Consider the following 284,019-nt stretch of genomic DNA (forward strand, 5'->3'; position numbering starts at 1 on the left):
AATATGTTGTCAGCTAGATCAAAACAGCAAATGACACTTTAGAGACAGGAACAAGGAAACTGATATGTTCACACATGCAAACAAGGTTGCGGATGCTCTCACTGTAATGTGCAATATGCCAAAGGAAACAATCTTTATGAACAGTATTTTATACTTTCCTCTAAGACTGCAGATACAGATAAGCAGTGAGGAGTTAAGAGACATTATTGATCAGAAACCCTCTAGAAAGATGACATGGTTCTGATTCCATGTAATTATCTTAACTCTAGTGATAATGACACTTAATTGATTTTGTCAAGAATAAAAGTATAAAAGAATGACTAGCATACCATTTCTTAGATTGACCAGCACAAGACAAGAGGTGATGTTTTTATAATATACAGAAAGTCAAAATGACTTACAAAATAATTGAGAAACAAACAATTATTAAATTGGAATTATTCAGTGACTGGGTATCTTACCTTGAACATGTGACGTGGCTACTCCAGTTCAGAAAATTGAGAAGGAAAAGAAACAAACCTAATTATGTTAGTCTATAGTAATGTTGTTGCATAAATTAGTGGACATAATGCAGCCAATAAACAACATTGAAAAAAAACAAATGTAATGGGAAAGACCATTCTGGACCACTTGTCTATTGAGTTAACATCAGTGAAATCAGGGATTTTGACTTTGATCTGGGATGTCCTTCTTTGTAATTGTCCTTTTTGAAGATGCCTGTGCCTGTCCAAACCGCTCCTACTGCAGAAGTCTCTGCTGTAAGTGGCTCTTCTGCACTGCAGGTTGCCACTATTGTATGTGTACAGGGTGGCTTGGAGGTCGTGGAGGCTTGTAAGCACCTCTGAGCTTCTGACATCATTTCGTACTTCAAGTGGGCTAAGAAGCATGTTTCCATAGGGGTCAACCTGTGGCAAGGAAGGAATGTGAATTAGACAAGTTCTTCTGCTAGCCTAAGGTGTCTCTCAGATGGACAGGTACCTCCTGGCTCTAGTGCCAAGGTGCTCCTGGGGCTGCAGTGATAGTTGCATCCTGTATAGCATTGATGGAAGTGAAAATATACTTTCCTGAGTGATGTGAGATTATCTGTTAGGCATCTAAATAACTTCCATTCTGACCCAGCTTATTTGTCTAGCATCTTTTGATTCATTTAATTACCTCATCCCCTGTAAAGTAAGAGTTTTCTAATTTTATCTTTAACTTAGATTGTGATCTTTATGAAATACTGAGTTTTAATGTCTGATGACCTGTCATCCTAAGCTTTCATGTATTCACGGTGAAAAAAAATGTTGCTGACTCTCAATTCTATACAGATTTAGTACTGTAGGTTAGTTTCAAGAACAGTTTCGTAGCAATGGGTTCATCATATGAAGAACATATAGATACATACCCATGTTATCAGTTATTGTAATATGCTTGTGACGAGAATTAATGCTGGTGAATTACTGTATTGCAGAGATGGAAATCCACTATGTGTATGTCTGATGCAAATTTTATATATAAATATATTTTATTTTAATATCACTGCCTTTTTCATATATGGATATAATTAACCACAAATTGCTGTGTTACTACAAAGTGTTTACCTTTTCACTCATCTTTAGTTTTCTATGTGTTTGCAGTAAAATCTCTTTTAGGAAAAGTTTCCTGGTGTTTCCAAGATGACTCCTGGCCTCTCCATAGTGACTTCCTAGGTGTTTCCAATTCCCAGATGTTTAAACATCTACTGTAGCTCAAATGAAGGAAATGCACATCTGGACATCTTACATGAAGTTTCAAAGACTTTGCCATGAGTCTTGAGTATTAAAATTTTTTTGTAAACTGTGGCCTTGGGCCTACCCCAGATATATTGCAGCCTATACTATGTACAGGGAAAAAATGAGAATTCAGTAGGAACATCCCAATTCCTGTCTCTGTTTTCATGGGAAAACCTCAACATATTCTGGGTTAGAGAGGCCAACTGGTCCCAAACCAGCGTGGTATCTGCAATCTGTACTTGAAATATGGGCTACCCATTTTATACCTTTAAGATCATCAGATTTTAGCAGAAGGATGATCTAAGCAAGGATTTCCTGTTCTCCTAAGGACTGCCATAACTATTGGACTATTAATTGCTCCTAAGTTCTCACACTTTCTGTGGAAAAAGCAATAAGCTCGGAGTCATCTCCGTGTAAAAAGAAATCTTTTAATTCTTGGAAGTTTTGATTGGTCACCCTTTTCTTCCCAGTATTACAAAATAGCCCTTTGAGCTGTCATTGATTGCATAACCTAGTGTTTAAGCTAATTGACTTCAGCGTTACAATAGTGATAATGGTAGTGCAAGCATCATTAAGGCATTATTATGGCTTCTCTTTTGTGAAGACAATGCTTAACTGCCTATAATCTAAAGTGATTCTTTGGGATGTTTCTTGAACTAATATACCCTGACAGTTTATTATAAGCCAAGCAGCATATGAATTCCCACATTAAGTGTTATGGATGAAGTTCTTATATTTTAAAGTGAGTTTTATTTAAATCATTTTAGGCTGAATGATTTGTATGCATCATGAAGGAACTCAGTCTTTGAATTCTCTTCTTGGCAATTCAGAGTAAGTGTCCAGGGAGGGGACATCCAGAGCTTCCCTGAGCAACCTGTGCCAGCGCCTCACCACTCTCATGGTGAAGAACGTACCATCTTCCGCAGCAGCCGCTGCTTTCCTCTTCTTCTTCTTCCCCTTCCTGCCGCTTGGGCAGGCAGCATCCACGCCTTCTGAGGCTGCTCTGGCTGCCGCCTCTGCCCTGGGGGCTGCCTCCTCCTCCTGCCCCGGGGAGCTCTGTGGTGCCAGCTCTCTCCATGGCGGAGAGAGTCATGGAATCACTAGGTTGGAAAAGACCTCTTGGATTGTGGAGCCCAACCGCTCCTATCCACCACTAAACCGTGTCCCTCAGCACCTCGTCCACCGCCCCTTAAACACCTCCAGGGAAGGGGACTCAACCACCTCCCTGGGCAGCCTGTTCCAGTGCCCAGTGACCCTTTCTGTGAAATATGTTTTCCCGATATCAAACCTGAACCTCCCCTGGCGGAGCTTGAGGCCATTCCTTCTCATCCTGTCCCTTGGGAGAAGAGGCCAGCTCCCTCCTCTCCACAACCTCCTTTCAGGTAGTTGTAGAGAGCAATGAGGTCTCCCCTCAGGCTCCTCTTCTCCGGGCTAAACAACCCCAGCTCTCTAAGCCGTTCCTCACAAGGCATCCCAAAGGGCACTGGAATTGTTCGAATTCTCTGTTCCCAAGCGGTTGTGCCCGTGCGGGAAATCACAGTGACCGGCCCACGGCAGGTTATTACCCTCCGCAATGTTTTCCCCTTCTCTCTCACTCTGGAGCGAGTCCAGAGAAGAGCAACGAAGCTGGTGAAGGGGCTGGAGAACAGGCCTTATGAGGCCTGACTCTCTCCGCCATGGGGAGAGCTGGCACCACAGAGCTCCCGGGGGCAGGAGGAGGAAGAGGAGGCAGCCCCCGGGGGCAGAGGTGGCGGCCGGAGCAGCCTCAGAAGGCGTGGATGCTGCCTGCCCGGGCGGCGGGAAGGGGAAAAAGAAGAAGAAAAAGAGGAAAGCAGCGGCTGCTGCGGAAGATGGTATGTTCTTCACCATGAGGGTGGTGAGGCACTGGCACAGGTTGCTCAGGGAAGCTCTGGATGTCCCCTCCCTGGAGATGTTCAAGGCCAGGCTGGATGGGGCTTTGAGCAGATGGTCTGGTGGGAGGTGTCCCTGCCCATCACAGGGCTTGGAACTGGATGGGCTTTAAGTTCCTTTCCTACCCAAACCATTCTATAATTCTATCTTGATAAATACAGCTGCTCTGCCAGGGCTCATTTATTCTTAGGGAGCCCAAAAAGCTCCCACTCTTGTTTTCCTTCCCGTGGGAGAGAACTTGCTGGCTGGATGGTGTGAGAAGTGCCAACTCAGACGAAGCTCTGGAGGTCTCAACGTCACCTCTTTCCTTATTCCAGCTGTAACGGTTGAACTCTGACAGGTACTGAACCTATAGCGAGGTTTAATAACCAGTTTAATTGTTGCAAAGGATTCTGCCTTGTAACAGTAAGTTTGGATGTTTTGCTTGTTAATTATTTGGGGGTTGCACTGGGTGACCTGTCAAGGTCCTTTCCAACCCAAAGTATTCTATGATTTCATGAGTATATATACATAGTTCTTCAAAGTAGTTGTAACAGACACATGATTTCTGTGCTTGGATGTGCAGCCAGTACATCTTTTCAGCAACACATCCAGCCTCTGGCAGCACCTCTATGTTGGGAAACTAAAGTATGCTGGGAAACTGCCAAAAAATTGTATCCTGCAAATACTGCTAGATTTTTATATGTATGTGCACAGGTATATTTCTGTATTTATTTGAAACTTCTGTTTCATGTGTTTGAACTTTGTGGCACTTGTTATGGTTATAGGAATATAGAGGTATTTTCATGCAGTTCTCTGAGGATTCCAGTGCTTAGAATGGAACAGACGTTACATTTCACATGACCTGAGCGCAAGCTCTGTTGGAAACTTGATGTCTGCTTTACAGATAGGAGAGAATTTTGTAACTTGTTCCTCATTCCTATGGGAAATTTTATATAGTGTACAATAAATGTCACTCTTTACTGTGCAGAGTGGATTGTGTGGAAGGAGCTTCTAAATATTTTGCTCTCTATGTAAGAAAGTCCCATAGAAACTTTTCCTTCACATTCTCCTGTTCCTCTCTCACCCCATGAAAAAAGCGGGACACGTGTAAGTCATTTACAGACTAAAGAAATTCACTCTGTGGCACAACTTTTAATGGTGATCGTATCTTTCATGTCTCTGAATGACTTCTCTTCTGTAAAATAGCACTAGATACAGAAACTAAAAAAGCAAAAACTGAAGAAGGTGAATCTGTGGATGTAGAAGATGAAGATAAGCAGGATTCTGGAGAGCAAGAAGTGGAGGAGAAGGAGGAAGAGGAGGATGAGGATGAAATGCCTGGTTTACCACTAGATGTAACAGGTATCTTGTGCTTCTCTTTTCCATATGGGTGCAAAAATCCACAGTCTTAACACTTTCTTCCAGAGCAACTTGCAGTTTTCAAATTAGCTCCGTGAGTGTTTGAAGGTAGATGTGGTGACACTGGCAACCATACAGCTGTTCCTCAGGTGCTGTTCTTTGAAATTTTCACTGTACGCACACTCCTATTAGTCTTAAAATTACTAGTGAGAATCTGTTTTAAAAAATGTATACACATATATGTTTAGCTGTAGAGGGAAAAGTCAGTGGAGAGCAAGATGGGGGTGTAGAATAGTAAATTTGGCAGGAGAAACAGTGCATTTATGTTCACATTTAACAGCTCTGTGTAGCATTCTTGACAACATGTTAATACACAGTGATTTGTCGGTATCTTTGGCTTTTCAGGTACTAAGGAATAATAAAAAGTCCTTTGCTTTGATTTGTTTCATCTGGGTCAGTTTTAACTGGATTGTCTTAGAGGACAGATGAAATTGAAGAAATAAGTTTGAATATTGTTTATTTCCTCCCCCACTTCAGGTGCTTTTGAAGACAACTCTTTTACTTCCCTGGCTAGTATTGTCAGTGAGAAAACGCTGAAAGGCGTAAATGACATGGGTTGTACACACATGACCGAAATTCAGCATAAAAGTATTAAACCACTTCTGGAAGGCAGGTAAGAAATGAGGTTTTTTAATCACTACATTGACCCAAAACATGTAATTTTTGCTGGTGAGTTAATATGAAATGTGATTTTTTTTAAAAAAGGGAAGTTCTAACATGTTTTATATATTTTGTGTTAATACAAGTTAACAAAGTATGTTTGTGTTGCCTGTGAACAAATACTTTAGCTCATGGCAGCTGCTTTGCATTTGTCTTTGGAAGCAGGGAGGTCTGTTTTCGCTGTTCTTGTTGTCTGCATGTCTCAAAGACACAGCCTTATGCTGTCACTAGAGACATGGTGGCCAGTTGCTGTGGGCTGGGTCTGCCACCCAGCTCTTAACAACAGCTCTGGTGGATTCCTTTAAGTCTTGTTATATTTTTACATGGTCAGCATTGCTGGAACTAGGACTGTTCTTTTTCTGCATGATCAGCTGAATACTTATTTTTCTAACTTTGCTGTACACGGGGATATTTTAGGAGCTGCAAAAACAGGCAGTGGCAAAACACTTGCGTTTCTTTTTCCTGCAGTAGAGCTCATCTACAAGCTCAAATTCATGCCTAGGAATGCTAAGGTTCTTGATTTCACGTTTGAATTTTACTGTTGCACAGCCATTTAGGGACATGGCTAGGAGGGGTATTAGATGAGTTGTAACTTATTCTTGTCCAATGGTCATAACTTTTTAGGAACAGGTGTTATTATTCTTTCTCCTACTCGAGCGCATGCTGTGCAAACCTATGGAGTTCTTGAAGAATTTATGAATCATCATGATCACACCTATGGTCTGATAACGGGGGGCAGCAACAGATCAGCAGAAGCACAGAAAAGGGTCTCCTGCACATTGGGACAGGAGGCAAATGCACATAAAGACAGTTAATGGGCTCATAAATTCACTGAGGCTGAGGACATGATGACTCTTTTAATGATGCTTATCTGCAGTGATTGTTGCTAGGACACAGGGCACACAACTCTAGAACTAATAAAATATCACGGAGTTTCTGAAATGCACTTCCTGACCCACATGTGAAATTGAAACAATCCATCGAGCTCAAGTCTTACCTGTTAGAGTTTTATGTGTTGGTCTCATTCCTCCAGCTGAATATGGGGCTCAGACACAGGTTTCTCCAAATGTTATCACCTCAGGCCACAATAGTACAGAGTTTGCAGGACAGCCTAGGTAAAAACTCATTAACATGTGGATGTCATAAGAAAAGCAGAGTATAGAAGGACATTTTTTGGCTTGTTAAGGTATGTATTTTCCTTGGAGTCAGACTGGGCTAAACACACCCAAGGGAAGTGTTTATTTCTGAAAAACTGAGGAAAAAAGAGAGTAGGCTTCTAGAAATTTGCAAGTGATCAGTGATGTCCTGCTAAATTAAACTTTTCCCTGTTAAAAAAATATCCATAGTATTACTTCATGGAGTTTATATGGCTTGTTTTTTTTAAGAAGGGTAGCTGTGGTCTGCTTGAATTTAGCCTGAGGGAAAAATCCTGACCTCTCTGAAAGCTGTTACTAACTAGCAGTATCCTCCTTTCGTTCCTGGAATCTCAGTGGTGTGGGCTTCATTCAAGATTCAATGAAGCAAGACTGCCTGTCTTTGTTTTCTTTTATTTTCGTGAAGTTTCTATGTGTAAAGAGGAACTGGATAATAAACATTTCTTCTATGCTACCTACTATAGCAAAGGAATATACAGTTGAATTGGTGAATATTTAACTACCTTGTACCCCTTACATTTCATCTTTGCTGCAAAGAAATGCTTGTTCTGAATATTCATTTGCATTTTCTATAGTTTCTTATTCTGTTTTCAGCTGAAGATGGAGCAAACCATATGTTGCTGTAATTGTCTTAAAATACCATTTTTTGTCTAGACAATTTTAAATGCTTTTGCGTATGTGTTCAAACTACATTTGTTTCTATCATCGTATATATCAACATAGTCACAGCAGAAATGCTGTTTGAAAAGTTAGCATGAACATTTTACCTGAACTCGATTTATTTCCAGTCTGCTCTTCTTATCTTTAGTAGATCTGGCCCTGCCTTCTACCTTTTTTTGACGTTGAGGTCCTTTCCCAAAGAATATGTAGTTTACAAAGGCATATTCCAGCAGGGCCAGGAACACAAACAAGAAGCATCCCATCAGTTAAATATCTAATGCCTTAACATAGGGAATTTTTGGCGAGGTCTCCTTGGGGTGAGTGCTGATGGTGGTCATGGTCAGCACAGTTGTGATTCCTACGAAAGGAAATAAAAAACATTGACTAACAAGACAGGAAAGGAGACGGAGCATGGAAGGTGTAATGGCAGCATTGCCTAGCTATCATAACTAAGCTGGGAAATGTGGGGTTAGCTGACCTGGATAGCAAAGCATTGATCACCGTTCTTTCTATGTGAGGAAATACTTGGCAGTTTATCAACAGCAGTAGCCCTGCTTCATCCCGTAGTGTGGCTTCTATTGCTCTGTGGAACAACAATAAGTGTCTAGCTTTTGTCTGAAAACAGAGGATTGACAGGAGAAAGGGAAGCTTTATAATAAAGTGATCAACTTTGATGAAGAGATATATATCTATATTTATGCTTCTATCAAAACAGCTTTTCCTGTTAAATGGGTGCTTGCAAGTGAAGGACTTCCATCTCATTGTGTTACCAATCACTGCATGATTTTTTTTTTTATGTATGTGTGTGTGCGCTTTGTTTTAGCTGGATGAAATTATTTTTAGTCTGCCTTAATCGCAGGTCATTAATGCATCTAGGTGATAGCTCTAGGCTGCTGCAATCAGCTGTATGAGTTTTCTGCTACTGTATTCAAAAACAACAATTATACATGTAGTTACATGATTTTGAAAAGAAGTTACTGAGAACAACTCTGGCTGCAGAGGCATCATCATTGATCCAAAAAGATACCCACAACAAAATTGTGATCAGCGTGGAAAGCATAAAGTTTTGCAAAATGAAGCATCCAATATTTCTTTTTAGCTGGAAGCTAGGTGATAATCAAGGATACGCTCCTGAAACAAAGAAGTCATACAGAGACTGAAGCCTAATAAAAGTTAGATACTGACATTTCTGGGTTGGGGAAGAAGGGGAAACCTTATTAGCTAGCCAGGTCTTACCTGTTGTAAATTCCACTTTCTTAGATACCATCTTGTAATCAGCTATAAAAAATTGTGGGAGCTTGATGTTACTGACTCCTGTTACTGCTGACTCTCCTCCATTCCAGTCAAATTCAATATCATCAGTAGTGTATCCATCCGAAACAAAGGCACAATTTGATTATTGATTTTTCTTTTGTTTTATTACTTGGCTTAGCTATGTGGAAGGAGTGGCCGTTAATCAGGAATTCAGCCTTCTGTTGTATGACATTTCTGTTACTCAGAAGCCATGTAGCCTCCTCTGTACCCAGGGGAAGCCTCTAGGTGTGGAAAGGGAGAAGACAGAAAACAAGGACAGATTGTAAGATTAAAAATCAATTTTTAGCTAGCTCTAATGCTGCTTGTTTTCACTCAGGTTTGAGTTTCTCGGTTTACCAAGAGACAGATATAACATCAGCAAAACTTTTAAATTTTCTAGGTGAAGCTCTAACAGTAAAACCAGGTTCAGGTCTCAGCTTTGCTTTTGATTTCTTATGCAGGCTGTTACAAAATAGAGTTTGGAGCCAGTGGAGACAAAGATGATTCTAGAAGAATTCAGGTACCTGTACTGTTACGTGGCAATGTCTGTCAAAGCTCTAGGTATCCCTCTGATATTCATGCAGCATTTTATATTTTTATGAGACCATTCCATCTTTGATCTCCTGTTGTCACAGAACAATTTCCTATTGACTTCAAAACTAGAACATTTCTTCTCTTTCCTTTTAGGAGTGATGTTGATTATTTAATTAAAAATTAATTTGGGATTCTACCTCTGGGAATGTTAATATTAGTGTTATCATTTTCAAAAACATTTTGACTGAATTCAGAAGTGACTGAGTTTAAAAAAAATCACGCAATGACATTTTTAACTAATATTTAAACTGGTTCCAATTTATTGCATATTATTACTTTCTCCAGACATCTACCATAGGAGAGAACAACATCTCATCTATTTCTAGACTTCTCCTTCAGGTGTCAGATTTATCAGGTTCAAATGATAGAATACAGATCAAATAGAAACATGTGTTTGAACTCAAAGCTTTACAAAACCCGACAGTATTTTTGCCATAGTATCAGAAGGCTCTACAGAGATAGGAACTTATCCTTTCATATGCACCAATAATGCAATTTCTAGCTAGGAAGCTTAGTCTTGAGATGTCTTTTCCTATGATGGTGCCTGGTAATTGCTTCATCTCCGGAAGGCTGATCACATGCAGAACAGGTCTATTGTTTCTCTGGTGACAATCAGAGGAGCTCTCACAGCTTGCTGGGGTTCTCAAGGGGCCGCTTGGGAAGTCTGCAGTTATTGAACAGGTATCTTCAGATGCAAACATACTGTGATGGGCTGGACAAGGTTAAGCGTTCATGTATCTTATTTGTGAACTGCTCGTTGCCATGGTCTGCTAACTGTCTGAAATCCTCCTGAAACTGTGCTAACCTATTCAGTGTGGATTGCTGCAGTCTGCTTAAAACTTCTGTGCTTCCCATTCCTTACGCTAACTTTTTGAAAATGAACCACCCCAGGGTTGGCACTGAAGGCTCTCTGCCAGGCTATTTTTTGTGCCTTCCAGGTAGAAGTCAAAAGCTTTTCATTGCAAAAGGCCGAGGCTGATACTGGATAGTGGGACTTTAAAGGAATAGCACACAAACCACAGGGCCTACGTGAGCCATGCATAGAGTATAATGCAGAATAATTGAAGGAGGGAATGAAGACTGCTACATCTGTTTAAGAGGCTAAGACTGAGATTGTCAAGGAAGAGTTAACTTCCTTTTCTTGAAGATTGGGATTATAAAAAAATATCTCTGGGGCCCCTTTCATACCCCTTCCTCCAGTTTTTCTTCAATTGTGCTGCTTCCTTTGCTGGTGCAAACTGGGATCCAGGGCAGAGAGAGGAACCGTCTCCAGTGCTCAACAAGTCCTGACTTTATTTGCTGTTTCCTTAAGCAGCCTCTGCCAGCCTGTCTACAGTTTCTCTGCCTTCTTTGCAGAAGAGGGAATAGTTTAGTCACTTTACTGAAGATAAAATTCCCTTCCCGAAACATGAATTGTAGATTCTGTTGCTAAAATGGCATCCTATAAACACCTGGGGTATCACAGGGTGGATTTTGAAAAGAAAGCAGATAGTTCTTCCTACAAAATATTGCACCATGTTATTGGCACAGTGATGCTGGACCTTTACAAGCCAGATTACAGCAGTTTTGTAACATAGGCAATTGTGCCTGTCACTAGTCTTGGAAAGGTTTCTATGACTTTGTCTGTTAAATGAAAACTACAAAGTTATAAAGTTAAACAACCAAAAGCAAGAATCTTGCACGGAGGATTTCAGCTGATGAAAAGCCATCGCTGCTGGTAGGCCATGACTTCAAACTTTAAAACTTAAAAAAGACTTTCAAGTACTAAAAAAATGGATCTTGTGTCACCTATTGCTGTTTCTAATATGCTGATTTGTTCCTTGAATTTACTCTGGTTAAAGCTGTAGGAAATTATTGAAAGGGATAGTGATGCTTTTTAATCAGGAGCATTCACAGTTATTAGGTCTTTTTTTTAGAAGAGTAATTAAGCGGCAACATCTTCCTGTGGTTTTTATAGAGTTTTTTATGATTGTCATTGCAATAACTTTGCTAGACACTAAGAAGGTGTAAATACTCTCCAGACAGCCCATTGCCTGCCATGATACGATTTTTGTAGTTTGCTGCCCTTCATTACGTGCTTCACACATTGTTCCAGGTGCGGGAGGGGCATTGCTCTCATGGCTGATGATAACTCACAGGTGCAGGGCTTGTTCCACAGGCTCGTGTTCCGCAGGCATCGACATCACTTTTTGTTTTCCGAACCAACAAACTCGAGCAGGACGCAGATGGCAGCAGTTTAAAGGCTGGAACCAACCTCAGCTCCGAACAGTCAGCAGAGTGCAGATCACTGCTCCTTTTTGATGTGGTTGGTGCCTTTAAGTGAGGAGCCAAAGTGATGTGAGTTGAGAGATGTTCAGTGTCGGGCAGCGCTGGCATCTGGCCAGCAGGCACTGAGAAACCCTCATTTCTGGTATCATGAGCCTTTAAAATTTACAATGGAACAAAAGCTGTTTCAGTCACTGAAAAAGGGCGGGTCTAGTCTGTGTAGTGGCCAGCTCTAACATGCTGATTTGTTCACTGAATTTATCTGAACTGCTCTGGTACTGCCTCAGCAGCTTTTTTTTCTGCATGACGTTTTTCCCTCTGTATGGATATTCATGTCTGTCACAGCTCTAAGGGGATGCCTCTGCTTTCGTGGCAGAGAACACTCTACTTACAACTGGATAGTGATGTCTACACACCAATTTCATAGAAGTCAAATACCGGGATCCTGAAACATTTCACTGACGTTCCTGCTGCCAGACGTTTACAGGCTGCCCAGAGAGGTGGTTGATTCACCTTCCCTGGAGGTGTTTAAGGGACGGGTGGAGGAGGCGCTGAGGGACATGGTTTAGTGTTTGATAGGAATGGTTGGACTCGATGATCCTGGGGGTCTTTTCCAACCTGGTGATTCTGTGATGCTGTGACTCTGCTGGCTGCCGGCCGCTGCGTTACCCCCGAGCGGCCGCGGGGGGGCGCGCACGCTCCGCGGCGGCCGCAGCCCCGGCCCAGCGCCCCGAGGACGCCGCGCGGGTTGGGCGGCCGCGGGTTCGGGGCGGTGCGAGGGGCTGTGTGCAACGGCTGGGCCTGCACAGGGGTGTGTCGGGATTTAAATGCTTCTGGAGCAAACATGGGATGCTTTCTTGGCTAGCATCCCTTGCAGTCTAGCCTCCCTTAAGCAAAGAGATCACAGAATCATGGAATGGTTTGAGTGGGAAGGAAATGTAAATATCATCCAGTTCCAGCCCCCCTGCCACGGGCAGGGACACCTCCCACCAGACCAGGCTGCTCAAGGCCCCATCCAACCTGGCCTTGAACAGCCCCAGGGATGGGGCAGCCACAGCTTCCCTGGGCAACCTGTGCCAGGGCCTCACCACCCTCATCGTGAAGAAATTCCTCTTTATCCCAAGTCTAAATCTGCCCCTCTCTAGTTTATACCCACTGCCCCTAGTCCTGTCACTACAAGCCTTTGTAAAAAGCCTCTCCCCATCTTTCTTGTAGCCCCAGGTGCCAGAAGGTTGCTATAAGGTCTCCTTGGAGCCTTCTCATCTCCAGGCTGAACAACCCCAACTCTATCAGCCTGTCTAGTATGGGAGGTGCTCCAGCCCTCAGATCATCCTTGTAGCCCTCCTCTGGACCTGTTCCGACAGTTCCATATCCTTCTAACGTTGAGGATTACAGAACTGGACACAATACTCCAGGTGAGGTCTCACAAGAGAGGAATAGAGGGGCAGAATCACTCCCCTCGACCTGCTGGCCATGCTTCTTTTGATGCAGCCCAGGATTCGTTTGGCCTTCTGGGCTGTGAGTGTACATTGATGGCTCATATTGAGCTTCTTGTCAATCATCAGCTCCCCAGGATTTCTGTGTGTGTGTTTGTTGACCTAAACAATAGGAGATTGCTAAGATTTATTTTTATTAGTAATAACCGTAGAATGGTTTGGTTTGGAAGGGAGCTTAAAGATTGATTCTCCCCCTCCCCAGTGGACAGGGTCACCTCTCAGTGGATCAGGTTGCTCAGAGACTCATCCAGCCTGAACCTGAACACCTCCAATAATGGAACATCTACAACTTCTTTGTTCGAATGTATTTCAGTGCCTCACCACCCTCACAGTAAAAAATTTATTCCTGATATCTAACCTAAATCTCCTCTCCTTCAGCTTAAAACCACTACCCCTCGTCCCATCACTACACTTCCTGATAAAGAGCTTCTCCCTAGATTTCCTTTATTATTAATAAATCTCCCATAAAATGATTTATTATATTTAAACCTTAGTTTGCTTGATAGGTTCTTCTCCAGCTTCAGAATCATTAAAATACGTTTAGTTTGCCCAATGTCTAGAAATGCCGATGAAGTCCTTGATGTGCCATTTTTTTTCTTCTAGCTCAGCAGCTGAGAGCTAGGTGAAAACACTTAGGCAGAAGTACCACAGATCTAAACAGTAACTAGATTTAAGCACAGCAAGAAATAGGTTATGTATCAGTCTTGCTGTTCATAGAAAAAATGTTTTAGAAATGTTGCTGACATTGTGATATAGCAAAGGTTAACAGTGTGTTTGCTATTAATGTCAGTAGGCTGTTTTATTTTCCACCACAGCCCTTGGCATTTCAAATACCTATGGGATAAATAAAGGTCTATATTGCATCAACTTAACAAATAAGTTCATGGTTCAACTATTATTAGCGCCTCCACAGAAATGTCCAAAGAGCCTCCCATTTTTCCAGGATAGGCAGCTCCAAAATAACGAACAGGGCCTCTGCCTTGGGGATCTGAGTCCAAATAGGCCACTTCAAAAGAATATTTCCACCCTGTGTGCCCCAAATCAAATGATTTGTGTATCAAAATGAGGCTGGAACCCAAACCCCTTTGATCATTACTGGGTCATCCCTTTCCTAACAACTTAGTCTTCATTGCTGAATGTATTCCTAGAGTATTATTTCTTTGTTTCACTTAGTTATTGTTACTATGACTGTATTCAAACCAGAAGATAAAGCATTTCTTCTGCACACCAATGAGATGGCCCATACAGTGGTGAATTTATTGTACTACTGCAGTTTAAACTCGTTGTATGGACAGGGCACTGCAGATCTGAATATGTGTTTTGGAAAGCGATGTCACCAGTTAACTATTAAAGTGATTGCATTACTTGGAAAGGCTGCCTGCCACTTGTGTTTGGGAGGGTGTTTGTATCTATAAGTGACTTTTTTTACTGAGAAATATTTTCTATAGGCAGATGGCAGATTGCAACTGGGAATCTGAGTCAGAATTTAGCCTAAGCAATACTGACCCAAATGAAAACTTGGTTAGGCTGTGAGAGTACTACAAACTGTCAGTTATTTAAGAAGGTTTCTCAAATAAAAATGAATTTAACATATGCACAATCTGTTCCATCCCAGTTGGAGACATCACTTCCTATCCATTAGGAGCAGAAACCAAATGTTATTACAGTATAAATTCACGCTTGCAATGTCGTAATCTAGTTCAGAGAGTGAATTTATAACCTTGCCTTACTGTTCAAACACCTTTAATATTGGTTCATTATTATTTGTTATCATTTTTTGCCCCTCTAACTTTTAAATCTCATTTGCCAGTGAGACTTGAAACAAGGTTGAAAGTCCTTTGGGAAAGGATTTGTTTGTTTTTGCTTAATATCTCTTTAATGGCTATCACAGCAAGACTTCTCAATATCACTGTAGTCTCAATAGATGGAAGCATTGAAGGTTTCTGGATAAGTAATCAGACTTGTACTGAAAATACCTTACCGGCTTATTTGTCTCCTTCTACTGAATTATGCCAGTGATGCCAAAGGCCCTACTGAGCCTAGAATAAATATGATGCAGTGCACAATCATAAGTACACATTAATATGTTTTATCTAGTATGGCTTTCATGTGCAAGCGTACCTCTTCTAAGGCATACTGGTATTTTTATTTTTTTTCCTAGTAAGATTTCCATTCTCATTAGCTATGAAAAAAAACCACCAAGGAATTATTAGGAAAAGAAAGCAAATGTAAAGTTCTTTGTTTGAATTTTCATATGGTTTCTAGTTCATGTTGTGTTGTTTCTTGACTTTTATAGGCAGCTTTCTTTCTTTCCAAAAAATAGCTTTACTAAGTCGGCTACAAAGAAAGGCCACAGAGATGATTAAGGGCAGACTGACTTCCACTGAAGGAAGGACAGACCGAGTCATGGTTCTTCAGTGTGGAGATAAGGTGACTGAGGGAGTGTAATGACAAAAGCTATAAGATCCTAAGTTAACCTGATGAGCTTAAATGGCACGTGATTTTTCACAGTCCCTCATAGTTCCAGACCAAGAAAGCAACAAATTGTAAGTCCAGTGGTTAGTTTTAAAGATATAAAGGGAAATACAATGTACAGATAAACTGCAGAACTCATTGCATAAGATGACACTAGTGTCAGAATTTATGCTTGTTCAGAAGCTATCGTATATTCAACGAATAAAAATCTATCCAGGTTATCAAACACAATGATACTATTTCTGACTCAAGGTAGCAAAGTGCAGAACACTTAGTGGAGGAGTTCGCTGGGAAAATACCAGCATGTCTATCCTATGCTCTATTCTAGCTTTGTAGATATGTGCTGTCGGCCACTGCCAGAGAACACGCGATCTGAGATAGATATTTGGTCTGAAACAGTACAGCACTTAAGGGTCTGACATGTTCCTGGTTTGCATGTTTCACGTCCTTCATATATAGAACTTGTATTTTTACTTTGTCACTGGAGTGATAATTTTTAGCTTGATGCTGAGAGCCCCTGACTCTACACATCTTTGTGTAACTCATGTAAATTAAATTATGATTAGAAAACCATGTATTTAGTGTAGTAATAAGCAACATGCCCATAGCAACTCAGTGCACAAATGTCACTGAAGCTATCAGGTCTCTTATATCCAAATGTTTAACGAGCAATGCCAGTGATTTAACTTCGGACTTCAGACATTTTGATGAGCTGTTGTCTCAAAATTAGCTGCTGTGATACTGCTTTTATAATTTTTTTTGACGAAGTAAGTGTCCAGTATGTGCTCCTCACTGATGTCTTGTGCAGATTAGGGACTTGCCTAATAGCCCATGTAACATGTACAGATGCCCAAATGCCTTTAACAGGTCAACCCTCGTAAGTACAGCCATCATACATCAGTTTCTACAGATCTTTAGCTAGTTTCTCATCTTATAATCTAGTTTGAATTGCTCCAAAGCACAAAGTTTTAAAAGGGTACTTTAGTTACTTCAACAGTTGCTTCTGCTGAGGATCTGTTTGTTCAACTGCTTCTTCATTTCTCACTTGTTTGTCTGAATTCTTGTTGCCTGTGGGTTGAAACCAGCAAAGTTCTGAAGTCGCATTCTTGTGTCCTTGTCTAAAGGCTAGAGAGAGTGCAACAGTGATCAGGGCAGAGGCTATGCATGAGGAGTTTAACCCCAATCATTTCCTTGCTGTGCATCCAGGTTCGCTTGCTACTTGTACCAGACTGTCCTTCAGAGTTTAGAGTTGGGAAGAGAAGGGTTGTTTCTTTCCAGCAGCAAGTGTCAGAAATCAGTTTTCTCCTGCTTTTGTTCTGAGATGCCTTTTTCCTGAATCTGTTTTGAGCTTTCTCCTCCTCCCTTTCTTCTTCTCCTTTTGAATGGACACTTCTACTGAATACCAGCTGTATCTCAAACTGCAAAGAGTCGAACCAAAGCTCCTGGCCTCTTCTGTTGAGGCTTATTTGTCTTTCCCCTTCTCTTTATCTTCTGTCCTTCGTTCCTCCTTGATTTGATGAGGAGGGAAAAAACTCCATTTTCAGGAGCAGCAGAATGCAAACCACAAATTGTTCCAATCCTAGCAGCACAGGCTGGGACTTCTTGACTTGAGATGAGAAACCTTGGTGCATTGAGAGAGGCTTGACCTCTCATGGAAGCCCAATGTTGCAGTCCTTCACCTTTTTTTGCTAACTCAAAGGACTTCCACACCTTCACATGAACGAGATTAAAATGACTTGCTTTAGTGCTGTCAGGAGCATGTTTCATGTAGAGTTTGTAACTCTGAGGCAAATCATTCTTCTCGCTCTTCAACTTCCTCCTCTTTCACATTTGTAGCATATGTACAATAAATGGTTATTCCAGTCTGAGCCGTAATTATTGAAGTTTGTTCTGACTTGAGTTGCTTTACAAACTTAAAAAGAGACCAACACTATTTATAAGTATATTATGTAATCATTTGCTACAGAGGTCCAACTGCTTAGCGTCCAATTAATTTAGTTCAGTCAATGTTGCACGGTACATAGTTTGTCTGCTAATATTGTAAACACATCTTGCCCTTGAGCACTTATTTCATTTAACTAATTAAGATCTGCTTCTAAATGCTCTCATTTTGTTGCCAGGCAGACTCCCCCAATTTTAGATATAGCTGTTGTGCTCTGTGAAAGAGACAAAAGAAGTAAATATGGAAGCAAGTATGAGGCCACTTTACTTGGGCTTTTTAGGTGAACAATGAGAATGAAGTTTTGATGGTGGTCTCGCACACTGTTCTGGCTATGTAAGTAGCTGAATTTTTAATGCATGAGCATTTATAGAAAGATTTAAATTTTTAGTCAGCTATGTGAAAACTTTTTTCAGACAAGATTAAGAATAATTGAGTGAAAAAAGTACTTTTCTAAACAAAAATAAAAATATCAACTCTTTTAACTTTTGAAAGTGAAATATTGACTCTTTTTAGAAAATATACTTTACAACAAACATGTATTGTTCGTGTATTGTGCTTTTTTTCTGCATGCATATTTTGCCAAAATAGTTACTCATTACTGAATCTGTATACTTCATTGGAGAAAAAGCCCTGCCTGAAAAATATAATGTTGTTCTTTATGACATTGTTAAAAGGCCATGAAAGGAAATGTAGATTTGACCATTGTTTAAAACTTCATCACTGAACTGACTAAATTCTGTAACCAGTGGTATATATTAATTCCATACTGCCAAGAAGTAAGAGCAAGGAAGTCCTACAAAGAACCAAAATTTAGAGAGAAGTACATGCAGATCTGTACTTGGTAATAGATTTATAGCTGTAATAGGGATAAAAAAGGAGCTTTAGTGTGAATTGTAGTCTTTGTTCTGTAGAAATAACTACCATTGCTTATGAAGCTGGGATTGCATTGACTTCTCCTGAGAAAAAGGCACTGAGATAATCCACTATAATTTTAAACACTGTGACGCATATTGCAATTTACAGCTGGGATAAGCAGTGCAACCTACCAGCATTTTTTGGGCTGCCTGTGTTGTGAGGACTGAATTTGTGCTAGCTAAGATTAGGAACAAAATAAAAAAACTGCAGTAGAACATAGCAAAAATCTGTTACTTCTAAGAAAATATACATGACTTTTCTTCCATAGACTTTAATAGTGTACAAAATCAATCAATCTCCATTTTGTAGGAAGACCTGAAGGGCACAAAGAGAAAGTATAGAAGGGGTATAGCATATTTTACCAACATATTGTATTATTAATTTCACCTTGGACAATCAATAAGCTGAAGACAGGGTTATGTAGAGAATTGCCAGGCCTTACTACTCGGGTATGACTGTACAGCCTGGGCTGAAAATCAGAATTAGCAAGTTGCATGTTCCCTTGAGAAATGAACAGACTGAGGTCAGGAGCAGAGCACAATCCTGCAGCAAGGAGATGGATGGCTTCTTGCACACCAAGGTGTCTGTGATACAGCTATGGCTGACATTTTGCCTTAAGTACTAAAGAATACGAGGGGATTTCCATAGCTAAAACATAGGTTAAAGTCAAGAAACAGATTTTTAGGTGGTTACATACAAAGTCTACTTAGGTTCTGCAGTTTCGTGTGGAGGCAGACACACTGTGCATGCTCATTAGTGGACTAATGTGAGGTGTTAATTCTCCATAGAAAGAGCAGGTCCAAGGTTTTAGAATCAAAGGATGATGAATAATTTTCTGTGCACCTATACTTGTTGATACAAATTCCTGCCCATATTAAGTGTGTGTGAAATATTGGAATTATGAGTTCTGTTGCTTTGACCCTAAATGTGAATTCAAATAAGGCCGTCATGCTCTGTGTGGTTTGGATTAGAAATGGTAATATGTTAAATAACTGTGTTTTCTCAGAAAGAACTCTCCATAGATAATTTAGTGTTCATAGGCACTTACAGAATATAAATGAATGAGAATGGAGGTAGATTGCTGAGGAGACTAGCCATATATTCTGACTTAAAAGTAAGTCATTGAGTGTATTAGCAAAAATTGTAACTCACCAGCAGGAACAGATATACTAGACAGCAATCTAGCAGTCTTCATGTGCTGCTTCATTAACTGAGGTCTGTGCTTAATGTTACTGTGCAGCGTTTTCACTGTTTTCTCTCTTTTCCCTGGCCATTGACACTGTGGCTATGCAGCCCTGATCCTGGCATCTAGTGTCTCATTTGAAATTAGTCATTGTTTAAGTCAGTTTCCATCTACATGATGATGCACAGTTGTCCCTTGTGCAAACCAGGCTTGCACCCCATTGGTAACAAGTATTTGAAAGACCGAGGGAGGCAAACGTGCACCTCTCTGCACAGATGGTTCCTGCATAGCCAGGGCGATCTGGGCTGGCAGTCTGGGAAACTTGGTGCTGCAATTTCCATGGAAGCCAGAAAAGATAAATTCAATGAAAAATAATATCAGTATTAATGAATTCTTCAAACACAACCAAAATGCTCAATGTCTTCTTCCTGAAGTTTCCTGCACACTGTGGTTTGCTCATAACTGCTGATATTTCTTTCTACAGTCTACTCTTTCAGTCAGTGTTTGTTGCCTTAAGTTTATGAGGTAGATGAATAAGTAAGCAAAGCTGTTAGAAATGGTAGAAGAAAGCTAGTAGACAAAGTATTAAGAATTTTATCTGGAGACTTGGATGGGTATACTTCTTGCTGGCTGGATGGCCAGGCCTGAAGAGTGGTGGTTAATGAAGTTAAATCTAGGTGGCAGCCGATCAGTAATGTTCCCTAGGGCTCAATGCTGGAGTTGGTTCTGTTAGATATCTTTATCAATGATCTGGATGAGAGGATCAAGTTCATCCTCAATAAGTTTGCAACAGTATTGATCTGCTTGAGGGAAGGAAGGTTCTACATCAGGATCTGGACAGGCTGGATAAATGGTCCAAGGCCAACTGTGTGGTGTTCAACAAGGCCAAGTGCTGGGTCCTGCCTTTGGGCCACAACAATCCCATGCAACACTACAGGCTTGAGGAAAAATGGCTGGAAAGCTACCCAGTGGAAAAGGACTTGGAAGTGTCAGTTGATAGCTGGCTGAATGCAAATGTGCCTAGGTGATCAAGAAGACCAACAGCATCCTGGATTTTATCATGAATAGTGGGGCCAGCAGGACTAGGGAAGTGATTGTGCCCGTGTATTCAGCACTGGTGAGGCCGCACCTCAAATACCGTGTTCAGTTTTGGGCCCTTCAGTACAAGAAAGACAGTGAAGTGCTGGAGCATGTCCAAAGAAAGACAGTGAAGCTGGTGCAGGGTCTGTAGCACAAGTCTTAGGAGCATGGGCTAAGGAAACTGGATTTGTTTAGTCTGGAGAAAAGGGGGCTGAGGGGAGACCTCATAGCTCTCTACGACTATGCTAAAGGTGGTTGTAGTGAAGTGGATGTTGGTCTCTTCTCCCAGATAACAAGTAATAGGATAAGAGGAAATGGCGTCAAGTTGTGCCAAGGGAGGATTAGACTTGATATTAGGAAAAATGACTTCACCGAAAGGGTTGTCAAGCATTCGAAGTCATTGCCCAATGAAGTGGTGAAGTTAGTATTCATGAAGGTATTTGAAATATGTGTATACGTGACACTTCAGGACATGGTTTAACGTTGAACTTGGCAGTATTATGTTTATGGTTGGACTTGATGATCTTAAATGTCTTTTCCAACCTAAATGATTCTGTGATTCAATTCTGTTCTCAGTTTTCAGAGTAAATTCCTGAGAGTCGAAGGTCTCATATGTGAGTATATGTTGGGTAGCAACACACAATGAGCAACCCAAGCACTGTGGCTGGGAGGAGCTGGGAAGCCATAGCCAGGGTCCTCAAGGTTATAAAAGGTTACAACGACTCTGTTGTGTTATGCAAATTAGGAAGGTAACTGTTGAAGGCGGGCTAAAGTTAAACAAGTTTATAAAAGCAGAACGAACCCTAAATAAAACGGCTTCACTTGGATCACATTGATCGGTGTGTGTTGTCCCGTATTTTCTTCCGTCGAATGGCGCCCGAACAGGGACCCTCAGGTGGCCTGCCGAAGTTGCCTTGAACGACTGAAGACGCAGAGCAGGGGGTACGGAAAAGCCGGCCGTAGGTGAGTGCTGTCCCCGGCACTCGGGAAAAAATTTGGCAGAGCTGCGCAGCTTAAGGAATTGAGGAAACTCGCCACTGGCCAGGCGAGCGGTCGGGGAGGAGATGGGGCAGGCGCTTTCTTCCGAGGACAAGGCTCGGATAGAATCTGCGCAGAAGCTCCTCCAACATATGCTCTCAATGAGAGGAATTACTTACGAAAAAGCTGCGATGCAGTCTATGTTAACATGGGCTTATAAAAGCGGCGTTGTAACAACGACCACTGCCCTATTCGAAGAAGAAACTTGGGAGAGAATGGGACAAAGACTGTTTGATGAATGCTCGAAAGGAAATAAGAGCCTTTGGCAGTATCTTACTCTTTGGCGGTTAGTTAAAGAGACATTGTGTGATATGAAAGTCGAGCGAGAAGTTGTGGCATCGGCTTATGCTGCTATGCATAGGAATCAAGAGAACAGTGGTGGTTCATTTGCATCTGCCTTATCGTTCCGTGAAAGTAATTTACCCACGAAGGCACCACCACCACCACTTTCCAAAGATTGGCCTTCTCCTCCATTTCCCCCAGTGGAAGAACATGAGGAGGTTCACGCTACCGAAGGTGAAGGACATAAAGGTCCTCCTTGGCCTCCTCCTCCAGAAAGTCCTTCAATTAATTCTTTTGAGGATTCGTTTAGTGAGGACTCTGAACGTCCTGTGTTGCCCTCTCCGGAGTGCTCCAATTTCAGACAAGAATTTGATAAACTGCTGGCAAACCTGGAAGAAATTCGACTTCGCCAGGAAAAGGAGAGCCGTCCACCTGAACCACCTCTGCCCGACTACCCAGGAATGCAGCCACGGCCTGAACCGACTGCACCGGCTCTACCATCGATGGGGTTTGATACCGCGACTGGGGGGACAAGGTGGCGGGGACCGGGAGCGCGTTGGCAGGGGGTAATTAGGGACGCGGTTCTAGAAGGGGTAACTGTGGAACCGTATCCTGTATTGTTAAATACACAGACAGGAGCGAGTGAATGGGAACCATTCGATTGGAAATTACTAAAAGAAGTCAAGGCTGCTTGTACACAATATGGTTTGCAATCACCATTTACACGGGGTTTATTAGATTTTATATTTACGGGTCATACCCTTTGTCCTGCAGATATTCGGCAATTAGTTATGTTAACGTTATCCCCATCTCAGCGCCTTGCCTTTTATCAAGCTTGGGAACATTTGTGTGATCAGGAAGCGGCCACTTATTGTTGGGGTGAGAGGGTGCGGCCTCATCGTGCCCCTGAGCTCCGACCCCTGTTTGAAACAGAGGTTGCTTATGAGGGAGAGGACAGGACTAGAGTTTCTCAGCAAGAACTTGAGGGACCTTACAGTCCGTTGGATGCAGCCCCAGAGTCCGAGCAGGTGGCTCGAGCGGGTCCTGTTGGTGAAACAGAAGGCATCACATCGCCGCTTTTGGACGGCGGTGGGGGGTGTTGTCAGACGGGTTTTTCTAGTTCGCGGCATGAGGCTCATTGTTTTGGGGCGGAGGGGTTGATGAAATCGGATCCTATTCCCGATTCTGATGCCGAACTCCAGCCCCTGATCATTATTAATGACGGGGTGGCAGAACCTGATCTTGCTCTTGATGCAGATCCTGATTTCAAACTCCAGCCCCCAATTGTTATTGATAAGGGGGCGAAGTCTGAAACCTCTCCTGTAGGGAAAGCAAATGCATGTGCCCTAAGGGAGCTGGCTGGATTGCAGGAGCTTGAGGGAGCGCTGTGCTTTGTGATTCAAGCAGGATTCTGCTGGGGTAGAGGAAATACATTTTGGGAGCAGAATGATAATATTGAAATCCCTATTCCTGGAATAGGAGAGGGGTTTCCCCGATATTTAATGCCTGGCTTGCCCCTATCTGACCTACATTGGTTGGCAAAAAAGCGGCAGCCCCCAGACAAAAGCTGCCCCCCCATTCGAGAAAAGAAAATGCCTGTAACCCCTTTGACAAAGGGACTAATAGCTGCTACCATAGCGCCTGTTGGAAAGAGGACCAGCCCCCCCAGGCTGAGAAAACCAGTGGAGCTATCGTTAGCCTAGCCAAAAAGCAGCCACTGGGCTTACTTTGCACTGCTCACAAAAAAACAAACAAGGGGATTTATTGGGTACTTTCTCCCTCAGCAAAGCATTATTAGGACAAGACGTGTTGTCTCAAATGGGGACACGATTGGTATCAAATTTTGGGGAGCGACCACTGATGGGCAGCTGGACAAAATCATAGAAAAAATTTTAAAAGCTAATGTAACTCGTTATGTGGCAGATAAGCCTTTGGAGCTAGTATTGTTAACTCTGGTCAAGATCAAAAACATCCTTTGGCCTTTTGGGACAGACAGAACAAAAGTTTCAAATCATAGAATGGATATTTTTACCGTATCAACCGAAAAATAGTATAACCACTAGACTTGAGCTGTTTGGTCAATTGATTATGAAGGGCAGGAAAAGATGTTTGGAATTGTCTGGGACTGAACCTTCACGAATTTACCTGCCAATTAATAAGGGATATTTGGATTGGTTTATGGAACATTCAGAACCTATTGGGATTGCATTAGCAGATTTTATGGGAGAAATCAACAACACATACCCGATTAGCAAATTGATTCCTTTGATACAAAACCAAACCTTTGAACAGATACCGATGCGATCTGAAACGCCAGTGAAAGGCATTACATTTTTTACAGATGCAGGAAAGAAATCTGGTAGGGCTGCTATCACCTGGCAAAAGCGAGGGCAATGGAACCAGAAGTTAATATTTACACATCCAGGTGATTCACTACAAACTATGGAGCTACGAGCAGTGGTTTGGGTATTTCAACAATATACATCACAGCCTATTAATATAGTTTCTGATTCATTATATGTTGTAGGTACTGTTTGTAGAATAGAAAGGGCTATGATAAAAGAAGTTAAGAATGCAGTTTTGTATGCCTTATTGTTACAATTGCTGTACCTGTTGGAGCAACGAGAGCATAAGTATTTTATTAATCATATACGAAGCCATCAGCCTAATTTTGGCCTGGCAATGGGGAATAATCATTCCGATCGCCTTGTTGCTGCAGTTTGGAATGATCCTCGAACAAATCTCTTTTTACAAGCTAAAGCCTCACACGAATTTTTTCACCAAAGTGCTAAAGTACTTAAACGCCAATTTAATATTCCTCTCTCTGATGCACAAGGTATAACCAATTCTTGTCCAGATTGTCAAAAACAAGGTATGGGATTAGGATTTGGAATAAACCCCAGAGGGCTTCAAGCCTTACAATTATGGCAAATGGATGTGACCCATATTCCAGAGTTTGGGCGATTGAAATATGTGCATGTCTCAGTAGATACTTTTTCTATGGCCATATGGGCCACGGCACAGACTGGGGAATCTGCAAAACATGTAATTAAACACATGTATGCTGCCATAATGGCACTAGGGATACCTCAAATGATAAAAACAGATAATGGGCCAGCTTATGTCTCTCAAAAATTTAAACATTTTTGTGTTCAATGGGGAATCCGTCATAACACGGGTATCCCACATTCTCCAACGGGTCAGGCAATCATTGAGCGTTCTCATGCAACCTTGAATTCCCTTTTGCAAAAACAAAAAGGGGGAGGAGATGTACTGCCCCCTAGTGAAAGAATTGCAAAAGCGACTTATGTGTTAAATTTTTTGCGCCTCACTGGAACTAGGAATAGCCCTCCAATTGTAATTCATCATCGATCACTAGAATCAGGATTGAATAACCAGGACCAGCAAGGTATTAAGGTACAATACAAAGACTGGGACTCAGGTGAATGGAAAGGACCTGTTGAACTAAAAATGACAGGAAGAGGTTATGCTTGTGTCCTAACAGATACTGGACCTCGCTGGGTGCCACAAAAGTGGATCAAGCCCTGGAAAGAAAGGAAGACGACGGAGCAAGAGGACCTCACATCGGAAGAAGAAACTGGGGTGGTCTTTTGACAGAAAAGGGAATTTGGAATAACAGTTCTGAAAAGGCTCTTCCACCTGGATATTTTCTAATCTGTGGTGACAGAGCATGGGGGCGGAATACCCAGCAAACCAATTGGTGGACCTTGTTATTTGGGAAAGTTAACGTTGTTTACACCAAGGTTACAATATGTTTTTGGAGTTTTGAGGAAAAATTTTTCGGTTTTGGAGATCTGAGGAAAAAGTTTTTGCCGGTTTATTAGCCCCAGGAGTTGCAGCTCTTGAAGCTGTGTCACAAGTCAAGGAAGTGGCTTGTTGGAGCCTTAAAGCAAGGGTTGTTTATCTTCATTGCCAGTATTGTAGTGCTTGGTTGCTCAAAAAGAAAACGGGGGAATTGTTGGGTAGCAACACACAATGAGCAACCCAAGCACTGTGGCTGGGAGGAGCTGGGAAGCCATAGCCAGGGTCCTCAAGGTTATAAAAGGTTACAACGACTCTGTTGTGTTATGCAAATTAGGAAGGTAACTGTTGAAGGCGGGCTAAAGTTAAACAAGTTTATAAAAGCAGAACGAACCCTAAATAAAACGGCTTCACTTGGATCACATTGATCGGTGTGTGTTGTCCCGTATTTTCTTCCGTCAAGTATACTGCCCACTTAATAAATCTACTTCATGTAAATAGTGTGCTAGATCAGGTACTTTGAGACTTGAGGCACTGTGTTTTGTTTAATTGTGTTATTGCTGTGTCAAGTAGCCATAGGTACCGATCAAGACAGAGAGTGGATAGGCACTGAACATAGAATTTCCCAAGATTTATAATATCTGTAAACACAGATGCATTTGGGGCAAGGCTTCATTTTCACAAATTGTAGTGAGTCTATGTGTACCAAAATCTTCCGGTTTGTTCTGGGTTTTGTTTGTTTTATACAACAATTCACACCTTGGCAAAACACAAGTAAATACATAAACTCTACTTATGGCTGTAACATCCTAGGGTAACTGTATTATCTTGAAGCGCAATATGCCAGCTCTTCCAAAAATATTATATGACCGGGTGCAGAGATAATGTTTCCTGCCATTTTAACTGCAGCAATGCAGACATATTTCCAGAGAAATCAGCCCCTCCTTTAAATGAACACTTGTTTTTTAAAAGCAAGCCCAGATTTTCCTTTTGCTCTTCCTCTAGCCTGGGAGATGTCAGAGACTCAGGACTGAGACCTGATGTAGCTGTGCTGGGAAGCAGCTAGCCCCAGCTTTCCTGTCCTCTGCAGTCACCAGGGGACAGCATTGGCCCTGTATCGGAATGTCTGAGATGGCATTAAAATGCGAATACTCTGTAAGAATTACGGCATTCCACTGCGTGGAACAGAAAAGTGCTTAAGATATACCAGATAGGTGACTTGGCTAATTTCATGTGCAAAATAAAAATGAAATCGTTGATTATCAGGTATTTGCTATTAAATCTATGCATCCACATAGACACAAGCTATCCATCTTTTTGAAAATAAAAGGGGAAAGTTACAAAGACTATACTACAGCATCTGAATAACTTCTAAAATTGTGTGCAGTGTAAAAATACATTGTGAAAGTAAAATAACTGGCTTGTGGTTCTCTAGGGAAAGAAATCTCTCTGAAGTGTGTGTCCCGATCTAATATTGGGGAGGGTGCTTAAACAATCCCAAGAGGCCAAGATTAAGACTCAAACGAGGTCAGATGCCGTACAATCCTGTGAGCTTTATTTTCTGAAACAACTGATAACAGCGATAGGACAGAGAGGAAAAGAAAGGACAAGTTAGAATCCCTGAGCAAGAAAACAGTAGAGATGCAGCTAAGTACCACCACCATGAATCCAGCGATGTTCTGTTAGATCGGTCTCGTTGCAGGTGATGATGAAGACACGGCCACCAAGCAACGATGATGCTCCAAGCTCCAGGAAGACCGGGGAGGGGCACACGCAGCAACACACACAAGGTCGAGTGCACCGAACAATGAAGCAACCAAGCCCCCTGAGCCCCCCGAGCAACGAAGAAGCAGGAGGCCCCCTATTTATCACCCCAGTCCCTATGATTTCCCCGAACAGTCCGCCCATTTCTAGGAAGACATTGTCCTCCATGCACACATGCCCAGGTGTTCATGGTGGTCCTCTCTACCCGGCTCCAGCGTAGGTGCACCTTGGTAGGCACCACTTCGGGCGGATGTCGTGGTTTTTCCGTTGGGGACAGTTCATCTCTGTGGTTGGCAGCTCTTAGGAGATCAGCTCTTTGTTGCAATAACGGTCTCCTACGAGATTGTTGTGGTTGACAGCTATGTTGGCCCAAAACAGTTCAATAATGGTCTGTTACAGTGTGGAAACAGAGGAGTTGCTGTGGCTTAACACTAGTGTGCTGCGAAGAGTGAATTATTTTACCTTAGGGACTGACTTAAAAGATAAGCAATAAGGAATGACTTAAACTGAGCTAAAAATACATTTTAAATTTTGATGTGAAAAAAAAGAAATATGCTGTCCTATTTGGCTAATTTCTCAGTTTCAATATCAACAAGCAATTTGTGAATCTGCGTCTCAGAGTATCTGAAAACCAGCTTGCTCATCTCCACAGCTCTGTGCTAGTCTTTCTGTTCTTGCAGTGTTTAAATCTGTGTCTGTGGATGGTTATGCCACAACTCCAAAGCCACTCCATCTACAAGAAGGGTCACAGGGAGGACCCAGGAAACTACAGGCCTGTCAGTCTGACCTCAGTGCCAGGGAAAGTCATGGAGCAGGTGATCTTGAGTGCTATCATGAAGCACATGCAAGAGAACCGGGTGATCAGGCCCAGTCAACATGGGTTCACAAAAGGCAGGTCTTGCCAAACTAACCTGATCGCCTTCTATGACAAAGTCACTCGGCTGCTGGATGAGGGGAAGGCTGTGGATGTGGTCTTCCTGGACTTCAGTAAAGCCTTTGACACAGTTTCTCACAGCATTCTGCTTGAGAAACTGTCAGCCTCTGGCCTGGACAGGCGCACACTCTCCTGGGTGGAAAACTGGTTGGATGGCCGGGCCCAGAGAGTGGTGGTAAATGGTGTGAAATCCAGCTGGAGGCCAGTGACAAGTGGGGTTCCCCAGGGCTCAGGGCTGGGTCAAGCCCTGTTCAATGTCTTTATCAATGACCTGGATGAAGGCATCGAGTGCACCCTTAGCAAGTTTGCGGACGACACTAAGCTTGGTGGAAGTGTCGATCTGCTGGAGGGTAGGGAGGCTCTGCAAAGGGATCTGAACAGGCTGGACCGCTGGGCTGAGTCCAACGGCATGAGGTTTAACAAGGCCAAATGCCGGGTCCTGCACTTGGGGCACAACAACCCTGTGCAGTGCTACAGACTAGGAGAAGTCTGTCTAGGAAGCTGCCTGGAGGAGAGGGACCTGGGCGTGTTGGTTGACAACCGACTGAATATGAGCCAGCAGTGTGCCCAGGTGGCCAAGAAGGCCAATGGCATCTTGGCTTGTATCAGAAACGGTGTGACCAGCAGATCCAGGGAGGTTATTCTCCCTCTGTACTCGGCACTGGTGAGACCGCTCCTCAAGTACTGTGTTCATTTCTGGGCCCCTCACCACAAGAAGGATGTTGAGGCTCTGGAGCGAGTCCAGAGAAGAGCAGTAAAGCTGGTGAGGGGGCTGGAGAGCAGGTCTTATGAGGAGTGGCTGAGAGAGCTTGGGTTGTTTAGCCTGGAGAAGAGGAGTCTGAGGGGAGACCTCATTGCTCTCTACAACTACCTGAAAGGAGGTTGTAGAGAGGAGAGTGCTGGCCTCTTCTCTCAAGTGACAGGGGACAGGACAAGAGGGAATGGCCTCAAGCTCCACCAGGGGAGATTTAGGCTGGACATTAGGAAAAAATTTTCACAGAAAGGGTCATTGGGCACTGGAACAGGCTGCCCAGGGAGGTGGTTGATTCACCTTCCCTGGAGGTGTTTAAGGCACGGGTGGACGAGGTGCTAAGGGGCATGGTTTAGTGTTTGATAGGAATGGTTGGACTTGATCCGGTGGGTCTCTTCCAACCTGGTTATTCTATGATTCTATGATTCCTGTTTTTCTGCTAGCGTGTTCTCCGTGTCTCAGGATGGCATTTCAGCTGTGTTAATGTGAATCTACAGATTGCTGTGTGCGCACAGTGTATCCATGGGTGATCCTTCCGAGAGTGGATTTCCAGTGATACAAGCTCAGTGTGTGTGTTTGGCATAGGGTACACGGTGACCTGCGAAGTGTTGTCTGAATGTCTTTAGACATTACTGAAGCATGTTTCAAGCTGCAAAATGTGTTGCCTAGAAAGTAGTCACTTTGCTGTCCCAGTGGGCAGTATATGGGGTCACATCAGCCGCCTTTAAGTGCTTATCTCCATTCCTGCTCTTGCTGGGATGTTTCCTGTGGTACTGTCTTGCTTTTATAATTATGCTGTAAAAAAGTGTGCTTTTCTGCTTTTCTGGTGTTAACTGTTCTTTTACTAGGGTTTGTGGTAGCTTGTTGGTTGAATATGGCATTTGATCCATGGCAGAGCACTTGTGAAATAAGGCATTTTATGCATGTCATAGAACAGGTAGCAATGGGAGTATTTAACAAGGCATGGATAGAGACACACCTGGACTTCAGTGAATTGTGAATACTGTGAATGGGATGAAATACTAAGAACCTTCATATCACCTCATATAGCTGGCAGATTGAGTAAAGATGGACAGGCAGGAATTCTTCTGCTTTTTGCATCCATACAGTTAATCACAGAATGGTCCCACTGTTTGAGTGATCTGAGTTTTGGAACAGATACCTCACAGTCTCTCTTCAAAGTCTAAAAGAAATTTAAGGTTAAGTATGTGTTTACAGCAGTTAAAGGAATTGGTCAGAAGTAGAGGAGAGCTCTTTTTCCCAGTGCTACTCTGTAATAAACAGAGACAAGTCAGAGGGTAGAAAATGAGATATTTTTTTTTCCTCAGGATTTGAAGGGCCCTTGGGAAACGACACATGCTGGAACATGTTTTATGGCTGTTATGTCTCATGGGGGAGCAGGAGGAGTCTGACAAGTAGGTGAGTGAGATAAGCTTCTCATTTATGGATGTGACAGAATCTAAGCAACTGTGCAGGGTGGGAACTGCTCTCATTAGAAACATCAAAAAGATCAAATCTCTTTAAAAAAAGCATAGAGTTGAGCTTCCTTCCAGCCTTTTCTTTAACCTGGAAGGGATCTTCCAACTGTTTTTTAAAATACTCTGAGCAACAAGCTCCTTTGGGAGGGGAAAATGATGCCTTCTGTGGAAGCAATTTGATATGCTTGGTGAGAAGAAACAGGATGAGACCAGATGCCCTTTTAGTCCTTTCAGATACTTTAGGGAAAAGACTTGAGTGGATCCAGCTCAAAGCTCTTGCTGCCTCAGATACCAGCACACTCATATTCATTAGCGATTTTTTTATTGCCAGGCCTGAATAAATTACTATATATCTGGTGCCTGCAGACAGGCAAAGGAAAATCTGCCTGGGAAAGCTTGCATTTAAGACAGGTTTTTCATCTTGAATGAAAATAGCCCTTTTTGTTTGAGGTGTAGGTTCTTAAATCCTTGGTAGTTCAAATGCAATCATACCCTGGATCAATGCAATCTTGTTTCAAGCAAGGAGGTGTGATAAATCTGTTCAAATCTCATTCTGTCAGATCACTCTGCCAACAGAGGTGATAATGGATGTTTAGCTATGAACACAGTTGTTATTTTTTCTGGCCCAAGCCACATAGAGGTTCAAGCAGAATATTTCATTGATTCACTGCAATATCACTTCAAGTTGGTTGCACTCTCATCAAAGAATTACATATATTTAGTGTAAGGTCTGTTTCTATATGAAGCAGTGACAGCCATAAAAACAATGGAATCAAGGCAGAATTGCCATTTTCTAGACTGTGGCTGACTAAATAAATTTTGCTCTTTTTCCCAACTCACTCTCTTCAGGTTTCTGTGGGCTTGCTCAGTTCTCCCACATAAATGGAGTGGTTTCTGAGTCCTGCTTGCAAGGTTAACACATGGTTGAGTGTTGCAGTGTTGATCCCTGAATCACGCTGCAGCATCACAGTTGTCATAGAAACAGATTTTTGAGACAAAAGGGACAGTTCTGATAATCTGCTCAGACCCATTTTAAAACACATAGTAGCTTGCCAATAAGTAAATGACACTGCCAAATTGGAGTGTAGCCTGACCCTCCCTCCTCTGTGACAGTGAAACACATTTCACTTAAATCTGAGGGATGCTGGAAGAGAAATCCCAATTGGCAATATAATTTATTGTCAGAGCAGTACTGGTGGCACCCAGCAAAATCTAGGTGCAAGCTCAGTCCACAAGGTCACACTGTGATTGTGATGCTGGCAGCTCCAAAGGGACAAAGAGTGTGAGAGTAATAAGAATACCCTGTCTTATCTTCTAGGTGATGTGGTGAGGTTAGCACTTGTATCTGTGATGAGGAATGCTGGAGTGGGGCAGCTCTGTGCAGCCTCTGTCAGACAAGCACAGAATGATTTAGCTGCAGCAGTTTGATGCTACTGTCTCTGCCTGCTTGCCTCCTCCTTCTGTCTTCTCCTTTATCAGCTGACATGTGTGTCTGCATCTCATCCACGGTCATCTAGAGCCCGCCATAGCTTCTTCTAGGGACAGTGAGCTTGTGCCATGGCACTGAGTTGTGAACTGCCATAGCAGTTTAGACCTTGCTAGAGGCTACCTGGTACACCAGAACTAACAGCTGGAGGATTTAACATCTTAAATTGCCAAGCTGACCTCCATCAGAGCTCATGTGAGGTGTGCCAAGCAGTCTGGGTAAAACCTGCAGCCAAATATTAAGTCTTCTCTGTCGCAGTATATGCTAATCTGTGAGAAATGGATTATTACAGATCCCAGCTCTGCTGATGAAGCAGTTCCAGTTATAAAATCCCTTTATTTCATACACAGATGTTTCCAGTGGCCATTAGTGTATTAGGCACCAAAATAGGTGTAAATCTTCTGATATGGTCTCCCCATCCTTTGCTGCAGAATTTGAAGTAAGGTGAACTGCTTGAGCAAAGCTGTGAAAATGTGTACGAAGGAACATATGCAGCCAAAATGCTCTTCTCCTCCTAAATGTATACATTTCTCTGGTTGTCAGCTATGTAGACGTGGCTTCTGCACTCTTGTAAGATAGCTTCAGGAAAGCTGGAAATGTAGTTTTTTAATGAAAAAAAATCTGCTGGTTCAATATGAGCAGGTATAATTCCTGCACTGGCTGTTCTGCTGGAGGGGTCTGATAATAGGGGAGGATTTGAATCTTTGCACTCTTTTCCCATTCCTGGGTAGCAGTACCTTAAATTACTCACTGCTAAACATTGTTAAGGAACAATTCTTAACAATTTAGAATTTCAGGGATTGTCTCTGGCTAATTTTCACAGCATCCCTGTGAGGTATAATAACTCACTGTCTTTCTGCACACAGGTAGTGTTATATTCCTCTATTCTTTGAGTAGCTTAAAAACGGTTCATCTGTGAGACTGCAGTAGACGTAGGTCTCCCTTAAGAGCCAGGGCAACTCAAGAGAGAGCCAGGTTGTGTGTGTTACGGTATTAGTGAGCTCTGGCTCTGCTACAGAGCTATGCAGCTGTTGTGGGTGCTGTGGGGAGCACTGAGATTTGGAGGGCTGAATATGTATTCAGCTTGCTTGATTTAGAGGAAAGGAAACACCTCAGGACAGGGAGAGGACTCACTCAGATGCCACCCTCCTGCCAGCCTTTAAGGTCAAAGGTGATCCTGCAATTCTCAAGTTGAGCAGGAGCAAGGAAGGAGAGGGGTAAGTTTGCAGCAGCTTTCTGACCTTAGATCAGGGTCTAGCTACTGTTTGACCCTGAGTGAATAAGTGAGACTGAACTGAGAAAGCAGACAGGACTTCAAATGCAGGGAGACAGGATGGTGCAGCGTGTAGAGCTTATGAATGTTAAACAACATGCTTTTAAAAGGATGCTGTTCAGGGAACCGCTTGGCAGCTCTGGTGTCCTTGTACATGGAATGAGAACAGGTAACAATCCTGATTTGCTCACAAAATTCAGGTTTTTTTTTTAAGGGGCATTTAACAAGGGTATGAGGAACACATGATCTGTCTTGGCCTTGGTCTCATGTCTCAGCACTGGTTTATCTATTGGGCTTTTACTTGCTCTTTCTGCTGCACAGTCATACTGCCTGAGATTGCACCTGCAAGTGTAAACCTCCACGTGAGCCATGCACTTATATCTGCAGGAGAGTGGAGATCAGTTGAATAATTACTCCTGTTTAAATGCATGACAGATGTTTTCCATGCCCATATGGACCTTAGACTTGGTTTATTGTTCAGCCTTTGTCTTTTTGCTTAAATTCCTAATTGTCATGTGCATTTTCTACAGGCACCAAAACGTTCTTATCAACCTTTGTCTTCATTTCTGAGTTAATTTAAAGTGTTTCTGCTGATCAGATCTAACTTAATGGGTAAGGCTGAAGAAAGAGTCATCCACTTGGAACAAACATTTAAACAAATTAAAAAAAAGCAGATAGGGAAAATCCTCGGTGCAAACTGTAGTGGTTTAATTGACCAAAATGGATCCATGTCAGTTTTCACCAGCTGAAGATCAGACATGTTGCTTCTGTATTAGGTAAGGTACTACTGAGACCTATGAGAATTTGGGCTCTTAGTATTGCATAGATGTACACATCCATACAGGATGTGTCCTTTTGCTTTCTATGTGTCTGGTTTAGTTTATTGTTTTCTTTCTTCATGCATTAAGCTAAGGATATACATTAAGGATATATATATATATTAAGGATAAAAATGTTAAAAAATGAACAAAGAATTAAAAGGTCAATGTTACTGATATTGCATTCCTGTTGAAACCAACGAGGCTGTATGTAGCAGCAGAAGAATGTCAGTGGCAATGGTAACCTGGAGCACATCTCCTCAAAGCAACAACTCTCATTCAGTGTCGGTTTCCATGAACCGTACTGCACTGAAAGCCGGTGCCATGTAGGTCAAACCATACAACTGTACACAGTATACTGAACAAAACCACTTTCAGTGCTTTGAAAATGGTCTGACATTGCGTGTAGTGCATAGTACCTGTCTAGTGGTGAGATGCTTCTTGCTGTTAAACAGGCAGTTCCAGAATTTCTTAGTAATTACAGCACTGCCTTCCCTGTTCCTTTTATTTAAGGAACAGTTCTGCCCTGGGGTCTATTTAAGTCATGTCTCTCCCAAAACTGAGGTGGATAAGCCTTTCTTTCAAAGGTATATTTTTTTTTAACCAAGAAAATATTAACAATTTGTTTTCATCCAGGCTCTGTGAAGATTGTGTACTGGTACAGCAGAAAGCTGAATAGCTGAAGCATGATGCAGGAGCTGTAAGGTGAGATTGAGGGTGGGAATCTCATAAACGGGTTCTGCCATGAAAGAAAATGTCACACAGCTGCATGTGGCACTAGCAGAGAGACAGTAGTCACAGTCATCACCTCTTTATTCACCCTGTCCAATCTAAGCCCCAGTTAGTTTTCAAGAGCACTACTGGGTATTTACTAAGTGCTGACTACTCCGGACAACTGACTTATTTGTACACAAAGGCCTAATGGAGAGGTAGGTGTCTTGGTTTTCAGAACTGTGTTCTTCTGTTGTGCACATGAAAAATAACTTTCAAGAGTTTTAGACATGCAGAGGAGAAAAGCTGTTGTGTATTAGAAGGTATATTTTAGGTGGAGAATTGTGAAAGATGCCAATGCTCCTGACACATCTACTACCTGTGGGCTTTTGATAGGAGGTAAGTATATTTGTACTTTTGGAAAGTCATTCTATTGAGAACTGATCTAAATACTCATGAGAAGCAATGCATTCTGCCAATTTTGGCCTGTGACGCTGGCGAGGAAGGTTAAGAGACTGCATGAGGATAGGGGTCAAATTATGGCTTCTTTTAATGATCTCTTTAAGAAAGTAACCCAGCAGTACTTTCAAACTCACAAAAGTAACTTAGCATCTGTATTTATTTTTTCATGATAGATGGATTCTTATATGCTTATAAAACTTCTGAAACTGTAAATGAGCAAACATGGCTTGTAAAGTCATTGATCTCCCTCTCTAACAATTCCTTCCTGAGGAAGGCAGATAACCTCTTTTCTTATCTGGATTTGGTCTAGTTGTTCCAGTTCCATGCTAATTAATGCCACAGGAATACATCTGGAGATTTTACTTTTGATGTGCTGGAAGTCAAGCATGCTTACATGCTTTATTGGGGTGATAATTCTTGCTGTCACAGAACCGACAGAACTAAAAGAAAAAAAAAGCCACATGCTTCATTACTGTGACATCAAATTATCCTAAGTCTACAAAATTAATCGCTCTACCTAGGTATGAGAATCATCTAACAAGTGCTGTTATGAGAACCAGTCCAAGAAACTACTCTATAATACTGTGTAATGTACCATGGAAATGGTGTATTTATGCTTTCCTCAGGCTGATTTTTGTAACATTAAATTGAATTGAATATGTCTTAATGGATTTTGTATTTGTTGTAGAAAGGTTGACTTCAGCAAAGGTAGGACCTCACTTAGTTTATCCATGTACCCAATATATGTTACTGAGAGGCATTAAGAAGACATGCAGTAATAATTTGTCAACCTCCTACCTTAGAATGTTTAAGATCATACATAATGACATACTAACATTAGTCACAGTTAAATGGATTTTAGTGAAGGCTTCATTGGGTAATGTTTTGTTCCCAATTAATAAATCAGCCTTCATGGTAATTTAGCTCACCTGTATCCACCGGATGCATTTAAATGTGTACGTTCTACAGAAGTAGAAGTTGACATAGTGTTTCCTAGACCACAGAGTTACAATAGCCAGATATTTCCTAGTAGCCAGTGTATCTATACTGCTGACTTTTGCAGTTTTGCATATCCTACATTAGCTTTATAAGTAATAGCAATTTGTTGTTCTTAATAACAATACAAACCAATTGTGTAATAGCAAGCAATGCAGTGGTATATCTGAATTTTAAATATTCCACCTAATTATTTTTTTCCTAACATTGTATTTCTGATATGTCTTTGCTCAAATGTATTGTCTGCTCACTATTTGTGCACAGTGTTTTGCACGCTGGTTTGATGGGTCTGATCGCTACTATAATCCAAGAATGAAAATAAATCTATGTGTATTACTAAAACACTGCCCTGCTAATTGCAGGTGGAGCCTTGAAATAAATACTTGAATTATGCAGAAGAAAGATAATAAATATTAGTTTCTAGCAGCAGTAAATAATCTGAAACTGCTTGGCCTTTCTATTGGTAACTTCTCATCCTTCATTCTTCTTAAATCATTCCTTGTCTTTGTGCTACAAGGGAAGGTAAACCGGTAACACTTTGTTATCTGCTTCCCTCAGCTCTGTTTTGGATCACCTGTAGTTCCTCTTAGGTAGTGTAGCGTGTATATATCAGTCTCTATACTTTGGGGAAAGTCTCCCTGAGCAGTCAAGGCTGGTGGTGGGAAATAGCTTTCCCCTTCTTGACTCTTTTAACTCCTTAAAGCAAAGCTGAATGCTACTGTGGCTCTGGTGAAACAGCAAGCAGTTGCTTCCAGGGAAGAGGGAAGGGAGAGGGTTTTGGCTGAAGCTTGCAGAGATGAGAGTGGCACAACGTCTTGGCTTGTATCAGGAATGGTGTGGCCAGTAAGAGCAGGAAAGTGATTCTCCCCCGGTACACCTCAAATACTATGTTCAGTTTTTAGCCCCTCACTATAAGAAAGACATTGAGTCCTGAAGTGCATCCAGAGAAGAGCGACGAAGCTAGTGAAGGGGCTGGACAACAAGCCTTAAGAGGAGCGGCTGAGGGAGCTGAGGTTGTTTAGCCTGGAGAAGAGGAGGCTGAGGGGTGACCTTACTGCTTTCTACAACAACCTAAAAGGAGGTTGCAGAGAGATGGGTGTTGGTCTCTTCTCCCAAATGGTAGGTGACAGGACAAGAAGGAATGGCCTCAAGCTGCATCAGGGGAGGTTTAGATGGGACACCAGGAAAAATTTCTTCACAGAAAGGGTTATCAAGCACTGGAACAGGCTGCCCAGGGAGGTGGTTGAGTCACCATCCCTGGAGGTGTTTAAAAGGTGGGTAAATGAGATGCCTGGGACATGATTTAGTAGTAGACAGGTATGGTTGGAGTTGATCTCAAAGGTCTTTTCTAACCTAATGATTCTATGAACATGAGATGGAAAGGATGACCGACCAGATTCTATTGTCAAGCAGGTAGTAGAGGGCGGCTGTCAAGCAGCTTGAAGCTTGTGGCTCCCAGCAGCTGGAGAAAGTATTCTGGTTCACCTGTAGACCTGCAGCTTTTGAAGTGGTATCTTGCCCTGGGCAGGAGGAATGGTAAGCAGTATATGGCCAAGGATTTGTCAGAGCCAGCTAAGCCTGAATTTCATGCCTGGGTGAATGGGAAAAGGCAGGTGGTACTTATTGGAGGCTCCTGCCTGAAGTGAAGGGAGGCACCTACCTGTCAATACAATGGTAATGCCTCCTAAAGCTGGGGGTGCTTAAACTTTATTGTGAATCCTACACTTCTTTGAAAGTAGCTACTTGTAATTGCAGTAGGAGTGCTTCAGGATCCAGCAGCATTCGTTACCTGTAGTATATAAATCTGCCTTTCAAGCATTTCTTTCTCCCTCAATAGATCTCAGCTGTGGAATTTTTAATGGCACTATGCTCTGGCTAGTCACAAAACTTGTTTAAGAAGATAAATTAATCACAGTAATTGATGTCTCAATTAAAATATATATTTTATTATAAACAGAGTAAGTCCCCAATCTGTTACTGGCTGCATTCTATTCTTGGAGACAGTAACTGATGGTTTGCACATACACCAAAAGCTTAAAAAGTAAGCCATTCAAATGCAGAATAGAATGGTGTAGTAGCAGGAAGGGGAAGGCAATAGTCTGAAGATAGAGCAAAGCTGCAATAAATCTGTGTTAAAGAGGATTAGTCTTGAAAAACCCTGGGCACAAACGGATTGTGGCAATGGTGGAATATCATGACAGTCTGTAGAAGTTTAAGTGAAGGACTAATCCTACACTTAAAGCAGAGCTATTTATATTTCAGAGTAGAGTATCTCTTCCAGGCTTTCCATTTTTAAAATGTTTTAAGGTATGTATTTCTCCAGTGTTTGGGCTAATTTATTTTGTTTGTTCAGTGGTTTTTGACTTCCTATCCTTATATTCTTTAGATTCTTTTGAATGCAAATCACAGAATCATAGAATGGTTTGGGTTGGAAAGGACCTTAAAGATCACCCAGTTCCAACCCCTCTGCCATGGGTAGGGACACCTCCCACTAGACCAGGCTGCTCAAGAACCCATTCAACTTGGCCTTAAACACCTCCAGGAAGGGAGCATCCACAACTTCCCTGGGCAACCTGTTCCAGTGCCTCAACACTCTCGTTTTGAAGAATTTCTCCTTTATGTCTATCTAAATCTTCCCACTTCTGATTTAAAGCCATTCACTCTCATGCTATCACTGTATGCCCTTGTAAAAAATCCCTCCCCAGCTTTCTTGTAGCACCTTCAGGCACTGGAAGGCTGCTCTAAGGTCTCCCAGGAGCCTTCTCTTCTCCAGGCTGAACAACCCCATTTCTCTCAGCCTGTCCTCACATGAGAGGTGCTCCAGCCCTCTGATTGTCTTTGTAGCCCTCCTCTGGACCCGTTCCAACAGCTCCATATCCTTCTTTTGTTGAGGATTCCAGAACTGGACATAGTACTCCAGGTGGGGATCTCATGAGAGCGGAGCAGGTAAAAATAGAATTATGTAAAGAAGACAAGCAGTTAGGCAGAGATACATCATTATGCTACTTAATTTCATTCATGTCAGTACTCAGACATTCCGGGTGGAGTGAAGTCAGAATTTATAATAAGCAAGATAAATAGCACTTGCAAAAAAGCAAAATTAACTGATTTTTTCTCTTAATTGTGGCTTGTGGTACAAGTTATTCAATCCACTGCTTAGCTTTTATTGTGATGTTTGATTCTCTGTATACCATATTCTTCCTATGTAACCTGGTTATTTATTACCAAAACTAAAATTACAGGAAAGAAAACATTGATGTCTAGTATTTGTAGAACTGACTTCCTTAAGAAGTACTGTCAGAGGTTTTCCTGCGGAGCAGTAGTTCTTGTAAGAACAAATGACAAAGCTTAATATTTTGGTTAAAGTCATTAGTGAGCAGTTAAAGTAAGTTCAGAAGGAGTGTGAGTTATGGTTCAGTTATGGTTCAGTACTTAGAAGATTTCATCAAAGTGCTGACAAAAAGCTGTTCCTCAGTTCTTGAAGAAGAAATAGAAGCAGTATTTAAGACAACAATAACTACTAAATGCAGAGACACAAATTTTGTTTTGAAATGTTTTCTCTGTTTGGAGGACAGGTGTCAAATTTTAATATGTTCTTTTTCTCTCAGTCAACAGAGTATAAATTATAATTTTATATAAATATTTGAACTGGGATGGTGTATTTTTTTTTCATTAAAAGCAAAATAGATTCTTCAAATCAAATGAAAAATAACCATGCTTCTCTTAACCACTGTGGAGCTGAGGCTCTAGCACACACTGGAAATAGACTTCCATATCCCACATAAAACACTGCTGTTATTAAATTAGTGTAAATTTCACTTCAGTGGTAACAGGAAACTTAATCCCATTGCAAAGTTTTAACATCAGAATCCAGCTCCACATCTCTGGTGTAATTGGCCTATTTTTTCTGGAACCAGGAAGACTCTTGATGTTTAAGATTTAATGGGATGTCTTGTAGGCAGAGTTATTGAAGGAACAGAGGAAAGCATGAAAACTACATCTAGTCTGCGTCCAGTTGGAACTTTGTGTTCTGAGCCAGACACACTAAAAGATTTAGATATGAGTATGCTAGCCCGTGGAAACCAATTGTTTTGATTATTATAATTTGGATATTTTTCTTTTTCTTTCTGTACAATCAGTAGGAAGTTTATCTTTGACTCTAGGCAGGAAAGCTGTCAACTGCTAGGTCACTGCTGTAGGCTACATACTTTGAGATAGCAGTCAAGTGTATAAGGAAAGATTTTGTATGGATTTAGGTTAACAAGCGCAACACACATTTCCTTTTAATCTTACTCAGAGAAACAGTAGAGTTGCATAAACATGTAAAAATAAAAAACATTTTGAGGAGGATGTGTACAGAAAAATGTACAGCTCAAAGAATTAAAGCTGTAAGCAGCTGAGACAAGGGCCTATAACCCTTATGATGTTGGGTAAAGTGACTTGTTCTACTTAAGTCACACAAAGATGAGGCCTGGAAAAAGGTGTCAGACTATGGGCTTTTTAGAATCATAGAATGCCAGGTTGGAAGGGATCTCTAGGATCATCTGGTCCAACCTTTTTAGGTGATATACAGTTTAAATGAGATGGCCCAGCACCCTGTCAAGCTGAGCCTTCCAATGTAAAGTTACCTGCCATTTCCCTGGGGAGATTATTCCAATGTTGAGCTGTTCTCACGGTGAAAGATTTTCTTGTGGAATCCAATTGTAATCTCCTCAGGAATAACTCCTGAATGATATCCATCATTCCGTGTCTTTTCCATGTGGCTCCTCATAAAAAGGGAGTCTCTGTCCTCCTGGGAGATACCTTTTATGCACTGGTACATGTTAATAAGGTCTACCTCAAGCTTTCTTCTCTCAAAGCTGAACAAACCCAGTTCTCTCAGCCTTAATTTGTATGGTAGGCTTCCTAGTTCTTTGATCATTTTCGTGGCCCTTCTCTGGATCCTCTCCCTCCTGGCTGCATCTTTTTTGTAAAGCAGGGACTGAAACTGGATGCAGTACTCCAGGTGGGGCCTGACAAGAGCTGAGTAAAGTAGAATAAAGCCTTCATTTCTCCTGGTGATGCCCTTCTTGATGCACCCTAGCATCTTGTTGGCCTTTGTTGCTGCAGCACACTGTTCACTCACGTTGAGCCTGCTGACCCCCAGGTCCTTTTCCACAGAACTGTTCTCTAGCCAGGTGGAACCCAGTCTAATTTGCATCCAGGGAGGTGCAAGACCTTACATTTATCTCCACTGAACATCATAAAGGTCCTGTTAGCCTGCTCTTCCAGCCTATCCATATCTTCCTGGAGGGTAGCTCTTCCCTCTGGAGTGTCAACCTCCCCACTCCGTTTGGTGCCATCTGCACACTTCATCGGGGTGTTCTTGATCCTAACATCCAGGTCACTCATGAAGATATTAAACAGCCTTGGGCCCATTATCAGTCCCTGGAAGACCCTGCTTGTAACTGGTTGCTATTTTGAGAAAGAATTATTAACCACCACCCTCTGTGTATGGCCTGTCAGCCATTGCTCACCCACCACATAGACCACTTATCTAGGCTGTAGCACATCAGTTTTTCTAGGAGGAGGCTGTGAGGAACAATGTCAAAAACCTTGGAGAAGTCCTGGTAGACAACATTCATTGTTTGCCCTGTGTCAACCAATTCTATTGTGTTTTATTGACATGTCTCTCCTTCATCTTTTTTTTTTTTGTTGAGGAGAAAAAATGGTTTAAAATTCACAAAGAAGTGAAAATGTTTTTTAAATGTAGAAGTACTGCAGTGTGCCTTTCTGAAAAAAGTATGTATTTTTATATGTGTGTATATGCATGTGTATATGTACGTAGGTAAATAGAGCTGCTATTTATATTTTGGATTAAGCCACATGATGTGGATTTAACACACTGCAGCTAAAGAAACGTTAGGTCAAACCTTTCTCCCAAGATATTATTATAATTTTGTTGTAATTATTTTAGGCAGAACTGCCCACCCAGCCAGTGGTGCTACTGTGAATGTAAACCAAGAAATTAGAAATCATAGTAGGCTTTTCCTAAGCCATCTGCCCTTACTCAGTGCTGAGGACAAGATAATGGGCTAGACGGATCTTTGGTCTGAGGTCTGACCTTTTTTCATATTTTCTAATGTTCTTACCTTTGACCAAGTTAATAACTTAAGTGGGGGCCTATTCCTCCCCAGTTTATAATCCATCTCAGGCTATATTTTTTTTCTCGGTTCAACTCAACCAGCATGCTTACATGTACAATGAATGAGTTTGGAGTAGTGCTTCTGAGAGAAACAAGGTCTGTCTTCCTTCACGAGATTTTATACTTTAGAAGATGGATGTAAATAGGTCATTATTCTACAGGAATTACAATTGTGCAAACCAACATTGATTAAAAAAGAGGAACATGTATCCATGCTATTTCACTCCTACATGCCCAGGAATTATTTTCTCTTTGCAAATGTTCGATTTAATTTCTTGCACTTGGGCAGTGGTGATGGCATCACTTGGTCTTTAGAGCTCTAGTTGTATGAGTGGTCCTGCTCAGTTACATCTGTGACCTGAAATTTTGTCAGTAGAGATTTTGGCATCCACAGATTAGGGCAAGCAGAAGTGGGTGCAGTGCATTGTAACATCCTTAGTGTGTATGGTAATATATGTTTTTATAAGCTTGAATCACAAGATCACATAGATGGAGAGATAAGATGGATATTGTCCCAAAATATCTGAAAAAATCACAACTCCTTCATTCTTTTTTTAGATATTCAAGGTGGCAAGATGTGCAAAATTAAAAAGGAGAGCTCTTGGTCTTGTGTATTGTAGATTCAGTTATGCCTTTGTAAGTAAGCCTATGAGATGGTGTCAGACTGAGTCACTGGCATTTTGTGCTGAGTTGGAGCAGGGGTAAATAACTAATGCATACTACAAAGCACAGGAGCTACAGGGCTGTATCTTTATCTCTGGGAATTCCAGCCATTCAGGGTAAGCAAACTATTAAAGATTAGAGTATGACAATTGGGTTTTTACTACCACCTATGCAAGTATAAGCACTCTTTTTTGCTAGACTGAACTGACTGTGAATTTGAAACCCATGTGCTGTTTATTCTCCTTTTCCCTCTCTTACAGGTTGTATTTACTTTCTCTGCTCTTTTCTTTCCTTCCTGCAACCTCTTTTTTTTTTTTTTTTTATAAAAAACCAAACCCTTATTTAAAAAAAATAAAAAGGTTAAAGGGCTGTTTTCTGGAAAAGGTCACTGCTGGTCTTTCTTTAAGGACTCCAGATTCAGAAATGACATAAAGCAATTTGAAGCTTATATGTTTACCGATGAGGGGCTGCAGTTGTGGTGCTTTGTGGTCATAGTGCTGTGATCTGTAGGATAATACTGTGCACTGCCTAGAACTGCCTGTGGCAAGAAGATGGCGTGGACTCTTCATCACCAATGCCACCTTGAGCACTGGACTGCTGCATCCTGGCCCTTCAGAAGTGTCTGTGGGACAGTGGGGTTATGTAAACCAGTGAGATATTCAGGGCTAAATATCCACTTTTCCACAAGGAAATGTTATTTTTAATCCACAAGAGTCTCCTGATCCTGTTCACAGTATGTATCTGTGAGCAGTTGTGCTGCAGAGGCCAAAGGGGTGGTTTGCTGTAGGGAGAGGAGCTCACCAACCTGCAGTCTCAAGTACTGTTCGTGCTTGAAAACAGGTCTACTATTTAGATCTGTAAATGCAGAGTGAGAGCTGCTGTCAGTAACAAGTATGTGGGTGGGCCAGACTGTGGCGTGTCGGATGTCAAAGTGAGAACCTGATGCGAAGGATTCATTACACTCCCTTGCTGCTTGCATCATGTTCTCTTCTGATTTATTCAGTGATCCTTATTGAAATCTAGCACTGTGGTGTCATGCTCAGCATGTTTTACAATTTGATTTGGGCTAGCAGCTGGCTGATTTGAAGGTACATTTTGGAGTCAGTAAAAGAAAGCCAAGTATATCATAAACATTAGTTCAGTGGATATTCACCCTCAAACTCCTCCTCACAACAGACCAGACCTTTGAATGTGGAGACCTGCAAAGTGCCTAACACTCAAAAACATAACCTAGCAAAATAATATCCATGCGAGGAGGTGTCCAATCCTTTCAAGGTGTCTGATTCTGGGGAAGAAGTCAGGATTTCTTATACTATACTTCGCATGCATTCTGGCCAACTCTTTCTATATCTTGTTCACATAGAATAGTGACTTCTACAGTCAGTACAAAGTAGAAATGTCTCAAAAATTTAGATAATCTTCAGCTTGGGTGTGTAGGCTTTAAAATATTTTGGGGAAGGGGATATCATATTTTAGTTGTCTTGGAGATTTACCTTGCCACTCAAAGTAATTATCAGGAAATTACTCACGGCTATTTTGCTTAAAGAAACAAACTCTTGCTGAATAATCTTATTTTTAGCTGCCAGAAATCTGCTTTAGACAACAGTTACATAGTACTTTCACAAAGGAGGGATAGGGTGGGGAGATAACAAAAAATGGGGACAAATAACCTTGCTAGTTTCTGCCTCCCCAAGGAGGAGAGCCTGAGGCTCCAGTGGTGGGGATGGTAACGGTGGGAGGAAGTGGTAGTGTGGAAAGGAGAGCTCCGATATGGAAGAGTGAGGGGAAAGAGTCAGTGGGAGAAAAGGTCTATAAGAAAATATTTTGCTTTGTCTTAATTAGAAACTTCTACAATCAAAGCCTTAAGCCAGATATGTGTTTTTACTAGGTATTTTAAGATCTTATTCTGTTCAACACAGGGTATCAGAAACAATTCAGAGTAGAATGATGATGAATAACTTGCTTATAAAGATCTGGAGGGGGAACCCCCCCGTCCAAATGTTACAAGATAACTTTTGAAATATTAGCAACAAGCTCTATTTCTTTGATGCTTGTAAGCCAAATTTAAGTGCAATGAGATTTTTTTACTGCATAACTAAAAAATAAATTTTATATTATAAATCCCAACAGGTCTATAACTATACCAGAGCGAACAAGATACTTCAATAAAAATGCCTGAGAGCTGGAACTGAAATTTACTGCAAGAAGTAATTTAGTTTGACAATGCAAATGTGTTGCAAGCTAAAAAGAAAAAAATGAGCCAGATAAGAAATACTTAGTATAAAGGAAGGTCCAAGTAAAGTCAGATAACTGGTTTTCGATCTGGTTTTAATAAAAAAAAAGGTGTTAAATCTGCAGCTTTTTCAGTATCTCTATACAAACCTTCTAAAAGTGACTACATGCAAGAAGAGTGATGTTACTGCTGAAATTCCTGGACACAGACGATATCCACAGGCTGAAATATTCTATTCAGGAGTGAATAGATGGCAGCAGTGATGTTCTCATCACTTGATATCTTCATCTTTAGGGTTGTTTTGTTTTGTTGTGGTTTATTCCAAAATAAAAGCAAACAAGACACAAAGGTATGTATTGTTTGTGTGTGAAAGAAAGACATTCACCTGTTCAGATGTCTGCCCTTCTTTGGCAGAAGAGGAATCTAAGCAGCATCTTCCACACCCAGCCTGGTTTGTAATTGGAACATTTCAGGATATACTGAGTCAAAATGACTGGTAAAAACCAGATTGTTTCTCATATCAGACACACTTTGTGTTGACCCATTGCTATCTAACTTCCTTGTAACCAAAGATCTTGCTGGATTTTGGAAGTAAGGGTGAGACTGGAAGAGTGTGCTGTCATTTCCCTGTAGGTACTGTGTGACTGACTCCTGAAGAAATGTGACTTCTCATGTAACCTCTGCATATCAGCAGTTCATTCAAACAGAAACCTGTGGTAGGGGAGGAAATGTGCAGAAGCAAGGATCAAAACAATTTGCTGCTTTCAAATTTCTTGCCTTCTTCTGATTCCTGGCCTGTTGGATATTCCAAGTTTTGGGAGTCTGCTCCTTTTCCACTGGTTGCAGCTTTACCTATGCACTTGAAAAATGGGTCAAAACAGCGTCTTCAGTACTAAACAAACTTGGCTGAGAAACTTTGAGATCTGGTGCATTTAAAAGGAGAGAAATTATGTGTTGTAAGCTTTCATCGGTGGCATGGAAACTCTTTGGTAGTTGGGAAGCTTCGGCCTTTCTTGATTTTGTGAAACACCTGTGACAAATAACAACTTTGATTTTGGTGTGTCCTCTGGCTCTCTGTTATGTAGTTACTGTTGCTGAAAATCATAGAAAAGAAAACTAAGTGCTGAAATTCTGTGGTGGTTTTTTTTTTTTTTGTGGAAATAGGTGACTGATCAGGTTAAGAGTCTGTTTAAGATATGAAATGCTAGGCTTTTTGCTGATGGTAGGTGAACCCTGCTTCTTCTTTAGATATAAGAAGAGGACATTAGAAACTAATCAACTGCAGAGAAATTTGACTTGAGGTTTTTAGGACCTCATGGTTCTGTATTGTTTCAAGCTACAGTAACTGCTCCAAGGAGAGTGCAGGAGAGGGTAAGCAGGATTTTCTAGTGATCTCCTGTGGGAAAAGAAGGAAAGGTAAGAGGCAGGAGGAATTGTGATGCAGGGGAAAAGAGGCTTCCACTTGAATCTGTGGTTAGTTTTATGGCCACACCTCTTTATAATGAGCTCACCTATAAAATATTTCACCTAGGAAAGATTACAAAGCCAGCAGTAAATGCCTTTTTACAACATGGCGTAATACTGCTTTATGCTTGTAACTGACTGTGAGAGCTAGTACTCATTAAAATATGCATTTACCTCTTACAGAGACAATCTTAAATTATCAAGCCTTTACAGACCACTCAAGCAATTCCTAACATAAAGTGTGATTAATTTCTGAAGGTTTTTCTCAAGTCTTTGGTATTCACTGTTCTCCCGTGCACTCCCATCCTGACCAGAGAGTGAGCACACCTAATTTGTTCCAGACGGTGACTAATTTAATTGGAGAACTGAAAGTAAAATGAAACTCTCACACTAGCACGTTAATGCTCTCTCTGCTTTTGCCAAAATATTGACCCTGCTGGCAGTGTAAAGCATGAACAAAGAAATAAGATCGACTTTTGCATACCCCTGACTTAGAAGGAACGCTGATGTTATTTTTGTGTGGAAAACCAATTGATGATCATGTCATGTTCTGCTTAAGAAACTGTCAGCCTCTGGCCTGGACAGGCGCACACTCTCCTGGGTGGAAAACTGGTTGGATGGCCGGGCCCAGAGAGTGGTGGTAAATGGTGTGAAATCCAGCTGGAGGCCAGTGACAAGTGGGGTTCCCCAGGGCTCAGGGCTGGGTCCAGCCCTGTTCAATGTCTTTATCAATGACCTGGATGAAGGCATCGAGTGCACCCTTAGCAAGTTTGCAGACGACAAGCTGGGTGGAAGTGTCGATCTGCTGGAGGGTAGGGAGGCTCTGCAAAGGGATCTGAACAGGCTGGACCGCTGGGCAGAGTCCAATGGCATGAGGTTTAACAAGGCCAAATGCCGGGTCCTGCACTTGGGGCACAACAACCCTATGCAGTGCTACAGACTAGGAGAAGTCTGTCTAGAAAGCTGCCTGGAGGAGAGGGACCTGGGCGTGTTGGTTGACAGCTGACTGAATATGAGCCAGCAGTGTGCCCAGGTGGCCAAGAAGGCCAATGGCATCTTGGCTTGTATCAGAAACGGTGTGACCAGCAGGTCCAGGGAGGTTATTCTCCCTCTGTACTCGGCACTGGTGAGACCACTCCTCGAGTACTGTGTTCAGTTCTGGGCCTCTCACCACAAGAAGGATGTTGAGGCTCTGGAGCGAGTCCAGAGAAGAGCAGTAAAGCTGGTGAGGGGGCTGGAGAGCAGGTCTTATGAGGAGCGGCTGAGAGAGCTTGGGTTGTTTAGCCTGGAGAAGAGGAGTCTGAGGGGAGACCTCATTGCTCTCTACAACTACCTGAAAGGAGGTTGTAGAGAGGAGGGTGCTGGCCTCTTCTCTCAAGTGACAGGGGACAGGACAAGAGGGAATGGCCTCAAGCTCCACCAGGGGAGGTTTAGGCTGAACATTAGGAAAATATTTTTCACAGAAAGGGTCATTGGGCACTGGAACAGGCTGCCCAGGGAGGTGGTTGATTCACCTTCCCTGGAGGTGTTTAAGGCACAGGTGGACAAGGTGCTAAGGGGCATGGTTTAGTGTTTGATAGGAATGGTTTGACTTGATGATCCGGTGGGTCTCTTCCAACCTGGTTATTCTATGGTTCTATGATTCTATGTCAATGGATCTCAATTGGAAAACAAGATAACTCTGAGAAGAAATGAATGTTTTCATTGCATGTGGCCCAAGACTGATTTTATCACAGTGGCATGTATTAATTCAAAGGGACTTCTAGTAAAAACAGCTTATGAATTCTCATAACTTTTTGAATGATGATAAATCAATTACAGCATTGAAATAAACCTGGCAAAGTAGGGTTTTTCTGCTACTCCAGTACAGCTCTTTAGAGGTCTTAATCCATAATATTATTTAATGGCACTTTTGAGTCAATTGAAAGAAACATAGGAATAAAAGTTTTACCCTGACATTCATTTTAATTAGAAGACAAGATTTGGGACACAGAGGGAAGGGAAGGATCTTTGAGTTCTTGTTCATACAACTGCAAGTACTATCTCATTATATTTCTTTCATAACCTAATCAACATGTGTCTTAAAATACTTGGGAGTGTAGGGCAAGCTATTAAATAGGAAATTTTTGGGGAACCATGTTTTTCTGATAGTTACAGCCTAAATTGATTTATGGGTGGTGTGTAACTCTTTGCCTTTGGGACAATATTGTCAAGTGGCTTACACAGCACTTTTCCCATGATGTTTTCCTTCTTTCTGGATAATGAACACATCTCCTGTCAGTACTTCTTTTGCTGGGTGTAACAAAATTCTCTGTCTTTTCTATGCAGACATATGTTCTTTCCCAGCTGCAGCAGCACTGCATAAATCTAATTTATCCCCTTTTCTCTGGAAATTACTATCCATTATTATCTGCCAGCATAGCTATCGATTTGAATGTGCCTTGAATAATCTCTGTGAATCTGTTTTTGTTGACTGGTAGTTAAATTGGGTAAGGCGGTAACTAGCTCACAGTGACTGAAACGGATTAAGAAGTGTTCACCAGAGCAACCTTAGTAACAATTGTGAGAGAGCTGTAACCTCTAGCAGAGAAATTGTGATGGGTAACTGGGAGAGGCTTTCTTAAAACAGCACAGAATGGATTAGGAGAGAATATATGTGTACATATGTGGACTGCTCTTTGCAAAAGTTTTATCAGAGGCTGTCCTTTTCACCCAGTTCTTCAGCTGGGGTTGCATAAGATGAAGCAGGTTAAAAAGCCCTGGAGAATGAGTAGCTTAGTTATACTTAGAGCATTTAATTTCTCTTCACTGCCAACACTGATGAGTCATATGCAGATTTTATCTGAGTGGGTCATATCTTTAAAAAGAAAACTGAGTTAGTGCAAAGGAGATATTTTTATCCTAAAAGATAAGTTAACTAAACCCAATATTGATAAATGAGCTAGTAGGGGGTGGATATTTTGTATTTGAATATATGGGGGGGGGGGAATATTTTCACTGTTTTATTTATTTTTATTCCAGAACATACACATTACTTTTAAAAGTTTCATAGAAAGATTGTCTAGTAGTTCAAGTTAGCTACTCAAAATCCACTACTTATTTTAATTTCACCTTGGTACAGAACATCTTTCAAATGGATGGGATACAGGACAGTGAAAATGTCGACCTGTTAAGTAGGACAATAAAAGGTCCAGCTAAGTACTTAAAGTTCAGGTTAACCACTCCATGCCTTGTTATGCATTATAGATTGATATTCAGCATTTTATAGGGCCGGCAGGTTGTAATTAAAACTGTGCCAATTTCTATCTGAAATCCAAGAATAGGTATGAATGGAATCTCAGAGTACCTTTTCACATATTCATTTTGACTGTAGGGCTATGTTTAGGGTACTTACATAGGAAAGCTGGCTAGAGAACACTTGATTTTTCACGAAAATCATGAAGGTTAGCTATGTTCTGAATGGTTGTGTGGTGGTTATGTTTGGCAAGATCACCTGCACTTGTGAAATGTGAGGAAGGCGGATGTTATATGAATATAGGGACATATGAGGTATTGACTTTTCCAAAAGAGATAATCAAAACCTCAATGAAAGAAAATTAGCACGTTTTATGAACCAAACCAGTGAGCTTTATGAAAGCAAGACTTGTCTTCCTTAGCTTCTTAAACATCAGGACAAGTAATATTCGTGTACTTTTGAGAGTTTCCTAGCTCAGACCCTGTTGTTGACCTATACCAGGCCTCCTTGTCACCTTTTTCCTCCTGCCTTTAATATTCTCCAAACTTGGACTCTGCAAGCTTTTATTCTATCCTAGCAACGCATCTGCATTTGATTTCTACAAATAGCTGACACATAATTCCTCACAGTCAGTATCTGTTACTGTGCCTGTTTCTCCTATCTTTAGCATTAGGAGAACAGTATGACAGACTCTGTTTAATGCTAATGTGCCTCTATGCATGCCATGTTCATAAGGACAGAATAAGCAAAAATCTACTTAAGTGACAGAAATGCTTTTTACCATAATGTTAAAATACTGAATTAAGATTGAAGCTCCTACAAACAGATTAATTATTTTTCCACTCAAGTGGCCTGATTCATTACGGGGAACTTTCGGATAAAGTCAGGTTGTTAGGGTGTTTAATTTTCACTTTGTGCTGTTTTGCCACAACCTTGTTGCATTACATGTCTTCTTGGAGCTCCAAGAGGCGATTGGTTAATTTTACTTTGTTTTTTCTCCTAGAACAAGAGAGAAATACAGTAAGACACTGCTACTTGACTACTGTCCCATATTTTCTTCTGGATTTCATAGTTCTGAAGTTCTTCCCTAAAATGTTTTAGTGATGGAAGCCAGAATAATTTACGTAAGCATTCTCTCATCAAGATAGCTAATGAAAATGTAGGAAAGTAGAAAAGTTGTCCTGCTACACTGTATTGTTTTGAAACTCTCATCCTTCCACTTTCTGTATGAAGTTTTTGCCATTATTCTCATGTCTGGTAGCTAAATAACTTATTATTTCTAATGCCCAGTGTTCAGGTAAGCATAAGAAAAGATGCTCTAGTGATTTACAGCCTTCATGACTACTCAGTGTATTGTCATGAACTCTAGATTTTCAAAGAGCAAGATGGCTCACTTCAGAGTAAGCAAACGAACAGCCCCTTTCTTACCTCCAAGAGATCAAGATGCAAAAGGAGTATGTAACCCATAGGGAATGATTTACATTCTGGGTTTAGTCCTTTTTTGCTTGTTTCAAAATCATCTGAGAGACCATGATTTCCTTTGGTGAACACGCTTAATGTTCCTTGCCATTTTTTTTGCCTTCTTTTATGGACTACAAACTGTTCACTATAAGGAGCTATAACAGTGTGTTCAAATTCCATTCTGGTTATGCAGCGGTTCCACAGAATGATTTCTTTGCCTTGAATGGACAGACACCTTATCTTTGTATTGAAGGAAGGAGTTGGGAACCTTTACAGGTGAGGGATCTAAAAATGAGTTTGGAAATGTCATATTTTAAACATTACGTATTGCAGCTTCTACTAGTTCAATACATTCTTCCTGCATGCAATTTAAAGCTCCTTGGGAAGGAGGAATATTTACAAATGAATGCTACTTCTTGTTACATTTACTCAAAATAAGTGCACATCTTGCATAGTGGGAAAAACTATAATAAGTTTTTCCTTTCACCTTTTAACTCATTTTACTATGGCCAGGGCTATCTCTTTGAGCACATTAATAGCTCTTCAATTTGGCAAATAATACCTCACATATACTGATAAAATTTCCTACAGGTGACTGGGTATGGGAGAAGATTGTATTATTCCCCTTGTGAGTGAAAATTCATGGACAAAACTGTGCAGTATTCAGGCAGCTTTACTTACAATCTTGTGGGCATGTAGGCCTTTGAATTTTTTCAAGAAAATGCGTTGATATTTTCACTGGCATCTTAAAAATAAGCCTGATATTTTGCCATTAAAAATATAGAAAAAAAGGAATTAGAAATGAAATAAAAGATTGCTAGTGAAGAAAATCTCATATGTATATATATACACATGTGTGTATATATATACATGTGTGTATATATATAAAACCACTGTCAGCTCGATGTTCGTAAAAGACAGGAAAACCCATTTCTAATGAAGCAGGCACTCCACCATTGACATCTTGAGCTTATAGGGAGACCTGCAAAACATCCTCAGAAATTAATCTGGACACTAAGCTTTATGGCCGTACTGCTCATAACCAGGAAAGTGAAATTATACAAGTACAAAATGCTTGTGGAAAAAGCTGCTGCTTATATCCCCATATAGTTTAATTGCATTTGATGGAATGGAGGAGGCAGTGACTGCAGTATGGTTGAAATATTTGATATGAGCTTTGTCAGGAAAGAAAATATTGATGGACCTGTGTGTTCAGAGAAATTGTTCTCATTTGTACTTAACGTGATTTTTTTTACTTCAGTTTGACCTAGAAAGGTGCTTGTGTGCCTGAAAATTTTCCTGAAGACTTTTTTTTTGCAGTTGAGTCAGGTGGTGCAATAAATGTACTATTCTTCTATAAAAGATAAAAATGAATTTTGGCATTTTTCTTTTCCTGGCACCTAAAAATGTTTTAGTGATGTTTGTCTGAGTTTTTTATTCCTGTCTGGGCAGCTGCTGTGTAGTTTTTTTCTTTTTTTGTTGTTGTCATAATTCAAACTGAATAAACATAATTGTGCTTATGGCATCTTTAATGATAGCCACACAGATCATCCACCAATTTGGATGTTTTATATCCAAAGATATACATATATTGTCTGTTTGAATCTTCATGCATTTCCCAGAATTAAGAATATTTTAAAATATTTTAAGTATTTAATTAATACTGAACAAATGCATTTGCTATGCAGAGAAAAAGTACTTATTTCTCTCCTGTACAGCAATTTGCTTATGAGAAATCAAACACCCAGTGACTCTAAGGTTGATAATGTACCCTACCTCGAGTAAGTAAATATTACTGAAACATCTGTAACAGACCTTCAAAACAACTCTCCTCTCCGCTTGTTTTCTAAAGGCAGAGTCCCACCAGGGGGCTCCCAGGTAACACTGAAAAATGTTTCGTTGTCTTAATGCACACTTGTTGCCTGCACTTGGATGATAGCTGTGTATTTTAAAAAAACTTCCTAAAATTTGAGTTAAATTACTATTTGGAGACTTTTTTTTTTTTAAGCATTTCACTTAAGGAAGGTTTTGGTTGTTAAACTCTTTTGGCTCATCTTAAAGTGTTACAGTGGAAACTGCTTTTCCTTGGATCTAATGGTAGATGATACAAAGCTGAAAGTCTTGCCTTAGATCTTTTAAAAATATTGCTGATACAGGTCTTGTGCCAATTTAGGTTTAACATTAGCTAATATCCCAGAGGCAGCTAGGAATATATAGCATCTTGGCTTGTTTCAGAGGCAACGTGGCCAGCAGGACCACGGAAGTGATGGTGCTCCTGTATTCAGCACTGGTGAGACTGCACCTTGGATACTGTGTTCAGGTTTGGGCCCCTCACTACAAGATAGATATTGAGGTCCTGCAGCGTGTCAAGGGTAGGGCAATGATGCAGGTGAAGAGGCTGGGGAACAAGCCTTTTGAGAGGTAACTGAGGTTATTTAGCCTGGGGAACTGAAGTCTGAAGGGAGACCTCATCACTCTCTACAGCTACCTGTAAAGAGATTATAGTGAGGTGGGTGTTCATCTCTTTCCCAAGGTGATAGGATGAGAGTGAATGGCCTCTAGCTGCGCCGCGGGAGGTTCAGTTTGGACATTAGGAAAAACTTCTTCATTGGAAGGGTTATTAAGCACTGAAACAGGCTGCCCGGGGAGGTGGTTGAGTCACCATCCCTGCAGGTATTTAAAAGATGTGTAGATTAAGTTCGTAGGGATTTGATTTGGTAGTAGACAGGTATGGTTGGACTTGATGAGCTCAAAGGTCTTTTCCAACATAGTGATTCTATGATTCTGTGATTCTATGTATATCCTCTGTCAAAAGCTGAATTATAAGCCTCATGTGGAGAAATAATTTAAAAAAATCAGAAATTGATATACCATCCTAGACTCCTACCAAATAAAAAGCATGCTAATTTTACAGCTGTTTCATTTATTTCTTTCAGTGAAATACTCAACAGTTGGAGACCTTGTAACAAGATAAGTAGGACATTAGCCAACTGTATTTCAGATGATGCCAGCTGAGGTCAATGAAATAATGCTTAGGAAATAATTTGACAAATTTTCATTCTCTCCCCTCCCTCCATTTACAAAATGTCTGGCTAGAGATTCGTCTAAGGTATTTATTAAAAAAAATTTCTTCAGCTATTGAAATATCTCTTGTAGAATAGCTTAAGAGCTAATAAAATAGAAATTGAGATTTTTTTCTTTTTATTGGACTCCAGCAGTGTGTTCCACAGATGTTTTCTGCCAGAAGAACATAATGGGAAGTGGATTAAGACATTATTTGAACTAATTCCCTACCCATAAAGTAAAATCTGTGCAATGTTTTTCTTTGTGTGATTTGATCAGAACATATTAAAACTAATAAATTCAGTACTGGGGACATACAGGTGATTTAACTGGATAACTGTTAGACGTTTTAATAACTCTTAAACATTATCTCCCGTTTTATAAAAAAACAGGTAGCCTTAAGAGTTATGGTCTTTCTTTTGTAAGAAGCTTTATCAACAAACCTGAGAACAGGTTTAAAACATCCCACATCAGTTAATAAAGCAAAAAATACTAAGGTTTCCACACTGGATTTACTTTCCAGGCTCTTCATTTACACAAATACATTAGGAACAGGGCTAGAAGTAGATTTACGCTTCTAATATTACCACTTGATTGCTCTGTCTTACACAGTTTACAAATCCATCTATCTAAAGATGATGAAAAATGCTGCATTTGCAATCTCTTGTGACCACGCTCTCAGAGGAAACTAGAGTGACTCTGCTAAAAAAGACATCAACTGCATACATCAGAGCATCAGATAGTTAAATTTCCCAGGCCCGAGAAGCACCAAGGGGTCTAAACTTCCCCAAATTTCTTCTGCCTGTGCCATGATACATGGGATGTCAGCTTAGCCTTTGTACGTAACTTACCTTCTTGGGTGATAAACTCTTCTGTCTGACCTATAGATATAATGGTAATGTAAGTGGGTGTATATATATACCTTTTTGGAAGAGGATTGGTTTCATGTTGGACCAAGCCTGTTGTTACACACATGGCTTTGAAAAATTGTTCCTTGGCATTTTTTCTTGAACGTGAGGAACAGGGCAGTTTTCACATGTGGAAAATACACAGTTTTGCAAAAAGTAAACAAATAATTTGTACTTGTTTTCATTTGGTTTTATCTGTTCTTTCCAAAGAGAAGCTAAATATATATCCTTACTGACCAGATTCTAGGAAGGACGCGTGTCTGGTTTTTGTGTTATTGTGGATCTGTTTTGCTTAGCTTATTTTTTTTCTTTCTTTCTTTCTTTCTTTCTTCTTTTTTTATTTTTTTTTCTGCCAGTGAGATTTTTTGTTGTTGTTTTGGGCAGTTTTGTTCGCTTGGTTTTCTTAAATAGAATTTCAGGAACTGGAGCCAATGCCTCTGTCAATAGGATGTATTGTTGTAGGTACTGAGGTTGCTTTGTAATTCTGCTTGTGAGCAGGTATCTCAACTAAGGTGAAAGCAGCAGCACTGAGTACGTGGGCTGGGGAGCTGAAGCTGATATTGCTGCCTGATGATTTACCCAGAAATCAAGAAATAGTTCACAGCCAATTCTTGTGCGGGTCGCTCCCGTGTAAATCTACCTACTGTAGGTTTAACTCCTGAGTGAGTTTCAAGTTGCTTTGTCCATGCTTTTGACTCTTGTTTCAGGCTCTGAGTAGCTTGAGTACTTCTGATACTTCTAGATTCTTTTCTGAAAGATAACTATACTAACTATTTTTGTAATCCAATCAAATATGTCATCCAAAACTTCATAAATTCTATTTGAAGCACCTATTTCTTCATGGCTGCTCAGGTTGAGTTTTCAGTTTTACAAAAAGAAGTCATACTTGCAGTTTAAAGTGGGATTGTATTACTGATGCTACAGCAACACTTGATAATCTCACTTTATTAATGGCTTCATGAATTAAAATAGCTAATTGTCAGACATTTTGCCGCTTAAAATGAGGTCATTTTGGCCTGGCAGTTACGAGACCATGTATATTGATACTATAGGAAAAGTGCCAAACAAAGGAATGTAGTATTGTATTTTATAGAGTAATTAATTTTACATTTTACATTTTATTATACTCAGGGGCTTGGCTATTTTCAAGATTGTAAATTCTCTTCCAGCTACTTCTAAACTAGGCCAGTGATACTTGAGAAGAAAGGCTGACCCTTTCTTTTCTTTTAAAAGGAGCTATTTGTAGGAGAGTGAGGGTTAAAGAGAAAATAGATTGCCTGAAAACATTTTTGTGCAAGATTATTTATGTCTTATCACTGAACTCAAAAGCAATTTCTTACTGTCTTTAATTTACTTAAAAATATTGTGTTTGATTGCCTTAGTGAATTAATCAAGGCATGGTTACTCTTGATGCTGATACAAGGCAACTTTTTGTGTGGTGTGCCACAGATCAGGTATGGCTTGATGACTGTAAACTTTGCCTGTTTCTAAGAAGCAGCAGCCCCCACAACTTGGCATCTTCTATTAATTTTCCTTTTGCACTTTGTGTGCTGTTGGTGAATGGGCTGTCCCAGTATTTATTTCAGATTTCACCAATGTTAAGGCAGCATTTGTTAGAACAGGTCTTGGGGAGAATATCTGAATTAAGATTTCTCCCTCTTGTGGATCTAACTGCATTCATCAATTTGGTGCAGGTCTGACAAAATATTTGGACATTATTTTCCTGCCTGATACTTTCATTGCATAGAAAAGGTACAGATTCACCCCTCACACCTCTGGCTTTGGTTGAACAGATACTTCAGTGATACCACTGATCAACGTCAGTTTCAATGAAATGAGAGCAAGGTTGATTTTGAGCAGCTATAAGAACTTATGTTTTCTCCCTCAATAATAATTGTTCTCAGCATGCTCAAAATTAACAGTGTGCAAATTTGAAATCTACAGCAAAGTATAACTTTAATTACTGTCCCTTTTATTTTTTTTTAATTAGAGGGAAATGGATTTGCTTTTTATTAAATGTCTTTAATAAACTTCTTTTTAATGAACTTCAAGACCTGAAAAACACACATACAGCGGTGTGTACCAAATACGTGCTGACATGAAATGTACTACTTAAGGTATGCCAGCACAGATATCTGTTGTTATGTATCTGTATCAGGCATTATATAAAAAACATATGCCAAGTAATCCGTGCTGCTAAGAGTACATACTAACTCTATAAATGTATTTAAGAGAAGATTTTGCATTTTTCTTTCAAAAAGACAAGTGATGTAACTATATATGTCCATTTGGTGTTGCTTGCAAAGTATAAACAGCAAGAAATTAGTTCAAAATCTAGTATTTCAGGGATAAAGCAAATATTACAGTTACGCAAATTTAAGCACTAACTTCTAGAGTATGAACATGAAATGTGCTTCTGCAACAGAATGTGTGCTGCTGGGCATGCTGATACAGTAGGAGTTACATAGCTCACTGGTGAAAAGCTTATGGCGATTCTCTTTCTGGTGCCTCAATTATAAGGTATCTGTGCACCTAACAGGTTATCACACATAATGAGCTTTTATGGTTTGTGAGGGGAGAAAGCTGAGATGGTAAACACGCAAAAGCTATTTTCTCATCTGATACCTAAACCCCAAAAGCAAGTAAAGAAAGAATAATTGTACAAATAGCCTATGCTAATTTTGGATGAAGTGATTCTTAGAGTATATATAAATTAATTTGTAATTCCTCTTGATCAATGGTACTTCAGTGCTAATCTCTGCCATTAGATTTATTTTTATTAAATTTCTGTTTCCCAATGCGTTTGAGGCAACTACAAATAATAGCATTTATACAAACTAGAGATGAACTTTAGTGTGAATGGAGTTCTTTTAGAAATAAATAAATAAATAGTAAAAAAAGCTGAAGACTGTTATATTGGAAATGAAATTTTGATGCAGATTGTGTTTATGGTGCAAAGTGTTGGAAGACATTTGTACTTCTGATACAAGAGAAAGGGAGAACTTGCTCACATTTAGCAGGCAGAACATAATCTGCAAAATAGAGGATAATAATATGAAAACAATTTCATAGAATCATAGAATCATCAGGTTGGAAAAGACCCACCGGACCATCAAGTCCAACTATTCCTATCAAACACTAAACCATGCCCCTCAGCACCTCGTCCACCTGTCCCTTAAACACCTCCAGGGAAGGTGAATCAACCACCTCCCTGGGCAGCCTGTTCCAGTGCCCAATGACCCTTTCTGTAAAGAATTTTTTCCTAACGTCCAGCCTAAACCTCCCCTGGTGGAGCTTGAGGCCATTCCCTCTTGTCCTGTCCCCTGTCACTTGGGAGAAGAGGCCAGCACCCTCCTCTCCACAACCTCCTTTCAGGTAGTTGTAGAGAGCAATGAGGTCTCCCCTCAGCCTCCTCTTCTCCAGGCTAAACAACCCCAGCTCTCTCATCTCTCTCTTTGCACATAGATGCCCATAAGCAGTTGCAGGTTTTCTGGTTTATCTGCAGTAGTAAAGGTCTACGTAAACGATGTTCTGTAAGTTTTGAGGACTACTCACTTTTGACAATAAGAGTCCAGCTAAGCTGGCAGGGAGTGTAAATGGGGTTTTCAACATTTAGGCTGAGGAAAAGACTAGTTGGATATGAAACTGTGTTTCTGAAACGTAATGAGCCTGGCTGGGTATTAGAGCTTTGTGCTGCTACTGCTGCACTGCCTGCTGCTAACAAGTTATATGGCTGCAGGGGGACACCCAGCCTGAGGAAAAGACAGCAATTAACAAAAAATAATAAATAAACCATAAAGTACTTTTAATTTGAACTGGAATAAAGCGATGCTGGTTTGTCATGAGCTTAGGAGTGGCTTGATTACAGTTCCTTTATTCTAGCTATTTTTTGTTTGGTGTCTGAATATAATTGCATATCTCTTTGTATCTGAAAAGCAAAGCAAACAAATACCATTTCTGCAGAATCCTCTTATGTTTCAAATTTCTTTACCTTTAACTAGAACAAATAACTGTTCTTCAGTTAGATTTGCCAACTTATTCACAAAAAATGGGTGGTGCTAAGAGTCTCGTTCTCTGGCTCTTCTTCAACATACTTGCATAGAGCTATGAGACAAACTATACCTGTACTGCCTCCTTGTGCTTTCAACAGTATGTAGATAAGTACATCCCTCAGATTCTGTGTGAAAAATAAGCTATATCTTGGCACATCAGTGTCTGCTACTGTGATTTGCATAGTAAATTGTAGAATGTAGCTGTATTGAGATGATAAAATATTTTAATTTTTCTTAGAATGTATTACACAAAACAGTTTGCAATCTCTATCAAATTAACTGCAGTATGTGGGAAGTGACCCAGGACAGACTGTGACAAATTAACTGGTTTTACATATGGTAAATACAATCCTGAAAATGTGTTTTAGCTTATAGCAATATCACATACTGATGATGTTACAGCTCTCAGGCAAGTACGGATGTTCTCTATTTTGACTTCATAGACGTACAGGGTAGAGGAGTCCTTGCTAAAGCATGAGAGAGCATAAGTGAATTTCAGTGCTTTTTTCCCCCTGGTAACCACCAAAGGTAAGGTGTAGCTCTTCCTCTTACAGCTGCTGAAGCCTGGTTAATAAATGCAGCTGTATTTTGGCCATGCTTCCAGTCTTCCATGAACAGACTCCTGGTGCCAACTTCTTCCTCCTCACAGGTTTAGGTACTGGTTATTGCTCACTCACCCTCTTGCACCCAGCCGCACCATGACCAAGGACTGGACTGTGCCCAAGCACTGGGCTGTGGAAAATGAAGGCAAGATGACTGTAGGTTTGATAGAGGAGCACAGACAATTCAAAGTCTGCAAGCAGCAGCAGGGACAAAGAGGAAAATCCATCTGCCTGAGGATCAATCTGTTGTGTTCTCTTCCTCTCCTTTTTTTTTGACTTCTTGAGTTAAATAAATGCTCCCAGCAGTGTTCCTGATGTGATTGGAGGCCATGCTGGCTGCTCATCAAGCATGTTTGCTTGTTTAAGGACAGTCTGTTGGAAGAAGTTATGTAGCAGTGTGACCTGTGGCAGACTGAACGGACATCCACAATGCACATATGAACTGCCCCTCCTATGCCTTTTCCTGGCGGCTGTAAGTTGAGGAATATATTCATTTGCCTGTAGATCCTGAAAACTAACTCTCAGAGATTGAAAAGGAGACCAGGAATGTTTTGGGAGGTGGAAGAAATGACAAATAGTTGATTGAATTATTTTTTGTGAAGTTTCTGTATATTTAGGCTTCAAAAGTATAAACAAAGTCACAGTTGGTTCATGTGAGCCTTAATACCAGGCAATCACATATGAAAACACCAGACAGGAGAAAGTAAGGTTTCCTGTGTCACAGGTTCATCTGTGACCTAATGTCTTGTGCTTTCTTGGGTTATTTACTCCAGTATAACACTTATTTTAAAGATCACTGTTTCTAAATCTTTTGATATTGATACATGGAAGAAATAGCTTTCTGTATAATTTTCAAAACTATTTTATTGTCTGATAAAACAATACATTATAAGTTGTTCCACTTTTTTTTCTGCAGAGTGAAATATAAAGTAGCTTATAATTTCAGTTAGATGACAAAGATTTTTTAACATTTAGAATGAATGCAGTTATTTTTTGGCTGGAGCTGTTTAGTAACATAGGTGAGGACAATCTGTTGAGTATCAGTATAAGGTATATAAGCTGCTTGTTGCCATGATGGGGTGTCCTCAAAAGGATCCAATAACTGACGGAAAAAATCCATGAAAATGTTTGGAGGAAACTCTAAATTCCATAGACCCAAATCATGGCAATACAATACCAATCCACCAAGCAGTGAAATTTCACTGCACTAAAAAGATATAAGCTTTTGGCTAGCAAATTTCTTTAGCAATGCTCTCATATATGTCACCAAAATAGAGACAGACAGGAAGGGAAGTTTATAGTCAAGTTTACTTTTAAGATCATAATTAAAGCAGAGCATTCTATACTTAAAAATAGCTTTTATTGTATTCCACTTTTAGGATATGCTAGATGAGTTCCCATGGATATTGCATGAATGAGTATTTTGTAAATCCATCATTACATGGATTAATTCACATTTGTGAATTGGCTTGAGGTAGATGGATGTGTCTGACTGTTTACATCACAAAAGACCTTCTTTGCGCAAGAAGTGGTGAAATAAGCACTTAAGTTGAAGGCAAAGATCATCCTTCTGCCCTGCCCCCTGCAGTAGCAGTGCCTAAGTAAAGTAGCATCCTCCACTCCAGCAGCAGAAAATGCATGGTCTCACTAAACCCAAAGTTTGTTGGTGCTTCAAGCCAGACTCCCACATATTTGCTGTGATGTGCTCAGTCCCCCTGCCTGGAAATAAATACCTGCTATGAGTTCCTTAAGTTTGTGTCTGAAGGGAAGGAAATCTGTGTAGAAGTAACACTGAAGGTATGTTGTGCCTCTTATTTTGAGGCAATGTCATGACAAAAGAAGAGATGTCTCAGAGGCAATACAATTTCATTGCTTTGCTGGTGAAATGCTACAAAGAAATAAGAAGTGGCATAAAAAGACTAGGAAAGGATGATCAGTTTCCATTCTTGACATCATGGCATAATAATCTGAATATGGAATTCAGTACAATAAGAATTCAGTACAATAAAGTAATAAGTTTTCCTTTTATAGCTTAAAGACAGATTACATCTCTGGCAACTTGCCCAGGAAAGGACAAGCAAAAGAAACAACAGTATGTGTTGGTTTGAGAATCTAAAGTCTTGGGGGAGATTTCTAGAGAGTTGTGCCTGAAAAGGCAATGAAAGAATGAGAGATACTGCTAGTGCTGCAAGGGTTATACCTAATTGATTCTGATGACTTATTAAAAATGGGGGAAAAAAAAAAGAAGAATCCAGTATTTTACTGGCTGAACTGGCACCAGGCTAGAGCTGCCTCAGACATGAGCCTAACAGTGCTGCAAGTTTGTACATCAACAAAAAGGGATTTATTTTTTTTCTCTTAGGAAGAAGGTGGCTACAACACAGAAAAAAGGAATACCTGCTGATGGGAATGCTTGATAGAAACTGAATAATCACACACGTCAGGTATATAATACTTAACTGTGACACTCAGCTTTCCTGGCATATTTGAAATGGAATTCAGTTAAAATACTTATGTGGAGTTAAATAGATGTTTTGTGCATTTACTTTCTTGGGCAATAGGATGAGAGTAACTTGGTTTGTAATGTTGCACATTCTTCACTACTGTGAATAATTAACAGAAGCAGCATTTGCAGTAAAAGATATAACATCAATGCACAATTTGAGAGCTCTGAAGGTTTAGGACTATTCTGTGTCTCTACAAGTTTATATGCACACATCGTTCTTTATACTGTGGGGATATGACATCTGAAAGTTGCTGGAAAAAATTACTAAAGAGACTGTTTATTTCATCATAGAAATAATACTGTAATTGAGACACACTGAGGTGATAATCCCTTGCTATATGATCTAAAACCAATCCAGTGTATTCAATACCTATTCCCTTTGTTTATTCATCTTTAAAACCAAATGATTAACCTTGTTTTATTTTTCCTCAACTCTGTTGAGACTGAACATTGCATTAATGTCAAACTGCAGAGTATATGGTTGCAAGCAAAGCGGATTATTTAGAGCTACTTTGATTGTTCCAATTCCTGCTTAAAGAAGCCAGTAAAATTTCATATCTGAGCCTGCAAAGGAACATTTAACTCTGGACTGAAAATAGAAAATATATTTGAGAAATAGGATGCATGGGGGAAAGCACACATGAGAGATGGTTTAAGGCCCTGCCTAATTTGTTGGGAACTCAGACCCTGGTCTGCAGCATAATTGATGTTGTTTTTCTTGTTCAAGTCATGCCAGGGCAATATTCTGTCTTCAGTAATCAAAGTGAAACTCACAGGTCACCGCTCCTGTGTGAGAAATTTGGTGATATTGTCTTCATGCTCTCTGCTGCATAGAAGCTAAATATAAGGTAATGTTTCTTCTGTACTTGTGATTGGAGCTGTGCTCAAATTTCTAGCAGGAAATACTGAATTTTACCTAACAGTAATTTCTGCTGTGTTTTCTCATGATTTATTTCTTGTGAGGCATATGTGTCATCTGATATACGAAGAAACTGCTGTTTGTATCATCTAAAGGTAATCTATAGGCTGACAGTAGCACTTTTGTTACCATGAGGAAAGTAACTACTAATAGATGCAAACAGTGCATTGATTGCCATCTGTTGTATGAAACATGTTTCAATATCTCAACTTCATTCTTTCTTCCGCTCATTTATTATCTTTGTCTTCAATCAGATCTTGTGGAATGGAGATGCTACGTATGACGCTGGAAGCTGGCAGATCAAAGTCTGCTGACCTCATGTGTCTAAGCAGCTACCTTGTCCTTGGAGAAAACACGGCACATCAGCTTAAGCTGGGAAAAAGTCCTGACAGCTGAGCATCTCCTTCTGCACGTGATTGGTGATGGCAAGGCTGTAGGTGGATATGGGCACATTTGGCAATACTTGGCCCTGCTGCATCCTGGGCCTTTGCTACCTCCTTTGGAATGAGAAGGTTGGGAAGTCCGGAAACCTGGGAGAGCCCCAGGTTGCCCCTGTGCCAGTGTGCGTTAAAGGCATGAAACAAGGTTGAGGGAGGAGAATGGAATCACCCAGTGCTAGACTGCAAGTGTGTGGAAAATACATTGCCCTTTACATTAGTGTGTCTTTTTTTCTGGTGCTGAGGGGCATGGTTTAGTACTTGATAGGAATACTTGGACTCGATGATCCGGTGGGTCTCTTCCAACCTGGTGATTCTATGATTCTATGATACTTATTTGGTTTTGTTTGTTTTTCTGACTGAGAGCACTGAGGTATTGACCAATTTATTGACTTACAGAGATGCTGCTAGGGCAGAGCTGCAGAGCTTCTGCTTAACTATTCAAATATGGACTGCTATTTAAACATAGAAACTAACAACCTTGTTACGTGATGGTGACGATCTCTGCTGTTGCACTGGAGGTTTACCTTTGAGAAGAAGAGCACAAACATTGTGCTCAAGCAGGGTCGTAGCTTCTTGGCCAGGCTGATGCTTTGTGAATGAAGCACATGAGAGGACCTGCAGCAGGTTCAACAGATGTCACAGATTCTTTTGCTGTTTCTGCAGAAGGCAGTCGTTACCAGATTTATGGCATGTGTGCGGAAGTAACGTGCATGGCTTACATTTCTAGGTAGTTCATATTGTATACAACTGCTTGTAAGGGACTGCTTGGCCCTAACACACATTCTTGCCAATGTGTAAATTCTGGAGTGTAAGTAAGAACTGTTTTGAAAGGTTCTGAGACCACAAAGTCTTTTAATGATAACTGCCCTGCTAAGCTGACTTCCAGGAGTCTGTTTGATTGAAATGAACTTCAAGAGGTCTGAAGGCAATTGGAGAGGTGTACTTTTCAAATGCTGTACCTATGTGGTAGTTTGTGGCAACTGATGCACTGCCTGTGAATCTGACAAATTCAAAAGAAAACTTATGACGAAACAAAATAATAATATTTAATTTCTAGATGATTTTTTGTCTCCTGTGAAGCTTGAGTTTATGAGTTGGAAGGCTTTCTGTGAGTAAGTGGGCAGTGTTGTGTTTTAAAAGGTTACGTTTTTATAGGCTAAGAGGTAATGTCAAACTTTTATTTTCAGTTAGGTCTAAGTTATCTTTCCCCAAATACTATTTTCATTTTGAATTGTGAGCAGCTCATTTTTTTTGTTTGTTTTCAATCATACCATAGGTACAGTTTTGAGGTATTTCAGCTAGGTTTTATGCTTTATGATATTTTTTTCATTAACTGAAGTATGCTTTCAGGTTTAGGTTCTTCAGGCATAATTTTCACTGTGGAATGATGACAGTGATCAAAGGTTGTTTCAAGCAGGCAATCCTGTTTTCCAAGCAAAGACACCTTAACTTTAAAAAATCTGTAAAGCCTCTGTGGCAATCTCAACATAAAAAATAACTTGGTTTATTTTTGATTTTTATGTTTGTGTACCTTATGATTAGAGTGTACCTGTTCAGATTTTAAAATAAATTTTATCTGCATGCATGAATACAGGTTGTACTGTAGGAAGAAGCAGTTGTGGTGTGAAGAGACAGTAATAAACCAAGGCAAGTTAAAGAAAAATTGTACTCAGACATATAGATATCTCTTAAATAATTAATGTAAACTTACTAATGTCCTCTTTATATTCCCTACCAAATGCTGGTTGCATTTCTTCTGATGACTCCATTTTTATGTTTTATATTGTTCTAAAGCATTCTGGAGAAGTTTCAGAAACAATGAAGTGTTTGTTTAAGCTGTCAGTGATTATTGGGTGAGAACTTTAATAAGAACTCATTAGTAATTTTAACACCCTCAGAAGAGCTGAAACAGATGGAGGCATTAGGCGTTGTTAGTTATGGCTATGGTTTTTAAGGTAGTTTTGATGCCTTATGGAAAATTCTTGGCTGTATTGTGGTGGTCTAGATGCAGTATGTGCTGACTCATAAAGTTGAAACAACTTGAGAAACAACAAAAAAGGAGAGCAGTGTTGGCACTACATGTATTTACCAAGCATGACTTGCATTCTTCCAGGACAACCAAAATCCAATTAAAAAACCCAACATACCATAGGCCATAAAGCACTGTCCCATCTGGATGGAGTCGAATCATTCGGTTTTTCAGTGTCACTCCATGGACAAATGACTTCTTGTCATTTTGGAAATATGTGTCTGGCACCCACAGTTGGTCAGCCACTCTGTTACCAGAGTTAGGTTCAAAGGTATTCCAGGATAAGAAAGCCTTTTATCCCTCCAGGACTGCTGGAAGTATGTGGTCAGGGTGTAGTCCTATAAGAAGGGCTTTTTGTATTTTGCACAGTGATTAACTTAAAGTTTATTTTTAGATAACTTGGTAACTGGATATCAATAGTAATAGGAAGTTTAAGGATCATTAAGATGTTATCATTGACCATGGTCATAAGTCTTAGCCTGTTTGTGTTAATGTTGAACTTCACACAACTCACTAATGGCAGTGATCATTCTGTGGCCATAGGCTTTCAAAACTTCTTGGGCTAGAGGGAATTTGTCATACATTTGGGTCTCCAGCATCATACTTGCACATTTTCTGGTAGGTCTTCTTTAATGTGAAAAGAGCAGAATTTATCTGACCTCAGCCAAATAGCAGTGCATACCATTGAGAACATTCTTTTGATATCCCCTGTCTTTATTCTGAAAGATTTCCCCCCACAATCCAGAAAGGCCAGCAGTCCCTAGACCTCTTGAGAAAGAGCAAATATGACCTCAGAACATCTAATGGAAAACTTCCTATTCTGCATCTGCTGGAGCCGCCAGATGTAATCACTTCAGGTAACTGGGCACATCTTACTTCAGCCTGTATATGTATATGTATTTTTCTGTCCCTGGCAATCAAATATTACTGTATGGAAAATGAACATAATTTCTGACTGTCACATTGTGGCTTAGATGAAATACTATTTATATAGTCTTTCAGCTTTCACTTAGTCTGAAAAGAAATTGTTCTAAAAGACTTCTGGTATGATTTACACTCTCGAATGCACCTTCCTGGGAATTTGGTGATTTTAAAGGTAGTCAATTTTTTAAAGTGGAAACGCCAATTTACTTCGTATCTGGTGGAGTTCTTAAAAGGTGACTGGAACAGCAGTACATGGACTATTAGTTTTCTCTTTGTCCTCTTCTCCCCCCATCCCCTTTTCAAGTAGTGGGTGTTTTTGCACACATTTTTACAGCAAAAGTGCGGCAAGATTATAGGTACAATTGAAAAAAATGGTCAGGAGGAAGATATTCATTTATGTGAGGGAAAGCTTTACCTCTGCCATGCTCACAAATCCTAGCCTTGGCTGCATTTTTTGAAGAAACAGAGGACATAAAAGCAGTCTGTTGTGATTTCCCCATTTCATCTTCACTGTCTTCTTAAGACTGTACTATATCCATGAAATCATAGAAACATAGAATAACCAGGTTGGAAGAGACCCACCAGATCATCGAGTCCAACCATTCCTATCAAAATCGAAGCAGAGTTGCTACCTTTCAAAGAGAGTTTCTGCCTGAAATTTTGCATCTGGCAGAGCTATAAACTATAGACTTACCAACAGTAAAAGAAGTTAATGACAATGCTATTCTTGCTTGCTCTGGGCCTGTAACAGTTGTTTTGTATGGGGGAAATGCCATGACTTGATAATCAGTGGTCATAGATAATAGGATAATTACATTCATTTTGAGCACAGATTTGCCAAGTTTTCACTGAATCACAGAGTTATAGAACTGTTTGGTTGAAAAATACTTTAGAGCTCATCGAGTCCAATTGTACCTATTAATTACTAAACCGTATCCCTCAACACCTTGTCTTTTCTTTGTTTCAATACCTCCAGGGATGGTGGCTCAACCACTTCCCTGGGTATCCTGTTCCAGTGCCTGATAACCCTTTCAGTAAGGAATTTTTTCCTAATATCTTATCTGAACCTGCCCTGGAGCAACTTGAGGCCATTTCCTCTCATCCTATCACTTGTTACTTGGGAGAAGAATAAATATGGCCTTTTCCAGGCCTGCAAGACGATAGTTACCCATGACAGAGCCTAGAGGTGTATGGAACAAGTGTAAGATTTTTCTCCTGGCTTCGGTAACTAGGAGCTAGTCAGGAGAGCTTCTTTTGCTTTTCCAACCATGCTGGTTAAACCTGGATCTGTGCTCTGCTGAATTGGTGTTTTATTATATGATTTAAATAGTTGTATAGAGAAGCATGAGCCCCAAGGAAGCATGTTTTTGAATGTACAATTCTAATAAAGTTGGGTTAGAACCAGGTACTTAAAGAGAAGTTGAATTTCTGACCTTTGTTATTCTTATGTAAAATAAAGACCCAGAGAAGAGGTGGGAATTGGATGAGAAAAAATAGGAAAAATACTATTCTGGTGCAATTTTCTTATGTTGATTCTGTTTTCTAGTCTATTTTCAGCAAATTTCAGCAGAAAAGCTTTCCTACATGGCTGATATCATGGCTGAATTGTTAATGCTCAGTGCTTCACTTGGTATCCTCTACATTTTCTGCCTGGTTCAGCAGAGCCTATGCAGTCTGTGGAACAGATGGAATAGAAATTCCAATTATACATAATTATCTTTTTTCCTTCCTGCTTTCCTTTATATTTTAACTAAGTCTTAAAGCTGCTTTTGTAGAACTGTCATGCAGTTCTGGAAAAAAGCTAACAATTGAGAGTGGTGCTGATGTGATGGTTCTTCAAACTCAACTGTGAGAGTAAAATAGCCAAGATAAGCTACAAGAGATCTTAAAGGAAGAAGAAAATTAGTTGCTATATTTAACATTGTTGTCTAGCATTGCTGTCTGCTTTAGAAATCAAGTTTCATCCAGCTACGCCATATACAGAAATACTGCTGTTGGTAACATTATGGTAACATTATGGTAGACAGAGTGGTCCTCTACCCTGAAAGTGTGTTATGCTATATAGAAATATGAGGCAAACCAACAATTGTTAATTGGGAGAAAAAAATCTGAGCTTCATCCTAAAGGAATTTCAGTGTTTCTTAACTCAGAGACAATTATCTATTTTTTTTCATTCCCCAAAATGCAAGGATGTTTCTCAATCAATATTTTAGTGAGGAAAATGAAGAGTTGTAGGTCATGATTGTGGAAGTTCCTATAAATTCTTTTTTAAAAAGCATAGATAAAGGTTATTTTGATGAAAAGTAAATGATATCTGAGCTATATTTACCCAAATGATATAGTTACATATGTTCTGATTTTTTATTGGAATACAGCCTTATCTTTCTTACATTTCATCAGTGAAGAATATAATGCTGGCAATCCAGACAACTAGCCATATCTTGAAGGTTTTATATTTACAATGGCGTGAGTGAAGTAAGAATTTAATGACTACTTGCCTACTACCCTGTAAAATTTGCTGTGTATTTTGTGGTTTCAAGCTGTAGAGTTTATGAATAATTACTGAATCACTCATATCTGCAGTAGTGATTGGCTGCAGAATTTTTTTTTTTTTTATCTTATGACAGCTTCCCAAGATCTTAGGCATCAATCTGGCTATGAAAATGTATCAGACTATGTTTAACTTTTGTGTTTAAGAATTTCTAATCATGAATTAAAAAAGCAGGGCCTAATGTAAAATTAAAAAAGAGAATCTGTTTCTGCAGATAACCATTCCTTTAAATGGTTTGTTTTAAAAAAAAAATTCACCCTTTTTTTAGAAATACTTTGAATATTTTTTGCCTAACTGTACTTCCTATAATAAAAGAAAAAGCTGTAGTTCTGCTAAAAAGTCATGATATTTTGGTAGACCTAATTGAGCTGTCTGTGCTTTCAAGTGCCTCCCTGCTTTTCCAGGGCACAATCAAACTTCCGAGCAGTAAAATATCTGAGCACTAATCCTAAAGTTTTAATTTTTCTTTCTTAATGTGATCAGTACTGATTTGTTAGAATATGATGTTTGGGGTTTTTTTCCTTTTCCTAGTAATTGTCTGTATTTCTTATTTCTTTGTATCAAACGGGAAATGTGTAACTGAGCATGTATAGATGTGTACTACAACATATGAGTTTATCTGTGTATCAAAGTGTTTTAATAAGCTGCATTAGTTTGTTATATGCTTATGTGCTAGCCCTTGGTAAGAGAGATTCTGTGAAAATGTGAGTATCCTATTTTGCTCAAAAAGGCAAATTATTTCTTAATCTGAATTTAAGCAGTCTCAAATAAATATTGGCACCAAGCTTTGCAGTTCACTTGGGTAATACAAATTTCTTGTAGCAAAGAAAATGAATGGATCAGTGATGCATATTGTACTCATAATTGGATGAATAATTTATAGTTCCAGTATGTAATAGACTGGAGAGTTCCTATACAATATCAAATTTCATTTTTATTTCTATTTTTTGTTCCCTAATATTTGTTTTTGTGCAATATGCACAGATGTTGTAAGGGCAATAGTGGAATTTTTCTTTGATGATAAACCGCTGTAGCTCTGAAACCGGTAGAGTTGTGTTAAAATAGCTGGATAATTTGGACTTCCTGGTAATTTTCACTGCGTGGTTTACTAGTTCATTGCAGCAGAGTGTAACGTTATACATCATTATATTGTAACCTAACCTTCTGGGAGACACAGAATTGGTACTTTACCATGCTTCTGGTAAAAATCAGGCAGCATCACAGAAAATAAGATGCAATGCAATTAAAATATAGTATAAGTTAATCAAGACAAACATATCTAAAATTGCAAATTAGAGCTAAATATGGGGTGGTGACCAGAATACTAATATTAACTGCAAGAAGGCCATAAATGTAGAACAATACATGTAACACCTGCCTGAGACTACAAGCTGTTATTAATTGGAAAATATTATTTTACTTGCATATCTGATACTAGCAGGAATGGGAAGGACAGAGTTTTGAGACAATTAGAAGTGCTGAATTTGCAAACTGGAAAAAAGCATATTCATTCCTATGTTGTAAGCATAGGAAGCATGTTGTAAGCTGTTCTATCTTGGAACTCCTAGGGAAGAAATACGCCCTCATCTACAAAAGAGCTGCTTTGGGATATGGGAATGAAAATGGTGCTGTGTTTTTTTTGGGGGTGTGGGGCTGGGGTTTTTTTGGATTTTTTTTTTGTTTGTTTGTTTAAATCCTATATATTCTTTGTGCTCAATTTCAGAAACTGCACAGAAATTAGAGGAAAACATTTTAACCCAAATTATGGAGGAATATAATACTAATTCTATTCATGCTCTTCTCTAAAAATGTCAGGGCAGCTGCTTCTTGTCTGCAGTCCAACCAGGCAAGGGAGCCAGGGGGTTCGGGATGTGCAGGTTAGTGGATCAATCGTATTGAAGTCATGGAGCAGGTGATCTTGAGTGCTATCATGAAGCACATGCAAGAGAACCAGGTGATCAGGCCCAGTCAACATGGGTTCACAAAAGGCAGGTCTTGCCAGACTAACCTGATCGCCTTCTATGACAAAGTGACTCGGCTGCTGGATGAGGGGAAGGCTGTGGATGTGGTCTTCCTGGACTTCAGCAAAGCCTTTGACACAGTTTCTCACAGCATTCTGCTTGAGAAACTGTCAGCCTCTGGGCTGGACAGGCGCACACTCTCTTGGGTGGAAAACTGGTTGGATGGCCGGGCCCAGAGAGTGGTGGGAAATGGTGTGAAATCCAGCTGGAGGCCAGTGACAAGTGGGGTTCCCCAGGGCTCAGTGCTGGGTCCAGCCCTGTTCAATGTCTTTATCAATGACCTGGATGAAGGCATCGAGTGCACCCTTAGCAAGTTTGCGGACGACACTAAGCTTGGTGGAAGTGTCGATCTGCTGGAGGGTAGGGAGGCTCTGCAAAGGGATCTGAACAGGCTGGACCGCTGGGCTGAGACCAATGGGATGAGGTTTAACAAGGCCAAATGCCGGGTCCTGCACTTGGGACACAACAACCCTATGCAGTGCTACAGACTAGGAGAAGTCTGTCTAGAAAGCTGCCTGGAGGAGAGGGACCTGGGGGTGTTGGTTGACAACCGACTGAATATGAGCCAGCAGTGTGCCCAGGTGGCCGAGAAGGCCAATGGCATCTTGGCTTGTATCAGAAACGGTGTGACCAGCAGGTCCAGGGAGGTGATTCTCCCTCTGTACTCGGCACTGGTGAGACCGCTCCTCGAATCCTGTGTTCAGTTCTGGGCCCCTCACCACAAGAAGGATGCTGAGGCTCTGGAGTGAGTCCAGAGAAGAGCAACAAAGCTGGTGAAGGGGCTGGAGAACAGGCCTTATGAGGAGCGGCTGAGAGAGCTGGGGTTGTTTAGCCTGGAGAAGAGGAGGCTGAGGGGAGACCTCATTGCTCTCTACAACTACCTGAAAGGAGGTTGTGGAGAGGAGGGTGCTGGCCTCTTCTCTCAAGTGACAGGGGACAGGACAAGAGGGAATGGCCTCAAGCTCCACCAGGGGAGGTTTAGGCTGGACGTTAGGAAAAAATTCTTTACAGAAAGGGTCATTGGGCACTGGCAGAGGCTGCCCAGGGAGGTGGTTGATTCACCTTCCCTGGAGGCGTTTAAGGAACGGGTGGATGAGGTGCTGAGGGGCATGGTTTAGTGTTTGATAGGAACGGTTGGACTTGATGATCCGGTGGGTCTCTTCCAACCTGGTTATTCTGTGATTCTGTGATTCTGTATTTGCCTTCCTTTCTAAGGACATAATTCAATGTTCTTTTTGGGGTTTGTTTTTGATGAAAACTGGCGCAGCATATGTTATCCCGTTCCCCTCTTCTGTCCAAGGCAGAGGGAGGAGGGGAAAGGAGCACGTACTCAAATTACTCAGTGCATTCACCTGACTCAAGGGAAGCTGTGGTTCTTGTGAACTAGACTTCTGCCAGGGGAAACAAGATAGGAAGCTCCATTGACTCCAGGGCAATAGAATAAAAGCTTTCTGTTTTCATGAGAGAAGCCCTTTAGTTTTTTAACAGGATCAGAGTTTTCCCACAGCAAGCTTCAGATTTTGACAGAAATCATGTTTTCTGTCAGAAAATTGCAAATCATTTGTACACATGAGATTTCTGTAGGAGAAAAAGTTCTGCAGGTTATTGCTGTTTTGTTTGATCCAATTGGTAGCTCTAATATCTGGTGAGGTGCCTTGCATTTTCGCTTTTCAAATGTGCTAATAATTCTCCAGAGTAAAGTTTCATAATCCTTGTTGGCATTTATAACTTCACAATTAAATTAAATATGTGGCATCACAGTTGTGTCTTACAGAAAGAAGCAGAGATCCGGCAGGAGTCTGCATAGCTGTAATAATGATGCTCTTTATTGCTCAAAGCACAGCCGGGAACAAGATTAAAGTCATTATAAGAGTTACATGTTGGAAATGAAGACACTTATTACTGTATGGGGATCCAATATTACTCTTTTCAGTTAAGGCAGAAGTCCCTTTAACTGCAATGGGATTGGAATTATACCCAGTGTCTTCAATTATTACTGAAAAAGCAAACCAAAAGGCAAAATGTTTCTCAGTTACAACAGCAGACTATGTGTTTTGTTGCATTTTGCTCAGTGTTCGGTAATAATACTTGGCAGAAGTATTTATTACTGCTTCTGGCATTTAATAGTTTGTTATGATAGGTGTGCTCCATTGGCTTGGTATTATTTAACAAAGAGGAGGGTAAAATCCCAATTTTATCTTGTGTATTCTACTTCGCCTCTTGGGGAAAGAAGAATAAAGGCTGCCATACTTTGGATCAATATCCATTGCCTTGCACTCTGTTTTTTTTCTCATACTCGGGCTTTTCTAACCTGGGAGGCCTGAACATGTAGTTTGTTTTTTCTATAGGATGAAAAGAAATGATGTTACTAAATACTAATATGAATTGCTTTGATTAGGAGTGGAATTGGCTAAACTTAGCAGGTAAGTAAGGTGCAGGCAAGGTAGGCTTACAACTATGTTGTTATCCTCACTGCATGCTGTAAGTTTACTTAAGAAAGCTTGAAAACCACTATAGCATTCCCAGCTGTGTGTCAGGCTTCCAGTGACGTAACACACTGGCTGGGTAGCAATGAGATACACCAGTATGACAGTGCTCACACTGCAAATACAAATTAAGTCTGTATTAAATGGCTGTACTAATTGCTAACATAAGAATCATAACATGTCCAAGGTATTCATATTCCCTGAAAGATCTATGAACTGCTTCTGCTTCCTGTAGGAAACAAGTAATAATATCTACCGCCACGCTATTCTATTTTGCTTGTGAAGCTCTTAATCTTTTCTATACAGAGAGTAATACTGCCATAAAGGTGCTTGAGGGGAGGGATAGACAACAGGAAAAACACAGCACAGAAGATAGATGTGCTTAAATAACAGGGCGTTGTAAGAAGCGCTTACAAATACAAGTGTACTGGCGCATAGAGTAACTGTAATCAACGTGTGCATGTATTTTTACAGGTAGCAAATAACAGAACATACCAACTTATGTTAATCCATGTCTAGATACATCTTTTAAGAGCAACTGCAAACAACAGTGGAGACAAACATGTTTTCTCTTTGACATTTCTCTCTTTGACGCAGCTGCATAGAAGTTTTTGCCAAAAACTCCCTACAAATAAAACTTGCCCAAGTGATCTGTACCTGTCTGTCTGTATCTGTGGGCTCCAGTTAGTGTTCAAGTCCAAGTATTAACAGCTACAGTGCAAAGGTGTTCTAGGTATTACATGCTGCTTTGTGCTGAAGTTGAGGATGTTCTAGGATTATTCTACTGTGAGTTGTGCAAAACTTGTCTGTTCATATGCAGATATGAAAGGGAATGGTGGGATGACATTTGAGGACTGTGGCATTGTGCCCAAGCAGTGGTTTATTCATCCTCTCTGCAAAGTGAGTGAAGCAAGCACTTCAAGGAAGAGAAGTTTCAAGCTTTAACTTATGTTCCTAAAGGTTTCAGCCAGCTTGGACAGAAAGCAGCAATACACAGGAGTGGGATTGAGCACTTGGCAGGAAACTGTACTTCCCAGGTTCTTGTATGGACTGTGGAAGTGGCTCCTTACTAATTGCAGGACTGAGTTTTAATGAGTTGGGCTCTGAGGGATTACAACATGGAATGTGATGTGAGGAGTAAAGCAAACAAAGAAAAAGATATAGTGGGAGACTGCAGCACTTTAAAGTTCCAGTAAAGGCAAAACATTGTAGAAAAGTGGAGAATAAATTAAACCACACTTCCCTTGATGCCTATAAGCAAGATAATTGGAAAGCAGCCTTTTTTTCCCTAACAATAGTTGTTTCTGGGGCACCTGATTAGTTTTCTTCTTTGTAATTTCCAGTTAGCTCAGCAGGGGTAAACTATAGTTCACCATTGAAGCCGTTATTATAAGACCATTATAAAGTACGTCGAATGTCTACAGAGGACAGCACAATGCTAAGAGCTCAGAATTCCTCGTGGTGTCAGTGCACAGCGCTGCAGGTGAAGCTGAACTGATTGCTAGCTTAGAGGCAGATGGGAGAGGTTTGCTGAATTTTGTTTTGAATGCCACTGTGTAAGTGATAACAGTACTAGAAATCTTGTAAACACTGGGCAGAAAGTGGAAGAGAGCAGAAGCACAAGAATGCCACTGTGTCAAAACCAAACTGGAGTCACAGGACGAACTAGCTGACCATGAAGATCAAAAGTAATAGCCCACAAACCATTAATTCTGTGTTATGTATGGGCTTACCAGTTAGAAATCGGTAGAGAAGACAGCAAACCAGGTCAGGCTCCTTGGATTCTGATGATGCTGAACCATGTAGGAAGGAAGTTCCATATATCTTAGTATGAGGTTGGGCTGCTTTGTAACAGCAGCTACTGACAGATTTTTTTTTTTTTTTAAATATATTTTTAGTGCCTTAACGTACGTATATATGTACTATATTTTTTACAAATTTACATATATGCAGATTAGTTGGGAATTACTGCTGCTTCTGTGGGTCTGGTGATTGAAATCTAGATGACTTTTCCTGCCTGATTCTCAGTTGTCATTCTACTGTATCGATTTTCTTTAGTTTCAAGGAAGGTAATGACTTCCCTCTGTGCTGGACATACCCCTGCCAGTGTACCTCAGTATGCCATTCACTTTACATATGAGACTGCATTTGGTGCCTTGCATTCAGTCACTGCCAAAACAGTCAGTTTCCAACCTGCTCCAGGGGCTGACATCTGTAGTTCTTGCTGAGCTGTGAGTTTCCTGTTAGCTCAATCCTCTAATATATTAAGGTCACTTGAAATGAAGCTCTGCCATGGACTGTGTCAGCCACTGCCCCTGATGTAGAGTTGTCCCTGTACTCGCTAATGACGCACTCAGTGCCATTTAGGAAGATGTTGAACAGTGTTCCCTCCAGTGTTGAGCGTTTTCCTTGTTGCTGGCTGCCAGCTTGACCTCAAGCCATTAATCACTACCTTTTGAGCTCTGGCAGTCCAGCTAGCTAATTTACAACCCATCTAACAACCTGTTTGTCTAGCACATCATTCCCTAGCTTCCAAATATGAATGCTGTGGGAGATAATGTCAAAAGCCTGACTAAAATCAAGTTATACTACTTCCATTACTCTCAGTCATGTAGAAAGTGTCTATATTGTAAAGAGCAGTCAGCTTGATCAAGTATGATTTATCTGTGGTAGATCTGTGCTGATTAGTTTAATTACCACTTTCTACCTGATATGCTTTAAAATGCATTCCAGGAAGGAATTCTAGGGACTAAGGTGAGGCTTATACCTTCCTGGGCTCTCTTTCTTGCTTTTTTTGGAGATGGGTAAAACACTTGTTTGCTTTTCTGTCATCAGAGACCTCTCTGATCACAACTTTTTCACAGAGGTAGGCAGTAGTCTTGAAATTCTACCAGTCAGTTCCAAAATACTTTTTGAACTACATTGTCCCTCATCTTCTTTTTGCAATTAATGTGCCTACACAAGCCTTTCCCTTGTTACCCTATCTCTTTCCGCTTTCAGGTTCAGCTGCATTTTGAAGCAATATTTTATGCTTCACAGAATCAAAGAATTATTTAGTTTAGAAGGGACTTCTTGAGATCAAGGAGAAACTTGTCTGAGATGAAAATCAGAGGTAGCCTTAGCTGCTACTCTGACACCCAGGGCTGTGGTCCTGATTTTCCGTCCTCTCAGTATCTTAGCTCTACCGCCTCAAAGCCACTGGAGCTCAGTCTTCCTCTGAATTTCACATCTTGAACAAGTTCTTCTGTCTTGTAACAATGAGGCCCAGCAGAACTTTTTTTTTGTTTTCTGTTAACTGTGACAGGAAGTTTTCATTGACGTGTTTAAGATTTCTCCAAGATTACTCCAGCCCTGCTGTATCTTCCTTCTGCTAGATATTAGGTTTGTTAACCTCTCCCATAAGGACCAGGACCTGCGAACATGAGGCTTCTTCCTGTTGTTGGAAGAAGGTCTCATCTACGTCTTTTTCTTGGTTGGGAGCTCTGTAGCAGGTGGCCACTACAAGTGCACGCAGGGTGGTCTGCCTACTAATCTTCATCTTTAAAATCTTGGCTGACTCCTGACCCATCCCAAGGAAGAGCTCCATGTATTCCATCTGCTTTCTCACATAGAGGGCAACTACCCCCTGCCCACCTTCCCAAGTTGTTCAACAACTAATAATTCTTTGTTGCTGGTATTCTAGCCAGCTTTGTTGCCTTGCTTCCAAGCCTTGTATACTCCCTTCTGTGTTTTAGCATATTGAGAAAATCCTGACTTAGCCAGGCAGGCCTTCTGCTAAAATTGTTGTTCTTCCTCATGATGGAGTGGATTGTTCCTGGTTCCTAATATGTTTTCTTTAAAAATCATTGTCCACCCTTCCTGCTTGATGACTGCTTGCTGGGGAATTTTACTTAGCAATTAGCTGAAGAAGCCAAATTCTTCTGTCCTAAAGCCTGGAGTCCTAACTCTGCTGTTCACCTTCTCACCTATCCTTTAGATCCTGAGCTCTGTCATCTCGTGACCACAGCAAAACACGTGTTCCGTAAATAATTGCTTTGCACCTGGAATGTTTTTACAAAAGGTACCTTGAGAAAAAGCAGCACCATGTGATTTCTCATGAGCTGTGTAATTTAAATGTTAAGCTGCTTACATGATGATCTAACATCATAACAGAGTTCACAACACTGATGAAAATTTTCTATATAAAACTTGTTTTTGGCTTTAGCAGGGAATCGGTTTGCCTTTAGATACTTGTATCATTGACACTAAATCCTCAGAGCAGAATCCAGGGTGTTTTTAGAGTGTTGATAATAAAGACCTTGTTTTACTTTTATCTGACTAATAGCATAACCAAATGGATTACTAATTCAGTAGGACGATTTAATATGACTAATCTGATTAAAACTCTACAACTCCAGTGCCACTGCCATTTTTTTATGGGAAAACATTCTATAGTATGTGTAGGCATTTTAGGAGAGAGAAAAAAAAAGTAAGAGCAAAAAAAAGAACTCAGTCAGTCTGCAGGCATTTGAATAATACCAGTAGTGACTTGGATATGGAAGTGCAGGCTCTATTTCCTGCAAAATAAGCAACCAGGGAGAACATAGGAATTGTAATTATATAGAGAACTGAAGAGCTGAGTGCAGAATGTTGGGATTGGCACCAATATACTGAAAATCTAGGAAAGTATGTTCTTGTAGATGACATAAATAAAGCAAAACTACAAATATTTTTTCTTTACTGCTTGTTTCAATAAAACCTCTGTCTGAGACTGAAGTTTCAGAAAGGTTTCATGTTTTGTGCAACAAAATGTTTTGTGCATTCATAGGAATGGTTGGACTCAATGATCCGGTGGGTGGGTCTCTTCCAACCTGGTTATTCTATGATTCACAGAATCACAGAATCACAGAATCACAGAATAACCAGGTTGGAAGAGACCCACCGGATCACTGAGTCCAACCGTTCCTACCAAACACTAAACCATATCCCTCAGCACCTCGTCCACCCGTGCCTTAAACACCTCCAGGGAAGGTGACTCAACCACCTCCCTGGGCAGCCTGTTCCAGTGCCCAATGACCCTTTCTGTAAAGAATTTTTTCCTAACGTCTAGCCTAAACCTCCCCTGTCGGAGCTTGAGGCCATTCCCTCTTGTCCTGTCCCCTGTCACTTGGGAGAAGAGGCCAGCACCCTCCTCTCTACAACGTCCTTTCAGGTAGTTGTAGAGAGCAATGAGGTCACCCCTCAGCCTCCTCTTCTCCAGGCTAAACAACCCCAGCTCTCTCAGCCGCTCCTCATAAGGCCTGTTCTCCAGCCCCCTCACCAGCTTTGTTGCTCTTCTCTGTACTCTCTCCAGAGCCTCAACATCCTTCTTGTGGTGAGGGGCCCAGAACTGAACACAGTATTCGAGGAGCGGTCTCACCAGTGCCGAGTACAGAGGGAGGATAACCTCCCTGGACCTGCTGGTCACGCCGTTTCTGATACAAGCCAAGATGCCATTGGCCTTCTTGGCCACCTGGGCACACTGCTGGCTCATATTCAGTCGGCTGTCAACCAACACCCCCAGGTCCCTCTCCTCCAGGCAGCTTTCTAGACAGACTTCTCCCAGTCTGTAGCACTGCATAGGGTTGTTGTGCCCCAAGTGAAGGACCCGGCATTTGGCCTTGTTAAACCTCATGCCATTGGACTCTGCCCAGCGGTCCAGCCTGTTCAGATCCCTTTGCAGAGCCTCCCGCCCCTCCAGCAGATCGACACTTCCACCCAGCTTAGTGTCGTCCGCAAACTTGCTAAGGGTGCATTCGATGCCTTCATCCAGGTCATTGATGAAGACATTGAACAGGGCTGGACCCAGCACTGAGCCCTGGGGAACCCCACTTGTCACTGGCCTCCAGCTGGATTTCACACCATTTACCACCACTCTCTGGGCCCGGCCATCCAACCAGTTTTCCACCCAGGAGAGTGTGCGCCTGTCCAGCCCAGAGGCTGACAGTTTCTCAAGCAGAATGCTGTGGGAAACTGTGTCAAAGGCTTTGCTGAAGTCCAGGAAGACCACATCCACAGCCTTTCCCTCATCCAGCAGCCGAGTCACTTTGTCATAGAAGGCGATCAGGTTAGTCTGGCAAGACCTGCCTTTTGTGAACCCATGTTGACTGGGCCTGATCACCCGGTTCTCTTGCATGTGCTTCATGATAGCACTCAAGATCACCTGTTCCATGACTTTCCCTGGCACTGAGGTCAGACTGACAGGCCTGTAGTTTCCTGGGTCCTCCCTGCGGCCCTTTTTGTAGATGGGCACAACATCAGCCAGCCTCCAGTCCAGTGGGACTTCCCCAGTCTTCCAGGACTGTTGGAAGATGATGGAAAGGGGTTTGGCCAGCACATCCGCCAGCTCCTTCAGTACCCTAGGGTGAATCCCGTCCGGCCCCATAGACTTGTGACTGTCCAGTCGGGCTAGCAAGGCTCTGACCACCTCCTCTTGGATCATGGGAGCCTCATTATGCTCCTCTAGCTCCTGGGTTTGTACACAGGCGGAACGACCCTCCTTACGACTAAAGACTGAGGCAAAGAAGGCATTAAGTACCTCAGCCTTTTCCTCATCCCCTGTTACTGTTGTCCCTTCTGTGTCCAATAGGGACTGTATGGTCTCCCTAGTCCGCCTTTTATTATTTATATATTTGTAGAAAGATTTTTTGTTATCTTTCACTGACTTGGCCAATCCAATTTCTAGCTGAGCCTTAGCCCTTCTGATTTTTTCCCTACACAATCTCACTTCCCTCCTGTAGTCCACCCAAGAGGCCTGTCCCTTCTTCCAGAGGCCATAAACATTTCTTTTCTTCTTGATATCCCTCAAGATCTCTCTATTCAACCAAGCTGGCTTTCTCCCCTGCCGGCTTTTTTTCCGGACCACAGGGATGGCTTTCTCCTGAGCTGCTAGGACCACCCCTTTGAAGAGCTCCCAGCCCTCCTGGGCTCCCTTGCCCTTGAGTACTGTCTCCCATGAGACTTCACCAACCAGCCTGCTGAAGAGATCAAAGTCTGCCCTCTGGAAATTTAATGTTACGGTCTTGCTAACCACCCTCTTCACTTCACCTAGAACAGAAAATTTTATAATCTCATGATCGCTTAGTCCTAGGCGTCCACCTACCGCCACATCCCCTACAAGGCCTTCTCTGTTCACCAACAGGAGGTCCAGGAGGGCACCTTCCCTGGTTGGTTCATTCACCAACTGTGCAAGGAAGTTATCTCCCACGCACTCCAGGAACCTCCTAGACTGCTTCCTTTCTGCTGTGTTGTACACCCAGCAGATATCAGGCAGATTGAAGTCTCCCACCAGAACAAGAGGCATCAATCTAGAGATTAACCCCAGCTGTTTATAGAAGAGCTCATCAGCTGCTTCTCCTTGGTTGGGTGGTCTGTAACAGACTCCCATCACAAAATCTACCTTCTGGTGGGCTCCTCTGATTTTGACCCACAGGCACTCAACCTCCTCATCTCCACAATCCATCTCAGTGATGTCCAAGTCCTCCCTTACAAAGAGGGCTACCCCACCTCCTCTCCTACCCTTCCTGTCCCGCCTGAAAAGCTTATACCCCACCATAGTCGTACTCCAGTTATATGAGTCGTCCCACCACGTTTCCGTGATGGCAACAACATCATAGGCCCCTTGCCCTACGACAGCTTCCAGCTCTTCCTTCTTATTTCCCATGCTGCGTGCATTGGTGTAAATGCACTTCAGCTGAGCTGCCGAGCCTTCAGCCCTCCTAGAGGGAACAGGGTTCGTTCCCAACTGCCTGGTAACTGGATCAGTTGACACCAGAGTGCCTGCATCTCATTCTAAAAGCTTTGAAGCAATACTGCACATGTCTTCAGCTCAGGTTCCTGATTACATGGTATAGATGTAGCCAAGCATGGCTTTAGTGGAATGAACATTTTCAATGTTATTTGTCTGTTATTTGCCTTACCCAGTTGCATATAGAGCTTGATTAAATAGTTACAGAATTAGTGGGTTTGCATCAGTAGACACAGAATCATTAGAGATAATCCTTCTGGCTAGTCACAAGACTTTGCAGATGGATCTGTTATATATGAGTGGATGTTTAGTTTTTGGTATAGCAGGAATGGCTTTTCTATCTGTTATAGTAATAAATTTACTGAACTACCAAATAATTTATCTTCCTGCTTGCTTTCAGCTGATTACAACACTTCTAGGTATCTTGGGATAACATAAACCTGTGTTTCCTGGAGGCAGACTCTTCACACAGAATAATCTTAAAGTTAATGAATGGAGTGGAGAATGGTGTTTAGGAAACAACTAGGGACAGCTCTGCCTCTCTTTTCTAACTGTCACCCTAGGATTTCATCCCTTTCACCAGATTTGCTTTCTGACACACCCTACAGCAAACTTGCCAGATGCAATAGTCCATTTGCTTCAGAGCAGGACTGAAAATCAGATAGCGACTCTGGCACTTGAACAGCTTTCCCTAACAATGTTTGATAGCATGAGAAACTGATAGCTCAGCCTCCTTTGCCACCCGCTTGGAACCCTAGAGCACAAAACCAAAACAAGGTCTCATTCCAGCACTTCCTAGTATTCTTGGAGAGATATCTTCACCCATAATTAAGATGAGTGAAATGGATTACTTTCCTGATACACTTTCAGTTTGCTATTTTTAATGATAGAAGTGAATCTGACACCTAATTTGCACTCATTAACACAGGCGTAGGAAAATGTGTCAGAAACGAATCTTGAGTGGAATATAAATTAGTATGGTTCAGGGTAAAATAACTTCCTTGTTGTGGGTCAGAATGAGAATAACACTGTGGGGTGATTATTCCACTTCTGTGTGCTGGAGTATTCTTGTATCTTTTTATGCCTCAAGTCTTAGGCAGCATGACAGCTCTGTTACTCTAAGGCAGCCAGATGAATGTTAATTCTTGTGCCTCTCCTAGATTACAGGTGTGATAAAACAGGCAAACAAATGTCTTTGTATTGAGCAGTGAAATATCTGCAGGTGAGAAAGTGCTCTGTAGCTTCTGCAAGAAACATGGATATAGTTAATTCAGCATATGTAATTTTACTGAGAATGTACAGGGGCAGGATGAGAGAACAGCTTGGTTTTGACTGCAGTAAAATGAAATTCAGTGGGCTTAGTAAGGCATGGTATGTTGCCTGCTGTAACAGTAGCTGCTGCACTTCTGTGATGTGGATGATGCTTTTTTAATTTATGTCTCATCTGAGGGGGGGGGGCAGCTAAGGAAGTTTAGTCCCTGCCCAGCACTTGTTTATTATCTTATACTCTTACCTATATCATCATCCTGATGTTTGGGAAAAGCTTTTCTGCAATGGGGAATCTGTTAGGTGGGAGATAAGTATTCTGTGTAGGAACAGTGCTTTTATTTCTCCCTTCTATTGTATTTACAGGAATAATTTCAGCTCTTTAATCCTGATTGTAGTAAATTTTTAACGGTATTCCTTCTTCAAATTCTGTATGCAAAGATTGCTTGTCTTAAATATATTTCTTTTCTATAATACCAATGTAGGTTCAGCAGTAGGTGTTGGTTCAGTAATGGATGAATGGTTTAAATCTATTTCCAGACCTTTTATTTCTCTATTTCATGGTAAGTTAAAGTCTAATAGTTGAAAGGAAATCACTATGGTTACTGCACCTAGTTCTAGCAATGAGTCCAGGATTTAAGTCTTACCTCTTGTAGCAATATATATATATTTGAGACACCCCCAGACATTTAGGATCATGCTTGCAAGTGTTGAAAAAGAAATTGACAGTTTTAGATAATTCCATTGCAACGCTTTGCTTGCAAGCCAGTGGTCTGCTGTTATAAATGGATTGCTTACATAAGAAGTGAAAGAATACACGAGTTTAAAACCCTACCTCAAGCAGTGTTGGGTTTTTAAAGTCAGAAATCTAAGATTTAATCACCACCTGGTTAGCAGTCTGTATCAACGCTGTCAGCCAAAAAAATGATTGCAACTTGGTTCTTTCCCAGCTGCAAATATTACTAAAACATCACTGTGGGACATTTTTAGGTATTATGAGAGCTATGAACATTATGCAGCAATTGTCTGTTCTGGCTATGGCTCAGGCATAGGAGTTAATCTGGATGGGGAATGTCCAATCTGGACCATTTTGTTCTTCAAGTCAATAAACCATCGTACAGGGTTGTCTTCATGGATGGGAAAAGACAGCGTAGAATTCCCCAAGAACTGAATCTCAAACATGAGTACAGTCACTGCCACAGATCAAGTTGAATCCATATGCATGCGACAATGTTGGAGTTTTATTGCATTCCTACAGTGGTGCTACTTGGTAATCTTGAAGGGCTCATTATCCTATAACATCTGTTCTCTAGATTTCTTTTTCCTGATAAAATGGAGAACTAATAAAGATTTTAAGTAAATCTTTAAGCAAATCCCATAAATGTTTTTATAAATTACAGCTGTCAGTTGCACATCACATTTTTCCATTTAATATATTTTTACTTTATGATATTATTTTTTTTAGCTTTTGAGAAGCTGATATCTTATATTATGTTTTGCCATAAGTAATCTTTTCCATTTAGTGACTTATCGTAACTGGTTTATTTTTGTCCTAAATCTATTAAATATAACATTGCATGTAGAATTTTCTCCAGGTATTTGAACTTTATAACTAATTCAGCTGTATCTCAAGCAGCTAGTACATATTTATCATGGGTTTTTTTTTCTTTATTTTGGTGTATGAATTAGGAGGCAGCCTCTGCTGTGGTCACTTGATTTTTAGATTGAGGTTGTCTAAAAGGATAAATTATTTCAGATTAAGCTTCATTTGTATCTGAGGCCTGAGATGAGTAATTGTTATCTGGTTTTGCCCAGAAGTTTTTTTTTGTTTTGTTCTGCTCAGGGAACCTTAAGAATGATGTTAATTGTTTTTTTTAATTATTTGTTTGTTTATTTGTTTTAAGACCACAAATGACAAAAGTAGAAACAGCTGGTGATGGAATAAAATGCAACATATGTTTAGCAATTGTAGATCATATAACTTCTTTTTTATTCTCTCATAACTGGTTTCCCAGATAAAAGAAATGTGGTAGATCTCAACTACCTGATGATCAGTAAAACATCTTTGTGTGATTTAAATTGGAGAAGATGAGAACCAGTACAAGAGCAGTAGAATGGTTAAGGTGCTGGATAAAAAAGGATGTGCCAGTAATGTGAGCTGATCATAGAAGAAACATACCAAGGGAGATTACAAGTGGTAATGTTCAAGGATGAGATCTAGGACTAATGCCCATTATCTCCAGCACAAAAAATCAAAATGTGTCAATGAAATCTGCATCTGATATTAAAGTAAGGATCCACTGTCAATATCATGGAGTATGAGAATATCAAAATGATCATCTTGAATGCTGGAGTAGTAGAGGCGGATTATATTCAGCAGCGAGAAGTCATAGACTAGGACACTAATGAGAAGGATTTATTGTATAAGTTGAGACCTTGTTGAGGACTGGGATAGAAAAAAGAAGAGCTGAACATTAATCTGTCTGATGTGGCAACCTTACGCAGATGGGATAGAAGAAATAGGATCCTACTGTGTACTACATGATATATGCCAGATAAGTCAGGGGCAAGCTAGTCTTTCTGTCAATGAGCAACTGAGGCTGGTAATGCTGAGCATTGCGCTGATCATTCACAGGAGAGTCAGTTAATCACTGAAGAGATTAATTAAGGCGGGGGCAGCTGTACAGAAGGACCGTAGCATTGGTCAGGTGAATGGAGAGTGAGGTCCTGAACTCCAGCTCCAGCCTTGTGTGACAGCAGCAGGCTTGGTGAACCAGAATTTGAGAAATCTGTGTGCTACCATACAGGAATCCTGATTTAATCTTACTTGAGTTGCTTGTTCTGCCAGATTGTGGTGGGCATTAAAACCTGCTGGACTGTCTTGCAGACAGTCAGAGAGTACTTCTGAGACACATCATGGGCCTGAGCCTGTCAGTCTGTTATGACTACATGAGACCCAGCTGGAAAACCCTCTGAAATGCATGGGAAGTGCACAGCACTAGCAATGGCTTTTAAAGGGTGAGACAGATGTGCTTTTACTGGCATGGCTATGTTCTCCTACTTCTAGCATGATAACTTAGCTTTACACACGGAAGAGAGCTGACCATCAAAAAACCACTTCTGACAAATACTCTGCTTTCCTGTTAGTATTGAAACTATAGCTCATAATACTGGATCTGATTCTTCTAAAGCTCTATGTGTTCCCTCACTTGCGTGCTGTGGGTAGCGAAGCAATTCCTCTCTCCTACAGCTTCATCATCATCCTAATAACTCCAAGGATGCCTGCAGGCTCTAGTGAGGCTAGGCTGCTGCACACTACTGCAGGAAGGAGAAGACAATTTAGAAGAAGGCAATTTCAGTTTATGTTGCATGGCAAAGATCTGGATATGGGGGGATATCCTTTGGTAAAATGTAAACAGAAATGTGGTCTGTAGCTGTTTGGTTGGAACTGTTGTTTAGATCTTCATTAGGGTTTTCTGGGTTCTAAGGAACAGGAAAAATGAAAATGCAGTTTAAGGAGTTTAAGCAGCAATGTACTAGGGAAGCCTGGGAAAGGAAAGAGGTAAACTTTCACACTTCTGCATCAAGGAGCAGTAGCATCAGAAGGAAGAATGGAGTGTTTGGGGTTTGTTGTTTCTTTCTTAGTTTTGGTGGCTTTTTAGGTCAGCAAGCAAAAAGAAAAATAAAATAAAAATAATTTTGGATCACTGAAAACTGAAAACTTCAATTTTCTTCCCCAAAGGAAAATTCCTCTAAAATGTTTTTGAGTGAATGACACCTCACATTTGGGTTTCTTTTTTAAAAAACAGCTTTATAATAAGTAATTAAATATAGATTATTACACTATAAAAATATAAACTTAAAATCAATATGTCAGACTGTTAACACAGTATTTTTCATTTGTGAACAGTTTCCAAAAAATATTTCTGTTCTGTGAGACCTTCCCAAAGTTCCATCTAAATGACTCAAAGAGTGTGGGTGCTTGCGTGCTTGATATAGAATCATGCAGGTTGGAGGTAACCTCCAGAAAACCTCCCCCAGCCTTCAGCTTATAGCATGTCCAGTGAGAACAGTCTTCTTTGGGCCTCATTCATTTTAGTTTTTAATATCTCTGAGAGTGGAAACTCCACAACCTTCCTGGGTAACATTTTCCAATGTTTTATTACCCTCATGGGGAAAATCTTTATCCATACATTCAGTCAGAACTCATGTTCTAGCTTCTGCGTATTGTCTCTTATCCTGTCTCTATGATATGTGTAAGTTAAACAGTCAATAATCAGCTGAATGTAAGCCAGCAGTCTGCTCAGGTGATCAAGAAGACCAACAGCATCTTGGCTTTTATCACAAATAGAGCGGCCAGCAGGACTGGGGAAGTGATCGTGCCTGTGTATTCAGCACTGGTGAGGCCGCACCTCAAATACTGTGTTCATTTTTGGGCCCCTCATTGCAAGAAAGACATTGAGGCACTGGAGCATGTACAAAGAAGGGCAGTGAAGCTGATGAAAAATTTGGAGTACAAATCTTATTAGCAGGGGCTGAGGCGACTGGGTTTGTTTAGTCTGGTGTAAAGGAGGCTGAGGGGAGACCTTACTGCTTTCGACAGCTACCCAAAAGGAGGTTGTAGCAAGGTGGCATTGGTATCTTCTCCCAAATGACAAGTGAGAGGAAAAGGCTTCAAGTTGTGTCAGGGGAGGTTTAAAATGGGTATTCAGCTTTTTCTTTAGGTGGTGTTTCCAAATAATATTTCTGTCTGAACAGTGTATTTTGATGCTTAGGTATCTACCATAGAAATAAGAGTGTAACCCAAGCAATACGTCTGTAGGAATTCTTTGGTGTATATCCTGGTGTAAGAATTGTCTCCAGCTAAGCTTTTTATAATCCTTTGTAAGCTTAAGATAGAGGAAGATCTGACACTTGATTTTAGAATACTAACTCATTTCCCTTTCTTTTCTCTCTCTAAGCTATATCATATTCCTTTAATAAAGAAGACACACTTCCCTAAAAGAAGACTCACTGATATTATGATAAAGAAGCATAATAAGAACCATAAGGACTAAGATAGTGTTTGCCTTACTTTCTCATTAGTTTGGGAATATTTTTCAATATCAATTTGTAGTTTGATATGGCTCTTTCATTGACTTTGACTAATAAGACTCCTCCTATTCAAGCCAGGGTACTCCTGGCTTTCTTCATCTCCTAACTGTATGCTGTAAAGCCACTGAAGAAATCAGAGTAAAACTGGAACATGTACAAATTCTGAACACAGTGCATCCTGCATCTTGAATTTATCTACAAAGACTGCTTCAGTTACGTCAACAGGCAGCCTGGCTTTTGCACAGGGTTACAGAGCTTCTACAATTCCATGGCAAACAAAGGCTGTGGAAGAGTATGCCGGTTAAAGCAATACAACATTTGTGTGGGGACAAAGAGAGAAAGATTGAATTCAATTGGGAGTAAAATCATCAGTGGAGATGCTGCGAAAGAGGATGGTGGTACTGCAGAAAGAAGGGAAGATCTTATTTCAGCCCTGGGAAAATCTGGAAGAAGAAATTAAAGGAGAAACTTCAGAAGATTTATTGTAAATTTAGGAAGGTGTCGGTCTCTTACAAGAATTGTTTCTGAGCCTCTTGACTCTTATACATTGTTAGACTAAAGTGCTGAATGTCTTAGTTGGATCTTCAGAAGCGCTACTATACACTTCAGGGATGTTCACATGAACATATCATTTGATCCACTCAACGCTGACACTAGTTTTCTTGGGTATTTTCTGTAACTTTCTCTTTTTGATTCCACTCTCCTGTCAGGAGGAATATTCAGCCTTGCTTTAAAATGAAACTTTTATTTGCTGCCACACAAACATAAGCCAGTGAATAAGCTGTTTCTTCATTCCCTTAACTCAGTTTAGAGGTAATAGGACCTAGCTCCAGGCCCTTTTCTTGAAACGAGGTGCTATTTCTTACAAGCCAATATCTACATATCCTTATGAATTTCTCATGCCCAGCAGAACTGGGCTAGACAGCTCTATCTTCTCCACTCCCTGAAGGTGTGTAAACACGTGAAATACGGTGAGAAGATGTGTGCAGCAAACCCAGGAAATTATTGTCATAAGAAAATTAAAATGGGATTCACAGAGCTCATTAAGCAGCTTACCATATTTCCAAAAACAACAACAACAACAACAAAAAAAGGCAAAGGGCAAGTGGTGATTGCCATGGAAATCCATGCTCTTTTCTGACAAATACATTAATTTATAATGGCTGATAGTGTCACCTGTAGGCAACCTCCCTGATCTAATAAAGACAACTCTTCTATTTTACAGATGCTGAAATTGAAGTATGTCTTTTGATCCCAGACTGGATCAATGCTTTAATTAAGGGAACCAATAATGCTCCCTAAAGCTGCCACCTCCCACTGCATGTGGCCACATGTAGCTTTTTGTCTTACAATAAGGAGATAATTTCCAAAATGCTTGCTGAGACAAATAAGTAGATGTTTTTGGATATTATTGGAGAATCCAACACTGTATCCTGTGATTATGCGTGCGAGCCACTTCATCGTTATACACATTGAACTTTCAAAATGCCACTTTTCAGCTGAAGCAGAATTAATTAGCCCACCCTAAAGTTCAAATAACCTCCTTGATATGAGCGGTTTGGGTTTGTTAGTTACCAAGTGTCACTGTTTAGCCTTGGCGCTACCTGTTTGGTAGCTAACATGCAAGCAGTTGTGGTCCCAATTCCCTTCCCACACCCCTCAGGGAACAGAAAAAGGAAGTTAGAGGAAAAAGACTTGTGGGTTGAAAATTAAAACTAAACAAACTTTAATGAAACAACAGTGACATTTATTATTATTATTAAAGGCAATAACAATGATAATGAAAATACTATTCATAAGACAATAGTAAGCCATATAGAAATATATGGTATTTCCCCCCTGCCAACAACCCACCTTATCTGTTCCACTATGGCATATTATTTCATCCTATAGCATGCTTCAAATACTAAAAATGTCCCTCTTTAAAAGTGTATCACACATGACGAAAAAGAGAATGTCAGCATATTCTCAGTGCACTAAATATGTACTCGCCGCAGATATTTCTGCAATGAGGAACAGTAGGATTACTACTAGGAAAAAGATTCTTTACCCTTTCTGGTCCTAAGGATTTTATTTGGTCTGAATCCCTTGTTTCTTTCACTCAATTTTTTTTCCAAACTCCTTTCTCATAGAGTAGTCTTATTATTCCATTTTCAGCCTTTTACTATGTGAATAGAAACACTTTCCTTTGTCATAGAAATTACTGTCTGCTAGCTACAGAAATGACCAATATGAAATTCCAAGTTGTGACAGGTTCACTTATATTTTGTTTTGTAAAAAAAATAAATGTTATTTTGTTTTACATTAATTAAAATATTTATAATATTTTACATTTAAATATATTAGTATTAATTAAAATAAATTAATAAAAGTTGGTTTAGAAGACGATGGAAGATGTAACACTACAGAGAAATGGTGGGTCAAGGTTACTTTCATTTAAAATTAATCCATGGGGAACATTATTTCTTTCCATAGAGCAGAAGGGCAAGTTTTTTTCTACTCAGCTAATCCTTCCATGATGAAAGCTTTGGTGATCCTGAAAACTTCCAGACTGGCTTGCCGGAAGATTTATCTTTCCTGTCAGAGACATATGGCTGGATCTTTAAAGCATGAAGGTTACTTTACCTTGTTGTTTTATACATTAATATGGGTATGTGTAATGGAGTCCACAGCCAGTGCCCTGGCCCACAGTGGACTTATGGGTGAAAGTGAAGGAACAAGTACTAATGTCCAGAGCTGTAATGGGCAGGGACCTGAAACTTTGCCTTCTTGCGCCATATTGTCACTGGTTCAATCTACATGGACCAGGTGTGCTCTGCTGTACTCCCACTAGTCCTGATCTACCAGTCATCCCAGCCACGGGACCTATTGAAACAGCCAGTGTCTTTTGTTTACCCACATCCACCAGTTTCCTTTGGGGGAAGCCCAGATGAGCTAGAGAAATGCTGGGTCACCACAAACTTCTTGCAGCATGAGCAGGTGGCAAAGGACATCTGTGGCAGGAAAGCAGGCCAAGCAACAGGGTGCCTGCACCCCTCAGGCAGGTCTGTGCAGTTCTGCTGATAATAGTGGATCTGCTGGCACATCTGCGATTTGTTGGAGAGTGTGCTACAGGAAGAGTTACTCTGTGAAAAGTCATTGGGATGGAGACATGACCCCAGCCTGTTTTGCTGGTCTTCTTGCACACCATGAAGTATGTCTCCTCTTAGTCACAGTGAGAGCAGAGGCTTCAGTCTTGAAGTTTTTGTGAGTAGTCTCCAGCATTTTTACAGGTTTTGATCAGCAGAGGATGGGTAAACATATCTATATTTGATGAATGCCATAAATAATGGAAGCAGATTATTTGAACTGAACAGCTTTGTGGTCTCCTAGAGGAAATGAGTCATTGCTTTCATGGTTTTACATCCCCATACGGCATTTGGGAAGTCCCAATCACATGTTTGTTTTGTAATATTTCAGAGTTTTTGGTAAGAGTTCTACTTTTCTTTGACAATGCACAAATTACTTTGAGGGTAAAATTTTATTTTTCCTTATGACTGGAATTTTTCTTAAATAACAATGTTGTTTAAGAAAACCCAAATGAGTAAATGTTGCATTTTTTTTTTAGTTCCATAGTGCTGTGGCTGTTTTTGCATCTGCCAATTTTATTCTTCCTCTTCTGTCATTTCTAGCTGAATACAATTAATAAATACATACCCGAGATATCTATTCCTGCACCATGTTTCTTCCAGCTGGTCTTTCTGAATTTATATTAAGTTATTTCTTGGCATATTCCTTCAGGGACTTCTTGGTTGGCTACCTGGGATCCACAGAAAAGCTACAGGAATTGCTCCTTCACTTTGATCCTATAAAATCCTGGAGTGGTGCTCGGCAAGAAATGCTTTCTGAGATTTGGAGACAGGAATACTTAATTTTCCTAGAAGTTCAGAATGTTAAAATCATCTTGTGTTGATACTGATCATTACAGAAGTAGCTGTCATTTAATTATTTTTATATTAGAGTCTAAGAGTATAGTAAGGTTTACCATGCTGAACTGTTCTTTCATTTGTGTTCAGTATATACTGGCTTAATTGTCCTTATTTTGCATTAAATTAACATGAGTCTCTGATGTTTTTAGGACAATTTGCCTTTTCGACTACATGGCATGAGCATTCAGTTCTTTCATGTTTTTCTGACTTACATATATTTTCAACGACTCACGAAAGGAAAGACCATTTTGCTCACTCACTTGTCCATAATAAGTAGACCATAATAAGTAGACCATAAGCAGTCCAATTAAAATCCTGTATCTACATAGATGGGGAAGAACAGTTGAGATAGAAACAAGTTATGTAGCCATCTGGGATGAAGCATTGCCAGTAAGAAAGAGATACACTTCAGATAAATAAGTAGAAGCCTTGGCTGCTACTGAGCCGTGGTGAGAACAATGTTTACTACTCTAAATCTGTATGAGATTCAGCAAATTAGCCCTACATGTTGATTCTGGTCCAAGGAGGGAGAAAGAACTTCTTGTCTTTCTAATACTTCTTGCAACTCCAGGAGAAATGCCTGTTAACCTACAGGTAGGACTTTCCCTCATCACTAAGGGGAACTGGAAAAATATTATGTGTCTTCTACGCTTCCCTGAGCCTGTAGTAGTGACAGTCACTCTCTGGTCCTTTATGGAAAAGTATGAAGTAAGTATTCAGAACCCTGTGTTAGTACTCCAGTGCACTTCATCTCATTAGAAATTATTCATGAACATGAGTCTACTGGAAGGAAAATTAAACTCGCCAATTACTTCCTTAGTGAGCTTTCAATGACTGTTAACTGATTTAAGAAATGTTTCTCTTAACTAAGTCTAAAGGACTACATGGCAGTGTGAGACTTCTACAAAAACCTTATGTAAACAGGTTATCTGCTCATCTTAGTAGTGGCAGATGTAATAACTGTTTTGCAACTGAACTCTGCACTAAGAAATGTCTACAGAGATCTGAGTGAAATCCTTGTGATAAACATATTTGGAATGGGCTTATAAATATTGTGCCAAGCAAAGGGGAAAATAATTTTCAGAAGAGTAGGAAAATAAAAAGATACACAAAAATTAAATTGGCACACATGTGAATGAACATCGTTAATTTGGTTGTTTGGCAGAATATGATGTTGCTTTGATTAGCGTATGACTAGGACAGGCATATTTAGTTTAGATTATCAGTCTGGTTGTTCTAAGCTTGTTATTTCTTTCTCCAAAGGACAGTTTTCTGAACAAAACTCTCTGGACTATCACATAAGGGAGCTGACATGTGATACATACAGTCTCTTTTGGGATCAACTCCCTAAGGATTCTGCGATCTGGAAAGGGAAAGTAGAAAAATAATCCCTGAAAAATGTCCTGATAGAGATTTGTTTCAAAAGACTTTTCTCTGACATATTGTGGAGCTTCATAGACTTTTTACCTAGTGTCATCTGTTTTTGCCTTAACTCACCAGACTATTGACATGTATCCTCCAATTACATCCAGGACTTAGAGTCAGGCACAAACCTGACATTTATGGCAAGTGCTGAAACAGTCCCAAAGAGTAGGTCTATGGGCTCTAGTATTTTTAAAAAAGACTTAACGAAGAAGAATTTGGAAACAAGGAGAGAGATAGTGAGAAAGGGGAAGTGCCTTTTTATTTCTACCTTTTACTATGGCTTCAGACGACTTGAAAGCCTCCAGCTATAGTCACACTGTCCCTCCCAAACATGTGCAGGTGATGGTGAGAGGCAGCTGGTGACACCACGCTGTGCACACATGGCAGGGACTTGTATCAGGTGTCATTTAGGTCAAATTATTTGTGATGGAATCCCCAACATTTGTGAGCTGGGCTGGGGCGGTAGTGATGAGTACTCCTGAAGTCTTACTGTTTGTCAGGGGATAAGTAATTTCCCTGACAGTAATCTGTCATACCTACTGTCAATGTGACTTGTTGAAAATATTTATTCTTTGTTTTGAGTGTAATGACTCCATTCTTATAGTATTTCTTAATCTCCTTCTTTATTGGTTAATTCAGGTATTTTTGTGGAGCGTGATAAGCACTTCTTCCTCCCAACTTTGATATTTTCCTGCTATTGAGTCTTTCTTATTCTCTGCCTGACTTGACAGGATGCTTTGGTGAATACTTGTTTCCAAACAATGGACTGCCTGTTGTAAAATTCAATGAGCCCTTTATAGAATGAGCTGTCAAATAGTTCATCTGGAGAGAGTCTGAGATGTTGCAGCTGAACAACACTATGTAATAAATGTAAACCTTGACAAGTAAGGGCTACTTAAGTTGGTGGCCTTTGAACTCAGGGACAATGGTCCTGGGACTCATGAGTTGAAGCTGCAGACTGTGTAAAATAAATGATATCTGTGGTCACTGCCTTCATTAAAATCCATCCTGGTTTTCATGCCTCCTACATCATGTTGCCAACTAATAAAAATTCAATTCCTTGTGAAATGAAAATCATTCTAGCTGTAAAATGCCATCAGAATTTTAAAAATATGGTTTGTTGGCAGCTGCATTCACCATGCCATACTTTACTGTTCTGCTTTATATGTGCTATTTAGCCATACCAGAATGTTTTTTTTACTATTTCACTTATTTATAACATAATGATTCCTTTCATGCTTTCAGTGGCTTTTTTTCAAGATGTACTCAGGCTAGCCTTAGTATAGATTCATTGCTGCTAAAATATGGTATTAGAATAATTGGATTAACTGTACAGGTGACAGGTAAGGCTGATTAATCTATCAACCTCCGCCATAAGCAGTTTCTGAAATTGATTTTTTTTTACTTACTGAATGACCTTCATAAGCCATTTCTGCCTAGTGTCTTCAGATGCTGAAAATCAAGGCCTTTGAGCTATATGCTAAACTCTGGAGGGAGGGGGGAAAAAAACGTGAGGAAGGGAAATTTAACAGACTATTGAAACCCCGTCCCATTACGCAATTAACAAGACATTTTGAATGTCTTCTTGCAAATTAATAAGCTGTTAGAAGTGAATAGTGGGAACTTATAGTATCTGTGTAAGAATGATTGTGGTGAGCTCATAATAAGTATTTCTTGGTCCTAACTTCTCTATGCCTCAGTACACTCACCTGTAAAATAATAAATCTCGGCCATTTCACAGGGTTGTTCTGAGGCTTAATTAAATGCACTCTTTAAAGAAGTATGGTTGTTATACTGTGATATATAAAATGTCTCACTGTAATTGGAGTAAAAAATGAAATGGCCAAATAGCTACGTGTGAGGAGATGAGACATGTCTCCTGAAGATGCTTTTACTTTTCTTTGCAGCAGTAATTTGTGAAGCATAAAGGAATGGAAATGCAAAAATATACTGGTAGAATGTTTCTTGTGCTGTTAATTTTTCAAGTCTTATTTAAACTGGGAATGTGTAGACTTTGGAAATCAGAGACAAAACAAAAGACTGCACAGTGTCCTTAGGCTAAAAATGAGGGACTGGAACTCAAATATTGAAGGCATCTTACTAATCTACCACCTGCTATGATATAACAGCTGAATCCTTTGGAAAACTATAGTTCTTGGTACTAGAAGTAGTGTCTTTGTAGTATCTTTTCTGAGACTTGTTTTGCTTCAGAACCAAGGCAAAGTCTGTTTGTCATTGCCTGGGGTCCTGCAAGCATGTGGCTTCTCTGAAGGCCCACAGGGTTTTAGTATATTTCTCCTTCGATTTTTGGTAGACTTGCAATCCCAAGAGAATTTTGGATTGTGTAGGAAGGAAACTGCATTTTCATCTTTTAAAATAGTTTGGATACAGCAGCTAGTCTTAATCTAATTAGTATGTATTACTTATAATGTTCCCTGCAGCTACCCTGTAGTAGAGAATTAACATTTGGTTAAAAAATTTGCAATTCCTTCATGCAAATCACAGAGGGAAATGCATGTGTATATATATACACATATATATAGACACAAACACACACACAAAGAGTGGATTTTGATAACCTCACAGCGACACCCTTTGGTTTACTTTGTTGAATGCCCCTATAGATGGAGGAGGTGTTTGAAAAGGTCTGAAAAAGCCTAGGTGCTCATAGTTCCATGGATCAAACAGGAACAAGGTTCCAGTAATGCATATAATGCATAAGTATCATATTAGCTTGTATCAAAAGGTAAATATAGACAAGGATGTTGGAAGCCTGTGGTCGGGTAGACACCCCAAGTGACAACTACAACAGCATACTGGAGACAGTCCAGCAAAAGGCCACAAAGATGATGAAGGGATTGGAGCATCTATCCTGAGAGGAAAGGCTGTGATAGCTGGAACTGTTTAGCCTGGAGAGGAGAAGGCCCAGGGGAAATCTCATCACTGTATATGAATAGTGGAAGGAAGAGTGCAGAAGAGTGCAAAAAGAACAGTCAGGCTCTTTCAGTGGTGCCTGGTTGACGGAGACCAGCTCACAGGGACGTCTTAGAGAGACTAGACGGACTACTGCTCTGGTGGCAAGTAGCAATTCTTTATTCCTCAACCAGAGTTTTTATACTCTCCTGGGAGAGCTTGTCAGTTTCTACCAAGCTTGAGTGCACTGTTTACATTACGGTTATTCTTACCGTGAGAACACAAGTTCTGCAAGTTCTACAAGTGAGGGACTACGTGTCTGTTCAAGAATTCACACATTATTCTGTTTGTGGTGGTCTTATCTTAGACCTGCAGGTGTTCTTGAAATATATTTAACTCGGGCCCTGGAATGATGAGAAACTAAGCATGTTGCCAAGAGCCCTGATAGTCCACATCCTCCCTGTCAGGAGGAGCAGCTTTGTTGTTGGCATGATATTCCGTTCCTGACCCTTTCAGGCCAGACAGAATATTGCTCTCCAGGCTCTTGGCTTTCATTATTCTGTCTTTGACCCTTTCAGGCCCCCAGAATGTCTAATAGTTCTCCTCACCTGGTGATTGCACAAGAGTCAATGAAATGAAATGAAACAAAATGAAATGCAGGAGGTTCCTCCTAAATACCAGGAAGTACTTTTTTTTTTTACTGTGAGAATGACAAAGCGCTAGCGCAGATTTCCAAGAGTGGTCATGGAATCTCCATCCTGGGAGAAATTAAAAAAAAGCGCGTGGGCATGGTCCTGTGCACTGTGCTCTTCATGGTCCTGCTTGAGCAGAGCGGTTGACCAGATTACCAGATTATCTCCAGAAGTGCCTTCCAACCTCGATTCTGTGATTTTTATCAATGTATAGTCTATTAGAAGTTTGCAGAAGTTTAAGTGGTTTAGAACCTGGATATTTGCACAGGCACAATGTCTACTGAGAAGAATTTGGCCTTTCTGACTTACATAATCACTCTTCACCGATACATGTTTATGCATTAAATGGAACTGTTTACTGAGATCACCCAAAGGTGAATTAGGTTTGAATGGGTTTATCTAAGCTGTAATGCTTCACACATTCTGCTAGCACACTGCATGCTGCATTAGCTGCTTTCTGCCTTATTACCCTATAAAGCTCTAAATGTTTTGGGACTTCATTATTGCAGATTGGCTTTCCACATCTGATACCTCTGCTGCTGCACTTAATGTGTGAACTAACAGTCAGTTTTAAAAGAGAGAGATAAAGCAGAAACATCTCATGAACAGTAATAATCCATATACCTTTTTTCTTCACTTCCCAGCTTGCTGTGATGTGAGAAATGCAGGCAAATGAACAAGAATGTGACATGCTCTGGGGACTTTGAACTGACATATGGTATTAAGAGGTGTCTATAATACGCAAGGGAAATTTCCAGGCTGCACTGTTTAGAAAGAACTGAAAAGCCTTGAAACCCTATTTTGAAAGTGGTTTTGTTCCTTTAGCTTCTCAGTGAAATTTCTGGGTATATTACTTCTCTCCTACCCCTAGCTTTTACCATTTATGAAGAATCTAGCTTGGATGTTTAGTGGAAGAGACATTCACTGGAGGTGTACACTGGGAAAGTGGTGAGCTTAGCTAGCCAAAACAGTTCCTAGAGTTCCAAGAAACTGACAACTTGCTTTGACCTCTATATATAATTTCTGTGGTTCAGGCAATCTGCAACGTCATTTTGTTTCTGATGCCCGTTGATGCCTATTCTGATGTCTAGCTCTGTGGTTGTGCATCATAACATGGGCTGTTAAAATTCAAGCATCCATGTATGTGTCTAGGAAGCCTTTAGATGATCCATTCTGAAGTCATTTTAATACAGAGATGAATAGCTCCAAATACTAGTATGATTCAAACTAAACTCATTACTCATACTGAAAAGGTGCTTAATAAGATTTTTCTATTTACTTTAAGATTGTAGACATATTTATTTCAAGCCACTTTAAAAATAATGAGTGGATTTTTTTTCATGTGAAATATATTAATAGACAAGGAAGGTGATTTATGTTCTGAAGTGCTGGTTTTGTGGTGCTTTTTAGCAAGGTTACTGGGTAAAGATCTGTGGTAATAAAAAACTGTACTGAGTAGTCCGACATTGAAATAAGTACAAGGAATGATAAATCTAGTGCTAATCAGTAAAGTATATCAAAATTATGTTCCTTGATCACCTGTTGTGTTATTATGAGGAAAGTCCACAGAAGCCAGTAGTGGTCATTTAGCCAACATTTAGCCAACCATAGTAAATCTTGATTTTTTTTCTTAGGATTTAAAATGCCTGCAAAATTGTTCTCAAAAGAGAAATGAGGACTTGCAGAGTACAGTGTGCACTTGTGTTAAATGAAATCTCTGCTTACACGCAGTTCATTTCAAGACTAGTGCCTCAAAGAGCTCACAGCTGAACCTAACCCAAGACTGCCAGCTGATGACATACCATATAATAGAATAATGAAAAAGAGTGCCGTGGCAGCAGTGAGACTCAGAGGAGTCTCAACTGTGATGGATATAAGAAAAGTCTCTCGTTTCTTTGAATGCTTCCTTTTGTCTCCAATATCACCCCTGAAGAAGCTTCAGATAAAAATCTGTTAAAAGTATTTTTTCAGTTACAACAGCAGCCTTTGTAGTTAGAAGGAACAGATTCTCACACTCCCAGAGGACAGGCGATTTCTAAACCATGTATCAAAATCCATTTAAGAATACTGCATTTCCCCTTGGAGAAAAAGCTGTGGTTAGTTTATAAACGCTTGGTATATAGCTGACTAAAGTATTGGGCTCTGGAATAGGGGAATGTGCCTATGAATGTTTGTGGTGGCACAGCAATGCAGTGAAGGAACAGCCCGGTATATCCTGAAAGATTCTAGTGGTTATAAAGATCTGACATTGTGTTGAGTTTACCATGGCTGGATGCCAGGTGCACACCAAAGTTGCTCTATCACTCCTCTCCTAAGCTGGACAATGGGGAGAAAATGTAACAAAATGCTCATGGGTCGGGATAAGGACCCACAGAGAGATCATTCACCAATTACTATAATGGGCAAAACAGATTGGACTTGTGGAAAATGAATTCAAGTTATTGCCAATCAAATCAGAGTAAGTTAATGAGAAATAAACATATTTTTTTTAAAAAAAATCCTTCCCCTACCTCTTCCTTCTTCTTGGGACTAACATCCTCCCCTGTACTAGCACAAGCAGGTTGGAAATGGGGTTTGCAGTCAGTTCACCACACGTTGTTTCTGCTGCTCCTTCCTCTTTAGAGGAGGACTCCTCAGGTTCTTCCCCTGCTCCAGCATGGGGTTTCTCCCATGGGAGACAGTCCTCCACAAACTCCTGCAGCATATGTCCTTCCCACAGGCTACAGTTCTTCACAAACTGCTCCATGTGAGTCCCTTCCACATGGCTCAGTCTGCTGCAGTGTGAACAGGCTGTTACAGCGTGAGCTTCTCTCTCCAAGAGTCCACAGGTCCGTCCAGGAGCCTGCCTCTGCACAGGCTTCCCATGTGGTCACAGCCTCCTTCGGGCATCTACCCGCTGTGGTGTAGGGTCCTTCACAGGCTGCAGATGGATATCTGCCCTGCCATGGACCTCTGTGGGATGCAGGGGGACAGCCTGCCTCACCATGGGCTGTAGAGAAATCTCTGGTCTGGCAGCTGGAGTATCTCCTGCCTCTCCTTCTTTGCTTACCTTGGTGTCTGCAGAGTTGTTTCTGTCACATATTCTTACTCTCGTCTCTGGCTGCAGTTGCTATTGCTCAGAGTTCCACACTCCCTTCTTCAATGTTATGACAGAGGCGCTACCACTGTCACTTATTGACTCAGCCTTGGCCAGCCGTGGGTCTAACTTGGAGCCAGCTGGCATTGGTTCCTTTGGACACAGGGGAAGCTTCTAGTAGCTTCTGACAGAAGCTGTAACCCCTGTAAACCCCTGCTACCAAAACCTTGCCATGCAACCCCAATACAGACATCTAAGGAAGCTACAAGCTCAAGTGTACTCTAAAGAATGAGAAAGATTCCATGGCAAAGAAAACATTTCTGAAAGCACGTGGATGTGTTGGGAAAGATGCTGAAATTCACTGAAAAGAGAATTTGCAGGAGGAAGAAGATAATCAGTCCCTGAATACATTACATGTCCGAAAGAAGTTGAATTTAACAAAAATTTCAAGGAAATACTATGGGTTTGTGGTGATCAGATGTGCCACTGCCTTTTACTTCACTTACTATGTACTTCTGTTATGAAAAAATAGTAGTAAACCAGGTTCCAAAAGAGTAAACACCATCGGCAATAGGATATGATAGCTGGGGAGGATACTCCTGGCAGAGTTATGAGGATCTGCCTTGAGAGGTGCACACACAGTGTATGCTGGGTGTAGGAATGCTTTTGTGGAGGGCTTACAGTGCAGCCTGACTGGAAAGCATGGCACCTAATGATTGTAAAGCTTTTATCTTGGTGAAAAGTAAGTCTTAGGTCTACTTGGAAAGAGTGTCCGTAACACAAGTGAGGGAGGTTTCAGATGCACTTGAATTGTGGTACTTGTTGTCAAGGTGTTAGGCAAACTTGAAAACCTTTCTTTGCCTTTAGAAAATCTTTAATGTGGAATGATTACTTCTAGATAGTACAAAGAATGCTTCTGGCAATACCCAGAAAAAGAAGAAAACCAGCAGAAAATTATGATGATTACTTTACTATAAAAAAGCTATATTTTTGAGAATACTTGGCTCCTGGCTGAACAGAATTTATTAAGCTTATAACTCTTCTGGCTGGAACTGATTGATACTGCCACAAGCAGGATGCTGACATCAGTGTCGGGTAGTCTGGAATCACTCTGAGTATTCATCTGAGTTATAGTTTTGTTTGCTACTATAATAGACCTGATTGAAGATATGTGGCCTTTAAGAGCACTCTGCATAGTAAGGTGGGTCTATTTATTTTCCTCTGGCTCTTATGGCCAGATTTCCATGACTTTTGCCTGCTCTGCTGGGAAATAAAGCACCGCAGTGAACAGATGGGGCAGATAAGCCATTTCCTCAGAGACCTTGTTTCTCTGCCTCAGACATGAAGCTCCCGAGAGCTGCTGTACCAGCTTGCTCCTCAGAGGGCAAATTTTTAGCCTTGAAATTCTAACTTGGGAAGACAATTATCTATAATGCATTGCTTACTCTACTCTTACAAACAAAAGGAAGGACACAATGCCACAGTGAAACAAAACAGGCAATAGGTAAGCTGTGATAACATGCTTGGAAAAAATAAAGCCTGAGAAAAGCCATTGTCTCTGTCAAAGTTTCTTGGCTGTCACAGTCAATCATGCGAATCCCAGTGATGCTATGTCTGCAGCAGATGTATTTTATTATTTATGATGGGCTGTGGGGAATTTGCCTTTCAGTTGGATTTGGTTTGGTGCTACCAACTTTTTCCCCTAGGCTTTTTCAAGCCTTCTGAAAGGCCTGTTGTAAAGCGGGTCTTTTTTTTCAGATTGTCCATAAGTTTCATAGTCACTCTCCTGTATCTGCTGCTGTAATGCTTATTTTGACCAGCAGCTGTCACTAGACAACGTGTACATTCAATGTGATACTGTATGTCATGTCTTCTCTTAATGTAGTCAGGAAGATGAGTAAGCCTTTCTGCTGAAAAAAAATCCTTATTGGTATTCCAGAAAGAGTGGGCATTCAGAAACAGGCTCCAATTTCCCAGAAATAGGAAGAGCTGCATTTGGTGTGAGAGTGTTGGATTAGGCAGACTGACAATGTTGGCAAAAGAAACAGTCCGTAAAACACAGAGATGATCTCAGATATGATTTTATTTAAAAATCTGTATACACAGAAATTTTAAGCAAGGACATTAGGCTGCAGCATAGCATCATAAGATCAGATCATCTCTTCTCAGCAGCTGTGAGGACAAGACACTGTTACCTAGCAACTTCTCAGAGCTGTCTTTTAGAAATCCATCCTGTCATGGATGTCATGTACGTGCTACAGTTGGTCTTTACAAATTTTGCACTGGGTAGTACTGCAAAATGTATATTCTGAGCAGTAGTATCCTTGGAAGGTATTAAATCACGATAGCCCAGGTTGTTCTTACCCTACCTGCTTGCAAAGCAAGGCAAGGATTGTGGATTAGTCTTTTGCGTAAGTCACCAACCTGCTTGGATTCAGAGACAGAGCAGTGTCTGTTGGAGCTGTTACTCTCCTCCTTTCTGAATAAATGAAGAAGGAGTGGACAATGACCTGTGTTGATTCCTGTGCCTATAAGCTGCGTTCTATCTTTTGTTGTAACAGGTGATTATGAGCTGTAACTTTGTCTTCTTGAGGTGAAGAACCCTTGACTCTGGCTCAGTATTAAAATCTGATATAAGTGAGTAGAGACACTCTCAATTTTGGACAAAAGCTGCTGTCCTATACATCTATACAGTTCTCCAACACAGAGGATTTGATTCTGGATAGAGATTTTGGATGGTACTGGATTACAGATGTTTGGCAAGACTGATTTAAGGCCTTACCTTTTCTTTCTAACCTTTGCCAAATGATCACATTTATTTAGGGATAATGCAAGTTCATGACTGTTTCTAATGGCATTTGGAGCTGGAATTTGGAAATTCCAGTCTTCGTTTATGTTTTACTCCTTGTAGTATTTTGATGTGTGTGCCGTAGATTTTAAAAAGGGAGTTGGACACATTATCCTAAATATTACATGGAAAAAATACTGTGTTGATTCCTGCATTACCATTTTTAATTGCTTTCCATTCATTCTGTTATGATCAGATGGGGTGCAGCATCTCTTGCATTAATAAACAGTTGCTGTTAATTTGATGTGCTGTGAGCTGGACTCTTTTTCTTGAATTCTGTTACAGTACAAATATTTCAACAAACTAAGCTTTCTCTATGGCTCCAAGAAGCTGACAGGCATCACATCCCAAAAGTAGATGCTATTAAAAAAACAATTTCGTGTTTCAAAGTGATCAACTACAGCAGTAAAACACTCTGGCCTGTGACTTCCTCAGTGGGAGACCTCATTGCTCTCTACAACTACCTGAAAGGAGGTTGTGGAGAGGAGGGAGCTGACCTCTTCTCCCAAGTGACAGGGGACAGGATGAGAGGGAATGGCCTCAAGCTCCGCCAGGGGAGGTTTAGGCTGAACGTTAGGAAAAAATTTTTTTTCACGGAAAGGGTCACTGGGCACTGGAACAGGCTGCCCAGGGAGGTGGTTGATTCACTTTCCCTGGAGGCGTTTAAGGGATGGGTGGATGAGGTTTAGTGTTTGATAGGAATGGTTGGACTCAATGATCCTGGGGGTCTTTTCCAACCTGGTGATTCTATGATTCTATGATTCCTCATGGTTAAACTAAGTGACTTGATATTAACTGATACTTGTAAACTAAGCGTCAGAGACACAGAGAAAACTGAGGTCCCATTCTGGCTCTTTTTGATGGGTTCTCAATGATCTCCCTATGGCAGAAAATTTCACTAGGAGTTAACGTCTTCTGTAAAAAGGTTGTATGGAGAGGAGAAGATAACAAGTCTGCCACAACAGTGGTGAATTCTACCTTAAAAGTGTTTTCGTATGAGGAATTGTGATCGTTAATTTTTTTTTGTAAAAAAAAAATCTGCCTGTAATAGAAGCAACAATAACTGTAAAGACAGGAGAGATACTATTAATGCTTTTTTTTGCAGGCTGCCTATTGTCTGGGAAGCTTCAAACAAACCAGTACTTCTTGTATTGTGTAGGAATCAACATTCTTGATTCCACATAATGGTAAGCAACTATTATGTTAGTTTTCCTTCTCAAAACAGATGACCTGATAGATGATAGTGAGATAGATGTCTTTCTTCATTCTTGCAGTCTTCAGCCTATGTTTCAAGCAACTTAAGTTGTGGAAGCCAGTATAAGGATTTTCAAACTTAATTTGGCAAACACATGTTGTGTTTTTTTTCCTCCCAGTGTAATCCAGTGGGATCATTCACAGTATGTAGGCTTTGAGTACAGGTGTTTCTGTTTTATTTGAGCAGAAAACTTGAGTTGGTAGGTAAGTACCCTGACAACGCAATGTTGTAAACATCTCACTTCAAGGGAAGTGATTTCTTCCCTGTATTCCTTTAGCTGTCTTGTCTTTGTGTTAAGATCTTGATAAACTCAAGAAAAAGTCTGAAAAAGTGGAATGTGATTCAGTTAAGGATGCATTCAAATTCCTATCTGCATCCAACAGGAATATTGAATATGCAACTGCAGGACAGGGAATAGATACAGCCCTGAATAAGGATTTGTGGCTCACAAGATGAATGTGGACTAATGTCAAGCTGCTGTTGAAAGAAAAAAGTCATGTGCTGTACTGGGATGTGGAAAGAGAAAGAGAACCTACACATCTGGTATTTAGCAGATGGGATGAGATATCAGTCTTCAAACACAGGAAAGGCTGCTGCTGAGTTCGGTAATTAAGACATGGCAGGCTTAAAATGCAGCAAGGTAGATGTCAGTAAAGGGAAAACTTTCCAATGCAAGGGTACATTTTGCATCAGTTGCTTCAGGATGCTACACGAAATACTCACTGGAAGTTTTTAAGTACTTATTAACCAGATGTGTGGTACAGGTACCATACCACCACAAACCCTGCCTTGGAACATCCAAAGAAATGGACTGTGTGACCTTCTTAGACTTCTCTGGTATCATGTCAATGTGTGTAACAGCATTATCTCATTATCAGGATAGTACTTGATAAGAGGCAGGAAGAAAGGTAACACATTTTTGGAGTACATTTATTTTATTTTACTATTACCCAAATATCTATTAATGCCAATTCTTAACATTCCAGTATTAACAGCTTCCAATAACATTTAAGGAAATTGTCCTAAAGACACACAGAGTAATCTCCATGATACTAATCAGCCTCTGGTTCCAGAGCTGCAGGGCCATCCTCAGCTGAAGCCTTGTTTTTAAGGTTCCCCTTCCCCCCTCAACCATTTCATTCTCTCTTACTACTTCCTCTAACTGTGGAAAACTTCCTACAGATGATGCCTTCAGCCCTCTTGAACACAACACACAACACACAACACACAGTCTGCCCAGGGCAGGTGGTAAGTTGTCATCAGGACCACTTGTTTTAAATTATGCACTCAGGATGATGGTAACTGAAGAGAAAAAAGTTGCTCTTTAATTAGAGCTGGATTCCTACACAATTTTCTTTTGGATCAGTTATTTGCTTTATCCAAACATCGAGGCCCATGATTTAAAGTCTTTGAGCCAGAGGTTCCACTTACTGTTTAATTAATGTCTTGTACATGTCATGTACGTGTTTTTTTTCTCTATATGAAGGTGGGTGTGGTCTCTCTTCAGTACTTTCTCCCCTGTATTTCACTTGCTCAGTGTCAAACAATTAAAATGACTTCAGGTCAAGTGCTTGGCAAGAAACACGAGTAGAGCCCTCATTCTGGAAACAGCCTTAAATAGCAAAGCTTGATTAATTGATTAATGTTTGATTTCCAGTTAAACATTTAATAAATCTTATCTTTTATGCTATGTTATGCACAATATGTGGCATATAAAAGCAGCCAGCTCGTTCAGATTCACACTGTGCAGTTCAGCATATTGGCCAGCCAGCCAGTGTGCAAATGACGCAAGCTGCCAAGTTATCTGTGAGGATGGGCCAGTGCAGGAGGGGAAAAATGGGGCATGGTAAGAGAGAAAAAGGTGGAGGAGTAGTAGCGATGATAGTAGAGAAAGGAAGTGTTTTAGGAGCCTGAGCAGGCAGTTGCAGCCATTGCTTATCAGGTGAAGCCTTTAAATATTGAACCCATTTGTTTTAAGTTCATTGCTGCTGGTTTACCATATGATTTTGCTTAGTGCATCACGTATCAGCTGTTGCTTCACATGAAGACAGAGGCTGGAGCCAAGATAAAACAATTATAGTCACCAATTAGTTGCTGGGCAAGGTGAGCTGAGCTACAGGTTAGATGACAGCATCTGATCATCTTGGGGAAGCTGCTCTCCTTGGAATAATATTAGTCCTAGTAAAATCCATGATTAAGTACTTGGTAACAGGGAGGACATACTTACCTGTTCTGAAGCTTTATCAACTAAAATGAAGTGCTTCCACCTGCACCACTAGTAATTACTTAAGTATAGAGACCAGTAAAGGACAGCATTTTTTCCTATAAACTGTAACTTTATTAATATAGCCCTTTTTATATATTTGTATTTGCTTGATATAAGCACTTCTGTTTTCATGGGTAGTTTTATATCTTCTGCCTTTTATAACTGGTGTATTCTGATGGTTCTCTCTCAACTTGCCACCATTCCTTCAAATTTCAGCCCCACAAGCCTTGACTGAAGAATATTTCTCCAGCAGAAAGTAATTTTAATCTGAAATGGCTACAAACTGGAGAGGGGCAGATTTAGACTAGACATAAGGAGCAATTTCTTCATTATGAGAGTGGTGAGGCACTGGAACAGGTTGCCCAGAGAAGTTGTGGATGACCCATCCCTGGAGGTGTTCAAGGCTAGGTTGTATGGGGCCTTGGGCAGCCTGATCTGGTGGGATGCATCCTTGCCTATCAGATGGGGGGTTAGAACTGGATGATCTTTAAGGTCCCACACTGTTCTATGATTCTATCATTCTATCATTTTATCATTCTATCATTTTATCATTCTACCATTCCATCATTCTATGAAATGTACAGAGAAAAATATTATCTTTTTGACTCCCCAGTGAAAGTCTGTCAGCATCAGGTGACCCTAAGACTAGTATTTCTATGACTTCATTACACAAATAAAGTCTACAAATTAAGCATGATAAACACTTGAAATGAGTAGATTTGTTCCATCTTCCCTTGACGGCTCCCGTGCTTGAGAAATCTAGTGCATGGGCAGGGAGAAGCCATGCTGTGCTTCTGTTCATCCCCTGGATGCAGTGATGAGGCCACAGGGACCTGAAGCTATGGAATGCATTTCCCCCTCCCACCACAAGGATGAGTCTGGCTGGGCACATTGAGGCTGGGGTTGTAAGAAGAGATGTGAGCAATGGGTATAAATAGGAGACACAGATAATAAAGGTGCTCATAATGAACAGCACTATTCAAAATGGGATAAGGTCTGGGGAGTCTGGGTGCAGTGTTTACAAATTGTTCTGTCCTCTTCTTTTCCCCTGTAAGCACCTTTCAGATAGCACTTCACTGAAATCCTAAGTAGGCTCCATGGTGTCATCACGGACTGATGTCTATTGAAAATTATCTGCTTGGTAATGATTATTCTGTGCTCATTGTAGTAATACTAATAAGAATTATTTAATTGCCTTTAATATGGATGGTGCAAGCACTTAACACAGTTAGGGTTAGCACACATGAGAAAAAAACTTCGAAATCCATTCACAGATTTCTGCTCTCTATACCACCCGTGTTCTCACAGCAAGCCTTCTACAACTCATGTTGTCCATTTTAATTATACTCAGATGAACACATTTTAAACTCCACAAGAAAGATGGCTTTTGTGATGCTATATTGATGTGCACAACGAGGTGTGAAATTAGCTGTGATAAGTAACACTCTTTCTTTCCAAGAGACTTTAATTGCTTTATACTCTCACATCACTGGGACTACTCTGCCTGTAGGTAGGTGTGTAAATGCACATCAATTTGTTACTGTCTCTCCATGTCCAGATGATACATATGGAACTGGAGAGGATCTCCAATAGTCTTTGCTACAGCCACTCCCATTGCTTTAAACTGGGAATGAAGAAAAAAGTCCCGTGACATTTGAGACTGATTCAATTACCCTAGGTTGTTGAAACATTTTGTTGTTGATTCTTCATTTCATTTTCCTTCCCTTGCTTATTATCTCAGGTGTATTCCTCCATTCCCCCTTACTAAATCACCTTTTATTTCATGTGAACTGTCATTTCACCTATGGTAGAAGAACCTTTCTTCATGACTTTGACAAACACCTTACACATTTTAAAATGTGGATGAACTGATCAATAACCCAGTGGGCAGTCATGTCTTTCTCTGATGACAGTATCAGTGAGCTTAGTTTTACTGATTTGGACCAGATTTTAACATCTCAAGGTGTGTGCTTTGGCCTGGAAATTTATGCCTTGGTAAAACACAAACAAGGCTCACAGTAGGCAAGCAGTTTAGTTTTTATGCCTTGGGCCTTCATAATTTCCCTTCAATAATCTGAAAGGGGTTTGTCAGGTAGCAGTAAAATGAAAAGGAGCTTATATAAAAAAAAAAACAAAGCTAGTTTGAAATAAATAATAGCTGCAGCTATTCTCTTTTTAAAACCAAACCTAACCCCGCTGGGTGATGCTTCTTTCCTGGGACTGTAGAGGGCATGATCAGTTCAGGCTTTTAGCTTCCTTGCAACCTTCTCTTTGAGTGACTGAAGTGATTCTTCTAGGATGACTTTGAGAGTATTTGTACAGGCTTCTTATTCCTTCAGGGCTAACCCTTATACCAGCCAAAAACAGAGAGTGAGAAGACCTCTGGAGTTAGAAGTGTAGGTTTTAGGGAAATTTATGCATAGGAAATTTAAGTGTATTTGATACGTAACTGCTCCTTAGTTCTTTATAGATTCAGCACAGTGAAGTCACATCTTGTTAATTATGGAGGACATGTTCAATAATAGCAGATTCTCCTTGTGGCAAAGCATGCTGTGTCAAGATCCATAGCCTTCTGCTGTGAAAAGTACATGGAAGATGCATCATGAGCTGTTTTGCATCTGCCCACATATTGAGTTGGCTGCAGGTTTTTTATCAGTGCAAAAGCAATTAGATACTATTGCCTTGTGGACGAAGATAAAGTAACTTGCTAACTTACTCATTTTGTCAAATACAGTTTCACAGCCACAAAAGTGTGGCTTTGTCAGGAACCATCTACCTACATGGGCTGGGACCAGAGACTTAATGGGTTTCCTTTCCTTCTGCCTGTGTCTGTTTATGTATTCGGTTAAATCTAAAGTTGCTGCTTCCCCTGCTGATACTGAGCTTGTGTGCCCAGTCCTTGCCCTGTTGTATGGTGGAAGGTGAAGAGAAGGTGGCCAGCTGCCTCTTCCTCTCACCATGCTGCTCACCAAGGCAGTTTTTTTACCCGTGCAGCCTTTTCCTCCAGCATCAGCACTGGCAAACGGAGGATAGAGTAAGGTGTGCACTGCAAGAGGCACGTGCATTCAGAGGTCTGTGGGGCGAAGGCACTTGAATGAGCAGTTCTGGGGAGAAAGCCTGAATCTGGAGCAGAGCTGGGATCATTGCAGGGAGACCTACAGGATTTCCCTCATCCCTACAAGTTTTCTGTGTCCAGTATTTGTTTAGTTTAGGTAAGTGTTTATGTTGTTTGTGCATTTACCACATTGCTGACTGTAGCCTTTAGAACTCTGCTTTAGCCTGAGCTTCCCTGTCTGGGAACTGCAAGCCAATAGGGAATAACTGCTATGCTTCCACAAAATGTACCAGGAGTTGGGAATCATTCAGTGACACAGTCCCTAAGGAATCCTGACCTGGTGGGAGCTACTGATTTCCTGCTTTCACCTCTTTTTTTTTAAGGCCATGCAGCCACAAAGTAGCAGGATGCTGCATGCACTTGAGTCTGTAATTCCCAGTACAGCCCGCTCATGCAGATTTGGTGAGTGTGTATTTCAGTTAGAATTGCAGACGCTGTGTGTTCTGATTATGAATTTTCTACAGGACTGGAGAAAGGTAACAAATTATTTATCACCAGACATTCCTGCTTACAATCCTTCAGCTTCTGCTGCATTGCTGTTAAAATTTTAGCATGTTTTGTTTGAGAAGGGACTTCATATTAAGAAATTTGTCATCTGAAAGCAAAGCCTGTCTGTGCGCATTTTGTACAGAGGGATTTCAGCTGTCCAAACACTCTTCTGAGCAGGCTTCTTTTCTCTTTCCAGGGAGGTTTTACAACTTCACTGTAGAGATTCCTGAGAAATAACACATCACTTCTCTTGAAAAAAAACCCACTTTATTGTTTAGCTTCTTTTTTATTCTTAACTCTGCTGAAAATGTGGCCATGTAAGGGCTGCATACTGAAAATTAGTAATACAGGTTCTTGTACAGACCTACATAGATTTCTAGATAGGGGAAGAAGTCTCAGCCCAGCCCTAGTTCCCTGCTGAGGCAAAGAAAGAACTTTTTAATTATGAGTTTTCATGCACTCCTATTTTGTAACTTTGCTGGATTTCTGCTTAACTTGTGGGGAAAGACAATTCCTACTAGAACTGCACAAGCAAAAATTTTCATCTGAAATTACTGTGTGTTTAATATCGGTCATTTACTGAGGTAGGGCTGTACCTCAGGTATGCTTCCTCTCGTGTTTTCTTACTCAAAATCATGCAGCAGCTTCTACAGGAGCAACTTGGCCGCACACACCAGGACAACTTTGTTCAGACCGTTCCTCAAGGAAGTGTGGAATTGCTCACTGTAGTACAGGGAAATGGTATTTTGCATGACTGCTCAAGCCTGTAGGTAGCCAAGTGAAAGGGAAACAGTACTGCACCTCCATTTTCTGTGAAACAACTTGGATGCCTACACCATGAGCACTCAGTTAGGAAGACAAAGTCTGTCTTGCTGCATTAGGTTGATCTCTTCTTAGTGAGCTGACCTCATGCTTTAATTTGGTGCATATGTGTCTTTTGTTGCAGGTCTTGGTACAGACAACCTAAACTGCTTCTGACCCATGTCTGTTCTGAAACAGGAACAGTGCAGTTATATTTGTGAATGCCAAGCCCAAATTAACCATCTCTGCTGAGTCTGGCCTAACTATTTTTGACTGGAATAAGGGTAACATTGTTCCCATTTTTAAAAAGGGTAAAAAAGATGACCCTGGGGACTACTGACCTGTCAGCCTCACCTCTATGCCCAGGAAGATCATAGAACAGACCCTCCTACAATCTACGCTAAAGCACATAGAATATGTGGAGGTAATTTGTGGCAGCCAGCATGGCTTCACCAAGGGAAAGTCCTATTTGACCAACCTAATAGCTTTCTGTGATGGGGTAACCACATCAGGGGACATGGGAAAAACAGCAGATGTGATCTATCTGGACTTCTCTAAAGCCTTTGACAAGGTTCCCCACAATATCCTCCTCTCTAAATTGGAGAGGTATGGATTTGATGGGTGAACTGTTAGGTAGATAAGAAATTGATTGGATGTTCATTGGAAGGACTTGGAGATGCTGGTTGATAAGAAGCTTGACATGAGTTGGCAATGCCTACTTGCAGCCTAGAAGGCCAAACGTATCCTGGGCTGCATCAAAAGAAGCATGGCCAGCAGGTCGAGGAAGGTGATTCTGCCCCTCTATTCCCCTCTTGCGAGACTCCATCTGGAGTATTGTGTCCAATTCTGGAATCCTCACATAAGAAGGATATGGAGCTGTTGGAACAGGTCCAGAGGAGGGTTACAAAGATGATCAGAGAGCTGGAGCACCTTCCATACAAGGACAGGCTGAGACAGCTGGGGTTATTCAGCCTGGAGAAGAGAAGGCTCCAAGGAGACCTTATAGTGGCCTTCCGGTACCTGAAGGGGGCCTACAAGAAAGCTGGAGAGGGACATTTTACAAAGGCATGAGGGGGAATTACATAGGATGAGGGGGAATGGCTATAAATTGGAGAGGGGAAGATTTATACTAGAAATAAGGAGGAAATTCTTCAAAATAAGGGTGGTGAGGCACTGGCACAGGTTGCCCAGAGAAGTTGTGGGTGCCTCCTTCCTGGAAATGTGCAAGGCAAGGCTGGATGGGGCCTTTAGCAACCTGATCTAATACTAGGGATGTGTCCCTGTCCAAGGCAGGGGAGTTGGACTTATAGGTTCTTTAAGGTCCCTTCTAACTAAAACCATTCTAAGATTCTATGATTCTGTTTTGGGCATAGTGCTGCAAGGTCTGGCTTCCCTGCTTCCAGACTTAAACTGGTAACTTCATGTTATCCTGCATGATGTGAAAATACAAGCCTGGAAGGGTGTTAGTTTGATGATAAGCTTACACTTCATCACAGGATGAGCCATCATCTTGGACACCTCACCTTCTCCATGTATGCTGTGGAGCATGTAATTCAGTAGTGCAGATGCCATTCGTTTACTCAATCGCACCATTGCAAATGAGGCACAAAGCACGGCTCTTCAGATTTGGTCTCATGAAATAAGAGTAGAAAGAGTAGAGAACACGGCTCTAAATTTAGTCTGTTTAGAATAACACACCACTGAATATTCCCATCGATTTTCAAAGATGCAATAAAACAGCATGGCAATACTAGTAAATGTCATTAGCTCTTTGAATTAATAGAATTATTGCTGGCAGCCAACAGTAATTGATTAGAACAATTCTTATCTACTGCATTAGAGTAATTCTTGGCAGGGTGAACATAATGAATCTGAGGAGTTTACAACACAACCATCCAACTATAACTTGGAATATAAATTGACAGTCTGTAATAACTTTATTTTTGCCTGTTTTCTCTCTATTCAAGACAGTAAGATTTTTTTTCTCTGTCAGAGAGTCATAAGATTTCTGTTTAAACTTTTTTATTGGTTCTCAAAGATTAAGTAGATTGGTTAATGTGACGTAAAAACCCCCAATTTCTAACATGGGACATTTTCAAACTATGAAATTTACCTGAAATCATGTCAGTTTTTAGGCAGATAGACTCTAAATTGTCATTACACAAATATACTAAGTCATGCCATGACTTAGGCTATGGATATTAAAGTACTGATCCAGTTCTATAGCACCTTTAATCATCTAATCATAGAACAGTTTGGGTTGGAAGGGGCCTTAAAGATCATCTAGTTCCAACCACCCTCTGATAGGCAGGGATGGGTCCCACCAGATCTGGCTGCTCAGGGTCTCATCCAACCTGCGTTTGAACACCTCCAGGGATGGGTCATCCACAACTTCTCTGGGCAACCTGTTCCAGCGCCTTACCACTCTCATGAAGAAATTGCTTCTTAAGTCTAGCCTAAATCTGCCCTTCTCCAGTCTATACTCGTTCCCCCTTGTCCTATCACCACAAGCCTTTATGAATAGTCCCTCTCCAGCTTTCTCGTAAACTCCTTTCAGGTACTGGAAGGTTCCTATAAGATCTCCTAGGAGCCTTCTCTTCTCCAGGCTGAACAACTCCAACTCTGTCAGCCTGTCATTGTACGGAAGGCGCTCCAGCCCTCTGTTGATCTTTGTAGCCCTCTTCTGGACCCATTCTAACAGTCCCATCTCCTTCTTATGTTGAGGATTCCAAAACTGGACACAGTATACCAGATGAGGTCTCACAAGAGAGGAATAGAGGGGCAGAATCACCTCCCTTGACCTGCTGGCCATGCTTCTTTTGATGCAGCTCAGGACATGGTTGCCCTTCAGGAATGCAAGTATATATTGCCAACTCATGTCAAGCTTCTCATCAACCAGCACCCCCAAGCCCTTCTCCACAGGGCTGCTCTCAATCACATCGTCCCCCATCCTGTATTGAAACCATGGATTGCCCCAACCCGGGTGTAGGACCTTGCACTTAGCCTTGTTGAACTTCACAAGATTCAAACCGCCCCACTTCTCCAGCTTGTCCAGATCCCTCTGTATGACATCCCATCCTTCTGGTGTGGCAACTACACCACTCAGCTTGGTGTCATCTGCAGATTTGCTGAGGGTGCACTCAATCTCACTGTCAATGTCATTGATGAAGACATTAAACAGCACTGGTCCCAGTACAGACACCTGAGGGACAGCACTAGTCACAGATCTCCATCTGGACATGGAGCCATTGACCACTACTCTTTGAATATGATCATCAAACCAGTTTCTTATCCACAGTACCATCCACCCATCAAATCCATATCCCTCCAATTTAGAGAGGAGGATTTTGTGGGGGGCTGTGTCAAAAGCTTTGCAGAAGTCTAGCTAGATCACATCCATCAGTTTACCCATGTCCACTGCTGCAGTGCAGATCCCTAACAACCTCACATATGACGTCCTTGATCGCTGTCTGTATGGTTTCTTATTCTCACCTAATGTTTCTCAGCCTGACTCACCATTTTGTCTTAGCAATTATTTAAATATCTATGGACAGCCATTCTTATCTTTTTTGGGAGTGATTTTTTTCCAAAGATATTTTTTTCAAAGGTGTTGCTTGCAGAGCTCTGTGTAATACACTCATAGTTCTACTACTGGTCAACTATTGTATTCTTACAGTTGCAAATAGCTGTTGTGGGAGGCAAGGGATAGATTAATGGGTTTTAATAGTATTTTTTCCAATGGATTTTTGTACCAAGAGGGTCTGCCAGCAGGAAATGCTGAGTGAAGAAGGCTTCAGAGGATCCTACAAGAGAACTAATAATAACCATTTCAAAACCTGGGATGCCATGCTAAAGAAACAGTGGCTGTCACAGATACAGGAAGAGTAGTTTATAAAACCTGCAGGATAAAACCTGAATTTCTGCACTGCATTACATTTTTCATTTACTATTTAGACTGCAGTAGGAATCTATTACTTTTTGCCACGAAACACTGCAAAGGGAGTTAGAAATTGAGCCGTAATATTTTGATTAGATAGAAACCGAATCACAGTATTTTCATTACAGTCACTCTTATATTTTAAAGCTTGTATCTGTATGTACAAATACAAAGCAAAGAGTAAAATTCATAACACTGCTTAATATCATACATAGTTGTTGGTACTGTCTGTTTACAAAACAGAATTTGGCACTGTCTGTTTATAAAACATTTTCTAGAACAAGGAGGCTCTAGAGTAGTGACTTTGGTTTTGTTCCAAAGCTAATACCTTCTGTTCACAATCATGATGGAATACTACAGAGCTGATTTTCATCTTTGGGAAGATTTCTGTGAATTTTGCAATAGACTGAAGTGATGATTTAGATTATTCCATCCCATTCCATTCTTCAATGCAAACAAGTCCCTAGCATACCCTAAGCCTTTTTTTGACCTCTGTGTTTATGTTAATCACTAAATAAATAAAAGAATTTACGAAGCATCAGAATGGTGTTTTTCCCACCACACTTCTGCTCAGACTCCAGGCTTTGCAGCTATATGAGCTGAACACTTCAGCACTAGCTTATAAAACACTGGTTCTGGCTTTTTATAATTTGTTAATGCAACAAGGGATGGGAGCGATGGAAAGGAGCCATGGGACAGCAGAGTGCATAGAAGGGGAACATTTTGGCCATCCTTTCCTGTTCAGCTAAACATAGACAATACAACATATCATAGAGCAAAAATGACTTGAGTGAGGAAAGAAAACTACCTTAAATAAGACTTTTTTAACAGAAATTAATCCTACATTTTATATTCCTCTTTAGATTACCTTGTGCTTCCACATGCACACATAAGTAAGAGGTTTAATCTTTTAACAGAGATGCATGATAGAGCAATTCTTTTGTATTTAGTTTTTAACATTGCATCTTCTGAGAGATTTCTTTGCTTGGAAACCATCTTTCCCTTGAATGAAAAATGTAGTTAATTTTAAAAAATGCAATTTTACTATAATAGATTGTATACAATACACTGTCCAGAATTTGTATTCCATTCTGTCATGCTCTAGGTATATTATTATTATACAATTTATGTATATTTTCTGTTGATCATTTCTGAAACACATTTCACTGATCCTCTGGTATGCTTTTATCATTTGACCCTGTGAATGCAATTCTGAATAAGACTGTCTTGGTGTATCAAGACCTTAAAGAAACTAAGAAACTGCCCATGTACATTATTGAGGTATTTTTTCAGTCCTTGCTAAGATGAGAAACACATTCTTGCTTGATGTTTATAATTCATGCACTAAACACATACCCCTTACCTTCACAAAACTCAGAAACGTGCTGGAAAGAAGACTTTTTCTGGTTTTGACCCTTTCTCATTTTAAGTACTGGTGTTGATCTGGGCCTAAGCTATGCCTCTCCATCTGTACTGAAGGCTTCCTCACTATTTGCTTTCCTTGCTCCCAATGCCATTTTAAAATGTCATAGTTTTCTTTCTGGAACTAGATAAAAAGCATTGAATGCCATCCAAAGTGTCTTTCAAAGGCAATGTGAAAATATACCTAGGAAGCAGCAAGGTAGTCAAGCATGCATTTGTAGACTGCACAAGGCCAGTCTTTGCACAGGGTGGTACTTGGAGTGACAATGTGCTGTTAACTTGAAAATAAGTAAAATGGTCATTGAGTTTAAGGGTATCATATAAAAGAAAAACCTGAGGGAAAAAAGGATTATGGTATGTAAAACAAAGGACACAAAATGACTTAACCTTATGTGAAAGGAGCAGGTATTAGGAAATGTGATATAAAGTCTTGAAGTGAATAAAGAAGAAAGAAATTCCTGGACACAAGGGAAACTCCTGACTGAGATATGGAAGGATTGTCAACAATGATCTGATTTAATTCCTGCAGTCTTTCACACTAGCTTGGAGTAAGCCCAGAAAATACACAATGCAGGGCAGGGTTCTCCTCACTCAGTGGATGGAGTAGATAGGATAACTTCTCTCATTTCACACCAATTTCTACACTTTCTCCTCAACAAATGTGAGCTTTTGTCATGGATCTAAACATCCTGTCCTTGCCTAGGTCTTGTTACTCATTCAGTAGCTTTATGCAGCTAATGTCAGTCAGCTGACCTAATAATCCAAGGACTTCTTGCGAAGTGCATGAAAATTTCCAGTTGGCACAGGCTGGCCATATTACCTTCGGTTGCCTTTGACTGGTCTTTATGGTAGAGACACAGACAAAAGAATGCATCTGAAGAGCAATTTTATCCGCCAAATCACACCTAATATCCATAGGTTGTGTAAATGGTCTAGTAATGCTTGACTCATGAGGCTAAGGATCATTATGGGAAAATGTGCTTCTTGTTTTGAATTTAAGGAGTCACAGATTATAAAGCAAGGAAAAAATAAAATCTTTGTCAAGGTCTTCATACTGTTTAACTTGGAGAAATAGCTGCACAGACTTTGTATGATAGCATTAAGTAGAGAGCGATGGTGATCGTTTACCAAGTTATTTAAAGGGGGGAGGGTAACTCCTCTTTGGCACTTCAAGCAACCTGCATTACCTCCTGGTGAGTATACTGATAGCAACTGAGGATATTTGGCACTACCATGCTCAGTTCTCATTATAGCATATCAGTGGCAATGTTTTGGAACCAAAGTACTTTTCCTGCTGATCTACTAGGCAACTAAAGCTCATTATCCACCTTCTTGTGCCTCCTAGGCATGACTAACATTAAGAGTTCAACTTACCTGAGAGGCCAAATGGCTGAATCTGCTGAAACTGCAATGCAGAGTTTCTGTGGACAATATTTTTAATTTTTTTTTTAAAGAGCGCACTGGCCATGGCATTGACAGACAACCCAATGAACTGAGCGTCCATTCTAGAAAAACAAATGGCAAGACTGGAAAGGCTTTTTCCACTTACAAGCCTCACACTTTGCATGAAGGCTATAGTTTACTAGGGTGCATTAAAATGCTTCTGCAAATACCTAAAGAAAAGAAAAGTCTTTTCCACAGAAGGGAATTTTTGCTCATGCTAACTGCCTTGGTAAATATGCAAGGCAAAACCCAGAAATTGTACAAGTCTCTGTTGTTTCTTCCTCCTCCAATACCACCCTTGCAATTTCTTGCAAAAGACAATACAACCATGGAGAGATATATATGAAAATCTGCCCACTTCTTTAATGATCAGTAGAGCCCTCTGCTGTTGCATGCCATTGTCATGTCCAATAAACTAGGCAAATAATGATCTGAAATTTAATAAGATTAAATAGCCTGTTTACAGAATAGTCATGCATGTCGCTTACCTGTTCTGTTACTTACAAGATAGATATCTAGTGGTGCCAAGAGTGAATAGGAAGAAAACATTTTGTATTTTGACATGCCTGATTCTTCAGACAAACAGGTAACATTATTGTCTTCTCCTGTGGAGCTGTTCTGCAAACAATACATTCTTAGATATTAAAGAGAGTATGCAAGCTAAATAAATAATGAATACAAAAAGTTTTCCCCAGCCAGTCCAGAACCATGCATATTTTGAAAGCTAATGCTGACAGAGGATGCATGATGTTATGACATATTCAGAAACATTTTTTTATTCTTACATTCACTCTATGTTCATCTGGATGCCTACTGTACTGTGCAAAGTCTACTGCGCTGGCTCAAGCTATTCACAGTTGGCTCTTGATACATCACAATTCAGTAATTCCACTGAGGGAAATGTAGTTACCATGCAGCATCTTATGCTGTCTTGGGATTTCTCACCAGGTGAGTAAAAAATAAATTCCTGTCAGTACTGCAGGAATTCTATGATTCTATGATTCTATGATTCTAATACTGTTGTAGAGATGTAGGAACAGACCAACGGTGTCTTAAGTCATGATGCCATGTTGAAATTACTGGTCACAGTGGACATATTCTTCATTAGCTCATATAATGCACTGAATTCTCATAATATCCCTATAAGGCAGGAATCATAACAGAAGAGGAACTGAGGCCCAAAGGAATTGTTGTGGGTCCACAGTCATGCAGAAAAAAAAAAAATCCGTGTAAGGAACAGAAATTGACCCTTTGCTTCCACCTAGTATCTCTCCCTTGAGACTGCTTTAATTTCTATAGTGCAACAATACATAAACATTGTAGGCACTGATCTGCAGAACACAGAGGGAAATCTAAGGCTACTGCACTGGCCCCTGAAGAATTTCTGAGCCTGTCCCAACCCAGCTGAATCACTACCGCTTCCTCTGGAATTAGGACCTCCCCTCGTAGCTTTGTTCTGCTGTTACAACTGTCACAATCACCAGGAGGAAGAAGCATTAACACAAACACGCTTCCCCATTTTTATCAAAAGATTCAAAGCTTCTATTGTAGACCTATTTTGAATTTTTAATTTAAAGACAAATATACAAATAAAATTGAAGGTAGTTGATCACTTATACCTTCAGAGAACAGAAGAGATTCTGACTTGTGACTTTTAAAGCTCATATGTCATTCTGATATTGTAGCTGTGGCTGTAAGTAATAAAAAATAACATGCATAGGTAGTTGTTCACATTCATTTTGTTTCACTGGAGGTGGCTCAGTGTAGACTAAGCAGACTGACATCTTAGATTACTGCTGTAAAGTCTGATAACTTCTTATACCAACAATTAGACATTAGGTTAAGATGGATGTATACCACAGCAGGAAAATTGAAAAAAAATGCTGCAAGGGCAACAAAATTGTCTGCAAGTCAGGACTCTTAAATGACAGAGAATATATTCCTGGGAAGATAACAGCCTTCTTTTTTTTTCTCACTCGCACATTTTCATTTGTTTGCATTTTGCTATTGAGATCTTCTCAGAAGCTTTAGCATAGAAATAAAGCATTTTGAAAAGTGTTCCCTTGATCTCTGTGTGCCTTCAAGATAGCTCAGTTTGTCTTGAGTTTACAAATGTTACAGGCAATATTTTTGTATGAAAATACAGTTACTGCAGGAAAGTATAATCAGCTTGGGTAAGGTTGGTTTGATTCCTTACTGATGCATCCTCATGGATTTCAGTGGAACCTAACCAGAGGACAATGTGGGCTGAACACCTCTATGCTCTACGTATTCTGGAAGAGCCCTCTGGCCAATATTCAGTGAAAGCACAGCTAATAAATAGAATGAACTTTTTCCCTCTCTGCTTTTAAAGATATTTTTCTTCTACAGAATTTATATAAAAGATGTCTCAAGAGCACATGGATATAGCTAAACTGTAGCTAATTAAAGTACTGCAAACGAAGTCCATTGGTTCCAAGTTGTGTTTTGCTTACTATTGCCTAAAGTTTGTCCATCTTCCTGGTCCAGAGTTCTTGAATATTGTGAGGTGTTGCAGTGATCACTTCTGTACCTGGAAGTCGCATGAAATACTGGAATACTGACTTCCTGTTTGCTTGGACTAATAAGTGCAAAATTATGCATCCTAGTGAGTTTACTGAATTCATAATGTTTTAAGTACACAGCTCCATATTTTTGATCTCTTTCCACAATATTGTGCTGAGCTGTCCATCACTGTAATCATTTGGATAACACAAAACTCCACAACAACTAAGGAATGTAGATCTACATGCTTTAGCTCAAGTTCCCTTTTAGCACCACAAACATCCCTGGAAACAGAGCAAACCTGAAACTTATAAAAAATGCCAACTGCAGTGTAAGAGGTTCTATGTAGCCTTATAAAAACTAATCTAAACCACAGTATCTCTGTTTAAATATGGTGAAAAAAATTAGCCATCTGTCATGACAGCAGCTTGACCTGATAGGTGCTGCAGAGTAGCAGTGAGATCAGTGAAGTCCCTGCTGAGTTCTCTCCTGCTGAGACAGGTGCTGATGTTGCTCCCTGGAACAACAGGTTCTTGTCAGCAGCTCCTCATGCACTTTTTCTCTATGATCTGGAGTACCAGTGTTGCCTGTATTTCTGAATATAAGCTGTGCAAAAGTCATTGAAACAATCAGATCCTGCAATAAACCCATGTAATAAGCTAGCCTGGATAATATATGTCTGAATCATCTGCTTATTAACATTTAACTTTTTTTTTTAAAAAAAGTATTTGTTTTCAATACAATAGTAGCTTAATAGCTATCCTGCTGTAAGAGGAGTGTAGATATAAGCAGGACTATTTCCTCAAGAGATAAGGTAACTTATAAATCAATTAAAAAATTGAAGCCAATTTTTTCTTTCCTTTTGAGAAAGAAAAACAACTTTTAAATTGGACAGCTTAATGAGAAGTGTTCCTGACGGTCCTTTGTTCTGTGTTACCCTTCGAGAGAAGGATTTGACCTACCATTTTAATTGCTTCTGCCTTCTGCAGATGTGAGAAGCAAACACCTGACACTGAGGACACTACTGACTGCTCTTTGACAGTGCTACAGTCCCTCTTAATGAGAAGCTGAAGAATTAATACCCCTTTGTCCTAGCTTAGCATGTAGTTGGCAGCTAAAGAATAGGCAGACACTTTCTCACCTCCACACAGCCTGAGGGATGCATTGGAAAAGAAGACCCAAGTGTTGAAATAAAAAGAGTTTTAATAAAACATTAATAAAATGTAAAGATTAAAGATAATACTAAATGATGATGATGATGATGATGATGATGATGATGATGATGAAGAAGAAGAAATATGCAAAAAATGCAAAATGATACTTAGCTGTACGGGACAGCAGTTGCGTAATGTGCACTCCCACCAGTCACCAATCACTGGTGGACACAGTGAGCACAGCAGTTCCAGCGGGTGCAGTGGTTATAGCCAGCACAGAGATCACTGGACACCGGGAGCAGGAGTGCCAGGAGCAAGGGATTGCGGAAAGCAGGAGACTGCCAAGAGCAGAGGGGACAAGGGAAAAAAGGAGAGGGCCATCCTCAGAAAACTTTCTGCTTTATACTAAGTGTGATGTTTAATCCATAGAATACTTTGGGAAGTTTGGGTCAGCTGTCTTGTCTCCACTCCTCTCAGCTTAACGCATCTGCTAACTTGTAAAACATTAGAAAACAAAAAAAGACCTTGATTTCTATAGTAAAAGATACAAGCACTAGTATTTTTCAGCATTCTTCCCAAAATCTAGAGAAACAGCAGCTGCTGAAAAGAAAGTTCATTCTATCCCAGCTGAGCATAAAACTGCTAAACTTAATATGTGTTATCAACATTCTTCCCACACTAAACCAAAATGCTGTAGCTACTGAGAAGTGCAGCTACTGAGAAGAAAATTGACTCTATCCCAGCTGAAACGAGGACATCTTTAAAAAGTAATTTACAGCATGTATCTATGCCTGTTCTTTGACTAACTGGAGTGCCTGCAGGTACTTTAAAGATGCTCCTAGAAGAGGAGTAGGCAAGAGATGACACAAATAGCATGAGTCAAGAATATTCTCACAAATAACACAATACTGCACTGCTCATCTCTGGACATTCTGCAGTGTGATAGGCATAAAGTACTGATGCACTGCCTACTAGAAACACTATGGATTTTATTTTTTTTCTTTTACTTTATTTTAGTATATGTAAAAGAAAAAAATTAAAATCCATAGTGTTTTACTTTATTTTAGTATATGTAAAAGAAAAAAATTAAAATCCATAGTGTTTTACTTTATTTTAGTATATGTAAAAGAAAAAAATTAAAATCCATAGTGTTTTACTTTATTTTAGTATATGTAAAAGAAAAAAATTAAAATCCATAGTGTTTCTAGTAGGCAGTGCATCAGTACTTTATGCCTATCACACTGCAGAATGTCCAGAGATGAGCAGTGCAGTATTGTGTTATTTGTGAGAATATTCTTGACTCATGCTATTTGTGTCATCTCTTGCCTACTCCTCTTCTAGGAGCATGCCTGTTCCAGTAACAAACTGAGGAGAAGACAGTGGCTGGACATAGGCCATATTTCCCTACTTTATCCATGGCAATGGTACTTCCCTGGTGCTATCTAAAGGGCAGAACAGTGTAAACTGCATTTAGGATTTTAAGGTACTGGGAAGGGAGAAACAGCGAATGATGAAACGTCCATTGGGGTGAGACACTGCAGAAAAATGAAGAAATTTTAGTTTCATATTAGAAATTGGCTCACTGAATTGATTGAGTGCAAAAATCTATTCAAAGAGCAACTTTCTCTGATAGATCATACTGATGAGAAGAGTTATGATGAATGCTTTGAGTTGAATGGTTACTACTTTGTTATGTTTGTGTTTATACTTCCCTGAAATATGCTACTCCTTCTTGTCATCTGCTCTCTGCTTAATCTTTTGTTTCTACTAGGAATAATTAAGAAAGAATGTGTTATCTGGAACATAAATATTCCTAAAGATTTCAGAAATTCATACCCTTGGTGTGCTTCTGGAAAACAAACTCATTTCCATTGACAATAGGAGCTGAAAAGTTCTCATTCAGGATTCATTTCCAACTGACACCACAACAACACTGTATTTGCTCCCTATTAGTTTAGAAATCCATGGGGCATTTAACAAGCTGTGAAGTCTGTCATTGCAGATTTGATTCCCAGCATGTTATTGATGTTTTGCAGAGTACTTTTTTTCCCCCTAGGTGGTCCTGGAGCAGCGTATAAAATAAACCCAGAATTTAGAGGTGGCTCTTCATCCCATGTTCTGTTTCCTGCACAGGAAGCCAGTGATAAAGCTGCACTGCCTGTGAAATGCAACGCATGAATGAAGCCTCTGAACCCCAATCATTTCTCTCCTTGACCAGTGTACTGTTTTGACCAGTGAATGGCTTACAAAACAATCAGTTAAAGAAAGGGAAGAACACAGGTTGGAAGGGTATTATTCCAGGACTGGTTGTTCTCTCATGCTGAAGAGCAATGACAAAGAGAACTGTAAAGAAACAAAGATTTAAAACTGATGTAAACTGGAGAGCTGGAGCGCTCCTGCAAGCTGCTGAGTAAACTGCTGAGCTGGTAAAGTTAACATGCACTTAAATTTACTGGTCTAAGAAATTTTATCCATGAGCATACTCATTGAAACCAGGACTATAAGCATTTAGTCTCCTTGGAAGGGACCAGAGCCCTCAGTTCTCTGTGGGAATTAGTAGTGCCCAGAAGTTCCTGAGATACACAAGCACGAGCATACCTACCTGCAGCTGACTGCTACTCATGTTACTTCAGCTACACTTAAGAATCACTTCAGGTTAAAAAATATGCCGGGTAATTAATTGCACTCCTCTTTTAATATGATTAAGATCCTGAATAATATTTAGATGCTCCATATCTGTTTCAACAGTTTTAACCTTACTATCTCTTCTGTTCTTTCTATAGGCAATTAAAAAATACATGACTGAAATTCTTCCACCTCAGCCAAAATGGACTGATGAATTTTAATAGAGAACATTTATGCCAACCTTTAATTAAGTTTGTCAGTCTGAAATCATTACTTTTTGCTTTGAAACTACGCACTCTGTAGTGAGCATTTAAAATCTTAAAACTTAATCTTGTTATAGGGTGGATCTCTGTGATAATGTAGCTTTCTAGGAGCGGCCTTCATATCTTTTAAATGGCCTTCCCTTTGTTCATAGCGAACAGAAACCACTAAGGATTTGCCCAAGCAGAGGATGGAACAAACCTCCGTGTGACACAGTTTTGGTCAAAACCACACTTTTTAAACTCGAAAGGTCACTGTAAAAGTTGATAGGCAAGAAATCTAATATACCTTCTCCAGCCCATTTAAAACTTCATATAGAACTATTGTTTAAAGAAAGAACTGCATTATCTGGTATTATTCTGATAGATTATTCAGTGACTTCCTGGTAAATATATTTGCAGAGGGTTATTCTTTGGTGTAGAAATAATTTCATTTTAATATGCTTTTTGGAGCATTGCCTGTTACAGGCAATATCGTATGTGAGGGAGGAAGAATTCTACAAGCATGGAAGTACATGCCTTGAGATACTGAATTCTTTTTCTAGAAGAGAAAAATGGAGTCTCAAAGAGCGTTTAAGGATAAAATCTTCTGGTAGTAATCTTGGACTCTTTCTTCACCTGCTAGAACCCCTTATAGTTGTATTTTTCAGGCTTATACTGATGCTTTAAAATACAGCACAATTAGATGGATGGGAGATGAGACACCCCAGAGAACTCTTCCAGGCAGCTGCTGTTTGGAAAATGGCAATTAAGAAAACACATCAGCTGGGGATACTTCTGAATGATGGCAATCTCTTGATTTGATTTGATTTAACGGTTTCAGCTGTTGTCCCAGAGTACTTGGCATCCTGTGAACATGAACAGTATTCTGGCACTAGCTTTGGATCTCAACTGTTCCTCCCCTGAGGCTGGGATCTTTTCCCACCACTGGGCAAACTGGTGGTGTGACTGTTCCCTCTCTTGGTTGCGTAGCTTCAGCTGCAAATCTGTACTGAACTGCAGTCAGCGGAGAATTTATGAACACAGCCTAGAGGAGTAAAGGGATATTTTTCAGGTAATACAGTAAAAAGTAAAGCTGATTTAAACAAATAAAAAAATCCCAAAGCTTTTGCAGGCACTTGAAGTGTCTCTCTTATACCTCCTTTTGAAGAAAAATGCTTAGTTTGGAAGATTCTGATCTTCTCTCCTTTCCAGAACCAGAAGTAAATAGGCAATGCAGTTAGGGAAAATGAAAATGCAAGCTTTTAATTGAACCTTGAACATGCCCCTCCCTGGAGGTGTTCAAGGCCAGGTTGGATGGGGCCTGGAGCAGCCTGGTCTAGCTGGGAGGTGCCCCTGGCCATGGCATTGGGGGTGGAACTAGATGATCTTGAAGGTTACTTCCAACCTAAACTGTTCTATGAGTCTATAATTCTAATTAAGCCCTCTCCCTGTCCTATAAACACATAAGAAAAAAAACATATTTCAGGCTCCTAGAAGAACTTAGAATTTAATTTTAAGTTTTTTTTCCTCTTTTTTAGAAAGTGGGGAATGGATCTTTTGTGCCATTTGTGGGCTGTTACATTATTAAAGTGTCATTTGGGACCCTGAACGTTTCAAAAGGTCTGTGCCACTGAACATGTTAACAGATCACAAACTGGAAGTTTCTAGTTGTCAAAGCACAGCCGTGTTGTTTGATGCAGATGTACAAAATGGCTGTGCTGGGGAAAACCTTGGATTTTCTCATCCACATAATTGAAGACATATAGCACTGAAGGTATACTCCTTATTTAGTGACATTCTAGATATCCCAAACTATTTGCTAAAGCTTCCACTAAACACAGTGTCATGGGGTGTCACCCCTCTCATTTCACATGCACCACTACTCATCACTGTGCTATAAGTAATTTTATATTTCAGGAACCAGACCTGGCTGGAGAAGGGTTTTATAGCATGATTAAGAAAATATGTGGTCCTTTCCTTTGCAGGTAGTCACTTGCTCCCTCCGGTGGAAGGAATTTTTTACAGTTTATCAAAGTAATACCATTGTATTTCAGACTTGCAGTTGTTTTAACGTTTGTTTACAACTCCATGCTCAGGAGAAACAAGCAGGTAAGATGCAGTTTACTAAAAACATTTACTAAAAATTCAACTGACTCTAGAATAATTTTCTGTCCTTTGTTATCTTGCGCTCTTCTGTTCATTCCTGGAATATTTTTTAAAAACATAGGAAGCGTGACATTTAATTTCTTGTCTTCAGAAACATAAATTCTGCACAGGTTATATTATCTTGCTGAACTACAGGTATGTCAGAATGCCCTGTGGTGTCAGGGGTAAAATCTAGGCTAAAAGGTGAAGCACACAGGTCAGATCTGATCTTGTCAACTCTTGAGAAAAGCTGGAAAGTGAGGATGAGCCACCTGCAATGGCTAGAAAGAGAAACAGTTGAGGGAGTCAGGAGGTTTGCCCTTGTGGGAAACTGTGAGCTTAACAGATAAAGAATGTCAACTTTGCTAGGAATGGTTTTCATAGCTAGTTTATTTAAATCTTGAAATCAGGGAAATATTATGCCCATCAGGCTAAAGAGAAAGTTTGAAATACCACTTCTGTCAACCCTGAAGCCTGATCTCAGGCTACTTGAACTTCCGAAAAATTAAGATATATCCACGTTCTGGATCATATGAAACAACATTTAAGTTATTCCTTTATCCTTTTTACCTATTTGTTAATTTTGTTGAAGAAGCCCTTATTCATGTAGTCAACTGAAAAATAACCCAGTAAAACATCCAATTATAATGACTCAGCTGTTTAACTTCAAGCTGCCTATTTCTGCATTTGTTCCATGTTTCACACTTTAATATAATTATTCCTGTTTGCAATAGACATTGATGAAATGATCTGACCTTTATGTATTATTACTTAATTAGTTTTTCCATATTTGCTGGAAAAAATTAAAATCAGTTGCTGAACATTCTTATTAACATTCATTTCAAGTGCTTTTGCATGTCCTTCATGCTCTTTCAGAGAGTTGCTATGTAAGAGAAAAGTACTTCTTTCTTCTTCTGCACTAGAGCTGGCCAAATTAATAATTATTGAGTTTTAAGTCTTTTTAAAAGCATCATTATAATCAGTATGAACATTTTCAGGTCAATATATTTAGACCAAGAACTATTTAATATCATTGTGACTACCCTGAGCACTTCTGTTGCCTCGCTGGCTGAGCTGAAGGTGTTTGAATTTTTAGTCCTCTAGGAACCAGACTTAAGGTTAGAAAAATGAAACTTGGCTGCCATAATGCAAAGATGTAAGAGATGATGTTCATAATGCCAAACTGGTTGCCTAGTATAGAGTTTGTTACCTACATTGGTACTCATAACAGTCACCAGAGCCTAACTCCATTTTCTCCTTAATATTTTTACAGGTCCTGGGAAGGCAAGGCCATCTCTTTGTAGGCTGAACAAGCCCTGCTCCCAGAGGCTCTCCTCACAGAGTGCTCCAACCATGATCAGCTTGGTGGCTGTCCATGGAACTTGCTTCTGTTCAACATCTTTCTTGCATTGCTGGGGGGGGCAGGGGAGAGGAGGGGAGAGGGGCAGCCCAAAACTGGATGCAGTACCTAGATGTGGTCTAGTGAGTCCTAAGTAAAGATAATCAGTTGCCTCAGCCTACTGGCTGTGCAGACCTGGATGTAGATGTCTTTCTGTACTGCTGTTAATACAAATGAACAAAACTCTAATCCTCTGTTTCAACCTGCACAGTGATATTTGCTCAGAGAAAGACTGCTTATTCACTTAGCTTGGTTCTGATGCTCAGACTGTCTGGAACATATTCTGTTGACTTCTGTATTTTTTGAAGGAAATTGAACAGCTAGAATGGTGATAAACAGCAAACATGGAGATCCCCCCCAAATTAAAATGCATCAACACTGCTGTGTGGGAAATGACCCCGTGAGTGTTCAAACAGAAAAACCATGAAGCATCCCAGGAGACATACTCTGAAGATCAAGAACACTCTTCCTAGAAGTCATGTACAGGGAGAACACAAGTTTGTTTTTTATTTTTCCATACTTGAAGAACAGTTCACTACTCAAACTGAACAAATTAAGATACTCTGAATAATACAGAGAGCCTTCAGATAGAGAGCTGTTTATAAGCTTCTAAAGTAATATATCTGTAGACTTCTAGTACATCAGAAAGTGCTCTTGGATTAAATTTCTAATCTAAGTTAGCAGCAGCCCTAAACAACCCTAACTCAAGGAAAAAAGGATAAATACTACATTGCTTCCAGGAAAAGTCTGTCTAATGACATGTGTGGCGGAGCTTTAAGTACTGCGGGAGACACTTCATTCTCCAAAACAATGATCATCTGCAGTCATGACAGAGTGAGGGATCAAACACAACATGCAGGTCTACTCTGTGCTGCAAACACGACTTCATCATTCAGCATAAGCCATGGTGTCAAAGACAAACCAGAAGACAACGGCTGCATCTGTGTCCAATTTCTTGTGTATAATCACACAGGCTAGAAGGATTGGGATGGAATATGAGAGGGTAGTATCATGCAAAATTGATGAAAAAAGAAAAGGATACAAAAAGAACCAGGTAGTGACTTTTAAGCAGTAGGCAATAGCTGAATTCCTGTTTCTTTGCAGGATTTGCAGAGGTGTTTGGGTTAAATGTAAGTGCCTTGAGTAAAAGTAACTTTGAGTGTAGAGAAGCTAAAGTACTATACATGCTTTCTGTGTTTTCTTTCTTCTCTTTTTGCTGGGACACAAAACTTTCATTCTGCTATCATGCAAACCAAATTTTTACCATCAGTGTAGAATCAGTATGGTAGGTCAGGAACAGTGTTCCCAGTATAAAATAATGGGCTTTTTCCCCTTCTTTTTGATGTCTCTTTTAACTGCTCTATAGAAGATACTTTTTCATGTGGACTAGTTTTGAAAACTTTAGAACATGTACTGCTATCCTTTCTCTATTACAAAGTTTTGACCACACGCTCTGTAGGAAATACATTTTAGAGAAAGTTATGTCATGTACCGCATGTGAATTGAGTCCTCTTACTTCTTGACTGTTCCTAGTAGACATAGCAATATGCTGTTTGTTTGCCTGCCCTGAAGCTTGAAGATAGTTACTATGAATCATGCTGTCCACGTTTGTTCTTGATGTACAAGCAGCACCTTCTGTTAACCATGTAAGGTATCAGAGTAAACCAGGCAATTCATGTCACAGCAGCTTAATGGATTAGTTATAGCATGGTTCTTAATGAACTCTTTATATTCATGTGAATGTCTTACATACTTCTAAAGGAAGGCAGTCACGGATGAAAGTTAGCTGAACAGTCATTAACTGAAACAAAGCAAAGGGTTATCTTGTACCTTTGGAAGGGAACACTTGCAGTCACTGTAGGAAGGATGTGAAAATCTGATGGAAACAGCTTAAAACTTATCTCACGGTATATTAAGGAGAAAGTACACTTACAACTGGTCAATGGTCATTAGGATTTTTATATGCTACTTCTCCTGCTTGTTCAATGTACAACAAGCTCATCAGCTTATTATCTGCAAAAATCAATATATGACAACATATCTGATGCCAAATGGGAGAGTTATGAGAATGATTGCTTCTGCTAATCCTTCTGTAAAGGTTGCTATGGCAGCTCATGGCAGTATTATTGAACTACCAAGCAGCTACAAAACAATGCAGTTTAAAGAGCTGAACAGATGAGGACCGAGTACTTGGGGGAAAAAACGGAAAGCTTTACTGCAAGTTTTGATTCATTAACTGAGTAAAGTATTTCACAGTAGTTTAGTATATTTGAAGAAGCCACTATAACTAGACAAGCTACTTGAGCAGACAGTTATTACTGAAGGTGTTCACAGAACTCACTCTGGTTCTGTTGTCTATATTTCAACTTTTTACCTGAGGACTGGATTTACTGTAACATATAGATCAGTCTCTTGACTTGGCAGACAGACCTTCAGTCATGACAAATTCTTGCTAATGCACCTTCATAACATTATAAATATATATATCTATATGTGTATATATCTATATATCTTTACTCATTTCAGCACTGAGATCAAAATAGAAAATTTAACCCTACCTGTGGGTACCAGGATTTGGAATAGCTGCCTGTCATTCTGGAAATAATGTTTCAAGTGCCTGAGGTGAGCCAAGAGATGAGACAGCTCCCTTCACTACTGCTAGGATGAGACTGACTGAACAGGGCTCTAGTGGAGGCCAACTAGACTCTCTTGCCAGAAGCAGCTCACACAATGTGAAGTTGCCCTCTGCGCTGTTACTGGTTTCCTTTAGCAACAAAAGTGCCCTCTAGACAACAGAAGATAAACTAGCATCTTGTGGTAAACATTTCTGGCTCTGATGCCACAGAATGGCAGCTCTTACTAAACAAAGTAAAAAATAATTTACAAGACAACAGTTTAAAAGGAAGGGAGAGAAGGTAAATGATTCACAGGTTGCTGTAACTTTAACCGTTTCAAGGCTGTGATGCTCAGAAAAAGTGCTAGAATAAAGCATTATTTTACTAGGCAGAAAGATTTTTTTAAGCTATCAATCCCCTCACATCTGAAATGATGGATGAAATTATTGATCTTTGTCCAAAAGACTATATAGTAGTCTCCAGCAACCAATAAAGACCTTGAAACAAAGATCACTCTAGACATGAGTATGTACAGGTAAGCACTTGTGATATGGGAAAGCCCCTTCCAGACTGATTCAGAATGAAGACCTTTTTTCCATATTCTGCCTTAAGAGATGGGCTATTGGCTATATCTGGGAATGTTTTTTTCCTTCCACTGTGAAAGATGTGGCATTTTATGAAATGAAAACATCTTCTTACTTCTTTGACCCGTGTTAGTTGAGCTGCCACCCAGCACATTGAGATTAGTCAAAGAATCCAGCTAGCACGTAACTTGCCTTAATTAAAAACCAGAAAGTACAAATTACAGCTTCCCAGGGGCTTTGCAGATGTTAGAATAAAGGAGGAAGTTGCATGCTAGATCTACCAAAGCTAAGCAGAAGTGCTCTGAGCTGGTGCAAATGCAATTAATGCCCTGTGACATCACCACTGGAAACTGCCACACTCATTCCACTCCAAATTAACATTATTTCAGGTGTTGAGACTTTTCAAGATAAGTTCTGGACCTTTCAGAGCAGGTGTTTTGGTGATGGCATTTGCTGTGCTTCGCTTTCCTGGAGTGTATTGCTTTATAAAAGCAGCGATCCTGTTATAGTGGTAGAATCAGTTTGGAGTTGCAGTAGATTTGTTGACTATTTTGATAAGGTCTATGTTCTGTTTTCTCTGCCTGATCTGCACAGTCCTTACAACGTTCCTCGCTGAAAGTACAATAGAGAAACAGGAATTCCTGGAGCTGAAACCTGCAAAATGTCACAGGCAATGTGAAAAAATCTCCTTTCCAACCCATTAGAATATTCATATGCAGATCTAACAGTTACACACAGAGAGGAATTGTGTAAGCAAGAACTGTGTATATATAACGAACAGCAGAAAAACATAAATGAGAAAATGAAAACAGTCTCTGAAGAGCTTGCCTTAATGACAATTATTAACTAATATACAAAGGAAAAAGTACCTGCTCTCTGGTAAATTACTTTGTATGGGCAAGTATCACCTTTTTTGAGTGAAATAAATTGCTTCTTTTAACTAAATAGATGTTCTCCTATAGGAAGAAATTATTTTAGATTTTCATATGAGACAAATATAGGAAAAGTGAGAACAAAATGTGTATGGTGCATACCAATCCAACACAATTTTGTAAAATGTTCAAACTTGTAACTGGTTTTCTGTTTTCTTCTAGGAAAAGGCTGTCAAATGAGGCAACCACTACACAAACACATTTTTGCTCTTTAAGACTGCATGTCTATTTAATTCTTTCCAGCAAGAGAACTGAAATCAAATGCAGTATGTTTCACACCTGTAGGTAGGAGATTTAGATTCTGTTTTGATAGCTAGATAGGCAACGTCCTTATGTATTTAATCTGATGCAAATTTCAGGGTTTTTTTTTCCTTTTCTAAGAAAGAAAGTGTTTTCTAGGAGCTCCAGCTTTTTTTTTTTTACTGAACAGCACTAGCTTGCAAAGTGAAGCGTCTAACTCTTTAAATCACTTATCATGAAAAAACGCACACCTGTCCAGCTGCTAAAGCTCCAGAAATGCTAGGATTTCTGAAGACAGCTGTTGACTACACAACGGGCGAAATAGTGAAGCAGAACTCAGAATCTCAACCCTGCAGCTGCTATTTTGATTAAGGCAGCGAGCAGCTCTGCAGAGCCAATTCAGACGTTACCACGACAGTGCCAATAACTTTTCCTAGCAACCGCTCAGCTGTTTGGCTGTTGCTGGGGAGGCAGCGTTCCCCGGGTTCCCGGCAGGTTCCAGCCTGTCCCCATGGGGCCGCTGCAGCAGATGGGGTCGCCGAGCTGTGGCGGGAGGTGCGAGAGCAGCTCCAGCACCTCGACCACTCACCTCGCGGGGCCACTCACCGTGCTGACCTCCGAAACCACGTTGGTGCTGGCGATCTCTATCCGCATGCCCACATCCACGGGCGGACCTGCGGGGGGGGAGCGGGAGGCGGCGTTAACCGGCGCGGGAAGGGGGTGCCCGGGGCGACTCACCTCCGAAGTCGGGCCGGAGGCGGATGTCGCAGCCCTGCAGCAGCCCGTCCACCGTCTCCTTCGCGTAGGACATGCTGCTGGGCCCGTCGGCTGCGGGAAGGAGCACAGCCGGGTCAGGGAGGCGTCCGGGCGGCTCCGCGCACGCCTGCCCCCGCGGCCCGGCGGCGCTCACTTGCGCGCCCAGCACGCTGTGGTCAGCACCAAGGACAGCGCCCACAGACCGCCCCGCCCAGCACCAAGGACAGCGCCCACGGGCCGCCCCGCCCAGCACCAAGGACAGCGCCCACGGGCCGCCCCGCCGCGGCGCCACCGCCCCCCCAACTGCGACCGCGCCGCCGCCTCTTGAGGGAAGAGCCGTGGGCTGGTAACTCGGTGCGGAGCGGAGCGACGATGCCCGACAGCGCGAGGCATGCGCGGAGCCCCCCGGCGCACCCCCGGCCCGCCCCAGCCGCCCCGGAGCCGAGCGCGGCCGGGCGGAGGGGCTGGGGGCGGTGGCGCGAGGACACGTGCAGCGGGAGGGAGGGGCCGCCACCCCCGGGGCGTAAACTTCTCGTCAAGAGAAAAGAATTAATCGTGGGGGACACTTCTCTGTGAGAACTCACACGGATGGGTCCCGGTGTGATAGAGTCAAAGGGAATGAGTACATGCAAAAGAAACGGCAGGTTTTGGTGCAAACAGGGATTTGTGCAGCTGTGAAGGCTTAACTATGATCTAGCCATTCCCGTGCTGCTTCTTGAGCAAGTTTGTCTCTGGAGCTGTACAGCAACACATCTTCAGTTGCTGCTTTTCAACAGAAGTAATTAATCTTCTGCTTAGAAGGGGATTCTTCCTTTAATGATGCTATGAATTAATGGCCTTTTATGAGCACACTGATTATATATAATGGGTATAAACTGGAGAGGGGAAGATTTAGACCAGACATAAGGAGGAATTTCTTCCTGATGAGAGTGGTGAGTCACTGAAAAATGTTGCCCAGGGAAGCTGTGGCTGCCCCATCCCTGGAGGTGTTCAAGGCCAGGTTGGATGGGACCTTGGGCAGCCTAATCCAGTAGGATGTCCTTGCCCATGGCAGGGGTGTTGGAACTAGATGATCTTTAATGTCCCTTCCAACCCATACTATTCTGTGATTCCATGATTCTATGAATAATCAGAGCCCTGTGAACAAGTGATGACTTTGCTGGTGCTGTTCTGTACCTCAGCAGAGAAAACATTTATCCCTTTCAAATTCAACCCACCTCATCTGTGCACTCCTGTGTAAGGTGACCTAGGGATATGTATTTGATGGTTTTGAGCTCCCTACAGTACGGCAGGCTACTGGTGCTGCGTTTGTGGCTGAAATATGCCACAATATTTGAAAATTCAGCAATATTGAACTAGACAGTTTGTAATACTATAATTTTGAACATTTTAGCAATGCAAATTTCTATACAAATGTGTGACTCTTGGAGATGGAGCACAATGTGCTTCCTGAGAGATCACCATAGGAGTCTAACAGCTGCTTCCTGTAACCATTACCGTATAAGTTCATGAAAATAATTGTTCTACCAGTAGCTTGTAACAGTGTGATAAATATTTTCAATTGACTTTGAGGACTTTTATGCTGAACATATCTTTCTTTTCCTCCTATTTTAGTCCTCAGTTGTTGAAAAACGTTATTTCCCAGCTCAACTCAAGGGTACTTTAGCATTGCCATTTGAAAGAAGTTTTTAAAATTTACTAGATATGATTAGTACATTTTAGCAGTGTCTAATTGTAATTGTTGTGGCTTGGTTATGGCACTTTAAAAAAGAATACCGCCTGTAGTCTAACAAAAATTATCTTTTTATGTAGAATTGTATCAAACATATCCATGATAAAGTTACCTGGTTCCTCTGAAGCACTGAATTAGGATTTTCCATGTTACTATAGAGTCCCTTCTACTTCTTGATGGTGTGCAGCATTATATCCTGTAGATAATTTTAGCTTTGTCATAAGCCATGAGAAAGTCAGTTATGCCTGTATGAGAGGCAGGCTGCTGCTGTCTAAGGCTTGCCAAAATCCATCTTAAGGCATAAGAGCAGGGATTTATTCTACATTAATTCTTCATTCTCTGTACATTTCAGGACAGCTTCAGTTCAGACTAGCTGTAGTCCAGTCCCTGGACTGAATGCCCATGTTCTAGGTGCATTTCTGGAGTTTATTATCTGTTTGGAAAAGGCATCAGCTAAGCCTGCCCTGCAGGTCTCCTGTCATTAGGGATGCCTCAGTGTACTTCCAGGAAGGGTGAGAATGTTCTCCTCGGCAAGCTGGTTGCTGAGAGCTCTTCCAGCTGAGTTGCCCTGGCTTCTGCAGACCAGTGTTGAGGTTCCTCCACTGAGCATCCCAAAAATAAGACTACTGAACCATTGACATAGCTCAAGAGAAGCAGTGGAGGCTGAAGATTAAGGCCTTTGTGCCAGATGCTGTAGGTACTATCAAAAAAGACAGTCTGGGCTTCAGAGAACAAACTGTTGAGCTATGAAGATACTCAACAAGTGTTGAGACAGACATGAAGAACGTGGAGGCAGCAGTAATGAGCAGCATGTATCTATATGCTTTTGCATATTTTCATGGCCTTAGTAGGTACATTAACTACAAGTAGCCAGTAATATTAAGTGTCACTGAAAGAAGGAAGGCAGTTGTAGACAGCACTGAAGAAGCTGGTTTTAAGGGGATATTTAAAGAACAGAGATATATGAAGTGTAATATTGTTATGATTCCTGTTAAAAGGTATTCATTTCCTAGAAACTGAGGCTTGTCAGTGCTGTCAGATGTCAGAAAGAGTTAATAACTGATGCAGTATTCCATAGAAATTAAGCATACATACACCTTACTATTGTAAGCAGCTCCCTTGATTTTAAAAAGCTGATGCATACTGTGACAAGCTGCACATATATTTGTAGGATTGAGACCTTTTCTTCTATGTTCTTTAGGCTTAGTCTTGTCTTTATTTGCACGGGGTTTTATTTGGTATAAAAAATTAAACATTGTTACTAGAATGGCTGAGAAATATTTTTATCTGAAAAATGGAGTTAATTTTCTCCAGCTTTGCCTTTCACTGTTTTCTGAAGCAGCTCACTGCAAAGCTCTGTTTAAATTGTCAGGTAAAATAAAACCTCTAGAAACAACGGCTAGAGAAATAAAAGCAGTATTCTCATCTCAGAAGTATTTTACCACACCGAGCCACTAGAATGCAATGTGTCTTTCCCATTTCAGTGATGTGCTTGCTATGTACACTTATGAGTCTGTGAGTGATGTAAATAAGAGACCGTCTTGTTTGCTTCTAGCAATAAAGAGGCAGAATGGCTGATTTCAGTCACACAAGCAACATTTTTTTGGGATATTTTCACGTGTGTTGATCAAAGCACTCATTCTTCAGGAAGAAAAAAGAAAATAAACAAAATGAACTTTTTTTGAAAAAAGATAAATACCTGCATTATTTACTCTCAAGAAATTTAGAATTAAAAGATACTCCTTTCAAAGCCCTGAGTAAACCTATCTGTCTTTGAGGTTAGGGAAGCTCAGAGCAGAAGTTGAACTTGGTTCTGCAGTTGAGCAGGAGGTAGGCTAGATAACTTCCCCTTCAAAGCTCAACTATTTTGTAACCTTTTGTTACTCTAAAGGGTGGTGACATCACTTTCTGCCTCTACTTATGGTCTGCAGTTCTTACGTGGAAACTAGTTCCAGTCCCTTTGTTAATCCAGAATGGCCTCTGCTTATTGGCTGTTATATTGCTGGGGAGATTGAAGGTTCTAGCTAATTTTTTGGGTTTTTTTCTCAAAACAAGTTCTACCTTAAAAGTTTTTGGGGTGTTGACTTAAGTCTGATTTGGGATGAAAACTGATGCTGAACCACTGCTGAATGGGCCTTTTCCATTGGCTAGTAATTCCACTTTTAAAATTAGATCAACCTGAAAGCATCCTTAGTCCATTGTAGACCCAGCCTTCAAATCATATACTCCTCTGACAGCCAAGTTCAGTAACAATCTAAACAGACATTTTGGTTGAGATTGTGTAGTACTTGTTTTTTTTAAGAGGTTGCACCTATATATGGTAATACTCTAAAGAGTGAAAGCTAGAACAGAGCCAAGGATAGTCTCTGCAAATAGAAACTGTTCTTTATCCTCTTGCCATTGCACCCACCTCACGATAGTGAGGCATTTTGTATTTCCACTCATTTCCAAGGCTGTCTGCTACCTCCAAGGACAAAGGTGACAAGAATGAAAATTTATATTATACTTCAAGAATATCTTTACAAGATATTCCATCTCTACCATTTAAAAGGGAATACTAGAAAAATAGCAAAATACAACAATAAAAGCTGCCAGACTGCAAACACAGGCTGATTTCTTTGCTCAAGGCAAATTCGTGTGAATTTTGTTGATTTGATTTACAGCCATGAAAATGACAGCATTAGATATATATCACCATGTACAGTCATACCTACGCAGGGAGAAAACAAAGTGGGCATGATTTTAACAAATGCAATAGTCCTACACAACAGCTGCTTGCACACTCCTTCCTTGTCTCAGGAGCACATTTGATGAACGAGGTAGATGCTACTTGCTTGCTGGAATAAAGAGCACATGTGAATCTCTTCAGCTGGGAGTCACTTTGTCAACAGGGAGGTGTAAGACAACAAGCAATTTTACTTATCTCTTTAACTGGTGCAGGGGTGCAGGTCTAAAATCCGTGATTTATACATGTCATATAGGCTGGCAGCAGTCACTGGAAGTGGTCCATAAACTGAGAAATTGATTATGCCCTGTCATTTGTGTTGTTATAGATAGTTGAAAAAGAATCCTAAAATAAAGGCTAAAAGAAGTGAAAAAATAATTGAACGAAAAGAAAGAGAACTGGCAAAGATGTGAGACACATATTCCTCAGCCAGACCATAAAACTGGGATGCTACTAATTATGCAGGCCCTGTTGATATCTCTCCCCATTACAGTGTTGGGCATAGGGGCACAGAGAAGGTTTCCCAGGGATAACTGCTATGAGAAGAGTCACATATTAGGGATGGGAGAGCAACAGGGGTTATTGGTTTATTGACTGTTCATGTATTTTGGAGAAGAATGAGGTGTTCATGTCTGCCTTCAACCTACCTCAGAGTGCAAAACCATTCCAATTCCTCTTTTAGGGCAATCAGCAGGACTTGAATGCTCAGGAAGGTCTAGGACAACTCTTAGCAACCAGCTTTCCATGGACAACTCTCCATGGAACAGCTCTACATGGCCAGCTCAATGGGGACAGCTCTGTGTGGGAAGTCCCTAACCTTAAGCCTAACCCTAATCCTGCCTATGTAGAGCTGTTCCTGCAGAGAGTTGTTTTGTGGAGAGTTGTCTGCTATGGAAACTGCCTGTCTGTCAGACAGGGAACTGAGGAATTAGAACATTTGAGTAATAAGTTAAAAACAACGAGACTGGAAGAAAAGGAAGTATTATAAATATTAGAAAAACACCACAGTAAATCAGGAACTCAGAGTGAAAAATGCTTTCTGATTCTTATCCAGAATTCCCAGGGTGAGTGGCAGGTATTTTGTTTCCTTCATGGCATTTTGGAAGAGAACCTAAATGATCCTGGTGTCTAAATCATACATAAGTCAGGATAGATTGCTACTTCTATGTTTTTGGCTGCGATCTGAACCATACAACAGGGAAAAGAACATGTATTGCTCTGGAGTAATAAGACATGGAAACCACAGATGGTTTTCCATGAGATAAGAAAGACTGGTCACAGCTGCAGACCTCATCCATCCTGTTAAAATCATTCATCTTGTGAATTCTGCCTCCTGGAACTGTGTATTTGTCTCATATACAGCTTCCTTTTTGTCCACTGGGGTTTTGGATCCGCTTATTTTCACTATCAGCTGTGGAAGTCTTATTTTTCATGACTATGTGGGCTAAAAAGTCAGGGAGGTGACTGTAAAGGCCTGTTCCTGTAGACAATGTATTGGATTAGGGAGTGTTTTTTCTCAGATAGTGTTAATCTCATGTTCTCTGACGTGTACATCCAGCAGAGGAGTATTTAGAAAGCTGATTATATATCAAACATCCAAAATAAGACACAAAGTTGAAAAAATGTCTAAACTAACAAGGACATGAGTATTGGTTAAATACTGACCTACTTGATAATAATACTTAGTATTTAAATACTGTCCATTTTTAAGTTACTATGCATATTTGAACTAATTAATACTTCAAATATTCAGATATAAGTCTCCTCCACAAGTTACAGGATAGGAAAATGAAACATGAAGCTCTGGGGATCAAAATTTTAAATGCAGATTTGGGTACTTGCTGTCCACAAGCTCTGGGTCACTTATACTTAATAAAATGCTTCATACATGTTGATGCACTTAATATGATCTACTCCTTTTGGGAAGACTTGGTCTAATCCAAGGTCACAGAAATCAGTGGCAGAGCTGGGAAAGGAACTGAAACTTCTTTAGATGTAAAAAAACAATTGAGCCATAAAATTATTTCTAAGTATATTATGCTTTGTGGATTTTATAATTACTATAATGAACTGATTTTATTTCATTTTGTGCTATTCTTGAAAATTCAATGTAGTGCATAAGACAAGGGTAGCTGCAGATGCACTGGATCAATCCCATGGTGTATCCAGACCAGCATCCTGGGAGCTAGTTGTTAAAAGTGGTTAACAAGGTACTTTACCTTGCAAAATGGTCTAAACTGGCATTGCTGTCAGTGGGAGGGAACAGTACACTATGATCCCCAAGCAGTTCTCAGCTATATTCAGGTATGTCTTAAACTAGTTGATTAAATGCTTGAAGTAAGATCAGATACTTCTTAATTTTCTCTCTTCCACCTGCTCATTTTGTCAGTGTTTTCTGGGCCTGATGCCTCTGTATCAATAAGAGAAAACCAGCCCCTACATGCCGCCCGTTGCTGCTGCAGCGCCCTTTCCTTTCTGGTAACAGTATGAAAATTCCTCTCAGTAACTTTTTGAGGTGTGAGTAATGCCACTTCATGCAACAACCACCAGATGGTAATGAAGAGCAAACTGGTTGTACATCTTCTATAGATTAAGTGTATTACCACAATGGTAAATTTTGCCTTTGCAAGCAAGGCTTGCAAATACAACTCTAAATGCCAATTTGCTCAACTGTTTACAGACCCCTGGGCCACTGCAAAGCTCTGCTTGGCAGCTCTGTTTGCATAAAAAAAAAAAATCTGTTTGGTTTTATACTAAACCATTTTAAAGGGAATATTTTCTACTTAATATGTGTATGCTGATATTATTATTTAGTACAGAGATATTATCATTATAAGGAAGATTTTGACTATACTTCATGTACAACTATACAACTTACCCCTTTTAAAAAGGTAGATACAGAACACCTATAGGTAACTGTATGCCTTGCTCCTTCTGGAGCCATATATCTTAAAATGTCATGATGAAAGGAGGTTGTAGAGAGGAGGGTGCTGGCCTCTTCTCCCAAGTGACAGGGGACAGGACAAGAGGGAATGGCCTCAAGATCCGCCAGGGGAGGTTTAGGCTGGACATTAGGAAAAAATTCTTCACAGAAAGGGTCATTGGGCACTGGAACAGGCTACCCAGGGAGGTGGTTGAGTCACCTTCCCTGGAGGTGTTTAAGGCACAGGTGGACGAGGTGCTAAGGGGCATGGTTTAGTGTTTGATAGGAATGGTTGGACTCGATGATCCGGTGGGTCTCTTCCAACCTGGTTGTTCTATGTTTCTATGATTCTATGATATAAAGGATGTGTTTCTTCCAGGCTAGAAAGGAAAGTCTTACTGTTAATGTGTGCTTGACATCAACAAAGGGAGCAGTGGTGGAAAGTGAACCAAACCAAAGCAAAGTGTCTCTGCTTTACTGAACATTGTTGTCAGTGCAGAGGTGGTACTGAGCATGGCTCAGTGAGTCCCCAGCACAGCAACATGAGGGAAGAGCAGCATAAACAGAGCCTCATCAGTACATCTAGCTCCAGATGTGAGAATTAGAAGTCAGCCCCATAGGGGTCATGAGATTCACAAGTCTCAGATTTACTGATCTGCCTGCAGGATTTGGGGTTCTTTTTGCAGTACCTTATAAAACACAGGTCAAATTTTCAGTTTTTTTCTCCTCCATCATAAAATCCAGAGATTTTGCAACTCTCCTGCTCTCTCTTTCAAAGAAAAATAAGGCTCCTCCTGCCTTTAAGAGACCTGGGCAAGCCAAGCACTATGAAGGCAGAGAGAAAATCATTAAGGCAGACACAAATGGCTTCAGTGTGTGTCAGGACCCAGACCTATGGCTCCCATGGCATTCTTTAACTCATTCCCCAGGCATCTGCCTATGAGTCATACACTTCTGCGATTAATAGAGTGTAATGACTGGGAACATGAAGCCTCCCAGGGAGGCAGTTTGTTGGTGCTTCTGCTTTCTTGTTCCTTCTGGGAGCAGGGACAAGCAGCAGGATGCAGCTGTCTTAAACCTAGGTGGGAGAGTGGGAGGCTCTGCCTGAAAGGAGGAACCTGAAGGAGGCTGCAAATGGGAACACTCACCCTTCCTCCACTCTCCTTTTAAGCCATGGCAGTTCCTACAAGCTGCCCCTTGCCTTAGCCCCCTGCCCTTCTCTCTGCCCTGCCTGGCACCTTGGAAAGCTGCAGAAGGTTTGCTAATGTTGCTTGGGGCAACAAACAACTTTGACATAGCTTGCATTAAACTTCTCAGCCCTGAAAGGGGAAGGCAGGGTACAGGGTGGTGGCTTCTCAAGTTCCCCCCTGTGACCCTGCCTGCCTTAACCTCAATGAAAAAGAGAGAGATTTGCACTGCTTTAAAAAAGAAAAAAAAAAAATCCCTATTTCCCCTGCATTAAGAGATTTTCTTAATGTCTTTTCTGGGGATGCCCATTTTAGTTACAGAAATCAAGAGGCCTGCTTTATTTCCCACTCTGTCACTGGCTGTGACCTGCCCCGATGATACCTGCACCTCTAGGCTCTTACTGCAGCTGTGATGTGGGTCAGTGACATGCAAAATTATATAAGCATGTGTTGCAGCAAAGCAGTAGGGTTAGATGAGAAATGAGAGGTGGAAGCATAGGAATTCTCTAACGCTTTCTTGCTGAGAGCACTTTTTTCCTCAAATTGGCAGTTCATGCAGTGAGTGCTTTCACAAACACATTTCCATTGCAGTGCGTAGAGTAGAGGTCTCCTTAAATATGAAGCTCACAGTTTACCTCCTTAAACATCCATGTGTCAATCATGAGAAGAATCCACATAAATTCTGTTGCAATCAGTAATAGCAATATATATATAAAATGTGTGTATAAGTGTATATATATTTGGTACTCAATGGATTTTCCAGCCTTATTCCAAGCAATCAAGGACATGTGTGTTAAAATAACCATGGTAGTGTAGAAAAGTCTTGTAAATACCATATGTCAGAGGAAAAAATACACAGCTAAATGCATGTCAGCATCAGTTCCTTCAGTTTCGTAGGAGTTCTGGCCATGGAAATGAAGCAAGCTGGGCCAGCTGAAGGTTCAGTTTTACATAGATCTTATGCTGTGCTTTGAAAGGAGAGCCGAGGTGGTGACTAGGGAAGTGCCCTGGGACGTAGCGGACTGGAATTGAGCTCCTGTTCTGCTGCAATTTTTACATGGTGTTATGGTGTCGGATGGGTTGCTCCTTAAGCTTTTGTATCTCAGTTCCCAGCAAAACTTAAATAATAGTACTTTCTTGTGTGCTTAGTTAGTCTTACCTATCTAGACTGTACGCTCTTGAGAAATGAAAGTGCATCTGTTTGCTACAATGAATGTAACAGGATCTTTTTAAAACTGGATGTACCAACTTTGTGATCCGATACTGAAATAAGAAGATAGAAAGAAAACTACCAGAACTACAGCAGGGAAGCAAAGCTGTAATGGAAGAAGAGCCAGGAGGTACTTAAGCATCTATTTAACTGCACTCAGAGAAGAACTTAAATTGCAATCAAAAGACCCAAAACTGAGGTTGAACATAAGCACATCACTAGAGAGGCAATCAAGGCCCACAGTATCCTGGCACCCCGACTGGTGAACAGGTAGTTCAGGCTTCTCCTGAGCTCCAGATCAGACTTGATAAAGCCAAGGACAGGTGTCATTTTTGTAGGTTCCCATGATCTCCTTAATATGTGTGGATGCAGGAGAGGAGGGGTGTGAAAAACATCTTGCACCCTTGAGGAGGTGCAAAAATGGGAGTGAAAGACATTCTAGTTAGCTGTACATGAAAGGTACCTATATGTTTCCTTGATCATCTATAAAAAATGGGATTTGGGTATACATTTTCCAAAGACTGGATATTCAGCTCCTGCCCTTTAAAAAAGAAGAATGTTAAGACAAGATATTTGATCAAGACTGTAATAAACTTTATTGATATGGGCAGAAACTGTAAAAAGTCCAAGGAATCAATGACTTACCTATTCAGAGAAAGAAACATTAAGGTGCTTGGCAGTGACTTCAGTTTATCTCCTCTTTTCTAAGTGTTAAAGGCTTTCAACTGTACAACATATAGTCAAGTATTAAAGATTTTCCTGGTCTATTCCATATGAGCTTGGCTGTCTTCATGGATTTGATGCTAGGAATAAATCAGGTCAAAATAAGTTGAATAATGAAATCTGCTGGGTAAAAGGGTATAACTTATAATTTACCTATATAATCTGTAAAGTTGGTGAAGCCTGCATTTAAAAATAAAACAAAACCAAAACCCACAAAAAACCTGAAAAGGGTAGATATTGCCTTCCCTGAGAACAGTACCAACTTCCTTTTTATTTCCACTTAATCTGATGATAAAGTGGAAATGGGAAGAGTGATGAGAAATTTTTCTGCTTTTCTGTGTTGTGATTAAAAATGATCAAGCTACACTTGAAGATCCATAGCTTTGGAAAAAACTGCTTTTGAGGTGTAGCCAGAATGTCTCCTTCATCAAAAACCATTAGGAAGAGATTTCGGTATAAGGGCAATTTAAAAAAAAAGTCTACTTAAGATATTTAAGTGTTTTCTGAGCATATGGAGCTGAGCAAAAATAGTCCCTTTCTTACAATAGTCCACGATGGGTGAGATTTCTTCAGAGAAACCTTGGAAGAATTGATGGTAAATTCTGGAGAAGCTGAGAAAATGACAAATTCAGCAAGCACTTTTAGGCACCATCTATCCATCCTGTGTCCACTAAATCATTCTTGCAGTCATCAAGTTCCTTTAGAGAGATGATATAACCCAGAAATTCTTTGAAGTGATCAAAGATGGTTTGAAGCAATGTTTTTAAAATCAGTGTATATCTGCTGGTGCCAAAGAAGCACCCTGGGAGTGTCTGTATGGGTCTATGTTACAAATACGTTACAAAAGAATCTAGAATATCTCATAAGATGTAATTTAAAAAATGGTGAAATTAGCCAGTGCAATGCATATACTAGGAGGCATAAATAAGCATTCAGAAGTGATATATCTCACTTACAGGACTGTTCACTGTTATTTTGAACTGGTTTATGTTTCCTGCAAGCCCAGTTTTGCAAAAGTTTCAGCAATATACAAATGACAGTTTTCTAGATACCAAGGACAATGATCTCTGGGTTTGATATTAATTGTACTGAGTTCTTGGTAGTCATTGCTGGATCTAAGGGAGATATTAACCACTGATAAATCTCAGAAGTTTTAGAATTCTTTTTCTAGATTTGAAGAAAGTGATTTCTCACTTAGTTTTAGCACTTGTGGGGAGCAAATGCACCCAAGTGGCACCTGGAACCTTCGCCGATATAACCTGTGGCAGGGAGGGTGTGACAGAAGGGCACTATATCTACCTTTCCTTAGAGGAAAAAAACCCATGAATATCTCCTTAGAAGCCATGAGTACTTCTTGGCATGGCATGTCCACAAATCTTTCAACCTGATGTTACCTTTACTGAAGTACTTGTACTGAAAACACACAAGATATTGCCAATATTATTCTTTGTTCTAAAGAACCTGGGAATCGTGCAAAGATCAGTTCAGTTCCTAAGACTGCTGGAAGGGGGATAACTGAGTGAGTTTCTTTGATTTCTACCTGTAGCAGAACTGCTGGGCATATGGCATCCATGTTCCCTATGACTCCTGGCATGGATTTGAGAGAGGGTTGAGTAATAACATTTCTCAGGACATTCACGTGAGGACATCATTACTGGTGGACATCACTCAACTTTTCTTTTTCAGTTCACACAGATGCCTGTACATATACAGAAGTTAACAGAACAGTCCAAATCTAAGGGTGCCCCCAGCTCTGCCAGGGTGTTGTAGGCTTTCTTCCATGGCAGCTGCTAGGAATGGCAGTGCTGTAGAAGCACAGTTTGCTCTGTGTCTGTGAGTAGCCAACAGGACTTTTCCCAGTTACCACCTATGGTCCTTACTCCATTTTTGTGAATTTGGCTTCTGCCAGCAAAATTGTTCTGAGGTATCCCTAGATCAGATAATCTCACTTAGAAATATCTTCAATGTTCCTCAGGCAGGGGTTATTTTCTCCTGCAAGTGACAGGAAAACTAGAGATCCTCTTTACTGGAGGCCAGTTCTAAGTATCCCCTTGGGATAGTCCTTGCTACAGCAGAAGACTGGTCCAGAAAACAAATTACATCACTTTATAGAAGATCAAAAGTGGCTGATTAACTCAGGCAAACTTGTCTGATGTGGTGAAATTAGACTTCTGAAGAGCTTCTGATCCATCCTTCTGTTGTTCCTGATCAGATTGCTAGTAACGACAGGGCAGTGGGCTCTTGCTGGTGCGCTGGTTTTCATTTGGGTGTGGAGTTAAACTAGCGGCTCCCAAAGCCTCATTACAGGAATTAAAGTAACCTTGGCATGACATCTGCATTGTCCAGGCTTGTAATTACTGCATGGAGCGTGTGTGCTTTCTGTAGGCAGGCTGCCTGCTCTGTGAGGTTTCGGCAGAGCATTCATCGTCCCAGTAAGGCAGTCAGACCAGGATCCTTTAAGGCAGTCAAAAGATGAGGATTCTGTCAAAATCTCAGGAAGCAGACTGGTAATCTGCAGAGCCCTAAATAGGGCTTTTAAAATTGGAAGCAGTACCGACTGCCTAGACAGAGATTTTTGAACAATAAACAGCATCAGCAAGCTAAATGGAGTTCAAGCACAGCTTTAATTGTTTTTCAAAGGAATCAGCAAAGGGCACCCTAGCTAGAACAAGCTCTGAAGTACAATCAAGAAGATTTCAAGTGTATGGTAGTTTCAAAGATAATCAGGCGTTTCAGTGCTTGGAGATACTGTAACAAGGAATGAATAAAGCCTTTTTAAGGCAGCATTGCCAGTACTGTAGTCTTGCATTCAATTACAATACCTGCTCTACCTGCTCCTGCGCAATGAACTTCACCACCCTCATTAAAACTGACACGCACGCTCATTTCCAAACCTAAAGGGTTGACCCCGCCGCACACTTGAAGAAGAACAAGTTGAGTATTGTCAATACCTGTTGTGCAGGGGACACTCCCCTCCTTTCTCTCCTTTTCCTCCCTCCTCCACCCAACCATCCCAACAGCCTGTGACAACCCAGCAACACTTCTGAGCGGATTTCACCGTAATTGTTGCAGAATCCCTTGGACCTTGCATAATAGAAATTATTCGGGTCACCGAATCTTGGTTCCTAATTATAGGAATGAAAAGGAAATAATGTGAAACCTTATTCTGGGATTTTTGCTTTGAGAAAGACAGGATAACCCGCTCGCTGCCAGGCGTTTGGGGTGCGCTCGGTTTTAACCTTGAAGGCAGAGCTCGCTCTCTCCCCCGCTCCTCTCGCACCGGAGCGGACGGACCCTCCTCGCCGGGGAATTAATCTCCCCTCCATCCTGCTCTTGTCCCTCCTCCTCCTCGGGGAGCGGAGATGGTCGGGACGAGCGGCGCCCTCTCCCCCGCGGTGCCCGCTGCGACCCCCCCCCCCCCCCCCCCATCACGGTCACTGCCCCTCCGGGAGGGTCCGACGCCCCGGGGAGCGGCCGCCCCGGTTCGCCGGGGAGGGGAGCGCGGGGCGGAGCGCGGGGCGGGGGCGGGAGAGGCGCCTGTTGCCCCGAGAGAGTTAACGGCGCGGGGAAAGTCGCGTCTCCTCCGCTTGGCAACCGGGGCGCCGCGCGCGTGGGGCGGCCGGGGGCTGCCGCCGCCCCCTCGCCGGGCACCGCGTCCCCCTCCCCGCCCCGGACGAGGCGTTGAGCGCGGCCAGGCGTGAAGTATGGCATGCAAAGATGGTTTCTGCCAAGGAGCCAGCGATCGCCATGTCCTCGGGTCTCTCCATCGCCCTGCTGCACTGCCTGTGCCTGGCGACGTGGTGAGTAGCCCCGGCGGCGCGGCGGCGCCGGTGCCCCCCGCGGGCTGCGCTCACCCCCTTCCCTCTTTGCCTCGCAGTCTCACCGGGCCGCCGGGGCAGAGCAAGAAAGAGGAGAAATTGTGGCCGGAGAATTTCACCAGCATCCTGAACAGCCTTCTGGATGGCTATGACAACCGGCTGCGACCGGGATTCGGGGGTACGGCGGCGGCGCGGGGGGGAGGCGAGCGGGACGCGCCGCGCTCCTTACCGACCCAGCCCTCCGCGCTCCCTTCGCCCCGGGCTCGGAGCCCTCCGGGGAGGGAAGGGTGGGCGGCGAGGCAGCCCCTGGCCCCTAAAGCTCCGGGGGAGCCGCGCAACCCCGGCCGCGGGGGCCCCGGGCTCAGCCCCCGCTGCGCCGCTCTCCCCCGCCCCGGGCTCGGGCTGCTGCGGCTGGAGAGAAAACGAAGAGAGCTCTGAAGCCAGCGTGCGTTGGCTTGATGGGGATGGAGGGGCTTGCCTGACGTCCAGATTCTTCTAGTTCTTGGCAGGTTTTGCCTCCTAAACGCCACGGATCGGTTCCTCGTACGTCCAGGTGTACTTTTACCAGCCTAAGAGGTCAAGTCTTTGATGGATTCTGTCCCACTAGTTAGGGAAAACCAGAGCTTAGGTACCAGAGCACACTAAATTTACCACAGTTGCTTGAATCCCAGCAATGGACTTAATTGCTGTATAGGAATTAGAAGTGAAGGAGTCTTGAAATTGCCTTCACCTGTGCCCTGGGTGTGGGATTTTTGTGCCCTAGGCTGTTGATATGCAGTTCTGCACCGGTAAAGAAGCAGTGAGACTTGCTGTTCTTTATTGGTTTTGATGTTACTCTGTAGAGACTTGGAACCAAAAATCATTAGGATCGAGATGAAATAAAAGTTTATTTTCTAATCTGGGATGAAGATATTAAAAATGCAGACTGGAAAGTAAAAAATAAAAATGGATTTAAAAAGCCCATCTTATGATGCACAAAGCTATAACGAGCATTTTACAGGCTGCTCCCTATACAGGATTGAATGAGATCCTTGCGTAGGTTTATGCTGCAAAATACTTTCTTCCTCCTCTGAAAGTACCTTCATAATACACGTGATGCATCTACGCTGACATGTATGCCAACACATTCCCCATATGCCATACACAGTGCTCACATGCATGATTATGATTCTTAAAAGACAACACCTGGCATCATTGGTCACTCCCTTATTATTTTGAGTGTATGGAATAAATGAGGCCTTCTGTAAGTCAGCACATTAAATGAGGAGGAAGCTAAATTTATTAGCACCCAGAGGAATCATTGGGAACCGGTGGCCTTTTGCGATTCAGTCTCTGCGGAGAGGTTACAGACACTTCTGCACGCATACAAAAGATGTGCTATGTTTGGCATCATTTTGGGTTGAATGCCAACTAATTAGTCATCTAGCAAAGATGCTTTATGAGCATTATCAGATTTCCAAAATTAGACTACTACTGAATATATAATATGACTTACAGTTTGTGTTGATTTTTATTTTAATACAGTTGTCCTTCTCAGGATATTTTCCCCAATAAATGTTGCAGGCTTGCAAAATGCTATCAAGAAGGAGAACTTCATTCTATCTCCTTGAACTTTCATAATGGCAATATTGAAGTAATGATAGAGAAAACTCAGATTTCAGCCTGGGGAAAACACTTCTGGGTGAATATTTCCAAAAATTGATATTACATTGATTCTTGCTTCTTCCTGCCTTATAACATCTAAACCACTTATCTTTGACTTTTCAACTTCTAAGTAAAACATGGGGGGACAAAATGCTTCAGTCTTGAAAATGATGCCTAGGTTCTTACAGCAAAAGTTATTTTCACCTGATTTGACAAGAACAACTTAAAAAATAGCCAAACCAAAACCAAACAAAGAAAGCAATTTCTGCAATTGGTCCAATTCAACTTTTTGACATAACTCAGAGCAATAATATGGACAAGTTATTCAAATATACACTATTGAAATATTTTTCCCCCATATTTTGGGTTTTTTTGCTGATAATCTTTATGAAAAATGGGACTTGGGTCTTGAAAGTGGGTCACTCACTAGTTTATAGCATAGCAAACAAAATTTCAGGGGGGATGGGAATATTTGGAGACAGAAAGTGTAGTGTGTTTAGGTAATGTTAAAGCTATATCACTTTCTGATGAACAGCAGAATATTCTTGTTTTATTCTTGAAGCTGATTCACCAACTAGTTTTCATGTGGCTTGAAATAAAAAGAAGGTTTTATTTTAAGAACAAAAGGTTGCATAGAGGTCTGACTGATGCTGAATTTAAACTTCAAATTAATGAAAACATTTCCAATTCTGGCACAAATTATGTTTAAAATCAGACTTGGGGAAGTAGCCAAATTCTGAACTTTGCTGGCATCTTGCAGAGTTGCCACAAATAACAATTCATGAAGAGTTTGCATGTGCAGAGTGAAGTAGAATATGTTATATTTTCAGAATTTCTTAAAACCAGATCCAAATTCTCTACACTATCATTAATTAGCGATTTTTTTTTTTGGTAGTTATGGAGGAGAATTAAATTGCTTGAGCATGCTTACAAATGTGGAAATGATCCTCAGGAGTGTCTTGAACCTCAGCAGAGTATATGGAAGCTTGTCTTGGTACTTCTTATGCTGGAGCATGGCATCTGTTGAGGGTTAATAGAAGATCGAAGTTCCCCATGCCATTAGATTGACACCTTGCATTACAAACTCACTTTATTAAATGGATTTAAAAATCTAAAAAGTTGCTGTAACTTACTAAGCACTGTGAAGTTTGATAGTGTAATAAACAAAGAAAGAAGTGTTTATGAAAATAGTTATTAAAACCCTTGAAGTGAAAGTTCCCATTAAGTTTTTTGAGGGGAAGAGAATCTAAAGAAGCAAGACAGACTCAGAGAGGTTTCACCTAATAATTTAATCAAACAAAGTAGAACGGGCAGTTTCAGCTATGAAAGGGGAAAAAGTATCCAAGTCCTGTCAGGAAGACTTTAAAGGGATGAGCTTTGGATTTCAGTAGAGGGAAGGTATTTAGGAACTAATGAAAAAAGTAATCCTAATGATATTTGAAAATAGTTCACTCCATTCCCTACACTGTATGCTCCATTTTATCATCATTCTGAATTTTGGAATGCAATTTGTAATGTATGCAGGTTTCCTGGTCAAAACCGCTCTATAAGAACTGGATGTTTAAAGAAGCCACTTGTAGTGTGATTAGTTATCTGCTGGAAAACCTCAAGTGTTAACCATAATGCTGTTTTGATCCAGCTGTAAAACTTTGAAGCAAAAGCATTTCTAGTTATACCCTGAATCCAGTTTTCATCTGCTTTTGAAAATTCTGTGTATGACACAAAGAAAAACTATAGAAAGTTGCAAAAGCTCAATTTTCTCTGAAAATCTTGTTGCCTTTCAGCTGGTGGTTAATTTCAAAGTGATGGTAGAAGTCCAGAGGCGTTTAAAAGGAGGGTTATTTGCTTGAAGTAAAAGGCCTGTATCTGATTTGCTATTTCAAATACTTGCATGGTTTCAGACGTTACCTGGGCAATTCTTGATACAAGTAAGGGCCTGCAAGATCCCATTTAGACCTGTACCGGATTGTAACTTTGAAAAATGTAATGGTGCCTTCGAAACTGTTGTGATGGACTAACTCATAACGCATAGACTTACATTTAGGGAAGTAAGAAGGAATGAGGAGACTGAAGCTGGTGAGGGCAGCATTACTGTGCATTGCCATGTATCTGCTAATTTTAACAAATTGTCCCTTTTAGAGAACATCTCATTTCTGGTGTCTTGCTTTTAATGGCCGATTTTAATGGCCAGGCCAAGCTAAGAAAGTAGTGTTTGACTTGTCTCCTGCCCAGCACTCTTAGGTTGTCTGTGAAACCTGCTGGCGTTAGCTGTAAGCAAGCTGTCTGTATCGCCCACAGCATGTCACTGGCTTGTCGTGGTGTGGTTGTCCATCAGTTGGTGAAAGCTGGACCTCTATCTCCTCTTCAGGTCTGTTTATTTGTGTGCGGTAGAGTCTGGAATGAGCTGTACGTCTTACTACCAGCTACTGAAATGGTGATAGCTCTGTGGCTTTCTGTTTGGAAGTTGCCACGTATACTGGCTCTTGAGTAGAAGAAACAGGATCATGTTCATTAATTTCCCTTTTTCTTTTCTTCCTCTTTTAATATTCTTTCTCATGATCTCATGCCTGTGAAAGTGCAGCTGAGTACTTGAGGGAATTAAACAAGTTGTCTGTTGCCTCCTCTAGGGAGGATAAGGGAGGGCTTCTCTGCCCTTCTAGGCCGTGTGATGTTCAGCTGATGAACAGCGTTTCTGAAGAGTTTGATTTCCTGTTAGTGCAGGTGACTTTAGTCAGAAGGTAAACACAGAATGTCTTTGAAGAGCAGAGACAATTTTCTGGTTTTAGAGAAAACAAAAGTACCTACGTAATGATCTGCTCTTATTAGGAACTTGTGTACCTTCAAGGTTCCATTGCTCAGCATAATAGATATTGTAACTTATTTTTACTTTTTACATTGCAAATGGACATATCGTGAAGCTCATAATTTTTTGTCAGGCATTTGTCTAGTCTTCCTCAGCTGGTGAGTGTAGATGACTCAAAGGCGTAATAGGATATGGTGTTAGATACCTGTAGTTGGCTGATTTGAATTTGGCCCAGGTTAGTAATGCTTGAAGTCATTACCATCTGTCTGTTGTTCAGTGACCTGTATAAAATTAGCTGGTATTCTTAGTCCAATTCTTAGTAGACAGGTGTCCACATCATGAAAATTGGCACCAGTATCAAGCTTGTTGGCTGTTTCAGCAGAGATTATCTGCTGATGAACAGGCATAGAAACAGTAATCTCATTTCTGGAGGTATGTTTTTCCCTTTTCAGGGTTCAGACAGGCTCATGGGTGAACATATGTAGAGACAAAGTTATTGTGTGTTGCAACGTTTGTTGTATTTGTCTTTTGGTAGAGAATGTAGCCCTTTTTCTTTCTTTTTTTTTTTTTTTTAAACGCCCTACCTAGTTTTTCTGGCTTTCTTGCAGAAATCTTATCTATAGCAGGTGTCCTCAGCTGTTCTTTCTGATAGAATTAAACCAGGCATGCTTCATATGATGGCTATTTTTTTCTTTTTTTTTTTTACTTTTTTCTTGTCTTCACTTAAAAGATATCAACCCTGTGCAGGCAGGAAGAATTCGGAAAGAGGAAGCACCAAATTTTTCACATGTAGTTATATTAAAACAAAAATAATCTGATCTCATAATAACAGCAATAACTGCACTTGGCATTTAAATTGTAATTTATGTGTTGAAACATTTGTACAGACTTGTTTGCTAATGTTCCCGACTGGTTGAGTGGCTCTAGATGGCAAAATCTGTAATATACAGAAAGCCTGTGCAGGATTTGACTGTTTACATACAGTGGAGATCTCTGCAGTGACAGTTGCCTATGGAGACACGGGGATAATGGAGCCCAATGTCTTTCACTGGGAGCTCTGCTGCAGTTCAACCCACATGTTGGCATAAAATGCACAGGAGAGCTAGCTTACATTTCTCTTCATGGGGTTAGGGCCTGGCATCGCTTCTTCAGCCCACATGTAACATCTCTAACACTGAACTATTCTGGCTTTTTTGCAGAGGTTGCTTTTAATCCTGCCTGAGCTTCTTTAAAGTATATTATCTTGCAAGCAGTGATTCAGACTTTAACTGTTCCCACTGCAGTGTGTAGGACTCTCCTCCTATTTCATTGACATAAAAATACACACCGGTATGTTATAAATAGTTCTTCAGCATTCCTGAAGATTTATGGTGGATAGATGCTTTCTGAACATCCATTGAGGGATATGCCTAAATGGTCATATTTAAAGTTAATTGGCCGTCTTACAACTTGCTGCATTTTATTGCCAGTAATAGAGTGTTAAGGATTCTAATAGGATCTTCTGCTTGCAGACTTTGAGTTGATTAAGTGGTGCAACATGTTCATTTCGGAGGACTGCTTAAATCACCACTAAAAGTAGGTTAGGTGACTACAGATCACCTCCTCGTTGACAGGAATTCCCACAATTAATAATAGTTTTTTTTAAAAAAGAAGCATGACTCACGATTTGTACCCCCGCTATTGTTATGAACTGGAGTTATATTTTCTTCTAGAAAAAGAAGAATAAGAGATTGGTTTTGGTGTCAGCATAGATACTCCTGGGTTGGCATTAAATACTGGGATGTACTAGAAAATCCAAAATTTGGCCTTAGGAATTTGTGCACTGACAATATAGATGGAAGATGTGGAGCACTACAGGGCTGCAATTAGAGAAAAAGCATTAGGGAGGTAGTCAGCTTTGTTGTCTCTTGCTGCCGTCTTCACTCCTACGAAACATTTTACTCTTTGACCAAGGTTTTGGATGCAAAGCAAGAATTTGCACTTCAGTACTGACTAGATAACTGTTATGATGCCTAAAATATTTCTAGATCTTCAGTCATCTACCATTTTCTAGTGGCCTAAAGTGCGATTTTAACATTTGTTTTGTCACTGTGCTGCCATCATATCAGACAAGCAACCAAAAGTAAACTTTATTTGGAACCCTACTTTGTGGCTTGATTATTGCCTAAGAGTTCCTGCTTCCTTCTTTTTCATGGGTCCTGCTAATAAATAAAGTTTCGGGAGCAAAATAGCAGTTACTAAAGAGTGAACTCAAGAACAGCTTTAGTCCTGTGCTGCTGCTATGTGATTTCTAATAGCATTAAGTTGTAGGCTTGTTGATTTGGAGGTCAGCTTCGTAGTCTTAGCTCTCCTCTTCTTTCTGAGAAACTCTAGAAAATAACCTTGCATAAAGCCTCTGAAAAGTTACTGCCCAAGAAGCTGTAGTCATTTAATAAAACAAAAGAAATCAATGACTGGGGAGAAGCAGCTCATGCTTGTGGGAAAAATCTGTCCCTTTGCTCAATTTTCTATGATTATAAAATTAAAATGTTCAGTGAGCTAAAAAAGGAAGATATCACCAGAAGAAAGCAGTTAAAGGGTTTTTTATTTGTTTGTTTCTTTTGTAATATTCCTATTTACCTTTTTAGAACTAACAAATAAAGCAATTCATGAAAGAGATTCGGGTGCAGTATTCTGTTATTATTGAGTAACAGAGACTAATTTGCATATTAGATCCATGTGGGAAAATTACCTTTTCATTTCTATAAAACTTTGATTTCAGAGACATTTCAAGTTCAGGTGAAATCAATATTTATATATTTAAACCAACCCTAGTCTTGTCATTATGGGACATCAGATATGATTGGATCACTTCTATTTCTATGTACCCACATGATTCAAATTTTCCCTTTTATTTTCTAATGCTGCAGATGAATGTCTTCACTTTCACAGTGTCTTGACAGCTCTACTATAAGTTTTTCAAATTGGAGCTCTTCTGCTCTGCAGAAGTAATTATGTTCAGGAAATGTTATTGGAGTATGTTGTCAGTAAAATGAGGAGTCTAACAACTCATGGATTTACCTGACCTAATGAACACTTTGTTACTTTTAGAAAGGGGAGCAGCTTCCATTTGATGTTTTTAGAGAACAACCCACTGCAAAACAAATAACTTGGTATACAGGTGTCTTATCTGGAACCTGGGTGTTTCTTCTTAAATACTCTGCAAGATAGACATGCCAAACTATGTAACTTTCCAGTGACTGCTGAGCTAGCAACTGTTGTAAGGTGAATTTTCTTTAGATATTATCTTGAAAAAAATCTCCTTCTGTGAAACTGTTAACTTTCAGCTAAGTCCTTTTTTTGACCTTTAGCTGACATTCTTAGCTGTTCTTCTTTACGTAACTTGCAAACTGTTTAGTGGCATAATTTTACGTCGTTTTACTTTACTTTTTGTTCATAGTTTGACACTTGTTCTAGGTGCAAGAACTATAGATTCCTTATTTTCTAGTTGTTTATTTCATTTTGTCCTTTTTACGTTTGATTTAAAGTCACATCTGTGAATAGTGATTTATAATTTTCTTCTTTCCAACAGGGGCATAGTCTTCTGCTGCTAACAGTCTTAAGTCTTTCCTCTCATTTTTAGACTGCAAATGCTATTATAAAGCCTGAATTAACAGACTTGAGCCTCTTCTCTTTAGAAATTTGAGGTGTAGGAGTGAAATATGGCTGTGAATTTGTAGATCATACATCTTTTTGGTAAGACAACAGTAGATTTTTTTTGTTAATTTAGGGTGTGAATTAATTAAGTGAATTAAACCATTAGCTATACTTTGATCACAGAATCATCATAACAACTAGTAATCATTAGCAACTTGCTAGCCTTCTACCTTGGGAACAGACCTAAATCCCAGTGAAATTAGTTATTGCCTGTGTTCTTTGTTTTAAGGGGAACTGTAGAGTGTGTACTGTAGAGTGAATGCCCATCTGAAATTTCAAGGTGTTTTGTACTGTAGTAAAAGAAATGATACATTAAAGTGCCTTCTCTGATGGTTGCTATATTTTACCTAGCTGTGAGAGTACAAAACCTCTGTGCGGGGCACTGTTTTTAACAATGTCCTAAGCATCACTAGTTCTTTCAAGACAAGCTTTGTAGTAGCATGTGGACCCTGATTCAGACCCTCAAAAATGCTTAGCTCTCCAACTTTTATTTTGATTATTAGTATTAAAGCACTTAAGTACATCTCAGGATATGGATACAGTTCTTGATTTTGCATTTTTAAATTACCCACTGCATGACATGCTGATATCTATAGTCCAGTTATTGCCAGTAGGACAGAATATTAGTCATTAATGCCTTGGAGAATGTGTATTTCCTGAATTCAGTGCTTGTTGTTAATTAACACGGTGTTTTCAGTGAGCCTTTTAATTTTCCGGCATCTGTTTTCTTATCCATTGAGTCAACGTTGGTTTTCTGAATGGGAATTTACATGAAAATGCTGCCTTTGATTTGCTTGTGTTAGAGGTGATTGAGTAGAGGCTGTTATTAGAGACTTATCTGGAATGACCTGTGTTTGTATTTTACTTTTGCTTGTCCACAGAACCCTCAAAGCGATAACTGTTCACACAACAGGATCATTTATGGGAATTGTTGACCTGCAAAATTCAAATTTTCTTGCTCGCTTCCTTTTCATACATTAGGTCCTGTTACTGAAGTCAAAACAGATATATATGTCACCAGTTTTGGACCTGTTTCTGATGTGGAAATGGTATGTATTTCTGGAATTAAAATGCCATTTCCTGGTTCTGAGAAAGCATTAACTGCTGTAAGGAGTGGATGCTTCATCTGTACTTTTCTGTCCATCATGCAAAGTAGACAAGATTAGTAACAGCTTAATTTACAGGTTATAATTAGATACATCAGGCCTGATTCTGGTCACACTCTGGTTTTTGGCTGGCTTAAGGAATTAACTTCATAGGATTTAAAACAGACTTTCATGGCGTAGAGGCAGAATCAGGCCTTATGGGGAGTGTCTGCATCAGTCTACTGTGGGAAAAACTTGTACTATCTCTGAAATTGCCTTTCCTTTATGAAACTTGTGTTATTCTCAGGTGAATAATAATGACATCGTTTCACAAATACTTGTTGACGTTTTCATTTCAGATGAATGCCCTTTGTTGATCTTTGTGCCCCTTTAAGCATCACTTTCAGCAAATGTTTGACTGATAAGCATTTTCATAAGTGTCTGCAGAAACTGAACATCAAAGTGACATGCACAAAATAGTCACAGAAGATTAATGTTGCATTTGCATGTACTGTGATTTGTGCCTGAACGGCATCTGCATTCGAGGTCAAATCTGGCATAACTTTCATCAGCTTTTATAATCTAGTGGTGTTGAATCACACGGTAGTTTCTTTTTTTATAAAATACCCAAGAAATCACATGGAAGTAACACAGCCATCAGTGCTGAACTGAAATTCTTTAAGGGAAAGGCAGTTTCGGGGCAGTAACTTTCTTCCCATACGGTGCTGTCATGCACATTGTGGTGTGCCTGATAGTGTTCTATCACATGGAAAGGTATGTGATAGCAAAATATTTTTTCAGGGGTTAGGTTCAGCACAGCACTCTCATGCTGAAATGCATCTTACCCTTTCAATGGTTGTCATGTACAGTATGATGCTTTTCAATGTCACAAGGGGTTACAAGAATCTGGTCCCAAGGAAATCTAGTAATATGTGTGTCAAATCTAAAATGAGGTCTGCATCTCTTGGGTTTCATTGAAATATTTGACATGGTGCTACATGGGAAGCTATTAGTTATACGGGAGAAGGCAGGAGTGAGAACATGGGCTGAAGGTGAGTAAGGAACTGGCAAAAGGAGAGTTTGCATGAGATGTTTCTGCTGTCATCATTAGGGATTAGTTAGGAGGCTACTCAGGGAACCAGGAATTAATTTTGGAATAATTTTTAGTTACCAAATTAGTGACCAAATGTAATCTGAATGTGGCTGCATTCATAAAACTTGCTTAAACAGCAAAGTGTGATATAGTCTCAGTACAGAGGATGATCAGAATATCTTTTTACAGCTGTGTTGCTTTGGTACCCAGTGTAATGAAAAGGGTTGAAATCACATTACAAAATCTGTCATGTAGAAGCTAATAACAGAAATGGCTATTAAGGAGCTATGAAGTCACCAGCAAGAAAAGACACTAGAAAGGAGGCTTTTCATAGATTAACTCTAAACCATGATGGAGAATGCAGTCATGGAACAGAAGACAGATATAATTCTAATGTGCATTACGGTAGTAGACATGCCTCCTTGCCCATGCAAATAGATACGGCCATACATGTAGTTTCAATGGTAACGTTATGCAGAAGAGTTTTAAATAAAACCAGAAAACATAGGTTTGACAATAAAATCACAACTGCAGGTTATAAAGGACTTAAAGCTTTCTGTGTTACCTTTTTCAATTTCACATTATTTTTTTTTGTGTGTGAAATGTTTTAGCTTCCCAAGATGAGAAGTGCATTCCTTTGTCTATTCATTCACTTATGATTTCTCATGATGTGGCTGTATCTGCAGTTCTGCAGTTGTTTGCATTTTTTCTTTGGTGCGTCTGAATGGTCTTTCTGAGGAAGTGGATGGAATAGTTACATACTTAAAACCAAATATGTATATATGCACATTTATCCATGTTTTCTGAGCATGCCAAAGGAAATACTTAGTTTTCCTCATTTAAAAGCTTACTTTCTATCAGCTGAAATTAAATTTTCTCTCCTGACTTTAAAGTGGAAGTAATCATTTGTCCTGGTATTTTTAATTTAGCCAGCAACAGAAAATCCATGGATATGTTTTCTTTAAAAATCTGTTGACACTTATTGTCAGAGATCATTTTGTTTCGAGTTAGATGCTTGACTACAAATTCAATTGCCTGCTTCCTGCAGCCTAATTAGATTAATTATTCCTTAATGATTAAATATGTGTAGCAATTTACTGATATGATTAATATGGGGAATTAAGCTGTTAAGAAGTACACAACACACTTTAATTGGTGGGAATATGTTTGTGTAGTGGACTTAGCATTTTCTTTATTACTTCTTTCTTTGCCTGCGAGGGATTTCTTTTTTTTTTACAGGAAACGCTTATAGATGCAAATGTGATCTTTGGGTTTCTTCCCTGCAATTTTATACAGGAGTATACAATGGATGTCTTCTTTCGTCAGACATGGGTAGACAAAAGATTGAAATATGATGGCCCTATTGAAATTTTAAGACTTAACAACTTGATGGTTTCGAAGGTATGGACTCCTGACACATTCTTCAGGAATGGGAAAAAGTCTGTTGCACATAATATGACAGCCCCAAATAAACTCTTCAGAATAATGAGAAATGGCACCATCCTGTACACAATGAGGTATCTTACTTTTTTGTTCAGTTTCTTACAATTACTGCATGCAAAAAAGTTATACTGCCTAGACAAAATGGCAACCAGAGACTATTTAATTTGTTCCATTATAGGCTTACAATAAGTGCAGAGTGTCCCATGAGATTAGTGGATTTTCCCATGGATGGTCATGCTTGCCCTCTCAAATTTGGGAGTTGTAAGTTGCAATTATGAAATTTCTTGTAACTACAGAGTTTAAATAGTAGAAGTAGATTTTGAACAATTACTGAACTTTCTGAATATTAATCTCATTACACAATCCTTCTGCAGACAAAACTCCTGTTAAGTTCCTTGGAAATTGTATTCAGAGCCTGAAAAATTAAACTCAGGCAGAGAATCAAAAAGCAGGCGGTGATTCAGCTGTTACACTAAACCTCAGTATTCTGGCTACACAGTTTGTAGCTTTTCTTGGTTCTTAGGGAGGAACTGGATACTCAGTGAAGTAAGAGATTCTTTGGAAAAGGCAAAGAAGGTGGGATCTATCTCACCTTCCAACAGTTAGGTGAAAGGCACCTAGGTTATTTGACTTTCTCTACAGTTGGTGGAGGTGCATTGACATCTGAAGTTAGATATGTAGGTTAGGAGTAAAGTCTTGATCTCTATTTGTGTTTGTGTATCTTCTATTTCCTGGCCTATAATGGAAGTCTTCAAGGCAATTTTAGTCTAGATAAATGATTTTTAGATTGGTGAGAGGAATCTTAGTGCAGGTGACTTTCCTTTTTTGCTTTGGAATCAGTTGTAGATTTTTGGGTAATCTCCAAACTTGGACCAGAAGGAACGTGTTTGGATGTTCTGCATAACAACCAAGGGAGGTAGTTATGATTCCCTGATTTGAATCTGCAGCAGAGACCTCTGAGACCACCTGGGGATAGCTGGTGCACTCCATTAATTATCTTGTCACTTTTCTAAGCCTCATTGGTCGCTGACTTCTCTGCTTTGCACTCAGATGTAGTCAGTGGCTGGACATTAATCTGTTTTCCTTAGCCCCAGAACTCTGAAGTCACAAATAGCTAGAAGCTCCTCATAGTCTTTCTTTAGCATAAATTTAGCTTATAGAGCTGGATAGTCAACCAAAAAGGGGTTATTAAAAGAAAGTACTCTGGTAAAGTTTTTCATACCTGTTACAGTGAGAATGGAGACCAGGTGCTGCCAGATTTGACTTTGCTATGAGCTGTACGATAAGGGAGCTTCATTAATGGAGGCTTCTCCACAGGCATATTTCTTCAGGCAGAATCGCCAGGCAGCAGAAATTGCATTTGACCCTAATCTGATATTTTCCTCAATGGAACATGGAATAAGATGTAGCAGTTTTAAATGCAGAACTACTTTAATCCAATTTTAACAGGAGTTTTTGCTGTGTAGGGATTGATTGCTAGCTTTATGTTATGTCTTTTGTATTAAATGTAAAATGTTTATTTGAGTGTGCTTATTTTTGGACTATTGTGATTTTTTTTACTGTCATCTGTTTTCTGGCAAATATTTTAAACACAAGTTTAAAATATTACATTTTTTAGTATAGTATAGCTTTTAGTATAACAATTCCTTTCTGTAAAGAAATGTGCAGTCATTCTCCGAAATGTATTCTCCTTATATATGCTTTATTTATTTAATAATATATTTTAATGATAAAATTTAATAGAAATTTCTAAAGTAATTTAAAGATAAACTTTACATGCCAAGTAAGGACCAATCCAAAAAGAACTCCTCTTTAGAATTCACGTTCAAACGTTAAGTGAATTTGTGTGTTGCACTTGACATTATGATCTTAGCTGCTATTTATTGTTCTCTGAGGGTGGTGGTTGGGGGTAACTTAACATGAAGAGTATTTTCTAAATTTGTTAGTGTGAGTCTTGCTGTTTGGTTTCAGTAGGTTTGGCTTGGGCTCTTAGTAAGTTGTGAGAAGTTGTTTCGTATTTATGCAAACTGATGCTGTGTTGTAGATGCTTATCCAAAGAGTGAAATGATTTATACCTGGACAAAAGGACCTGAGAAATCAGTGGAAGTTCCTGAGGAGTCTTCCAGTTTAGTTCAGTATGACCTGCTTGGGCATACGGTATCCACTGAAACCATTAAATCTATCACAGGTAGGAATCTCATCAGTAAAAATGAACTTGAGGTAAAACTCACCCTGTAACATTGCCTAAGACTTTTTTTATTCCTTCCTGTAAGGTGTTCTACTGAATGTCATAGGATATATATTAAGTGCTGAGAGCATGAATCTGAATTAGGTTTCTGTCCTTCAGATTTACATTTACAGATTCATTACAGTAGATTGTGACGGTCTTTCACAAAGATAGAATGAGATCATTACTCTGAGGGACAAAATGAGCATTTAATCACTGCTTAAAATGCAGTTTGAAGAGTCAAGAGGATGCCTGGGTGAGGAAGTAATTTCTCAGCGCTGTATCCACATTATGTGCAAAAGACTTCCTTTGTTTGGCAGTGCAAACAGCCCATGATAGAAGTACAGCATTCAGAATGGGTTATTAAAGCCATAAAAACCCTCTAGTCAGATAAGCATAGGCACAAACGCATTAGTCACAATAGATACTTCTGCTGATTTGTGCTGTAAGAAATAAGGCAAATGGCAACTATAGGCATCTGAGTGAAGTATCACTGATGAGCAATGTGGTGATAAACAAGCATATTCACAAAATATTTTTAAAATTTGGAATAGTTTTCTAAGCCTCAGCAAATTTGGGTGTTGTGAGATGGTCAAAATGAAACAGATAAAGCAAATCTATTTGATGTATTCCTCTGTGGGTAATTTTCTCATAAAAAACCAGCATTTTGTAATACACTAGAAATTTACTTCTCAGCGTATTGATTATTATGAGTTAACAGCAGTATTTCCTTACTGTCCCCAAAATGCTCATTCTCTAGTGCTTTGTTCAGACGGTTTATTCAATTTATGGTTAAAGTGCTTTTTTTGTTTGTTTGTTTAATATGAATGATAACATTTTAGATAAATTTACAGTATTTTTAATTCTTATCAATGATTTTTTGCTTTTATTTGAATATCATAGTGGTGCTGATGTATAAACCTAGTAAAAAGCTGAGTTGCTTCCGTAATATGTAATGTACACCATTATAATATTGTTCTGTTTGGCAGGTAACCATAATGTTATGAATACAATGGTAGGTAAATAGTTTGTGTCTTGGGATGCCTTTATTCAACAGCTGCCAAAAGAATTTTTAAAATCATGCTTATATTGTAAAATGTAATCCAGTGTTAGCTGTACGTTTATAGTGTTTTTGATATCTGCTTCTGAATGGCACTCTACATCCAGGATTCTTTGTTTAAAACTTTCATTCATTCTTGTCTCTAAGGAACACATCTTCCTATATATATATTCAGTGGTATGAATAGCATTATCTTGAACAATCCTAGTTAATAGTCTGAAACAGTTGTTCTGCAACACAAATTTCATGCAAAGTCAGAAAAATCTTTTCTTTTTTTTTTTCTTTAGGTGAATATATTGTTATGACAGTTTACTTCCACCTCAGACGGAAAATGGGTTATTTTATGATTCAGACCTATATCCCATGCATTATGACCGTGATCCTTTCTCAAGTTTCATTTTGGATAAATAAGGAATCTGTTCCAGCTAGAACCGTGTTTGGTAATTGTTTCTTTTTTACTGTCTGTCATGCAACCTCTTTTTAATGATTTTCATCAGCAGAGGCCTTTTAAAGTGTGTCGTGGTATGCTGTCTCAGTACTAGTGCAGAAATAAGAGAATAATACCAATTCAGAGGAATTTTTGCTATCAAATGTATGTATCAATGTATGAAGAATGTTGATATTGTGAATCCTTGGAATCTGAAGAGAAACTTGGAATATATAACCTGAAGGGTGGCGTGGTTGCCTGTGTCAAATAAATGGCTGTACATCTTTGGGGGTTCTATCTGTCTGGGGGAGCAAACTGGGAAGACCTGGCCCTGAGTAATACAGTCAAGTCCTCGGTCTACGTTTAGAGCAGTGTTATCCTCCAGTGGACAGTAATGTCATTACTTGAACTCACACTTTCTAAAATACTTGTATATTAATTTGATTGGGAGTGTGCAGGATGTACAAATGTCTTCTTATGAGATATCCATGTCATTTGTGGAAGTTTACTATGAGTAAGGATTCAATCCAATTATTTGAAGTTAATGTTTAGTGCTCTTCTCTCCTTTCTGCCATTGCCATAATGAAAATAAATTAAAAAAAGCAAAACTGTCACAAGATATTAAAATTGCCCTCATCAAAATACAGAATGAGATGCTACAGTGAACTCTGAAAATAATAGTAAATAAGCTTCTATGGAAGACTAAGCATAAGAAAGCAAGTGTAAATATACAAAGAAGTAGGATAAAATAATTTTTAAAAGAAATCTTTATAGAGCACTGTCTTGACTTTATAATGTCCTATAGTCTAAAGCAAACTAATCAGCAAGAGAATGTTCTACAAAAAGCCTTTCTATAGATAGATGCTGGCAAGAATGATAGGAATTACTATTTCTATGGGATGACCCATTCAAACATGTAAGCAGAGTCAGAACACTGTTTAGTATCACAAATTAGACAAAGTTTATGATTAGTTATAGGAAAAACATCTTGTAAACCTAATAAGAACCACACTAACTCTCAACTTGAGCATTACGTTAGGTAAACTAGTATATCGCTTTACGTGCTTTTGCAGTGATGTTGAATAGTGGTGCTTTTTTGAAGAGAGTATTGCCATGAACTTGGAAGGCAGACAGAATGTGATAATTGAAAATGTACAAATTATAGAGGAATAGATGTTATGTGTGTCATTATATCCATATGCAAAACTTAAAACTAGTAATAATAATAAAGTTTGGACATACCCTAAGTTACAAATAAGTCTCTAAAATACCTGTGAAATCAAATAGCTTGAAGTGTGGCTAAAAGTATCCTTTTAGTTTTTTGACAAATTCTAACAGGGACCCTGTTTTCTGAAGTTTTTCTTAAAGAAGGTAGAAATGTTGCAGGCAAGAGATAGGAATGAAGCTGGAGTACCTGCTTAATTATTTTGAATTCTTCCCAGCATGTACATTTCATTTTGAATTAAAATGGGTACAGTGTTCTTTTCGTAAGAGTAAAGACATCTCTATTTGTAGTCAATATTCCTTGAGGTTATCATGGTAGGACTTATGCAGTGTTCACTATATACTTGGTATTGACATTTGTATGATATGGGATATTTTGTATGAAAAAGGAGAAAAAAACCCCCTTAGACTAGAGTTTTATACAGCACATATTTGCATTTGAAATATTACCATGAAGTGGTCATAATTTGAGTTCAGTGTTCATGCTTGTGCACTTCAATTAAAAAGTTATTCTTTCAGAAGATGAAATTCTAATTGAATTTTATTGGTTGGCTAGTAGCAGAGGGGTTTAAAAGATGAGGTGATGGTTTCTTAATTAACAGAGTTGTTAACATGGTATTCTAGTTTTCCTTAGCAACAAAATAATTTGCCTGGACTTAATGGCACCTTGATTACCAGTGGGATCAGAGGAACAGACACAGACTAATATATGGCATTCTGAACCCATTACAGGAAAAATAATGTATTTGTTGCAGTCTGAGGAGCACTCTTCTATTTAAGGATTTGAGTTGTTTCTGAATGTTTAGAAAGTAACTTGTAAGAAATTCTACTGAAATTGATATGAAAAAAGTATGAAATTAAGGATTCTGTGTTTTCTTCATGTGAACTGTAGATCATCTGCTGCAGTCATGGCTTTCCATGCCTCCTGTGAGAACTGGTTAACTGTTTTGTGTGCATGGTTGCCCATAGATATATGGTGGTTGGCTTGACTTAAATCTAATGCACTATTCACAAGCATCAGAGAGAGGATCCTAAGTGATTTAAAATTCTTTGTTTGAAGTTGCTTGCCTATTCTTGTTTTGGTTTACTTGGATTTAGCAGTGCTTTTGCTTTATTTCTTTGAAGGAATTACCACAGTGTTGACAATGACGACACTGAGCATCAGTGCAAGACATTCACTGCCAAAAGTATCCTATGCTACTGCCATGGACTGGTTCATAGCGGTCTGCTTTGCCTTTGTTTTCTCTGCTCTTATTGAGTTTGCTGCTGTCAACTATTTTACTAATATTCAAATGGAAAAAGCCAAAAGGAAGACGGTAAAATCCCTTCTTGAATTTCCAGTTGCTCCAGTACAGAGAGAAAGATGTACAGAAGAGATACTCATGGTATGTTTTCAGCTTTCACAAACATTTTCTGTCCTTTTGGTAGTTTTTTGGGGTTTTTTTTGGTTTTTTTTTATTTGGTAAAATCAGGCTTTTACCTTCCTCCTAGGTTCCTCTGTGCTAATAAACCAGTGTAAGTAAGCCTAATTGTTAAGGTTAATGGCACACTGTATTTAATGGCAAACACCTGTAAAACATGATTTAATTCTTACTTGCATTATTGGATTTACTTGAGGAAGATGAGGAAGTTGTGACCATCCATACATGCAGTCTCTTCTACATTTAGTTGTAGTTTGGTAAAGTTCAGTTAGGATGGCTTTTTGGAAACTTTCTTTCCCTTCGCACAGTGATTCTGATTGGACTTGTTACACAGACCAAGATATTACAGATTATGAGGGCACATTGTTATTTTGTGTGACTAATGTCTTTAATGAATTAAAAAAGCTAAAGCATTGTGTTTATGTCTTGGAGCACTTCTCTAGATGTCCTTTCATTGCATGTATTGCCTGGCTAGAGTTCTCTTTCTTCATCAGCTTCAGGAATTTTTAAGAATGGTGGATGAAACCTTTGTGTGCACTGTAGAATTCATTTTTATGTAATTTAAATATTTGTGTGCAGGAGCTCACCTCAATGGTTTGAGTTGGAAAGGACCTTTAAAATTCCTTTAGTCAAACTCCACCTCAGCAAGCAGGGACTTCTTCAATAGGATCAGTTTGCTCAGATCCCCATCCAACTGATCTTGACTGTTTCCAGGAATGGGGCTTCTAACATCTTTCTCGGCAACCTATTCCAGTGTTTCACCACCCTCACTGTAAAAAAATTCTTCCTTATGCCTAGTCTAAATCTACCTTCTTTTAATTTAAAACATTACCTCTTGCCCTGTTACAACAGGCCCTGCTAAAAAGTTTGCTCCCATAATTTCCCTTTCCAGGAAAAGGTTTTGGGACTCTGTTTAGCAAAATGCTTTCCAGCTTTCATAGTGCTTCAGGCTAAGTATGACTTGTGTGGTAGCTATCTTAGTGTGTGGACCAATTAATAAATGCTTGATCTTGTTTCCAGTTGAGCTCGCTTTTCCCACTCCCATTTCCTTATTCTCTGCTGCACCACTCTTTTTACTTGTGAGATACCCAAGTAACAAAGTCATTACAGCACTTGCACTGGGCATGCAGTAGGCCAGTAATTCCCAGCCATTGCAAACTCTTGACACTGCCACTCAAGAAGACACTGACAGCAGCATTGTAATTTACTCTTCCTGTCAGGATGACTTTGTAATTTCCTTTGACTGAACCATGATTTAAGAACCACTGTTTTAGACTAAGTCTCAGTAATTTTGTTTTCTGTCTCTTTTCACATCTCATTTGTCTCCTTCCCTATTCATCGGCTCTTTTTTTGCCTTCCCACTCCTTCCATTTGCTATTGCTGCTCAGCTGCTGTCCACCCACTTCCATTTTTCTTCCTCTTCTTTGCTCTCCTACCATAGATTGTTATTGTTTTCGGTCTCCTGGCTGTGTTGTTCTGTGAGCTCCCATTTCTGCTTAAAAGGATAGATGTGCTCCTGAAGAGTCTGTTACTTGTCACTCTGTTGGCTGCTAGTAAGAGATGGGAACAAGAAAAAGTGTGTTTATCATGCAGATATTAGTGCCACTAGTTTATGCTAGGCTTCTTGATTGTACAGTGTGTATTCTGGGCACTCTTGGGGAGTGTTAATAAATAATGCTTTTGATGATAGTCGGGTTTACTTGGGTCCATAGGAAAATAAATTATAAGAACAGGTTCATCCTAGATTTATAAGATTTGTTTAAAGCAAAAGGAAAGTCTGTAGTTTTCTGAGGTAGCAACAATGGAGGCTGAACGAACCTGTTTTGATTCATGGTTGTAATTGCTGTAAGTCAGTCTTGTTTCATGCTTATGCATTTATTTACACACGTGTTTTGGAGAAACTTCTCTTTTTCTCCCATTTTTCTTATTTTTTCTTGTTTTTAAAAAACAGCAGCAGCAGAACACACAGCTTCACCCAACTTGAAAGCTATGTAAAATGAGATATGAACAGTTCTATTCCACTTAATTAATACCTCAGTGATAATTATGGTAGCGTATTTAGACATTTTGGGATTTTGAAAGCACTCAAGGGAGCAATCTACTTTTTTGAAGGGTTGCGTGTTAATGTTATGAGTATGTAAGTGGGTGATAATGTTGATTGTACCTTGAACTGTGATTTTTTTATGGCTTTTACTCCAGTTATGCTGCACAGAACAGAAGCTAATAAAACTGTTCTTAATGCATTAGGAGCTAATAATGTTGTTAATCTGCTTTCCAATCTGACATGTAGTATACTTTTCTTAATTTTTTTTTTGTTTGGTCTATAAAGGCTAATATAGAATTTTCTTTTGCCTTATTGTAAGTCTGATTTTTTTTTTCCTAGTGTTGATTTACCAGAGATTACAGGCTCTCAGCTTCTCTGTGAGTGTGTGCTACACAAAGAATGCAGGACAGCAGCCTTACTGTAGTGTGTAATCCGCAAGCATTGTTTCTTAACATAAAGACTGCATGTTTTATCTCTTCAGCTCAATGATAGATTTTGATTTCTTAACCAAGTTAGTATTTCAAAGAAATCTGTAGAACATTTCAACTATTGTGCTGGAAGTTCTGTTGTTAGCAGTATAAGTGCCAGAACTCCAAAAAAACAGTTGTATTTTAAACTTGAAACTTTTTGAAACAGACTTTGCCTAATCTGGTAAATTTTCCAGTCTTCCATAATTAAAAAATTTCACTTAGCCCTTGGAGGAAGTGTGTGGGGAAAGAAGATGCCCGAATGCCTCAAGCACACTGTTCTTTCTGGTGCATATCTCACCATTTGCAACCTGCTTTGGATCTTGTATTCATTGGAGGACGAGATCCCACTCTTATGCCTGTTAGCCCTGTACTTTTGCTTGCTTTGAAATGGCATACAGCCAGCTTTGCTAGCTTTTCATATTTGAGGTCCCATTTATCTAGGTTCCTTGAAAACAAGAACAATATGGAGCAATTGAGGCTGTTAAGGAAAACAAACATGATATACTTTTAAATGAGATTTCCTTTTATGGGGTCTTGATTCTGCATTATTCATTTGATGGTTTTGTGCATATGATCTTTTTTAATCTATTTTTTTCTCCAATAATGTGGTGAGATTTTCCTAGACAGTTTCTAGGAGGGAGCAAGTTGGGCTTTGAAACCAGATTCCCTGTAGAACATGGGGACTTTACTATCTGATAGTACTAGAAATTAGACATATTAATGGTAAAATTTGATAAAATAAAGTGGACATAATTGGAAGTACCTTTCGACATGTGAGTGTTTGGCCAATTTCAGACCATAGAATTGAAGTGAGTTCCCTGTATTGAATCAGTTCATTTTACTCATGCTAATTAGAATTCTTGGTGATGGGTTGCTTTTTTTCTTTTCAATCAAAAACTCTTTTCCAGTTGTTTTGCATCAAAATCAACCCCTGTCATTAAGATCAAATTATTTGGGATGTGTTCATTCACATTATGTATTTCTTCACCACAATCGATACATCTTTATTATAGCAAACGTGGACTGTATGCTTTTCTAAGTTATTCTCTTGTGTAATTACATTTACTTTTTTTGAGGCCACACAGTGGGTCTTAGTGATCAATATATTGATTACAGTAAGCATTAGATTAATTTCAGATACTAGCCAAGTAATCTGGACTGTGTTATTTCCAACAAAAAATTCTGGTGCCAAGATAATTTCCTGGGGTGGGGACAGCAGGGGTGAGTGAACGCGCTTCATAGAGCCTGCAGATGCAGCATGTGCTCTTTTATCACTTGATTCAGTTGTAGACATGGTATTATTTAACATCTTTTTACCCCCCTCTGCACCCCATTTCAACTCATTCGTCTTGTTGCCTATAACTTTCTGATACAAACTTAATATATTTCCATAAGTGAGAGTGCAGTTCTATGAGTAGGACCCAAACTTTTGTTTGAGATCTACCTTGAGTTTTCAAGGGACTTGGTCAACCACAGTCATCCCTTCTGTCAGCCACAGGGAGATAGTACTGGAGTTTGCCTAAGCCAAGACAGTTGACTTGCACCGTGATCTCCTGTGATATCCTTGTCTTGGGAGCAAGTTAAAATGCTCTTGGGTTAGAATGAATGAATCTGTCCCTAAATGTTCTGAACTCCTTTCTTTAGCAAAAGGAGAAGTGTTGTTGCAAGTCAATGTGTGATGAAAATGAATGATTTATAGTTTATTGGACTCCTGAGTCTATTTTTATGCTTCTGCACTATTTCTTTTTCACTGTATTCCTATGAAGTTTATTTTTAAAGACCTACCCAGTTCTGTAGATGAAGAATGCTACTGAAAAATAGTCTTCAAAAAATAGGTTCCTAAACACTGTTAGCATGAGCTTCAACCTCAGCTATTTGTTAAAAGAGTGTGAAACTTGAAAAAACAGGTCAGGCTGAAACAAACCTTTTGAATGGAATAATTTGTTCAAACTCAGTCACAAGGAGATGGTTGCTCTCAAACTTTCTTCCTCTTTTCTGAAGCCAGTTAAGTGTCACATTATCTTAAGTAAGGCCTGTAGAATCTATTAGAGGAACTCTAGTGTCAAACCCTTCAGTGCCATGTAAATGGACATTCCTCACCAGAAGGATCCACACTGGGCTGGTATGTGACTGCCATGTACCTGACAAGTTTACAAGAAACGTTGTCATGTGGACAACCTTCATACATGCTTTCACGTGATTAAGATGTATTTTCTGTGATGAGGAGTACTTGCCTTTCAGTCATATGATGAACGCACTTCAAGTTGTGTGATGGTGATGAGGGGAGAGTGGAGATCCTTTGGCAGCATTTGGTGAACAAACATCTGGAGCAATTAATCTCTGTGCCCTATCTCATGACTTCTACAGCAGGGATTGGGCCAGTTGAATAGTTCTGATCACCTGGGTACAATCCAGAGGCCATAGGCTGGATGCTTTTCTTATTTTTATTGTGTTTGTTTGTTTTGGTTTTTCATGTGTTTCGGTCTGTGTTTATCTTGTGTCTAAGGCCTAGGCTGTAAATGAAAGTGGAAATTTTAAACTTTGAACAAAAACTTCTTTTTGTATATGTAGACATATTGTAATGGAGAGGTGCATAAGATGTAGCATCCCTAGAGTAATACTGGAGGGTACTGGGAAATGAAGTTAACAATTAATTTCTTTGTTTCTTCCTTGGACTAGTATAAAAATAGCTTCCCCTGTCCTAGTAAAAAGAAGAGTGAAGTTCAGCCCATTTTTCGCATATGAGAAGGGAGTTACCTGAAGAAGAGATGGATTTTAATGGTGGTACTTGGACCACAAGGGAATGGTCTGTTTACTGAATTCCTTATGTGTATGCATGACCTACCTCCTTTGTGTGACTTTGTGTCCTACAACATTTCAGGTTTTAAATATAATAGTAATTTTGTTGCTGCGTCACTACTTCTGCACTGCCTAGGGTGTTATGGTGCATTGTGTTTTTAGGGCAGTGGAATTTAAAACTCAGATCCTAATGAAGGTCTTCAGGCTCAAGGAATGGATAGAGTTCATGCAAATGTAAGAACAGGACCATACAAAGGCAGAGGGCTGTGCCATGTGAATAATTGCTTTGATGTGTCAACAATTTTCTGTTGCTCTAGTTTTATTAATCAGCATTTCTGATGTCTATGATTTACAGTCATAATACGCTGACATCATGTTTAAATAGAATGAGAGTGGATGCAGATCATAAACAACTGGCACATTTCATCCTGAGTGCTATTTGAAAGATAGCATAGAATGACTGTTTGGGGTAATGATGCAGTAGTTTACTGAGAACTTTGAATGTTTGGATACCTGAAGGTAAAATAGATCCAAAATGGTTCTTAAAATATTTTATTAGCTGTGACACTCAGGTACAGTGTTTTGAATTCCCTCCTGCCAACCTTTTTTTTTTTTTTTTGATTGCTTGTAGAGTTTAGTTCGGGTTTTTTGTTGCTGTTTTGCTTTGGGTTTTGCTTCTTACTTAGTTTGATAGACTTAGATAGTCCTACTCAGCAACTGGCACTATTTGCAATGTATAAGGCTAAATATGTGCTCAAACAATATGATTGGAGTGTGCAATTTAAAACTGTTTTCTTAATATTTCACATAGTACATCTTTATAAATAGCTTATATTAAAAAAATTTGGTCTCTTGCCAAGAATCTGACATTGCTCTACCTTTTAACATTGCTGAGTTTTGTAATAAATTTACACTGGAAGCAGAAACAATTGGCTACTGCAAAGGGAGCAGAGTAATTTCTGGAAGTGTACGAGATGGTATGAGGTTTGGGGCTAGGTTCTGACTCAATTTAACTGTGATGTAAACTCCACAGAGTTCCAGAATTTAGTTATAATGAAGGTAAAAATAGCTGGGTGTTGATAAAATGAACAGAAGTGTTGGAATTCAAAGTTAGGGAATGAGGTTTTTTTATTGAAAGTGGAAAAAAGGCAGGAATTTAATTTCAACACCTGATTTATAGCTAAACAAGAGATACTGTTGGAGTGCTATCTCCTCCAACCCTTACTAGGAAATGCTGTAATTGCTGAGTATTATAATGAACTAGCACAAGAGTAAGCAAGGAAATATGAGGAATATGCTTGGCTGTTATTCATTTGAAGCTCAAATACCCAACAGTGTTTACTGTAGTTACTGGAAGACTTAATTTAAATGATATTAGTATAAGGCTTTTGTTTTGGAAACCAAAGCACATCTCAGTAATGTCAAACTTTCAAGTGGCTCTTCTAGGAAATACTACACCCCATTGTTTTTCATTTTTAACATAGCTTAACTGCCTTTCTTTGTCATTGTCATGATCTGCTGAGGAGAGACATTTCTCACAGTTTCGTTATTAGAATAAACAATACAATCCTATTTAGCATGAAAATAACTTTTATTACTAATGTTAGTTTCAGACGTTAATCAAGGTTGTTTATTGATCTAACTGCAATTTTCTTCTTTTTTTTTTCCTCCTTTTTTTTTTTTTTGTACAGGCAAGTATTAAGAACTCAAAAACACCAAGTCAGAATAAACCTGTATAGGGACAGGGGTAAGATTTTCAGATTGTTTAGCATCCCTTATAATAGCAATTGCCTTTGAACACAAGGCTCTTCATACTTTCTGCTTAAACCTTTTTCTGTATTTATATTAAAATATCTGTTTTGTTTTCCTTCTGGAAAGAGTTTTCGATACTACTGAGCCCAGTGACACCAAATTGCAGAAGCGCGTGAGATTTCTAGCTGACTTCATTTTTACATTGGGTGAATTGGAGTCAGAAGAAGTAAACGCTGAGAGGCCTGGGAAAATCTATGAGGCAATGAGTGTTCAAAGCAGTTTCAACAAACTGCTGAAGCTAATTTAACTACAGCTTTTAAGGACATGGAAAATTGAAAGATACAGAAAATAATGAAGGTCTTTGGTCCCTAATCAACTGTTAGTCTTCCTTTCATAGATTTTGTACAGAGCACCTCCACAACTGGTTAGCACAAAACCTAGCCTAATAGATTTATTCCTCCTTCCCTGTAGCTATGTTTTCAGTTATTAATAGTAAAACATGGCAGATTTCTCCTCCAATTTGTGCATTTGCTAGCAGCATGGCAATATGGTGACTCAGTGGGATTTGGGACAAGCAGCATTATTTACACTGATGACAACATGCTACTTCTCCGGTAAATGTCAAATGGTGTGAATTTGGCAGGCTATATAATGTCCTTCCAGAAGAACAGCCTGTTTCCTTGGGAAGGAATGGTAGAGAGAAAAAAAACATTACAGTGGAATTTAATAGGAAAATATTGCTAAATTACCACATAAACATTTTTTTCCTATTGCAGCTAAACCGTAAGCAATGTCAGACTTCTGGTTGTTTTAAGCTTTACAATTTTTGCATTGTTTTTGTTTGAATTAATTGCAATCTCCCAACTTTGGAAACCTATGTTTTCATATAGCACATCACTGACCTTCCTATAAATTAATTTACCTGTACCTTCTTGGCGGTTTAACAATGCTATCATGGAAGGCTCTAATCTTAGTCTTGTAAGATTAACAGTGACACATAGTTTCTTAGTGTTCACTTTTCATTATATAATGCTGCTTTGTTATATGTTTGGTTATTCTAATAAACAATTAAACTTCTTTCATGCAACATTAAAACTGCTTTGATTGTGGTGTCATTTTCAGGTGGTTTTTTTTTTGAGTTGGTTGTTTGTTGGTTTTCAGGCACCTAAAAGGCTTACTTACTAAATTGCCGTGGATAGGCATACACAAAACTGACTTGCTGCTTACAAAGTCTTTGCCATGCATCTTAGATGAAAAAATACCTGCTCCATTTTGTCTAAATGGCCAGCATGCCTATTAGATACAGCCTCCCACAAACCCCATGTAGGAGTCAGAGCAGGTTTGAATCCTGCTCCTTCTGTCTGAGAGAACTGTATTATTAACCAGACTGCTAGGTAGTCCGTGGGATGTTAAGTTCCTATTGAAGCTACTCATTTGTTAAATAATTTATGTGGGGTCATGAAAAAGGAGTGGAATTCATTCTGGAGCCAGCTTCTCTGTGCATGCATTGCATTGAGAGGGGGAGATTGAAGTGAGTGGAATGCAACATCTAGGAATGAGGACCACTTGTTCTAGCCTTGTGGGGAAGTGCTTGAGATCCAAGAAGCTTGTGTTGATATCCCTGTGACAGTCAGAGCAGGTTTGAAAAGAGGTCTTCTATCACCAAACCTACATTGCTGTCCTGGTCCTTCTAGAGGAGGACAGTCTTTTTGTGAGTGTCTTTTTACAGTGTGGCATTGCTATCTAGTTTCAGGAAAGAGCTCAGAGCTGAAAATGCTGGGAACAGTTGGATGGATGCTCCTGCAAAGACATCTAATATAGACTGATCCCACCCGGGGCATTTCTCTCCAGCTTCGACAGCTGCTTACTGGATGTTGAAGCATTAGCTCTCTTCTGCTTGAACTGGTACCAGATGGTGGTGTTGTGACTTGTAAATTCTGCTGTGAATTTATCCCTGAGAAAATAGAACCTACTGCTTTACATACTGTACTGCCTCTGTCCCAGAGAGAGAGAACACTTCAGTGATATCCTGTGTCAAAGATCTGCTATGGATCTAGAAAATGTACTGACCTGCAGCAGTGAACTTTATTTAATAAAAAAATGGTGCCAAAGCAGCCCTGGGATTTCACACAATGTTGCTGTGAAGGTCTGTTGTAGGATGAGGCGGATGCAGCTTTTCCAGAATGTCTATGTATCTAACCCCAGGACTGCTGAGCTATTTTCCAAAGAATACTGAGTCAGATTAGAAGAATATCACTGAATTATATTGCAAATATGTGGCCTTAGTTTTAAAGTGTACCTGTTCATTAGCGGTTGATGGTGATTGTACTTCCTGGTGGCCAGAGGCCCTCTGAAGGTGATTTTCAGTGCTGAGTACTACTGATTCTTTGTAAGCTCAGGCAGTGGGAGCTGCTTATTTTGAATTTACATCCCAAGAGGGGGTATCAGTCATAAAAATTGGGAAGCTATTTAAAATTGCATAGGCTGATTTAAAGCTGCTATGTAGAGCACTAACAGGCTGTAGGAAGATGCTTGAGTTGTATGAAGGAGCTAGCTGTACAGTGCTCTACCAACACAAGAATTTCTCACATCTTGCAGCGTTCTAAGTGCTTACGTTCCTAAATACAGTCCTAAGGATAAAGTTGTCTGATGCCATGGTAATCACTTTTGTCATTGCTGCGTTCTCCCCAGGACTTGGCATGTGACTTCTAAATAATGCTCTTGTTTAGTTTACAGATTCTATGTTGGCCTCATCATAGGGAATATGCACTGTGATCATTACTAGCTCTTTTTGTTCTGTAACAAGATGACTAACTTTGTCAGTTCTGTATTGTATATTGCTGTGCTCATGATCCCCTTCCCATGGATCTCAGCTCAGCTGCTGCACACTACTTTAGTTCATGCTAAATTTGCAATCATTGAAGTGCAAAATCGGCTTGCTTGTCAAAAACTGGTAATACATACAAAATAATCCAGTACTTTATTTTTTTTGGCTCAAGTCAAGGGTTTTGTAGGCTTAGAGAAAGTTTTAGAATTTCCACATTATGTGAGCAGCTGCTTATAGTGTGCAAACCTTGTTAAATATTGAAGGGTTTAGATTGACTCACATTTGTGCATCACTTTAGTGTGGTAGTAAACAGCAGTATCCATCAAAGTTTAGCTTAAATGGAAAAGCAAATGATCTAAAAATTGATTTTTGGCAATAGAGATGGTATAGGTTTTTTTTGTTTTGTTTTTTTCTATACATTATGTCATAGTCGCTGATCATCAAACTTGCTCCACAAATCTACCACAGTATTTAACAATAAGTGGTATAGATTTATCCTGAAGTATGCTAACAGCATTGTTCATTGTATTATTCATGGTAAATTGCATGTGAATCCACTTGTCGAGGGAAGGACACAGAATTAATTACTACATTTTACACATGCCTGCAAGGGGGATGGTTTAGTTATCCTATCTTTATGTCTTATAAAATGGACTTTCTGCTCAGGGACTAGCAAAAGGGCATCTTACATCAGAACTTTTTACAGAGGAGGAATTTGTGCTGATTGTATCTTTTCCCACTTTGGTTATTTTAAAGATAAAAACCATGTAGATAGGCATGTGATGTTTAAAATTCAAGCAAGATCTTGGTGCTTTTCAATACAGGAAATATTTCAAAAGCTTTTTGCATACTGCATGCTGCATGACAGAATTTGTCTGACAGAATTTGAGCCTCCTCTCGTATATGATGGCCCCCTGCCTTCCCAGTAAATTATGCTTATGAGTAGGATGGGAGCTTTCTAAATCTCTTGTACTGAGCTTTCTTTTTTTTTTTCTTCTTAGTTGCATGGATTAATGAAATATTATTAATCTCTTCTGAAAAAGACAGAAGCGATTTTGCATTTCTGTATGTCTGGTCAATCCATTGGCTTTGTTAGTGCAATCACCTGTCTACCTCTGGCTTGTTGTACCTTTTAGTGTCCCCAAGTCCAAGTCTTGGTGATAAATGTTTGAAGTCCCATGGAGGCTGAAACTTAGCTTTCTCTGTTGCCTATCCTAGCTGTTAAAAATCAAATTGGAGGTTGGTGGTGTAGGTTCTTGTCATTAATTTATCCCAGACAATCACAGAGCCTTAATCAATGAAGATGCCCTACAATTATAACAAAATATATATTCATAGATTATTATCAGAGCTCTTGAGAACTTTGTCTATGCAAAGAGAAGAATTGTGCCCTTAGATCATCCAGGATTTTGAAACTCTCATCTGAAATGTTTCTGCCAGTTAGTATTCAGAGGCTGAATTTTCCTGATAGGATCAATAGCAAGGAAATTTGCTCTTGAAGGAGTATACAGCGAAGCAAAGTACTTACAGCTTCTGGTTCAGTGATGAGTTGGTTGGACCAAGTCAGAATGTGAGGCTATTTCAAAGGAAGGATGAGGCGTAATTTATGTAAGCAGCAAGATATTGTATTTAAAGAAAGGCAATCTTTATCAATTGTATTAAGGCAGGTATTGCATGCTGTAATATATTACATTTTATGGTAGCTTCCAGGCTTCCATTTTGCATTCCTGAGCTACAACATTTTAAATGTCTCTCAATATTCTTGCTGAAATATCTCCAGAAAATCAGATCCTTTCTTAATCTAGAGTGAGTATGTAAAAAATGTGGAGTCAGTATTTCCTGTGGAGCCCCATCTGGACTAGCACAGCAGCTCTCTGTTGGCTCAGGATAACTGAGCAGTTTCCTGACTTGCCCTCAGAAAGGAATCTTTACTTGGATAAAATGCAACACAAGAAATAAAGGGATTAATTTGGTTTCCATTTGATTTTCATGTTTTATTTCTTGGTTTTGTGCCTCCAACTAGAAGCTACTGATAGGCATTAGACTTCTGTTTCTTGCTATTATTTTTTGAGAGGCTAAGTAGAATAATTTTGGGAGGCAGCAGGTGCTTTACATAGGTATGTAATTTTGTTGGTCAGATTGTCATTATCACAATATCTTTTTACTGGGAGTACACACCATAGATGAAATGTCCTTGAAATGTTTTGCTTAGTATAAACTGAAAGTTGCATTTTACAATGTTTTGCAATGTAGTGGTTAACCTAACTTCTGCTGATGTCAATAGAATATGGTTTGTTAAGGCTTGGCTGTGGAATTAGCCTTGTTTAATATTTTTATTAGTGACCTTGGCACTAATCTTCAGATGATGTGGAATTGTGAGATAGCATCAGTACAGAGGAGGAGTTGACAAAAGTAGGAATAAATGAGTCATCTTTATAACATTGCATAGAGGAATATACAGGGGTCATATGTGTACCACCAATAAGAATTTTTGCTGGAAACTTTTCAGCTGGAGGAACTGAAAAGGAGAGATACTTGAATGCTTTGAAGGAGGAGAATGAACTGTTGTAATGATGTGGTCTTGAGCAAGGCAAGTGCAAGAAAAATATATATGAGCTTAGATAGCAGGCAATGTGCTAGTGAGGCCACGTTGGCAACGAGTGTGTGTTCTGCTCAGCTTTGACAGGGCATAGAGCTTGGTGTTCACCACTCACAGCAGGAATGATACATGTTAAAAAGCAGTAGTGAGACAGGCTGCCTACCTCTTGTTTTGCTGTTGCACACTCATGCTGCAAAACCTAGTGGGGAAAGGAGCTGGAATGTCTTCCCCTTAGACAGGGCTTTTGGGGTGCATAAGGTATTGAAGCTAAGCACTGATTCAGGAGATTTTCTTCCTCTGATATTTAAGTTGCTCCCAGCATTGTTGAGTATTTAGCATTAACAGGCTGCTCCAGCAGTGGTGAAAGCCCCTGCCTTTTCCTGTGTAATGTACCATCTTTCTCCACGGAATGTGCTTGTTTCCATATGTTTCAAGTTCAAAGTTCAATTCAGGAACACAAATCCAAACTGTTGCAATGACATTATGCAGGAACAACCAGTTTTCAGTGATATGAGGTCTGTGGAGCATATTAGAAATACTATTTTGAGTTCCATGCTCTTGAGTGCTTGGAAGGTGGTTTCCAGAGAATTAACAAAAAATGTACTGGTATTTTTGGGGCTTGTTATGCAGTGCTCATTTGTGTAATCTTACAACGTTAACTATTTTGGCTTTATGGGTACATTGTAATATTTACAAGAAAACTATGTTTGTAGCTAAACTTAAAGTTGCTGAAGTACTGGAAGTTTCAGTATCAGTGGGAAGAAAGGGAACACCCAGCAGACTTTTAAACAGCCACATGATTTGACCATTTGGATAGCATAGATAACCTATTCCAGAATAAATACTGTAATGGGGCATGAGTAGTGGATTAAATAGCAAATGGATCTTATTTGGTCACTTAGATGGCAGTCACATTGTGGGAAGAGGAGGTATTATGCAAACATATCAATAGAAAGAAGTTCCTACAAAAGAAATGGGGATGACTGACTGAGAAGGAGCCTCAATATTAACCTGTCTGACTTACCAATGTCTGTGGATGAGGATGCGCAAAAGGGAAGAATACTGTTGAAAACAGGTGACAGTGCAAGTGAGCAGGAGCATTAAATGGTGCCTCTGTGAATTACACTTAACTCTCTGTTCTACTCTTGGGAACATTCTTTTACGGTTGCACTTGTAGTGGTTGAAGATGTGGTACTTGTATTCTCCAGGAGCACCACCTCTAAGCAACTGGTCTAATGTAGGCAGAGAGCAGAAGGGAAGCGAGATATTTCTTGGTTCCAGTGCAGATCTGCTTTAAAGACCCTGTCCCAGCCTGTAGGCTTTTTCATCTTGGTCTGCTTGAGAGCTTTATGATGGGAGAATCTTGCACAAAATCAAGTTGTTCAAAGATCTGCATGTAGAAGGTAAAATTTGTCTTCTCTCAATGACTCTAGTGCCAGGCTCTCCAGAACACAGAGCTATTGTTTTAGGCAGTGAACATCAATGACTTGCATTTACTTAGCTTTATAAGCCTTCAAGTAACATGCAATATTCCATCAGGTATTACCGAGTCTCTGGTAAATGCACTTCTCTCCTGGTTGTACTTTAAAATTTCAATTTAGCAGTCCTGAATTGGGTTATTGACAACCCTAATGTGAAAGTATCCAAGTTGCACACCTTTGTGTACTTCTGAACTTCCCAAACAGTGACTCAGGCTTCTCTTTCAAACAGTACAATTAGTGTTTCTTTTAGGAAATACCAATTTCCTCTGGTGTTTATTCCAGTCCTCTGCTTCTTTGGAATACAGATGCAGGAACAAAAATTAAAAAAAGGTTTGATACACTTCTCTGCAGGAAGGAACAGTGGGAAATCTATGGGGGATTCTTTGATATATCAGCTAATAGCTAGCAAATACATCAGCCATGAACTGGCATATGGCTGTGAGTGCTTCAGGTAAATTCAGGCCATCATTGTCAGTGACTTATACTGTGATTAACAGGATTTGGGACCAGCATTCTGGTGGTATTTTTCCAGATTTTTTGAGATTTTCTTTTCAGCTCCCATTTCTCTCTTTTCTTGAGCAAAACAGCTAAGCGCCTCTGATACATCAGATGGATATTGTTGTCACTTTTCTCACTACTCAAGGTACTAGTACTTAGAATAATACCTGGGTTTTCCCCATTACTCCTCTGGGACTTAACTGGAGAGAATTGCTGTTGAATGAAGAAGAGAAGAGAGATCACTGCCTACTTTCTCTCTGTTTACTTTGTGTGGTGAACTTTGGCAGGATTCTCTGGTAGGGATGAAGGGAAGGTGAGCCAAAGACACAATATATATGATACAGAGCTATGTTTGGGAATGGTATCATTAGAGAGGTGCGAAATGTAATTTTTGATATGTAACAAGTGATTGTTTGGTCTGGCCTTTATTTAGACATGTATCGCCACTGTTGAGTGTAGGTACCCTATCTGGCATTAAATCTTTGTCTTTTAGAAAGGAATGAGTCATTGCACAAAATATATTCACGTATTATATCTAAAATATTATAGATATTTATATTTAGATATTTTATCTAAAATATAATATGTATTATATTATATTTTAGATGGAAGGACGAAGGTCAAAAGTCTGTTTTTCAGGTACCATTCCAGAAGGAAGTTCAGGAGATGTTAGGCTTCCTTTTAAATGCAGACAAGAAAGGCAGAGCCTGAGTCCACTCTCAGAAGTCAGTAAAATATTAAACCATGCTGGATTTCCCATCTGTACTTCCTTATCTGAGTTTCAGTTTCTCATCCGGCCTAATAAGTACTATTTGGCCTAAGTATATCTTTCAGAATGACATCCAGACTTGCCTGAAAACATCAAGTGATAGAGAATTTACCACTTTTCTTGTTAATTAATGTAAGGGAGTAGTTAATGAAAGACTGATGTATTCACTGTTTCGATTGCAGCTGGAGAAGAAACAATGCCTTTGTTTCTGAAAGAGCAGTACTGTAGTTTCTTGGTTTGGTAAATACTTGCATTTCAATATCATCTACTCTAGAAGACAGACTAGAGTTCCTAATATATGGTAGTTAAACTTCTGGAGATATAAAGCAGAAGTATATCATCATGGCTGGTAAGTTGCATCTGGAATGGTTTTATATCATCAGAGAAATAGGTAAACATCAGAGAATTTTGTTTTGAGCATGGGTCTTGAAAAAAACCCTGAGTCTAACCCAAGAATCCTGGGCCTCATGCTATTAAGTTTACATAGGTACCACATCACATGGAGTGTGATGATGCGTCAGATGTGTTTACCCTGGTACTCCGGCCACAGGTAGAAGGAACTTTTGTTTATCACTTAATGTGCCATTAAACCTATCTTCATGAGCATATGGTATCTTTGTTGTTCAGGATCAAGCTGTTGGTTATATTTGTTAGTATTACTCTGATAGTGCTTGATGATAAAGTTTCCATGGCTTCTGTTTAAGTGTTTATTTTAAGAATGACTAACATTCCTTTTGTAATGTTGCAGAGTACAGATGCCAATTCAAATGTGAGGAAGAGAACAAATGCCACAGTACAGTCTGAAGCCGATGGTGGGAGCCGAATTGACACAAGACACAGCTCCGTCCAGCCTCCCTCTGTAGCTCAGGGGTCTTCTGACATTACACCCCACTCCCTTTCTGCATCAAGTCCCAACCCTTTCACACGCATCAATGCATCAGAGACATTATCTTCCGCAAGAGCTACCCCTCCTGCTCCTCCTTCTACCCCAATTTTAACTGGATTTGTATCCCAGCATGCCACAGCTGGATCCCCTTCCATTCAGCACTTGCTTGGATCTAGACTGGAGCAGATTCAGACCACCACACCTAATACATCAGGAGCATCTGCAAAGGCATCAGCTGTCCCACCACCTGCTCCCCCTGCCTCCCACTCTGGCACGAGTAAGATAGACAAATATGCACGCATTTTATTTCCTGTAACCTTTGGAGCATTTAACATGGTCTACTGGGTGGTGTATCTATCCAAGGATACCATGGAAAAATCAGAAAGTCTAATGTAGTTTTGCTGCTATGTAGTAGTTCCTAAATAATACTCACATTTGATGCAGAGTTTCTTCTTTTGAAACTATTTAAAAAGGTCAATAATTATTATTTATAAAAGCTGTGTGCTACTTTCCCATTGTAAAGGCTGGAGTTATTAGGGATAGTTAGCTAACTGCTACCAGAGTAATGGTAACAGATTTGTCTTCCTCCCTTCAGCTAGTAGTGAACCATCACTCTCTTCAGACAGACTTCTCTAGCTACACAAAGTTTGCCTTTGGAAGGAATGTGCACCAGAAACAAATCAAAGGCAGAGGTGCACAGCTGTGCAGTGGAACACAGCTTGACTGCTAGGAATATACATGTTGATTATTATAAATCCCTGAGGCACCCAGCACTGCTATCTGGACACAGCGCTGCATTTTCTGAGTGTAAGGCCAATGTCCTGAATATTTTGACAGTGCTTGCTAGAAAAGGACTTTTCCTGCTAGATTAAATATGGCAGAAGGGGATGGCGGTGGGAGGAAATAAACAGTGGGAAAAAAGAGAAGAGAGTCCAGCCTGGGAGAGTGCAACTCCAGTAAAGTTATGCAAAGGAGTTGTAGAGCTCCATATATTTTTACTAAGTATTATTTTGCATTGCAACCTGGGAAATTCTCACTGCAAAATAAGATTGAATGAACCTTGTAAAATCTGAAATCTGATGTAATTCTCAAAATTGGAGTTTTTTGTTTCGTAAGGTGATCTTAAATGTATGATTCTTCTTTGACCTTGCTGACCAGCTTGAGTGAATTTTCTTAATTCCTACCTTACATCTGTTGTGGTAGAGGAGGATCAGGCCCAGTGTTCAACCTTTTACTGGAATTCTTTGAATTTTCCATTGGATACTTTTGGGTTTGTGGTTTTGGTTTGTTTGTTTGGGGTTTTTTAAAATTATTTCTCTTCCCCATATTTTTCAGTCACACCCCTCTGATTTCCTTTGTAAATGTGTTACTCTGCCCTCTCTTATTTAATGTTTGAGTCAATTTAAACTTTCAACACAGTTTTAAAAGTGGCTTCAAAATTAGGCAAAACAAATATTCCTGTGCTTTGATGAATGTGGTTATGGCACATCTCATCTTTGAGTGAATGACAAACACCCTTTTGGGAAGTAAAACTGTGACATAAAGAAGAAACGAAAATTTCTAGGTCCAACCTGATGGGAACTTGAGGTTTATATGTGGCCCATTTGTTTCTCTTCCACTATAGCATATATAGGTGCTTTTGTTAGGGGTTCAAATTGCAATATGCAAGCAAGCAACTTTTGGTTAAGTAATAGAACAATTTAAACCAAACAGAAATCTTGATCAGAAATGTTCTTTTCACCAGAATGATTGAAGATACGCTGGCAATAAATCTAAAAATGTTTGCAGATCCATCTGGCTAGGCAAATGCTTAGCATTTCTGTGCAGGTGACAAGTAAAAATCAAAGGCCAAATTCTCAGTTGTGATCTGGCTGTGCCTTTAACGGGTCTGGTGGTTGTCAAATTGCCTTTCTGTGGAGTAATCCTTAGCTTCAGTTGATTGAACTAGCAGATTGCTAGCCCATGGCCAAAGTTTTATGCTGAGGGGCAGCTCAGGTTAATATTAGCGATCTGTGCCCAGGTAGTGATCAAGTGATTGATGGAGACCATAAGCAGCTGAGGTAATTGATGACATGCATGAGACTGCCCTAGAATATAATGAGATGAGAATCAAGAGTAAGAAGCTGAAACTGTGACTGTATCTCTGTGCCTCTTTCTGTCTATCCAAGCCTTGTTGCCAGTTCATGGCTGAGAATTTGACCTTTAGCTTATGGGACCTGAGAGACTGCAAGAGATGTGTACCACAGTGTGTAGCCTGGATCCCAGGCTGCTGTTCCGTGTATAGCATTGGGCTGTTGATGATAGAATGCACAGTATGTGGGAATATTTTACATTACTTTATTGTGATTAGTGATATAAACAGTAATCTTAATCTTTGTTTACTTAAGTGATGCTCTCAAGAGGCCGGATATGTTCCTTTTCTCGTTACCTTTTACATGCAGAAGAAGCCTGAGCTTACAACACTCTTTATAAAACCTTTACACATGCCATGCACAGAAATGGAAATGGAGAGTCCATGCAAGATGTCTAGCTGCGGTAGTTTGTGTCTTTAAATGTATATCTGGGAGCTGTAGCTGTTTCTCCCCTAATGTGGTCACATTAGTTCAGATTGTCAGATTAGAAGATTGTTTATTTTCTTAAGCCAGAGAAAACACAGCTAATCCTCTCTGAATTGCACGAATGGTAAAATATTTCTAGTAGGAGGAACAATGGTCTTCTGTGTGTTGAGAACCAATGTTTGCACCAGAAGTTACTGAAATGATTCTTTACTTTCCTCTATGATGAAAACCAAGGATGTTTTCTTTCAGGCAGAGTTTTACATAATTCACTGGAAACAGCTGTCTCTTTCTTCCACACATCCCCAAATACTGATTGTATAATAAGCTTTTTCAGGGCATTGTTCAGTAGGATCAATGCTGGTTCAGGCTATTTCATCAAGATTGATCTAAATGTGCTACTTGGCTTCATTTGTAGTAGTTTCTGTTTCATTTCAAAGACCTACAAGGAGGAAAAAAGGATGGCAAAAAGTAAAAGATTCCAAATATTTATTTCTATGCTTCCATTTTGTAACAGATTTTTAATGATACCACAGGAAAAAAAAATCTATTTTTAATCTGTCAGTTTATTCTGAAGTACCTTCCAACACTTGCATGGCTACATTCCAAGTGAGATCCAAAAAAAAAATCTCATTATGAGTCTAGGACTAATTTATTGTACTGTGCTGTGTTTTTCTAATACAGCATATGAAGCACTTACCGTAACTAGCTTCCCAAAGTACCTACAGACAATGTAAATAGAAATTTATTGTTAACAGTGATTCTTCATTATATTTAATCTCTGTGGAGTGATTAGAAACAGTAAAGAGCCTAGCCTACAGTATACTCAGTCATACTGGCAGGTTCTGAATACTGTAGTTCAGCAGCACAAACAAAACCAGGAATATGCTAAATATACTGTCCCAAATGTTGAATACTGGTAAATAAAATTCCAAGGGAGAACATTGCAGGTGTCGGTTCAGTGACCAGATGGCTTACTAGGGATGGTTTTGACCGAGATGAACTCTGCAGGGGCTATTTTAATTTCTTTTCTATTGGCTGTGTTGAACAGTCTTTTTTTTCACGATACCAAACACTTCAGATAAGCATCTCTATCAATACAAAAGGAAAGCAGATAGAAAGCCAAAAAACCTTACCAGGAAGCAGCGATAGATCTCAACTGACTGCTGTTTCCTCAGAGACATTGTTAGAACAGCAAAACTCCTACAGATTGCGGTGACGCAGCCCTGAACAGCAGCACAGTCATTTGAGAAAAGCAGTTAAAAACTCAGTTCAGGAAAATTCCTTTCACAGGAACTGAAGTGTATGTTACAGTCAGCTGTGAACAAAGTCAAATTTCTGTCAGCCCTCTGCTAACAGGTTTCACTGTGATTATAAAAATGATGAAGCCAATCAACGTGGCAAACCTAGACCCCAGCCTTCCATCGTGACCTGAGCTCTGAGAGTTTAGCATCAGAACTGGATTCATTTCTGTTATAAAAAGGACTCATCATCTTCATCAAATGGATTTTGGTAGTGCATTCCTTCTCCCATGTGTCTTTAAAGGGAAAAAAATTGATTTTGTAAACTAAGCCACTCTACATTACCCTGTGTTCAAGTAAGTAGATTATATGATAATTGAATGAAAGAGGTAAATAGTTTAATAAATAATATGACTAGAACTTTTCTGTTAATGGGAGCTAAAATTTATTGGTTACAGAGTGTTCAAGTGTAGCCTTTGGCATCTCACAATTTTTGTCATTCAGGATGGACCTTGCAAAAATATTGGGGAAATCAAGTGATTATATTTAATAGAAGTTAACCAGTATTTCCACAGGAGAGTGAATTGACTCAGCTTTTCAATATGCACAGTGTTCTGTCTTTTTACTTTCTTGTGTATCCCCTGCATGTAATTTGGCTGCATGGTACCTTATGCTGTAGTACCATAGAAAAACGTCATTGTATACTGTGTATTTTTCCAGTTTACCCAAAGCCTTACATTCCCGTCTCTTTTGTGCTATTAGAAGTGTAGTGAAGGCTAGAATGGAAAAAATAACCACAGAAGTTGTGTAAGAGACGTATATTGGACTCGTGTGACGTTTTCACATGGATGCTACAGGAGATTTCCTAGGAAAACCATTCTCTGTGTGAGAATCTGGAGTATTGTTTCTGCTGTAGATCACTCTCCCCACAAATCCCAGTAGATTCCAAGTAATCTGTGTGGAAAGCTGAGTAGATCATGGACTTTGTACACTGGGCTCCAGAGCATTTTCTTGACCCAAAAGATTTAGGAGGGGATTCTGGTGGGTTTTTTCCTGTCTTCCTGAGACTTGGCAGGCTTGACTGCACCAAAACTGTTAGGTCTAGTGTGGCCAGGGCTTTTGGGAACTGCAATATGGACAGCTAACAAAAATTTGCCCTTGAATTTATTTACTGCTAACCTTGAATAATGGATTAGGAAAATGGCAATTGTAGTGTTGAGAAGCCTAGGTGAAGTATAATGTTTAATGATGATATTCATAAAGCCTAGGATGATCAAGTTTTAAAAGTACTACAGAACAGCAGAGCTATGTGGCAGTAAGAATGTGGCAGGCCAGTGGGAAGTCAGGAGAAGAGAAGGTGCTTCTTTTCCTGTTCTGATGAGCATAAAGCACTACAGCATAAAGTTGGAGGAGCAAAAATCTGTAAATAAAATATCTTACTCAGTGAAAACCCAATAGGTAAACAGCATTATGGAGGTCAGTATTAAACTACCATGCCTACCCACTTACTCCACTCCCTAAAAACTAGGAAGGAATCCAGGAATAAAATAAACCAGTTAAGTGGTAATAGGCTCTTTTTATCCCTGACTATTTTTGTGTGGGGTTTGTATGTTTGTTTGTTTGTTTTTGAAGACCTTATATTTCTTTTACTATGTGATTCCAAGATAAGTTATTTATATTTATATTGTAAGGACTTATGCTGGTATCCACTGAAATCAATGTGTTTTTCATTGACTTCAATACACTTTAAACAGGCAGTTTGCTGGAAGGAAAAATGCACCATTTTGGAAGAGTCTGGTATGCATTAATTTGAACAGTTTTCATTTGTAGGTCTCTCCTCAGAGTCAAGATGTGGTGCTTTTGGAGAATATGAGTCTGGTGAGCAGTTTCAGCATGTTCTGAGTAAATCAGATTTTGGAAGTAAACTTTTGCCACATTCCAAGCAAGTGAGAGCAGTGTGAAGTACAGACCACTCTAACAAAGATCTCTTTTTGCTAATATTATGTACCATGTTCTTAACTGGAGGGAATGAAAAAAATGCAGTTACTGTGGAATTGGTAGACTTTGTAAAATATACTTTGTTTTCACATGAATTAGGCTATGTTATAGGTACTTATTTCAGAATTGACTACCATTGCTTTCTAGTCTGTAACTTAGTGCATCTATAAATCTCTCTCAGACTTCCTTTTATACTATTCCTCTAGAAAGGACTACAAAGCAAACCAGTTACAATCCACGGCATTCACTACATTTTTCGGTTATAATTCTATTTTTGTTTTCTTGTGCAAGAGAAACTGAGAGTGTGATGGCTTCTTTAAAATAATAATAATAAAAAAATAACAGCAGCAAAAAAAAAAAGCCTTGGAGATTCCCTTTTTAGAAAACCATTCAAACTCCCATCAACTACTGAATGCTCTTTTTCAATAACAGCATAGTTTTAGCATTTAAAAATATGAATGTGATTGCAGCCTGGATACATGCATATATATGTATCCATTCAAATAATATGAATTTTGTGAATTATAAGGGAGGCAGGCTCAAGACACACATGTAAGCAGTCTTGTTCCGAAAGAGTACCTTTCTGGATGGAAAGCATCATCTGAGGTAGGTAATTTTTTTTAAATTATCTTCATATCTCTATTTTCAAGAAAAAGATCCTGAGGAACAATACTGTACTGCTGAATTAACCCTCAACTAGCACAGAGATCTAGGTTATTTCCATGCTGCTTTTGATATCCTTCAACATTTGCTGTGTGATTTTGTGAATATGGTATCCACATTGCTGTTAAGTGATGTAGCTCTCTACAGATGATCTGATGGCATAAAGAAGCATATAAAGAAGTAATCATTATCTGTCAATATGTTTTCATCCTTGGAAAAAACTCAGCTGGAGGTTGGTAGAAGAAGCCGGTGACAGTACGAGTGAAGTATTTGGCTGGACTTCTGAGCTTGCTGCATTAAAAAATTTAGTCACATACAACTTTGTGTTGCTCATCATCTTGTGCTGGTGGCTCATCTCATGGTAAGTAAAAATGCACAAGGATGGAGAACTCAGAAGTCAAAAACGTGCACAAGTATTTCTTGAAAGTGCTTTCAAAGCATGAGATAGCTGAACCTTATTAATAACTGTAATACACTTGCAAACTTGAAAATCTCACATTGTTCTAAAATTTACCGCATCATCAAATGAATATTAATGTACTTTCCTGCATGTACCTGCATTTTGGTTTTTATTAATTTGTGGCAACGTTCTCTGGCACTGGACCAGTGGTGAAGGTTTGAGGAGTTCTGGATAATAAGACTTCTTGTAGCATTATGTGAAAATACAATTTTGTTTCATAGGTGCATGTCTTTTCAGATCAATACCAGCAGCACATTCATGGTGGAAATTAATCCACTTCTGCAAAATCCTGTCCTGAAGTAATTAACCCATATTTGAAGGGCCATGAAGCAGATTGGGTAGGGCAGGTCTTTGGGCATGTTTGCTGTAAGAGGCTTGTGGATTGGAGATGGTCTGTGTCCTGCCAGCCTCTGAAGCAATCTGCATCAGACAGATCATAAGCAGAATACATGATTTTTTTTGTGTTTTTTTTCCTCGCCTTTTTTTATGTCTTTCTTTGTTTTGATTTCATTTGATTTTTTTAAGAACATGATTACTCCACTGTAAAACTGTATACTGTGGAATGTAGTGCTCCCACCTTCTTCTTTGCTGTCTTGCTTTGTGTAGGGAGAAGTTTGAAATAACAATTCTGTGATCTGTCTCCCTGTCTTAGTGCTGGTAGAAAGGAGGGGGTGAGGAAGCCAGTACTGGTGTTTTGATCTGGGTTAAGGCTGATGCAAAAGCACAGCCTGAGGATTCTTATCCTGCCTCTGCTCACTCACAGAGGCTCACTCGGGCTTTCCTGAACCTCAGGTACCCTCTGTAGTAATTTTTCCTCCACAAAGGTGCTTTTGTGAACTACATCAATGACAAATAGAGGAAAAAAAAAGAAAGCCAGCCAGAATTTATGAAAGAGCCCAAATCAATGAAGTTATTTGAAGAGAGAAAAGGAAGAGAAGGGCAAACATGAGTAAGGATGAAAAATTAGGTTTCTTGCTGCCAAGCAGTTATTTTAAGATAAGTCCTATTAGAGGTACTAGAACAGCATCTGGCAGGAAATAGCCCAGAAATAATTATTTCTTCATTATAAGTATAATGAGAAAATAATAAAGAAAATAAGTTGCTAATGTCCTCTTAGAAACATTTGTGTTCCATCGTGGTTGTTTTCATTAAAAAAGGGCATTTTCATCATCAGCCAGGAAGAATTAGGTGACAGAATTGTAAAGAAAAAAGATTGAGTTTTATTATTACTGTTTCCCTCCATTTTAGAGCATTTTTCAACCAAAAACTTAAACAGTAACAATTTTTTTCAGTATTTCTGAGACTGTATATATTTAATTTTCAGTAATGAAGCACTTTGAAACTTTTCACATTTAAGTTGCTTTATTTTTAAGAGACTGGATACAGATTTCTGCCTCTGATTTAAATCAGTTACAAAAGGAGAGGGGTAAAAAAACCCCATCCATTTTAGTTTTTGCCTTCCTACTAAATATGAAGAAATCTTTCCTAGTACCTGAATTCGTGGGAGCTTCTTGGCTCTTAACATTTCTAATAATCCGGTCAGTACTACAGCTTGTGGGCTGCAGCTGCTGTTAAGGTAGATGTGCCTGAGAATGTACATCCACAACCTCAGCGCTCACAGAGCATGGATCCCATGAAAGGCAAAGATGCATTTGTAACCAACAGTAAAGCTTTGTAAGAGCCATTAAGTTGCTGATATGGGAGAAAGTAGGGATCTGTGTTAGGAAGTAGAGGGGAGGAAGGAGAAAGAGACTGTCTCTTTCAGAGACTGCAGATCTTATGTTGGATTAAACCACTTAGGAAAATGCCCCCTAAATGCTGGGCCCGGAGAGTTGTGGTAAATGGAGTTAATTCCAGCTGAAGGCCTGTCACAGGTGGTGTGCCCCAGGGCTCAGTACTGGGTCCAGTTCTGTTCAATGGATGAAGGCATTGAGTGCACCCTTAGCAAGTTTGCAGGTGACACTAAGCTAGGTGGAAGCATGGATCTGCTGGAGGGTAGGGAGGCTCTGCAAAGGGATCTGAACAGGCTGGACCGCTAGGCAGAGTCCAATGGCATGAGGTTTAACAAGGCCAAATGCCGGGTCCTGCACTTGGGGCACAACACTGTGCAGTTCTAGGAGAAGTCTGTCTAGAAAGCTGCCTGGAGGAGAAGGACCTGGGGGTGTTGGTTGACAGACCAACATGAGCCAGCAGTGTGCCCAGGTGGCCAAGAAGGCCAATGGCATCTTGGCTTGTATCAGAAACAGCGTGACCAGCAGGTCCAGGGAGGTTATTCTGCCCCTGTACTCAGCACTGGTGAGACGACACCTCGAATCCTGTGTTCATTTCTGGGCCCCTCACCACAAGAAGGATGTTGAGGCTCTGGAGCATGTCCAGAGAAGAGTGGTGAAGCTGGTGAAGGGGCTGGAGAACAAGCCTTATGAGGAGTGGCTGAGGGAACTGAGGTTGTTTAACCTTGAGAAGAGGAGGCTGAGGGGAGACCTTATTGCTCTCTACAACTGCCGGAAAGGAGGTTTTAGAGAGAAAGGGCTGTTCTCCCAAGTGACAGGGGACAGGACAAGGGGCAATGGCCTCAAGCTGTGCCAGAGGATGTTCAGACTAGATATCAGAAAGAAATTTTTCACAGAAAGGGTCATCAGGCACTGACAGAGGCTGCCCAAGAAGGTGGTTGAGTCCGCATCCCTGGAGGTATTTAACAGACAGGTAGACGAGGTGCTCAGGGACACTGTTTAGTGGCAGATAAGAATGGTGAGACTCAATGATTGAAGAGGTCTTTTTCAACCTGGTGATTCTGTGATTCTATGATTCTAAATTTCTTTCCAAGTAGGCAGCCCTGGCACCAGCTGAGTGCAATGTTGTGTTCAACACCAACTGTAAATCCTGCCCCAGGATCAGCATAGTTAATCTGTACTAAGATTTCCAATTCTGTGACTAGAAAACTGGAAAGATGTGAGACAGTAGCTGCTGCCAGCTGGGATGCATCCATGTTGCTGTGTATCCAAGATGTAGTGTGGGAAATTGGGGTTCTCGGAGCACTGAGGTCAGGGTGGAAAATGCTTTATTGTGGTACAAAATGAGGCAGACTGAAACTGAAGAAAACTCTTCCTTCAGCTCGGCATTGCTGATACTCGCTGTAACAGCACCGAATGTCCCAAAGGTGGACCAAAGTGTATTGCAGTCTTGTCTTCTTCTTGCATGTCTGCTGGGTGTTCTGATATAAAGAGTGGTGGAAGCCACAAATTACATCTATGGTAATAAAACAGCATACTTAGTACTGCTGCCTGGTAAGTACTCAATCTCATGCCAACAGTTTGTGGGCCTTCCAGAAGCAGAACTGGATTGCTTATTTTTTGTTATGCCTCTACCACTTCTCCTCTAGCTTAAACATTTTAAAAGATGTTTTTCTCTTTGGTGCACATTCCTCCATTTGGTTCATGAAGAGGAAAATCAAGCTAAATTTTTCCCTAGATTTTTGTTTATTTTTTTAAAAAAAAAATTTCCTCAGCTGCATGTATGGAAATCACAAGCTCTGTTGCAAACTTTGGGAAGGTAGCAAACAGTTCTAAGCCATTTTAAGGAGAATCTCTATGATTATTAAAAGACAGATTTTATTTTTAAATATAATCTCTCATTTGGAGAGTAGTTACCAATTTTTAAATGAGCTGCAGTGTATTGAATAATTTTCTCTGTACTGAAAATATTAATTTCATTTGTAGCTATTTCACCTAGGAAAATAAGACACACTGAATGTAAGGTAGTCAGTATGTGTCATGGTGGGAAAGATGCTTAGCTGTGTGATATTTGGTAGCCATTTCATAAGTACATGGATTGTATTCTTTTTCATGGAGAATATGAAGATCATATGTAAAGAGAAAGTGGGAGAATTCTGTATAGAGATTTAAAAAGGCTACTTCTCACTTCCTGTCTGGATATCATGTGCATAAATATATTGAAATCAATTAAGAGAAAATGTGAGTAAAAGAAAAGACCTTCTTTGATCTTCATGCTCTCGGTTGTTCTTAGTAAGTACTTAAATTAACAGCTTCCCTGAACACTTTCAGGTTTTCCCTCTGATGTGCCATGGGGGAAGTGCAGAAGGCAATGCTTTTTTGAAACAGGACCTTGGAATTTTGAGGTTCAGTTCATCAGTCCAATCGGGAGGGCACTCAGTCAGTGCTGGCCTTGCTGAGTTAGGAATGTGATTTTGTAGGTCTAAATTCAGTCTTGATGGAGCAATCTGTTCAGCAGGGGAAGACATGCCAGTTCTGGGTAAGAACAGCTGAGGCTTGAGACCATTAGGCATTTTGCTGAGGTAGGATGTGAGAGTTGAATTAGACTTAAGAATTGCTCATTAGCTATTTAAAACCTCCTAAATGTACAGTCTAAACACATGCCTCAGCGTGTCCTGCTACTTTTGCATGGTTTTGATTCATTCCAGACAAGTTACTTGCTTTGCTCCCTTCCCTCACGGCTGAGGTGGGGGGCAACAGCTGCTGGGATGGTGTGGAATCTGCATGCCTTCCCCTGAGCTGTGGGTTCTCTCTGCACTGAGCACCACCAAGGTAGACAGCAGAGCCTGAGCAAGAGGATGGTGCGTGCCCATGCTGGTGGCAAATAAACCCTGACAGTCAGAGAGGATCACCATGGATAGGGTTGGAGTACTGAAGCAGTGGTCTTGAAATTTTGCTGTGTGAGTTTCAAGATCTGGTGAGTGCAGTAGTATAAAGTACTTTGAGTGCTTGAAATGTCAGTACTAGAGCAGACAAAAGTTCCTCTGGTTTCCAGATTTTCCGGATGAATGCTAGCTCTGCCAGCCCAATCATACTGTGCGCTGCTGTAGCAAGATCCATTTGGCTTGGAAGCACATTAGGAGTGTTGCATCACTAGCAAATACACACAGCAGTGACAGCATGTGAAAAGCTTGGCTACAGACTTGTTTACTTGGTAATAATAAGTAAGCCATGTAATGGTTACATTGAGTTCCCATGTTTCTCCTCACCTTTACCTTCTGCTGGTGATTCCCTGTCCTGCCAGTTCTGGTATTTCGAAATTCTGAGGCACTTCTGTGAGATGTTAAAATTGGGTCCATTTAACAGATGATGTAGAATATTGTTTCTCTCGCTCTCTAAACTCTCAGTGGTCAGAAAGGCAGGCTGAGAGATACTAACTTCTGTGCTAATTCAAAATGCAATAGCTGTACCACCTGGGGAACCAAAAGAAAAGAGGAATTTCTATGTGATGTACAGCAGCTGCTATAGCTGTGTGTCATTATTAAGCTGAAATAAAAAAAAGTAAAAAGACAGTATTTACTAGTATTTTAATTAACTGTAAGCTTTCCCTGTGAAGACCTGTCCATTGCAACTAAAACATTTCTGTTTAGGCTTAGACATTTTAGGAAATACTCCCAGTGAAAAATATGAAGCTTTTTGAAGTTTTTTTATCTTTGTTTCCTGTAAAGGCCATGGCATGCAGAAAATACACACTAAAGCAGCATAGTACACATACTTCTTTAGCACCCTCTTAGGAAATTTCTAAATCCCCTAACTTCTTTTTCAATAACTTACAACTTTTGCAATATGTGACTGTCCTAGGTGCATGTTGGAAGAGTTTTGATGCCATACCAAATTCTGATTTTTATCCCTTTGTATTGACTTATACATGGGGACAAACTGAATGAGACTCAAAGCAGGGGAAGCCTTGGAGTTGAATTCATTTACATTATTCTTCGTGCACATTTTTGTTGCATGGAACAATGTGGCTGGGAGGACTGGAAGAATAAGAGGATAACTAAATTATTTGAATGGATATATTCAATGCTGGTCACCTGACTATACTAACAAACTTAAAAGGTGGTTTGATAGCTGTCAATTTGTTCTGCTATTGTGCAGCTTAACTGTTACCTTCCTGTATTATGAACATCTCTGTATTTGGAAAATAAATCCATCTTAGAAGAAAGATTGTGCAAAAAAAATGTTCCTATTATACTCCAGTGTATATTGCTGATGTCAAATAAAATACAATTGTGAGAGTTCTTAAACAGTTGTCTTTCTAATTGTGGCCTAAAGCAGGAAGAAGAAGTATAAATAAACTTCGTTGGTATGGGTACTCCTGCAGTTACTGCTGGAACACTAATGTTAGCTAAATGGTTAGGACAACTTGCTGTTTTATATATGAACAGATAAAGGAACGGGTTTCATCAGCTATGTGATGAATGATAATCTGTTGTCTAATTTATTAAGATGGCTCACCAGTCTACTGATGTATTATGTCAACATGTCTCACTATGTTAACAAGCTAAAAGCTAAATAAATTACTTTGCATCTCTTACAGCAGCAGAAACAAATAACACACATACTGGCAGCACCCACTTTATTTATTCCCGTGAGGTAATATGATAGTACCTACTTCTTGCCTCACCTGCCAACAGGCCACTTGCCAGCTTCTCTGCTTGATTATATGACTTAAAATGATTTTCTAGTTTTCTGTGCTTGGGCCTGGTAGAGATTCCATGCATTAAAGAGCATAGACTTGCAAACCCCACATTTCAGCAAGGATGAAAAAAACACCTAGCAAGAAATACGTGTACAGCGAGATGTACAGAGAAATAATTTCAGTATGTTCAGTGGCCTGTGCAAGGCAGAGTGAGGCACCCTCATTTCTTTTGCTAAGTGTGGGCAGGACCATCAAATCTTCTTGCAGGCTGAGTTGAGAGCTGTCAGAATGGCTTACAGTGATGCAAAGTGCTATAATTGCTGCTTGCTTCAGGCACAGATGTTGATGCCAAGAAGTCTGCTGTGTTTGACAACTGCAGCTAGTTCATGGATTTGAGAGACTCTACATCCCTTTTGCCTGGCTTTTGTGGGTGTAAGCCTGATGCACAAATTAGTTGTATGTGCTGCTGATGCCACTTAATGATGTATGGCATGATGCTGACCCACATCCCACATTTAGTTAATGACACTTATATTAACTAGGCAGAGTATGAGGCCTGTTTGGTGTCCAAGAAAAGTTGCCATTGACTTCAGTGGATGTTGCGACCAGGTTTTATGCAAGTCAAAGCTCTGCTGATGGTGTAAGAAGAATTCAACCTGCAAGCTGAAAGCAAGTAAGGACTTCATTCTGGGCTGGTGCAAAGTACCTCCTAAATTTAGTGCTCCTGTTTCTCTGAGTGCAAGGCCTGAGCCTGATTAATGTTTTTTTTGAGAACACTAGCAGTTCCTGGTAGGTAGGAGCATGAGACTTCTGCTGTAGTTTTATCTTCAGTCTGAGTTGCAAAAGACAATTGAGCCTGGGTTTGCTATGTGAGTGACCTCACCATCGGCCCATGAAAAAGCTGAGAATGAGCTGGGAATAGGTGCTTTCAATTCCCATTAAATAGTTCTACTTTTATATGTTGCTCTTAGTACTTAAAAGAGAAGGACTGTGACCGTGAAGGACTCAGTTGGGGAAGTCAGGTTCTGGCTCTTTGCCTGCCACTCTCCTTGTACTTTTACTCCTTCCTTTCTGCAGGGTTTAGACTCATGGATGTGTTCGGGCATGCTCTGTTGGAATGGTCTAGGAGAAGCAACAGGTAAGTATGCTGTTATTTGCGTAAAAAGTCCTGGTCTGAAATTTTAAGTATTGCTGTTCATCTGCTGTGCAGACTCTGACCTGGAATGTGTTAAAACAGTAAACCAGATCAGCTTGCTAGATGGTCTGAGATGGTAAGAGTAAAATTGTTTATGGAACCAAACCAGATAACATCTGTAGATATAAGTGAAGGAACAGCTGGGAATAGGTTGTATGTAACCCACAGGGCTTTTCATAGCTTATGCTAGCAAGTGTCATGTCAGGATGACAGCCAGTGCAGGAAGACAGGCAGTTGTATTGATTTCCACTTGGGAGAGAGGACAAATGAGAGAAGAGAAATTCAAGAGACTGGATGAAAGTTAGTCCCAGTGTCAGAGTGGGAAGGAACTGGTCACAACCTGTTGTTATTAGATAAGGGAAGACAAAGGCAGGAGCTGACATTATTAAGCCAGCAAGATTTAGAGAAAATATTTAATATATGAGAGACTTCTTTTTCAACTTTGTTGAAAAGTGATGCTGAGGGGTGGGTAGTCTTTAAGAGTAGTAGAGGACTTATCTGTATTACTGAGCTGGCTTTAATGCTTATAGAAGCCTTCAGATATAAGTTATGCTGCTGCCCCAAGGGATGGGGTGAAAGGAACCTCACTGGAGAACTAGCAGGTGTGAAGCTGTTCCGACAAGTTTCTAAGAGTGTTTTAGGATGTGAGATGTATCCAGAAATACTCAGTGATATTTATTGCAGTTTTGCCTATGTTTCCTATATGACTTCTGCTTTTTCTGAAGTGACTTTTACTTTCTGAACTGAGAATATTTCATTTCAAACTACAGAAAGTTCATTAAAAATGCATTGAAGTATTCTCTTTATCAGGTGATAAGAAGCTGACTAAAGAGCTGCTTTGAATTGTTATGCACAGCATTAACAGTGTGCCAAAACAACATGAACAACTCTGGGCTTCTTGGTGTTGTAGCTATGGGGTGGGTTGGATTTTTTTAACTGATTACAAACAGTGGTACTTATGTCCTTTTCTTTACTAGGCTAACAGAGCACTTGGCTATAAAAGAGCTTCAAAGACTCCTGCCCACTTTACAATTGTATAAAAGTGCAAGTTCCCAGATGACATAACTGTAAATATAACCATAACATGAAATAACCGTAACCAGTGGACCATACTCAAAGGTGCTTTGCTTCAGAAGTTTGTCTAGGATCTGGAGTGGAAAGAGGTGCGTGATTCAGTTGCCATTTTTGGAGGTGGTTTTCAACATGTTTTTCACAGTGTTTCTGGAAAACGTTTTTGAGGAACCTATACACCCAGAGAGCCTTAGCACTGGTTAACATTGTATATGGTGTGCATATAGACAAGTGTTAGAGTGCCTACATATCTTGGTGGAGTTAGCCCTGAATATTGCTAAGGTAGCAGCTGATAAAGCAGTTTATGGCCTTTTGTAATATGGTAACTGGACTCTGAGCACCAAGCATCCTGTGGGTTGTATGGACACAGATCCAGTTGTAAGAGGACTATTTTTGGCCAGAGGCAAAACCTTCCTGACAGGTCCACCCTGGCTTTGTGGCTAAATACCATGGTGGTTCTGATACTTAGCTCAAACAGAGACTTTGTAAAGGTAGACGTAGACAGTTGGAAATTAAAGCAGCCTGATTACTTGCATGGCTCTGGGCTTATCTGAATGATTTTTGTTACTGTGATATACCAGCTTCTTTTTTATCATGCAATTGACTTTGGTTCTTTTATTTATTCTCCTTAATAATGTTCTTTGCTTTTATGGAAACCAATTACAACTGTCAGTTTAGGCTGGAAGTTGTGCTTGTATTTATTTATTTTTTAAATTTCCACCTACTGTAAACAATATTGCATCTTTGTTATGTGATTTATTGCAGGCTATAAAGCACAGCAGTACCTTGGAGACCATGCGTAGGCTCTGCTTCGTATTATGAGAGCTGAAGGTTCATAATGTGGGATTACCTGGGGCTGCAGAGGCAGGCCTCTACCAGGTGCCCTGGCTCTCTCACAGGAGAAGGTGTTTGAGGTCTGCTTCTATGCTCTCCATGTGGCTCCCAGCCCCTTTAACTGGCTTTACTATCTGAAAGTCACTGCAGGTGGTATTACCCAAAAACCCCACTTTTCATAAGTTTTAACTTCACCATATAAGATTGCAATAAATATAGCCTTTAGAGAGCAAGTGTGATAAATTTTATCCTGATTTTGAGAAAAAAATTATAACTGTTCATGACTGTAGGTACATAAGAAGGAATTATGTATGTCTGTTCCACATCTCTAACTGGAAGCCTCTTTTTCTGTGATTTTAAAAGCCTAGGATTCTATACCATCCTGGGCTTTGATAATTTTCAAATCCACCTAGACTAGCTAAGGTGTCAATACTGATGTTTCTGAATGTATTTTGTTGTTATCAAATTGTGACCATTTGTAGATCACTGTGTCTGTTGGACCTTTTTTCAAACAGTTCATGTATAATGCTTGTTTTGTTTTGCCCTTATTTTCACAGGTTGTTGTTAATGAGTTGCATTTTGAAACATGAAAAATTAATCTTCTCTGGGACGTGAATAAAAACACATAAGCATAAATGACCATCAGCTTGATCTATCTAGTGGGGATGGGGAGAGAATCTGGTTTCACAGATTCTGAAATCTGTCTAAAACACTAGTCTGTATGCTGAGAAATGTTTGGAAAGAGACAGTTTCTAATGAATCATTGAATTCTCCACCATAGGCATGTTTGGGCAAAGGCTAGTAATTAGGTGCATCAAAGCCTAGATATGAAAGCTTTCATTCAAATTCTATATTTGTCTTTTAAGTATTTAGCCATTGAGTGCTCATTGCTCTTGCTTGGGATGCAACAGCAGTAGATATAAATGCTACCAGTAAGGAAGAAAACTGCTGTCATCAGAGGCAAAAATACAGAAGCTGTGCTGGAAGCATGAGACTCCCACAGTTCACATTAAAAATGCACTTACGAGTTTTTAGCCTGGAGGTCACAAATGATAGAGATATCCTGCTGTAAACCTGAGTGAAGCTGAAAGGAGAGGCTGAGGAAAGATCAGGGTATGCTATTATCTCAGTGTTTACCTTTAAGGCACATCAGGATCATCCCTCTCTAGCATCCTAGTCTCTTAAATTCCTTTCTAAGACCCAAGCTCTCTGATGAACATAGGGTAATGAGCCAGGGATCCCACAGGAGGAGAAAGAAGAGCTGGATTCTAAACCCTGAGCTAAGTGCTGGTCATCCCAGCTTTTTAGATGCTGGTCCACCTCAGTTAAATCCAACATCCAATCAACCTATGGTAGAGTTTGAACTCTACTCCAAAGGCCTTTCTTCTTCCTGCATTTTTTGTAGGAGTGGGGAGGCGGTGAGAAGGACATGTGATAAAAATGTAAAGATGGACAGTAGATGGGGGGGAAAGTCAGTTCTATTCGCAGAAAGTCTTGGTGTAATTTGAATAATGTAAAAACACGTTTGTTTTCCAAGGGTGTTTAAGGTCTTGTGGTCACTGTTTTTTGTCTTTTTTTCCTCACAAGTATGTCGAGAAATTGAAATCTTGCTTAAATGTTTAAATGTGATTACATAAAGACTTGTGCTGAACTTCAAATGCATTGCTTTTACATTTCCCTGTAGCCATTATTTCCTTTTTTATTTCCCTGTAACCATTATTTCCTTTTTTTCACTATTTAGTTAATAAATATTTCATTAACTTCTTTAAATTCAGGTAAGCTCACAAATAGTTATTTTAGGTTTACAAACAGTTTTATGTTGTGTTTTTATCATGTTGTTTAAAGGATTTTCTAGGGAAACTTGTATAGAATGAAGCATTTTGGAAGAATCTTGAAGAAATGGGAAAAGTACAGAAGATATTTTCTGCTGTATTTGTGCTGGAGCTACTGAGGAGAGAGGTACAAATCCCTACAATGGCCAGAGTACAGTGGTCCAAGGCTACCAGTTTTAATCTCAAATTCTGTGCTTTTTTCAGTTAATCCTTGTCACATATACTGTTTCTCTCCTTCTCTGCTTTTCAGTTCTTGGTTTCCTTTGTTCGATGATTCTCCTTGATCTTTCTTCATAACTAATTAGCTCAACTAATATAATAATTGACTTCTATGGGATTGAGGTCATGCTCAAGTGCGCTCCTGAAGAAGGATGCTTTTGTTAATCAGATCTGGAACTGTCTGTGAAGAAAATAACACTCGTGAAGAGTTTTCCGACTTACAAATAAATGCAAGAACAATTTGTTCATGTTCATTTTGTCGCAAATTACTCATAAATTGTTCAGGCAGCTCGATAAACCTCTCTCACTTACATATTCATTTCAATTCATAGAATCACAGAATGGTAGATGTTGGAATGGACCTCTGGAAATCATCTACTCCAACACCCCTGCTAAAGCAGGCTCACCTGGAACAGCTTGCACAGGAACACATCCAGGCAGGTTTTGAATATCTCCAGAGAAGGAGACTCCACAACCTTCCTGGGCAGCCTGTTCCGATGCTCTGTCACCCTCATAGTAAAGAAATTTTTCTTCATGTTAAGATGGAACTTCCTGTGTTCCGGTTTGTGCTTGTTGCCCCTTGTTCTGTCACTGGTCATTGTTGAAGGGTCAGGCCCTAGACTCCTGACACCTACAACTTAGGTATATTTATAAACATTGATAAAATCCCCTCTAGGTCTTCCATTTTCCAGGCTGAACAGACAGCACACTCAGCCTCTGCTCATAAGAGAGGTGCTCCAGTCTTTAATTATCTTTGTGGCCCTTGGTGGACTCTCTTCAGTAGTTCCTTGTCTTTCTTGAGTGTGGAGCCCAGAGCTGGACACAGTACTCTAGATGCATCTTCACTAAAACTAAATAGAGGGGAAGGATAACCTCCCTCAACCTGCTTGCTACACTCTTCTTGATGTGCCCCAGGAGACCATTGGCCTTATTGGCCATAAGGGCACATTGCTGGCTCGTTGTCCTTCTCCACAGAGCTGCTTTCCAGCCAGTCAACCCCTAACCTGTACTGGTGCAGGAGGTTAATTTAAGAGCTTTTGTTGTCATCTCCCAGTACAACAGTTATATCCTGCAGTCCAGTGTTTGGACAGCAAAACAAAGACATAGTTGTATTTTTTTCTTGCTTTTGCTTCTTCCTGACTTGGTCTGTACCTACTCTCTGAAGTGGTTTTGGCTTACACTAGCTAGCCAAATAGTTTTTGGGCACAGTCTGGGAGCTCCTGATGGGAGCTTTCTCAATACATAGCTACCCTCACTGGAAGGCAAGAGAAGTAAATCATACTACTCAGTTCTATACCAGCTGGCCTCAGCAGCAGGCAAAGCTCCCAGGCAGGTTTAACCTAGTAGTGTAAGTGCACCAGACTGAAGTGGGATAGAGAAGAGTCTTTGTGTTCCTTAAAGTAAGATACTGTATTGTAACTGGTCATTAAGCAGAAGCTGCGAAGGAGTTTTCTTGAGTTGGATTGTGAATGTATGGAAGGATGCTGCAAACTTAAAAAGTAGTTGTACAGGAATACCCCACAGGGTGACAATAATCCTAGCTGAAAGACAAACTTAGCTACTGTTAGTGGAATTGTATGACATTAATACCTGTATTTCAAAATTAAATGAAATATATTAATGCAATTTGATCATTTGCGAATGCTTTCCATTTTCTAGGAACTAACCCTAATACATTCCCTCAATGTATTTTGAGATAAAGCCATTTAGAGTTTTAGACATCACATGTAAATGATCTTGCTTGTGCCATTACATGTAAGCTTCACAGCCTGTGATCACATCCAAGCAGTGGCATACAGATAAATTATGTGAGACATACTAGAACTTATTCCACCCAAACTAAGACACAGTGTTAGATCCGTGAATCATCAACCATACAGCCAAGTGGCAGATATACTTGATAAACTCCGCACTTCTTGTGTTCTTTCAGATCTGGCAGTAGCCAGGCAATCTTTCTGGCCCTTGCATGCAAGTGGCTTGTTTCACTGTCTTCTTGCAGATCTTCTTGCAGGTCACTTGAGCCCATGTCATTGTCACTAAATGTAAGGGAAACTTTGGAGTTGTTTGCAGCTGAAGTGTGTCATAGAGCTTTCTTTGATCAAGAAGGATGTCATAAAGAATGAAATTATCACAAATATTTATTTTCCTCAGTGTTAAAAAATTGAGCTTGAAAAACAAAGACGATGATTAAAAAATAAATCACTAAACTGCCTAAGCTTACAAGTCAACAAACACAAGATTTTCAAATTTTCTTTGAAAAAAATGGAAATTTTGTCTAGTTCTGATAGAAAAAAGGCAGAATAATAAATAACAACCTGGTAGGGATATGCATGCCTGCATACATCTTGATCAAATGAAAGAGTTTCAAAACAAGAGCTACATCAGCTTGCAGACTTGCAGGTGTTAGAGAAGGATACCATTCCAAATGTTGGAAAGACAACTAAATCAAGGACAAATCTTATTTTATTCTGCTGGCCATCTGCACAGGTCTGTGACACTGTATAGCAGAAGAAGGCTACGTACCCTGCTTGCTCTTAAGTGCAAAGATAGTGGTAAACAAGAATGATTCCTCACCCAGATGAAGAGCTTCAGGGTCACTAAGAGCAGTTTCTTTCTTTCTGGCAGGCAGCTCTAGATCTGACTTGCAGTCTTCGGTTAAGCTAAGGAACGGGATTGCTTAAGACAATATGAATAATATATTCTTTGTCACCTGTAACGGACTGATTTTATTTATTTATTTTTAATTTTAATAGTTGAATGTCTGTGCCTGGTATTGAGCATTCTGGTCCTGCCCACCACTGAACAAAAGTTTAGATATGTAAGCAGTGACTTTAGAGAAGCATAAGCCTCATATACATGTCTGAGTCAAAAGCTTAGATAAATGTTGAATTAAACTTGTACAAAAAATACGTGTTTGTAGATCAATTGCCAGACTTCTGACCTGAGAAAAACTATTCCATATAATGACATTAGTATTTCCCCAACTCTATAACTAAAGATTAAACCCAGAGAAGTATCAGACGTAAGCCTCTTCATTGTTTTAGGAGAAATTTGGTGCTTAGTAGACCTGGCCTTATGGATAGATCTAAGATATAGGGTACTGTAGGTTTCAACACTTGGTGTTAATAATAGAAGATAATTTAAGTTAGGAGGAGGCAAGGGCTGAATGTAGAATGGATAAAGAATTGCATTCTTAGATGAGGCTAAGAAGCACAGAAATCAGCAATGAAGAAGTAGAGTATCTCGCTAAGTCAAATTTTTAGAGATTTTTTTTTATATACAAAACAAAATTTAGAGCTACAGAACTAAAAAAAGACCCATGAAATGTCAAGAAGTGTGATACAATATGAAAAAGCGTGACCAAAAATGTTACCTCAGCTGGAGCAAATGCTTCCTAGTTTGAACTGAATAGCAAGCATATCTATAACATACTATTGCAGCACATTGAAAAATATGTTAGTTGCCATCTGGAAAGTTGCAGTGATTGCAATTTTAAAAATTTCCTTCTAACAAGAAGCAAATTTGCAATCTCAGCTGTGGCAGAAATTATCAAGATGAAATGCTTCTTTACCTTTACTTAAATGATACATTATGCAAATTGAAAACAGCAATTTAAGGAAACAATTACATAAAGAGAACAGCTTTTCTGATCCTTGAACAGGAAATGTTAAGGGATAAAAAAAGCAAATCCTAAATGCTGCTGACTTCAAGCTTTTACAGGAAAAAAGCTCAATACCTTTCTTCATTTCAGGACTTCCTGGCTCAGCAGTTGCCCTTAAAGGCAGTCCTTGTATAACATCCCTGATGTGAGACCTTTAAAAAACTGAGAACAAGTAAAATTGCCCACCTGCTGAAAAGTTGAACATCAAGACAACGCTACCTGTTTATAGGGGTAGTAAACAGGTTACTTCCCAAACTGAAAGCAAACTCTTATCGTGACCTAAATTACTGCACTGTCTTCACATTTATCAGCTTTTATGGAATTTGTGGCTCTTTGCTGATAGTGTCAAGCAGCCCAGTTCTTTTCCATCATATTTGAGTGATTTTAAGTATTTATTTATATCATGTTGACTTCGTATGCTCTTTTGATCATCTGTATGTAGAAGCTGACCTTTTGGTCTTCTACATGTTGACTGGCAGCTCAGACTCAGGAGCTGACATTCACAGAGTAAGTGAGACCTTTGACATTGACAAAAAATGCTAGTTGCTATTGTATTCCAGCACAGTGCTGCCTGGGGACTTTTTGGAATCTTTGTCATTGCCTTTTCTTTTTAAAAAAAAACTGTCTCAGAAGTGTTATAATACTGTTGATCCTGACTTGGGTAGGAGCCTAGATTAGCTGATCTCTTCAGGTCCTTTCTTGAGGAGAAATAAAGTGTATTTTCTTTATTCAAAAAAAAAAAGTAATTAAAAAAATATTATTATGACTCACATTTTTGTGATTATAGCTCCTTGTGTTTATTAGGAGTTTACATCTTTATTATGAGGACTCCTGCTACTGTGTCTTTATCACACAATGTGACTTGACAACTGGAAGTTTATACGCATAGCCTTTTTCTAATTCCATACAGACTCTGTGTCTGTATATTCATTTTTCTAAGGTAAAAATAGAGAGGTTAGATAACTTGTACATAAATGGATGAAAATATAATTTTTTTATCAAAATATATTTTTTACAAAAGCTTTTTTTAGACTATAATGCTCTCAACTTTCCTTTTAATTTTTAACTCTGCAGCAACTCAGGCTTATCTTGTTGAATTAATATGCTGATGTAGTGGCAAGTGGTGTTATCAAAACAGTGCATCAACTAGGCAATTCAAGCTGTATCATCTCTTCTTTTCAAAAGGTATAGCTAAAAGTTCCCGCTCGTCTCATTTTTCCAGCTCTCCACCTGTACACCTTTCTAAATAAATATTTCAGCTGTAGAGTGATGGAGAGGGCTGTGGTGCACAGCAGGTGTAATGTCAAAGCAGCTACAAGCTGTGGGTGGGTTAATTGAAGCTGTGTATGATAGTAAAAAATAAATATGAAGATTATAAATGTTTGGTGTGGAGAATAAATCTGGACCCTGATAGCTTAAAAAAAAAGACAGCTATGATGTACTGGGGTCATGCCTGTTGATTGCCTTATATATACTGGGATAAGGGACAAGAAGAGGTTGGATGCATTGGTTTCATATATCCCTGAAAGTATGTTAGCAGCTGCACAAAGAATATACATTTTTAGTTAGGAGGTTTTTACTATTTTAGACCATGATTGTCTTTGTATTTTCTTTATTTTGGATTAGGTGCTAAATCTCAGTTGTTGCTGAAGGTAGAGGTTACTAGACAGAGAGCTGACTGCATGTAATCACCTGTTCTTCTGGCTTCCTTCTGTTTCCTAATATTATAATTCACTGTCTCCCTGATTGAACATAAATTTGTATAGAGAGGTAATGTGATAAGCACTGAAAACATGATAAAAGACCTGATAATAGAAAACATCCTTAGATTGAACTGACGTCTGTCAGTTCTCTTTCAATTCTGTGAGAATAAAAGTAGATCTATAATTAACATGTTCAATTTGCAGACTAAACTGAGACAAAATGAGTGAAGAAAACTAAGCTGAAGAAAAATTGAGCTAAGAAGCTCAGAAATTACGTGAAGATGATGCCTGGGATCTCCATATCTTTTTAAGTGAATAAATCTCTTGGAATAGATTTTGGGAAGTATTTGGAGTGTCTTTAAGCAGCTGAAGAAAGGCCACAGATTTATGTAAAATGCCTTGGAGGTGAGAAAATGATTGAGGAAAGAAAATTACAAGCAGTCAACTGAAGCTAGATATTGAAAGAGAATGAAAACAAATAAAGGGCTTTATGCTTAGTAAATAAGGTTGAGATAATTGCACTCCACATACTGTATTAAAACAGTATGAAGACAGAAGAATAACAAAGGGAAATAATAGAACAATAATAAGAAAGCATTGTACTGAAATAATATACAAGCATTGGAGTAAACTCATGAGAACAAAATATCTACCCATAAGCAAGGACTGAAGTAACAATCTGTTGAGTTCTTCTTAAAGAAGAACTTTAATTTCTGAGAGGCGAAACTTATGTATGATGACCATGGAGAAAGCATGGTTAAGGATGCTGTGACATCTTTGTGGAACAAGAAGCAAGCAACGTAGCTTCATGAAGGACTCTGTAAAACTGGGGTAGAAAAGAATAGAAAAAGTGAGACTAATAATGAATTGATCTGGCTGAAATTAATCAGGTGTTAGAAGGTTTTAGTAACTGGACAAGGGTAAGAAAGAAAGGAAATGAGAAAAGTAGGCCCATTAATTTTTAAGAAGCTAATGAGTCAGAAAAAAATAATCAGAAATCCAGGATCTCTTTAAAAAAAGAGAAGAATGTTGAGGTCAATAAAATAGCTCTTGATTAAAGTAATCATTTATCATTTCTGTGTTTACAAGAGAAAAATCAAATGGTATTTAAAACAAATTCAACAAATGAGAACATGATATTTTGCACTTTTAAGGTAGCTTAGAGGCTGTACCCAGTATAATGTCAGAGACGTATCTATTTAAAATCAAATGGGCAGGTATCGTTGCTTATATATTCAGCATCTCCAATTTACAAGCTATGTAATTGCACTGGATTCATGATGTAAATGAGATGAGAGCTTTGTTGGGACATGCATGAGCTGCATGTTGAAAAGGTGATCTACTGCTGGAAAACCTCCCTCTGGCACACACATTTCAAAAAGAGTAGCATTCACAGATTCCGATCCAGAGTGATGTATGGGCAATATGAAACTTGTTTGAAACAGGCTCTCTTCAAGACTTTGGTGGTGGAATGGCTGACTTTGGCACCCTCTTGATATTTTGGTGGGAGTAGGATGATGAACTATGTAGGCTGAAGTAGACATGAAGAAAAGTAGAAGACATCCAGTAAGGATTTTGGGTGGTGTCAAGGGGATTTGAACACCTCCAGGTTTTCAGGTTTGGTGAATGCAGTTATGTTGGGAATAAAAATGGGTTGGCTAAATTCTGCTGTGGAGCCTGCCTACCTCTTCTTTAGTACATCTAATCTTCAGCTCAGATCACTATCTTCCAACACATCAAGAACAGTTAACCTGAGTTTGTAGTGTTTACTTCAAAATGAAACAACAACTTATTTAATTGTAAGCTCTTTCAGCAGATTTCATTTAGCACAGGATGTCTGATGAGAGATGCAATAGACCCCGGGGCTAGGGGTAATGTAATTAGCTTAACACCAATGAGTGCAGTGTAGCTGTAACTTCAAGGATCCCATCTTGGTCATGTTTATTAAGGTACTCATAAAAAGTAGATTTTGGCCCAAAGACCTGACAAGCTTTTCACTACTTCCTTGTTTTTGTGTTGTTTGGTTCTTCTGCATTATTCTGTAAGCTATTCCTCATCCTTCATTTTCAGTACTGAGCAGCAATTTTCCCCTCTGCAGTGCCAGTCTTTCATTTTAGCTTGTGTCTCTAGTGCTCTCATCATTCTATTTGCTCTGTGCTTCCCCCACCATAGTCTAGTCAAGTGTAAGCTGACCATGGAAAACTTTATCTTCATTTGTTGAAGCATCTTGGCACAGTTATTCCCATTTACTTTCTGCTTGACAATTATATTCCTGGCTTTGTCTCACTCAGTGGGAGTACAAGAACTAGCAACATCCTGTCATCTTCTTTGAATGTGTGCACTGGATAGCTTTTGCTGAATGCTGTTCTGTCATGATGTTCAAAGCAAAAATCTATTGCAATGCAGCTGTTTGAGCTCTGCCTGCCCTTGGTACAATTTTTGTTTGCAGTTCAATACATTTTCTTAGACCTTTTTTTGTAAACTCAGATACATGCTGCAAGCTGATAGCTATTCAGGGAAAAGCATAATCCCTAGGAGCTGCCTGCCTTGGCAAACATGCATACACTTTTAATTACGTCAACAGGTAGTTGTTCAAGTAGTGTTTGTATCCTCAGTTTGCATTAGCCTGGCTCAACACTTGAATAGTTTTTTTATTTGCCTTCAGTTAAGCAGACTGAATTTCCAGAATGGTAAATTTGACAACTGTGGATCTGTGCAGTCCCAGGTCAGATGATTTAGTTATTCAAACTTTCATGTTCTGTTAGGATCTTATTAGAATACTAGTATTTTAAGGAGCAGGATCATACAGTTGATATTAATCACATGAGCAGTCCCATATTCACTAAAACCAGATGTTGACATCCCAGACACAGTCTTTTGCTTGATTAGCTCTTCTTCCTATTCCCCTGCCACAGTGCATTCCTGCAAGAGCTTACTTCCACATTCTCAGGAGAAAAGATACTTTTCTACTGTTTCCCCAAATAAGATCTTTTAAAATTAAAAGATCTTGCTATATGGTCGACCAGGGCCTCCTCTGTAATCATCCTTCAGAGCCATAGTTAATTCTGTGATTAACTTGGAACTATGTGGCTCATGGCAGTGTACAAGTAGCTCAGTTCATCATGTGGTCTGCAGATTTGTGCATGGTTTAAAATATATTTCTTTGGGAATATATTTTATTTTATTATTACAATACTGAGAGAAGTGGAAGGTGCTTTTCATGTCTTAGCCAAGTTGTAAAGACTGGGAGATTAGAGTTCACCACCTCTTACAATGAATAACAGGTCTTTTGCAATAGATCTTTTCACATCAAGTCTGGGCCTCTTTTTCTGAACCAATGTAGCTTAAAATACTTTGATATTTTGATTATGAATACCCCCTGCAGTCTGACATGGAATGATTACACATTTGCTATCTGGACATCTTCCATTCGTGTATCTACTAGTGATGAAGGCTATCATTTGAATGTTTGACAGTATCAGTACTAACATAAATGTTGCAGTTTAACCAAGCAGTGTGGTGCTAGCATACCTTTTTTGACTTTTAGGCATTTTAGGAGGCTGTGGGTCTCCCCTCCCTATTATAATAATCTGTTATCTGCAGCTGATCAGAAATTATGAGAGCTAAGGATTCACCTCAAGATGCAGCGCCAAGGCCCTGGAATTCTTCATCCTTTCCTTCCACACCAGGTTATGTTTTGTCCTACATATTACAGCTGTTTTTATCACTCCAAAGGGTCAGCCATGCACAGGGTACTCTAGCGAGTTCTGCGTTTTACTGGAGTGAGTGTAGGAAGGTGCAGATCATGAAAGGCAAAAATGTGAGCAACTCACAAAGTGCAGTGGTACTTTGACAGGCAGAACATCCTGCTGGCCAACATGAAGAAGCACAGGTGGTGGGAAACAGCTCACAAGTCTGAAAAGCTTCATCTTTGATAAGAAGGAAGAGCTTGGAGAAGGAAGAGAGGTTTAGGGTTTTCATTTTAGTGGGGATGTTTTTTGAGGGGGAAGAGGGATGAATAAAACAAAGAAGAATCTTTTCCTTGAAGAGTCTAGAGTGCCCTGTACTCCCACCTAAAGAAGGGCAAATTATTTTCTTGTGTTGACTTTAACTAAGTGGAGTTGATCTAATCCTTTGCTTTTGGTGAAAAGTGAGGCAGTAGAGATTATAAAATTAACATGTTGTGGTACTCATTGAGCTAACAGGAAGGAAGCATGGACAACACATCCCTACTGCCATTCTCTTTCTTTCCTGGCTGTTACTGCAGGCCATGCACATGGCATTATCCTACTACTGGGAAGGATTTTGGGGGAAAGAAAGTGGAAGTAGGACCTGGGCCAAGAGGTTTGGATAACACAAGCCTGATCTTATGTAGAGTACCTCTACCAGAAGTATCTCTGTCTGACAACTTTGAAGTAATTCTACTGTGACAGTAGTATGTGACCTGTCTCTTGAACATAGCCATTTTGATAGCTTTGACTCTGTTCGCAAAGCTCTCGTATCTTAAAGAGCACAAACATCTAGTTTACCTCATTTTTCCCTTACTATTCACAGTTTTCTCTATGCACTTGCAGCATTTAGGAAGAATATCAGTCTGATTTGTTGCCTGCAAGAGAGTCTAATTGAAACAAGAGATTAAGATAGGAACTGATGACACACTGTGCAGCTGAGCTGCTCCCAAGGCTGAACATGGCAGCTGTGGGTTTTGTCATTTGCAAAGCCTCAGCCAACACATTGGCCCACAGAGTTAAAATAAATGTCTAAAATAAATGTTTAATTATTTCAGTTCCAAATTCATGCTTTCAAAGTATTGCAAAAAATGTGAGAAACACTGAGAGCACCATGATCACAACTGTGGCCTGCCAAGAGAATGGAAAACATGATGCTTTTTGTGAGTCACGTTCCTTTCTTCCCCCTGCCAGGTGGTCAGGCTGCAATTAAAGGTGTGTGTGCTTGAACCAGTCTCCAGCACTTTTCCCTTCCCTGTCACTCAGCAGTGACACACAGCACTATTTTTAATCACAACGCTAATTAGCTGCTGAGCAGTGAGATACTGTAAAAGCTGAGAGAAAAGGCAAGAAAAAACTTCAAATAGGTTTAGTTTTCTTTTTGTTTTTCTAAATGATATTCTGAAAGCGATAAAAGAAATATCTAATCACAACTGCCCAGATCCAGCAATTTTTTTGTGTGCAGAGAGAAGTTGCTCGATGTTATTCCAGGGTAAGGAGGTTATGGCTTTCTCTTTGCATTCCATGGATATTCGGTGCATCAAGGAAAGGGAGAGAATGCAGACTGCCCTGTTAATTCTGGTGGCTAAACATGGACAGGGTGGTACTAGTTTGCCAGGTAGAGGAGGGACTGAGATTCCCACATGAAAGAGAGACATAAAATGTGGTTTTTAATGTTGATTAAAGTGACGAGGACAAATAGATGCTTAAGACTGTCTGTAGCTTTAGCCCACCCTTGCTTGTAAAAAGGTTGTGTATCAGTCAAGCTGATACACAGTTGTGAATCAACTGTTCATCTTGTCATTGTTTAGCCCTGCCTGGCTAAATTTTGGCAGCTAAAAACCGTGCAGTTGAGCTTCCAAAATTGTTTTCTCACTCCTTGATGAAAAGGGAGAGGGAAATGACAGGAAAAAGGTTGGAAACTAGAACTACAGCTTCAATGAAATTAAAATTATAATAATGAAAATAATTAGAAAGTAATAAAATATGTACATATATATGAGATTATGCCCTCACCCTGCCCCTTGATGACTATACATCACCACAAATGGGGCAGAGCAGACATGAAGGAATGAGTCCATGGCTAGGAAGGAGCTCGACTCAGGAACTGGATTCAGGAACGCACACATCCAGGTTCAGGAGCAACCAGAAAAGTGAGATCCTCACTGCACGTTAGCCATGGAAGAAGAGAGCAAGACCTTCATTCTCAGTTTTATACTGAGTGTAGTGTATATGGGATGGAATACTCTGTTGATCAATTTAGGGTCACCTGCCCTATTTGCCCCTTCTCACAGGTGCAGCCCCTTTTCCACCAGCCTGAGGATGGCCATGGTTAAGTATAAGCATTGGCCTTTTTGCTTACCAATGCCCTGTGTTATCATTTTAGAGAAGAACACTGTCTCAAAAATACACAGATTGCTTTCAGAAAAATGAAGTTACTTACAGCAAGTGAGTTAGTCACAAAACTGACTCCAATTTACCTCAAACTACAACTCATCTAATTCATGTTTACCAAGAGCAGTGGAAATGAGGTGACTTTCCACACATGAATGGTTCCTATTTATTGTGTGTATTTAGCTAATCGGTGGCCCACTAAAGCTATAATGTGTTATTCTTAATTTGCCATTCTTAAAATAGCTCAATAGCAGCTGAATGTCAAATACATTGTAAAACATAGGCAAAAAAAGCCTTTAAGAAAGACTCCTCATTTTCATCTAAGTCTACTTGTATTTTCTCTTCCTGGTGCTGAAGGAGTTACTTTCCATGGTCAAAGAAATTCTGCACAATATGAATGAAGATTACTGAAATAGTCAGTGCCTCACTTACTCCTAATTTGTATGATGAAGACGACAACTGAACTGTTTCGGGAATGCTTACAGTCAACAGTCTGCAGTCATTGAACTCATGATTAATGCACAAAGGAATAGTGACTCTAGGTGATGAACTTGGTGAGCTCTCTTGATATTATAGATTTGTTCTTCCACAATGTGGATCTCACATTTCTCATATCTATGCTGAGATCTCTTCTATTCCGAAGTAGAAGTAATAAGAGGGGAAAATGAAACCTAAGGCACCGAGAAGCCAGGCCTGTTCAGAATCCAAAGTTCTGGCCTTTCTTTAATGATGCACATTTTGCACTGCAAAGGGATTTGCTGTAATAACAGTAGTTAATTACTGCAAAGATAAACAGGCTGTAGAAGAAAAAGAATTGCCTGCAGAGTTTACGGTCGATTTGCTGCTGGTCTCTCTTCAGTGAATGTAATATTTATACCACAAACAATGACTGCATATCACAGTCAACTGGAAAGCTGACTGATTGCTTAATACATCTTTTGGAATATGTAGTAAACTGTATTCTCCTTTTTTCCAGTCAAGGCTTTCTGATTTTAATTCTGTCTTCCTGAAACTAACACTGTTTTTTTTAGTTGCTCTTACATTTCTCTCAAAAATATTATTAAAATCTCTGGAGCCTTTGATGCAACGTTTCAAGATGTCACAAAGCTCTGCCACTTGGTAGTCCCAAGATCATTTGTGGCACAGGCAATCAAAGGGCACTTGCTCCCTTGGGACATGCAGTGGTTGTTATCAGGGTTCATGCTGGAGTTTTTGCTTTTCTTGCTGCTGGCCGCTACATCTGTCTTCATTACATATCTGTTAGTTTTTGTTATAGGGAGGCATGAAAGGCTTCTCAATCAACATTAATAAACAAAATGAGGAAATATGTTTTAATCTAGTTAGTAAAGAGTCCTAAAAGGTTAACATGGAAATAATCAGGAGACAAAATTGTGTGTATATGTGTGTGTGTATGTATGGGGGGGAAACCCTGCCACCAGAAACACAAAATATTGCAACTATAAGGAGTATTGAAAGTTTAAATTAACCCCTTGACAATAAAAAAAGTTCTTGATAAAGTGAACTCCTCTATTTGACCTATAACTGCATATCAAGAGTATCATCAAAGGCTAAAACATGTTTTCTCTACACACATTTTTCAAGAACTTTTGGATCGTTAAATCAAAGCTTTTTTTCCCCTACTATTTAAACTCAGAGAGTTATGAAAAGGCTTTCTGGAAAGCCTACACAGAATAAAAAGCAGATTTCATTTCTTTTGTTCAGGTTTAATCCTGTGGGGGGTTTAATATGAGGATTACATAGAAATCTTGATGCTCTTTTGAGAGTAGTGAGAACTGAAATGTGTGATTTTTATTTCTTTTAACCTGGAGATAGCAGAAATTAGATTTTGATAAAATATACAAACTAAGCAAAGTGAAAGTACACTTTTTTTAGCTGCCCTTGGGTTTCTAAACCTGGATGGAACCTGCATATGTGTGAGTAGTATTTCACTCTCACAGATACTTCAGGATTTATTCAGGTCTATTTGTTATAACTCTGCAATCCATAAATTTATAGATGGTCACTAGGCTTTATCCAGACTCTAGTCACAGTTCCTTTTTATCTTGGACATTATTTTTACGTAACACAAAGTGAATCTAAACCAGTATTTTATTTTCTGCTCGTATTTGTATTCATTTTCAGCTAAGAGAGCTAAAACAGTTCCTAGATTTTGTGACAAGGGTGGAATCAATGCAATTAGTCAGATATAGGAGGATATTAAAATACACTATGACAGCTTCTGCTGTGGATCATTTCTTCTTTCTGGAAGAGGCTTCAGTAAAGTTAGAATGGACAAAGAAAGAAAAATGCAGAATACAGTACATGCAGCCTTCTTTTATGCCAGAATGTAAATGCTTTTCTGTTGTTTTCCAGATGCTGAGTATCTTTCAACCTTAAGTGTGTATTTACACAGGTAAATCAAGTGCTTTGTAAATGAAATGCTCAACTAAAATCCAGGCAAGAGGCTGCCATTGGTGGATACAGTATTTATCCTTGAAATTAGTTGTCCTCTTCAAAGAGAAATCGCCAGAGTTCTCCCATCTTCTAGACGCTTTCTTCCTCCACAGAGGTGACTGAGCCAATGCTGACTTTAACTTTCAACTTAAACTCAAACAGAAGCAGCTTTAGATATTTCTGACTTAGGTTTCTAAACTAAAGCAAAAATGTTTGGGAGTACTAGTATGGCAGCTGCAAGATGTGTAATGTGTCACTGTGAAGGCTGTTTATGGACACCAGTACCTGCTTGGGTCTAGATACAATAGGGACTTACTTGCATAGAAATTAGCTTTGCAGAACCTAGCTTGACCTTGAAAACAGGCAATAATTCTTAAGACAAAAACCTATTTGGATAAAGTATAACAGCAAGCTTTTGAAATGTTGCTATCTTGATTTTTATCTTATTATAATGGCAGCCAGAATTAAACGCGTGAAATTTTGGACAAAATTTGAGTGCAATTAATAATACCCTCTATAACTTCTCTAAATACAGGGCTGAGTGAAATTCTAACTAAGTATTTTCAATTTCACTTTTTTTTTTTCCAGAGTTAGATGCCCTTGGATATTTTTTACGAGGAAATATGCTTTGTTCTTCAATATTCCGTAAAGCCATGACCAAGGAGCACAGTATAGCTCTGAACAGTCTGTTCAGCAAATTTTCTCTTTCAAGGTTCAGAGTCTTAAAATAATGAATGGACTGTCTGAAATTATGTATAATCCATCTTCATAATACCTGGACATAATGAACTCTTCCAGGTTTATGTCTCTTTAAGCCTATTTCTTATTTAAAACATAGCTTGTCTTGTTTTATTTAGATACTTGAATTGCATGTTACAGTAGCAATAACACATTCCAGGTAATTCATTTCCACTTGAGCTTCACTCTATTTAAGTGCTTAAAAAGCCTTTCTGTCTTGTGCTTTTTAATGTCCCCCATAGCCTGCAATCACTATTCAAGAAATTCACTGCTTGTCATGGCCAATTGCTTTAATTTAAAAAGCTTGATTTGGAGACTCCACATGCTCTGCTTTCAGTTTTTCCAATGTAAGTCTGTCCTACCACGGGGAAATTTGCAACAAAATTCACCACCCCTCAAAAAACATCAGCGTTAATATGATGACAACAGAGAAGAAAAATAATATGACTGTGTCATACTTGGTGAAATGTAGTATAGATATAAATTTGAATTCTGCCAAAGGCTTCTGAAAAATCTGAGCTGTCTTAAGGCAATCTCTGCCTTGGGGGACTGAAGGCAGAGATACTAAAAGAAGTCAGGAGGCCCTATAGGAATATCAAGAAAGCAGCATGCCTGTGGCAATGCAGTTACTGCCTGCATTTCTTGCTAACTGGAGTGCCAAGCTTGTGGTACATGATACTGCTGGCTCTTGGCGGTAGCTTTTGTAGAATCTACCAATGCAATGGTAGTCTTTGCAATGAGACTGTCCAATGATTGTGATGTAAACACAAGATTCAAGAGCATCCTAAATCTTGCCATAGCATTTTGCCTGTAGGACGGCCTCCAAATCGTTTTTTCCTTGACTATATGAGCATTTGTGGTATTGAAAAGTCTGGAGAGAATGATGGTCAACAAAGTGTCCCATCCAGCAGTGGGCATGGAAGGACTCATTTCTCCTATGAAAATCTTTACTTTATCATCCATTGGAAAGGGATATGCTGAAGTGAAGAGCTGATCCATAACACAGAGGAAAGCTGATTGCTAAAAAAAGCTCGTAGCAACCAAGAGTGGACACAGCTGATATCTAAAGGGTGGTAAAAAAGTCAGTGAGAGCTTCTGCCCTAAACTCAGCACTGTAAACCAACTCTAGGCAAAGCAGATAAGTGGGCTGCTGAATCTAGATTATCACACCAATGTCTCTGCATGATTTATCAGTGCTTAGTATTGGCAGATCAGGCTTCAATCCTTCTGAAGGGCAACTTTCCTCACACCATCCTCCGAAGTATCAGCTAGGCATAAACGTATGTACAAAAACATAAACATGGGCATCTTTAGGGTGCACCTAATTGATAGGATAGGGTCTCTTTTTATAACATGATAGAAGCCTGTTTCTGTGAGGAGGTTGGTTCACATGTAAAGGGCTGGGAATGTTGTTAGGATGATGGAAGTCTAGGTTAAATACTTTCAGCAGATCCGTCCTGTCCCAGGAGAGTGCCCTCCAGTGCCATGGAGTGCTAAGTAAGATGTCGCCTCTGTTAGAACTGTGTCATTATGCAGGCACAAGTTAAAGTTTTATGGATGCCAGAAAAGAAAGAGGGGTATGGTTAGTTTTTTTGGTATGTCTACTTAGTGTTTTGCAAATGGAAGCAAACTGGCAAACTCCAGGCTTCAACCTGGCTGAACGGGAACCATCTCTAAGCCAAAGCTGCATATCTCCAGATAACACATTGCTAACTGTAGGCTAATCAGGAATCTGAAAGGCAGGATTTATTAGCTTGGGCTTTCTGCTGCTCTAAGTTATCTAGACAATATCTAACCTGTTCACAGAGCAGACAGGCATTTTGCATGAAGAATGAGGGCACCTAGATTTGAGGTTGCTGGAGAAGGCTTTGGGTTCCAGTTAGCAGCCTTCAACTTATTTCTGGGCATGAAGATGGTCTCCTTCATCTATATCACATAAATCAGGCCGACTTTGGACTGATCACAAAGTGATCAAAGTTATGCTGTGGCAATAAGCTGTGTGAGCTTCCCATTTTGCTGTTTGTGGTGAGACCATTACTGAGTTTTTGAATATTCATAGCTTTATAACTTATTCATTTATCTCCAGGTCACATCATATGCTGTACATTGACAGCAAACTGATTTTTACTTATCGTGTGACTGTGATTTTAAAAATTAAGCTATTTAGAATTACTTCTGAAGGCTTTGTCTCTCTTCACTCAGAGGTAGCTCATACATATCACCTTTTGTTCTCTTTTGTGATCAATTTAGCACATAAAGCTGTTACATACTTAGTAGATATTTTCATTTGCAGACCTTTTTTTCTTTGTAAAATTACACATTCTTGTAAAACAGCAGAAATCTTTATACGTAAAGGATTAATACGTGCTTTTCTTTTCAGATGGTCTGAGTATTGACATTCCATAAACAGCCAGACCAGTTTTCCTTCTGCATTGATAAGAAGTCAAATACTTCCACTAAGGGCATTTTTACTTTATCACCCAGAGTGTGAAGAAATTTAAATATAACTGGCAATTATTGGTGCTGAATGGAACTTAAATATATGAGTGTTTTTCTAATTTAGTTTTGTTAATGTCATCTTCAGAGCTACTAAATAATTGCTTGAGCAGCCATCAAAACAAAAGGCTCATGACAGGGTCATAGGCTCGTATGTTGCTGTGGTATGTTAATTTATGCTGTGTCAGTCAGCATCATCCTTCAAGAATCAAGAAGATATTCCAGCCTTTGATCTCAGAAAATTGAAAACGTTTTTTATTTGTATTAAGGAACTCTAAGAAAAATGCATATTCTGTGCATTTCTGTCTTCAGCAACTGAAATGTCACCATGTGATATCTCAAAAATCATATGTAATTCCAGACATACACATTCTCCATGAGGCTGTATCTCATTTATATTAGTGATGAAGGTTAAGGATCTATGCAACTGTTGAAAGCATCTTCTGATCTTCAGTTCATGTGTTGATGCGGCTTTTTTATTATTTGCAAAGACTGCTATTGGTAAAGGAAAGTGATTTCTTTAATTACTTTTTAAGTGTAAGAACTCTTTAGACTAATTAATTAAATTTAAAAGACAGTTTGGAGATTTGATAAACCTTTGTTTAAAAGATAGTTTGTTTGCATTTTTTTGATACAGGACTTTAATTTATAAGAAATCCTGATGAAAGTAAAAGGACCAATGAAGGAACAAGTAAGCTTTGAAGGTGCTGTAAAAAGTCTCAGCTGTAAAAAATAAAGCAATTTAGAGAAATACTGCATATGTATGAAGCCAACTACATAGTCACGAGCTGAGGTTGAACCAAGACTATTGTGTGAGCCTTCTGAGTCAATAAAGGAATGACAGCAGCTACTTTCAAGTCCAGCCAAGCATGAAAGAACTTCATGTTTTGTTTTGTTTGTCTTTTTTACCTCTTTTCAGAGCTGTTGAAAGGGTAGAGTTACAATATAGCTTAATAGCTGCCCAGTTCATGACTGTCTTGCAGTGTATTGACATCACAGAAACATGAACTCACGGAACACCCAGATAACAATAACATTAATAGCAATAAAATACTTTTGTTCTGATAAACTCTAAGTTACCTCTTTTGCTGGCTTTGTATAATGATGTATATGTCCATTGAACCTGGGTCAAGGCAATCCCAAGTACAAATAAAGGCTGGGTGAAGAATGGATTGAGGGTAGCCCTGAGGAGAAGAACTTGGGGGTGCTGATTTCAGTTTTGAGTATCAAACAAAATTCTTGATCTCAGATGTCTCATTTAGCAAATAGTGACTATAATAAATTATATTCCCAGTACTATTCCCATTTTTATAACACTGCCTAGCACAATACAAGGGTGAAGACCTCCTTCTTCCTCCTCTTTCAAAAATAATTATCTCTTATCTAATTTGGAAATGGCATTTACATCAGGAGACTAAGAACCCAAGCTCATCCTGTACTTTCTCATGCTCATCCCTGTTTGACTTAAGGACAGGGATTCACTTACCTGCACATAAGTACCTAGAACCATTTTAGGCCTTTTAAACACCCCCTCGGACCCTGGCTGCCTGTTCTTCAGAATGGTGGGGCTGTTTGGTAAATCCTGGTAGGCATCTTCCAGCCCAATGCAGATGTCTCAGATGCAATGGCTCATACTTCTCTTTCTTAATGGATGTATCATCTTGGAGAAGGTCATTTTTTCACAAGGGTCTCAATTTTTAGTTGCCCTCCACATTTGAAGTCTCTGGTGAGTAAATGATAAATAGAGAAGGAAGACTAGATGATTGTTTCTGTGCTGAGGTCCATTTGCACTGCAGGTTCTGCTCCACAGTGCAGCTGTGTTGATGGTTGCTGGCTGAGCTTGGTTACTTCAAAGCTGCCGACCCCTGAGTCTTCACTGTTTGCAAAGCATGGGAAGATACCTGGGGGATATGTTCTAGCCAAACCCACTTTTTCTTATTGTTAGTTGCATTTTATTACTTACTTATTTTGACTACTTTGTTATTTCAATTTGAATATGAAGTGTTTAATTTCAAGAAATCACCCTCCATCGACTTTTGCTGAGATAATTGTCTCCTCTTAATGGTATTGCTGAGATTTTGCAAATAGATCAGGTTTATCAATGCCATATGTTTTCTCTGTCCTATCTTGAGGCAGGATGTCCCTTCCACCTAGCCACTGAATGTGGGAGTAGGGTAAAAAGAATCACTTGGTTTTAATGGGGATGGCCATAACTGCAGCAAAACTACTCCTGTTTATTTCTGCTGTGTAGGATGTTTTAGGGCGGCATCCATTCCTTCTTTCCTCTGCAAGAAACAGACGTTTGTGGATGAAGAAGCACATGAGGAGAACGGGAACCTCTGACTTGATTCTCCATTACTTTGTACTTCATTAAAGCCCAGGCTGAAAATTTGCAGATGTGGAAGGCATCTCATTTTTTAATAGTCATTGGTTTGGTTGTGGCCTATCAGCGATGCTACAGGCCTTTGTTACCTGCCCCACTGTGGAAGTCACAGTCCCTGTGGGGTAGGAGAGGCACAGAGGAGGTGGTTATCCCATCCCTCATTGGCCTAGATACTTGACCCATTGGTTGAGGAGTGTGAACACTGGTGTTTGAAATGGATGACCTTAGCTGTGATGATTATCTCTGCCAACAGTTCTTTCACCAGGCAGGTGAGAGGGGAGAGCATCTGCATGTGCTTTGTGTTGATCTGCTAACCTGTTAGCGGAGCTTTTTGAGGTGCGAGCAGTTTTTGCTGTCCCCAGCAGTCTGTCGGGCAATGCAGTTGCCTGTTTGCTAGCACCTGTGATTAAATAGCACCATTGATTTTGTAGCATTTAATGTTCATCCTGATAACAGAGATGCAGGACAACTGAGAATTAAACTAAATTATCTGCAAACCCAGTGACCTACTTTCTATTTTAAATAGAGCAGAAACATTTAAAATATAAAATTTGTTCATTTGCCTTGCAGAAGGATATGTTGGGAAGAAATGGTTATGCTGTGCATAACAGCATTTTAACAAGCAAAAGCTAACATGATATGACAAATTATATGTAGAACTGCAATGATGAACTAATTGATCTTCTGGAGATTATCTTAATTGTTGCTTTTCATCTTTCATATGCAAATAGACAACTGCTGGTCTTATAAACTATTTTGCAGCTCATAGGGGAACATTAACTGCTTTGTTAGTACTGTTCAGCAAAGTGTCCTCTTCCCCATGCGTGGAATTTGTATAAGCAGGGTCCAGCAAAGATAATTCTGCTAGTGCAGTTTAGACTTCGTATTCTTACATAACTGAAATTCAGAGTAACAGGTATAATAGCAGGTGAAATGTAGATTTTCCTGTAAAAACATGTGTATTTCTAATTCACCAGGTAGAGAAAACCTTACACTAGTATAGAATGATGCCACCTACTTCATCAACATGTTCATTATCTGTGCCAATTTGTATGGAACATAATTACTATTGTTTTAAGTAATTGCAGCTATTGAGGGCCTTTGAAGAAGGGAGAGCACATTCGAAGACAATAACCTTTTCAGAAATTAATGGTGCTATGATTTTCTTGAAATATCTTTTCTTTTTGTGCTTATGAAACTGTCTGTCACTCTATGGCTAATATACATGTAACGTGCTGGTCAGAAAAATTCATTTTTCTATTTTCTTGATTTGCTTGAAAAGAAGGATCTTCTCTAACAGGGGAAAATGGTCTTTTAAGACAACATTTCTACAAAAAACAAAGTGTAATCTTAGTTGTCTCCTGTTTGCACAGTATTTGTTTCTCTATTTTCTTACGTCTTGGTGTTGTGTAAGTAGACCACTTACAAATGGAAAAATCCTAGGGAAAAACACAAAGGTCTAGCAGTAGTATCTCCACAACTCAGTTCCTATCATCATCTATGATATTATTTACCATATATATCTTAACTGTCAGTTCAAGGTGGACCACTGAGCATTGAACTGATGAACCTTGAGTTTACCCTCAACAACATTAATATATGTGAGAGACTGAACCCATGCATGTACCCTGGACAAGACCACAGACAATCAATATGATTGGAAATCAAGTCGTTTATTAGCAAGCAAGCAAGGCTTTTGTACTTTTCTGCTATCTTGTCTAATGTTTACGTAATGCTTGGCTAAAGCCCAAAGTTTCCCCTAGTAGTTTTTGTATAAGTAATCTTGCACGTAGACTGCCTTCTTGTTCTCACGCTGTAGCTGCTTCTCGACCTTTATGTATTCCAAACTTTTCCCTAACAACCTGATATGGCCACATCATTCGACCAGCATATATTCCCACAAATATACATATATTAGTTACGCATGGTAGTGGGAAGTTTTGTTGCTTTTTGTTTTTTAACAAAGAATAGGGAGGTTGAAGATAGTACAACAGAAAAACTACTTTTTCTGTGTCTGTCCTGAAACTAAATTCTATTATGTTGTTCTCAAAGGATATAAAAATCCCCATAGACTGCCGTGCCTTTCTGCAGTGACATTTCAGTCTTATTTTTGTTAGGTTTTATGGTGGCATTTCTTATGCCTGAGAACTAGCATACAAACTTTAAGTTTATTCCTCCAAATAACAAAAGATTTCATAGAATAGCCATGTTGGAAAAGACCTTTGAGATCATTTAGGCCAACCATACCTGTCCACTACAAAACCATATGAGCACTTCATCTACCCATCTTTCAAATACCTCTAGGGATGGTGGCTCCACTACCTCCTTGGGCAGCCTTTTCCAGTGCCTGAGAATCCTTTTTGTGAAGAAATTTTTCTTGATGTCTAATCTGAACCTCCCCTGGTGCAACTTGAGACCATTTCCTCTTGTTCTGTCACCAGGCAGAAGAGACCAACAACCACCTCTACAACCTTTCAGGTAGTTCTAGACAGTGATAAGGGCTCCCCTCAGCCTCCTTTACTCCAGGCTAAACAACCACAGTTCCACCATTTGCCTCTCATAAGTCTTCTTTTCTAGCCCCTTCACCAGCTTTGTTGCCCTTCTCTGGATGCACTCCAGCACCCCAATGCCTTTCTTGTAGTGAGGGATCCTAAAATGAACACGTTATTTGAGGTGCGGCCTCACCAATGTCAAGTACAGGGACAGATTCACTTCCCTGGTCCTGCTGGCCACATCCTTTCTGATACAGACCAAGATGCCATCGCCCTTCCTGGCCACTTGGGCACACTGCTGGCTCATCTTCAGCTGGCTGTCAACCAACACCCCCAGGTCCTTCTCTGTCAGGCAACTTTGGAGCTACTCTTCCCCAGGCCTGTAGCGCTGCATGGGGTTGTTTTGTCCCAAGTGCAGAACCCAGCACTTGGCCTTGTTAAAACTCATACTGTTGGTCTCAGTCCATCGATCCAGCCTGTCTAGATCCCTCTGTAGAGCCACCCTATCCTTGAGCAGTTCAACACTCCTGCCCAGGTTAGCGTCACCCTCAAACTTACTGAGGGTACACTCAGTACTCTCATCCAGATCACTGATAAAGGTATTGAAAAGAATTGGACCCAACACTGAGCCTTGGGGAACATCACTTGTGACTGGCCTCCAACTGGACTTAACTTCATTCACCACCGCTCTTTGGGCCTGGCCATCCAGCCAATTTTTACCCAGAACACGGTACACCTGTCCAGGCCTGTCTTCTGGCTCAGGAGGCTGAGTACCCAGAGAACATCTGAACTTACTATTAAAGACTGAGTCAAAGAAAGCATTAAGTATTACATCCTTAACCTCAACCTTTGTCACTATTGTTCCCCTTGCATCCATTAAAGGATGGAGATTCTCTTTCGCCCTCCTTTTGTTATTAATGCATTTTTGAGAGAAGTCAGAAGTACTTGCTAAAGTGATATCCATACTGACTCTGTCTCAAATATAAAATAATAAAAATGTATTATTTTAATTTGCTTTTTAGAATGTCAATAAAATATTTCTGTTGTTGAAACCAGTGAAATCAATCGTTTGTGTTTTGTATCTTGGTTGTTTGGTGCAGATGGATTGAAATCACAATGCAATCTTTGCCTTGGAATTTGCACATCTTTTCTTCCTTTTCTGTCCACCTATATTTACAAAACTGAGTAACTTCATGAAGCTAATGAAAATATCAATATAATACTAATTATATTCTATAGTTAATAATATAAAGATAATTAGAATATGTTTAAGGTGCTAAAGATAATATTTGTCTTAAAATCTTTGTGGTATTTAAGACAGAATGTTCATCTGTCAAATTTGTCTGATAAATGGTAAAGGGTTCAAAAGAGGAAGAGCACACAGAGGTACAGACAATCATGTATATATTCACATAAACTTGAATCCTCAGTGAATTTAAACCTCATTTCCTTGAGGCAAAGACCAAGTATAAGTAATTGCAGCCTGCCAGTTAAATTGCTGAAAACCTATGATGAAGCTTTATACAGCCCCTTTTCTTAAACATTAAGCCTGGCTGTAAGTTCATCTAAAGAGGTTGAAAGTTGTAGCTCACAGAAGTAATAGATGTACATGATGTTTAGGGGCATTAAATTACATTTGTCTTTCTTGGTTAATTTTTAGCTTGGGCTTATGCTCTGTAAAACATGATGTCAAATCTGACTAATGCCACTGACATTTATTGTTTGTAGTGCACATGGATAGAAACTGAAAATATAAAATACTGTAATTCCCTAGTAAATATACTAGTATTATGTCACGTTTAGTATTATTAGTATTAAATGGCCAGTTGCTGATTATTCTGATACAATTATAATTTTTCAGGTGACTCTTACCTATGAGTTAGGGTACTCGATAAAAGACTCTTACATACCTTGGGGGAGTGTCTTACTCATTAAAGAGGTAAAATGTATTGTGAAATTTGATACCCCTCAGTTTTCCTTGTTGGTCCTTATGAGAAAGAGCACTTAAGGCTCAGATTGCTAAGGTATTTGAGCTTACCATCCAAGCAGGTGCAATTTTGACAGAATGAGACCTGGTTTCAGAAACCCAGCTGTGTCTAAAAGAGCATTTGTCACCAATGCTTATATGCCTGAATCTTGTCATTTTTACCTAAAGAAAGAGCTGGATAGATTCGTGAAGGGAGATATGAAAGGCAGCTGGCAGATATTTTGAGAAGTGCAGCATCCTAACTGTTGGATGTGAGCCCTTCAATCCCTTCCTGGATTTAGGTCACAATTCATTTCCTACTACAGTAAGACATCATTTCAGAGGGGGAGAAAATTTACCATGTGTGCATATAGAGCCTGTGGGTGTCTTTAATCTTAGGAACTACTAAGTTTTGGGACCTTGTAGCAAACTGTTCATTAAATACTTCTGAATTTGTGTTCTTTTTTTCCCCCCCCATCTCTGATATTTAATTCAATGACAGGTGGCAATAGAAATGTACGGTATGCACCTTTTTGGTAGCCTTTTAAGGTTTCTGTTAGGTGTGGTGAGCTGGGAAGTGTTACCCACTACCAGGGCATGTCAGATTTTTGCCCATTAATAAACCCAGTACTTCTATGAAAATCCTATTTCTTTTTCCCAGGGGCTTGGGATTAGCTAGTCAAGCATTCTTTTGTTCTGGAGGGTAAATATTGCTATATTTCTGCCTTTCCTTGGGGAAGGAATACTATTTGGTGTGGGTAAAGAAACAAACAAGCGAAATACATGTCTTGGACAGAGAACAAAGTAATTAGTTCCTCATTAAACGGACAGAGAGAGATACTGTAACTATAGTAACCATTGCATATAGAACTTCTACCCACCTCATTGTAACCCACTTGGTTACAACAAAATTTCAAGCCATTGTTACTTGTTTGTACAGCTTGTCTTCTAACTGGAGTCACATCACAAATACCTGTCAAATACACATATATACATATATATATTTGTATATTTACACATACACAGAGGTTTAGAGAAACTGAGTTTCCCTGTGATTACATACACAGATGGGCAAATCCACCCATATTAATACCTTTCAGTGGTATTTTAAATGCTTCTTATTTTAAAATTTGTTTGACTAACAAATTGATGACTAACAGAAAAGAAATGCCATAATGACTCAGAAACCATGTTAACATTTAAGAATACTTGTATCTGTGTGTATATCTCCATTCTCTGAAGCATTATGTTTCATTTCAGGTGCTTCTTTCTAATAAAATACCATTAACGTTTAAAATTTGAGTAAATGGAGTATGTCTCAGAAATCCTGTTGCCTGTATCAGAGCCAATTTCCCGTTTTTCTCAGGTCAGCAATGCCATTAACCTGTTTCACTGCACTCACTTCACACGTGGCTAACTGCATTAATGCTCGATACTACTCACCTACATGGAGTGAAATGACTAACATTTAACCTGCTGATATGATCAAGCAGAAATCTGAAAGACAAATCACCAGCAAATGTTCTCCCTTCTAAGAAGGTCACATTGAGGATTACAATATTAATCGTCCTCAAACCGGTCAAAATCTCCCACTACGAACTAAAATCAAAGGGCAAATGTAAGCTAAATGTTACATCTTAGTAACTCATTCCAAGTCCTGTATTTCATGGCCTTTTAGCTAGAAATCCTGAGAGCTCCAAGTCAGAAAACTGAAAAACTTCCACTGTTATTGCCATGTAACAAGTTCTAACATTTACTGATGATAAGGAAATCACTTAGCTGTAATATTTCTATCAGCATTAAGGAGAACAAATTTCAGTCAATGTCCACCAAGAAAGATTCCTTCGCTCATTTCACTGAGGTATTACAGCAACTAAAATACCACAGAGAATCAAATATATTTCTACATAATATCTTTTACAACAAGGAGTGAAAGCCTACTTTTATACTAGTCTTATAATCGCACCCATAATTCCAGTCACTGAAATGTGTGGTGTCTATGGGTAGCAGGATCTATCCTGAAAGCTTTTTTTTTGACTTTTAGACTGGTTCAGTGGAAAGCAAAGAGTTCTTCTGTGCTTGAACAAGCTCCTACATGTTTTCTGCCTGCCTTTAACCTTTAAAGTGAAAATAAATCCTTGCCTCTCAGTGAAATATCTCTGTTAGTCTGAATACTAAAGCAAAATTTCAGTGAAACATGAGCTTCACTGAAATTTCATCTGGTTGCAATAAGGTACAGAAATTCTTTTCTGAATTAAAATCGCGCTCTTCAGGATCAGGAGATTCCTGACAATGTTCCTGGGAATGGGCTGCTCGCCCTTTGCAGGCATAGGGCCATGCAGTGAGTTATCCTGGGGATTACAATGAATAGTGGCCAGACCAAACCCTGGGACTCTCAGTCCACTTTTCTTGCATGTCTCCTGGTCTGGGAGCTCATGGAGGCTGCAGTTTCTGAGGTAACAAGAAAACACAGCATGTGCTATCATTTAAAAACCATAAGAGATAACTGATACAATTAACACAAAAAAACCCCCTGCCTACATTAAATCTGCCACAGTTTCCTCATGATGCTGGAACTTTTTTAGGGTCAAGGTGTCTTTGGTTTCTTGGAGTCTGCTTTTGAGGCCATTGCAAGCTCATTCTCCTGTCTCAGTAATAATTCCTCCTCCCTTATTTGTCTCTGTGGGCTGAATCAGTTCTCCCTAGCGTGGCAGGAAATCCAAACCTTCCTCCATGGGTTTTCCTCTGATGTCTTCTACCAGAGCTTTCAGGTCACAACTGAAGGATATTTAACATCTGTAGCTGTCTCAGGGCCTCTGAAGCCTCCTGTGATGCTGCAGGCTTGCAGCTGAGCCAGTTAGCTCCCTGTGCTCCAAACAGAGATGCTTCTCACCTAGGTGTTCAAGAAATGTCAGGAACTCCGAACAGAGGAGTGCTGAGAGATGACAAACGAGGAGCCCCGTAATGCCTGTCTTTGAAAGACACTTTACAAAATTCTGTGAAAGAATGTATGAGGTCTGCAATTACTTCTCATCAGGGTATGTCAGAATTAACAAAAGAAACCCTCAAAAGATATATTGCTTTAGGCTCTCACTGCCACTGACACAGAAAACAAGAATCTGTGACACACAGTTTTAATTTGTTGCTCAGAATACTGTTGATTTGTAACCTGTCAGAGTTATAAAAAGGCCTCATGTTTCTATTATACCTGCAGCACAGGATGTCAATGTAAGCATGTGGGGAAAGCTTTGTTTCTTTGTCATTTATTTATATAGATGTGGTATTTTCAAGTGTCGCACAAAGTACTAACAGGTCTACTTTTATCCTCTTTTGCCTTTGAAATGGAGCAATACTTTCTGCTGCATTTTAGAATCCACAACAGGCACCTCTCATTTTCTGTAATAATTTATCTAGAGAACTTTACTACATTTTCTTTTTTATACTATATTAATGTACTGATTTACTTCTTCCCCTTTCAAACCAGTTAATGAACAAGTGAACGCCTTGTACGCCATCTGAGATTACATCTTGTGTCTTTTTCTCTGTGTATATGAGGTTGTAGGGTGAAATTCCTTTTCTGTACAATATTCTGGCAGAGCTTTAAGTTGTGCATATCCCACTTGACACCAAAATCTGTTTTTATATTTGTGCAACTTCATTCTCTTGAAACTGAGAATCAGAGTGGTGTTTATTATTATGTGCAAAATTAACACTTGGAGCAATGTTATTATGGCATCAGCTAGTGAAGTCTGGTATTTATAGTTAGATTTCTAGGGCTGAATCATACCACCTTTTTCCATTAAAAATGGAATTTTTTAGTGCTAAATTTCAGACCTAGCTTTACTGTCTGTATTACACAATTTAATTAGACTTAAAAATTCTAATATAATTTATTATTTATATCATCAAAAAATCTTCAGAAATAAAGTATTTTAGTTGGGTTTTTTCAGTCTCATTTTATGTTAATTGCTTTCTTGTTGTTTCCTTTTTTGGTTGCTTATGCTGGATGCAGTCCCTAGATACATGTTTGCACTACGCACTCTTTGTTCATTGCCAGACTGAACAACATAGAGCGTGCATACTGGGGCAGATAGGAGGAAGGAGATTAGCCCTTGGCCCTAGTAAAGTTATAAAGTTTGTGGCTCCACAAACCAAGTGTAAATGCTAGAGGTTCCACTTCTGGCCTTTCCTAAGGAAACATAAGTTTGGAAAGGCATTCAAAAATATATAATTTAAGAGCATTTAAAATCATCTACATAGTGCCACTATATTTCTGACAGATGCACAGTCTCTGAATAATCTAAAATATTGACCACTGACTGCTTTTTTCATAGAGGATTAACAATGTGCAGGTGTAGACACTGCACTGTATTTGGTTCAGGTTAATAACGACTAAAAGTAATTAGACTTGGCAGAGTATGTAAAACAAACCGGTTGTTTCAATCTGCAAAGGACATGTGGCACAATAAGAGACACACACTAATACTTTTTATAGCAGTATCTTAAATCCTTTATACAAGCTTCCCTAGCTTAAATGCTTCATTCAGTAGGATGTATGAATAAAAAGACTAGTCCCTGGTTTCCCTTTAGCCAAGCGCAATTCTACATCTAGTCCCTTACTTCTCACCTCCAACCTCTTCTTTCAATACTCCAAAAAGAGTCAAGTCTTACTCTTAAATAGTCATCACAGTCAGATAAAAACAAGAACCTAATGAAGTCTAGAGTTTAAAGTACTATTCAGGAGTCTCACTTTATACACTGTAGGTACTTGATTTCATAAACGTTGAGGTGATACGTGGTGGTAAGCCTTTCCCAGAGCTATAACATTCCTCCAGACCTGTTCTCAAGCATGGTTAATGCTAGTATGGGATTCTTGCTGGCTATTCCTCAAATCAAAACATCTTGTCTTTGCTTTACTTTACCACAGCTTCATCATCATAGCCACAGAAATTGAGCATCTACAAAATGCTTCAGTTTGGGGAATAATACTAGAAACTATTTTGAGCCTTGGCTATTTTTTGTGGTCTCTTTTGGCTGCTGGGGTGCTGCTCTGTTTGCCACCACTGCAGCTCAACTGCATTCCCTAACTGTGAATGACCTCCGCCACCCTCACTGTTTCTTTGTTGAGGGGGAGATAGCAACAGCCCACAACCCAGAAGCCCAAACTCTGAGCTGTGCATTTCCACCATCCTTGTAGTATTAACTCTATTCTCTCCCTTCCCAAAATGTGTTATAACTTGTCAGCCCATTGAACATTTTACACCAGACATGAGAGAAGGGTGGAGATCTCAAAGATATGAAATTTCTTCTAATTTAGTGGGTGGTTGTTGAGAAGGGAGGACTTACTGCTTTCTTTGACAGAAAGACTGTAGCTTCTGAGCTCTAGACTTTTACCTTCAGTTTGACTTACTGATCTCTCAGTACAACATGGGGTATCATAGAAATTACATAAGAATAGGCTGCTTCTTCCTCTTTATACAGGAAATCAGATTCCATGAATTTTCCTGCTCGGTAATAATTTGTTCTCCACTTGCAGCTTATCGTATTAGGCGCTATTAACTTAAACAAAAAGCAAAACCTATGCTTAAACTAGTAACTTCTTGGCAAGGTATAACCCAAAGTATATTCTCTGATCATTTTTTTCCTGAAGTCATGGAAATGTTCAGCTCCGATTGCCGTAACAGTGAACAAGAATTCGAATCAATAAAGGCAGTGTCAAGGAAAGCCTTGGGAAACATGGATTTCACGGCATGAAATCAGAATATACTAGGGGAATAAAAAGCATTCACATCTGAAAAGAGGCTATAATGGGACAAAATAAAATTTAAATGGAAATTCTGATGATTGAGAACTGGGACATATATCTATTTTTGGATAAGAAAAAAATGAAGCTTCACGTGAGGCACTGTGAAGGTGGCAGAGATTTATTAAAAAACACTTTGAGAAAAAGTGGCTTTCCTATTTTAATAGATGTGTCTGCATCAGTGACACTTTAAAATATAAGGAAGGATTCAAAGGTGCATTGTTTGTAACTGTGTAGCAGTAAATGCTATACTACCCAAAGCAGAAGCATAGGCACTGTTTTCCTGCATCTGCCTTTCTTTTCTTCTCCTTTTTTTTTTTTTTCTCATGTGCGTGTATACTTATATTTTATATAGTTTTAGTCAAAACCATGTATTTTTGGCTAAGCCACTAAATTGTATAGATGCACCAAGCACCCAAGGTAAGGGAAAAAAGAGAATTTCAAACCCAAGATGGGAGGAACACAAAAAGGGAAATGAGAATCTGCCATTTCATTCTTTGCCCCAACCCATTTGAATCACACTACAGTTGGGGCCCTTCACATTGGGGCTGTACTCACAAAACCCAGCCGAGCATGTGTGTCCCATGAAGGTCAACTGTTCCTCTTCGTCAAAGGGTGTGTCTAGGAATTAACTGAGTATAGAAACACGATGTTCTTGTGCAGCAAGAAAGGGAATCATCCCCTAGGTGCATGGAGATTTTTATCATTTTGGTTCTGTGTTAATTCCCTGTTTGTCTGAAATCTGATTGTTTTCAGGCATGTGTTTCTGTGATACATTCTGTAATAAAAGGTTTTCCTAATTCCACACATTAAGAAATTAGAAAATAATTTTAGGGCACACATCCTTCTCTAGCTTTACTTAGAGTTTACTTTTAGAGTTTATTTGGTATGATATGGTCTAAAGTATGCACGGTTTTGCCCTATGATATAAAATGTTTAATTATTTCTGCAACTGTTTAAGGAAATTTGAAGTGAGAAGGAAACAAGTTCAAATGTCTTCTCTTTTCATTTACAGAAGGAAAATGAAAAAGGATTTGTGGAAAACATCTAAAACATCATGCATCTAGAAAGCATATTTTATGGAAGTTCAGATATTCTAAAATATGAGGAACCAGACAAAGCTGAGGTATTAATATCATGTAACAGGGTAAAATATAAGAATAAGTGAACAGTTGGCAGATAACAAGAGAAAAACATTAAAGTATGAAAGGTGATATTCCTCTAAGTCTAGGGTTAACTTTATTAACCCTAAAACCTTCGTGCTGTAAGAGGTGTACTAATAGAAAATAACAATAATGGTGTGAAGAAGGCAGCCTAAAAGATTTTTGATTTTTAAGCAAAAGTAAGGATATTGAGATTTCAGAGATAAGAATGAACAAACTACGTAGCAGTTCAATATGAATTATGTAGCCTTTCTGTCTGTAATGGATTAATAACAATGCACATTAACCTTATGCATTTAAATTAGCGTTGATGTATTATGTTTAAAATGTTTATAAACTATGTAATAAATACATTTGGGCATCAAGTATTCTAGGGTTTATTAAAGTTAAATCCGGTTTTCCAAGATTCTTCCAAACACCTGTTTTTCAGTTGGTGTTCCTGGTAATATCTGTTATACAAAACCAGCATGATCTTTAAGGCAAGTAACAAGATGAACTCACAACTACAATGAGACACACAATAAGTATAGTTGACAAAAATAATATATATGTATGTAAATTAAATAATTTTACAGATTAAATAACTAAATAAGATTAAAGCCAACTTGTTTAAGAATTTCTACTGAGGAATCAGTGAACTTGTGTAGATAAACATTAAGGTTGTGTAAATTTACTTTTATATAAATATGTACTTTGAATTATTTGTTGTGTTTAATGTTCAAACATATGTCTTAAACAAAGCCAATAGGCCTCATTGCCACCTGAGAGAGTTATAGTCTCCTACATTTGTATATAACATCATGATGCATAGAAATAGATAAGAAGTGCCTGTATGCTACATTTATTTCCTCTAGGTATCCAGGTACATTCACTACCTGTCTCAGGAATCTCCTTTTTGTGGTCAGAAATATAAGCATGCCAATCCTATCTTCTTCCCCCTGAACTGCACTGAATATAATAATATATAATAATATATAATAATATATAATAATATATAATAATATATAATAATATATAAAATTAAATTTAATATATTATATTATATTATATTATATTATATTATATTATATTATATTATATTATATTATATTATATTATATTATATTATATTATATTATATTATATTATATTATATTATATTATATTATATTATATTATATTATATTATATTATATTATACCATAATGTCAGTAATGCACGTTTAAAGTGATGACAGAGTGTAACAATACTTCATAATCACAGTCATAACTTTCAGACTTAAAGTAAGCACAATCATTAGTTCAGTGATGAAAAACAGTTTTGTTTATCTCACTATATATAGCTGCAATTTTAACCTATAACTGATGCGGACAACTAGACTACAACTGTTACTTCCACAATTAGATTACACCTGTGATGTCCACACCTAATCGAAACAGAGCTTCTCGCAGTAGATCTGCACTTCCATAGCCCTTAAACCATCACCATACCATGTGCTTCATTAGCATTCTCCAGCGTACCAACCTACTTATTGTCTGTTCAGTGTGATTTAAAGTATGGCACATACAGTGAGCCATGGCAGGATTGAAGATTATTTCCAATACAGAAGAAATTAATCTGTTGGTGGTTCAGAGTTTTACTGTTATTTGTCTGTGGAAAGTAAAAGCCCTACATCTATTCTAAATAACTGAAAGCAGGAAAAACAGTGGTTAAAGGATGCTTGCATTTTTTGCTTTGACATGTTCAGTATCACACTCCCATCCACAAGCAACAGTGTTTAGACTGCCTTAAAAAGATACACATTGCAAGCATCTTTAGTTATCTCTCTTGCTCATAGATATTGCTTAGTACTGCAACAATTGTAGAGACTGAAAGATACATATTTTTTAATGAACAGCTTAATGACCTACTCTCTCGGAAAGTTAATTAGATCAGTCTTCTGGGTTACAGCCATTGTTCTTAAAACAAACAAACAAAACCCATCAATAAATCTCTTTCTTGGGGTTTCTTTGGGTAAATGTTAGGTGATGCTGTCAGGTCCAGTGCCAGGCACTTTTGCTAATGATAGCACTGGATCAAAGTGGACACTAACAACTACAAACTTAGCAGAGACAAGGAATACGGTGACGCAAAGCATGCAACTGTAATTAAACTGACCACTGCAGCTACAAGAGAATCATGATAAACAAAGCAAGAAATTGTTCATTATCTGTTGTGTACTCATTTGACACTGATATTTGTAGAAGCAGTCATGAAAATTTGCTGTCATGTTCACAGTTGCAAAGCATTACGAACATTATCATAATGAACAGGGCTGATGTATGGGATGGGCAAATTAACTACAGGAAAAAAAGGTATTTCATTACCAATTATAATTACCAAATAGTTGGTAATTACTCTTATCTGATAAAAATAAAATTCTCTTTCACTACGAATTTCTTCATGACTTCTGCTTTTACCTGCTGTGTAGCAGTTCTTGACCCTTCTACAGCAGTCTGACTGGCAAGTAATTACTCAGGTTAGTTTTTTGCATTACTTTAAGTCTTTACTTATTACGATTCAGCTTAAAACCAGATTAAACCAGGTGAGTGTGTAGGATGAAGTGCTGTTTCCCTCTTAATGCAGCAGGCTGTCAGATAACTGCAGACCACTGAGCTTGAGACTTTCCCTTATGTTTGTCTTATTGAAGTCTTATGAAAGCTAATTAAGTCATTACAGTCCTAGTAATTCTTAGTGTGATTGTTCGGTGGTTTACATGAATTATTCCATGGCTATCATGATGAAATTCATCCCAGTAATGTGTTGAATAATACAGTTCTGAGCATTAGGCTTGTTTGTATTACCAGCAGCGAGCTTTTGAGAGGAGCAAATGTGTTCATTCAGGCTTGTGAAAGCAAAGATGCTTTGACAGTGAGCTCTGAAAAAACACTGGGGTGATTTTTAGGCTTGCTGTTTCAGCAGCTCGTTTATGGTGCCATATCCCCCAATCTTAACTGCCAACAACAACTACTTAATGCCAGTCCCTGTGCCTCCTACTCTGCATAAAATATGTTCTTTTTTATACATGTGATACATACAATAGACTCTTTATTTAGCTCAGATTGCTTATATCATCATAATAACATAGATTTCTAGTGATGGATAATGCTTATAGTATAATGTTTTCCCAAACCAAGATTTCTCCTTCACAATTCTCTGCATTGGTCTTGCTAGAAAAGGACTGAAGAAAAAAAAAATTAGAAGTATTTAAGAAGGTGGTTACTGCCACTGTCAGCTTGCCTGGCATGACATCTTCATCACCAAATTAGCCATTTAGAAGGTTAAAACTGTTATTTCTTGCCAGACCTAGCTGCTCCTCTAGAATTTCTCTAGAAATTTTCAGGAGAGATTACTGAGAGGCTGCAGTGACAATATCTTGCAGCCATAGGATAAGTCCTGTTGCACTTTAGAGTTTTGTTTAAGTCAGTGGCATGTGCTCTTAACAATTTAGTTTACCTCTTCTACTCTGGCTGACAGTTTCCTGTTTTCCCCCTCCTCTCTCTAAAGAATCTACAGCATCCTACAAAAAAAAGCACCTACTATGACAAATCTATTTGAGAATGTGAAAAAAAAATTCTTCCTAGCAATGAGAAATCAGAAGCCATCATTTATTTAGTATAGTTGAATGGTCATTTGATCATAGCTGATTCATACCTGTGTTGGGAAGAGATTTTGGCTGGTAGAAAAATAGGTAAGAAAGGGTAGTAGTTTTAATCTGAAGCAGAGTAAAACTTACAATTGAAATTAAATAAATGGGCTCATTTGTGGCCCAATTATTATAGTACAGAGATATGATAGGCTCCATAGCAATCACTAGGTGACATACAGCGGCCTGTTTATGACGCTGTATGTCACTACAGAGGTTTATGACATCTCGAGTCTGAAATTCTATTGAGATTAAGAAATAAAGCCATGAATTCCAGAAATGAACACTTGATGCTATTTTATGGTGGGCTTGTGCTGCATCATGGTTAAAAAACATTGAAATTATGCTACATTTTGCCATATAACAATTACTACACTCTTAAAAGTAGAGCAGTCTGCAAAATAAAACCCTATCTGTCATAATTGTGCTTTGTTTTCCTTAGATGTTTTGACAGTGTTATTAATCTGCGAAGTGTCAATGTCCAGGAAAAAGAAAAAATCTGTTTGCTAATCTTTTTAGTTCTAGGGTTTAATGTGATGTTAATAATCATGCTCCCAGCTTGCATAGATTTAGCAAAGGCGTGAATCACAGCGCAATTATATCTCAGTGAATTGAGGAATTTGTAAGTGAGCCAAAGTACTTGGCAGTTTCTGCTGTAACAGTAGTGTAAGAATATGGTATAGTGCTTCCAGATGCAGTTCTATTACAAGCTGTACCAAAAGAATTGAAGGGGAAATTTTCATAATTTTTTTGTGTGAAAGCAAAAAAGTAGCTCTTTAATATGAGGATGGTCCTAGTAGCCACAAAGTAGTTTAGATTGAGACAAGAAAAATAAAACTGTGATTATTAAATATAGAAATCCAGGAAGTATTTAACTAAAAGGTCTCTGTAGAAATGCACGTTCATACTTTTTGAAGCATAATTAAAAATTTTATATATTAGCATTTGATGGGTACTTTATCCAGACTGCACAGTAATGGTTGCCCCATCTCACTATTGCTAGGCTTTTCATAGCCAAAGAAAAATATACTGCCTTCAAGGACTGACAGTGTCCTGGGAGCTTGTGCAAGCTCCTGTCCTGCTGGTGGGAATGGGGAAAGGCCTGGCAGAGGAGGAGTGGGGAGATGCTGCAATAAGATTTACTTTTCCTACAAAATGGCTACTTGCAAGTAAACATCCAGATGAGGGTTTTTCTTAAACTTTCTAACTGCTATGTCAGGTAAAGTGCTTAAAGGCTTCCTAAATTGGTTCAATCTAAATAAATTTTTCACCCAATTTCTCAGGCTCATGTTTTTAGAATAGAATTTAAGTTTTATAGTGTAACTGCTTTGCCATGTGCTAAGAAGTTGAAATGCTCCGTTTCAACTACTCCAACTTTCTTTCATCTGAAAATTGTAGGAATCAAGGTTGAAGAACTTGGGGAGGCTGTCTAGTCTGGTATAGCAGAAATAATTTGGTCAGTGCTTTGCATCTAACTTATGAGTTTCCCTCTACCTCTGCATGTTAAAGATGGGAAGTTTACCCTGTGCCTTGGTTGCCATTGCCAGGAGCCCATGACTCTGGCCTCAGCAGTGAAGCAGAGAAACTCTGATCTAGCCAATTACTCTGCCCCAAGAAGGACCAGTTATGCATAGATATTTCCTCACTGACTGTTTGTGATGGAGATCTCTCCATTTTTATCAGGAAATATATCACAATGCCTAATGCTGGAAATAATTCTTGATCTCTAGTCCAAATTGCCCCTAGATACAATTATTCCTTGGCCTTCCTGCAATGAACATAGAAAAACAATTAATCTTTTCTCCTTACAGGCAACTTTTACGTATTAGAAGACTGCTTGGTCTCCATGTAGTTTTCTCCTCTCCAAACTAAGTAGTTGAAATTCATTCAGATCTTCCCTACAGGACATTATGTAGCCCTTTGATTATTCTTCTTACTTTCCTTTGGGTTCTCTCCAGTTGATCCATAGATTTCTTGAAGCTGGCATTCTGTGGGATGTAGGCCTCTTGATGCAGGAGCAGTGCTGAGCAGAACAAGTTGGATGCCTTGCATACAACCCTTCTTTTCATAAATATATACACACATAGGCACATCAGGAGAAAAGATAGCTTTTCATGATTGACATATTGGTTACTATTATCTTGATCATCTTCCTTCTTGTGTTTGGGCAGTTGATCCCTTCTAAGCACAAATATAAAATACTTTCCTTCCTGTCCCTCTGCCAAGCATCACTTCACAAAATTGTTGAGATTATTTTGAATTCTCAGGCATTAATTAAAAAAAACCCCACTAAAGTTCAATAGAGTCAAGCTGGAAAACATTGGTCTTTTATACGTATAGACTTAAAATCATATATACCCTGCCTTTCCATATGTTTGCAGATAGAGTAGTCTAAAGGACTGATATCTGCATACCATACTTGCAAGGAAGTGAAGGCAAAAACCTATACTACTGTTAACCACTATTATCCTGTACAACTGCTCCTGCACAACTGTAATTTATTATTTTCTGGTATTTAAGGGGTTTTAATAGAAAGGGCATCTTACAACTAATCTCCTGGAAAGCAAATGTTGAAATGTACAGGTACAGAGAAACCACATGGAATATTTGGAACAGTTCTTTGCAGGTAGGCCACTGATAGGAGCTGTGTAATAAACTGCCACCACTGGGCATTAGCTAACAACACTTAGTGCGATAATGTTAATGTTGCAAACAATATTCATTGCATGATGAGTCAGAGAAATGTAGAGGTTTTTCTAAGACTGCAAGTCATATCCCATATGTGCTGTAGTTTCTTTTGCTGTACATGATGATAAACAGAATAATTCTTTAATAATTTTAGGGTGGCTGTGAATTCTTTCTTTTTCTATGTGACCTAAGATGGCAGCAGTATTTTTCCTTCCTTTGTTGCCTAGTATTTTTTCCAGGAGAGGAGCTTCTGTGTGTATTTAAGTCAGCATAAGAATTTACCCTCTCTCACCTACAGTATCTGTACTACTTACAAAAAGTACAAAGAAAATGTTGTGGAAGTAGACTGGATGGAGAAGTAACTTGGAGATGTCTAAGGACAGATAAATTTTAGACCACTTTGTAACAATAATTTTCAATTTTCAATGCTGATTTTGTAGTTCAGTGGGGTATCTACACTGCTTAGCCACGTCTTATGAGTGTGGGTGGTACATACATTATAGATAGTACCTACGTACTACTAGATGTGGTTGTAAAGGCTAAGACTTCCAAAGTCTTCCCTTTCTTCTGGTGCCCTGAGCAGCCTCACTTCTGATGCAAAGGTAACGTTGTGCCCATTAAAAAGGGTGGAAAAGAAGACCCTGGGAACCACTGACCTGTCAGCCTCACCTCTGTGCCTGGGAAGATCATGGAACAGATCCTCCTAGAATATATGCTAAGGCACATGGAGGACATGGAGGTGATTAATGGCACCCAGTATGGCTTCACCAGGAGCAAATCCTGTATGACCAGCTTAGTGGCTTTCTATGATGGTGTAACTGCAGCAGTGGGCACAGGTAAACTGACAGATGTGATCTATCTAGATTTCTGTAAAGCCTTTGACATGCTTCCCCACAACATCCTTCTCTCTAAATTGGAGAGATATGGATTTGATGGGTGGATTGTACGGTGGATAAGAAACTGGTTGGATAGCTGTATTCAAAAGTAGTAGTCAATGGCTCCATGTCCAGATGGAGATCTGTGACTAGTGGTGTCTCTCAGGGGTCCTTACTGGGACTGGTGCTGTTTAATATCTTCATCAATGATATTGACAGTGAGATTGAGTGCACCCTCAGGAAGTTTGCAGATGACACCAAGCTGAATGGTATAGTTGCCACACCGGAAGGATGGGACGTCATCCAGAGGGACCTGGAGAGGCTGGATAATTCGGGCTGTGAGAACCTCATGAGGTTCAACAAGGCCAAGTGCAAGGTCGTACACCTGGGTGGGAGCAATCCCCAATTTCAGTACACAGTGGGGGATGAAGTGACTGAGAGCTGCCCCAGCGAGAAGGACTTGGGGGTGTTGGTTGATGAGAAGCTTGACAGAAACCAGCAATGTGTGCTCGCAGGCCAAGCCAACCATATCTTGGGCTGCATCAAAAGAAGCGTGGCCAGCAGGTCGAGGGAGGTGATTCTGCCCCTCTATTCCTCTCTTGTGAGACATCATCTGGAGTACTGTGTCCAGTTCTGGAATCCTCAACATAAGAAGGACATGGAACTTTTGGAACAGTTCCAGAGGAGGGCTACAAGGATGATCAGAGGGCTGGAGCACCTCCCATATTAGGACAGGCTGAGAGAGTTGGCCTTGTTCAGCCTGGCTCCAAGGAGATCTTATAACAACCTTCCAGTAACTGAAAGGGACTTACAAGAAAGCTGGAGAGGGACTATTCATAAAGACTTGTAGTGATAGGACAAGAGGGAATGAGTATAAACTGGAGAGGGGCAGATTTAGCTTAGATATTAGGAAGAATTTCTTCACCGTGAGAGCGGTGAGACACTGGAACAGGTTTCCAAAGGAAGTTGTAGATGTCCCATCCCTAGAGGTGTTCAAGGCCGCATTGGATGGGGCCTTGGGCAGCCTGATCTAGTGGGATGTCCTTCCCACGGACAGTGCTTATTTTAATTGTAATAAACATTAAAATATAAAGGGATGGGAAGCAGGTACAAGTACCTTCCTAGCTCTGCAGAGTTCCCAGAAGAATAGCTCTGAGAGGCATGAATTGCCAATGTTGAATGTTTTCTTAGCTCTCAGTCTTCACTGTTATGATGCATTTGGTGCCTCTATTCAGTCTTCCAGGAAAAGCATGCAAATAACATATTGAACGACCTTTATAATTTTCAGCTAATAACACCTAAATTGTATACTAGAGTGAACAGAATCTGCAGAATCTGGTTTGTAGGAAAGTTAAAACTTTTTTCTTTTTAATGTCTTGTTTGATAACACAACTCTGAAAGAAAAGCTATAATCATGATGAAATAAAATAGGCATGAATGGCATAAAACAGAAATGTAATAGGAATATGTAAAGTGGAAAAACTTGATATTGTTTTTTTAAATTCTTCCCAAAGATATCATAACCCATCAGACTATGGCCATTTGTCTGATTTGAAAATCTTTCCTTTCAACAAAAAACGAAATGTTTCCATGGAGATCAGCCAGAGATAGCCAAATGACGAACTTCTTGGCTGTACTTTCAGTTTGGTTTCTATGGTTTCCAGACAAGGAGAAAGGAAAGTGAAGTTGCTGACATTCTCTTTCTTTCTTTTCTCCCCTTGTTTTTCTGCATGTAAAAGGTTACTGTAAACCAAATGATGGAGTTGAAATCAGTGCAGGCCCACAACAAGCAAAGGTAATCATTGTCATCTTGGACTTTGAAAAACCTTTTGTGGATCATATTGTGCAATTTTACATCTGCCCTCATTCTAGGGGAAAGGAATCATGACAAAGAGATAATAATTTCTTAGTGTTATGAATAAAGTTCTGTGTATGACTTTATAATGACTTCATTTACCTTGACTGCACTACATATTGAGAAAATGGTAACAGCATTGACAGTATGTTGTCATTTAGCCCCACCCAGCAAAAAAAGAACCATGTAGTCTCTCACTCACTCCTCCCCCATATCCCCATCCTGGGACAAGGAGGAGAACTGGAAACAAGGCAAAATTGGTGGGCTGGGATAAAAACAGTTTTAACAGGACAGCAAAGGAGGAGAAAAACAATAACTACAATAGTAATAAAAGAATATACAAAGTGAATGATACACAGAGCAAAGCACTAACTGCTCAGAAACCCTGCATGTACCTGAGCTACTCACCAAAGCCACCAACCACCCACCTTATACATATTGGGCACAATGTCACAGTATGGAATATTCCTTTGGCAAGTCTGGGTCAGCTGCCTGGCTGTGGCCCGTCCCATCTTCTTGCAGAAATTGACTCTGTCCCAGCTCAACCCAGGAACAGACCATGCTCCTTTTTAAAGCATACAAAAGCTAACAATGAAATACTACATCTCAGAAACAGCCCTTCAGAAAAAGCAGCAGTGCAGGTCTTGCTAGTAATACTAAACTGGATAGAAAATTTTAAGTATTACAGTAGTGAGCAGGGCATCTCTTGGATTTCTGTACAGGGTCAAGAGAACTTCATAATACAAAATAAAAAGGTTATTTTGACATCTAAATCCTCATTTTTCCTCTCACCCAGAACCTTAAACTGTTTTTTCTCAAGAAGTATCATGTGGTTCTTTGGAACTGGTAAATACATCCTTTTCATGCTACTTCACTGTATGTTGCACAGACCACATTGCTGCTTTATAGATTTGAAATGTCATTGTTTCCCTCTCCACCCTGCGTCATTGCTTCTTCCTCCCCCAAGTACAGTGGGGGTTTAATAATATTTTTTTTCACAAATACGTCAGATAAAATCACATTTCCACTTCTCTTTAGGTTTTTCCAGAGCTGATTACATTCTCTCCTATCATCTCTGTCATGTTTCTGAGAAGCCAACTTTTGTCTATTGCCACTGATTTTATCCTTCTTTGTGTGACTTCCTTGTAGAGGCAAATTTATGATATTGTAGAGGGTCATAACTCAGAATAGCGTAAACAAGAGGTGATGGTATTGCTATGTGAAACTAGCTGAAGTGAAGATAAAGTCAAGCTTGATGACCTGTGAAGCCTTTTATATCTGCCCTGTATGAATGACCCTGTAAAGATATTTATCCATGCTGTCTCCCTGCAAGAAGCTGATGGAAAAGGAAGCTATGTATATTGCACAACATTCTGTGATTTCTAAAATCTTTTTTTTAAAGTAATGCCTACTTTAATTATCCAAGCTTTCCATTAAATTGCATGATTAAAGAACTGAAGAAGCTGGCAATGGTTGAACTTCTTGGTTCTAGATTAAAAAATTAAAAAGCCTTGACAGCAAACATAGGACACAAGAAAGTTACTATGTATGAAAATAAGACCACAGAATATTAATACATTTATTCTTTCCAAAACCCTTTGAAAATTATTTAAAATATCTGCAGAAAACAGATGGTCAGTGCTAGCAGAATAACAGAGAAACAGTCCGGGACCTGTCACCAATCTGATCCCCAGTAACTTTGTGAGGGAGGGATGCAGTATCTTAAATCTGTGGGAGAATGGAAGTTGACAGGTGCTGCTATTTACAAGCTGAATGATTCCTGGGAGTAGAGCTCTCCCTTCTGCTGGCAAAATGAGACGAAGAGATGGGAATAAGCCTTGTATGAAATGTATAGTGGTTTTCTCTCCTTAAATCATACTGTGTACTGCAACAAGAGTGCAAGAGCAGGAAGAAGGCAGATGAAGCAGCAGGAATCCAGTGTAACATTGACCATGTAACATCCATGACTGGCAAGGAGGAATGCAGCAGCTAGCTGTTCTACCTGCTCCTCCATGCTGCAGTCACATTACTGATGCAACCACTGAGCTAGGCTGTGACTGTACTTTGTCTGGGTAGTGAATGTGCAAATAATCGTATCAGGGAGAGCGGGGAGGGGGGCAGCTTCCAGTGCAGCAGAAATAGATCTATGACCACCCTCTGGCTTAAAGTGTAGGCGTCACTTCCCTCCCCTGCACACTTTTGATAAGCTGAAATAAAATTGCATACCATAAATTAACTTCAAAAATCCCTATCTCCTCAGCCATACCTTTCTGTAGTGATTTCTGTTGCTAAGAAAATGAGAATAAATTAACAACTATGAGTTTTTTTACCTCTGCTTGGAGCCCTGGGCTATCTCTCTGTTATCAGAACTTTGCAGGAAAAATGCTGGTTTTCACCCTTCTGGGGAAATCTTTTCCACCTATGCTCATGGCTCTATTCTGCCTCTTTTTAACTTGGCAGAAAGTACCCCCCAACCTTAAGCTTTGCTAAACATGCTGTGAGATGCCTGCAAAAATAGTGATTGCATTTGGGTCTCCCAATTGTATAAACAAGGGAAGATTAATGTGGTAAATATGAATATTTGACTTGTAGGTAAAAGAGTAGAAAAAAATGGTGCAAGAGAACTTGACATAGTCTAGCTTAAATTTAAAGTCAAGGTGATGTAACTGCATGATTTCACTTAAAATCTCCGAAGGACTTCTGAGAGAGAGATTGTAGGCAGTGAAGTCAGAAGAGCCCAGCTGGTGGATGAAAAAGGCTGCAGACTGTGGAGAGGGCAGATATTCCCCAGATGATTGTCTTTCTCTATTCCCAGCAACAAAACTTTCTGAGAGGAGGGGAAAAGAGACTAGAAGGGGACTGAGTGGGGAAGTTCTTAAACCTACGGGGAGAGCTGGGCAATTTGCTGTGGCACTTCTAGCCTGTCCAGTACCTGTATTCCCCAACTTTCACCACAAAGTGTTAGATCCCTCCACAAATCTAGCCATCTGTCTCCAGCTCAGCTTAGCATACCACATAACATGGATAGCATGACATTACTGATAAGAAGCCAGAGCTTAATGATTTTAGCTGCCATTGACGCTTATAATCCTTTCAGCTTGGACACGCACGTGGCTGAGAGAACTTTAAAGGGTACACAGATTCTCCCAGGTTCACAGCACTATCTGCTGACATTAGGACTGATTTTAGGCATTTAGAAGTGATGATGCAGATTTGACTCTTAGTCAAGATCTATGTAAGAAACTCCTAAATACTCTAGAACTTGGCAGAGCTTCAGCAGGAATAAGTCTGCCACTGAAAAGAACAGAAAAATATTATATTTTTTAAAAAATTACTTTTTTAAAGTATATATAGCATAATGCAGGAAATGAACAGTTTTAAGGTCAATGTTCTGAATGCTTTTAAAATTGAGATTGAACAATGAAATTCAAAGTTCTTAGAAATTTTTTCTGAATGCTTCAAAGAACGTGCAGTTTCCTCCTTTATTGGTTATTATCAGGTCAGGAAGTTATGTTGTAAAGTCTGTGTGAAAAAAAATATTAATGGTCTGCTTAAGCAGTTCTGTGTCTTAAGTATTTATATGTACAAGCAGATATATCTAAAGATCATAGTAAAAAGTGTGTCCCTAGCAATCCTGACATAGTGCTTCTTTCTGTGTGGTGGTAGCAAGGCTCAGGCGTATTCATCTCTGTTTCACACATCCTTCCAAGGTCACTGGTTCACTTGCCCAGTTTTGATAACCTGTCCAACTCAGTGAATTTGCACCATATGAGACTGGAAAGAGATGCTTTCATGTGAAGATTTTTCACTCTAAGGGCATGAGAAATGAAGAAAATGAAAAACAGAAAGAAAAAAGAAACGGTGCACAAGCTATGTGCGTGTGAGGAAAAGTTATTAGGGAGTAAAGAGGTGCTCTAAGAACAGATAATAGTGTTCTGAGTAGAGAAACTGGTGAAAAGGGAGCTGGAAGTTTAGTCTGGAAAGAAGTGCCAAATTGAGTGTGAGAAGGCAGGATGCAGTAGTTCTGGGAGACTCCTGAAGGACTCATTTTTTCTAGAAAAAAATGTTATTTTTAATTCACATGTAAATTTTCATACAATGTAAATTTCATCCTGCTTCTAAACAAATTAGTCAGGTTCTTTAGTTGGCTGTTATCAAAGTCTCACCACCCATGACTTACAACCTCTGCAACCTTTATTTAGTGCAGATGACACCATGATTTTAACGGTTATTGTTATTTTCAGTTATTTCAGTTATTGTTATACCTCGCTTTCAGATTTTAACCTCTCCAGTTAAGATACAAGTAAACACAAGCAGAAAATACACATTAATTCCTGTTGTTAATGCATTCTCAGAATACTGCAAACACATTAGGAACCTTTAGTAAGGGGTTATCTCCATACTTCTGTGTTGCTGTAGAGCATTTGGAGCTGTTCCCAACAAGCCCCAAAACACAGCTTTTAACGTCTAGTATCTAAATTCTCTTGGAAAGCTTGTCTTGTGCTCCTACCCTGCTGCATCTTTCTTCTCTGATATGCAGGAGAGAAGGAGCTTCTTGCTGCCATCTATTGATAAAGTGGCGAAAGGGACAGCCCCAGTAAGGCCATGTTGGTGTGACTCGCAGCCACTGTGCCTGTGTGAATGCCTTGCCTGGTCTTGGTAACACTATTTTTTAATCTCTGTTTCTAGAAGTAATGAGGTAGTGTTATCCTTACTGACTGAACAAGCAACAAATGACTTGAATTTGATGTAGAGTGAGTGAGACTTCCACATAATCGTCTCAGCCACAGACTGCTGGGTATGTGAGTTCAGATGCCCCAAGGGTGCAGTCAGAAGGCAGAAAGGGCTCTGGGGCTTTTGACAGAATGAAATTCGTAGTGATTTGCAATAAAATTTAAAAGAGCTGGCATAAAGATCATAATGCTTGCAAAGTAATGATTGTTAGACAGTTTGAGGGCACGAAAATTTCTTTACAGGGCTATATTAAAGGCAGAGAACCATAAAGGCTTACCTAGAGAAAATGCAGAGGATGGTGTTTAAGAGCAGTGGTACAGGCAAATGCCAGGCAGCATGAGTACGAGTCGCCTTTTCATGACAGTGCGTGTCCCTGGGACCTAAGGGGGCATGTGTAGTGTTATGCCAGAGTCTGTAACTTCACTGACCATGGATAGTGTGCAGGGGGTCTTCAGAAAGTCGAAGGGAACCATGGGACAGAAGGTCTTTAATATTGTATATTTTCATTTTCCGATAGGAGAAACTGAGTCAAAAGACTCAGAATGCTTAAGTAGTGAAAGTGTCTACTTCATTTTACGTGCAAACACCTCTGTGATTTATTGGCATTTAATTCCCTGAATTGACGTCAAATTTATTTTTCTTCTCTATATAGCTTCTGTTTCATACAGTGACTTTCATATACAGGAAGATACTGCCTGTAGGATTTTGACATTTTTCCTTACATTTCAGGGAGTGGCTACAAGCTGTTTTCTTGCATGTGTGGAAGGAATCAACTTGGTTCTTACTATGTTTGCTTGCAAACACCCTTTAAAGGTTTAAGTGGCACCCAATGAAATTTAAAGATATTATGTAAACAGTATATGCAAATTTCTTACTATTATTTTAACTTAACATTTATGTGAAAATGCTAAAATTAGCAAGATAATATGGAATTCCTGACATAAAAGAATTCCAGCATTAAAGAAAAAATATAAAACCTACACACTGTGTGCTAGAACCAGGTGCTTTTTTCTCTCTTAGAGTTTTAAAATATTTAAAAAATATTTTTAAAATAGATAACTAAAAGATCCTCAGCAACTTCAGTCTACAAATGGAAAAGGAGAATATTAATACCATTTGAATTCTTGCATGGGTCATTGGGGTAGAGCAATACTGAATATTGCACAGATTGTCTTCTGTTGCTTTTATTATCAATAGAGAAGGCATGCAGGAAAAAAAGCTCTCAGAAATAACTCAGCATTTATTTCTAATAAGATACAGTTAATTAGAGAAGAGTAAGAGTATTAATGTCTGCTTATTAGTATCATATGATTCCTTAAAGGCTGTGATCTTCCCTGCAGGAGACCAATAACTTCTCCATTGTACTAAGCTGGGTGCTGAAGAGTATACTTGGCCAAAACATAGTGTTTGCTGGTCATGATGAAGGAGCCTAGTCTGTGTCTGATGTCACAGAGCCCCAGCATCAGAAACGCTGGCCACTGGGACAAGAACAGCATTTGAATTGGCTGTGCTGCTCTCATCAAAACATGCAAATGTTCTCTGGTGAATTTGGAAGGACTGGTGACTGGATGGCCAGGCCTTGTGGCTGCTTCAGTAGATGCTTCTGGTGGTCATTTCCTGGCTGTTGTCATGTACTTCATGTGCTGCTGGTGACACGGCCCAGTCTCCTGCATTAAACATATTGTGTGTGCATGCTATCCTCCTTACTGAAGAACACCTCAGCAGCACCTGCCCAGGTAAAATGAGCAAGGTGCTCCTTTCTTACTGGCATTCTGAGCTTAGCAGTCATCAATTGCTTCTGATGGTCTGTCTCTTACTGTCCTTTCACAGTGTCACTGCTACCATTTGCCTCACGAATTTTCATAGCTCCTGGTTCGAATGAGTTGATCCACAAGGCATTTCACTTGGGTCCATTTGATTCAAATTAGAGGGAGCAGGCAGTTACTGTAGATTAATTAAGAGAGATCAAATTTTTATGATTGCTTTTTTGTTAGACTTTTCATTTAAACTCTGCTGAACTCCTTCCTGAAGATGAACTTTTCCAGGAAATCAGGGGGAAAGAGTGAAAAAGGGGGGGAAAGGAGGACGTGTTTTTAAAAAAATGTGCTGTAGGTGATGTCAGTGACAACTTGAAGGGTTGGAAATCACATGTCGTGGTTCACCCCCATCTGGCAGCTAAGTATCATGCAGCTACTTGGTCACTTCTCCCACCACCCAGTAGGATGGGGAGGAGAATTGGGAAGTAAAGCAAAACTCGTGGATTGAGTTAAAGACAGTTTCATAGGACAATAAAGGAAGTGGGAATAATAAAACAAAACAAGTAATGCACAATACAGATGTGCATTGAGCATGATGTTATATGGTATCAAATATTTCTTTGGCCAGCTTGGGTCTTTTGCACCTGTACACTTGCAAAACATGGGAAACTGAAAAAATTCTTGATTTCTTAGCAACAACTGAATCCAGTAATGGATTATCAGCAATCTTCTCATACTAAATATAAACCCCAGCAGCTGCTGGGAAGAAAATTAACCATATTCCAGCTGAAACCAAGACATGACATTGGGGAGTGTGACAGAATGGAAAGGTTTTGTCAAGGGAATTGAGGCCTAGGAAGAGGCTTGCAAAATAATATATCATAGTAAGAACAAAAAATTGTTTTTCATGGTGCTTCTTCCACAGACAATCTATAGTTGAGCTTGAGAAACAATGTCAAAACTATGATGTTTGATGCTGGCACTGTATATTCTTACTAATATCACTTTTCCCATTGTCTTCGGTGTTGATGAGATTACTGAAAGAACGCTATATTCAGTTCTGAAGTCCATCATTTACTTACATATTGGAAAAGGTTCAGAGAAGAAATAGAGAGAATGACTAGAAAATAAGCTTTTAGGGAGTACCTGAAGAATCTCAGACTATTTAACTTATCAAAGAGAAATTCAAGGGCTGAAAAGTCTATATAAAACAGTGAGAACAAACTTTGATAAGAGTTGATCAGTATCAGACTTATGGAAGAAGAAACAGTCAAACTTGAAACAAGTGAAGATTCTTATTAAAAAGTCACTATCCATTGCAATGGCTTGTCAGAGTGAAATAGATTCCTCCGCTCTGGAAGGGCTGTAGTGGTGTTTGGATATGTTTCTAATTAGTTAGCATCTGTGTGTTGTGTTCCCTTTCCCTTTCCCTTTCCCTTTCCCTTTCCCTTTCCCTTTCCCTTTCCCTTTCCCTTTCCCTTTCCCTTTCCCTTTCCCTTTCCCTTTCCCTTTCCCTTTCCCTTTCCCTTTCCCTTTCCCTTTCCCTTTCCCTCTCCCTCTCCCTCTCCCTCTCCCTCTCCCTTTCCCTTTCCCTTTCCCTTTCCCTTTCCCAACATTACCTATCAGTTAGCATTTTAATGTAAATTCTAAATGTTAACCCAATCTTAATTAGATGGACACTTGCTCTTTCAAGGTATCAGTGCTAGGAAAAATCTTTCTTTGGTCAGTACACAGGACCAAAAAGCAAGGTAGTACTGCCCTACTGCTGTGCGTTCTCTGCTGGATTTGCAAAAACTTCTGAGGGCTTTTGATGATCTTAATTTTACTTTTTTTAGACTAAGCCCTATATTTTCTGACAAGAAAAGCATGATAGATTCACAATTCTTCAGTCTCTGAGAACTACAGTACTCAAAATTTTACCTTATAAGCTAACTGGAGATGTTTTAGGCAGCAGAAGCACTATTTTATGCTCTGCATTGTTCATATTTTTCATTTGATCCTCATTTATCATTATGTTTTCTAACCAGCTCACACATACACACTGATGATTTCATCTTCCATAAATCTATGACATATGAAGGGGGTGATCAGTGTTGTGTAACAGGCTATTCCAGATGAGGACAACTTTTTGCGTATATGAAGTTCATGTAGAGAGCAAAGGACAGGTTGAAAAAATGCATGTTCAGTGTTACTAATATAGTGAAGGTGTAATTGCTTTCTCCTGTAGAATGGGAAAGCTCTTGGCACATCTTTTGAATGTTAAGTCAATTCTTATACCATCTATTTCTAGGGATCTGTTTTATCTATTTGTCAGAGTGAAGAGGTGAAAAAGCATGGAGCAGGCAAATAAAATTAAATTTTGCTTGGAACAGAACTTTGCACAAAATGAGATGAAGAACATTCAGTTTAATACAGGCACTTTAAATCTAACTAGAAATATTCCTTTTTGGTTATCCAGCATTTTTATTTATTCTTTATCTTTCTCAATTACATGAGATTTCAACAAAACCCAAACAACTTCAAGTGTGAATTTATCCCACATTCACAGATGACCTCCATTCGCTGTTAAAATAAATCCACTTTTACTTTGTTTTACTTTTTAAAAACTATTTATTATACAGGCTGTCTATTTAAAAAAAAAATAGATGTTCCTCAAGCAGTCTTCAGCTAAATAAAGAACAAGCTATCAGTTTGTTATGACTTATTATACTAGTATATACAACACTCTACCAATTATGTAGTCAAGGTTTGGTGCAATTATAGGAAGGCTTGTTTTTCAGAGTCTAAGTATACACAAGCAAACTTGTAAAATAAGTGAGATCATCTGATGCTTCAGTGACATCAGAACTTTTCCTATTTCAATTGAAATGTGATTTATGCTATTTTTAAATCAGAGATTCACAGAATGGATAGGGTTGTAAGGGGCCTCTGGAGATCATGTAGTCTATCCCCTCTACCAAAACAGGTTGACTTAGAGGAGGTTGCACAGGAAATGTATCACAAGTATATTTCTACAGTTAATATCTGATTTTTTAGCCAAAAAGGATGGATATAGGAAAGCCAGATGGCAGAGCTCTCAGCTCATAAAATATACCACAAGTATGACTTGTGTTTCTGTGGTTGCTACCTGTTCAGTATCCTTCTTTTCAAATACCCTTCTAAAGTGTAGGTATTAGTCCATCTTTTTGACAAGTTATCTCTGTAACTTGCTGCCTTTACAAGAGTGATGTGTCCTGTATGGTGGCAAAACACTCTTGTTGTATTGTTTGTGTTTTGACCAAAGCACTTTTAGATTTATAACCATTTCTAGAATGGCTATAATGGAACTCCTACATACTGCTCCATGCATCTTGTTATTCATAGTACCACTTCGTGTACATCCTTGTGTTTATTAAAAAGCCCGTCATTTAAAACAGTACAGGATGCTAAGCAATATAATATTTTCCAGGATCATTTGTGCTCCTTTAGATAGAGTACCCGTGGATTCAGACCTAAGAGGGTGGGCTCCCTTTTGCTTCCATTAGTAGAAAACAGATCGCATATCAATTTCCTTAATTAGTTTATATACTGCTCTTCGAGTATTATAGCCATGAAATTCCCCGGAAGAGTTCTCATAAAAGTATGTAAAAGCAAAATCAGGATCAAAATAATGGGACAAAAGAATCACTTTTTGTATAAATATTGAAGTCTGCTAATTGTATACTTCTAGAAAACACATTATGTATTTATTATTGACTCCTTGAATACTGCTTATCACTTATACAGAATATGAAAAGACAGAATAGTCACTTATGATAAACTGAAGGTGAAAATTTAGCTCAGGAAAATACAATGTCCCTATTTAAGCAGAAAATTCTGTGGTTTTTTTTTTTTCTCTGCAGTTTTTGCCTACTCTCTGTGTGTGCACATGACTCCTGCAGCAAATCAAAATGCAAGAGAATAATATGTCTCATAGAGGCTATTTGAATTATTTTAAGATTATTAAGCAGGTATTCACAGTCCATAGGCATTGGCAAATTTATTCATATACACAGCTATAAAATTATGTTCATCAATGAAAAGTGGAGATACCTTTGTTTTTCTGGTTTCATTGCTGGTGACTAGCTTAAAGTTGGTGTAAAGGCTCTGAAACATTTCCTGAATTATTATTATGTCACTTTGACATAATTTAACAGAATTATTAAATATGACTTACAAATTAAATGACTTGCCCCCTGTATTTCATAGTTCACAAAATTCATACTTTTTAACTTCTCTTTTCTTTTCTTTTTTTTTTTTTTATATTTAGGTGTACTCTCACATTTCTATTCAGGTTAGAGTATGAATGATCTGCTTTTTCCAAACACCAATGCTTCGTGCTAAGACTGATAACTTTACATGCCATGTAGGTATTTCTTCAAAAACAAATGCCTGTTAGGGAAAGGCATGACACAGGTGTACTGGGACTCTAAGGGACTTATAGCCATTAGCCCCAGGCAGATGTGGCACATTCACTCTCTATTACTTGATGTGATTTTAGCCAGGCCGTGGTGCAAAACAACTTGCCTCCCTTTCACATGCTAAGGTTTCGCAGCACACTTAGACCACTAGATGAAGTACTTCCTTACATGCCTTAAACTATGACTTTTTTATGGTAATGCTTCCTTTCATTGCTGCTTTACCCTAGAAAATAGAAGTAAGGTGACGTACAAAGAAATTTTAGACAGCCAAATAATCCACTACTGAAGTTAATGTGAAGATGTGAAGGCTTCTTTCTTCTGTTAGAGCTATTTATGCTGATAGAATTGCCTAGGTAAAATATCATCCTTTTATATATGAATGTCAGATCTGTTTCAATAATTTCAAAGTCAGTACGTCTGCCAGACAGGAGCCATTAAGCACTCCACAAGTCTGAGAGCAAACTAAGAGAAACGTTCTTTATATCCTTTCTGATTATAAGGATTAACTGTATGCATCCTTTCCTTTATCTCCTACAGTCATACTGCTTTGATGTGTGTTGTATGGATTAACGAAACAGCACAGTCTCAGGGGAACACTACTTTGTTGATTAGCTTTAGATTAAACACATACTGTGATCTTTGCTGTTCATATCCTTCTTTTCATTTGCATAGAGGAGAAATGAAGCACCCAAATTGTATCTGATTGCCTGATGCTGGACAAGGTCACTCCTGCTTTGTGCCAGGATCTCTGTGTGGTTTTTAATCAAATCAACTGTTGATATTTGTTTATTCCTTTAAACAATCTCATCAGATGCTTTGGAGGGGAAGCGTTTGGGGTTTTTTTGTCTGCCTCAGGGAAAATTGGAGAAAACCCACATTATGAAACTGCATGGATCTTCCTTGTAGAGACTGGTCCAAAGCAGTCGAAAGTGCTGTGACCACATCTGTGGTGAAAGATGCTCCTAAACTCTTGAAAAGGGTTAGGGAATGGGAAGCTACACTGGGTAATGATCAAAGGAGATATAGTTATTTATATTGCATAAATAATAGAAAGCAAGATAAATGTAATTGAATAAATAGTAAATGTTAATCATATAGATGGCTGATGAGATTGTTTAAAGGAATAAACAAATATCAATAGTTGCTTTAATTAAAAACCATGCAAAGATCCTCTGATATGTCTGAGGAATAATATACCTTTGGTTAGAGACGTATCTATTATTAAACATTGATTGTAAATAATTATGCCGAGAGGCAAGTTGTTTAATGGCCAAATCTGTTCTGAAGCAGGGTGATAGCTCCATCAGGAAGGTAGATTACCAGTTGTAGCAAAGGGGTCTGTGAAGCGTTATCTACTAAAAGTAAGCACTTTCAAATCTATGGGGTTTGACACCTTATACTTAGACCTTTTAAAGGGATTCATCCACAAACAAATAACTACCCCCCAAAACCAAAATTCATTAATGCCTCTGACCTGACTTAGAAGAAAGAAAAACATACAATTCCTGAGACTATTACCCCCAGTGTTCACCATGTCAGAAAGTATTCCCTTCTTCTCCACCCCTCTCACCATCGAAATCCAGGAGATGTAGGCTGAAGTTAGAAACCTCCAGTTTCAAAGAGGCAGGCTCCTTCATATGAGGATAATTCAGTGTTTCAAGAGTAGCACTGGAGACATGATACTGTTCCACTTAAAAATGAGTCAAAATATTTCCTAAAAATATTTTGTTCACACTAGATAATTACAGCATTTCTTTGAAATCTGTGGTTTTATGAATTCTATTTCTCTCTTTTTGGAGGATCCACAGGTAGAATTGGTGTATTGAACTCAGTATGTTTTTAACGTTTGCATCTACATAACAAAATACCATGTGGAACTGAATCTCCTGCTTCAGCTCTCCAGTTGCCTTCAGCTCATTGCCTAGAAGAGTCTGGAGGAATTCATACACTTTATTTTATTTTTTCTTTGTCTGGACTTTCAAAATTTGTTCAGATGACAGAGTGAGTAAGTAAAGTTGTATTCATGTTGCCAAATAAGTATTGAGAATGCTCTAGTTGTTATCCTTGTATCCTCATGGTCACAGCAACCATCACAAGCGTCTCAGAAGCTCACTTCCCTAGGTTTGGTTGGTAGGGGTTTGTCTTGAATATAAAGGTAGAGGGCTTTTGTAGATGACTTTTGGATGTCTTGTTTTTTCCTTGTCTGAGGCATTGGTGTTTCTTGTTTATGACCTGAAAAAAAAATCTTTATTTTTTTTTTTAATCTAAGAGGTAAAAAACAAATGCAAAAGTCAAGTGGCAGGGGTCAGTATAGGTTTTTCTGCAGGAAATTACTATGATCTGTGACAGCGGTTACCCAAGTTTTGAACACTCATGCAGCACTGTGAAGCTTTAGATTTACTTGTACTCTACCACAAAAACCATAAAGAAACGAAGAATTTACACATTTCTTCTCTAGTTAGCTGTAGATCAAGCAGTGATCTGAAGGCCAGACTCTAGATGTAGATAATGTAGTGGCTTTCTCCCTGTTTATGCTCTGTGAACACAGAATGAAACTGGAATTTTCTTTACACCTTTTGTTTAGCATATGTATTAGTTGGCCACTTTCTACTCCTATTTAAGCCCTCTCTATTACATTCCTTGCCACTGCAAGAGATTTCTGCATAGATAAGTGGACCAAAATTGCTTTTGATAAAAGAATTCGCTGCTCAAGGACATTCTTTCAAATACTCTTGTTAATATTCCTAGAGGGCAAGGAAAAATGACTTCCTGAAACAAATTAATGTAATATCTTGATATTTTGTAGAAAAAAACTACTACTGAACCATCTTTGATTCTAAAGCCTCAGTTTTTAACTTAGCTGTAGTTAAGTGTGTGAGAAGATAGCGAGATATATTTATTGCTTGAGAGACAAGAAATTAGAGGAAAAGCTGTGATCTTTTGCAAGAGCAGAGAACATGAATCATGGTGGGATTTTATTTTATTTTTTAGATTTTTAATTTTTTTTTGTCTCCCAATCTAGTATGAAATAAGAGAAACCAGAAAGTCTTATTGTTAGCGCCTTCAGATACATTGAGTGTCAGCCTTCCTTTCTGTAAAAGTTTCTACAGCTTGCAGAATGTGTGGAAATGCTCCATGAGTGTCTAAGTATCGCATTTGACACAGGATAGAGAGATGCCCCAGAAGGACTTCACAACAATTACTGATTATTGAGACATTGTTCCAGCTTAAAAAGGTGCATACAAAAAATGGGCCTGTCATTATAACAAAACGTTGTCCTTTCTCATTACTTTCACTCTTCACTGAAGTATGTTAATTCTGATTTTTTTTTCCATTGAAGGTGGTATTTGACATACTAGATTACTCAACTGATCTTTAGGTGCTGTAATTGTTTTGTAAAAATGAGTCTGCCAACTGTGTATAAGCTACTTTACCTTGCATGCTTGATTCAGATATATTTTAATTTAGGTATAGCAAAGGGTAACTGCTTGACTACATAAACTTTGATTGATTGATACATGAATTTATATTCCTGGATCACTGATCAAGGGTACTTAATTACTAGAACCAAAGTCCTGCTTAATTTGAGTCTGAGAGTCTAAAATCTGTTGTGACAGCAAGCCCTGACCTTTGCTGTGCCTCAGTGTGTGGCTGGGGCTGTCAGGTTTACAGCCAGTGTGCAGGGGGATGGAAACCCTCAGTAAAGACATATACTTAAATCAGAAGAGAAATAAATTTTTCAGTCATTTTGGAAAAAACCTGTCAGAGGAGGAAATCTAGGACTTGTCTGAAGCAATTTTTTGCCTGTGAAATATACAGCATATTTGGTGCTTCAATAGCTTGGGTAGTAAATACTTTTTTGTTTGGATTTTGATTTTCTAATAGTAGATAAAGACATCTTTTATGATGCTAATTCTGATGCCTGTGAGGATGTGGGAAGGATACCATTGTGGTATCATAGTACAAGAACTGTTTTGGTAATGTTTAACTCAGGAGCCTGTATAGTTATAGTGCTAATGTAATGAGGTTAGCAGTATGAACTTGCTTTTGGGGCTCATAGATAAGTGGAGCCCAATCAGCCAAGCAGTCATCTTTGTGACCTCACTTTTGGCAAAATGGTTGTTCTGCAGAACTGCTGAACTTGGGGGAAAGTACTTTGTTGTACTGAGCTCCTTCAGAAGTTTGCCTTGTACTCTTCGCCAGCAGATTTAATTTTAAATAAACAATTTTAAGAGACATTTTCTTTGTCTTCTCTACTTTTAAGTACCAAAAATGGAATCCAGAGGAAAAATACACTCAAACTAGCACTAAGGGTCTGATTAAACTTGGGAATTACAGGGGTAAGACACAACTAAACTCTTCTAAATTTTGTGCTGTAGTTTTGTACTTCATTTGATGTGCAAGATTTCCTTCTCTGATAGACCATAACAGATGCAATAGCAAACCTTTAATGATGTAAGAACTGTTTTAGCCTTGACTGTAAATGATTGTTACTTTATGCTCCCCTGCATCAGCTATGTCCTTGAGATGCATCCTTTCATGTAAAATAGGCTTAGAGAGAAGAATGAAAAAGAGCAAATTATAAAACATACATGCTAACAGAACTTTAAATTTCAACCTCAACTGTTGTGCTAGTATTATGATTGATAGAAAATTACAGTTGAGCACTTTCACTGTAAAAGAGGCTTTTGACTAAACAGGATTTTTGCATGAAAATAGATGCTTTGCCAGGAGGGTAGACTGACCTACAAAGAATAGCTAAAGAATAAGAGACTTAAATTTTCCTGGAAAAGCTACATAAAACTTTGAAAAAAAAATATTGGGTTTTTATATTCTTTTCGTCCATGTGTGTAATCCAACATTTCAGTTATGGTCATCACCTAAAAACTGAATTAATAGATTAACTGAAAAACTTCAGAATGAAATATAAGATGTACAGTGAGAAATTAGGTAGCAATAAGTTTCATTGGAGTGACTGTTGTGCACAATACTTTGTGCGTTTCTCAGGGAGGCAGTTTAAAGGCAGATCAGATTTGATAGTGAAAGGCTGAAAACGCTCCAAGTGACAAAGCTATCCATTATGAGGATAAAGTTCTGGGTATGTGTATTTGTCTGACTTAATAAATGGTGCCCAACTAGGAAACTTGCTCGTGTAGGGGCTGTGATTTGTTGCAGACTTTATTTTGCTTCAGTGCAAATGTGTGGGAAAATTTGCTCAATTTTTCCTGATAACTCAGGACTTGCTCCCCTGTTAGATGAGTAAGAAATGTTCGCACCTCCCTGGTACTGAATGGACTTTGACCAGCAAATCAGCTTTGATCCAAAGGTCATTTGAACATTGAGATGGGGCTACATTTAAGCTCATAGTCTATTATTTTTGTCTTATCAGCTTTCTCACCAGAGATTTTTCTGGGAAGTTTTTTTACTCTTTTGGAAGTAACCCTGTCCTTCTGGCATTCTTTTGTAAAAACGTCAGCAAAAATTTTCTGGGTGTCTCTACAAATAGCCGGAATTTATTCCTTAGGAAGAGTTGTAGCATTGACTTTAAATATATCAAAATTAGGAGCTGATATTGTGCTTAATGACAGTCAGGAATCATGGAGTGGTACTGTTTATGTCGTAATGGTGGATTATGTTGCTTTTTACTGTAACAGCCCACTTTCATAATAATAAGCTTAACAGGCAATATTTAATCCTTACTAAATAAAAGTCAAAATTTCAATTTTATTTAATCTTTTTTTTTCAGTGAGTGGTGTTAGTTCAAAGGATATAACTTGAAACTGAAAAGTCACAGAATATGGAGTCATGCCAGTTGAGGGTGTTATTTATGCTACCATGGACCAATAAGTCCAATAAGTCCAATCTAGATGATTTCATGGGTTTTTTTTTACCCCTTCATGTTCACAGTTCCTAGATGCTGATAGCAAGAGAACTTTCAATCAGTTGAACATAAAGCTGAGTAAAAAATTAACATACTTTTTTTGCAATGCATAATTAACCTCTATCATGCATTGCCCCAAGATATCATTGCAGACAGATGGTAAACAGGAGTCCAAAAAGCCTTAAACGTTTATATGTCTCCTCCCAATATTTATAGTTACATTAGAAGTGGGAATAATAGAAGGGATACAAGCATTCATAATTCCACTTATTTACAAAATGGGAAGATGAAATACAATTGGTTTAGTTTCAAATTTTCTTATTTTAGAAAACTATATGTCATTCTATGAGACAAATACCCAAGGTCTGTGTGCCAGATTCTGCGGTCCTCAACTGAGTGATGCCTTTTGCCTGACAAAGACCTATTGAATTCAGCCCAGTTATATTATTTTTTTGTTCATGCAATGTTGTGTGTTGTAAATTAGGATGCAGTAGTATAATGCAAGTCCTAAAAAACCTCATCTATCTTCATGGGTAGGAAATTATATCTCTCTCCCATCATTAACCAGCAAATAGCCATTTCAGTATTCCAATTACCACTGAAGAGTTTGATATATCTTTAAACAGCCGTTTTAGCATGTTAGGTTTAAAAGACTCTGTGTTGCTGACAGAGTGATTGCACAGTTGGTTGGCTGTACTTTGAGAAGTAATGTGGTTAGAGCAAAGCTGTGGTGAAGTAAATAATGCAAAAATACTGACTTTGAAGCTTAATCTGGTATGTGACAGAATGAGGAACATGTTCTCTTAAGCTCAGGAAGACACAGATTTGTGTTGCTGTGATAGTAAAACAAGTACTAGAGTTCATGAAAGATCTAAAAAAAAATAATTCTGTGATGAATACTTTCAAACAATCAGTTCTTAATGTTGCTGATTCACACTACTGAAATGAGCAAATTAAGAGGTGCCTTGTATGCACACTACTCATAGTGTATCTGAGTACTGCATGTGCTGAGTACCAAATTCCACATCATCAGTGCATTGCTTCTCGATGAGATGCTTTGCATTAAGATTAACACACACTGCTGAGAAGAATTATTGTTGTTGTGATGAAACAGTGGGGATACATTGGATGGGAGAGTAATAGATTTTTAGCCCAGGGCTTATTGTAAAGGCAAAAAGAGTCAACTGTTTCTTAATGTACTACTTCATAATAGAATATACAATCTGCCTTAAGTTTAAATAAATTTATATTTTTCAAACTATGTAATAGTTTTGCTGATTTAATGTGTTCCCAGCATTTAGCTAACAAGTTGGTATAACCTTTTTAAATCCCTCAGGGCTATTCAACCAACTTAGTGACTTAGTGACTATCCCATGAACCAGTCAGGGAACGTGTAAAAATGTATCCGGATTTTGGAAAAGAGAGAAGCTGCCACTGATAGTTTTAGAAATGTCTAAACAAAGAATTTGTGGGTTTTTTCCATCTCATATCATATTCAGAATTTTTTTATTGTGTTGTAGATGACCTGAAAAGAACAGAAATGCAAGGAAGCCTGTTACAACAATGACATATGCCTTATCATGCTGAGGATGGCATACCACTGAAATCTGAGTGTAGCACTGAAATCTGAGCAGTAGAGTGCCCTGAAGGGCTCTAAATCGGTAATAAAATAAATATTTTTAACTGGAGAAAAACCAAAAGTTTGTGTTTCACTTTTAAGCTTCTGTAATACTTCTATTGCTGCTGTTCAAAAATAATGGCTCAGCTTCCATGGTTATTAGCCCAGAGAGAGCTGCCAGTCAGCTTGGTTCCCTTGAACTACTCACTGCAGACCCAACTACAGTAGTTGTCAGTGTTGTTGCCTATACTTTGGGAACATGAAAGAGCTTGGATTTAAAACTAATTTGTAAAATCTTACATTTTTTTTTTTTTTCCAGAACTCCTTGCTTATAATCTGGGGTTGGTTGAGAATAAAGAGGAAAACACTGTGTGGATAGAAATCCAGAAAGCAAAGACCTCTACAAAACCATGTCCAACAAATGCTTCTGTAGGTTTCTGTCTGGGGCATTGTCCTGTGTAACTGTAACAATATAAAATGAAATTATCTTTCACAAATAGACCAACGGTTTACCTTGAGAGCAGAGGAAGCACGACAATAGAGAAGAAAGGCCAGTCTCAGGTAGGTTAGGAAAAAGGTTCAAAGTAAGGAGGATTTGGTTCATTTCATCCTATCTCCATGCCCTAAAAAGCACTGTGCTATGTTCAATAATATTTATAAAGCACTGGCATCCTGGAATCAATGTAGCCGGATAAATGTTAAAGGTCTTTCTGAAAGAACCAAATATTTCCATTTGAAATGGATGGTGTTCGGTGCTTTGAAGTCCTTTGAGGACATGACTGGGGTAAATATTGGCATCATTAGGATGCAAGGCACTTCTGACAACTGTGGCAAGGAACTGCCCTAAACATAACTAAGATTTTCTAAGCTCACGGGGTGAACAAGGTAGCATGACATTGAACAGCACCGCACCTCTCTCCCTGACTTTGCAAGAGAAATGGAAAACAAAGTGCAGCCAGTGCCTGTATTTGCATTCAAATATAAATATTTTCCATTCATATGTCTGTCTTGCTAGTACTTAACCAAAAAGATCTAAGTATTTAATTAACCTGGAACGTGATTTGCTTCTGTTAAACATCTGTAAACATTTAAGTCTTTTTGTAGACATATGCAGATCAAATAATAAAATTTACAGCATTGAGCAGTACCTGATGCCAGGTGGAATTAACACCAACACTATTGGATTTACATGGGTATATTTGTACTGATAATAGTACAAATTCAATAATAATGACAATACTGATTTCAGTGTTATTAGCTCTACTTGCTATTAGCTCTACTTGCATAAAGAGTCATTAATAAGAAGAAGTAATAATTAAAGTTCTCAAAGCCTGAATTAGTTTTATAAAGAGAGGATTAGGAAAATGTATCATTTTTATAGATGCTAAGAGGTTAATACTTGTAGTGCAGCTCTGCACATCTTGGTGGAAAGAAAGGGAAAATTTGTCCCTAGAGATGAAAACTCCCTAATAAATCCATTCTTTAAATATGCCAACGACTATGCAAAGTAAATTAAGTTAAATCAGTCAAAATTTTCCTGCTATTCAAATGAAATAAAGCTCATAACAAAATAAGTGCTTGACACATCACTGGCTGAAAAATGGCCAAGAGACTTACACCATCTTCCTGCACGTAGTAGGATTTAATATCTTGTCCATAGTATCTTTTTCTAGTTCATTATTTCATAAAAATACTACTCTCTTCAACAGAAAAAAACCCAGCATTTGACACTAAAATTAAAAGGAAGATTTGTTTCTCATAAAGATATAATGTTAGAAGAACCATTTTCTTACAGAATTTAATAATTATTCCACGAATATGAGAATCTACTCACTCAATTATATATACTTGAGCTTTCTAAGATAAATCCAAATAAAATACATACGCTTATTTTCTAATTTGAAATTTATCAGTGTATCTAAGTACCTATCTATTTTAAACTAAGGCAACTTAGGCTTTAATTCTTTCAGAAACCTGATTACTTGACTATGCAAAACTACTGAAAGAATCGGCAGAAGTAGTGGAGGTAATGATCCCTCCGAATGACCTTGAATTGTGAAGCCATAAATAGACCTTAAGTGCCATTTTCAAAATATGACATGAAGTTCTGTTCTCATTATACAGTATGCATGTAACTCCCAGAAGCAGCGGTTCAAGCAGAGATGATCCATTCCCGGCCTATATCAGCCTTACCATGAAAACAGGATGGGAAATGAATTATAGTTTCTTCAGCTATAATGTCTTAATTAAATATATGTGACAAACTGATTTATAGGTGGAAAACTTAAAATGCTGACTTGTTCCACTTATCACTTGAACTGCTGGCAGTTCATATTTTCACATTAAATGTTTCCACATAGACTAGTAACATTTTCAGTAATCCCTACTGAATCTTTTTAATACCTTTATGGAAGAAAAATAAAAATGTTATTTCAGAAAGAACTGATAAAGCATTACTGTTCAGTTTGAGTTTTAAACTTCCCATCTAGGAACAATGAAATTTGTTTAACGACTATGTAACTGGATTTCATTCTGATAACAAACAGCACTTGGCAGGAAAACACTGCCATACGCTACCAATGCATGGTACACAATGGTTGTCTCTTCTTGGATGCTTCTTGAAGACCTCAGAAGAGCCATTTTATTTTGGTTTTGCTACTAGGTCTATGCAGCCTCAGGCCAGTGGATATTCCTGTGTCCTATTCTTGGTTTATTGTAAAATCTAAGACAAACAGAGGCAGACAAGTAGTTGCAGCAATCGCACAAAACTCAAGGGAGCTCAACAGAAGTATTCAAGGGACGCTGCATGGCATTATCACATGACAGGAATAGGAGGAAGGGGAATTTCAGTCATTTTCTTTCATGGTCAGCAAGTGGGGAAAGGCAGCCTGCTCATGAGATAATTCAAGTGCCGTCTATAGTTGTAATTTCATGGAAATCCAAAAAAAAATGATGGGTTTTTATGTCTTGGTTCCCCCAAAATTACCAAAATTTGTGGCAAATGAGGTATTGCAGTTTTAAGTACATGATGTTCTATAGGAATTTGCTCACATTCCACAGAAATTTATTTCTTCAATTCTTTCTTTACTTCAACACTGATGAAATAACAAAGATTCCTTCAAATACTTTAACAAAATTAATGATTTCCTGCTCTAGGTAGATACAAATAAAGACTCATTACCAATTTTAAGTGTGAATAGTCTCAAATCTTAATATAATTCTAATGTAAAATACGGATTTCATGACCCACTGACTTGTTTCCTTACCAACAGTTCGCTCTGCAAATATCTGTAGCAGTGTGCTCTCATGCAGCATACTTTGGTTGTAACTCTGATTCCAGCTTCTCATAGTGTCCCGCCTACATTAATGTGTTAATTCAAGTCCTCTTTACTCTTGTCCTACATTTGATTAAAAAAGAAGAGGGAAAAAAAAAGAAACATCTGGGCTACATAATTTTAGAATAGCCTCCATTAGTGGTGGTGACCTAGGCTGACCTTATTTTTTGTTTTAGATATGTGTATGCCCCATAATTGAGTGAGCTAAAGACCTATTTTCTAAGAGAACATAGAAATGAGAAAGTACCATTAGTGAAAGGAGACAGAGTGTAATGTGAAATCGGAGTGTTACATGCAGTTGCAGAAAAAGATGGGGAGAATGGGATGTACGTGTAATTCAGCAGTTGTGTCTAATGACATGCAATATTCAATAACTTTTCTGTAAGCAGTATGAATAGATTATCTTCACTTACCCATGTTTCCCCTCACCTTGCAATGTATTGTCCACAGGAAGTAACATGTAGCTCAGGATAATGATGAGGCTGTAGAGGGGAGAATTCAGATATGTAAAGTGATGTGAGTGTGTGATGATAAGCAAGGCCCTCGCATTTGTGCTCAATGAAAACAAGGAACCTTGTGCCTCCAAGTGGAGTGATTTGAAAGGATGCTCTGTGACAGGGGGAAAGGGTGAGCCAAACCCACACAACTGTGCTGCTTGCAGGTTGGAAAAGGAGCACTGAGACAAAGTGTCTGCTGTGTCTTTTTATAACACCTGAATTAGATCCCTGAAACACTGAGCTTTCCTTTCCAGGATACTAACGATTGTAAAGAATATTTTGTATTCAAATTCAAATGGTTGCTTTCCTGGTGGTCGGAAAATAAATACTATCCCCAGATGTGGAGTTGGGAGGCACATCTTCAGAAGCTGTGAAAAAGATTTTCTCTGAGGATAATTATAGAGAAATGGTTGAGGGCTTTGTTTTAGTTTTCCTTCCCCAAACAGTCTAACCAGACTTACAGGGCTTAGAAATAAGAGGCAAACACAAAATCCAAAATGAATACCAGGTCTCAACTTTCCTAAACATGGAACTTCTGTTATTCATTGCTATGGTTTGTGGACTCTACTCTACAGCCAGCTACCAAAACATATTTCTTTACTGATGTGTAGGAGACATTCAAACACTGAACAATTCTGCCTTTTTCCTTTTTGAGTAACTTTAATCTTAGCAAGAAATTAGTTCATTAATAAATGAAGAGGAGTGAATTAATTATGAATTGTAAATGGCAAAATGTGAAATTCCCTGCAAAATTTGTCATATGTACGCACACAAGTTAGAAAGAAGGTAAGGTCATACAGAAATTATTTCAGGGGAGCACAAGGCAGCAAGTAAGGAAACACTTGAAATAACAGAGGCTGGGGGAGTTGCTGCTCTGAAAAACTTATGGTATGCAGTTCTGTAGGGAACACTTAACCAAATTCATGTACCATGAGCTAGTATTTACGACCCTGCAGGGGCAATGTAAGATAAGCACCGAGCATGAACTGCTCACTTTGATCTCTCTGTCTTCCTTTGCTACGGTACCTGCATCTCTGGCATCCTGCTGGCACACCTGACTTTGCCTGCAAGTGGCACTGGGATTCCAGGGTAAGGTACTGACAGTGGCTCTGCAGCCAAGAGAAGGAAAAGCAGACCCTGGTTAGGAAATGGGAAAAAACCACATGTAGCTATACAGATTCATGAGTTGGGAGTACAGATGAAGGGGGGAAAGAATAGATAGTCATAGGACTTTCTTATATTTAACTTCTCCTTCTAGAAGCATAATAGAATAGTAGGGAAAAATGTCTTTCTAAATATATAATAACAATTATTAGTGTTAGCACTTATTAGCAGGAAGTGTTAACACTTATTAGCAGGAAGTATCATGGTTCTTATAAAAGTAATTTTTTATCAGGTATCTTTTTAATTGTTCTTTTGTATTGAAAATATAATGCAGAATCAGTGGCCATACAGACTGTGGCAAATGAAATGTCTCTGGACTTCATTTCAGAGTTTTACCTCATCTTATGAAATCAGCTGACAAAAATTAATTCACATTTACTTGAACAAGAGTAGTACTTCTTGTTCTAAAAAAGACTGAAAGACTACCAGATGTATTAAAAATAACAATACGTTAAACAATGTAGGAGACATTTAACGAGCTGTCTTAGAGTTGAATAATTTAGCGGCTAAAGTAACATTACTTTCAGAAAAGGCAAAAGCATATCTATGAGTTTCAAACAGGCAAAATAAATTGTAGAGAAGACATTGATTCAGAGTCAAAAGATTGGATATACAGGCAGAAAAAATACAAGAAATTGTTGAAAGATATCTGTTAAAATGGGTGAAATAATTCTGTAGGTACTGTATACTCAATAAAATATAACTCACACCTCTCAAGAACGTCTTTAAAAAGGAATTTAGTGCACAGGGGGATATTGCATAAAATAAACTCTGTTCAGAACCAGGTTTCTCTATACGCAATTTTGGCCTTAGGGATTGTATTATTTATTATGCTAATTCTATAGGGTTTAGAGAGATTTCTCCTAGAAGTGGAAAGTTTCTGAAAAATATCTTCACAGAAAACTGTGAGGTTTTCCTCCTCTGAACCAGCTCACCTAAAGATTTCTTTATGAAATCTGTCCTTACATGGTTACAGATGAATCAGACTTTACTGGTGACTGAATTACCAGATATATAATTGGCTTGCAGGTGAGGAAGAGTGACAGAAATAGAAGAAAAGACATATGCAAAAAGATAAAACGTGTTAAAAAATGCATAGCTGGGTTTCAGAAATTACTTCAGCTGTGATGGGCTTTGACGATAGTTTGCAGCTATTGAAAAAGTGTGAAAGAAAAAGAAGGAAAAGAAATTGTGTGATACTTAAAGAGTGTTTTTGTTTACACCAAGATTGATTTCAGCCATATGTTTTCTGTAGAGATGGCTATACATTCCTTTCAGCCTATATCCACTAGATTTTTAACTAGACATGTTGCTGTATGTGAATAAAGGGGATATACAGACCTAATATTTTTCTAGCTCTTTGCCATCCATATCTCTGCCCAGCTCACACCTTTATAGGACAGAGAAGACCATTATCTTCATTTCACAGGTAGGAAGGCTTCCAGTGTGACTGCAGGAGCACGTATCCCAGCACAGGCTTGTGCATTGCCTCAGAGCCCAGTGGAAAGCCATGCCCAGGATATCTGAACCACAAAGTGTCTTGTAAAACATTACTCCTGAAGTGTGTGGCAAGGCAGAGAATTACTTGGCTTCTAATATCCCCTGCCAATGATGTTCTGTCATCTTTCCTTCTTCCTCCTTTTTAGTTAGACATGTGGTTGTATTTGGGTCTTAGCATGAGGAGAAATATAGTCATGGTAAGAAAGGAATCATATGCTATAAACAGAAATATCACTCAATTAAGCATTTTTACGAAAACAAATGGGTAAACAGTTAGTTCAAGGAGGTAAGTAATCCTACTCCTATGATGATAGCTCATTTTCTCCACTAGGAACACAGATTTTTCAGCTTCTGGAAATCAGTCCATCTTGTTGTGAATGCTGTATTGCAGTTACGTGAGGCTGTAGTTAAAACTGCATTATTTTCAAATAATGTCTGCAGTGTGGCCAAGGCCTTCCTTGATTGAGCTGTTTCTTCTTGTTTATCATTTTCTTTTCACAGCTCTCAGCTTGTTGATTTAGTTGACATTTCAGTAGACTCCCTGACAACATCAAGTATCTCCTTCTGTTACCTCTGTTCCTCCTACTGCTTCTGCTTTCTGCCATGCCTGTCATTCTTGTTCATCAAGACTATTGTTTAGAATAAAAATCAGCATTTCCTTGCTGATTTTATTTATGAATTTTTACTAACCTATTTAATTTCCCAATATTGTTTGATTTAAGCTCTAGAATTTTATTCAAGATGGTTGGGCCATTTTGAATTCCTGTATTGTATACTTATTACATCTACTAAGGCAACAGCTAATTTGGGATAGGCGGATAGGCCATTGTGGTTAACTTCTGCATGTTTCATTTGTGCAGATGCTTTAGGCAGTTTTAGTGGTTTTATTCCTAACCAGCTCTCTGTGAATCATATTGGTAAGTGGAGTTATCAAAGCTTTAAATTTGAGATTGGAATCTATCACCTATTTCAGAAATGAAATATAGGTACCGTAATTAAGCTCCTTGTTAAGGAATCAAGATCTGATTTTAATTGAAAGATATAGGCTAATTAGAGAAGAATGTGGATCAGAGACACTGAACAGCAAGACTCCTGTTTTTCAAACTCTGATCTTCAGAAATAAAGGTGTGCTTTTCTATTGGCTATGACATTGAGAGGATGGATGAGGTGTTTTTCAAAATCAGACTTTAAAGTAACCTGCTAGCAGTGTTGAATCATTTAGAAAAAAAACCAAACCCAGAGTATTTACTTTGTGTAGAGCATTAGTTGTTCATTAAAGAACTTCTCTAAATTTTTGTCACATGGTTCATTTTTATCAGGGGGCTCAGACTGAGAATTCTGCCTACCTTCTGTTTGTGAGAAAGACGTCACAAAACTCTGACAGTTTCATATTTACTAATAATTATTTCTGTTCAGAGAGACACACAATGAACATTCTTAGGCCGCTAAACAGTTTTTGCCTTTATATGCTTTGACCACGTTTGTGAGATGAAGTAATTTAAAAACAGTAGGACAAGAGAAAATGTTCTGAGATATAAAGATATTTACTTGTTCTTATTTATTTGAATTTCCTTAATATTATACACGTACTTAATTGTGTTGCCACTATATATAGTAATGATATGCCAGCAACGACTTATACTAATAGACTACAGACTCCAGGTTTACAAGGTGATCTGCAGTAGGAAGTTGATATGGAAGACAGTGGAGTCTCCACTGCCCATTTCTTTCCTGATTACCATGTCTGTGGCTAAAAGAGCATAAATCTTGTGACACACAACCTCCCTAGCTAGTGCAGCTTGGTGACAAAGCTACCTTTGAAACACCGAGACTCAGTTTTGAGTTAGTCACTAAGCCAGTATTGCAACTCATGCTAGAAGCCAACATATTTTTAAACTTGAGTCAGTGGGTAAAAGCACATGACTTTGGTATTGGATTGTTGTAGACCTCTCACCTTTTTCATTTTTTTCTCATGCTTCAGGCATCTTGGCTGTTCCCATCCAAAGAAAATTAAATCTCAGCTACTCTTTTGTGCTGCTTTAGGGCTTTACCAAGATGCAGGAGCTGTCAGAACTCTCTGCAGTCATTTGTGTGGGAGGCGTGTGAGGGGACTTATACATTAACTGCACTGGAATAATTACTGTGTTTGACTTGACTAATAATCAAGTGATATTCGTTGCCAAAAAAAAATTCTGGACAGGGGATAGAGGAGTATTTTACTCATTAAACTTGGTACTCAGTAATTCCACAAAGATGAAAACATAAAATGCTTTGATGAAAAGAAGCAATTACTTCTAAAAGGCGTAGGAAGCACTATTTATGAAATAGACACCATTTGTTACCATTTTTCTTTCGAAGTTTAAACTCAGAATACCAAAGTCTTTGGGGAACAAAATGTTAAGTAATTCTGCAGTCTTAATTTTTTTTAGGTGCTGCAGTTTCCCTCTGTTTCCATGGTAATATACTTTCTGTGTAATTGCCAGGCTGCCTTACAGTGATGCAAATAAGTAAAGAAGTTGTCATATGACATGACCCAGACTTATATTTGAGTGGAGATTTATTACCCACAGAGCAGCAATAACACGGAAGGTATCTGTCACCTGCAGGGTAAGGAATTACATGTCACTTAAATGCTGCAGAAACAAATGGCAGCAAAACACTGTGCCTAGATGTTATGCAGGAGGACTAGAAGCCCTCCCCCTGCTGAGGTTATTTTTAATCGTGCTTTACATGAGTGAGAGATCAGAGCTCCTTTGGCTAACCCCAGCCCTAAGCATGTTATTTAGGAATTTCATTTGTCTTGAAGGTACAAGAGGTCTGGAGTAAGAGAACTGCAAAGAAACAGTCATAAGTCTGATGCTTACCAACAAAATCTGGCCTCTTCTCCAAATGGAATTAGTGCTGGGATCCAAAGCACCCCTCTGAAAAAAAGTGAAAAAAGGATGAAAAAAGGAATAGAGACATTCAAGTTTTCCTTTGTTGCTGTTTGATTAAGCCAGCTCTTACATCTTGTACACTTCTTCAGTATATTTTTGATGTGAGCAATAAATCCCAGTGGATCCTAGGAACACCCCCTTGCAGGAATCCTTCCTTTGGCCATGCTTTCACCCTTCAGCCCTCACTATATTATGATGTGTTGCTCCATAAGGAAGACAGCACCTGCGGTAACTTCTTAGTGATGAGCCTTGGGCATTTCTGATGAGCAGCCTAGGAGTGCTCATCATCACATTCAGCTCAGGCTCAAAATGAGATAAGTTTCTTGAAACACAAATCTTACAACATAACAATCAGAAAACAGAACAACAACAACAGAAAACCCCCAATGCAATAACACAGTTCTAAATCAGAATTGGCAATGCAAGGGTTTCCTAGTTGCTCCAAATTACCCACCGTGGGGAAAGAGCAACTAGCTCAGCTGTTGTGTATACTTCTTGCTCTGAGGTCTTCCTCTCTCCTTAGATTGCCTTTGTTCCTTTGTTAAGGAAGGATTCTGTTAATGCTTGTTCTTTCACTTCCTCAGCATCTCAGCTAGCATGGGTCCTGCAGGATTACCTCATTCTTCCCCATAAAACTGTTTTTTTTTATTTGTTTCTTTGGAATTTTTTTTTTGTTAGCAGCTCTTTCTGTAAGATCTTCCTCAGTCTGTGTTACAACTACAGTGTCCTTAGAGTGAGTGAGCTTCTTTCCTCTTGGTAGAATTTTCTTCTTGGTTTTCTTAAATTACCTACTCCCTTGTGAGGCCAATTGGACATGAGGTAAGCAGGATAGTTTCTCATCCTTCGCTACCAGAGAGTAGGTTTCTTTTTCACTTCCCTCCAAAATCACCTGTAATTAATTAGAATTGAAGCAACATCACATGAATATTTCCTCTGTGTTCCTTAACTAGTCTTCCTGGCTTCTGGCTCTTTCTGCAAGTTATTTTAAGGCCATAACAGAATTTTATCTTCCAGCATTAGGAGGGGTATTCACTGCTCGTGCCCAATGGAGGGCTTATGACTTCCAGCTTACCATTAGCTTCTTTCTCAGAGACTGTATGTCACAAAGTAGGGGGAAAAAAAATAATAAAATCTGACATTCAGGGTCTTGTTTTCCCAAAGTTACTCTCTCCTGCTTTCTATCTGTAGCACTGTAAATTTTGAGTTAGTATGGACAAATCACAACACTTTTCTTGATATAAGAAGCATTATAGAATAAAATAATAGCTGTACTACTTCTACTGTTTATTCTTTGGGGTTTTTTTTAGAGGAGAAAAGTGTGGTGAGAGGCCATATTTCAAATCATGACTGGATTTCACAAGTCACTATTTGCCTTCAAAGTGTTGTTTGTCTTCATTCTGCCCTTCTTGCAGGAATAGATCATAAGCTGGAATGGCAGAATATAAAAGGCAATGTCTGAGTATATTGTATAGAGAATATTACCCGAGAAAAAAGTGTTATTCACCACTCCTGTACAGGAACAGCGAAAGCATCACTATAAACATCCTGAGCATGCAAGCTGTAGTCCATAAAATTATGCCACTTATGGCAGGATAATTTAATTTTTAATACTCAGGACATACAGCTTTGGCAAAATCAGATTCTTTTTCATTTATCCTAGAACTCTCAGGTTTACAAAAATGTTGTCAATTGTCACTGAAGAAAAATGACTATGTCTATGTTAATTATCTACTAAGCTTGCTTTAAAATTCTAGTTATTTTAGATGTAAGAATTGGAAGAAAAAATTGTCTTTGAAGGTTCAATACGTGCCACCATTCAATCAGGAAAATCACTGCAATTCAGAATGTTTCTCATTACAACATTTCACATATCCCATTAAAAAGAACATATAAGTTGTTTGAAGGAAGAACAATTTTGTTATTGTCTTTATAATGGCATGATGGTCTATTACTCCTACCCAATGCTAGTAGTAAAAATAATAGACTATAATTGAGGTGTCCAATAAAAATGCTTTTAAATGGGAGCACATAAAATTATTGTGTGAAGGCAATACCCGTGGTAAGGTAGATTAACATTTGGTTATATGAGTTTGCCGGGGAAAAAAAAGGAGAGTATTTTAAATATATGTGATACAGGAATTTAAAATTACAAGCTAATTTCCTTTTCTATCCTTTCTGATTATACTATGGTTTGTCCTTTTTCATATTCTCTATGTTTTGTTTTCCATCCTCTGTTGCTCAAATGAGCCCAAGGGAAAATAAGAGACATCTTCAGCTCATACCAACTCTTGTCTAACCCTCAAAATGTAAGCAAACAAATACCCTTCTCCTACTACTTCTGAAAATAAAAACAATTGTTACTTATTTCTTTCACTTTGTGAAATGAACCTAATTTTCCACCAATCATAGCATTGAAAACCATAAAGGAAAACTATGGATTTCCAACCTGACAACAACTCCAATATTTTTTAGATGTCTTTCCATGGGACTTCAGTGTATGAGATCCACTCCATTAGGCAATGGAACTCCCAGACCCACACTCAAAGTGTGTGTGCTTATCTCCCATGTCAGACTGATTCTGCTACTTTTGATCATAATCACAATCAACCAACAATTGTATCCATAATCAATCATCTGCCAAAAGGCATCTGAAGTTTAATTCTAGATATTTATTTCTTTTTTTTTTTTTTAACAGGCCAAATTTCAGCCTTCATAGATGCAGCTACCGCATATGTCGATTATAAAATACTGATTTAATCATCTCGTCTACGTGTAATTATCAGCTCATCTGTGATCCCACATCTGCCTGCAGATTTTAGCTGTAACAGGTTTAAAGCAGACATTTATAACTCAGTCCTGGGGAAATAAAAATGTCTGGATAACAATGTATAAGCCTGAGTACTCCTGCCCTGCTGAAAGAGAGGAATACTCTCTCCTAGAAAGGATATCTGACTTCTCTTGTTTTTCAGAAATGCATATTTAAAAAAGCTGGGCAGGCTTCAGGGCAAAGGGAGACTAAATTTCTGCCTCAAGAACCTGCCAAGTCAAGATTGCTGTCAAACATCTTGTAAAGCCTCATACTTCCTACATCTGTGACAATACAACTAATTCTTGATCCTATGCACCAGGCTAAAACCAGTTGGGTGTGAATATACTGAACTTGAAGCATTCTGCTGAGCACAATTAATACAGTAAGATCTGTAGGCAGTCTGGCATTCAACTGACACGAAGCAAGCACCCAATCTGCTGCTTATTAATCACTAACAAGCCTAAAGAAGACTCTATCCTGCTGAGTTATCAGGTGAAAGTGCTATAGATCAGTAGTAAACCTAGGAGACCATCACATCCCATTAGAAAATAAGTTTAGTGTTGTGATTCCAATGCAGGAATTCTTGCAGTTACACCATTCAAAGAAGCTTTTTTTCACTGCACACATTACACTGTGTCTACATACTTTAGAACTCATGGAGTTCATAAAGACCCCTTCAAGCTTTGTGCTTAAAAAACCCAATTGCTGGTTATCAGCAGGATATTTTATTGCATTACTCTGGTTGTCTTAATAAGATTTCAAGTAGACCTCTGATGCAGTGCATTTGCATAGGGAAATGATCCTGGTAGGCATGCTCTATACATAGCTTCCACATTCATAAATGGCCAGCCTGAACAGAAATTCTTTTTTCCCCCTTCTCCTTAATGTGAAGAAACTTGATAAAAAAAGTTATTAAGAAATACAAAGAAGAGAGCAAGAAAGAACTTCAGGGCAACAGCATTTCTTTAGCTTACTTGGAGCAGTAATAAATTCATCTTTATAGTGACTTTCAAACCATTATGTGCCTGCTCCTTTCCTCATCATTCCTCCTTGCTGTCTCTCACAAGGTTCTTCATACATTACGTGTAGTTAGAATAGCTAGCCTGAGCTTGGTCACCAACTTAACAGCAGGGTGACACCCCAATACCCTGTCATGCTTTACAATGAACGCTCTCTGCCACTGGTACCTGTGTTGCTCCAACTCATGATCCCACCTCTGTGTCGCCCCATCCTCCGGCCTTGAGCAGAATTGCACCCTGTTATCCCCTCATTTCTCTCATCCTAGGCAGCACCATTTCCTTCCCCTCTACAGCACAGAACAAAATTCCAGAACCTCAGTAGTTCTTGCCCTGTTGTTTCTGTCAAAGTGCTACCTAGTCTTGGGCATATGACAATGCTGGCTTGTTTCCACGCTTGAAACCCCTTCTGTAAACTGAGCAGGAAACTATTTCTTACCAAATCATCTCCCTAGGGTGTCCTAAGGATTAATTGCTGTAAGTGCAGTTCCTGGAACACATGAAGTTCCCTGTAAGTATCCATTATTAAATGTTTTATCCCCTCAAGTACTTATTCACATTAGTTTTTCTTACTTAAGTAGCCCCAGTGACATCTGTTTCTATTAATTATTTTTACTATTTGCCACTCTTCTTAAATACAGGTTAAATGAGTTTGGCTCTGGGAAAGCAAATTCACCAGACAGCTGCTTTCTTCTGTATTTAACTATAAATAGCACTGTCTTTTCCCATCACTTTATTCACTTACATGTATCTTTGTCAAAGATTTTTTTTACTCCAGTAGTTTTATGACTTTTATTTTCCTTATCAGGGAAAGTACTTAAGAATATTTGGACTAAAAAAATGCACAACCAATGGCAGAGAAATAAAGTAGTTCATGTACAAGCCACAGTAAAGTCAGGGTCATAGATGATGAGTTATCCAGATTCTGCCTAACAGACTTTTTAGTTTAAGTTTTATAAATTTTGATATTAGAAACTGCTTTTCCTCTCAGTCTTTATGACTAACTCATTGCAGTCATTTATTAACTGATGACAATGATTGTATGTCACCCTTCAGGCACTGAGACACTTTGACACTGGAAATGTGGATTCCCTGGCTTCTGCTCAAGAGGAGAACAATCTATTGAAAAGACTAAATAGAAAAGATGGGATAACAGCTCTAAACAGCATATTCTTCAGGATATCAGTAGGAGAGAAATTATTATTGTGAAACTTGGGGTTGGCATCCCAAATGACTTTGTCCTTACAAGGTATCAACTCAGTCTCTGAACACCTCCCTCTAGGAGACTGATGGCTTGCATTAGGAGTCTTAGATAGTTCCATCAACAACCTGATAGCCTTAACAAGCCCAGTGAACTCATTTGTTGGCATTAATAGGGAAGTAGAGACAGACTACATGCACTTGCCCATAAGGTTAAAAATTCCTAAAAGCAAGCAAAACCCCCCAAGTGGCCAATACTTTTGAATAAATAATAAAGGCATACTGTGAACTGTAGTGGTCAGGCTATGGTCCAACTATTTACTAAGTTTACAAAAAATGGGTGTCATGGTATGCTTGGGGCACACAATCCTTTCTGCAATGCAGATTTTTTGCTCTTCGGTATGCTGGAAGAATTCTATGCTCTAACTTTTATTGTGGCTTTTCTTATCTTAATAAAATAAGACCTTTCTGTTAACTGTGTAGCCTTTTGTTTTGGTTTTGTGGGTTTTTTTCCCCTGGCTGTTGTGTAAGATCTGGTTTACTGCCTGCATCTAGATATACAGCTTTCCTCAGACTTGGATGCCATTCACAAATGTGTTCCCTGGGCCCAATAAATTAAACATAAAACAAACACAGCCAGAAATACACACATTCAGATTATGAATGAGTCCTGATTCTGCAAGGTATGGAGTACTTTCCTTAAGCTGCCAGAAGTACATGACTCAATGGAAATACAGGATCTCCCCAGGTGAGATTCTGTTCTGACAGTAGGCTTTTATTTATCTTTCTCAAGGGAAAATTCAATATATCATTTCTGACACAGGCTGCTGGTCTAGAGATAGTAATAAATTTAACTTTATATAACCAGAGACAGAACAAGAAGGAGCTTGGCCCATATAAAGGCTATCTACACACATACAAGTTATTCTCAAAGAAACCCTTTCATTTATTTGGATGTTTTCCAAACAGGCTACTCTTTAAATCTTCAGAGCACTGAATCCATGATGTTTCCCTTCAACTACAGTTGAGTCTGTCCTGAAAAATAGAAGCACTCATATAGAAATGGGATGGCACTTTCTGGGAGTGACTTTTGTCCTGCAGGTAGGGCAAGACTTGGCATTCCTAAAGGAATTCCAGAGGCATCAACCGCAGAAGATGTGGACACAGCGGGTTGACACAATCAGTCATTCACTTTGTACAATCTGGAAGAGAAAAGATCACAACAGGTATTTGGAGTAAAGAATTCATCTTTGCATGTCCATTGTCACCAGGCAATTAAAAATTGGAATATCTGGAATCCCTATTTTTCTGATAGAATAATAAGGAATGCAAAGGTCTTTCAGTGCAGTCTTGGACAGTGCTTCTCCCTCTACGTACACTGCTAAGAAATGACATTGAGTTACAAGCTAGTTTCACCTTCAAACCAAGGTCTGCACTTCAAGCCAGTGGTACCACGGGGCCTTGTGGGAGAGAGAACAAAACCAATGAGAACATGCATCCATTAATTTCACCGTGCACTGAGAGTTACCAATACATAAATCATCAGGTCATCATCCAATTGCAGAGACTAGCCAGGATGCATTCAGCTGAAGTTCCTTGCATACCATTAACTTTCTCAGTTTGTTGCATTCAAGAATTAGCTAGGGATGGACCCCTTACTTACAGGAAACAGCTTCTTGGTTTTTGTTAGGGAGAAGATGCCGTTATTCACCCTGCTCTACTATTACAAGTAATAGCAGCCTATAGCACTGTGCCGTGTACCTGCGGCAGTATTCATTGCCAACAGGGCATAAAGAAGAGTTTTGTAACAAAACCATCCAGCTGTCCTTTCTAGAAGTGAAAATGGCAGGCAGAAACTAAAATATCCCCTATTTTAATTTAGAACATCCCATCCCAGTTGCACATTCATACTAAGAATGCTTTCCTTATAGAACGCTTTATTACATGAAGCGCATTTTCAGACTGTTTGGCTGTGTCTTTTATGTATCGCAAGCATTTCAGCATCTCTCAAGCCATACTGTAAGATATATTAGATAGGGTAGGGAAGAAGAACAATGCAAGAAGAAGAGGCATAAAGGCATCAGTCTGCTGTAAACAAGGATCAACAGAAAATATAGACACATAATGAGTGTTATTAGCAGACACATAATTCAGAAAAACCACATCTACTCACACAGCAGCATTTCAGGTCCCTCATAATACACTTCTAAAACCAAGTGAGTTATTAAGATTTCAAGTAGACCTCTGATGCAGTGCATTCGCACAGGGAAATTATCCTGGTGGGCAAGCTCTATACATTGCTCAAACATTCACAAATGGCCAGCCTGAACAGAAACTCTTTTTTTCCTTCGCCTTAAAGAATTTCATAGCAACAGCATCTCTTTAGTTTGCTTAAACTAAGTCAGCTGTGGGCTTGATTTATGGCAGAACAACTCAGAGGTATTTAATCAAGTACCAGTCTTGCCTATTTAGTTGATCGATTGGGAAGCATCTTGCTGTAATTTAATAAAACTGAAAGCATTAAGGGTTTTCAGAGTGTTGTTATTTATCTTAGGGATTGATCATAAAATGTCCAAGATGACCCACAGTACTCGGTGGATCCAGAGGTCCAAGCTGCCTTTTATGCTTGGCTTTTTAGTTCCTCATAGCATGTCTAAAACTCTTGCCTTTCTTTTTCAGCATAGAGGCTTAACACTTTCAGGCCTACAGTCTTATACCTTGTGAGCACGCAAACTGTTTCATTGGGTTTTCTTCCCCAAAATTCCATCATTTTCCCCAGGAAAAATATGGTTGCTAATGTCATCTCCCTGCTCTATCTCATGAATCTATTGCTATTTCTCTTTCTTAGAATTTCCATATCACCATCCAGAGCAAATTTTTAATGGAAGAAGCAGTGAGGACAAAAATCACTACTGTTTTCATTTCAGAATTTACTTGTGAATGTTAACTTAAATTGTTTGTGCAAGCATTTTATTTTTTGTATATGTAAGGCTAATGCAAATGGGGAAGTCATTCAATCAAAACAAGTCTCAGAGCAAAAACCTTACATCCTCTGGTGACACAAAACTTATTGCATTTTTTTAGTGAACGTAGCACAATATCATTAGCGCTTTGCTGCAAAATATGGTTATATGTTGTTCAGTTGTAGAAAAGGAATATAAATATTGTGCCTAGAGAGAAGAAGCTGAAAGACATGATCTACTTATTGCTGCTTTTAGAGAAAGGTACAAAGAAATTTGTTTGCCAGTGTCATTTCCCTTTTAATGTTTTCTTCCCTTCACCCCTGTGACTGGTACATTTTCCAGTCGTCTGACTCTAACATTAGATCAATATAATAAGCCAAATGGTCTCTGAGCAGTCTGGAGAAAAAGAGTGAGTCCTGTGTATCCACAGCAAAGATGAATGTGGCAGAAAGGCAGGCACTAGAATACTGTGACTTTAGCCACAGTTCTGTGCAGTGGGTGTACCAAAATATTTGTAGCACGCATCTATTTTGCTAAAAAAACACTCAGAGACTGAGACCTAATATCAGTTTCCTGACTATCTGTATTACTTAACAACCAGCTTGCTAGCTGCCCCTGTTTTGGGGCCATGCCATTTTAGTTTCTAAGGCTATAATATCAGTGTCCTTAGATATGTGGACACGTGACTATCTGTTTTGTTTAGCAATATAAACATAGTTTGTGTGATTTAGAGAAAAATAAGCAGGGAAAATTGGTCTATATAGCCCACAGCAATAGTTTATTCCGAGCCCTTCCAAGCAATAATCACCTTTCATATTCCCTGTGATGAGTCAAACACTTGGTTGAGCATGCAGGACTAGGGTGAAGACTCCCTTCCCCATATCTTGCAACCCGATGATGTCCCTGAAGGCATGAAGTCTGACTTCTCCATCCAGAAAAAGACTGGGTTCTTGGGTGAGGACCCAAGCCACAGCCAAGCTCAATTTATTTATGCAGAGAAAGAGAATGTTCCTCAGCAATTACTTAATAGTCCTGATCTAGCCATTCAAATGACTTTTACTATTGGGTCTGTGAATTTGGTTGAAGCTTGGGATCAAATCATGGAATGTGTTTCAATGTTTCTTTTCTTCAGTCAAATCAGCTGCTGAAAGAAAAGGGAATATTATCTAAGTCACTGCTGAATAAACCCTCAGGTCACATTCTGGCACCCCTGTGTACTAGGTATGTCTGTGCTTGTCTAGCAATCCTACCCTAGTTAGTTTAATAATGAGGATATGACCTCAGGAAAACTAAAACCATCTGGGTACTCATGAGTCTTTGGAAGTGAAGTTCTCCAAAATAAAGTCACCAGTAAATAATGAAAGTGCTGAAAACATTGGAACTATTAAAATTAGTATATTGTCTTCTGTTCCTTTTGTAAACCTCTCCATGGGGTAGCATGAAGACGCTGACTTTGGCTTAATTGAGACATAGCAAAAGGCAGTGTTCCTCTGATGTGACTTTAATTACAGCAGAAGGGAAAACAGCAACAGCAGAAAGTACTTGAGCAGTAACTTCAGCAGGTGCATCTGCAGCAATAAGGAAACGCATTCTTGCTTATCATTGTCAACAGGGGGGAAATTGTTCCTTCAGCCCTTTGCAGTGAATCATCAGATATTCAGAAATCAGCCCCTCAGTGCTATCTCACTAGCATGAATTTGGGAGACCAACAATTTTCTGAAGTACTGTCTATTTATTCAAAAATGGCTCTTTCCAGTGGATAATATGGGAAATTAACTTTGTAGGTACTCCTGGTGCTACTGCAGACACATGGTTTGTGGGGAGCAAAGGTCTTTTCCAATCCAAACCATTCTATGAATCTAGAGGTCAGAAATGCTTATTAATTGCCCCATTAAAAGGATGTTCATGTAGAATGGATAATAAACCTAGCTGATTGATAGATACATGATAGAACAGAATTTCTTTAAAAGTCATTTGTTTATGCATTTGTTTACCCATTTTCTTTAATGCCAAAGCACATATCCCTGATGGGAGGAAGCCCAGTCTGGTCACTAGAGCTCCGTGTTAAATAATGAGGGCATGTTCCAGGTTGGTACAGGCTTTAATAGCAACTGAGTGCAACAAAGTTACAGGCTCAAAATATCTTAGGTGTCTCTTCAGACACTTTTAAGACGTGAAATTAAAATTTCAAAGGACTGAAGTAATTTTCTTTCTTAAGCTCTAAATAAAATTTTAACTATTCTCATGTGAGGAAAAGACAAGCTTTGCTATCCTTAAGAGTATCCTCGCAAAACATACAGGGTAGAAAGTACTTCAGCCATACATTTACATTTCTGTATAGCATGCCCTATGTCAAAGCTGTCTAAAATATATTTGAAGAAATAATGTCATCAAAAAGCCTTTATTTATTTCAAATTTTTTAATAACTATGGTGTCTAGTAGGATCCCTAACCACAAGGATGAAATGTTTTATCAGAAGTTTCTTTCTTTCCTTATAAGACAAAGCAGTTTCAAGGGGGGGGAAAAGAGAGTGATAACATCAATAATACAACATTCCTGCTTTCCTATCTGTTTTCTGTCATTGAAGCTAAAATAATATTTTACAGAAAAGGTAGTGACTTTCGAGTGAGACAAGGACAGTGACCAAGCTATTGATGTATTTCATAAAGCAGTTGATATTCCTGAAAAATACAAGCTCCTGCTCATTTGAATTAATTCTCGATCTTCCCCTGTCCTGGTGCTCAAACATTTTATTGACTGAGATGCAACTACTGAGAAGTGACAATCAAAAATGTTAAAATGAGATTATTTAGAATATTCTTTTAAATCTCTTGAACAACAGTGGGCAAAATAACCCAGGCTATGCCTCTATAGCATAGCATAGTGTTAAACTCATTTGCACATAATTGAGATTTCTATAAACTTATAACTAGTGTGATCTCTGCACAAACCCCACTGATTTATTTTTTTCAGTAGTGCCTATTGGATGGAAGCAAGTATTACATACCAGGGCTGAAATGTGTAGTCTGTATCATAAGAATTCACCAGCAGAGATACTTATGAGATGGAATAGCTGTCATTTTTCTTGAAATCAAAGACAGAAAAGATTCCTGTTGGGCCACGATGGCTGAATTTACTAAATGACTTTTCAGTCTACGTAAATAAATTAATACTAAAGTAACCTTTAAATATGGTGGAAGGCCCCAAATTAACACAATTTACTAAAGTAACTGGTTTCAAATATAATCTGACATATTTATGTTCCTGGCTTGATGAAACGTAGGAGTTATTTAAACTCTAGCTGTCTATTTAAGGCTTTATTTGGATTGGAATATTTATTTTAAAAGCTCTGATTTCTTTTTCCCTGCCTTAAAAATCCCATCTCATAGATACACCATAAAAGACTTAAGAGGTTAATAGCAGAACTATATATATAAAAGCAAGAGGAACACATATGTCTTTTTATTCACTTGATTTAAAGATTGATTATTTAATGCAGTACTTCAAATATATTAGGCACATTGAAATTTTACATAAAATCAAATGCACAGCATCTTAATAACAAGGGATTAAATCTGTTTGAAATGTCTGGGGAGACCCTTGGTTTATATTCTAATATGAGTTTTTATGAAACTCCTACATGGAAATGAGAAGTTGGGTTAATAGCTCTTTTAAGTACCCTAGTGTACTAGTTTTAAGAACTAGTGCTTACTTTGCAATCACCTCTGCATAGCACAGCTTGCATTTTCATGCAACACTTTTCTGTGTCATGTTACATAAGCCATTGGATTTTGCACTTTTTTCTCAAAAAAAATGTTTTGTGTGACTTGGGTATTAGACACCTTTGGCAAGGGGAAGAGAATAGTGTTTCCCTGCAGCACAAGGAGTTCAAACAAAAGTGCCTGTATTTTATAGTGTATATTAATTTAAGGCAATGCACTGATTAAAAAAGATTTGCCTCAGCAGGGAATGGAGTCTGTCACCTAAATGCAGAAGCTGGCAGGTTAAGTTAAAGTAAGCATTTGCAGATGTGGGTGTTTCTACTTTGCTAGCCATTTAAACACTTTCTGTCTGCCAAAAATGGAATAAAGGCTGAGCTCTTTTATCTGCAATAGGAGCAGCCGTCCTTGAAAATCCACAAAAACCACCCACCACTCTTCATCCAAATTAGACAATTCTGAATCATATGGGGAAAATGAAGGAGTAACTCAACTTTTCTCATAATTTGTTTTTTAAAGCAATTACTTCTGAAATGTAGGTGAGAACTACAGAGAATAAAAGGTTCCGAACTTGTCTTGATCTCAATATTCAGGAACCTTCTGATGATTTCCATCCCTTTGTGATCATTCCTTTTGTTTTTAATTAACAGCATGGAGTCCCATTGTTGAGACGGGGTTTATTCTGTTGTTGTATGGTGACAGACAAGTTTCCCTAGTGTCACATGGAACCAGTACAGTGACTGGGATGCCATCATGGGAGAGGTGGGTCAGAATAACTTTGGTAGTTAAGTATCTGCCTACAGTTTAAGAAACAAGTGCCTTGATATTTTCTGAAAATTTATCCCAGTTTGATTTGAAGTATTTGTAAGCTCGGGAGAAGATGTGTGGAACTACCAGGTGGCTGTTCTGGACCTTGTTTGAGCTCTCACTCTGCATGTCCTATATATTGAGGTATCTAACATGGGATTTAGAGTCTGCTTAAGTCATAGTTTGGATAAAACCTCAATTGTCTGTCTTGGCACAGGGTGCCTAGGATCTGGTGACTGTGCACACGCCAACAAGAGGAATAATGAGGGACAGGCTGGACAAGGGCTGGACAAGGACAGGTCCATTTTCCTCCCAGGTGCCACATCAGAGTTGACAACTGCACATGCACAGGGGGAGTTTACCCTCCAGAATGCTTCTCCTCTGGCCCTAAAGAATATGCATCAAATTAAATTGATTTGTTGAATATGTCGATGTTTTCCCTTTCCTGGTAGGAATAAAGAGGCTCTAGCTGACTGAAGGAAGAATTTGTAGTAGGTATATCTCTTTAAAATTAATCACCATTGGCAAATGTCTCATGATTAAATACACAATTCTGTTTAAATGGGAATTATATCCTCCTGCCTCCAGGTAGACCTGTAAAATCAAATGGTGCACTTAGAACTACAAGACACATTTGCTACTTGGTTGCAATCAACGTAAGGTTTGGACTTTATGGTGGTTTTTAATTTGTGAATTTTATGGATTCCTCCCTTAGGGGGGTGAAAAATGGAACGAAAAGTATTTTGTTAGTAGGCTTAAATTCACTATATATCTCCACTGGGAGGTTTTTAGAGGTCTGTAAATTCAAAAATCTTGAAACCAAACTACATTAGGACATTATATAAAAGAAGGAACAGAAGGATGATAAAAAAATGTATTCCAAACCTTTATTCGGAAATCAGGGCCCTTTATTGGAAACATAAAAGTGTACGAGTTAGAAAAGTGATCATTGTGTTTTCCGAGGTATCAGAAGAATGTGTGGTCCAGTCTGCACTTGTTAGAGGAAATGGACAATGTCTAGAGAGGGCCAAAGCCTTGCCTGGTGGATAAAGGAGGTAGAGGAAAGGAGAAAAGGTCTGGTCATGGGTTGACTACTGGTTTTAGCCTACGAACAACCTGGATATTTCTGGGGTTTAATTGCATTGTAATTGCTGTATAATTAATTCATTTAAGACTTGGAGCAGTGCCTTTGTCATTTTAAATCTAAATAGATCCCTTCATCTGTTAGGGAAAAAAATGAAGTATTTTGGGGGGTGGTGAGGGTGGTGTGCATTTTCTGAAAGTTTGGGTACATAAATGAATCTCCAGATGGACAGCTTTCATGCTGCAGTTTAGTATCAAAACTCTTTAACTGGCAGCAACACTGCCCTGGAGGTGTCTTTTCTGCCTAACTAAGGCAGCTTCTGCTAGGCAGAGCGTGACTCAGCCTTTAGCAGTCCCTCTCCTGGCCAAGTGTGTGAATAACTATTTCTCGAGCTCCCTGAGACACTTCCTTTATTTTATCCTAATGATCTGTTGCTTTTTGCTGCAGAAAGACATATAGTCTAAATGCAAGTTTTATCAATTCCCTACTACATTTATTACAATATTTTATTCTTTAAAATAAGAGTATCTTGTTTTATAAAATCAGAGAATAATATTTTGCACGCACTTTTCTGTATTTCTGATAATTAATTTTGGATAAGGAACTAGAAGTGAGTTGATAGAGGTCACAAGCTATCCTGTTAACTGCATCCCATATAATTAACAGTGCAAAGTCACTGCTAACTGTTTTGTTCTCTGCATTTAATCTTATCTATTTATCTTATTTTAACCAACTGAGGTTGAAAAGAGGGCTGTAGGCTGCTTTGGGGAATACATCCCCAAGTAGAAAGAAAGAAAGAGGGGATTCCTGACCATTGAGAATAGCTTTGTCAGGTGATCACACTGCAGGAAATCTGCAAATGTTAAATCCAACTTTAATTTAGCAAATCAACAGTATCCAGCCCAGCTAGTGAAGACGATTTTTCAGTGGAGTAAATACTTCTCTTCCTCTTTCACCTTTGTAAAACTGGCTTGTTTCTACTAAAAAGCATGTGTTCTACGTTTTCTTATTTCAATGACATACAATTCTGTGTCCAGATACCTCTGAGCCTCTGGCTTCTACTTTTAGCCGTTGATATCAAAGTTCCTAATTGAATTTGTGAGATAATTTTCTTTCCTTATTATGGCCTTCCATTAGCCTTTGTCATTTCTATGAGGTTCATTATCTATTCTTTGCTTGCCAGTGGCTGGAATACATTTGCCATTTGCTCTTGAAAGGTCTGGGTAGAAGAGGAGGGATATGGAAAGTAGTCACATTAATCCTTAAATGACTTTGTTAACCTTTTTCATTCATTTTTCACTTGCTTGATCCCTTTTGGGATGGAAGTGAACAGTGCATTAATCAAATATCAGGCCTAATCAATCACAGTTTTGTAGAGCGTATATATATATATATATAAAAATCATGGTTCACTCTCTCTGATGGAGAAAGAAGAAACTACAGTGATTTTGTAGGACCAGTAATTATTACTATATAGTAAAATTATAATAAGATACTTTATTATTAAAAATATTGTTTTAAAAATACTTTGGCTTTTTTGTAAAAATACTGTCCCATTCAGCAGAAAACCTTTACTCCTGATCTTCACCCATGCATACATTTTCAAGAAGCTTGAGAAACCTCACTTACTTCTAATTTATATAAGCACTTATTTTACCCTTCTGAGGCATTCAGAATAAAAATATTTATAAGATACACAACTGTAATGTCACTGAATCTCTATTTAGTATTAAGGGGAAAACCTAAGCTTATTAAACAGCAGAATGAGCTGGAGTCTATTCCTCATGTCTTTTGGAAGAAGGTAGAGTTTGTCTCAAGCAGCTAAAAATTGTTTAAAAAAAGACATTCAGTGTTTAAGAACTCTAGAATAGACATGGTAAACATTTATCATAATAAAAACACCTATCAAACATATTTTAATATTGTATCATTTCCTTAATTATAACTAGCTGACAGAGAGTGGTTGCTTGGAAAACGGCAGGTTTCATGTGTATGTTTGAGATGGAATCACTACACATTATTCATTCTATTAAAATACAATTGTCTGCAAAGACAGCTCTGTCCAAAAACTGGACAAAAGTGATATTTAGTGTCTGTGCAATAGGAGGTGGTGTTGTTGGCAGACTGGCATTCATCACAAGTGTAGACTCTTATGATAAAGT

At 39.3% G+C, this 284,019-nt stretch overlaps 2 protein-coding genes across 4 annotated transcripts; one reads left to right on the top strand and one right to left on the bottom strand.

Moving 5' to 3' along the window:
• Positions 1 to 533: 533 nt before the first annotated feature.
• GABRB1 (gamma-aminobutyric acid type A receptor subunit beta1) lies at positions 534 to 134,763 on the bottom strand. The gene is given in 9 exon segments (XM_069856572.1): positions 534 to 905; positions 7,648 to 7,898; positions 8,519 to 8,671; positions 8,777 to 8,925; positions 66,416 to 66,551; positions 66,554 to 66,635; positions 133,120 to 133,187; positions 133,252 to 133,797; positions 134,745 to 134,763. Coding segments are annotated over 9 exon segments (1,776 nt in total).
• A 12,528-nt stretch (positions 134,764 to 147,291) lies between these two features.
• GABRA4 (gamma-aminobutyric acid type A receptor subunit alpha4) lies at positions 147,292 to 231,311 on the top strand. Of its 3 annotated transcripts, XM_069856107.1 has the most exons (10): positions 147,292 to 147,569; positions 147,647 to 147,765; positions 156,712 to 156,779; positions 159,205 to 159,425; positions 159,530 to 159,612; positions 161,396 to 161,539; positions 162,926 to 163,078; positions 165,415 to 165,674; positions 181,698 to 182,112; positions 187,462 to 189,069. In XM_069856107.1, the coding sequence occupies exons 1-10, from the start codon at positions 147,487 to 147,489 to the stop codon at positions 187,590 to 187,592; spliced, it is 1,677 nt and encodes a 558-aa protein (XP_069712208.1). In that variant the 5' UTR covers positions 147,292 to 147,486; the 3' UTR covers positions 187,593 to 189,069. The 3 variants fall into 3 exon arrangements, with proteins under 3 accessions (XP_069712208.1, XP_069712210.1, XP_069712209.1); XM_069856109.1 differs by lacking the exons at positions 181,698 to 182,112; positions 187,462 to 189,069 and adding an exon at positions 231,169 to 231,311; XM_069856108.1 differs by lacking the exon at positions 187,462 to 189,069 and having other exon boundaries at positions 181,698 to 183,100.
• The last annotated feature ends 52,708 nt before the right edge of the window (positions 231,312 to 284,019 follow it).

This window comes from Phaenicophaeus curvirostris, chromosome 4 (genome assembly GCF_032191515.1).
Source record: "Phaenicophaeus curvirostris isolate KB17595 chromosome 4, BPBGC_Pcur_1.0, whole genome shotgun sequence".
Classification (NCBI taxonomy): Eukaryota; Metazoa; Chordata; class Aves; order Cuculiformes; family Cuculidae; genus Phaenicophaeus; species Phaenicophaeus curvirostris.

Bases quoted from the DNA above. Each gene is read 5' to 3' on its own strand.
- GABRA4 (XM_069856107.1), top strand. From the start codon at position 147,487: ATGGTTTCTGCCAAGGAGCCAGCGATCGCCATGTCCTCGGGTCTCTCC. The intron at 159,426-159,529 runs GTATCTTACTTT...GTTCCATTATAG, and splicing joins ACCATCCTGTACACAATGAG to GCTTACAATAAGTGCAGAGT. The intron at 161,540-162,925 runs GTAGGAATCTCA...TTTTTTCTTTAG, and splicing joins AACCATTAAATCTATCACAG to GTGAATATATTGTTATGACA.